General features: G+C 56.6%; 7 protein-coding genes across 59 annotated transcripts; 6 read left to right on the top strand and 1 right to left on the bottom strand.

Moving 5' to 3' along the window:
* The first annotated feature begins 8119 nt into the window (after window positions 1-8119).
* On the top strand, window positions 8120-14446 carry MEN1 (menin 1). 4 transcript variants are annotated; one of them, XM_047691651.1, is made up of 10 exons: window positions 8120-8252; window positions 8641-9101; window positions 10009-10217; window positions 10401-10529; window positions 10832-10872; window positions 10952-11039; window positions 11724-11860; window positions 12233-12368; window positions 12759-12923; window positions 13128-14446. In XM_047691651.1, coding segments are annotated over exons 1-10 (1851 nt in total). In that variant the 5' UTR covers window positions 8120-8250; the 3' UTR covers window positions 13611-14446. The 4 variants fall into 4 exon arrangements, with proteins under 4 accessions (XP_047547607.1, XP_047547608.1, XP_047547610.1 ...); XM_047691652.1 differs by having other exon boundaries at window positions 8127-8264; XM_047691654.1 differs by lacking the exon at window positions 8120-8252 and adding an exon at window positions 8256-8355.
* A 335-nt stretch (window positions 14447-14781) lies between these two features.
* MAP4K2 (mitogen-activated protein kinase kinase kinase kinase 2) lies at window positions 14782-27491 on the top strand. 2 transcript variants are annotated; one of them, XM_047691650.1, is made up of 33 exons: window positions 14782-14965; window positions 15089-15146; window positions 15352-15442; window positions 15538-15602; window positions 15938-15993; window positions 16325-16372; window positions 16460-16502; window positions 16901-16973; window positions 17055-17186; window positions 17268-17330; window positions 17690-17771; window positions 17859-17966; window positions 18356-18434; window positions 19134-19192; window positions 19700-19743; window positions 19827-19865; window positions 19960-19993; window positions 20120-20228; window positions 20308-20396; window positions 20477-20518; window positions 20616-20700; window positions 20802-20881; window positions 20969-21029; window positions 21115-21232; window positions 24631-24689; window positions 24770-24873; window positions 24986-25163; window positions 26132-26200; window positions 26335-26421; window positions 26646-26716; window positions 26825-26880; window positions 26986-27095; window positions 27129-27491. In XM_047691650.1, the coding sequence occupies exons 1-32, from the start codon at window positions 14870-14872 to the stop codon at window positions 27071-27073; spliced, it is 2466 nt and encodes an 821-aa protein (XP_047547606.1). In that variant the 5' UTR covers window positions 14782-14869; the 3' UTR covers window positions 27074-27095; window positions 27129-27491. The 2 variants fall into 2 exon arrangements, with proteins under 2 accessions (XP_047547606.1, XP_047547605.1); XM_047691649.1 differs by having other exon boundaries at window positions 26986-27491.
* A 12237-nt stretch (window positions 27492-39728) lies between these two features.
* On the top strand, window positions 39729-53703 carry SF1 (splicing factor 1). Of its 11 annotated transcripts, none has more exons than XM_047691015.1 (14): window positions 39729-40521; window positions 41843-41971; window positions 44656-44731; window positions 47793-47945; window positions 48159-48248; window positions 48584-48767; window positions 48866-48981; window positions 49090-49197; window positions 49893-50073; window positions 50341-50614; window positions 50954-51013; window positions 51142-51321; window positions 52132-52336; window positions 52771-53703. In XM_047691015.1, the coding sequence occupies exons 1-14, from the start codon at window positions 40125-40127 to the stop codon at window positions 52898-52900; spliced, it is 2283 nt and encodes a 760-aa protein (XP_047546971.1). In that variant the 5' UTR covers window positions 39729-40124; the 3' UTR covers window positions 52901-53703. The 11 variants fall into 11 exon arrangements, with proteins under 11 accessions (XP_047546971.1, XP_047546961.1, XP_047546962.1 ...); XM_047691016.1 differs by having other exon boundaries at window positions 39731-40155; XM_047691005.1 differs by lacking the exon at window positions 52771-53703 and having other exon boundaries at window positions 52132-52510.
* A 4262-nt stretch (window positions 53704-57965) lies between these two features.
* Window positions 57966-69445, top strand: PYGM (glycogen phosphorylase, muscle associated). The gene is made up of 20 exons (XM_047691327.1): window positions 57966-58289; window positions 59220-59321; window positions 59429-59507; window positions 59595-59698; window positions 60097-60228; window positions 61489-61600; window positions 61689-61771; window positions 62364-62507; window positions 62835-62927; window positions 63154-63300; window positions 63490-63653; window positions 63986-64100; window positions 64880-64981; window positions 65313-65460; window positions 65758-65816; window positions 65945-66086; window positions 66482-66689; window positions 68494-68628; window positions 68838-68904; window positions 69017-69445. The coding sequence occupies exons 1-20, from the start codon at window positions 58047-58049 to the stop codon at window positions 69164-69166; spliced, it is 2529 nt and encodes an 842-aa protein (XP_047547283.1). The 5' UTR covers window positions 57966-58046; the 3' UTR covers window positions 69167-69445.
* Window positions 69446-70542: 1097 nt separating this feature from the next.
* On the top strand, window positions 70543-85224 carry RASGRP2 (RAS guanyl releasing protein 2). Of its 7 annotated transcripts, none has more exons than XM_047691333.1 (17): window positions 70543-70558; window positions 72914-73054; window positions 73712-73814; window positions 74349-74411; window positions 74734-74868; window positions 75666-75816; window positions 76014-76187; window positions 76368-76484; window positions 77604-77885; window positions 78787-78864; window positions 79093-79215; window positions 79527-79642; window positions 82788-82929; window positions 83169-83205; window positions 83602-83778; window positions 84777-84841; window positions 85002-85224. In XM_047691333.1, the coding sequence occupies exons 2-16, from the start codon at window positions 72982-72984 to the stop codon at window positions 84833-84835; spliced, it is 1830 nt and encodes a 609-aa protein (XP_047547289.1). In that variant the 5' UTR covers window positions 70543-70558; window positions 72914-72981; the 3' UTR covers window positions 84836-84841; window positions 85002-85224. The 7 variants fall into 7 exon arrangements, with proteins under 7 accessions (XP_047547289.1, XP_047547291.1, XP_047547284.1 ...); XM_047691335.1 differs by lacking the exon at window positions 70543-70558 and adding an exon at window positions 70646-70661; XM_047691328.1 differs by lacking the exon at window positions 70543-70558 and adding an exon at window positions 70939-71095.
* Window positions 85225-88914: 3690 nt separating this feature from the next.
* NRXN2 (neurexin 2) lies at window positions 88915-195106 on the top strand. Of its 29 annotated transcripts, none has more exons than XM_047691626.1 (23): window positions 88915-89134; window positions 98092-99068; window positions 110398-110415; window positions 115174-115203; window positions 117452-117520; window positions 121813-122114; window positions 128294-128317; window positions 136133-136294; window positions 137041-137479; window positions 141211-141597; window positions 141779-141982; window positions 147867-147893; window positions 149384-149503; window positions 149867-150248; window positions 150858-151048; window positions 152653-152826; window positions 153178-153297; window positions 166140-166321; window positions 171458-171629; window positions 175824-175913; window positions 179252-179577; window positions 181880-181958; window positions 193617-194054. In XM_047691626.1, exons 2-23 carry the CDS (start codon window positions 98339-98341, stop codon window positions 193919-193921), a joined length of 4533 nt encoding a protein of 1510 aa, XP_047547582.1. In that variant the 5' UTR covers window positions 88915-89134; window positions 98092-98338; the 3' UTR covers window positions 193922-194054. The 29 variants fall into 29 exon arrangements, with proteins under 29 accessions (XP_047547582.1, XP_047547581.1, XP_047547580.1 ...); XM_047691625.1 differs by having other exon boundaries at window positions 117449-117520; XM_047691624.1 differs by having other exon boundaries at window positions 117449-117520; window positions 149375-149503.
* Window positions 195107-198993: 3887 nt separating this feature from the next.
* SLC22A12 (solute carrier family 22 member 12) lies at window positions 198994-238231 on the bottom strand. 5 transcript variants are annotated; one of them, XM_047691641.1, is made up of 11 exons: window positions 237554-238088; window positions 230515-230521; window positions 205652-205755; window positions 205033-205187; window positions 204790-204958; window positions 202307-202430; window positions 202069-202184; window positions 201199-201413; window positions 200707-200815; window positions 200316-200519; window positions 198994-199768 (listed from the first exon to the last, which is right to left on the bottom strand). In XM_047691641.1, the coding sequence occupies exons 1-11, from the start codon at window positions 237937-237939 to the stop codon at window positions 199705-199707; spliced, it is 1653 nt and encodes a 550-aa protein (XP_047547597.1). In that variant the 5' UTR covers window positions 237940-238088; the 3' UTR covers window positions 198994-199704. The 5 variants fall into 5 exon arrangements, with proteins under 5 accessions (XP_047547597.1, XP_047547594.1, XP_047547599.1 ...); XM_047691642.1 differs by lacking the exons at window positions 198994-199768; window positions 200316-200519; window positions 200707-200815; ... (5 more) ...; window positions 205652-205755; window positions 230515-230521 and adding exons at window positions 223887-224057; window positions 225465-225671; window positions 226073-226181; ... (5 more) ...; window positions 236182-236285; window positions 238143-238231 and having other exon boundaries at window positions 237547-237827; XM_047691638.1 differs by lacking the exons at window positions 230515-230521; window positions 237554-238088 and adding an exon at window positions 206378-207122.
* Window positions 238232-240511: the final 2280 nt, after the last annotated feature.

Raw genomic sequence — 240511 nt, 5'->3', positions numbered from 1 at the left:
GTCTGCTTGAAATTCCCTCTCTCCCTTTGTTCCCCCTGGCTAGCTATCTAAAATATATAAATAGATCTTAAAAAGACGAAGAAGAAGAAAAAAAAGAAGGGGTGCCTCAGTGGCTCAGTCGGTGAAGCGGCTGCCTTCAGCCCAGGTCATGATCCCAGGTCCTGGGATCAAGCCCCGTGTCAGGCTCCCTGCTCAGTAGGGAGCCTGCTTCTCCCACTGCCTCCTGCTCCCCCTCCTCGTGCCCTCTTACTTTCTCTCTGGAAAATAAATTTAAAAAATTTTTTGAGATTTTATTTATATGCCAGAGAGAGAGACAGCGAGAGAGAGAACATGAGCAGAGGGAGTGGGAAAGGGAGAAGCAGGCTTTCCGCGGAGCTGGGAGCTGGATGTGGGACTCGATCCCAGGACCCTGGGATTATGGCCTGAGCTGAAGGCAGACACTCAATGACTGAGCTACCCAGGTGCCTACATAAATAAAATCTTAAAAAAAAAAAAAAAAAAAAAAGAATAAGGAGCCACGAGAAGTCACTGTAATAGTCTCAAGAGATTTAACACTGATAAAACAATATCATCTAATGATAATCTGTTATGGGGTGTACTGTGTCCCCCAAATTGATCTGTTGAAGTCCTAACCCCAAATACCTCAGCACATGACCTTACTGAGAAAGAGAACCATTGCAGACATAGTTAAAATGAGTTCATTAAGGTGGACCCTGATCCAACATGACCGGTTACTTTAAGAAAAGGGAAACTTGGGGGGACCCGGCTGGCTCAGTCAGTAGAACGTGAGATTCTTGATCTTGGGGTTGTGAGTTTGTGCCCCACGGGGTTAGAGTTTGCTTTAAAAAAGTTTTTTTTAACCTTTTTTTTCTTAAAGATTTTATTTATTTGAGAGATAGAGTACAAACGGGGAGGAGCAGAAGGAGAAGCAGACTCCATGCTGAGCTCCGAGTCTGACGCTGGGCTCCATCCCAGGACCCTGAGATCAGGGTCTAAGCCGAAGTCAGACGCTTAACTGACTGAGCCACCCAGGCGCCCCCCCACCCCCCGTTATTTTTTAATTTTAAAAGGGGTAAACTTGGACACAAAGACACACAGGGAGAAGGCCATGTGAAGGTGCTGGCAAAGATTGGGACGACACTTCTATAAGCCACGGACCACAACAGATTGTCAGCAAACCCCCAGCAGCTGCGGAGAGGTCTAGACCAGATTCTTCCTCGTGGCCTCAGAGGGAATCAGCCTGGCTGACACCCTGACCTCAGCCTTCCAAATTCCAGATGGGGAGACAAGATGTTTCTGTGTTTTTCTGTTGTTTAAGCCGCCCAATTCATGGTACAACTGTGTCCAAAATGTTCTTTTTTTTTTTTTTTTAATTTATTTATTTGACAGAGAGAAATCACAAGTAGGCAGAGAGGCAGGCAGAGAGAGAGGAGGAAGCAGGCTCCCTGCTGAGCATAAAGCCCGATGCGGAGCTCGAACCCAGGACCTGGGATCATGACCTGAGCCGAAGGCAGCGGCTTAACCCACTGAGCCACCCAGGCGCCCCCTTGTTCTTTTTTTTTTTTTAATTTTTTTTTTAAGATTTTATTTATTTGTTTGACAGACAGAGATCACAAGTAAGCAGAGAGGCAGGCAGAGAGAGAGAGAGAGGGAAGCAGGCTTTCTACTGGGCAGGGAACCCGATACAGGGCTCTATCCCAGGACTCTGAGATCATGACCTGAGCCGAAGGCAGAGGCTTAACCCACTGAGCTACCCAGGTGCCCCCAAAATGTACTTTATGGCATTTTTAAAAAAAAATCAGATATCTGATTCTAGATCAAAGGTTGCATTTGGTGGTCCAGGCTCTCTAGTCTCCATTAACCTAGAACAATTCTATTGGCCTCCATTTTTGTTGCCTCCATGATATTAACATTCTTTTTTCATGGGTCTAGGCCTGTTGTTTTGTAGAATGGCCTGCAATTTACATATTTCTGATGGTTTTCCCATTAAATTCACATTTAACTTTTTTGTCAAGAATATTACATAGCCGGGACACCTGGGTGGCTCAGTCGGTAAGTGTCTGCCTTGGGCTCAGGTCATGATCTCAGGGTCCTGGGATCAAGCCTTGCATCAGGCTCCATGCTTAGCAGGGAGTCTGTTTCTCCCTCTCCCTCTGTACTCTCCACTCCCACTCACAGGTGCATGCTCACTCTCTCTCTCAAATAAATAAAATCTTTTTTGGGTCGGGTGTCTTTTTTTTTTTTTTTTTTTAATTTGAGAGTGAGAATGAGAGAGAGAGTGAGAGAGAACTAGAGTAGGGTGAGGAGGCAGAGGGAGAGGGAGAAGCAGACTCCCCAGTGAACAGGGAGCCCGATGTAGGGCTCAAGCCCAGGTCTCTGGGATCATGCCCTAAGCCAAATGCAGACATTTAACCAGCCGAGCCACCTAGGTGCCCCAGTAAATAAAAATTTTTTTAAAAAAGAATATTACATAGTTGATGCTATTTTAAATTAATTTTGGGGGTGCTTGGGTGGCTCAGTCATTGGGCATCTGCCTTCGGCTCAGGTCATGATCCCAGGGTCCTGGGATCCAGCCCCGCATCAGGCTCCCTGCTTGGCGAGAGGCCTGCTTCTCCCTCTCCCACTCCCCCGGCTTGTGTTCCCTCTCTTGCTGTGTCTCTGTCAAATAAATAAATAAAATCTTTTTTAAAATTTTATTAATTTTAATTATGATACCTTTTGTTTTGTAAATTAGAGAGTGAATTCTGCTGTGACTCTCTCCCCTCCCCCCATGAGGTGAATTTATGTCTCTGTGTTGCCATATATGCCCATATATATACATACACTGGTAGCCATCAAGAGGGGCTACCCTCCCCGAGTCACCTTGCTTCCATCAGCAGAAATCAAGTCAGAGCTTTAGGGCCCTTCCTACTGTTGGCAGGAAGCCCAGCCCTCGGTACTCTCACCCTCACACCGGCCCGCCACCTCACTCCTGCCTCAGGACCATCAAAACTAGTCCTGCCCTTTATCTCTGTTGCTCAGCGTCCCTGCAAGGGACTCAGGCCACCTAGGGTCTCCATGCCCTGGCTGTCCCCTTTTCTGACCTCATCTCCATGCTCAGTTCCTACTAGGAATCCACGGCGCCCTCCAGGCTCATGGCCATCTCCAGCAAAATCCCCCGTCTTCATCCCCTTCTGTAAATGGTCCTTAAGCCCCCTCCCGCTCTAGCAGGAGCCCGAGGTCACTACTGCACCTCCCTCTATCACTGGGACTGGAGGTGGGGTATGTGCTCTCCATGATTCTCATTGCCGCTCACGGACACCCTCCCTCCTCCCTCCTTTCAGACACTCAGGTGGGCATGCATTCTAGCTCCTGACTTGCTGTCACTCTCTCCTTCCTACTCCAGTTTTAATTCTTAGAGACTCTGATAGAACATATGGATGACCCAGCGTTGGGTCTCTCTGTTCCTTGAACCCTCCTCTCCCATGACATCTTGTGTTCTTCCACTCTGCCCAAGCTACACGCTCCCATAGCCATCTCGGAAAGCTGCTTCCACCTGCATGACAGCCACCAAATACATGGGCTCTGGAGCCCTTGACAAGGGACTAGCCTGAAGTGAGATGTGCTTTGCATATAAAATAGAGCAGATTTCAAAAACTTAGTGTCAAAAAATGTATAAATTATCATGAATAATTTTTATATCGACTACAACTTGAAATAACATTTGGACATAATTAAAATTAATTTTGCTTAAGTCTTTTACTTTTTTAATGTAGTTACTAGGAATTTTAAAGTTATATATATATAGCTCATATTACATTTCTACTGGAAGCACCGTGCTAGGTCTTTTCATTGCCAATAACGACAGCTCTCTCCCTAGAACTTCGATCCCAAGCATCCCTATCTCAAGCATCTCTAACCAACACCCCTATCTTTCCAGCCCCCTCTATCACCCCAACTCCAGTAAACTTTTGACCCCACTGGAACCTACAATCCACTGATTTTGCCACACTTGGGCTATCGCTCGTCCCTGATGTGTCTTACGTCCGTCCCTCCTCACACAGCATAAATTCCAGCTCAATCATTATAGTTTCTCTCTGGCAGAATTCATCTATTTATTCAGCAAATCTTTGCTGAAGACCAACTGTATGCCAGACTCTATTCTGGGCACATGGGACACATCAGTGAATGAAAGAGACAATATCCTGTCCTCGTGGAGTTTATATTTTTGTGGGAGGAGACAAACAATGAACAAATAAGTTATATAAGATGCTGGAAAGGTGGTTCTCGATTGGGAGTAATCTTGCCCCCCCCAGGGGACACTTGGCCATGTCTGCAGACATTATCAGCTGTCACAACAGGGGGAGACAGGCTACTGGCATCTAGTTGATAGAAGCAAGCGATGCTGCTAAACATCCCAGAGCACAGAGGGCTGTCTCCAACTACAAAGAATTTTCTAGCCTCAAATGTCAATAGGGCCATGGTGGAGAAACTCTGTTCTAGAAAGTGTTACTCATTTGGTGGGGGGCGGGGGGAGTAGAGCAGGGTGGAGGGACTGAAAGAGAAATTTGTGTTGGAGAATATGATCTTTTTTTTTTTTTTTAAGACTGTATTTGAGGGGGCACCTGAGTGGCTCAGTGGGTTAAGCCTCTGCCTTCGGCTCGGGTAGTGATCTCAGGGTCCTGGGATCGAGCCCCGCATCGGACTCTCTGCTCAGCAGAGAGCCTGCTTCCCTCTCTCTCTCTCTGCCTGCCTCTCTGCTTACTTGTGATCTCTGTCAAATAAATAAATAAAATCTTTAAAAAAAAAAAGACTGTATTTGAGAGAGAGCACACGCACACATGGGGGGAGGGGCAGAGGGACAAGTAGACTCCCTCCTGAGCGCAGAGCCCAAGGCGGGGGGCGGGGGAGTGGGGGGGGGGTAGGGGGTGGGGGTAGGGGGTAGGGTGGGGCGGGGGGTGCTCTACCCCAGGACCCTGAGATCATGACCTGAGCTGGAATCAAGAGTCTGGTGCATCCAGGTGCCTCAGAGAGTGTGATCTCAAGTAGGCTGGTCAGGTCTGGGTCAGCCTCATTGAGAAGGTGACACCTGAGCAAAGGTGTGGAGGGAAAGAGACCACCAACTGGGTTTCCTGTTTCACCGAGAACATTAAAGTCCCCAAGACTACATGTGCCCATGTAGTCTGCCTTCTCTCCAATTATTGCAGGGAAACTGTTCATGTTCCTAGCAAAGGCCAAACATGCCACTCAGGAACTCTCATACCCTCCACGCATTGGAGGCTCTATCTTTTTTTTTAAAAGATTTTATTTATTTACTTGACAGACAGAGATTACAAGTAGGCAGAGAGGCAGCAGAGAGGGAGGGGGGGAAGCAGGCTCCCTGCTGGGCAGAGAGCCCGATGTGGGACTCGATGTGGGGCTCGATGTGGGGCTCGATGTGGGGCTCGATGTGGGGCTCGATCCCAGGACCCTGGATCACGACCCGAGCAGAAGGCAGAGGCTTTAACCCACTGAGCCACCCAGGCGCCCCTTTTGGAGGCTCTATTAACCACCACCACCTCAACCTCCTTTGACCCTCTTCCCCCCAACCCCTGCCCCGCCCACCAGCTGCCATCTTGTTTTTCTTCCATCTTTGCCGCAAAGCTCCCTGAAAGAGTTGAGTGTTAGCACTGTCTCCAATTTCTTTCCTCTCATTTTTCTTGAGCCAAGGAACTTCAGGTTTTTGCTCCCAAACTGCTCTTAACGTGGTCACCAGGCATTCCCTCTGAACCAAATCCAGTCAGCCTTCTATGCTTAGTTTGCTAACCTATGAATAGCATCTGATACTATTGGTCACACCTCTGTCTTCTTCTGCACAAAGGCTCATCTGATTTGCTTCCTATCTCTCTGGCCAGTCTTCTTTGCTTGTTCCTCCTGGTCTCCTAATCTCTATGCAAAGAAGTACCCCAGAACTTGGTCACTAGTGATCTCGTCCCCATGTACACTCTGCCCAGCTTCCCCTAATGTTAACATCTGACATAATCAGGATACATTTATCAAACCTAACTGATGAAAACTATGAACGAAGCTACAGACTTTATTTGAATTTCACAAGGAGGGTTCCCAGGTACTCTGACTGGTTTGGTTTTAAGACTAAAATCCCATACTCCTGGGGCACCTGGGTGGCTCAGTGGTTGGGTGTGTGCCTTTGGCTAAGGCCCTGATCCCAAGGTCCTGAGCCCAGGCCTGCACTGGGCTCCCTGCTCCGAGGGAGTCCTGCTTCCTGCTTCTCCCTCTCCTACTCCCCCTGCTTGGGTTCCCTCTCTTGCTGTGTCTCTGTCAAAAAAAAAAAAAAAAAAAATTGGTCGCTCTCTCTTGTAAGAGGCACGGCCCCGAACGTTCGGTTAGATTCTTGATGCTTGGCGCGGAATAAAGCTTTGCTTGACCTTCGCTTTAAAAAAAATAAATAAAAATAAAAATTAAAAAATTAAAAAAACCTTTATTAAAAAAACAAAAGTCCCATACTCCTAAAGTCCCCTTAGTCCTAGGCAAACTACAAACGTCAGCCACCCTGTTGACCATTTTTTCCCGTTAATGTCCTTGTTCTGTCCCAGACTTCAACCCAAAATACCATGTTGCATTTGGTTGTCCTGTCTTACTCTGTTCTAATCTGCAATAGTTTTTGTCCTTCCTCATCTTGACACTTTTGAAGAGTACTGGTCAGGTGTTTTGTAGAATGTTCCTCAGTTTGGGCTTGCCAGATGTTTTATCATGATGAGACTAGACTTATGGATGTGGGGGGAAAATACCCATGGAGGTGATGAAGGGTGGAAATTTGATGTTTTCCTCACTGCTACATATCCAGTGCCTAGGACTGAGTGCCTGGCCCACAAGCACCTAAAACCTGTTTGTTGAATTAATAAGGAAGGTGAATGGATGATTCTGTAGAAATTATTTAGTATTGGTTTGAAATGTTCTTAATAAGGACGCCTTGTGGCTCAGCCGGTTACGTGTCTGCCTTTGGTTCAGGTCATGATCCTGGGGTCCTGGGATTGAGCCCCACGTGAAGCTCCCCACTGAGCTTCCCCATCTGACTGCCGCTCCCCTGCCTGTAGGCTCTCTTTCTCTTTGCCAAATAAATAAACAAATAAAATCTTTTTAAAAAAATGCCTCTTGGGCACCTGGATGGCTCAGTGTGTTAAAGCCTCTGCCTTCGGCTTGGGTCATGGTCTCAGGGTCCTGGAATCGAGGGCTGAATCGGGATCTCTGCTCAGCGGAGAGCCTGCTTCCCTCTTTCTCTCTGCCTGCCCCTCTCTGCCTACTTGTGATCTCTCTCTCTGTCAAATAAATAAATAAAATCTTAAAAAAATTTAAAAATAAAAAATGCCTCTTAAATTTTTTTCTTAATGTAGATAATATCTTATCATAAATATCGTTCTGAAGCTTTTTCCCCCTCAATAGTATGCTCTTACCCTATTGCAAATAACTATAATGATTCTTTTTTTTTTTTAAGATTTTATTTATTTATTTGACAGACAGAGACCACAAGTAGGCAGGGAGGCAGGCAGAGAGAGAGAGAGGAGGAAGCAGGCTCCCTGCTGAGCAGAGAGCCCCATGCGGGGCTCGATCCCAGGATTCTGGGATCATGACCCGAGCAGAAGGCAGAGGCTTTCCTGGGATCATGACCCGAGCAGAAGGCAGAGGTTTTAACCCACTGAGCCACCCAGGCGCCTCTATAATGATTCTTTAAATGTTCCTCTTTGCACATATATTAAACTTCCTGAAGCACAGAACTAGGGAAGAACTGCTAGATACAGTAGACACATTTACATGTTAATGGATACGGATAAATATCCAACTCAAGGGTTTGAAGGCACTTACGGAACCCTGCAGTGTTTAAAAGTACCCGTGTTCCTCACATCTTGACGACATCTGACAGCCGAAGCCAGAGGCAGCCTGAAGAATGCCTGCGTCACTCCCTGGACTACATCTCCCAGAACCTACCGCGCTTCCACGGCCTACCTGGAGGGCGTGAAATGGAGTGACCAATCCCGGAGGATCTCAGGAAGGTGGCGCAGCCTCCACTCCTCACCTACTGCTCGGGAGCCCAGAGCTGCGGGACTACCACTCCCATCAACCACCGCGGATTGTCGGGCCGGCCACCATTTCAAGACGCGGCAGGGACAGGAGAGGGCCCGGGACTTCACTTCCCGGCAGGCGGTGCGGCCCAAGGGGCGGAACTCCATTTCCCAGCAGGCTCCAGGCGGCGGGCGCCGTGGTGCCTTGTGTGGGATGTAAGCGCGGAGGTGGGCGCGGGGGACCCAGGCCAGGACTCTCCTTGGGATTTGGGGGGCTTGGCCTAAGGGCGTGTTCCGGACGGACTCTAGGTGCCCGGGGGTGCGGTCGTAGAGAGGGGGCGGGGCGGCCAGGGAGGGTTCCCCAGCGGGGTCCTAGGGGCGCACCCCCGTCGGGGCCGCGGCTTCTGGGGTTGTGGGGGACGAGGAGGCCCTTACAGCCTCGGCTGAGGGGTCTTCCACGGAAGAGGGGGAACAGACGAGCGGAGGGCCGGGGGGCAGGAAAGCAAGAGAATGTAGGGGATGGGGGTGTAGAACCTTAGCTGAGCCTGGGAGGGGGCTCCCCGGTCGTACCCTCCCGACCCTCCCTCCTCCGACTCGCCCGCAGGCCGAGGCCCGCCGCCATGGGGCTGAAGGCCGCCCAGAAGACGCTGTTCCCGCTGCGCTCCATCGACGACGTGGTGCGGCTGTTCGCTGCCGAGTTGGGCCGAGAGGAACCGGACCTGGTGCTCCTGTCCTTGGTACTGGGCTTCGTGGAGCATTTCCTTGCTGTCAACCGCGTCATCCCCACCAATGTGCCCGAGCTCACCTTCCAGCCCAGCCCCGCGCCCGACCCACCTGGCGGGCTTACCTACTTCCCTGTGGCTGACCTGTCCATCATCGCTGCGCTGTATGCCCGCTTCACCGCCCAGATCCGTGGCGCCGTCGACCTGTCTCTCTACCCGCGAGAGGGGGGTGTCTCCAGCCGAGAACTGGTGAAGAAGGTCTCCGATGTCATCTGGAACAGCCTCAGCCGCTCCTACTTCAAGGATCGGGCCCACATCCAATCCCTCTTCAGCTTCATCACAGGTTGGAGCCTGACAGGTGGCAAAGGGCAAGAACCCTGTCTCACCTGGGAACCTTGGCCCACCTCTTCACAACCCTGTCCGGTTTGCAGAGCCCATTAAGACCTGTAAGCCTTGTGAAGTGGGGCAAGTGTTATTACCCTCTTTGCAGCAAGGGAAACTGAAGCCCAGAGAAGGGAAGTGATAATGCCTAAGGCACAGAATGGCCTGCACCCCACTCACTTGACTCTGCCTCCTCAGTACCCCCATCCCCGCCCTTGAGCAGCTACAGGAGTCCCTCAGCCCAGTATGAGGCACTGAAGGCAGGAGCAGATTTGGGGAGTGAGGAGCCATAAACCGGCTACATTTGAGACACTTACATGAAAGTCAGTAGATGAGGGAGGGGCTTCACGTCAAGGAGCTTAAGACTCAGGGCTTGCAAAGGACTTTCTTCTTTGCTCCAAGCCCAGTAGACTGGCAATCAGGTCCTGGAGTGCCTCGTTGAGAAGGAATCTGAGGCCGCTTCTGCGCCTAGCAGGAAAAGAGTACAGAGAGAAATTAGGAGTATCTACTAGTGGGTGTATGAATAAGGAGTGTTGGCCAGAGGGTCCCGTTTTTCCCGTCCCTGTTATAATCTAACAGGCACAATAAAGCAATTATAATGTGGTTGCAGAGAAAGAGAAGGGACAGGGTCAAAGGCTGGGTGGAGCTGCGGGAAAGCTGAGAAGGTCTTCTGCTGCAGCACGTCAAGGGGGAGGGAGAGGCTTCGAACACAAAGGAGGAAAGGGATTGAGAACGGATGGGCAGGAGCATCTCAGGTTTGGGCACAGGCTTGGAGGTGAGCATGGGAGGAAGCATGGCCCATCATGACCTGGCCCCTTCCCCTAGGTCAGAGCTCAGAGGACCCTCTTGCATTCCCTTCCCTTCCACAGGCACTAAACTGGACAGCTCTGGTGTGGCCTTTGCTGTGGTGGGGGCCTGCCAGGCTCTGGGTCTCCGAGATGTCCACCTGGCCCTGTCCGAGGACCACGCCTGGGTAGTGTTTGGGCCCAATGGAGAACAGACAGCTGAGGTCACTTGGCATGGCAAGGGCAATGAAGATCGCAGGGGCCAGACGGTCAACGCGGGTGTGGCTGAGCGGGTACTGCCCCTCCCCCCACTTGGTGCACTTGGTACTCTTCTCTCCTAGCCCAAGCCACCTCCCCTCTTCCTGGCATCACCTCCATATGCCAAGAAGGGGGGGAATCCCCTTTTCCTGGCGGTCATTTTCTGGAGAAGGCCCAGGTGGGCCATCCTGAGACATCTCGTCTTGTGCTTTCCCAAGAGCTGGCTGTACCTGAAAGGCTCATACTTGCGCTGTGACCGCAAGATGGAGGTGGCGTTCATGGTGTGTGCCATCAACCCTTCCATCGACCTGCACACCGACTCCCTGGAGCTGCTGCAGCTCCAGCAGGTGAGGGGTGCCTGGGGAACCCCGGGTGGGGGCGCTTTCCCTTCTGGAGCTGCAGCTTCCGCTTCTGGAACACAGGTTGATCATTCTCTGCCTGGCCTTTCCCAGGGCTCTTGGGAACAGTAGAACTGGGATGTGAAAGGGCTCTGACTCCCGGAAGGGGCTGGTTCCTCAATTCTGGCCCCACCCACCTGGTGGGAGGTCCCTGCTGCTGCCAAACTCCCATCTGCCTGGCAGACTGAGACCCTCCTCCCCTCCCCCCTCATGCCTCTCTCTCTCTCTCTCTCTTCTCCCCCCACCCCCAGAAGCTGCTCTGGCTGCTCTATGACCTGGGACATCTGGAAAGGTCAGTAGGGGAAAGTGGCCAGGCTGGGCCTCCGAGCGGGTGGCTGGGAGGCAGCCTGGACTCAATGACCCTTTCCCAGGTACCCCATGGCACTGGGGAACCTGGCAGATCTGGAGGAACTGGAGCCCACCCCTGGCCGGCCAGACCCACTCACCCTCTACCACAAGGTGGGGACATCTCAGGAGGGTACAGAAGGGAGGCCCAACAGTGGCTGGGGTCCCATTCTGTTGGGGACTGGGAGGGGGCAGGTGAGAGAGGAACTTGATGTGTATCGAGGGGTATCGCCCATCCGTGTCCCATTTAGTATTTGCCCTGCATGTATTGAGGGCACGGAGGGCTGTCAGGGGTGTTCTGTGTTCCCCAGCGTGGGAGGGCTGGGGTCTGCATTTGTCCCCTCAGCCCTGCTTTTTTTGCTGCCTGTTATTGTCCTAGAGTATAACAGAGGTCACCTGTGGCGGGATCCCTGGGAAGGGGTTGTTTAACTCTGTGGGGGTGGGGGAGTAGGAGGGACATTGGGCCGGGCTTAAAAGCCTTTGGTGTTTGTGTAGGAGTGTGTCTGAAAGCCCGGGAAATGGATGCGTCCTGAGCTTGGAGAATGGGTCCCTTCCCTTTCCTAGCCCTTGTTCTCTGGGGGTCTCTGCCCCCTGCAGTGTGGTCCAGGCCTCAACAGGTAGCCCACTGCAGAGCCTGGGCAGGAGCACTTGGCAGAGAGGATAGAGGGGGGTGGGGCGAGATCAGAGGCCGGACTCTCTGGGATCAGCCCACTGCGCCTCATGGGTGTGACCGAATGGGATTTTTGCCATCCACGGCCACTGGGCCTGTGCCCTGAGGTCCCTCCGCTCTGTCCCCAGGGCATTGCCTCAGCCAAGACCTACTACCGGGATGAGCACATCTACCCCTACATGTACCTGGCTGGCTACCACTGTCGCAACCGCAATGTGCGCGAAGCCCTCCAGGCCTGGGCTGACACGGCCACTGTCATCCAGGAGTGAGGATCCCCCTGCCAGGGCCTCAGGCCGGCTGACCTTCCCCTTCTACCTAATTTCCAACCACCCTCATCCAGGCGTGAGGCCTGGGTCCCCAGCCCTACCCCTTCTCCCTCCAGTCCCCAGGCAGCCAAAGCCACCATCACCCAGGAGGCTGGGACCCCTTGATGAGGGCCTCACACCTTTCCCTGGCTCCCATGGCCTCCCAGTTTGCAAACACTGCCATCCAGCGGGAGAACTTGTACCCCCTGCCCCATGCTCCCCACACCGCTTACTCAGACCCATGATTTCCAAGGGAAGACCACATCCGCTCACCAGGTCCCTGGGGGTCCCTGCCATGGCCCAGACCCCACAGTGCCCTACTGCTCTCACAGCTACAACTACTGCCGTGAAGATGAGGAGATCTACAAGGAGTTCTTTGAAGTAGCCAATGATGTCATCCCCAACTTGCTGAAGGAGGCAGCCAGCCTGCTGGAGGCCGGCGAGGAGCGGCCAGGGGAGCAGACCCAGGTGAAGAGCTGGAGAGGCAGCCTGTGTTCACCTTGCGGGCCTCCCCACCCCCCAGCAGAGCTCCCCGTCCCTGGCCACAGGGACTGCTGCGTGGGACTGGGGCCTGCTGGGGGAAGGTGGCCCCGCGTGGAGAGCTACATTCTATCTGCTATAGGGGCTCCCTGGCCTGGCTTTGAGGGACCTGAGGGTATTTTAGGGGTTACTACTCTGTGCCTGCAGGGAAAGGGTGTGGAAGCCCATCTCTCTCATGGTCAGTGCCCCTCATTCAGTTGGGGGGGTGGGGTATAGGTAAGAGATGGCTTCTGCCTTCCCCCAAGTCCTGGCTAAGGACTGGTTTTACAAAAGGAAGGAGGCTCTGAAAGATCTAAGACATCTTTTCCCCTTGCCCAGGGTGCCCAGAGCCAGGGTTCTGCCCTCCAGGACCCGGAGTGCTTTGCCCACCTGCTGCGGTTCTATGACGGCATCTGCAAGTGGGAAGAGGGCAGCCCCACGCCAGTGCTGCACGTGGGCTGGGCCACCTTCCTCGTGCAGTCCCTAGGCCGGTTCGAGGGACAGGTGAGGAGCAGCTGCGCAGGCCTGCAGGGGAGGCCAGGGGGTGATGGCTGCTGGGGAGGCAGAACCTTTGTGGTCCTGAAGAGGGTTGGCTTGTCCCCTTTGGGTGTAGGTAGGACTGAGGCCCTGGGACGCGCAGCCCGAGGCTGGTCCTTGGTTTCCAGCCACAGGCCTGCAGCCTGGCCTCCACTTTCTCTCCCTGGCCAGGTACGGCAGAAGGTGCGCATCGTGAGTCGGGAGGCCGAGGCGGCGGAGGCGGAGGAGCTTTGGGGCGAGGAAGCCCGGGAAGGACGGCGGCGAGGCCCGCGGCGTGAGTCCAAGCCCGAGGAGCCACCGCCGCCTAAGAAGCCTGCGCTGGATAAGGTCCCGGGCGGAGGCCAGGGGGCGATGTCAGGACCCCCTCGGAAGCCCCCAGGGACGGTCCCCGGCACCGCCCGAGGCCCGGAAGGAGGCAGCACGGCTCCGGCGCCAGCGCCTGCGGCGTCACCACCGCCCGAGGGCCCGGTGCTCACTTTCCAGAGCGAGAAGATGAAGGGCATGAAGGAGCTGCTGGTGGCCACCAAGATCAACTCGAGCGCCATCAAGCTGCAGCTCACGGCGCAGTCGCAAGTGCAGATGAAGAAGCAGAAGGTGTCTACACCTAGCGACTACACTCTTTCCTTCCTCAAGCGCCAGCGCAAGGGCCTCTGAACTACCTGCCGGCCCTTGCGGTGGGGGGACAAGGGCACTCGGTCCCGATGGAGGGGCCACCCCCGTCACCCCCACCCGGCCCTCGAGCCCAAGCCCCGCCCCCGGGCCAAGGGGGCCTGAGCCCCTCCTCCAGGCCCCCCCCAACCCCTGCTGCAACTTGAGGGAGGGCAGACCACTCCCCGGCTCTGCCGGTCATTGGAATGTAGATCGCATCCCCCCCGGGAATCCCAGCCGGCCGAATCCCAGCCGGCCGAGGGAAACCTCACTTGGAGCTCCATCATTAATCTTTAAAGGTCCAAGCACTGGAAACAGGCCCCACCTCAGAACCGAGGCGCTAACCCTGGGCCAGACCGGGGCTGCTCACGGTTGCTCCCGGCCTGTGGGGACAAGGTTTCGCCCTACACCCCAGAAGCACAGGTCCCGCCTCCAACTCGGGAACCTGGGACTCCGATCGGCCCCTAGGAGTACAATTCCGCACTTCAGAATTCCATCCCTTGGGAATCCAAGCCCCCGACCCCAAAGAACTTAAACTTTCAGAGTTTGGAAATCCTAGCTTCTTCCCTTCTCTGCCCCCAGTCTGGGACACGAAACGCAGTCTCCGGCCTGTGAATCCTGAGCCCCGCCCCCTTCCTGACCAAACTGGCCCCAGATCAGAGCAGACCTCTTTCCGACCCTCTGGGAACCTCCCCGAGGTCCAGCCCGTCCCAGGGGACTCCGGAGGAAATCTGCAGGGGTTTGCGAGTGGGTGAGGGGAGCCTGATCTCTTCCTGTTTTGTACATAGATTTATTTTTCAGTTCCAAGGAAGATGAATACATTTTGTAAAAAAAAAAAAAAAAAAAAAAGTACACGTCCGTGTTTCATCGGGGAAATTGCGGGAGGGGCGGGCGGGACAAGGAAGGGGTGTCCCCTCTTCCCTCTGCCTTCTGGCCTTCGGGCTCCCCACCTGTACGGCGCAGGAAACCGGTGACCGGCCGAAGGGCCTCTGCCGGGTCTGCTCCGCCCGGCCTCGGGGCTTCCCCTCCCGGCAAGGGCCTGTCCCGCGGGCGCCTCCTCCCGGCCGGGCGACGGGGCATTTTCCGCCCACCCCCACCCCTTCTGGCCCCGCCCCTGGCCCGGGCCCCGCCTCCGCGGCCTCGGAGACACCCGTGCCCGCCCCGGCGGTCCTGCCCCGCCCCACCCCGCCCCGCGCCGCCCCGCGCCGGCTCCGCGGCTCCGCAGCTCACGACTGCCCGCCCGCCGGCCCGCCCGGCGCCGGGCAATGGCGCTGCTGCGGGACGTGTCGCTGCAGGATCCACGGGACCGCTTCGAGCTGCTGCAGCGCGTGGGGGCCGGGACCTATGGCGACGTCTACAAGGTGCGCCAGGCGGCCGGACGCGCGGGAGAGCGGCGGGGAGGGTGCCGGCTCTGCGCCCTACCGCGCTTCCAGCCCCCAGCCCCGCCCCCTCCTCATCCCGCTTCACCTCCTCCGCCCCCGCAGGCCCGCGACACGGTCACGTCCGAACTGGCCGCGGTCAAGATAGTCAAGCTAGACCCAGGTGAGGGCCCGGGGCCAGGGCCTCTGCGCTGGAGGGAGGGCGGAGCGCCGGGAGGGCGCTGAGAGTTGACCCCCTGAGAGGCAGGCCCCAGGAGGTACTGTCACTTGGGATCTTTCTGGCCCAGATGTGCCCATTTTGCAGATGGGGACACTGAGTTAGAGCAATCCCTAGGCGCCTCCTCTCCATGATGCCCTGTTCTCCCCAGGGGACGACACCAGCTCCCTCCAGCAGGAAATCACCATCCTGCGTGAGTGCCGTCACCCCAACGTGGTGGCCTATATTGGCAGCTACCTCAGGTGAGGCTGCTTTATCCCCTTGCCTACCCCCAGGCAGCCCCCATGTGGCTCTGCTGTGTGCCCACCCCAGTTCTGTGCTCCCCCCTGCCCCCCAGGAATGACCGCTTGTGGATCTGCATGGAGTTCTGCGGAGGGGGGTCTCTGCAGGAGATTTATCACGGTGAGGACCGGGACTCCAGGCCCCAGAGGGCCACAGCCTTTTCCCAGCCCGCCCTTCCCCAGCTTGGGGCAGGAGAGGAGAGCTGGAGTCCCAGACTTGGGCCCTTCTCCACTACTCACTGGCTGTGTGGGCCCTCTCCACTCCTCACTGGCTGTGTGACCTTGAGAGAAACGGTGTCCTTCTCTGGGCTCTGTATCCCAGGCTGTGCAGGGAGGGGATGTGGTTAACATCTATTTTACCTGGCAGTGCCTGCTGCTTTCCCCCACAAGGGGTGGCCTGGGAAGGTCAGCCTATTCTCCAGACCTCCATGCCAGCCTTCACCCATTCCATTCCAGCCACCGGGCCCCTGGAGGAACGGCAGATTGCCTATGTCTGCCGAGAGGCACTGAAGGTAGCTAGGCCCCTAAGGCTGTTCACACCCCCAATCCCCAGGAGCTGTGGGCAGGGAGCCCAGCTGGCCTGGCCTGTGTGTGTGTGTGTGTGTTGGGGGTTGAGTGGAGTGGCTTGGCAGAGCTGGCCTGAGGGGCTGTGGGTCCTGGCGGGGAAGGGGCCCCAGCCCTGTTGCCGGAAGCAGCACATTTCCCTCTTGGCTCAGTCACTTCCTGTTTGGGGAGAGGGGAGGAGGAAGCTGCTTGGGTGGGGGGCCCCAGTTGAGAGAGGGGGCTCAGGAAAGGGGGGATAGTCCTGGGTGGCTGCTCTCAGGAGCTTCTCTTTGTCCCCAGGGCCTGCACCACTTGCATTCTCAGGGGAAGATCCACAGAGACATCAAGGTAGGGGTCCCGCCAAGGGCATCCTGGGAGGGCGGGGGGAGGCTCTCGGGGGCACCAGACGGGATTCTCTCTCCTCCATTCCCACAGGGAGCCAATCTTCTCCTCACCCTCCAGGGAGATGTCAAGCTGGGTCAGTACCCCGGGGACACAATCAGGGTGAGGTTTCTCTGGAAGCCTGTGGAGTCTTAAGGTCTGCATTGGAGGGCTGGGTGTCCTTGAGCGAGTCACTTCACCGCTTAACCCTCAGCTTCCCCGATGAGAACATGGAACCGCCCTCCTTCCCCGCTAGCGGTTGGATGTGGTTGGGTCTGTATGGAGTCTAACCTGGGACTCCACACTTGGTCAGGGATAGAAGGTGGTTGATCCCTCCTGGAGAGGGCCCTGGCCTCGACTTGGACGTGTGGCAGTTGCGGCTGAACCTGGGCCGCCTGCTCTCTGAACCCTTAAGTGCATTCCGAGCCTCAGCCCTGGAGGTGGGTGGGGAACAGTAGCCAGAGGGCAGGTGGGAACAGCTCTTTGTCCCTGCAGCCGACTTTGGGGTGTCAGGCGAGCTGACGGCGTCCGTGGCTAAGAGGAGGTCTTTCATTGGGACTCCATACTGGTGAGGCTGTGCCTTTGGCTGAGGGGGTGGGGGGGGCACAGATCAGGCACTTGGCCATCCCATCTGTGACCTCCTCTTTAGGATGGCCCCAGAGGTGGCCGCCGTGGAACGCAAAGGAGGCTACAATGAGCTCTGTGACGTCTGGGCCCTGGGCATCACCGCCATCGAGCTGGGGGAGCTGCAGCCCCCTCTCTTCCATCTACACCCCATGAGGTCTGCTGAACACTGACCTGCCCCCTTGCCTGACCTCCAGGGCCCTGCAGACCTTGTCCCCTGACCTCGTGCTCTCCACAGGGCCCTGATGCTTATGTCGAAGAGTAGCTTCCAGCCGCCCAGGCTGAGAGACAAGACGCGCTGGTGAGGGCCCACGTCCCCTGCCGGGGCCTCCTTTCCAGCAGTCTCCACGGGGGCGGAGAACCTTCTGCCAACTCCCAGGGTGCAACCTGGGGAGCTCTGTGCTCTCAGCCTTTGTGGACTGTCTGTGGGCGGGTTGCACCCCTGCCCCTGGGTGTGGGGGACCCGGTGTGGGCAGGGAGGGAGGGCACATGGTTAATGACCAAGGAGCCACCCGGTCACAATAGCGATATCGCTCAGGCCGGCTGCCCTTGGCGTCAGTCTGGCTCCTTCCTGGAGCAGACTCCCTGCTTTGGAGCGGGCAGGAGGCCCACATGAGGGCTAACTTGGGTCTGGGGGTGGGGGGCTCTTGTGCCCACTAGGACCCAGAATTTCCACCACTTCCTCAAACTGGCCTTGACCAAGAACCCCAAGAAGAGGCCAACAGCAGAGAAGCTTCTGCAGGTGGGAGATGGGGGCAGGGCAGGGGCCGAGGGGTTGGCAAGCAGGGCCCTAGAGGCCAGGAACCAACCTGTGCCCCCCCCCCTCCAGCACCCGTTCACAACCCAGCACCTCCCTCGGGCTCTCCTCACACAGCTGTTGGACAAAGCCAATGACCCACACCTGGGGACCCCTTCCCCAGAGGACTGTGACCTAGAGGTAAGTGAGGGGAGCTGAAGAATGGATCTTGGCCTGGGCAGATGAGAAGCAATGCAGAGGCGGTCTGGGTCAGGTTCCTTTGACTTGCGTATTTCCAGCACTGGGAGCCTTCCTCCAGGGGCACCCACCCATTAGAAATCTCCCCTGGGCTCATCTTGCCTCCCGGGACCCCCCACTTGATAAATTCCTGCTCTTGGCTCAGGCTGACCTGACCCTGGCTAAGCTCTTCTGGTCTCTGTGTGATCCTTAGCCAGTTACTTGCTTCTTTGTGCTGGTTTTCTCATCCTGAATCTTCTGATCATCTCAGAGGGTTGTTGTGAAAACCAAATGTGGGTAAAGCACTTCGAGCGAGTGCCAGGAGAGTGTCAACTGTCTGTGTTCTTCCCTAGACTTATGACATGTTTCCAGACACCATTCACTCCCGGGGGCAGCACGGCCCGGCCGAGAGGACCCCCTCGGAGATCCAGTGTGAGTCTGCTCAGGAGGTTACTTGTGGGGGTGGGGGAGGTTAGTGGGGTTGTGTGTGCAGATCTGGTGGGGGGCTGTGTAGATGGACTTGGCTGGGGGCTATGTAGGGGATCCAGTGGGGCGCTTATGTGGATCTGGGGGGGGGGCTGGTGGATCCAGTGGGGGGCTGTGCAGGGGGACTTTGGGGGGAATCCAGTGGGGGACACATGTGGGGGTTTGGTGGGGGGAGCTGTGGGGCGTTTTGGTGGGGGCTGTGTATATGGACTTGGTGGGGGGTGCTGTGTGTGCAGATGTGGATTTGGTGGGAGCTTATGTGCTTGGATATAGTTGGGGGCGTGTGGACTTGATGGGGTACCGACTGGATTTGGGGAAAGGCTGTATGTAGATTGGGGGGCTGTGTGTGGATCTGGTGGGAGGTTGTGGGGGGAAATGGTGGGGGGACTGTGTGGGTAGATCTGGTGGGAGGACTGTGGTAGCGGACTGGTGGGAGGCCGTGGGGGGGGGATCCGGTGGGAGGGCTGTATGTATGGATTTGGTAGGGAACTGTGTGTGTGTGGATTTGGTGGGGGACTCTGGGATCTGGTGGGGAGCCGTGTGCATAGACCTGGTGGGGGGCTGTGTGTGGGCATTTGGTGTGAGTATGAGAGTCATTCGGGAGACTCTCTTGCTAACTTGCATACCCTGGACCTCCCCCCCCAGTTCACCAAGTGAAATTTGGTGCCCCACGAAGGAAGGAAACAGACCCACTAAATGAGCTGGTGAGGGGGGCCGGTGGTGAGGGAGGGGCCGTGAGCTCGGGTGACGCGGGAGGAGCTGGGCTAGAGGTTGAGCGCCTTAGATCCCTGAGGCCTGGGGAAAACAGTGACACTGAAAGGGGTTAGGGGGTGCTCCTTCTGGGCACCGTGATCACACCTCTCTAAAAAGCGGGCCTATCACAGACACGAGCCCATACCCCACCCGCTCAGCGTGGTTCTCTCTGGTGTTCTGTGTCTGCACTCAGTTATCTGACCCACCACCTCTGGGTCCCCTTCTCTGGTCCCTTTTTCTGCTGCTTCTCTCTCCCCTTCTCTTGCCTTTTGTCTGTCTTCCTCTTTCATAGTTTCTTTGCCCCTCCTTGTCTCTCGATCACAGCTCTCTTGCCTGTACCATGTCATTTTCCATCTGTTTGTCTGTCCTCTCTCTCCTACAGTCTCTCGATCACCCTCTCATGTTGCTTCTCTTCTCTCTGCTTCCCTTTTGGCCTTTCTGACTTGGTTTCCCCGCAGTGGGAGGAGGAGTGGACGCTGCTGGGAAAGGAGGAGCTGAGTGGGTGAGTGAGGGAAAGGGAAGCTACAGGGGAGGGGTGGGGGCAGCCAAAGAGGTTGACCTCTGACCTCATCCCCTCCTGCCCAGGAGCCTGCTACAGTCCGTCGAGGAGGCCCTAGAGGAAAGGTGAGGGACTGAGCCGGAAGGTGGGGGGTGGGCAGCTGGATCTGGGGCCCGGTGACATCTCATACTTCATGTCCCCCTGTTTTGTCCCCCACAGGAGCCTGACCATCCGGCCAGCCTCAGAACTCCAGGTATAGTGTGGAGGGGAGTTGGAGTTGGGGGTGGGGGGTGGGGGCTGCAAAGGGTGCAGGTGGGGTGAGACCAGGTTACGGGGGACCTGCTGACAGCCAGGCTCGGTCCCCTGACTCTCCTCCCAGGAGCTGGACTCCCCAGACGATACCACAGGAACCATCAAGCGGGCCCCGTTCTTGGGGCCATCCCCTGCTGAGCCTCCAGCTGAAGAAGACCCTCTCTCCAGCCCCCTGGGTGAGTCCAGTCTTGGGGGACCAGGAGGCCGGCTCGGGTAGGGCTGGAGCTGGAATTCACAGCCGGTCTGTGCCTGCAGGAACCCCACCTCCACCGCCCCCAGGCCCTAATAGCCCCCCACTGCTCCCCACTGCCTGGGCCACCATGAAGCACAGGGAGGATCCTGAGGTGAGACGGTGCTCCAGAGGGGCTGGGAAGATGGGAGGCTGGGGTGCCCCCTCGGCCCTGACTTGGTCCCTCCCTTCCAGAGATCATTGTGCCACGGGCTCCCCCCAACCCCCAAGGTGCACGTAAGTGTCCTGCAGCCCTGCCTGCCCGCTACCCACCCCCCACCCACCTCGTGCCTCCCCCAGCTCTGTCTTCACCAGCCTCTTGCCTTCTCTCCAGATGGGCGCCTGCTTCTCCAAGGTCTTTAATGGCTGCCCCCTGCGGATCCACGCTGCTGTCACCTGGGTTCATCCTGTCACCCGGGGTAGGCCGGGGCCGGGAGGAAGCGGAAGCCCAGGAATCCCCCAGCCTGGGCCAAGGGTCGGGAACGGACCCCTGACCCCAGACCCCATCCCCACCCCGCAGACCAGTTCCTGGTGGTGGGGGCCGAGGAAGGCATCTACACCCTCAACCTGCATGAATTACATGAGGACACGCTGGAGAAGGTGAGGCCCGGCTGGCTTTGGAGGGGGGAGGGGCCTGGGAGGCTGGGGTGCCGACTCCCCATCCACCCATCGCTCTGTGGCCTCCAGCTGATTTCGCAGCGCTGCACCTGGCTCTACTGTGTGAATAACGTGCTGCTGTCGCTCTCAGGTACGGGCTGGGGCCGCCAGGGGCTGGGGCCTGCCCCCCCCCACAACCCGCGCTCTCTGAGCCCCTCTCTCCCTCTCTCCGGCAGGGAAATCCACGCACATCTGGGCCCATGACCTCCCAGGCCTGTTTGAGCAGCGAAGACTCCAGCAACAGGTTCCCCTCTCCATCCCCACCAACCGCCTCACACAGCGCATCATCCCCAGGTCAGGAACCCCCGCCCCCCCCCCCAGGAGCCTGGATGATGCAGTGGGGCAGGAAAGGGGGGAGGTGGAGGGGCAGAGCCAGGGTTGGACTATGGCCTTGCATGGGACTGGGCTTGTGATCTCACAGGTCGCTCTGCCTGTCAGAGCCTTAGTAGCCCCCATCCCGGGCCCCTGGGTCCCCAGGCCTGTTTGGAAGCAGGGAGACCCTGGTGAGGCAGCTGTGGTCGTTAGGGTACCAGGAAATGCTTAGCAAGCACTTGCTGTAGGTCTCTGCCTAAGCTGGGCTTAGAGACAGCAAATCACATGTGTCCTTAACGGTCAGTACCTGGCCAGGCAGGGAACCAGGGAGAGCTGGGAGGGGCGCAGAGGACTCTGGGAGGGCAGCCACCCGAGGCCATTGGGTTGGCAGGTACACAGCAGGCTTCTGTGCAGATGAATTTTGGAATGGCGTTCCAGGCAGGAGAAGAGCTCCAGAGAATTCTTGTGGGTGATCTGGGGAGTTGTTTGGACAGAGGGAGGAGGGCAGAGCAGCCTGAGGGGGAGACACATGGGTGTCAGAGCCCTTCCTTTGATGCCAGGCCCAGGATCTGGGTTTTGTTCAAGCGGCAGCAGCACGGGGAGTGTTTTAGAAAGATCCCTCGGTATGTCAGTTGGGACTCTTCCTGTTGCCGGCGATGCATGTCATTGACATAAGCAGAAAAGGGGATTTAGTGGCCCATGTAACTGCAAGGTCAGGAGTAGAGTTAGCTTCAGGCCCAGCTGGATCCAGGCTTAAACGGCTTCATCAGGAATCTGCCTGCATCTCTTGGCTCTGCTTTCCTCTATCCGCTTCCTTCTCAGGTAGGCTTTCTTGTCCAGGGAGGCAGGCCCGCCCGACCAGCGTTGCCTTAGCTAACAGTTCTGTGGTACTAGAACCTTGGCTTCCAAGGGATTCCCACAAAGTCCATGGATCTAGCTTAGGTCCCTGCCCACTCTGAGCCTGTCCCTGTGGCCACGGCATGAGGAGCTCAGGGGTTGGGGGACAGGCCTGGGTCACGTGCCCTGTCCTAGAGCTGGGGGTCAAGAGAGACAGATGAAGACTAGAGGCATCTGCTAGCTGGCTGTGCTGACAGTGGTCATGGCTTGAGCCATGTTCAGGAAGCAAGGTTGACCGGATCTGGGGCCTGACCGGAGTGAGCAAGAGGGAGAAGGGAGGGACTGGGGGACCTCAGGGGAGCAGATAGTGCCATGTGTTTTGTGAGGTGTCCAGGGGATGTCCAAGGCCAGTACCTTGGATGTGTCTGGGGCCCTCTGTGAACTAGAGTTCCTCGTATTCTCTGGACTTTCTTGTCACGAGAGACAGACAACAAACAATCAACATAAAAAGGGTATTCTGTGATGATGTGCAGAGGGGGAAATGGTACGTAAAGCAAGGGGAGAAGGAGAAATAGGAGGGGTGGAGCCTGGATTGTGTTTAAACAAGGTGGTCAGGAAGGACCTGGCTGACATGTGCTGTTTGAGTAAAGACTTAGAGCAAGCCTTGTTGATATCTGGGGGGCGGTGGGGGGAGCGTTCCAGGGGGCAAAGGATGGCCAGTGCAAAGGATCTGGGGCAGGAACAGGCTTGGCCTATTTGACGAACAGCAAGGAGCCTGGTGTAGCCAGATGGACGGAGTGCAGGGAAGGTGATCTGGAAGGGCCCTGTAGCCACAGTGAGGCCTTTGACTGACTCAGAGCAGCCCGAGGGCCGCTGCCGAAGAGTGACGTGGACTGAGGTTGTCTGAGGTTCACGGACCAGGGATCCCTGTAGCCGCTGTGTTGAAAATAGACTGACGGTGTGAAGGGAAAGCAGGGAAACCAGTCCGGAGGTTCTTGGAATCATCAGGTGGGAGGCGATGGTGGCGTGGGTCAGGGTAGCAGTGAAGGAGATAAAAAGCAGCTGAATTCTGGTTTTCTTTTGCAAGTCGAATCAGCAGGATTTCCTGGCAGTTGGTGGGAGGGAGAGAAGGAGTCTAGGATGACTCCGGGGTTTTCGGCCTGGGCCGCAGGGAGGGTAGAGCTGTCATCAGATGGGGGTGGGTCAGAATCCAGTGTCGTCGCATCGAGTCTGAGACGCTCAAGCAGGACCTCAGGCGACTGTGTGCCAGGTGTGCCTGGATTCAAGGAGGGGTCCGCGCTGTGGGCTTAGATGTTGCCCTGCTCCAGGGGGATGGTGGGAGCTGGTAGGGGCGGCGAGAGAGGTCAGGCTGGTGGCTACCCCGGCTGGGGAGCTGTGGGCCCAGGCCCTTCCTGCAACGGCCTCACTCACATACCACATCTGGAGCCCTGCAGCCCTGGGGCTTCCTGAACTCAGTTCCCGAGCCAACCTCTGCTTTGTCCCAGGACCTGCAGGAAACAGGCCCATCAGGGCCCCAGCTTGGGTGTGTGTTTGGAAAGTCACAGAGTCGTGGTGTCCCTTTTGCACATTAAAATCAGAGAGGCAGAATTGTTTGGAGGAAAAAAAAAAAAAACAGATACAAAAATATATGCCTCTGTCCTGTCCAGAGGCCAGTTGGGACAGAGAGCCGCAGGAGCAAAGGGAGAGAGGAGACAGAGGGGGCAGATGGCCTGGGTCACTGGGAGGCCGAGGCAGGCCTCCAGACGTGTAACCCTGTTCCCCAGAGAAGGAATCGGACTCTGGAGGCCCCCTGAGGGCTTGGGGGGCGGCCAATAACCAAAGCAAGGACGATACCTACTCTCCCCATGCCACCTACTCTCCCCATGCCGAGACACGGCCAAGGTAGTTGAGCCACCCCCACTGGCCCCTGTGGCATCCCTTCAGCCGAGGCCGTTTGTTTGTGGTTTTCTTGCAAGTCTTAATCCCCTTGGGTCCGCCTGCCCTTCTGTGACGTGTGACATGTGGCAGGCGGTGGGGGGGGTGGAGGGAGCGGGGGTGCTCTGCCGGGCCTCACGGGGGCTGGAGCCGCCATCCGCTCCTGCCCTCTCCCTGCCCTTGCTTCTCCAGTCACGGCCGCTTTTAGATCTTGCCTTTGCCTCAGAAGGATTTTCAGTGACTGACAGTGGGTAGGAAAGTAATTATTCGGATTGGAAAATGCTAGCCCTGCTTGAGTGCACGCAGCGCACTGGGCTCTGCTGGAAGCCCTTCTCCTCCCTGTGGGGTCGGTGCCACAGTGACCCCCATTCTCCAGATGAGGAAGTTGAGGCAGGGGCAGGTTAAGTGAGCTGCCCAAAGTGGCACAGGTGAAGGGACTTCTGTGCCCACACCCCTGGGCTGCAGGCTGTGGAGGTGGGTGCTGGAGCCTCAGTCTCTCCCCACCTCCCCATCAGGCAGGGAAGGGGATAGTGCCCATCTCAAGGCTCAGGGGGGCCTTGACCTTGGATGGCGCCCATGACCCACGCCCTGGTCGTCACCCCCTGCAGGCGCTTTGCCCTGTCCGCCAAGATTCCAGACACCAAAGGCTGCCTGCAGTGTCGTGTGGGTAAGAGCCAGGCTTTGGGGGGCTGGGGGGAGCCGAGACCACAGGCACGTCCCGGTCCCCATTGCCGACCTCTCTTGCAGTGCGGAACCCCTACACGGGCAGCACCTTCCTGCTGGCCGCCCTGCCCACCAGCCTGCTCCTGCTGCAGTGGTATGCGCCGCTGCAGAAGTTCCTGCTGCTGAAGGTACGCGACGGGGGTGGCGGCGGGGACGGCTGTGGCCGGAGAGGGGGACCCTGGGCGGCAGCAGTGGGCCTGGGGGGAGAAATGGAGACCTGAGCACCGCTGCTGCCCCCAGAACTTTTCCAGCCCCCTGCCCAGCCCAGCAGGGATGCTGGAGCCCCTGGTTCTGGACGGGAAGGAGCTGCCTCAGGTCTGCGTGGGGGCAGAGGGCCCAGAGGGGCCTGGCTGCCGAGTCCTCTTCCACGTCCTGCCCCTGGAGGCTGGTCTGACTCCTGATGTCCTCATACCCCCTGGTGAGCTGGAGGGCCGTGTGTGTGTGTGTGTGTGTGTGTGTGTGGGGGGGGTGGGGGGGGGGTTGATGGGCAGTGGAGGGTTAGGGATTGGCTTCACAGCAGCTTAGAGGCCCAGAACTCCCAGTGTCCCTCCAGCCGGGCTTCTTTAAAAGGTTTCATGAGGGGCGCCTGGGTGGCTCAGTGGGTTAAGCCTCTACCTTCGGCTCAGGTCATGATCCCAGGGTCCTGGGGATCAAGACCCATGTCAGGCTCTCTGCTCAGCGGGGAGCCTGCTTCCTCCTCTCTCTCTGCCTGCCTCTCTGCCTACTTGTGGTCTCTGTCTGTCAAATAAATAAATAAAATCTTGGTTTAAAAAAAAATAAAAAAATAAAAGGTTTCATGAGACCTCAGGCTTGGCAGCTGAGAAAAGCCTGACCAAGACCAGTAGGGGCCACGGGGACAGAACCAGACTGGGCAAGGCGGGCACCAGAGGCCTTCATTTTGAGCAAGGGAAGCAGGACACTGGGTTGGGACGGCTCAGGGGAGCAGAGGGGGTGGCCGTGGGTCAGGAAGGACAGGAGCACTGGACTGAGGCCTAGTTGTACCCCCAGCCAGGGGCCTCCCACACAGGCCTTCATTTTTAATCCTCACGATGGTCCTGCAAGGCTTGTGTTTCGCACGAGGGAGCTGAGAATGCGAGCGTGACCGCTCAGAGACATGGGGTCACATAGTGGCAGAGTCGCACATGGTGCTCCTCCCGGCTCCAGAAACCCTGGCCTCCCCGGCTTCCTGGGACACCCCTCTGCCTCTCTACGTGCCCGCAGGCGGGTCACTCAGCAACTCTGAATCTCAGTTCCCCACACTGGCCGGTGTGGGCGTCTGTCAGACTGCTGTGCGGTTGGAATGTGCTTGTGGGGACAGCTGGAGGTCTGGCGGCCTTGAGGGAAGCTGGCGGCTCAGCCAGGCGCGTCTCCCTTGTCTGCCTGCAGAGGGCCTCCCGGGCACCGCCCAGCAGGTGATCCAGGTGGACAGGGACACAGTGCTAGTCTGCTTTGACCGTGAGTGCCCCCGAGGTCAGGGCTGGGGGCAGTGGAGGGACCGTGGGGAGGCTGAGGGAAGCCATGTGAGTAAGGGTCCGCCTCCCCAGAAGGGAACCACCCCATTCGCATCCACCAGCCCTCTCCCTGTATAGGCTGCGTGAGGATTGTCGACCTGCTGGGTGAGCCCACGGCCACACTGGCGCCTGTGCTGACCTTTGACTTCCCCATCGAGACTGTGGGTGAGTGAGCGGGATGCAGGTGGGGCCGGGAAGGTCCCTAGCCTGGAGCACGGACTGCGGCTGGGCAGTTGGATGAGGGGGCAGGCCCCAGCCCCTCTCAAGAGCCACACAGCTCACCTGCCGTCTGCAAGAACCTGGGCCCAGGGTGTGGCTGGGGCGGGGGTGGCGGGGTGGGGGGCGTCCTCAGAGCTGGTGCAGGCCTGAGGCAGCCCGATGCCTCCTAGTGTGTCTGCAAGACAGCGTGCTGGCCTTCTGGAGTCATGGGATGCAAGGCCGTAGCCTGGACACCAACGAGGTGGGTGGAACTCAGGACCCTGGCTGCCCCCACAACCCCACACCCTGTTGGCCCCGCCCCTTAGGAGAGGACCTGCTGGGGTGGCCTCAGTGCCTCTTTTCTTCCCAGGTGACCCAGGAGATCACAGACGAGACAAGGATCTTCCGGGTGCTCGGGGCCCACAGGTAGGACACGGTGCCCCGACTCCCTTTCGGATGCGCCTGCGGCTGGATGGACGTGCCCACAGGTCTTCCCTGCCTTGCTCACGTCTGGTTCTCTCTTGCCTCCAGAGATATCATCCTCGAGAGCATTCCCACCGACAACCCAGGGGCTCACAGCAACCTCTACATCCTCACCGGCCATCAGAGCAGCTACTGAGGGGGCGGGTCTGGCCTTGCCATCCCCCCACCCTGCCCCCAGGCCTTAGCTGCAGTCCGTTTAGGCAGAGGGCCCTCTCCCCTGTCAGAGGAGCCCAGTCTGTGCTGGCCTGAAGGGCAGAAATAATCCTGAGAAGAGTTTTGGGACTACGGAGGGGAGTGGAGAGGAGGCCACTCCAGGCCCCCCCCACAAAACTGGACCAGAGGAAGCTGCTGTCCCCTCCCCCGCCCCTGTGCGCAGCTAGGGCCCTGCAGCAAGGGCCCTGGGCAGGGTGGGGGCAGGCCCAGGCGACCCATTCCATTTTGTTCCACATTTCCTTTCCATTCTTTCTGCCAAGAGCCTGCCCCCTGCACCCTGTCCTGGGGAACATGGTATTTAAAAGAGAGACTATATTGGTATTAAAGCTGGTTTGATTTTACTCCACTGATCCCTCTTTGTCGGGGGGTTGGAGGGGGAGCTGAGCCCACGGTCTCCTCTCCCTCCAGCTCATCTCTCTGTGGCACCAGAAAAGGGGAGCCACCCATGGGGGAGCCAGGCAGAGCTGATGGAGAGGCCAGTGTCCCCAAAAGGCATCTCAGGGGTACTGCCTTCCCAGACTCGCCTGCTCAGCATGAGCCCTCGGCTTTGAAGTGTGAGACCAGGAATCATGCAGGTGGGATGAGGCCCCGAACGAAGGGATTCTCAGCCAGGGCACCCCTGCCCCACCCGGGATCTCACCGGGCAGCCAGGGCCTGGGAAGGGCCAGCCACTCACTGCTCTATAGACACAGCCTGCTGTGAGCTGTATCCCCTGCCCATGCCTGGGGCTACCTCCCTGCCCCCAGCTGTTGCCCAGGTATCATTGTGTTCCATCAGGCCGGCTGCAGAGTACGGGCACCATCAGCAGGCTAGACTCTGGGAAGATCAGCCAGTGTCCGTTTCACCAGTACTCCCAGACGGCCTCCTGAGTGCCAGACCCTGGGCTCACAGAGGGTCGGTACCAAGATGTGGACCAGCTCCCAGCGAAGGCAGCGATCCTTGCGGGAGCCTGCATCTTGAGGGTACGTCTGTCTGCCCGTGGCTGACCTTGGGCTTTGCATTGTCATTCTCGCACTTTTTCCTCTTAGAGGGCTCCATATCCTCAGGCCAGGGTGCCCCACCCGCCAGTGCACTGACCAGGCTGCTCTCGACTGCTGGAGCCTCCGGGAAGGTGAGGCCAAAGAGGCAGGATGGCCGCTAGCCTTGAAGGAGAGGTCAGGTGCCCACACAGGACCGTGGCTGCCTAGGGTAGGAAGGCCCTGGGTTTGGGAAAGAGCTTGAGCAAAGGCCCAGCGGTCAGGTCTCCAATGTGGCCCAGTTATCTTCTGATATTCCAGGCAAGTGTTTGAATTACGAATTTCTCTCCACCCGGTGGGTTGCTGGTATTTGATAAATGGATGCATGGGGCAGCTTACGTGAAGAGTCTGCAGCAGCCCAGTCCCTACTGCCCCTGCCAAGGGCCCCGGGCCATCCCAGGTTGTCCTATCATCCCCTTGTCCACCCTCCTGCAGAGCCCTGACTGCTCTGACTCGTTGGGTTTTTTGGCTGAAATAGATTGTCAGACCGGGAGGGAGACAGAGCTGTACATGGGCAAGCACGCCTGCCCTCTCCCTGAGACCCGAAGGAGGGTAACAGGCACCTCCTAAGTTCTGACGGTCTGCGCCTGCCGGGAGGACGTCTGATGGGCCAAATGGTGGAGCGACGTGATAGATCCCTACCTTCCCATTTTCCAGATTTCTTGGTGGAGGTGTGGGACCGAGTTGAGGAGTGCTGGGGGTGGAGAGGTGAGCTCCCACTCAGCAGAGGCACCTGACCCTCACCCCAGGTGCCTCTCCAGAGCGGAGAGGATGGATCCCCCCCCCCCCCCCGCCCCCGCAACAAAGCAGCAGCCAGCAAAGAGCGCCACCTTGTGGCAGGTTTCCCCAGCCTGTGGCTGCCACCAGGGTCTGCAAAGGGGGTTTGGGGAAGTCTCGAGTGTAACATGCCAAAAAGTGGGAGGTTGGGGCTGGGGGAGGCGGCGGGGCGGGGGCGGGACGGGACACCAAGGGCTTCTGATAAAGTAGTCACTGGCAGCACAGGCTGGCCACAAGCCAAAGAAAGGCCAGGAGGCTAGGAATTTGCACTGAAAAGACTAAAAGTGTTATTTTATTTATGTATTTTTTAAGTAGGTAGCCTTTGTCCGTGGCACACTATTTAAAAAAAAAAAATAGACACAATGAACTAGGTCTCAGTTACTTCGGAATGCTTGTGGAAGTATTTAAGCAGTTCCGTATGATTTACTCTTCTCCCCCCTTCTATACGTGCAGTAACATTATTCCACACGTTGTCCTGCTCTTACCCTTTTAAAGTCTGTCCTGGAGAGCTTTCCATCATCAGTGCCGCCCACCTTTGTCGTTTTCACGGCCAGGGGTGCTCCGCCGTATAGCTCTGCCGTGACTCCTGTTCAACTAATTGCTAGTAGATCCCTGCCGATGTAACTGTGTTGCTACGACTCTGAGATTACGAGGGACACTGCAATAAATATCCTTGTGTAATAAATGCCATGCCCGTGCCACCTTGCGCCTTTGAGCATCCTGTAAGGTAACTTTCCAGAAGTGGCATGGCTGGGTCAGGGCGGCGATGTCTGTTCTTGTGAGAACAAGAGGATGGGTGAAGCCTCGGAGATGGGGCAGCTCAGCCTCTTGGAGCCATTCTGTGGGCAAGTGGAAGACACACCGGGGAACTGGCTCATAGCCAAGTGAGGGTCAGAGGTCAAGGCCACAGCCCAAATATGCACTTCAGAGTGGGGAGGGCCTGGCCGTCCTCCTGCGGCTTCCTAGTGAAGGGTCAGTTGCTGAGCTGTGTTTTCCCTATAGAGCAAATGCTAAGTCGGCCTGCAGGGCCACAGGGAGGATTGAAAATACCGTAAAATACACAGAATGCCACAACACAGAGGAGCCTCGGAGATCGAATAGCAAACTCAAACAACTAATCGCATGAAACTCCACACAGTACGGTCGCATTTTCAAAAGCTCAAAAAACCAGCAAAAGGAAACCATTTATTGTCTGGTGAGACAGGCACATGGGCTACAACTCTTTTCGATCAGGGAAAGAAAAAGTACAAAATTCAAGATGATGGTCTCAGACGAGTAGAAGCACGATGGAGGAAGGACCCCAGGAGTTTGCCAGGGTTTGGGTCCAATCTTGGTTCTCAGGTTGGGAGATGGGTCAGTGGGCATTCGATGTATGTCGGTTGCTAACTCAGACAAGGTGCCAAATGTCCTTTTGTATGTATCAAAAAACTATATGATAAAATGTAAGTTTAAATATAATCATTCAAGGAGTGCCTGGGTGGCTCAGTGGGTTGGGCCTCTGCTTTCGGCTCAGGTCGTGATCTCGGGGTCCTGGGATCGAGGCTCTCTGCTCAGTGGGGAGCCTGCTTCCCCTCCCCTCTGCCTGCCTCTCTGCCTACTTGTGATCTCTCTCTCTGTGTCAAATAAATAAATAAAATCTTAAAAATATATATAGTCACTCAGAAAATAATCAAAATACAAAACCTTGTAATGGGTTAAAAAACAAGGACAAAAAGCCAAGATAATCCTTTCCTGGATTATAATAATCAGTGTTGTGAGTAGAACTATGGGCAGATAGATCGCTCTCTCTCTCCAGTTTCCTCTATTGTTTCTTAAAACAGCTTTATTGAGGGGAGCCTGGCTGACTCAGTCACAAGAGCACGCAACTCTTGATTTCAGGGTTGTGAGTTTGAGCCCCATGTTGGGTGTAGAGATTACTTAAATATAAAAGCGATGCCTGGGTGGCTCAATCAGTGAAGCGGCTGCCTTCGGCTCAGGTCATAGACCCAGAGTCACTGGATCGAGCCCCGCATCAGGCTCTTTGCTCAGCGGGGAGCCTGCTTCTCCCTCTGCCTGCTGCTCCCCCTACTTGTGTGCTCCCCCCCCCCCAGAAAATCTTAAAATCTTAAAAATCTTTTAAAAATCTTAAAAAAAAAAGATTACATTAAAAAAAAGATCTTAAAGGGGCACTTGGATGCCGCAGTTGGTTAAGCGTTTGACTTTTGGTTTTGGCTTAGATTGTGATCTCGGGTTTGTGAGATTGAATCCTGGGTCCAGTCAGGCTCCGCACTCATCTGGGAATCTCCTTGAGATTCTCTCTGCTCCTTACCTCTGTGCACGTGCACACTCTCTCTCTTTCACAGAAATAAAGCTTTCAAAAAAAAAAAATAAAAATGAAATCTTAAAAGCCATCTTTATTGAGGGAAAATTGGCATCCGATATACCGCATGAATTGAAAAAGTACTATCTGATAAGGACACATGTATACACCTGGGAAACCACCACCACCCCGTTTCCCCCGCACCTTTGGAACCCTGCCCTACTGCTCATCATATCCACTGAACTGCTTTCCATCACTATAGATGAATTTGCGTTTTTCAGAATGTATATAAATACGATCGTACAGTATACACTTTTTTCTCTGCCTCTTTCACTAAGCAAGTTATCTGAGATTCACCTGTGTTGTTCGCCCATGTCGTTGCATTCATAACCGTTCTTTACCATTTCCAAGTACAAGTCTATTATTTCACAGATGTCCCATAGTCTGTTTGGCTAGTCACCTGTTGGACATTCGGGCTATTTCTGGTTTGGGACCATTACTAATAAAACTGCTATGAGCATCACGTATGTGTCTGTGCCTTGTGCATGGACATATCCTTTCATTTCTCTTGGGTAAATACTTTGGAATACAAGGGCTGGATCATGCGGTGAAACGTGGTTGAATTTTTTAAGAAACTGTGAAACTGTTTCAGAGCGGTTGTACCATTTTCATTTGGCATTCCCACCAGCAAGGCAGGAGAGTTTTAACCAAGCCACTGCCTCGGCAACACTCAGTATGGTCGACCTTGGTTCATTTTAACCACCCGAACAGATGTGTAGTGGAACCTCACAGTGGTTTGCATTTGCATTTCCTTCATGACTGATGAGCATTTTCCCGCACGTCTTTACCATCTGTACAACTTCTTTGGAAAAGAGTGTTCTGGGCACCTGTCTGGCTCGGTCAGTCGAGCGTGTGGCTCTTGATCTCAGGGTTGTGAGTCTGAGCCCCACGTTGGGTGTCACGATTACTTAAAAGAAGAAAGAAGGGACGCCTGGGTGGCTCAGCTGTTAAGCGTCTGCCTTCAGCTTAGGTCATGATCCAGGGTCCTGGGATCGAGCCCTGCATGAGGCTCCCTGCTCTGCAGGGAGGCTGCTTCTCTCTTTGGCTGCCTCGCTCCCTGCTTATGTGCTCTTGTGAGTGCTCTCTCTCAGGCATATAAATTTAAAAAAATCTGTATAAAAACGTGAGGTTGGGGGTGCCTGGGTGGCTCAGGGGGTTAAAGCCTCTGCCTTCGGCTCAGGTCATGATTCCAGGGTCCTGGGATCAAGCCCTGCATCAGGCTCTCTGCTCAGCTGGGGGCCTGCTTCCTCCTCTCTCTCTGCCTGGCTCTCGGCCTACATGTGATCTCTGTCAATAAATAAATAAAAATCTTAAAAAAAAAAAGTGAGGTTGTCATCTTGCTGAGTTTCGAGAGTCTGGAAAGTCCTTCATCAGATACATGATTTGCACTTACCTATTATCCTGTTATTTCTAATCTGTGTACCTAAGTCACAAATTCCACTACTTCCCTCTCCATGGTTCAAGTTACCTTTAACAGGAAGTGGTAAATAAACATACTTTTCCAGGAAAAACAAAATTATGCAAAGTTCTTAGTGCACAGTGGACCCTTCGCTCCATGGTAGACGCTACTCCTAATTCACGTAATGGAAGCACAGGTGGGGCTCTCCAAAGTGTGGACACGGAGGCAAACAGCCACGGACTAGCTCCTTCTGTAGTGTCAGCTAGCACATGATACTACTAATCAGTCTGGCCAGCGGCTGGGGGTTCTGAACTATCAGAGGGAGTTAAAAGACGGAAAATGCCAAAGATCAGTAGGAAGGGCTGGGACTTTGTACCTTTTACATTCCAACGCCAATTCTCTGCCACCAATCAGATGTCCTACAGTTCGATTCAATTCTGCATGAACTACCCTGAGTTGGTGAAGACCCCACAGGTGAAGGAATTCAGCCTTAAGTCCTGGGTCTCCAGGTTACTCCCACACTTTTGTCCAACCTGGCTGCAAATTCAGGGTTCCCACAATGGCCCTTCAGGCTCAGAAGTGCCAGGATGACACATACAACTGGGGGAAGCACTGCATTTATGATCGCTGTTTTATTATAGAGAACATGAATGACTAGCAAGAGGAAGAAATGCAATGAGGCCTGGAAGGGTCCTGAATCCAGAAGCTTATGGTGTCCCTGCAGAATGAGGGTGTGTACCACGTCCTGTCACATCAGTCAGTTCACCAGCCCAGAAGCTCTCCAAACATCATTGTTCCGAGTTTCATTTTATTTAAAAAAAAAAAAAAAAAAAAAAAAAAGATTTTATTTATTTATTTATTTAGATGAAAGAAAACAGAGAGCATGAGCGGGGGTAAGAGGCAGAGGGAAGGGGAGAAGCAGACTCTCCTGCTGAGCAGGGAGCCCGATGCAGGGGCTCCCTGGACCCTGCGATCCTGAAGCTATCCCAGGGCTCTCAGAGATGGCAATGAGTTACCTGTTAGCTTAAACTCAGTCATGGTCCAAAGGGGCTTGTTATGAATAAGGAAGGACGGTCTTATCACTCAGGAAATCCTAAAGGTTTTTGAAGCTCTGTGCCAGGATCTTGGGACAAAGACAAGTTATATTGTTTTTTTATTGTACTGCAGCCTTGTAGAAAATCAGGAGGCATCTGTGTCGGAAATCTGCATGTAGTTCTTGGCCCTGTAGCTCAAGAAGTATCCTAGACAAAGCAACAGTGCTCTCTGATCTCACTGAATCAGCACAGTACCCTGTAGAGGCAGTGTCCATGTCTGCGCTCTGCAGAAAAAGAAACTGAGGCATGGAGAGATTCAATTGCTTCCCTAGTTGCTAGCTGGTGGATGGCTGGCCTGGGTCTGTAAGGCTCCAACTTGCCTCAAAACTGGGAAGAGTCAGCCTGAGGGCCCTCAGCCAGAAAGTGGCATGGACTGAATTCCAATCCTCTTCAGACCAAACAGGGGTCTCGGACTGGTAGATGATACTGGTAGACTGTGTGACCTTGGGCTGGTGACCTTAACCTCTCTGTGCCTCCGTGTTCTCATCTATAAACTAGAGATAATAACCATCTCTGAAGGTGGTTGTGACAATGAAATGAACTACTATTCTACGTAAGAAACCCAGAACAGAGCCTGGAGTAGCCAACATCCAAAGTCAGCTTTTCATTGGTCCTTGGAACACATATAAAAATTGATCGCGGGGGTATCTGGGTGGCTCAGGTGGTTAAGCATCTGCCTTTGGCCCAGGTCAGGTCCTGGGATTGAGCCCCACGTCAGGTTCTCTGCTCAGCACGAGTGTCTGCTTCTCCCTCTCCCTCTTTGCCCATTCCCTGCTTGTGCGTGTACTCTCTTCTCTCTCTCAAATAAATAAGATCTTTAAAAAAATAAGAGGAAATGGGGACGCCTGGGTGGCTCAGTTGGTTGGACTGCCTTCGGCTCGGGTCATGATCCCGGAGTCCCGGGATCGAGTCCCACATCAGGCTCCCAGCTCCATGGGGAGTCTGCTTCTCCCTCTGACCTTCTCCTAGCTCATGCTCTCTCTCACTGTCTCTCTCTCAAATAAATAAATAAAAATCTTAAAAAAAAATAAATAAGAGGAAATGCAATTGAAATGACTAGAGAGCAGTGAGAAAGACTGGCCCCATCAGACGTCAGGAGCTGTAACTTTTACCAAGTTGAGTATGGTAGCATCATTATGCTGGTCTAGCCAGTAGAGCATGTGACTCTTGACCTTGGGGTTGTAGGTTCAAGCCCCATGACAGTTTTAGAGATTACTTACAAAAAGAAAGTCTTGGGGCACCTGAGTGGCTCAGTCATTGTCTGCTTTTGGCTCAGGTCATGATCCCAGGGTTCTGGGGATCTGTTGGGGTCCCTGCTGGGCTTCCTGCTTCTCCCTCTCCCACTCCCCCTGCTTGTGTTCCTTCTCTCTCACTGTCTCTCTCTCTCCGTCAAATAAATAAATAAATATTTTTAAAACATAATAAAATCTTTAAAAAAAAAGTACATTTTCATTTATGCATTTGTCTTTCTCCTTTACTAGACTGATTTTCTGGAAGGCAGGAACTGTGTGTCATTTACTCTGGTACTCACCAACCTGTCTTGCACTCAACAGTTGCTCACACATTGAATGACTCCTTTCTCTCCTCCTCCAGAGAAATTGTATTTACTGAATAAATTAACTTTTCCTTTATTTTCAAACAGATGATTTGAACAGCTTGTATTTTTCCTTTCTTGTCCATAATATTAAGCTTCATTTTTATTATACAAATACTTGCTCAGCATAAAAAATTTCAAGTAGAATATAGAACGTATAGAAATAGGAGAAAAAAGCAAAAAATTACCTGAGATCCCACTGCCATTAGAAATTTGGTGATTTTCCAGGGCGCCTGGGTGGCGCAGTTGGTTAAGCATCTGACTTTTTGATTTCAGCCCAGGTCATGATCCCAGGACCCTGGGATGGAGCCCTGTGTCCGGCTCCGTACTCTGCAGATAATCTGCTTAGGATTCTCTTTCTCCCTCTGCTCCTCCCCCTACTCATCTCTCTTTCTCAAATAAATCTTTTTTTTTTTAAAGATTTTATTTATTTGACAGGCAGAGATCATAAGTAGGCAGAGAGGCAGGCAGAGAGAGGGGGAAGTAGGCTCCCTGCTAAGCAGAGAGCCCAATGCGGGGCTCGATCCCAGGACCCCAAGATCATGACCTGAGCCGAAGGCAGAGACTTAACCCACTGAGCCACCCAGGCACCCCTCAAATAAATAAATCTTAAAGAAAAAAGAAATTTGGTGTTTTCCTATCAATACATTTATGTTTATAGTTATATGTTAAAAAAATAGGATTGTCGTAAATTTTTTAAAAGGATGAAGCACACTTTATTTTTATTTAATGTTTTTATTTTTTCTAATTTTTAATTTAAGTTCTAGTTAGTTAACATACAGTGTAATATTAGTTAAGATATTTATTTATTGGGGCACCTGGGCAGCTCAGTGGGTTAAAGCCTCTGCCTTCAGCTCAGGTCATGATCCCGGGGTCCTGGGATCGAGCCCCACATTGGGCTCTCTGCTCAGCAGGGAGCCTGCTTCCCCCTCTCTCGCTGCCTACCTCTTTGCCTACTTGTGATCTCTCTGTGTGAAAAAATAAAAAATCTTTAAAAAATTAAAAAAAAGATATTTATTTATTTATTGAGATTGAGAAATATGTAAAGTGTGAGTGTAGGGGTGGGGTGGGTGGAGGGGAAGAGCAGAGGGAGAGAGAATCCTCAAGCAGATTGAGTGCAGGGCCCAGTGCTGGGCTTGATTTCATGACCCTGAGATCATGACCCAAGCAGAAGTCAAGTGTTGGACACTTAACTGACTGAACCACCCCAGGGGTACCAAGATTTTTCTTTTTTAAGTAATCTCGCCACCCAATATGAGGCTCGAATTTACAACCCTGAGATCAAGAGTCATGTGCCCTGAGTCACCCATGTGCCCCATGAAGCACATTTTTTAAAAAAAGGGGGCACCATGGGGCGCCTTGGTGGCTCAGTGGGTTAAAGCCTCTGCCTTCTGCTCAGGTCATGATTCCAGGGTTCTGGGATCCAGCCCCACATCCGGCTCTCTGCTCAGCAGGGATCCTGCTTCCTCCGCTCTCTCTGCCTGCCTCTGCCTACTTGTGATCTCTGTCAAATAAATAAATAAATAAAATCTTTAAAAAAAAGGGGGGGCGCCTGGGTGGCTCAGTGGGTTAAAGTCTCTGCCTTTGGCTCAGGCCATGATCCCAGGGTCCTGGGATGGAGTCTAGCATTGGGCTCTCTGCTCAGCGGGAAGCCTGCTTCCCCCTCTCTCTTTCTCTCTGCCTCCCTCTCTGCCTACTGTGATCTCTGCCAAATAAAAAAAATAAATAAAAAATAAAAATACATTGAGTTCTTAAAACATACTGAACAATGTCCAGGTAACCTGATTCCTCTCCAAGGTCATCACTAATAACATGGGCTGTATACCCTTCTATTAGCTTTGTCTATCCTCAGGTAATCAAATGCAGACATGCACATGTGCACATACATGGGGTTTTACAAAAACAAGATCATGGAATATACATTTCTCTGCTTTTCTTATCTAATGACAGCACAGAAGTCCCTCTTGGTATGGATTAACTGATTTTCAAGTCTGCCTAATAATCCTGGTTAGGGATTCCAGTTTGCTGAACCCTTCACTTATTTTTTTTTTTAGATTTATTTATTTGATAGATACACAGCGAGAGAGGGAACCCAAGCAGGGGGGAGTGGGAGAGGGAGAAGCAGGCTTCCCGCTGAGCAGGGAGCCCAATGTGGGGCTGGATCCCAGGACTCTGGGATCATGACCTGAGCCAAAGGCAGACACTTAACGACTGAGCCACCCAGGTGCCCCTAACCCTTCACTTATTAAAGGAAACTTACTTTGTTTCAAGATTTTCACTACTACAGAGAGTGCTACAGTACAGGCAGTAGAAGACCATGAACACATTACATTACAGAATCACATGCCTTGTGTTGGGGCAGATTCCCAGAAGTGGGGCTAATATATTGAAAGGGCTTATTTTTAATTTTTCTTGAAAGGGATAGTTTTAATAGATGACAGAATGCTTTCCAAAAAAGAAATTCTCAGTAGTGTTAGCACATTTGTTGTTTGCTATTTTGATGGTTATATAAAGAGATTCCTCATGATCACCTTAATTTGCATTTCCCTGCAGAGGGCGGGGGCTGGTGTGGTTTCATGTTTTTTTGCTATTTGGATTTGCTCTTCTGAGACTAGCCTATTCAGTCTTGGCTCATTTTCCATTGTTTTTGTCTTTTTTTCTAACTAGTTTTTAAGACTTCTTTGCATATTAGTTGTTTTTTTTTTTTTTAAGATTTTTATTTGTTTGACAGGCAGAGAGGCAGGCAGAGAGAGAGAGAGGTGGAAGCAGGCTCCCCGCTGAGCAGAGAGCGGGATGTGGGACTCGATTCCAGGACCATTCCAAGAAGCTGGGATCATAACCTGAGCGGAAGGCAGAGGCTTTAGCCCACTGAGCCACCCAGGCGCCCGCATATTAGCTCTTTATCACGTGTGGCAAGTATAGTTTCCTAATGTGTTACTGTCCGTTGACTTTTATCATAGTTTTTTTTTCTTTTTTAAAGATTTTATTTGACAGAGAGATCATAAGTAGGCAGAGAGGCAGACAGAGAGAGGGGAAAGCAGGCTCCCCACTGAGCAAAGAGCCCGATGCGGGGCTCGATCCCAGGACCCCGAGACCATGACCCGAACGGAAATGACCCCAACCGAAGGCAGAGGCTCAACCCACTGAGCCACCCAGGGGCCCCTATCATACAGTTTTTTTTTTTTTTTTTTTAATATTTATTTGAGATCGAGCGAGCGAGCATGAGGAGGGGGAGGGTCGGAGGGAGAAGCGACTCAGGGAGCCCAAAGCGGGCCTCGATCCAGATCCCGGGACTCCAGGATCAGGACCTGACTGAAAGCAGTCGCTTAACCAACTGAGCCACCCAGGCCCCCTTATCATACAGTTTTAATTTCTTTGGTGATCAAGTGTATCTTTTATTACTCTGAGTTTCTTGTTTCCTTAAGTCTCTCCCTCTAGATGACCCTGACAGTCGCCTACATAGCATTCTAGGTCTGTTTTATTGTTTAATTCAGGACCCTATACCATTTGTTAGCTCAATTTCTTCTTTACTGAATCTACTTACATATGGGGAATCTATTTCCAGTCTCTATTCCCACAACAAAATCACTTTGTGTCATTATCATGCCTTGTACGTTCCTATTGTCTGAAAAGCAAGTTCCTCTTCAACCTCGTTTACAAGTTTCCCCACTATTTTCAAAATTATGATTTTAAGATGATGTAATCAACCCCCAAACAGTTGATTTTAATGGAAATGCAATGTATTTGTAAATTAATGTTGGAATTGACTTTATATTGTTTTCTGCCTAAGATTACGTATTCTTCTCCAGGCTCAGATATTGCTTTGATCCTTCACAAAGACTGTTTTACACCTTTTACTTTTTCTTCTTTTTTTTTTTTTTTAAAGAAAACAGGAAGTCCCTTTTTACCTGCGGCGCGTCAACGGATCCGGTTTACGGACGCGCGCCGGCCCCTCCCCCGTCCCTCGGTTCCGGGTTACCATGGGAATCGAGAATTGACGTCACTTAGGGCTTCCGCACCATACCCCGCGGTCGACCATGAAGCGAAGGGCTGAGAGGCAGCTTTGACCCGTCTACGCATGCGCGCCCTACTCCACTCCTCCCCGGCGGCAAATCTCGTTCGTCCTGGGTACCGCCGCGACCTCTCGCTAAATCCCAGCGAAACTGCTCCCCGTGGGAGGGGAGTAGAGAAAAAAAATCGACCAAGCGCCAGCCAATCCCATGACACTACGACGCAACCGCGAATGATGGACTCAACCAGCGTTAGCCAATGAGAAAGCCCGTTGCTCCCACGTCACAGTTTGCCCCACCCTATCCCCCTCCTTTCTGGACTCCGAGCTCAGTTCGCGCAGTAACAAATGAAGTGCGCGCAGCGCCGCCTCCCAGCTCGCCAGGCTCGGCCGCCATTTCTTCGCCTGGCCTAACGGTCCGGCCAATCCCAGCGTACATCGAGGAGGGCTAAGGCTCCACCAATCGCAGGCCGCCGATTCCGACCCCCTTGCCTCGGCTCGGCCCAATCCAGGCCTCGGACCCGTCGCCCCCGGCCCGCCCCCGCGGCGCCCTCTCTCCTCCCTCTTTGTGCGTCTCGCGCCGCCGCCGCCCGCCGCGTGAGAGGACGGGCTCGGCGCGCTCCGCGGCAGCGCAGTCGGGTCCCCTCCCCCCGGAAGGTTCGCGAAGAAGAAGCCGCCGCCGCCGCCGCCTAAAAGGAGCCGACGGTGCCGGTCCCCGGGGGCGCCATGGCGACCGGAGCGAACGCCACGCCGCTGGGTAAGCTGGGCCCCCCCGGCCTCCCCCCCCTTTCCGGGCCCAAAGGGGGCTTCGAGCCGGGGCCACCGCCTGCTCCCGGGCCTGGGGCGGGGCTGCTGGTGCCCGGGCCGCCGCCACCCCCGCCCGTGGGCTCGGTGGGGGCCTTGACCGCGGCCTTCCCCTTCGCGGCGCTGCCGCCGCCGCCACCGCCGCCGCCCCCGCCTCCCCAGCAGCCGCCGCCGCCGCCGCCCTCCCCGGGCTCCTCGTACCCGCCGCCGCAGCCTCCCCCTCCGCCGCCGCTCTACCAGCGCGTGTCGCCGCCGCAGCCGCCGCCACCCCAGCCGCCCCGTCAGGACCAGCAGCCGGGCCCGGCCGGCGGCGGAGGAGGTGAGTCGGGCCGAGAGAGCGCGAGAGGCGTCGCGCGGACGGGCCCGGCCGCCTGAGGGGTGCGCGGCGGCGGCGACGGCGGCTGCACGCGGCAGGGGCGCGCGCGCGCACGGGGAGGCCCCGGGCGGAGGCGCCACGGGGCGCGCGGCCCGGTTCTCGGGCCCCGAGTGCGCACGCGCGCTGGAATGGGGGTTGGGGGGTGGATAGAGAGCGGAGGCGCAGGCGCAGTATGGCGGCCGCGCTTTGTGGCCCGACTCTAATTTGGCGGGGGTCTGTGTGGCTCTCTGGACCTTGGTATAGGAGAGGGGTGTCGAGTGGGTTGACTCGGTGGACGGGTGGTGGGTGTGCATGTCAGGAGGGCGTGAAGGGGTCTACTGATGACGTGGAGCACTTCCTTCCTGTTTCTAGATAAGTTCAAAAGGCAGAAAAGTAGCAACTGTAGCTTTTTCCCCCCTATAGTAAGGCAAGGTTTTCACTACGGTGAAGAAAAGAGATAAAAAATTCTCAGGTCGTGGTTGGGTCCGATGCACTTCTGGAGGAAGGAGTTTTTTTCCTTATCTCCATTTATCTTAGAGAAGTTTGATAAGCCTTCTCTTGTTGGGGCTTTGCGGGGGGGGGGGGGGGGGGGGGGGAGGTTAGAACTGACTTGGGTACCAGAATGTGTAGGGAGTTTATGCCTCTGATTCGGGGGAGACTTTCGCTGCTATTGTCTACATTTCTTTGTCGGATTTTTGATACATTCCCTAGGAGTTCAGATGTTAATTGTCTAGTCGGCCAGGAAAATTGAATCCTTATCTTGGCTAAATTTCTGAAGAAAAAAAGTGATCTTGTTGAAGAACTGGGCTTTTTCACTTAGTAAATCATAGGTTTGGTTGTGTTCTGGCCCATTTGGAATGGTGACTGGTGGGGAGCGGAGGTGAGAAGAAACAGCAATTTCCCGGGTCTTGCTTTACCAAGGTGTGATTATTCCATATACCTTGTCTCCCCTGGGGCTTTTCACACAATCATGGTTAATGTCACGTATCTGAAACTTCAGGCATGAAGATGTATTTGCTTGTTCACATACTTTGCAGTTTTCTTGGATATGTATCATAAATGTGAAATGTTACCTTTTCGGATCCAGAACCAGGTAGCTTTGTAGTGGCCGTTTGTCTCTGACTTCTCCGGTTTGTGTTCGTTTTTTGCCATTTACGTTTTAGGTCAAGTTCTCATTTTCCCAGTCTGCGGAGGTTGTGTCTAGTACCATAAGTATCCTCAACTGCCTGTTGGAAGTTAATTTGCTGGTTTATATTTGCATTTGATGGACTTTATCTGCCTTTAGACTTCCCAAGTAAGAAGCGAAAGAGGAGCCGCTGGAACCAAGATACCATGGAACAGAAGACAGTGATTCCAGGAATGCCGACAGTCATCCCACCTGGACTTACTCGGGAACAAGAAAGAGCTTATATAGGTAAATACACGTTCTGCATCCAAATACGTTTTCAGATGGTTAATGGTTTATTCTGAGCAACGTTTAATGTGTCTTAAGTTTGAGACCTTAAAGTCTTGTTCTTTTAAGATGAAGTATGGTCAGGTGTAATTTCACGACTGTGACATAACCCATGAGTTTTTACTCTCTTAAGTCCTGCATTTCAAGCTCCTTGTTCTGGTCTGTTCCGTAATAGCAGTGTTCTCCATGAGTGCCAGGAAGGTAGAGGGACCCGCTTAGTGAGGGCAGTCCCCAGTCTAGCACCCCACCCCACCCGCCCTTTTCAGCTGCTGCTCATTGCCAGTTGGTGAGGTGAGTGTCTTCTGCCTCTCTGGACACGGCCCCAGTGGAGAACACTGCAGGTATTATAATTAAGTACCTTTTTCACAGCATGGCCTTTCACCATTTTACATTCCTCCCTCCCCTTCAAATGTGGTCTTTTACTTTTTATAGGTACTTTCTGAAAAGAAAAACTCAGTTTAATCAAAGAGTGGTCCTGAAAGTGTTGAACAGTGCACCCCTTTTTACCATTTTGTTGAATTTAACCTTTCCTTCAGCATCTTTTCTGGTTTGGTCTTTGGAGAGCTGTCTTAAAACGAGGGCTCTTTTACTATTTATTGTCAAAGAACTCCGCTGGGAAAGGGGTACTATTTGGATATGGAATGAGTGGTAGGATAAAGGATCTTAACTGTTGTGATATTTCAAAAATTAACGATAATTGTCCACAGTGTAAATGAAGTTAACCTCAAAATTACCTTTTTTTTTTAATACAAGGTTTTTAATGCAAGTTTCACCTTTATTCATGTATCTGCAGCTGTCTCCAAAAAGTTCACTTGATAAACATTTCCTCCTAACTAAATAAACAACCCCTTTGGAGTAAATTAGGGCAAAGGCCACCTAGGCCTCTGAGGCTGTATCCTTCACAGATAAAAGCTTCAAGGCTGGCATGTGTTATTCTTGAGGATCGTATTGCTGAGAGTTTTTGAGGTGTTGGGATGGTTTATGTTGTTTTCATAGTACTAATATTTCTTCTTTCCCCGCTGTTCCAATTTACTTCCACCCACCCCCTTGTCTCATTAGATTGGCCTGGGTCTTTACAACCTTGTGGAAATGTCCTTAGTGGAATGACATTCCAAGAACACAAGCAGACTTAGGGGGCAAAACAGACTTACTCTAGGTCTCCAGTCCTCTTCCTGTGCAGGGAGTTAATGTATTGAACCCTGAGGGTATCTCTAGCTGTAAGCCAAAGTGGAAAGAACCAAAGGCCAGTGTAGATCTCAGATCCAAGAACGAACGATCCCTTTGATTTAAGTACCAGCTATTTCCTCGGTCAGACCCCACACCCCTACAGTTCATGCCTGCCACCATGAAGCTGACTTCCACCTTGAGTTCTTGACCTTAGTACTTACTGCCAAGTCAGAAATTTTCTGGCATAGAAGAGGTTAGTGAGCCATGTATCTTAATTCTTCTGCCTCTCACGGTACACACTGCTTTGTACAATACCCCCAGTATCTTCTCTTGATGTGAATGTGGGTTTCCAGTTCTTTGGAGTGGAATGGTGTGTGGTACAGCCCTGTGGGATGTATTTTAAGTTAGAAGGCTGCCTGGGGTTAGACTTGCAGTCATCCTACTTTGGAGCCAACTCAGCTTTAACCCAACCCAGTAAGACTTGCCCTCACTAGAGGTGCCTGCTCACAACTCTCAGATGCCGCAAAGGTAAGAAAACAGGTGGTTCTTCAGCGCGCTGAAGGCCGTGATCTGGCTGTACAGTTGCCACTATCTTAAGTCACTGGGGTAGCATTTCCCTGGAGTCACTGAACTTTGGTGAAACCCTCTCTCTCTCTCACAATCAGCCTCCTTTTGTCAAGGTCCGAGGGCCACACACACTGCCCTTGACCCGCACTTGCTATTTTCTACATCCCTTACTTTTACTCCCCTCGTGAGGAGCAAGTCTGAGAACAGACTTCTTAACATCTCACGGTTACCGGTTTATTAAGGTATATGGATTGTCACCTCAGACTGGAATAAAAGCAACAGGTATCGGGAGATCCGTGATAATATGGATCTGGTTGTACAGAAAGAGTATGTATAACGGGCTTTTGAAGAGGTGTCGAACTGGTTATTAAATGTCTTATGTGTTTAAGGAATTTTGAACCTGGTATCAATGAAAATGATCTTTGCTCAGCTGGTATTTTTCCTTGTCCCATGTTAATCATTTTGGGCTGTGCCTAATATTTAATGAAGAAAAATAAACTCTCAAGAGTCTTGCCCTCAAAGTAATTTGGTTGGGAACAGGGCGTTGGTGATGATATACATGGTCTGTTCTGGGTGCCAATTGTCTAGCAAGCCTTGGCGGGGCGGGAGAGGTGAGACTCCTGGTAACTGCTTTGATGTCAGCCTTAGGGGACAGTCTATACCGCTAACCCCTCTTCCAGCAAACTGTTTGCTTCCTTAAGTGATAACCATTTTGAAGTGAAAAATCCCAGTAGATGTAAGTGGACTCCTGCCGGTAGGTGGCTGGGGGTTGCCTCAATGTGTTCACTGATCAATCGTCCCTTTCAAAGTCTCCGAGTTCTTCATGCTTGTTGTTGCGATTTGAGATGTTTTTTGGTAACATTGTCTTTTTTCCATCCTTTTTTTTTCTTTCCTAACCTGGTTTCTTCCAGTGCAACTGCAGATAGAAGACCTGACTCGTAAACTGCGCACAGGAGACCTGGGCATCCCCCCTAACCCTGAGGACAGGTTGGGAAACAGTTTTAACCAGCTGACAGTAACGCTTTTACCTTTTTCTCAATACGTTTTACTGGTGGCAACATATTGTGTCAGTTCAATGAGATCCTAGTGAGTCGACTGGTAATACTCTGACCGTTCTGGGGCCTAGGGTTTGATTAGCAATCTGTATGGTCAGTGGTCAGTTAGAGAATTGGAGTGGAACCGAATTACTAGCAGAATACAAAGTTACGGGAAAATGGACACCTGGTTTCCAGTTGGTAAGCCTATGCAGATGTTCACCTGATTACCCGCCCGTAGGGACAGTGAGGTGGCCCGTTAACCAGCCTTTTCAGTAACTGCTTGGTTGAAAGCCGAGAGGGGGTAGAGCTTTTCTCACAGGTACACGGGTGCAGGGATTAAGAATACTTTTTGAGCATCACTGAGTTTGAGCAGACCAGAAGTTCCGTCTGGTTAGCTCTTTGCTTCAGTCTCCTGCTCCTGGTTTTGAGATGGTTTTAAAGTAGATGAGATTTCTAACCAGCTTCCTTCACTGCCAGTGAATTTTCCTGCCTCGGCCTTTGCCTGGGGGTATTGGGAGGGGCCAGAATATTCTCGCCTGTTTTGGGAAGGCTAGCAACAGGCTAGCGACCAATAGCAACCAACCCAAATCACTTTTTTTTTTTTTTTTTAAAAGAGTGTGGTCTTCAAACAACTATGGTCACATCCTTTCAGTTTATAATTTCTCTCACCTTTGAAAAGGAAAAAATCTGAGGAAAATGAACTTTTTAGCCAGGAATTAGCTGGTTGAACTTTGAACAGCTAAAATCTGGTCCATTTAATGAGGGCAGTATGCCTCCCTCTCTGTGAAATTGCTTTTAATGCATGCAGCATAATTGAAAACATTTTCACTTTAAAAAGTAGTGATTTTAGCTTTTATTACCCAGTTAATGGCGTGTTAAATCAGGAAGATGATGTAATGGTTTTAGAAACCACACACTTATGCATCTTTCTGCTGCCCTTTGCAGGGAACAAATTAACTTAATCTCTCCGTATGGGCTCTTTAATTTTACTTAATGAAATTTAGTAATTTTTTTACCTGTAGATTTCGGTTGGAGGGATGTGTTGTATTTTATAAATACATTTTTTTTTTTTTTTAATTTTTTTTTCCCAAAGATTTGCATTGTAGGTTGTAGACCACAACTGTATAGTGCTTTTTTGGCCTTTTTCCCTTTAATAATAATGTCTAACAGGTTACCAGGCAATTCTCAAAAGGTTGAATTTTTAACAAACCTTTGCTTCCTGGAGAAACAGGATTAGAGTTTAGTTGATATATATGATTTGAAGTGAAGAAGTTGGGCCAATCTAACCTCTAGAATATTAGCTTTTGCCTTTTCACATCAACAATTTGGGAAGAGATTAAACTGTTTTGTGAGGCTTTTAAATGACCAATTTGGTACTGGTAAACCTTGTTTTGTTGATTAGCCAGAAATGCTTAATTCTAGACAGCTATGGGGTGGGAATTAGAAATGTCAGTCATGCCAGAAATAAAACCAGAGCAGTTTTTTTTCTCCCTGCATTCAGTTTGAAAGAGGGCCTAATGCCTGATTGGTTTTGCTTTTGAGCCCAGGTTGGAGGGAACTGCATGAGTTTTGTACCTTTACTAAGGTTATTTCCTAAGAAGGTGTATTCTCAATACTAAGCCACTATGCTATTTTGATGTTGCTTAAGTTGCACAGTTAAAAATGTTATGAAAATACCTTGTAGACTTAAATGTATAAGATGATAGTCTAATGATCTAATGAGCTGGGGTACGTTTGTTTTTGTTCACTATTATTGGATTGTGTTAACAGTTTATATAAATGCTAGAAACGGAGGTGTCATTTAGCCGTCATTAGCCATGAACAAACCTGACCTTTTATTCCATCGTGTGTGTAACGTGGTATGACATGGTTCCCTTTAGGCTGAAGACAGTGGGAGCAGCCGAGTTCAGTCCTTGCTCTCCAACTAGGCAAGGTTCTCTCAACTAAACCAAGGGTATAGGAGTCTTGACTACTTTCAGGATGTTTTTTTTAATAACCTGATCCACATGGTCTCTTCCCTTCTTGCAGCTGCTACTAAATTTTCATTCAGAATATCAAGCTATGGTCCTTTTTGTAATCTCAACTCAGAATTCTAGGAGCGTAACTTCTCTTTTTTTATTACCGCAAAATCCAGCTGTGGTAAACTGACCATTTTATCATTACTATTTTTTACTTGTAGCAACAGCATTTTACTCCTTAAAAAAATGAGAGAGAGAAAATCTGCTTTCTGGACTTGTAAACATTGGTGGAGAATCCTAGGTTTTCCCCTTGCCGTTTGCAGGTCCAGACCCTAGACAAGTACTTGACCAAATCTGCATTTGCAGCCTCTAGCAGAAGCTGCTTTAGCACGTTAACGTTTTTCTCTACCCAGACTCCCCAACCTCGAACAGCCAGAAAACAGGTTGACTCCTGGGCCTTGGACACAGCCAGCCAGGCCATTGAAGGAAAAGCAGAGACGAAGCCTTGAACCATCTCTCTCCATTGTGGGGCCAAGTAGCTGCAGCAGCCTTGAGTCCCAGTGGCATTGGGTTAAAGAGCTCATCCTTACTCTGCGGCAGGGGTGCAGACACTCTTCCTGATAGGGCACTAGCTCTGCAAGAGTTCACATTTTACCTGAACTTGGGGTTTCCGTGGTTCATGAAGTCGTAATACTGTATAGTTTTTTTAAAATGAAAAATTCATATTTGGCAAGAAGACTCCAGAGGATGATACTGTCCTTGCCATCTACAGTCCAAATATTTTCCCTCAGAGGGGCAGACTTTTTTCTTCTCAACACTTAGAAGCAAGACCTTTTTTTTTTCCTTTCTCACACACACCCCAGTCCCCCAAATGCTAAGCCAGCTTTCACCTCCCCATTCCACACGATCTTGAGTAGCACACGTTATGGTCGGTTCCTCCGAAGAGTGTTGTGTTAGGGTCTGAGAGGCAGAGGGGCTGGGGAAGACTAATTTTAGCCCATGTGGGATGAGAAAAGTGAAGGCAGAGCAGTAATGGTGGTCTGTTTCCCACAGGTCCCCTTCCCCTGAGCCCATCTACAATAGTGAGGGGAAGCGGCTTAACACCCGCGAGTTCCGCACCCGCAAAAAGCTTGAAGAGGAGCGACACAACCTCATCACTGAGATGGTTGCCCTCAACCCTGATTTCAAGCCACCTGCAGATTACAAGTAAGCAGAGGGGCTGGGTTGTCCAGGCCAAGGATTGGTACAGGTCACCATGTCATCTGTACAAGTAGAACTGTTTTGGTAGTAATGTCGCACCTCTTAACCTCAAATCATGTATGGTTAATACGTGGTAGCGAGGTTGGTTCTGGAAGAGCTCTGGGTTGTTTGTGTCCTCTCTGAAAAATATGCAGAGTCTATGAGTCTTGTCTTTTTTAGACCTCCAGCAACACGGGTGAGCGATAAAGTAATGATTCCACAAGATGAATATCCAGAAATCAACTTTGTGGGGCTGCTGATTGGGCCCAGGTGAGTAACTGCTACCCTATGGGATACTGATTTCTAAGAAACTATGACAGGTATCAGTCTTAGGCCCAGCTGGGTGCCATTGATGGCTTATCTTCCTGTTTTTGGTGGGTGTTCACACTTTTCTGTGAGAAAATCTCTTTGACCCCGTTTTACTGCAGAGAGCTCAAATCTTGAGGATTGGTGTGGCTGCCCTTAGAGATCACGGAGCTCTTGGTGGGAAACCCCAACTCTCTGCACTCACGGTTTCCTGCTAGTGTGATCAGCCTGTTCTGTCCCCTCTGGCATGTGAACTTGCTTGTCAAGTCTGTCAACTAATTTTTTTCTGCCCCTGATAGAGGGAACACCTTGAAAAACATAGAGAAGGAGTGTAATGCCAAGATCATGATCCGAGGGAAAGGGTCTGTCAAAGAAGGGAAAGTTGGCCGAAAGGATGGCCAGATGCTGCCTGGAGAAGATGAGCCACTTCATGCCCTAGTTACTGCCAACACCATGGAGAATGTGAAGAAAGCTGTGGAGCAGGTGAGGCAGCCAGAGAGGGAGCCTCTTCCTAGGAACCTAGCGGTGGTCCCAGCGGTGGTCCCAGCGCTTTACGTAACTGCCCATTGCATCTCTACTAGATAAGAAACATCCTGAAGCAGGGTATCGAGACCCCTGAGGACCAGAATGATCTACGGAAGATGCAGCTTCGGGAGTTGGCTCGCTTGAATGGGACCCTTCGGGAAGATGATAACAGGTGTGTGATTGGTTTGGAGTAGACAGAGTGAAAACCTGAAGAACTTGTGGAAGGAGGAAGCTTGGCCATAGCCCTTGAGGTGACTTTTTCCCCCCTCTTCTGTGACAGAATCTTAAGACCCTGGCAGAGCTCAGAGACACGCAGCATTACCAATACCACAGTGTGTACCAAGTGTGGAGGGGCTGGACACATTGCTTCGGATTGCAAATTCCAAAGGTGAGGGCCTGGGCTTGTGGCTTCTTTGTAGCCTGTGGTGCTCAAGACATTTCTTGAGCGTGTCAGTTGGTTGCGGTTAACTTTTGGACCCGAGAGCAGCTTGCTTTCTGTGAGTGTGGTCTGTAATAGAGTGATGTTAAAGCCGAGGGTGACTAGAAGCAGCTTGTGCGTATTTTGTGGCTCATGTTGAGTTCAGGAAAACTAGAAATTTCCATCCTGAGTATAAATGTGTCCACTGGGGCTCAGATTAACTATCTTTTGCTGCTTAGGATTGGTTTCAGAAGCCATCTGAATTTTGGACCATTTTTGAACCAGCCCTTGATAGCAACATTTTTTTTTGCTTTTTTCTCTCTTGGGAAACCAGGCAGGTCCTCTAGTCTTGCATAGACTTTTCTGCCCTCAAACTGGGAATGTAGGGTTTGATGAAAGCTTCCTCTTTGGAAGAGCCTGTGCTTCCCTGGCTCGTGTGGCTGGCAGGGTGCTCTCAGTCTTCTCTGTTGTGACGGAAATCCACGTGGTCTCCCAGATGCAGAGCTGGGCATGGAACTGAGGACTTAACTATATTGAGGAACAGTTAAAAAGGATGATTGAATTTCTCAAAACTCCTTGTCAGTTCTTCAGGATAGAACTTTCTTTCTTAATAATGAATTTTTTTTTTCTCCCTCTCTCTCTTGCGTTCCTTATCCCACTTTCAGGCCTGGTGACCCCCAGTCAGCTCAGGATAAAGCACGGATGGATAAAGAATATTTGTCCCTCATGGCCGAACTGGGCGAAGCGCCCGTGCCAGCATCTGTGGGCTCCTCCTCTGGGCCCGCCACCACGCCCCTGGCCAGTGCACCTAGGCCTGCTGCTCCTGCCAACAACCCACCGCCTCCGGTGAGTTTTGGGGCTGGTTCTTAGGGTCTGGCCACCCCCCATTCTCTTCCGCAGAGATTGGGGGCCGTGGCCAGGTGCTTTGGGTAGAGCACACTGACAGACATGGCTGGCAACATTGTTCTTCCGGGTGTCAGGATGTTCAGGGATCTTTCACTTTAGGAAGATCCTGTCCTTGTGTGTTTCCTGGTCCTCTTGGCACAGCCGGAAGGGCAGTGTTGCCACCAGGGGGAGCAGGCTGGGACGTCGGCTGGAAATGCTCTCACATAGTCTCTCATGTCCACCACCCAGAGCCGCCCACCTTGGATGAATTCCGGTCCTTCAGAAAGTCGGCCCTACCATGGCATGCACGGAGGTGGTCCTGGTGGGCCTGGAGGTGGCCCCCACAGCTTCCCACACCCGTTACCCAGCCTGACAGGTGGGCACGGTGGACATCCCATGCAGCACAACCCTAACGGACCCCCACCCCCTTGGATGCAGCCGCCTCCGCCACCGATGAACCAGGGCCCCCACCCACCTGGGCATCATGGCCCTCCTCCAATGGGTAAGTAAGTGTCAGACCAGAAACCTTGGGGCTTTGGGATAAGCAAGGGTGATACCTGGTTGCTGTGAACCGGAAGCAGCTCCCACAGTGGCTAGGTATTACACCAGGTCTCTTGCCAAGGCTGGGGCTCCAGAAGGAGCAAGACTTCATCGTGACTTAGGAGGTGGTTTCTGTGTGGGGTAGACACAGGCCTCCCTCTTAAAGGCAGGGTTCCAGAACCGTTCATACTAGGGTATTGTATGGTTTCAAACTGTGTGATCCGAATCAGCTGTCGGTGGGGGCATCTTTCCTGGCCAGTTCAAATGTCCTGCTAAGTCCCTGCTCTTTCCTTCCATCAAGATCAGTACCTGGGAAGTACGCCTGTGGGCTCTGGGGTCTATCGCCTGCATCAAGGAAAAGGTAATGCGGCCCGTCACCTGCTCACTCTGGGCTCTGCACTGCGCCCGGGAGTGGGGTCTCTCTGGCCTGGGTCCCTCTCCCCTGCCTCTTCCCTCTCAGGCCTCAACCTTGCCTCTGCCCACCTGCAGGTATGATGCCGCCGCCGCCTATGGGCATGATGCCGCCGCCGCCGCCGCCTCCCAGTGGGCAGCCCCCGCCCCCTCCCTCTGGTCCTCTTCCCCCATGGCAGCAGCAGCAGCAGCAGCCTCCGCCACCCCCTCCGCCCAGCAGCAGTATGGCTTCCAGTACCCCCTTGCCATGGCAGCAAAGTGAGTGCACTATTTTGGGCCTGTGGGGGTGGGCGGGATGGGGAGGTGGGGCTTGAGAGGAGCAGGAGCGAGCGCCTCACGGGCGCCGGGAGGCAGGCAGACACCCAGGGAGGAGCGCTGCTCTCTGCCCACGGTGTAAACGGAAAGGGCCTTGTGGCCCCTGGGGGTCTGGGGGAGGAGAGCTGATGTTTGGTGTGGTTGTGTCTGGGGAGTGGTTTTGGGGGACCTGGAGGGAACCTGCCACTGTAGGTGGGGTGCCAGAAGTGCAGGCTCGCACTGGCTGGGCAGCTCGGCTGGCCTGCTGGCCTGCGGGAGGCTGGGCTGCGGGAGCTGCCAGCTGCCTGCTTCTGGCCGCCCGAGCCTGTGTGGAAGGCCTGGGTGGGGAGGGTGCTTGCATGCTGCGGAGAGGGATGTGACTGGGGCCTGAGAGACTGCAGGGATGGGAGTGGGCTGTGGGGGGAGTAGCCGTGGCCTTGAGGTTGAATGTGCCGTTCGGTGGTGGCGGCGGGTGGGCGGAGGGATGTCAGAGCCGGTTCTTGTGTCTGGTACCTTCCCCTCAGCCCTTCCAGGGGCACTGGTGACAAAGGGCTTACTCTGCTAAGCCCAGAGACCTCGAGGCTGACCCCAGGGTAGTCCTGCCCACCCCTCCACTCCCCATCACCAGGACAGCCCCGCCCGCCCGCCCCCCACCACCGTACCGCATGCCAAGCAAGGAGCAGGCGCCCCTCGCCCCCCCATCCCAAGGCAGCCGCCGCAGAGAGCCGCGGTGTGCCCCCGCGCGTGTGACCTTGGGCTTCTTTACCACCCCAGATACGACGACTACCACCACGAGCGCTGGCACAGGGTCCATCCCGCCATGGCAACAGCAGCAGGCGGCTGCCGCAGCTTCTCCAGGAGCCCCTCAGATGCAAGGCAACCCCACTATGGTGCCCCTGCCCCCCGGGGTCCAGCCGCCTCTGCCGCCCGGGGCCCCTCCCCCTCCGCCGCCTCCGCCGCCTGGTTCCGCCGGCATGATGTATGCCCCGCCCCCTCCTCCTCCGCCTCCCATGGACCCTTCTAACTTTGTCACCATGATGGGCATGGGGGTGGCGGGCATGCCGCCCTTCGGGATGCCTCCAGCTCCCCCACCGCCTCCACCACAGAACTAGACTCGGTTTTTTAAGAAAATATATATTATATAGAGAGAGAATTGGTCTCGTTTAAACACACGCCGAACCTCACCATATGGAGCCAGACATTGGGATGCACGCATGTGATTTGTGTGCACGCATGTGTGTGTGTGCACGCACCGGGCTGGGCCAAGCGACTGAGGACTCGCTTGGGAACGGGCAGGTGGTAGTAGGGGCGCCAGCTTGGGCTCTCCTGGCGCCCCGTAGCATCGAGTGTCTTCTTTGTCTTCTTTCTCTCCTCACCCAACTCCCTTTGCCTCTCCCCAAACCGGGCCGCCAGGATCCCTCCCCGCAGCGGCGATGGCCCGAGCCATGAGAGTGAGGACTTTCCGCGCCCATTGGTGACCCTTCCAGGCAGACAGCCTCAGCAGCGCCCCTGGTGGACAGGATGGTTCGGCAAAGCAGCCTGAGTTATTTTTGTGGATGGAATCGGAACACGCTGGCTCCATATCGTGAAATTTTTATTAATTTTTTTCTTTTTCCTTTGTTGTTTCCTTATCTCTTCCTTTCTTCAGACTCCGTCCAAGGAGATGCTCTTCCCCGATCTTCTGCTGCAATTAGATTCCTTTCCTTTTTCTCCATTCCTTGTTCTTCTCTTCCCAAGGAGAGGAGGGAGCAAATGGTTTTAGGCGCAAGCTTTGGCCATTAATGTCAGTCTGTTTGGGGCGGGGAGAAGGTCCTTTGGTTCTAAGATTTTCAAGGTTGCCATGACCACCCCAGAGTTGTGGGTTTTTGTTTTTTGTTTTTTTGTAGTGTAACATTTTGTCTTTGCCACCTTTATAGGGTAGTGGGTTAATTTCCAGGTCCGGGGCTGAAACCCATCCTGGCACCCCTGCCAGTGATAGGTGGGGCCGCCTAAGCCACTTCAGGCTTGTCTGCCATCCTGGAGAGTCCTCTCTGTGCTCCCTGAGCACCTGAGCTGCCTCAGATTCCATTTGTTCTTCTCCTTCCTGGAAGGTTTCCTTTCAAATTTTATTTTAATCCCAAACGTCTGAATGTTTTGCAGTGTCTAGGGGTTTGAGCCCCTTGTTTTTCGTTCTGCTTTTTTCTTCCCTTCCCTCTTCGTGGAGTGATTATGTTGACAAGAATGTATAATGCGCGTTCTCCTCACTGGTTTATCTGCAGAAATTTCTCTGGGCTTTTTTTTCGGTGTATGATTCAACACTGCGTTAAAGGGGGATGTTCCATTGAATAAAAGAGCAGTGTGGTTTTCTGGGTCTGTTTCTTTATTTTCTTTTCTCATCAAACCTGTACCACAGCAGCAGCTCCAGAGTTCCCTCACCTGCCTGCATTCAGCACCTGGCCCCAGCCATCTCGTTCTCTCTGGGGAACCCCTGGGACGTTCATTAAGGAGCCTCCCGCCTGCGTCCCTGTGTGTGGCTTTGCTCGGTGGCAGCCGAGTGTGGGTGGTCCCACCATCTCCACCTTGTTTACTAGTTCACAGCTGAGAACTGGGTTCTTCACAACCACCCACCCCCATCACTACTCTATCCCCTGGTCCCTGTTGTTCTGAAGGCCTTTTCCTGGGGCTTAGACCCCCCACATCTGCTGAGCTCTGGTTGCGATCTCTGTCTGGAAGCTGCCACGTGACTAAGGCCCTGGGCCTAGGGCGGCATCAGCACTAAAGGTCAGGCCAACTGATCCTGCCTGCCAGGCACAGAGCAGCTAAAATTAAAACCGCCAAGTGGCTTTTTCTTTTCCTGCTGGTGACTTGCAGCCTACCAGCCCCGCGGGCTTTGGGGATGGGTGGGGGCAGAGAAGAAAGTGCCCGGACTTGTGCTTTGTAAGTGCTGCTTTGCGGAGGCTGTTGGGTTCTTTCACGTCTGGGGCAGTGCCGGTTCTGGCACCCGAAAAATCCACGTCCGGGTTCCAGGAGGCATGAGGTCCTGACCCAGCGGTTGCTGTGCTGCTCCTTCCCTGGGTTGAGCCACGCTGAGCCTGCCCTTCCCCTGGGGAAGGTATCCTTCCTTTGGGGAGGTTAAGGGACAGCAAGCTCCTGCCGCCCCCAGCACCTGGCCAGTGGGGCCAACTCTGGCCTGGGCTGCTTTCCATCTTCAGGTGGGGTCTGACCACTGCTGTGTCTGGAGCCGAAGCCAGCTGTGTGGGCGGGGTCCCAGATGTCTGTCCTGCTCAGTGGGTTTCCCGAACCAAGCCCGAAACTTCAGTTGACTAAAAGAAGAGAATGATCTTTTCTCTTTGTCCTTAACTGATGGGATGGGGGCAGGGCCTGGGGCCTAGCAACCCTCTTTGACCTTGGCTTCACCTCATTGCTTCCCCCACAAGCTCGGTTTCCCTGGTGGGCTCATTGGGCGGTTAATTAGCTCTTTGAAGCTCTGGAAGAGGCAAAGTGGCGCTATGTGGGTTTTAGAAATAAAATCAATAAATGACTTAACCACAACCCAGCTATCTCCTCTGTCTCTCTCCCCTGGGGCCAGCTCCGTTCCTGCGCTAGCTCCCTCCCTGCTCCCTGCAGTCAGCTTTTGTTAAGGTTTTGGAGAGTAACAAAGTGGCTAACTAAGGCGCCCATCTCAGGCCTTTCTCCAAGCAGCTCCAGGCCCTGGGATGGAAGAGAGACAGCAGGAAGGCTTCGTCCTCAAGTGCCTGGAGCACCTGCCTTTGTGGCAGAGTGGGGGGAGAGGAGAAACACTTTCCCACCCGCCTTGAGATGCTTGGGGTGGAGGAAGAAACCTTTGCTCAACCATGACTGTTCTGTGCTCCGCAGCACTGGCTCCCTGCCCCCAAGCTTGCTTGGTGAAAGGAATACCAGTTGGGAAAGGTCAGCATTAGGGCTCCGGAGAAACCCAAGATTGGTCCGGAGAAGGAGGCAGGATTTCTGGTCAGAAACAGTGAGACATAAACAACCTTGTCATTCAAGTTGGTCAAGTGCTTCCAGGGTTCAAGATTGATCTGCCCATGCGGTACTGGGGAGTGAGGGATTAGAGATGACGTGGGGATACAAGAAGTGGGTCAGTTTGAGCCTTCAAGGTCTCATTGCTAGGCTGGGGCTTGCAAAATAAAAGGAGGGGCCCCAGGGTGTTGTCACCCCTGGAAAAAGCCTGGAAACTGCTTGAGAGGGGGGCACGGACAACAAAGATGGAAGGGACCCACAAGGAAGGTAGTTGGAGAAATCAAAAGTAATTTCTGAGCGCCTGGCTGGCTCAGTTGGTAGAGTGTGAGACTCTTGATCTCAGGGTGGTGAGTTTAAGCCTCAAGTTGGGCATGGAGCCTACTTTAAAAAAGGAATTTCTGTTTCCTAGTAGAAACAGGCCAAGTCCCAGCTGAGCAGGTCCCTTGAGCACCAAGGAAGGGCGAGCACAGTGCTGAGGCACAGGAAGGGGGCATCACAGCCAACCAGCTGGAAGAAAATTGGATTCATTTGGGGAGTAGGATGAGAATTTGGGAATGATTTTGGAGCAGGTCTTTACTGGCAGGAAAGTAAACTGGTCGGCAACTAGGGTCTGTGCAGAGAAGGGCTGTGGGGCCAGGGCGCTGCCGCAGCGAGGGTATGGGGCGACAGCACAGGGAACAGGCCCCGCGGAGCACTGTGCACTAAGGAGACTCAGCCTGGCTCAGAGCAGGCCCAGGCCCAGCAGCCCCAGATGCTAGCCACGTCCAGAGACCAGCTTCTTGGTCTTCCAGAGGCACAGCCCTGGAAGGGAGCCCTGAGGACGGGAGCTCGGGAGAGACGAGGGAGCCACCAGACACTACTGAAATAGAACATACAAAAGACCAAAAGGAGAAACTGGAAAATACTGAGAAATTTCAAGTTTTCTATATTCCCACTACATCTGTGTAGGCACACTTGGGTGTTTTCCTGATCTTTTTTCTCACTTTGAAGCATGGCAGCTATGGGAGATGAACACCGTAATGTCGTCTGGGGGCAGGGGAGGGCAGTGCCCCCCTACTAAGATTGTCCCTCCAGGGCTGGGTCTGCTGTGGCTCAGAATGTCCTCCAAGACAGCTCGGCCTTCCCCAACACCAGGCTCTCGGTAGCACCCTACAGCTGTCCAGGCCTCTGACCTGCTTCCTTGGTCCTCAGACCAGAACACCCAGTCCCTCTCCACCAGCCCACTGCTGAGGGGGGCCCAGGCATCCTCTGAAATAGCGCAAAGCCCTGGGCCCCTTTTGCTTAAAGAACAAAGCAGGAACCAGTCGCCTCCACAAGAGTAGGAGGCAGCCGCTGGAGGAGGCAGGAATTTTTATTCTCATTTGAGAGTATAAATTGGATGAAGGCATTCCCGGCCCAGAAAAGTAAAGCAACCTGCTTGAGGTCACACAGCAAATCAGTGCTGGGCTGGGGCATGAGCAGTGGACTGGGGACAGTCCCATACCTGCCCGGCCATGAAGATGAGTGGGTGGTGGTGTCAAGTCCCAGGTGCAGAGGCTCCCATTTTACAGGTTAGGTCACAGCTGTGAATCCTAACCCATATGTGGCCCCGAGTGGGAGGGAGGTCTCCAGTGACCTGGCAGCTGTGTCACAGGGAGACCTCCTACCACTGGCCGTTATCAGGAGTCGGTGGGGGATGCTTGTGTGTTCTGCCACCTCGGGCCCAGGACTACAGTTCCCAGAGGCCCCTGCTCTAGCCTGGCAGCCCCTAGCCAAAACTGGCCTGTAATCTGACTACCAACCCTCTCAAAAGGTCACTACAGAGCTCCTTCAAGGACAGCAACAGGGGCAACTCCGGGAGGCTCGACTTCAGTGGGGGTGGGGGGAGCAGGAGCCCTGTCCCAGGCGACCTCCTCCATACCACACCCCAGAACCCAGTGTCCTGGTCCCCCTTCTCTCAGGTGCCCAGTGTCATTTGCTGGCTGCTACTCTTCTGTTCAGATGACCCTCAGCTCCTGGCCCTTAAGCCTGCATGGGGGTGTCGTGGTCCCCAGTGCCACCGCATAGGACCTCCCCTCCCCTGGGGTGCAGGCCTCCCCCCTTCCCTGGGGAGGGCCACCATGGAAGCTTGGCCAGAGGTCTTCTGGATTGGAACTGGCAGTCTTTGGGCAAATGTCTAAAACAGCAGCCAGGCTGCTCCGAGGGTGGCTTAGCCTCCTGCCGCCTATCCCCCCGACAGCCCTCCTTGGATTCCCCGGGAGACCCGAACGAGGCCGCAACCTGGCCTCACTCTTCCTCCACAACCCAAAGAAAGGACCTGATCAAGGCAACCTCTTGGCCAAAGGCACGGCCCCCGAGCTCCAGGGAAGCCTCAGGCCTCTCAGGGGTGACTGAGGCAGCCGCACCCTGTCTCTGACCCCGCAAGAGGCAGAGGCGAGCATAGCGGACCCCAGTGTGCGAGGCCTGCAGGAAGTGGGTCAGCACAAGGCTGTGAATGAGCCAGGCTGGGCCCGCTCTCCTGGCCCCTTTCCCTTCTCCCCCCCTTGCCCCCAAAATAGCTCCCTGAGCAGCCAGGCCAAGACCCTCCCATCGCAGGGGGAGGCGGGGCGGGCCTCCGGGAGCCAGGCTTATAAAACCCCAGGCGGCAGGGGGATCTCCACCCCCTGGCTGGAGGCACTGCAGAGGCCGCTTGTCCACCCACCTTCAGTCCGGCCCGCCCTCCCGCAGCCATGTCCCGGCCCCTGTCCGACCAGGACAAGAGGAAGCAAATCAGCGTGCGCGGCCTGGCCGGTGTGGAGAATGTCACCGAGCTCAAGAAGAACTTCAACCGGCACTTGCATTTCACACTCGTGAAGGACCGCAATGTGGCCACCCCCAGAGACTACTACTTCGCGCTGGCCCACACTGTGCGCGACCACCTCGTGGGCCGCTGGATCCGCACGCAGCAGCACTACTACGAGAAGGACCCTAAGGTGCTGCTTGGGGCGCCTGGGGGTGGGGAATGGGCTGTGGGGGGAGCCCGGAGATCTTGGCGAAGCAGAGGCCCTCTGTGGGGTCAGGGGTTTCTGCGGTGAAATAAAGGGGCCTTCCAGGTTGCTGACATTGGAGGCGCAGGAGCGCCAAGGGGAGCTGGGGCTGGGACAACCCGGGCCAAGAAACCTGGGTGGGGGGTGGCGGGGACAAGTTTGGGGGGCTCAGAGCAGGCTGAGCCAGATCAGATCAGAGAGCGGAGGGGCTTCTGGTGGTCAGGAAGATCCCTGCGGCCTGGGTTGGACCTGGAGTGGAAGGCCAGGTCGTTAAATTTGAGAGTGGTGTCCCTGTGCCACCAGCGGGGCTGGTGCGCCGCTGGGACAGCTGGGGTAGTGAGATCAAGTGTCTGCTGGGGTCATGGTAAATGTCAGCAACCTGACACTCCTGGTCAGGGGAGGGGGAGGGGTAGGCGAGTGGGCCAGGGAGGGGACCTAGGAAACCAAGAGGCCAGGCACCCTCAGCATCCTCTGTCCTCTTCTTGGGGCCGAGGCTTGAGGATCAAGGGGAACGGGGGAACCTCAAGGACAGGAGGTGGACAACTCTAGCCATGAGTGAGTCACAGTGACCTTGAGCAAATGACTGGTTTCTCTGCATCTTGGCCTTCCCCTCTGGGGGAGGACTTGAAGGGGCTTCTCTGCATCCTGACTCCACTGTGGGTCAGGAGACTGAAGCTCAGAAGAAAAGCGAAGTGTCCAAAGTCAGAGGAAATGCTAGACCGGAACCTTCCTGATGGGTTTGGAAGCCTGTAATGAAAAGAAAAGTGGAGACAGGGCTGACACATGCTGGGTCTGAGGAGGGGACCTCAGGGGTGAGAGGCCTGGGCAAATGCTCTTGGGCAGCTCTGATCCTTCCCTGCACCTGTCTCCGGGCAGAGGATCTACTACCTGTCTCTAGAGTTCTACATGGGACGGACACTACAAAACACCATGGTGAACCTGGCCTTGGAGAATGCCTGTGATGAGGCCACCTATCAGGTGTGGAGGGGTCTGGGAGTAGGGCAGGGAGTGGGGCAAGCTGAGGAATTGGGGGATTCACCTGCTGGCCCTTGGCCTTGACCACTGCCACACCCTCCCCCCTCCAGCTGGGCCTGGACATGGAGGAGCTGGAGGAGATTGAGGAGGACGCAGGGCTGGGCAACGGGGGCCTGGGTCGGCTGGCTGGTAAGTGGGCAGGGTGGCAGGGGTGGGGTGGACAGAAGAGCTCCTTTCTGCCAGGTCCCTGACACCCACCTCCCTACAAAACCCTAGCCTGCTTTCTGGACTCCATGGCAACACTGGGCCTGGCTGCCTACGGCTATGGGATCCGCTATGAGTTTGGGATTTTTAACCAGAAGATCTGCGGGGGCTGGCAGGTGAGCAGCCTTGGGCCCTGGCCTTGTGGGGACCCAGGCATGATGGAGAGGACCCCCACTGGGTCATCTACCTCCAGATAGATCCAGAACCAACCTCAGCTTTGACAAAAAGCATCCTTGTCCCTTCTCCCTGGCACCCCCCAGCCCCAAAACCTGCTGGTCACTCTTGGAACGGGTGGTCCATGCCTGTGGAAGCTGTCAGACTCCCATACACATGCTCCGTCCCATCGGTTACCCCACCAGTCCAAGGGCCCACTCCAGGACCCTTAATTTACACTCTAGAGAGGACACATCAGGGCCCGGCTCCTGCCTTACCCACTGTCCCCTGTGATGTGAGTCTGGGTCTGAGCCTGGGTCTGACGCTGCCTCCCTTTCTCCCCAACCTGCCTTGGGCTCAGATGGAGGAGGCTGATGACTGGCTTCGCTATGGAAATCCCTGGGAGAAGGCCCGACCTGAATTCACGCTGCCGGTGCACTTCTATGGCCGAGTGGAGCACACCAGCCAGGGGGCCAAGTGGGTGGACACACAGGTGAGGGAGTTGGGGGAGCCCCCAATGAGAGGGAAGTGGGGAAGAGGAGGCTCTGGAAGAAAACAAGGAGATACAGGGCAGGAGCCTGGAGGCTATTAGACCCAGTGCTATTTAGCGTGGAGGACACCGAGGCTCAGAGAAGTTAAGTGACTTACTCGAGGTCACACAGCTGGAGCCAGGAGAGGCGTGAGACAGGATCACTCTGGCCAAGCACAGAGCCCAGGAGGAGGACAGAGACCACTCTGCTCCACCAGGGCCCTTCCCTGACCCAGCTCCTTTCCACCCCACAAGACTCATCCAAGGGTAATCACAGTGTCTTGACTCCTCAGCACCTTAAACCTGGTAGCTTGATGGGGAGCAAAGCAACAGCCCAGAGAAGGGGACAGGGAGAAAATGAAAACCCTGAGAGAGGAATTGACTTGTTCAAGGTCACACAGGTTAGAGGGAGCCCAGGGCCAAACCAGGTGTCTGAATCCCAGGCCTGTCAGTTCTCTCGCGGTGGCCGCAGGTCCTGATGGCTGCGCAGAAACCTCTGGGCTTCAGACTCGGGCACCAGTTCCACTGATACGGTTCAGCGGGGGCTGGGGCAGCCTGCCTAGCTCTGTGCTCTTGGGTCAGTCCCTTCCCTCTCTGAGCTGCAGCTTCTGCTCTGGTCCAATCAGGGCTCAGTGACTTAGTGCTGGGGAGAAGGGGTGCCACCCCTGGGGGACGTGATGTGCCCCCAGCCCCATGGTAGCAGGAGCCATTGGAAGCAATTACTGACGTTGGCTCATCATGGGTGGTGGGACCGACCTTAGTCACTGCTGATTATCCCTGCGGTCAACCAGGCCTAAGCCCTGGGATGGACCTGACATCTGGGTCCCCTTCAGCCGGGCTCCAGGCTCCTCCAGTCTTCTCATGAGCCCGGGGGAGTCCTCTAGGTTATGCTCAGGCCAGACGGGCCAGCTCATCCGCAGTCCCTTCAGGGTGGCCCCCAACAGAGCCCACCTCTGGGCTCCGGGCTCGTCACTGGCCCCTGTAATCCTCACAAGCAGCCAGGCAAGATGGGATGGGGGGATGGGGAGGTCCTGGGGGGCGTCCTCTATGGATGACATCCAGAGAGGTTCAGAGGCTTGTTCACGGTCACTCCGAGCTGGCATGAGAACCCGGGGCTGGGAGTTGGCAGAGCACAGGGACAAAGGCTGGAACTCCAGCTCTCAGAGCCCCATGAGTCAAGTGGCTGAGACCCAGCTCCTGACACCAAGCCCGATGCCCCTGCAGGTGGTGCTGGCCATGCCCTACGACACTCCAGTGCCTGGCTATCGCAACAACATCGTCAACACCATGCGCCTGTGGTCGGCCAAGGCCCCCAATGACTTCAACCTCAAGGACTGTGAGTCCAGCCCCAGCTGCCAGCAGCCCCGCCCACCCCAGCCCGCGCTGAGCCCCAGCCTGACGCTGTCCCCACTTTCACCCCTCAGTCAACGTCGGTGGCTACATCCAAGCCGTGCTGGACCGAAACCTTGCTGAGAACATCTCGCGTGTCCTGTACCCCAATGACAATGTATGTCACCTCCTGGGCTGCGACAGGAAGCCTGAGGGCCTGGGAGAGAGCAAAGACTGGGAGGGACCATCTCTGGGAGCCCTAGTCACACCCAGGACATATTTTTTGTTTTTTAAGTTTGTTTATTTTATTTTAAGTTTGTTTATTTTTTAAGTTTGTTTACACCCAATGTGGGGCTTGAACTTGCGACCCAGAGATGGAGAGTCATGTGCTTTTCCAACTGAGTAAGCCATGTGCCCTGCACCCTGGGACCTATGTGTCCTGTTCCCCTCCCCCTACCTCACCGAGTTCTTTAAGAGGACACCTAAGTCCTGGGGACAGCGAGTTAGGCAGGGCACTTTGGAGGGGCCACTGTTGACCAGAGATGGTGCTGACAATAGTCTCGGTCCTTGTGTGGCCCCTCCTTCTAACACCATCCTCTGCACTACTACTTGGTGGGTGAAAGACCCTTGGGCGCTGGAGGTGGGGTTGTTCACGGCTCATGGGTCTGGGGGTGGGCAGGAGCCTCCTGGCCACGCCCACCGCATCATTAGCAGCACCGCACCCCAACCACCACCTGAACTTGCTTAGCCTTGCCTTGAACTCTCCCCAGTTCTTTGAGGGGAAGGAGCTGCGTCTGAAGCAGGAGTACTTTGTTGTGGCCGCCACCCTCCAGGACATCATCCGCCGCTTCAAGTCCTCCAAGTTCGGGTGCCGCGACCCTGTGCGCACGAGCTTCGATGCCTTTCCAGACAAGGTGCCAGGGGCCGGGGAGGGCCCCTCTCTACACCTCCCATGAAGTGTGCAACGCCACCTCTCCCTTCTAGCCTCAGTCTGCCCCACTCACTTTGTAGGTGAGGGAGTAGAGGCTGAGCGTGCCCTGCCCAGGATCCTCAATCGATGGGGCACATAACCCGGGGACTGTCCCTCTCCTCCTGCCCACAGCTGCCCCTCTGAGGGCTTCTACCCCCAGCTCAGCCCTGGGGCCATGGGGGCCCTTAGAGGGGGTTGCTGAGGGGACAAAGCACAGGGATCATAGCCGAGGTTTGGATCCCAGACTGACCCCCAGGCCCCCTCTCCACAGGTGGCCATCCAGCTGAATGACACCCACCCCTCCTTGGCCATCCCTGAGCTGATGAGGATCCTGGTGGACCTGGAGCGGCTGGACTGGGACAAGGTAGGCTTTCAGGACCCCCTCCCCTGCGACTGACCCTCTCTCTGTCCCGGGGTTCCCTTCCTGGTCTGGGAGGTGGAAAAATGTGAGTGCAGTCCCGGCGAACAGAGAGCAGTGTGAGGCCTGGAGGGAGAGTGTCCTAGAACCCAGGCTCCGGGCTGCATGCTATATGGGGAGAGCCATGGTGGTTAGGCCCTGGGGTTCCTGACTCCCCAATCCTGCCCATCAGGCCTGGGACGTGACGGTCAGGACCTGCGCCTACACCAACCATACTGTGCTGCCGGAGGCCCTGGAGCGCTGGCCCGTGCATCTCATTGAGACGCTGCTGCCCCGCCACCTCCAGATCATTTATGAGATCAACCAGCGCTTCCTGAATGTGAGCGGAGGAGGCTTGGAGTCGGGTGGGGGCGGATCAAAGGGGAGGCATTGGGGAGGTGGGCTGTGCAGGGCTGCTGCCACAGGCATCCTGACACTAGCGCGGAGGGCTATGGGTGGAGCTCTGGGGGTACCGGGCTGGGGACCTGGGTTCCATGTCTGTGCCTGAGCTCTGGGCTCTCCCGAACAGCGGGTGGCAGCTGCGTTCCCAGGGGATGTAGACCGGCTGCGGCGCATGTCGCTAGTGGAGGAGGGCGCAGTGAAGCGCATCAACATGGCCCACCTATGCATCGCCGGTTCACACGCGGTCAATGGCGTGGCTCGCATCCACTCGGAGATCCTCAAGAAGACCATGTGAGACACCTCCCTTCCTCCCCCGGGCCCCGCCCCTCTGGCCCCGCCCCTCCCTCTGGCCCCTCCGTGAGATTCCCGCCTCCCACTGGCCCCGCCCCAACTGGTCCCGCCCCCGGTCCACCTTCTTGATTTACAAGCTTGGCTCCCTTGCTACCTGACCCCGGCCGGCCCTTTGCACAGGTAGCACGGTTTTTTAGAAGGGTCATGACCCCGATGTCCAGAACAGTTCTGTCCCCAGATGTCGCCTCTCAGCAAGAAACCAGGGTAGGGCCTCAGGGAGGAGGCCTTCGTCCCACAGGGACCAGTACTGACCCTCCAAACCCATCCTGCAGCTTCAAGGACTTCTACGAGCTGGAGCCTCATAAGTTCCAGAATAAGACCAACGGCATCACCCCTCGTCGCTGGCTAGTTCTGTGTAACCCTGGGCTGGCAGAGGTCATTGCTGAGGTGAGAGGTCACTGTATGGCCAGGAGGGGTCAACACCGGTTACTGCAGGGATCAGTTGTGTATGGACCGGTCACTGTTGGGGTTCCCCCACCCCCAGAAGGGCTGAAATCTATCTTGCTCTGCGTTCTCCAAACCTGCCATGTGCCCGGAGGAGGGGGACCATTTTCTTTCTTTTTTTTCTTTTTTTAAAGATTATTTATGTATTTTTTTATTTGACAGAGGGAGAGAAAAGTCACAAGTAGGCAGAAGTAGGCAGAGAGGCAGGCAGAGAGAGAGGGGGAAGCAGGCTCCCTTTTGAGCAGAGAGCCCGATGTCGGGTTCAATCCCAGTCTCCTGAGATCATGACCTGAGCTTCAGGCAGAGGCTTAACCCACTGAGTCACCCAGGTGGGGTGGGGGGTGGGGGGACCATTTTTTTGTTTTTGTGAGGTTGCTCTGTGGGCTAGTGGAGGCCTGACTGTGGTCAACAAGGTGGGAGTTCTCAGTCTAATGGAGAAGGTCGTCAGCAGGTCCCATCTGAAGTGAGACCGGCAGGCGGCAGAGATTGTGAGCAGGGCCTCAAGGTCATTGCCCGTCTAAGGACAAGGCCAGGAGGAAGACCTCCTGGGGTCAAGTGGGGTCAGCCATCAGAGGTCAAGGTCCAGAGGGAAGAAGGCTGTGCACACACCAAGACCCTGCTGGGAGGCTGCAGAAAGAGGGGCTATCTGCAGGGGACAGGGCTCCATTGACCTGGAAAGGTGGATGCAGCAGGGACAGAGGCCTGACTGCCCTCTCCCACAGCGCATTGGGGAGGACTACATCTCAGACCTGGACCAGCTGCGCAAACTGCTCTCTTTTGTGGATGACGAAGCCTTTATCCGGGATGTAGCCAAAGTGAAGCAGGTAGGCAGGTGGCACCCTGGGACGCTCACACCAGGGTGGGAGGGAGCATGCCAGAGGTGCTACATGCCTGGTTCTGGGAATGGCCAGTGGAGCCCATCTCTCCTGCAACCTCAGGCTCCTGGTAGAAGTTGCCTGGAGTCCATGGCAAGAAGGTATCATCTGATCGCCCTGGAAGAGTGCTGACGTTGATTAGTGATGTCTGCTGTGGGGCAGCCATGGAGAGGGGTGGCTAGTGAGCCTCCCATCCTCTACCTTTCTGGGAAGGAACAACACTGTGGGGTTTCCTGAGGCTAAGGCCTGTTGGTGAGCTCGTCCCCCTCCCTATCTTCAGGAAAACAAGTTAAAGTTTGCTGCGTACCTAGAGAAGGAGTACAAAGTCCATATCAACCCCAACTCGCTCTTCGACATCCAGGTGAAGCGAATCCATGAATATAAACGCCAGCTTCTCAACTGTCTCCACATCATCACCCTGTATAACCGTGAGTGGCAGGGTGTCCCTCTGTCTCATGGCGCTCCCCCTGTGTGTACCCCATCTTTCCTGATCCATGCCTCTCTTTTGGCCTTGGGACACCTCTTGGGACATGGGATTATCCCCATTTCATAGATGGGCAAACTGAGGCTCAGAGAGGGGAAAATGGTGGCTCTGAGGTCACATGGCAAATGGTTGCCCAAATGAGGTCTACTGTGTCCTAGCCAGGGCCCAGGCTGGATGGGTGCTGTCAGCGGGTGTCACCCAAAGGGAAGACCTGGCCCACTGACCTCTGTTTTCTCCATAGGCATCAAGCAGGATCCCAATAGGTTTGTCGTGCCCCGAACTGTGATGATTGGAGGGAAGGTGAGAAGCCAGGACACAGACTGCAGCTCTGGTCCTTTGACACCCAGGCTGAGGTTGGCCTAGCTGGGTTGCAGGCTAGGGGGTAGGGGGCTGGACTGTGGGGCTGAGCCCTGACTGTGCCCCCACAGGCTGCCCCTGGATACCACATGGCCAAGATGATCATCAAGCTCATCACGGCCATTGGGGATGTGGTTAACCACGACCCAGTGGTAGGAGACCGCCTCCGTGTGATCTTCCTGGAGAACTACCGAGTCTCGCTGGCAGAGAAAGGTGGGGTGCCACCAGAAGGAGGCTCTGATGAGTACAGTGCCAGGAAGAGACATTGGTCACCTGTTCCTAGCCTACTGGCATTTGGAAGAATCTGGAGAGGACAAGGCTCAAATCACAAGGATGGCCCCCTCTCATGGTGGAATTTCAGGCAGATTTGCCCTTCAAGTCACACACACATAGTGGGGTGGGTGCGGGGAGAGAATCCAGGTTAGATCTTAGATGTTCAAGGATCTCCAAGTGGTGATAGGGGGCAGGTGGTAAGAGGGAGACTTGGACAGTGACTTCTGAAGGGTTGGGGTGTGGGGGTGGTGCTCGGAATCTGGGTAACTCCGCAGTCCCCGGCTGAGGTGGGACTATTCCTGGAGCTGAGGTTGTCCCCTACTGTTGCCCCACAGTGATCCCAGCTGCTGACCTGTCCGAGCAAATCTCCACGGCAGGCACTGAGGCCTCAGGCACGGGCAACATGAAGTTCATGCTCAATGGGGCTCTGACTATCGGCACCATGGACGGGGCCAATGTGGAGATGGCGGAAGAGGCAGGAGAAGAGAACTTCTTCATCTTCGGAATGCGGGTGGAGGACGTGGAAAAGCTTGACCAGAGAGGGTATGGTGGGGGGGAAGGGCTCCAAAGTTCACGGTCTGTGGACAGGAGGCACCGAGGTGTGGCTACCAGAGGGTAGGGCTTGGGGGCCAGAGGGCATGCCTGGAAAAGGCTGGCCCAGTCTGCACAAGGTCTCGGTTTTGGCCCTCAGGATTCTGGAGAACTTTTGAGGTAACTTACAACACGTGAGGTTAATCGCATAGGAAAAGAAAGGAGCCACAGAGAACTGAAGGCAAAGGCAAAGACAATTATATCAATCTGAGGATATGATATTATTTCCAGAATTTCTGGAAGTAAATTTCAATTCTGAGCTCCCTGGCAGTGGTGGCAAAAAGGGAAATATGAGCAGAGTACATACAGCGGTGCTTGTGGTCAGAAATGCCATTCTTCGAAGCAGATATTTTCCTGGCTTTACATTTCTTAAAATTTATTTCAAAAATATATTTTTTCCGTATCATAAAAGCAAGACATGCTCCTGAATTGGAAACATACAAAACCACAAAGAATAAAATAACTGTCATTCATCATCTTGTCACCCATTTTTAAAGCCACAGCTCTTTTTCTACGCACTTACGTGTGTGGGGGTATCTGTAAAAGTTGGGACTCATGCCTGTACAATTTTGATGTCATCACATAATTTTGACTCCTGATGTCATTAAATAGTTTGTGAAATATTTTGAATGTCTGCATAGGGCTCCATTGTAACGGAGGTACCATCGCTTACTGAACTGGTTCTATAGTGTTGGACATTAAGGTTGATTTCTGCTGTTCATCCTTGTAAATATCACTGCATTGATCATCCTTTTACACCAATGTCCACATCTTTATTTCCTTAAGATAATGATCAGAGGAGATATTCCTGAGACAAAAAAAGTATGAGTTCTTTTTTTTTTTTTTTTTAAGTACGAGTTCTTAAGGCTCCTGGTGCATGTTGCCAAACGGTTTTCCAGAAAGTTTCTACCAGTATTCACTCCCACCAACTGCTTCTGAGAGTTGGCATTAACTATGGAAAGGAATTCCCCTGTTGGGCTTGACTAGGAAGTTCAGACTCTGTCCTTTGGACAGGAGGGTGATAGGACATGTTTTGAGCAAGACCCAACAGGCTCAGAAGCGGAGTCCTCATGGACAGTTTTGGCTGTGAGGTGGACACTGGGTGGTAGGGGTGTGGGGGGCGGGCAAAGTGCAGGTGGGGGCATGTGGGGGCTGGCACCGGAACCCCTGAGAAGAGAGGGGCGGTGTCAGTGCTGGGATGGGGCTTAGGGATGTCCTCTGGCTCCCCGCCCCCTTGTATTTATGGCTTCTGACCCACTGCACCTGCTCCCCGGCCTGGGTGGCCGGACAGACATGCGGAGGGAAGGAAAGAGACGAGACTGGCCTTGGGGAGGGTTTTGAGCCCACGTGGCTGAGGGGTCTCGTGCTGCCTCAGAAAGTGGTCCACAGGAGTCAAGCGGGCGCCGGGCGGGTGATGATGAGCTCAGCTGGACAGTGAGTTTAAGGAGGTTCCCGAGGACATCCCTGGGGCCTTGGAGGGCAGATGGACTTGGGAGAGGGAGGGAGGGAGACCAGCCATTCAGGAAGGAAACACACAGGTTAGTAGAGGTAGTGGGTGTGGGAGGAAGAGTACTTGGTTTAGGGCCTTGGCTCTGCTGCTCTGCAGGATGAAAAGCTGAGCAGAGAAGCGGGGAGGCCTCCAGGGAAGGACCCCCAGAGGCCTGTGGCAGCCCCAGGGAGAGCAGCAGCCACGGGGCCTGGAGGAGGAGCCAGGAACTCCTTTCCAGGGTGTAGACCGCTCTCTCCCCCCACCCAGATACAATGCCCAGGAGTACTATGACCGCATTCCTGAGCTTCGGCAGATCATCGAGCAGCTGAGCAGCGGCTTCTTCTCCCCGAAACAGCCGGACCTGTTCAAGGACATCGTCAACATGCTCATGCACCATGACCGGTGAGTGGACTGGCCAGGGAACGTGCAGCGGGGGCTGCTGGGCCGAACCCGGTTTGTGCGCTGTGTGGAGAGGCTGCGCGGGTTCCTGGGCAGTGGGGGCTAGGCTCCTTTGGAAGTAGCTCCATTCTCCTGGCCCCTAGAAGATCACTGGGACAGGATGGGCTTGGCCTTGGCTTCCTGGAACTTCCTGCCTCTCTATTCCTTTCCAGGTTTAAAGTCTTTGCGGATTATGAAGACTACATTAAATGCCAGGAGAAAGTCAGTGCCTTGTACAAGGTGAGGCGTCCTGGGCCAGGGATCGGCCAGGCTTTGGTGGCCCTGGCTGGGCGATGGTGGACGTTGGGGAGCCCACTGGCAGGATGAACCAGAGCTCTCTTTTGGCCTGTAGAACCCAAGAGAGTGGACGAGGATGGTGATCCGGAACATAGCCACATCTGGCAAGTTCTCCAGCGACAGAACCATTGCCCAGTACGCCCGGGAGATCTGGGGCGTCGAGCCTTCGCGCAAGCGCCTGCCAGCCCCGGATGAGAGCATCTGATCCTCCAGACCAGACCCCAGACTGGCCCCTGAGTTTGTTTGCAATCCCTTGTGCCAACCCCAGTTCTTCATCTGGAGGGTGGTACTGGAGTTAGATCTCCCAGCCTTTTCCTGGAACCGCCCTATTCACCCCCCCTCGCCGGCATCAAGATCCTAGTGTCCGGCGTGACTAAGGACACTGCTCCCATCCTGGCCTCTGGCTCCCTGCCCCCTCCTATTTATGGGTCTGACCGACTGCAACCACTCCCCAATAAATTGATTCTCCTTGGGAGCCTCCTTACTCCCCTGTCTGTTGGGAAATATTTTTAGCTCTGGGCAGGCATCACAGCAGCTGTGCTGTTACCGCGCCTTACCGACCCCTCCACCCGCAGGTGCGTCCCTTGCGAAGGAGGGGGGCAGCCATGGGGGCGGGGCCCGAAACTCTCCAGCCTCCTTTCGGGAGTCACCTTCCACGCCTCTCTTCCCAGAGCTGTGTCCATACTAGGTCAGCGGCCTGCCAGGCTGGCCGAGGGCGGGGCGTCTCCTGGGTGGGGCCCCCCGGGGCCGGGAGCTGGGACTCCGGCAGAGGCCTCCGGGACTATCGAGGATCCACGCTGTCCCGGGCAGGACTTAGGAGGGGGAGGAGCCTGTGGGTGGTTGGCGCCTTTTTGACTCCGCCCCTAGCCCCGCCCCATTGCGGTGTTTAAGGGTCTCTAAGCAGGTGGCTACACTTGGTCTAAGGTCGGGGGAGTTAGGGCGGGGGACACTCACAGACCGTCTAGGCTAGGCCAGTGTTGCGCCCCCTCCGCACTTTGGAGAAACTGAGGACCGGAAAGGGCCTGTTTCTGGACCTCGTATTACCAAGATTGAGGTGTGGGGGAGGTACTGCCTCCCTAGCCCTGAGGCAGGAAGGGGCAAGCCTCGAAAGGTAGGTTTGGGGCCCGCGGTTTCGCAGTGAGTGTGTTTGAACCCAAACCGCCGGAAATGGTTACTGGCTCCCCTAGGCCCGGCTTGTGGGGACCCCAACTGCCTGTGGCTGCCCCTCCCAAGTTCCTCCCTGCCGGGGGGAGGGGCGACCCGCACACAGGTCTCCAAGCTGCGCAGAACCCACCCACGGCTTGCAGCTGCCCCTTCCCATCTGGCCCCGTGGGGAGCCAGGCTTCCAGGGCCCCTCCCCACTGTGTGAATTGAAACCCCCCGCCCCCATTCCCCCAGTCAACGAGGCCACGTTTTCAGGTAGCCGCATTTTCATTCCTCCCTCCCACAGGCCCCTGTCCCCAAAATGTTCTTAGCCCCTCCTCCAGGCTAACACAAGGACCTGCTCTCCCCACGCCCCCGATCTCTACCAGGTTTTTGCCCCGCTCCGCCCGCAGGAAGACGCCCAGCCCCGGGTCCGGTTAGCCCCGTGGGAACGGTTTGTCTCGAAAACAGGAACCCGGGCCGGGGGCGGGGCGAGGCGCCCCTTCCCCACCGCAGTCCGCTTCCTGCCCCTCCCGGCTTCCTCTGCCCAACACCAGGCAGGGCGGGGGGCATAGGGGCATCTGGGTGGGGGGAGAGGGCTCTCACTTTGGCTCCCCCCTCTAAGAACCGCGAGGCCTGACCTCCGCTCGCCCACCCTTGGCGCGGCGGGTGGCTCAGCCCCAGCCCGCGGCCCTGGCCTCCCGGGCGGCGCGGCAAGGGAGGGGTTAAGCTGCCGCAGGGACCGCCGCGTGCGGGGCGAGAGGGAGCCCCCGAATGGGGGTGGCGCAGCGGGCTGTGCGGAGCCCCGCGCAGGGGCGGGAGGGGCGGGGAGGGGAGGGGGCGGCCGCGGCGCGGGGGCGGGGCGGCGGGAAGCGGGGCCGCGGCGCGGAGGGCGGGCGGGAGCCGCAGCCGCAGCGAAGCCGGCGGGCGGGAGCGCACGGAGGTGGCGCCGGCCCGGCCGAGAGCGGGCTCCGTGCCGCGGGTCCCAAGAGTGAGTGAGCGAGAGCGGGCGGGGCGCTGGGCAGAAGAGGGCCCGGCCCCTAAGGATCCCCCCCCAGGCGATACAGGCGGGCTGGGGGCAGCGGGTATGGATTGGTGGGTGCGGAGCCTGCGACCGGGTCCGGGGTGGAAGGGAGAGAGCTGAAGCGCCCTGGACAACCCGCGGGAGAGGGCGGCATCCTCGGCGCAACCGGCTCTTCCCAGCCACGTCTTAGCTGGCCCTTCTCCCGCGGAACCCCCCATTTGACAGATGAGAAAATTGAGGCTCCGAGAGGCCAAGTGACTCTCAAGGTCACACAGCGAGACAGCTGCAGGGCTAGACGGGGTTGGCAACCTAGGAAAAGTCCGCCAGAGAACTCAGGAGAGGAGCCCCCCTCCAGTCCAGGGGAATTTGTGTAGGGGCGGGGTACCTTTTTGTGGGGCCAGGCCCTGCCTGAGCCCGGGGATGAGGGGTGTCAGGGCGTTGTGGCCGCAGAGCTTTTCCTGGACTGCGGATGAAAGGGGGGGGCGGCGGCGGAATGGGCGTGTGTGCTCACCCACGGGGGTGTGTGCGTATGTGGGAGTGTGCATGCGTGTAGGTGTCCTGTCTTGTGTGTGTGCACACGTGTGCGATTCCAGCGCCTCTGTGGCCGCGGAACTCCAGGCTGGCCTGGCTCGAGTGAGCTGCAAGTCCGGGAACCGGCCCCATCAAAGGGCTGGCCGCATTCTGGGCTGGAAGGCTGGGTATGTGTGCGGGAGGGTTCCTTCCTGCAGGTGTGTGCTGGGTGTGCGTGCCATTGTGTGTATGAGACAGAGGATGGGAGACAAGTGCCAGAGGCTCGGGTGTGTGTGTTGGGGGGAGGGGGTCTTACACCCCAATGTGGGCCCCTGGCCTCGGGTGTAGAACGAGGGTATGTCCCTGCCTGGGTGCGTCTGACCCTGCTGATGGATACCGCCAGGCATTCTCCACCCCTCACGGCGCTAGCGCCCCCTTCTGGGCACCCTGCTCTGTGTGCTTGAATGTGGCGGGCCTCTGTGTGCGCTCACAGTTGGACTGTGCAGTATGGGGGCCTGGAACTCCGGCTGGGGAGGAAGATGGTCTCCTGAAGGGCTGAGCCTGGACCCCTGGGGCCTTCACTGAGGAGGTGGCTTGGGAGCGCGCGGTTCCCAGGCTCAGGCTTCCCGCTGACGCCTCCCGGCCGCAGCGGGCTACCCCCACCCCCACCCCGCCCCAGGAATGTTCCTCTCCACTCCAGCTCGCCTCCCCAAGGGCAGGCCCCTGGGGGCTGCCACAGCCCCGCCTCCCCTCCCCGGGAGCCCGGGAGAGGGCGATGCGGGCAGGACGCCTGGGTTCCTCCCTCCCTCCCATCCCAGGGAGAAATTCCTCCGAGGTCCCCTCAGGCTCTGGGTTCCCAAAATAACCCTGCGGGGGAAGGGAGGCTGTGGCGGGAGGGAAGCGGGAGGGGCGCGGAGCCGAGCCGCGGGGTGCTGCAGGTGCCTCTGGGGGAGAGGACGCGAGGGGAAGAAGGCCTAGGAGGGGTTGGGGCACAAACCAGTCCCCGGAGTCCTGTCTCGTCCCCCTTCCCGGGGAGCCCCTCGGCCTTCCCGTGACTCCGAGGGTGAGCCGGAAGCCTCTCGGCCGCTCGGTTACCCAACTGGTGGGTTGCACCATCCCGGGCCAGACCGTTTAACCCCGGGAGTGGCCGCAGTGGACTACTCCGCCCCTGCCCAGCAGGGGGCGTGCCCGCCCCGCCCCTGCCCGCCCCGCGACTCGAACCCCCGCCCCCCGCCGGCCCCTCCGCAGACTCCCTCTCTGCCTCTCCTGGGACAGGGGTCCTGTCCGAGCCCCGCGGGAGGCTCGAGAGTGCAGCTGGGCCCAGCCTACCCGCTCCGGCAGTCATGGCGGGCACCCTAGACCTGGACAAGGGCTGCACAGTGGAGGAGCTGCTCCGCGGCTGCATCGAAGCCTTCGGTGAGTGGCACGCGAGGGCACACCCAGCCCGAGCCCAGCCCGGAGCCTGAAGCGGGGTCCCTGCCTCCCAGGACAGACCGCCAGCCTAGACCCACCCGGTTCCGCAGGCTGCAACCTTTTTAACGAAAGCCTGCTCTCCATCACAGGGTGGAGGGATCCACAGGCTTCAGAAAGGTTGTTCCCCTTCCCTAGCATGCCGGCGTTGAAGGGAGTGGGATGGGGTCCTCAGACTCTGGCACATGAAGCGATTATCTGTCTCCCCGGAGATTCCGGAGGAACTCTCTATCTCCCGCCTGGGAGCTGTTTCCGGCTGATGGGGAGCGGCTTATCTGGTGAAGGGGTGCCCCTTCCCCCAAGCACACAGGAAATGACCTCTCGATTCCTGACCCTGGGGAACCCAGGCTTCTTCCGCCCCAGCTGGTTCCCCTCGGGATGGTGGGCCGGATCGGACAGTCCCCTCCTCCACTTCTTCGGATCCTGCCTTATCCCTCTCCCACCCTACCTTTTCTCGCATATGAGCCTACTGGTTTCAGAGTCCTGGGAAAGCAGGTGATGGGCGGGGAGGGGGAGATATCCGGCGGGCGGTGAGGTAGGCTTGAGGGACCACAGCTGCGGGACGAAGGGTCAACCCTCTCCTCTCTGACACCTCGGAGTTAGATGACTCCGGGAAGGTGCGGGACCCTCAACTGGTGCGTATGTTCCTCATGATGCATCCTTGGTACATCCCGTCCTCTCAGCTGGCGGCAAAACTGCTTCACATATATCCTTCGCAGGCCGCGCCGTGGGCCCCACGGTCCCAGTCCATGAGGGAGCCTGGCTGCCCCGCCCAGCCCAGGCCGAGACTGGGCTTTACTCCTACAGCGTGAGCCCCTCCTGTGTACTAGAATTCAGGCTTGGCCCAGCCTCGCTCCACGGCCTAGGCTCCGCCCCTTTCCTCTTCTAGACTCAGGCCCCGCCCCCTCCCCAACCTGGGCTTTGCTCTCCTGCTCCCTACAGTCTAAGACCTGTCCCTGCTTCCAGCCAAGGTCCCTCCTCTGGCCTCTCTTCTGGAGCTCAGGCCATGCTTTCAGCCACCCCCAGAACCTAGCCCCCTCCCCAGCTGTACACCCACCCAAACCTCACCCCTCACCCCAGCCTTCAGCCCCTTTCCGACCGGCCCGCCCCAGATCCCGCCCCCAGCATTTCTCCTAGGACCAGGCCGGGCCTTCAGCCTCCCTCGGGAACTCGGAACCCTTCTGCAACCTCCCTTTCTAGAATTAGTCTCCATTCTCAATTTCCTTAACTCCCCCTTCACCTACCAACAGTCCCGGAAGGACAACTCCAATTCGCTGCAGGTGAAAACATGCCACCTGGTCAGGTGAGTCTTCCTTTTGGGGCTCTGTCCCCTCCTTTTGCTCCCTTCTCTCAGGCTTCAGATTGGCCTGACGGAGAGGAAAGGGCCCGTTCTGGAAAGTCAGTCTTGTGGGTTTGAGCTCCGGCTCTGTCCATGGTGGGCTTGCTGCCGCCGGCTCGCCCCTTGCTCGTCTGGGTCTGGTTTTGGGATCTGCCCAGAAGGGGTGGGGAAGGAATAAATCTGGAGATGGGGGGACCACAGTCTTGGGGCTCCTTCCCCCTCTCTGGGGAGCTCCAGTCTCTGGGGACGGAGGGGGGGCCTGCTTTGGGTGACTCAAAGCTTCTAGCAGGTACTGGATCTCAGCATTCCCAGCAGAGTTTGATTTGAACCCTGAGCTCGCTGAGCAGATCAAGGAGCTGAAGGCTCTGCTTGACCAAGAAGGGAACCGGCGGCACAGCAGCCTCATTGACATCGAGAGCGTGTGCGTGGGGCGAGCTAGAGGGCTGGGGAGGGCGCTCAGCATCCCACACCATCTGTCCTTAATAAATGTTTGTTGAATTGAATGAGTGAGGGTCATGTCACTCTCTTGCTCGAAAACCTGTGGCTCCCTGTCACCTTCACAATGTCTCGGCCGGGGATTAAGGCCTTTGGTAGTCTCCGGCCAGCTTGGCATTCCTGCATCATCTTCCACAGCCCGCTCCCATCCCACGCCCTTCATACCGCAGCTGCACGCCATTCTCCAGCCTTCCCTCCCTTCCCACCATGGTGCTCTGCTCATCTGGGTCCCCTTGCTTGACTCTCTGTGTTGTGGAGACTCCGCTCAGGCACAGTGTGTCTGTGGGCTCGGAGGGCTCAGAAGGCTTCCAGGGAAGAATTTGTCATTCCCTCCTGTGTCCCCTGCCACCAGGCGCTGTGTGGAGACGCCCTCCCTTCCCCGCGCCCCCACCTCGCCCGCTGCCCCATGCAAAGACCTGCATACGTGCTACTCTGTTCTGTGATTGTTTCTGTGTCTGTCTCCCTCAGACTGTGAGCTCCTCAAGGGCAGGAATTGTGTGTTGCTCCTCTCTGTACCTCCCAGCGCCTAGCACAGTGCCTGAGTGCATGACGAGGGGGAGACTGTAGGAGTTGTGGGGACGGGGAACTTAGTGTCCATCTGGCATAGTGCTTCAGATGGTGTAGGTCCCCCGTGAGCCTGAGTGGTGCGTCTGCATGAGTGCGGGGCCGCAGCAGATAAGGCGTCTCCAGCGAAGGACTCACGGCTCCTACTCCACCTCCCAGCCCCACCTACAAGTGGAAGAGGCAGGTGACCCAGCGGAACCCTGTAGGACAGAAAAAGCGAAAGATGTCCCTATTGTTCGACCACCTGGAGCCCATGGAGCTGGCCGAGCATCTCACCTACTTGGAGTATCGCTCCTTCTGCAAGATCCTGGTGCGGCCCGCGGGCCTTGGGGTAGGGTGGGCTGGGAAGAGGGTCCCAGGAGGGACAGGGTCCTTGGGATTAGGCAGGGTCACAGGGTCGGTCGGGGGTTTCAGGGTCACTAACCAGGGCAACCCCAAGGGTAGCCGGAGGGTGAGAGGAGAGTGAGGGGAGAGGCCTGAAGGGGCTGAGGCCACTCCTACCCCCAGTTCCAGGACTATCACAGCTTTGTGACTCATGGCTGCACGGTGGACAACCCGGTCCTGGAGCGGTTCATCTCCCTCTTCAACAGTGTCTCCCAGTGGGTGCAGCTCATGATCCTCAGCAAGCCCACGGCCCCTCAGCGGGCCCTGGTCATCACGCACTTTGTCCACGTGGCAGAGGTGCCTGCCCCGCCCCTCTCCCAAGCCCCGCCCCTCTCCCGAGCCCCGCCATCCCAAGGAGGGCGACTCCCTCCTTTCTGCTCACTCACTGCCTCCTCTCCAGAGAAGCCTGGCCAAATCTAGGGCCTTGTCCAGTGACTCACTGCCTCGCTCCTCCTCGTTTGCACCCCACCCCCCCAGAAGCTGCTGCAGTTGCAGAATTTCAACACGCTGATGGCGGTGGTCGGAGGCCTGAGTCACAGCTCCATCTCCCGCCTCAAGGAGACCCACAGTCATGTTAGCCCTGAGACCATCAAGGTGCCTGGGACCCCGGGGTTGGGCAGGGGGCGTCAGGGGAAGAGCCTCGTCAAGCCTGGGGTCAGCCTTCGCACGTCTGGCCTTCCTGAGTAGAGCTGGGAGTTGGGCACTCCTGTCCCCATTTGACAGATACAGAAACTGAGGCTCGGAGGGGTTCAGTGCTCTTCCTAGGTTACACAGTGAGAGTGGCAGGGGGGGTGCTCACAGGTCTGCCTGACCCCAGAGTTGGCACTTTTCTCCTCTCCTTATATTTATCTTCTCACATATCGGGTGATGTACATATAGAGACATATAGAAAACAAATGTAGAGATTAAAGAAAAATTATAAAGAAAATGCCTGTGTAACTACCACACAGGTCAAGAAATAGAACATTGCCAGCCCCTGAAGCTCCCAGCACCCTAGAGCATAACTCCCTCCCCATCAGAGGTAAACGATGTCATGACTTTCGTAATGATGATGGCCTTGGTTTTCTTTATAGCTCTACCACTTACGTATGAATCTCCAAACAATGTGGGGTTTTTGTCGCCTGTTTTTGGATTTTCTATGAATGGAATCCTGTTGTATGTTATTTTATGTCTTGCTCCTTTCATCCTCACATTCTGTTACTTAGAGCTGTTGTTCATGTGGTTCTGTTGCCGTATGATATTTTATTGTAAGTCCTAACCACAGTGTGTAGATCTGTTCTCCTGCTGAACATCTGGGGGTCTTTCCAGCGTGGGCTGTCACAAACGGCTCAGCCAGGAACATTCTTCTGGATCTTTCTCCTGTGCTCTTTGCCTCCCTGAGATTCAGTTTTTTCTCTTATGAAGTGTTGGTGGTAGTCCGTGCTCAGACCTGGTGCAGAGGTGTGGTGTTTGGCTGTGTGTGTTCCCTTGAGCTCATGACCTATGAACTCTGACCCCCTGCCAGGGCTAAGGGAGACAGTTTTGGGGGACAGTGAGGGAGGATTTTTAATCTTTCACCCATCGTTGACTCTGACTCCTCATCCTCTCCCACATTTCCTGGGCTGGGGTGGGTGGGTGGGAGGGTAGTTGAGCCAGTGACGTGTGTATGCATGTGTGTGTGTGTGTGTGTGTGACCGTGACCCTCTGCCTTCTGCCTCCTCCCCAACCCCCCAGCTCTGGGAAGGTCTGACAGAACTAGTGACGGCCACCGGCAACTATGGCAACTATCGGCGCCGGCTGGCCGCCTGTGTGGGCTTCCGCTTTCCCATCCTGGGCGTACACCTCAAGGACTTGGTGGCCCTCCAGCTGGCACTGCCTGACTGGTTGGACCCTGCCCGGACCCGACTTAATGGGGCCAAGATGAAACAGCTCTTCAGCATCCTGGAGGAGCTGGCCATGGTGACCAGCCTTCGGCCACCAGTGCAGGCCAACCCCGATCTGCTGAGCCTACTCACGGTGAGCGGTGGGGAGCAGGGATGCTGGGTGACTGGGCACCAGGGGTGACAACCATACCTGGTCTTGGGTTTGTGCAAGGCTGCAAACATGGCCTTGAGTTTGAGGTCCTGATCGAGGGATGGCGATCCAGCTTGGGCTACAGGGTCTGGAGTGGGCTCTGAGAGGAGTTCCAGGCTCTGAATGGGGCTACGGATGGAGGTCTGACTTGAGGCTGCCATGTGGGCTTGTTTGTGTTGGGCCTTGAAGCTGGGCCTGGGTCCTGGGTTGAGTTCCTGGGACTGGGTTGTCTTCAAGGCCTGGGGCCCAGCGCTGGGTTCTGGGTGTGGGAGTGGTTTCTAAACATAGCCTTGAGCTCAAGCCCAGACTTGGACTTGGTTTTGGGGTCTAGGATGAGAATGAAGTTCTAGTCCAGATCTGGATTAGATTCTAGACACAGAGCTGGGGCTTGGGTTTTGGGTTTAGGGTGAATTTGTAGCTGTTTCTAGGCTCTGGACTGGGATCAGGATTGAAATCTGAGCTGGATTGTGGATGCTGGGTTCTAGGTTGGGGCTTAATCTCAGAGCTCTTGGCTGTGTTCTGACCTAGATTCTTGGCTGGATTCTTGGCAGTGCCTTCTGCTCCAGGTTTGGGCCAAGATGTGGTCCATGTGCTAGGCTGGTGTGTGGTTGCTGGCTCGATCTCATGACAGCGAGATCATGACCAGAGGCAAAATCAAGACTGTGCCACCCAGGCACCCTGCTGGGGTGTATTCTAAGCTGACCTTTGTCCTGAGTCTAGCTTCTAGACAGGGTTCCAGGCTGAGCTGTGGCCTCTAGGTGGACCAATGATCCTAGGCTCTGGACAGTGGACTCCTGAGGGCATCAGTGGGCAATGGGTATGATGAGACCTGTGTGTGTCCCAGGTATCTTTGGATCAGTATCAGACAGAGGATGAACTCTATCAGCTGTCCCTACAGCGGGAGCCACGCTCCAAGTCCTCGGTGAGATGCAGAATCACTGCTTCCCCAGTGTGCCCAACCTCTTCCTCCTCTACCTCTGCCCTTCCTGAGACTCCCAGGACATGAGGGCAAGCAGAGCTCTTAGAAACTACCTCACTTCTCCAGCTTGCTGGGTGGGCTCCCTTCTCCCCGGGGCTCCCCCCTCCTCTGCTCCCCTGGGCCCTGGGCTCCTTCCCTCTGGCCCTCACTCAGTCCTGACCATTCCTATAGCCAACCAGTCCCACAAGCTGCACCCCACCTCCCCGGCCCCCAGTGCTGGATGAGTGGACCTCAGCTGCCAAGCCCAAGTTGGATCAGGCACTTATGGTGGAACACATCGAGAAGATGGTAGAGGTGAGACTCTGTGGCAGCCTGCCCTGGTACCTGAGGGGCTGGGGGGCAGGTCTGTAGTGGTCAGTCAAGAGTGATTTTGCCAGGCCACTACCCTTGGAGCCATACCAGTGCCATGTTCAAGGGCCAGTGCTCTGTCTCCAGAAGGCAAGGGGCATAGCCAGTGGGTGGGGTTGGGATGGGGGTCTGGAAGAGGGAGACAAAAGGAGAGATGGAGAGCCCCCTGCATCTGAGCCACACTTCCTAACACGGGCTGGGAAGATGGGCATTTTGTTTTATGCTCCTGCCCCTGTATGTCCCTCTGTGTGTTCCAGTCTGTGTTCCGGAACTTTGACGTTGATGGGGACGGCCACATCTCACAGGAAGAGTTCCAGATCATCCGTGGGAACTTCCCTTACCTCAGCGCCTTTGGGGACCTCGACCAGAACCAGTGAGGAGGGCTGGGGGCTGGGGGAGAGGGAAGGCAGGCTCACTTCCCCTCCGGTTTCAGCTTCCGGCTGTGCAAGAGAAGGCCATTGAACCAGATGATCTCTGCAGAGGAAGCTACCAGTGTGGGGAGGGGCTCTTATTTGGATGGGGGGAGGCTGTCAGCTGTGGCAGCACAGGGTCACCTCACTTCTTCAAGCAGATGGGGTCTCCACCTGACTCTTACAAAGAGGGGGGCCTGGGGACAGTGGAGCTCGCAGCTGGCAAAAAGTGTGGACAAGTTCAAGTCCTGGGTAGCCTGTTTTAATGAACAGAAAAGAAAGGCCTGTAATTAGCAGCACCCACTTGCTTATCAACAGTTCACATCCTGACAATTTGGACAAACAGCTGGTTTTCTGAAGTAGTTTAAACATGCCCCCCACAACCACGTTCAGATCCCCATTTCGCTGAGCAGACAAAACGCTAGTCAAAATTTACAGTCCAGTTTGGGTCGAGTTATATTTTAATGTTATTCATGTTTCAAAACTCTGTTTTTTTTTTTTAAATTTTCCATACTGTAAAACTCCATGGTAAAAAAGAAATCCAGGTAGCAAAATAGGTTTATAGTGAACAAAGCCTATGAATTAAGAAGCAGAAGTTCCCTTCTTCTTTTCCCCATCTTTCCCATCAGAAGAGGTTCTATTATCCTTAGCAACACATTAGCAATGTTCCTGGTTTGGCTACAGTGTATCCTTCCAGTCTTTTTTTCCCATGTTCTGTATGAGTTGATCCAGATTTTGTCTGTCTGGGTCTGTTCCTTAGACAAACAGGATTACTGTATAAATCTGCCTCTGCCCATGGTGCTGGTTGTCATTGCCTTGTTTCTACTCCCAGAACTGAGACCAAGTTCTAGGTTAGGTCCCTGGGTGGGTGGGTGGATTTTTTTTTCCAGGTCACACGTTCAATGAGGGTGCAGCCCTTGGAGACCTTGGAAATAGCTTCACGCAGGGGTCTCAAGCCTTAACCCCCCACCTTCTCCACGCACCAAGCCTTGTGCCCAGCCCGTCTGGGTATCAAAACAAGCACCTGGCTCACTGGGGAGACCAGCAAGCCCCTCCTGGGGCAGCCTCAGCATCTGGTCCCCACTCCCTGCATTAGCTTGAAGCTCACTCTTTGTTTCTGCACCTTGCGGGGGCGTCCATTTGTTTCTGGCAAATTCACCTTTGCCCTTAAAGCAAATGTGGATGTATTTTAATACCAGAATCTATGTATTTGTAGCAGTAGGATTGTCAGGTTTTTGTGTTGTTGTTCTTGTTGGTTTCTTTTTTTTTTTCTTTTTTCTTTTTTCTTTTTAATCCCTGTCTTGATGGAATTGCACATCTTGGCTTTTTGCCTTTGTTTTTGTTTTCCGCTTAACCCTTTATCATGGACAGCTTTCCATGCTGCTTCATGCAGAACCCAACCTCGTTGTTTAGAAAAGCTGCAGCAGAGCTCCACAGTGTAGCCGGGCTGTCGCTGGCCTCCCCATTCTCCTGCTGACAGACATGGAGACTGTTTCCAGTGTTTCGCTATTAATACACGCCATGCTGCTGTGAGCATCTTTGTACCCATGCACTCAGGCCACTATTTCAGTAGGAGAAATTCCTAGAAGTGGGATAATTGGATCAAAAGATATGCACATTCTAAATTAGGAGAGAGACTGCCAAAGTGACCTCAGGCAAGGTTGTGCCAGCTTGCACCCCGATCAGCAGTGCCCATTTCCCAACTTCCTTGCCAACAGTGGACGCTATAATAAGCTTTACAATTTTGTCAGTCTAATTGGAAAATGGTGTCTTGGTTAAATCTGGATCTCTTCAATACTAGTGGGGGTAGGATATCTTTTCATATGTTGATTGGCCTCCTGTATTTCTTCTGTGGATTGCCTGTTCATAGTCTTTCTCCATTATTCCACTGGATTCATTGGTCTTTTTCTCATCAATTTTCAGAATCTCTGTTAATGGATATTAACCCTTTGCTGTTGAATGTGTTCGCAAATATTTCTCCCAGTCTGTCATTTATGTTGTCTTTTGCCGTATAAAGTTTTTAAAAAATGTCGTGTGCTCAGTATGTCAGTCTTTTCCTTTATGGCTTCTCGGATTTGTGTTATGTGTAGAAGGGCCCTACTCTCCTGGAAATTACAAAGTAATTCTCTTACACCTTTTCCGAGACTTTGATAATTTTTTTTTTTTTTTACATTAGTGTTCTCAGTTCAGTGAGGATTTTAGTGCTCATGCACAGGGTGAGATAGGGATCTAGGATGATATTCTTTTCTAGATGGACTGTGGACCTCATGCCCCATTGAACCGAAGGGTTGGTCACCCGGATCATGTCACAGAGCCCGAGATATAATGGGCAGGAGTTTCCAACAAGGACCAACCCTGCTGGAAGTAGCTCCTGGTGGCCCAGGACCCACTAACTACAAAGATACAGTTGTAAATGCTTACTGTGTACCTGACTCACCAAATCCTCACCAAAACCCTCCGAGGGGCAGGGATTATCACAGTCCCCATTTGCAGAAGCAGAAACTGAGGCACAGGGAGATTAACTAGCCCAAAAGTGACACAGCCAGGAGTAGCAGACCAGAATTTGAATTGAGGTCTGTCTCCAGATCACATGCTCACTCTTGCCCTACAATACATTGATGGGTAAGAAAAGGGTTCTGTGGGCAGTCCTGGTTTATGTGGGGAACTCTGACTGCAGGTGTCCTTCCGGCAGTCAGTCACATGAGAGCGAGATGCAAGCGGCTTTTCCCCATCTTGCCTGGTCCCAAAGCTCCTCAGAAATATAATTCTCAGGGCTCCCCACTGGTGTTCCAAGGCTAATGATCTTGTGGGCAGGTGTACAGCCCTTTCAGTTAGTGTCCACACCTACTATGTGAAGTGGCCGGGGCAGAAATTCGATCCCCATTTTTCTGGGAAGGCGGCCTGGGGGTAGTGATTTGCCCAAGACCACACAAGTAGTTGGTACTGGCCTGCGCACCTGCCTCGCTCGAAGGCTAGCGTTCTCCCTGCTGCACCAGGAGTCCCAAATCAGGAGTTGGGTGAGGATCTTTTTCCTGGTAGGGAACTTCCCCGTGGGATGGGTTAGGCTGCTTGGTGGGTCACCCTGAGGCGCTCCTCCTCCCCCGACAGGGATGGCTGCATCAGCAGGGAGGAGATGGTCTCCTACTTCCTGCGCTCCAGCTCCGTGCTGGGCGGCCGCATGGGCTTCGTGCACAACTTCCAGGAGAGCAACTCCTTGCGCCCGGTTGCCTGCCGCCACTGCAAGGCCCTGGTGAGCTCCCGCCCAAGCCACGCCCCCAGTCCCGACCCCTCCCCCCACTGGCCCCGCCCCTGCTGGAGCCTTCTCTGCAATATTAATCCCGCCGGCCTCTCCTCCTGCTGTTCTGCGCCTACCCAACCCTGAGGGGGCCCCAGAGAGGGTCAGCCTCAGACCCTGCCCTTGAGAAGGAAGACGTAGAGCCTTTAGCTCTAAAGACCTCTTCGCCAGCACGGCCCCCTTCTCTGTTTCAGATCCTGGGCATCTACAAACAGGGCCTCAAATGCCGAGGTGAGCGGGGCAGGTGGGCTAAATTTGGGGGGAAGAGTTACTCCCTGGGTGGTGATTCTTATTTGGGTGGGGCATTTGCGGAGCAGTGAAGAACCTCGAAGCCCGAGAGGCACAGTGATTATATTGAAAGGGGGGTACCCATCCAGTGGGCTTTTATTTTGGTGAGACAGCTGCCCAGGGAACCGAGCACTTTGGAGAGGTCAGGGACTGGCAAGTAGGATGAAGAGAACACTTTGGAAGGGGATTCTTATTTTGGTGGGGCAGCTGCTTGGGAGCAAAAGAAACTGGGGAGAAGTACAGGCCTGGAGATGGGGATGAGGGTGTTCGGACCAATGGCCCTGGCCAGGGGGCCCCCCCAACTGCCTACCCCCTCTCCCCGCCGTCTGCCTCCCCCAGCCTGTGGTGTGAACTGCCACAAACAGTGTAAAGACCGTCTGTCAGTTGAATGCCGACGCCGGGCCCAGAGTGTGAGTCTGGAGGGGTCTGCACCCTCCCCCTCCCCCACCCACACCCACCATCGGGCTTTCAGCTTCTCCCTGCCCCGCCCTGGGCGCCGAGGCTCCCGGCCTCCAGGTAAGAGGGGATCTCATTCTATGCTGGTCTCTGAAGGGAGGGAGGCAGCGCCATACTGGCAAAGTGCTCACTTACCCAGGATGGAAACCATTCTGGAGTTGTAGTTCTCTTACTTTGGTGGGGCGATCCAGCAGGGTTGGACAGGTAAGGGGGCCAGAAGGTGGCTCAGGAACCCTTGATCTTGGGAAGCTCAGAGAGGCTAATACATAAAGAAGAGTAAAAGGGAAAGAGGCTTCAGGATTCCAGTTGCGGGGGCACCTGGTTGGCTCAGCCAGTAGAGCATGTGACTCTTGATTTCAGGGTAGTGAGTTCAAACCCCATGTTGGGCATAAAGCTTACCTAAAAAAAAAAAAAAAAAATCCAGTCACCCTCTAATTTTGTTAGGGGGATTGACAATGGATCGGAGCAGGAATTGCATGAGCCATTTGTCTGTATTTTCCCTTTTTGGCTGCTCCAGAGGCCATTCTGGGAAAAGTCCCTTGCCCTGAACATCTCCAGTGGCTCTCTTGGGGTCTCTGGTGGCTTTAGGCCAGTTTGCTGAATGACAATTCCCCCAAATGATTATTTTGCTGAGAACAGTCTGAACAGCCACGTTAAATGGGGGTCCAAGGCAGTGACCACAACCGTTTGGATTGGCATAAGTCCTGAAAAAATAGAGGCAGGCACCAGGCATGAGTCCTCAAAAATTGAAAAGATGAAACCATTTGCATTGAGCCTTCCAGAAGTGCTGGGGTCTAAAATGTGAAACACACACAAAATTGACATTTTAAGCAAACTGCACTGACAGATCTGCGGCTGTCGAAAAGCTGCGGCAGAATGAAAACTTAGAGAAAGAGCCTCAAAAATGGGGCCGATTGGTCATTCAGTGAATTGATTTTTGGTGGATGGGTCTGCTTCCAGGATGGGGTGGGCTGTCTCCTGTGAGTGGGGGAAGGGCTGCCTAAGGCACTGGGACCCAGGAATTGTTCCTTGCCGCCCCCGCCCCAATTTCCCTGCAGAGATCCGAGAAGAGGATGTGCAGACAGTGGAGGATGGCGTATTTGATATCCACTTGTAATGGATGGTGAGTGCCACTGAGGGCTGGGGGCATGGAGGGAGTGGCGGGAGGGATCAGGGAAACAGGCACTCTGTGCAAATGTCCCAGTTTAGGTGGACTCCTACTTTTGGGGGGAAGGTCTTCCTTACAACCTTTGTATTTTTGCTTTTTTTTTTTTCTTTCCCAGCTGTGACTGGATCAAACACTCATATCTGCCTTGGAGAAAAGACTTGGACCAGAGCAGAAAGCCTGGGATGCTGGGGCAGCAGGCTGGGGCTGGGTGGGCGGGGTGTGAGGGTGGCATGCAACTGAGGGTTGGGCCAGGGCTGGCGTCCCTAAGGTTGTACAGACTCTTGTGAATATTTGTACTTTCCAGATGGAATAAAAAAGGCCCATGTAATTAACCTAGACCATCAGAGCCTAGAATCTTCACGTGGCTGGGGGTGTGGTGGGGGGGGCGGGAACTGTAATCATAGGGAGTCTAGAACTTTGTAGTCAGAGACTCTTGGGAGATCTGGAATCTCATGTGCTGGGGATCGGAGGGGGACTAGAACTGGGGGCTAGAACTGTAGCGCCAAAAAACCTTGGAACATAAAAATTTGGGGGAGGGTCTAGAATCCCCAGGAATCCAGAAACTTGGGCATCTGAACTTGAAGCCTATGCTTCCTTGCTCCAGAATTACTGGGTCCAGTGGTTGTGGATAACCATAGCCTTCAGCCCATAGCCAAAATTCCCTTGCTTGACAGGTGACCTCTCAGCTCTAGCTTGAATCCTTCCAGTGATGGGGACCTCACTGCAGAGAATCATGGGGAAGAGAGGGTGGGAGTGCCGGCCATGGGGAAGGGGAGAGGGTGGGACCCTGGGCAGCTCAGACCCCGGTAGCTCTCACTGGGCTTGCATGCCTCAGGGAGGGTGTGCACTCTGAGCTTATAGCCTCCTGGCCTTGTGCTGCTGCCAGCCGGAAGGACAGTTACTTCCAGAGGAAATGCATATTGATCCTGCTGTCAGCCTCCTGTGGCCTCTCCCAGCCCAGCCCTTCCCTCCAGAGTTTACAGCACAGAGGTTTTGGGGGTCACCGCTACCTGAGGAAGGCTAAGGCTGCTTCTAAGGCTGGTCTGGGTGAAGAGGGGGGCTGAGGGGTCTTCTAAAGGTTCTGAAGCTGGGCCAGACTCTAGCAGCCCCCCTTTCCCCCAGAGAAAGGGGGAGATACCTCCTCACCCCTGAACCTGGGATGTATCCTAAAGCAGCTGTGGGTTGTCCTGGGGGTGGAGGCTTGGGCGTCCCAATTTCCACCCGTGAAGCAATGGCCTCAGCCCCTCTTTCCGGGTTCCCTGACCCCATGCCCACCTCTCCCCTTGAGACCCCGCTCTCTGACCAACTCCTCATTGAGGTCACCCCCCACCCCCGCCCAGTTACTTCTCAGCCACAGCACCGCCCTCCATCAGGCCCCCCAGTAGTGTCCCCGTGTCCCCCATCAAGTCCCCCCCTCTAGCGGCCTCAGCCCCCTCCTGGCCCTTCCCCCTCTGAAGGCTGTAATATCCGTTTCACGATTTGGGGGCTGAGTTGCTATAACAACAGACGGGGATTGTGTTGTGAAGAGCGGCTCGCTCTCTGTGCCGCCTCCACCCCTGCAGCCTGGTCGGCTCCCCTCCCTACAGCCCTCCGCCCCAGCCCAGCCTATTCCCAGCATATGTGTGTGTGTGTGTATGCAGATGTGTGCCCAAGGTCTGCCCTGGCCAGGGAGGGTCACGTGTGACTGTCGTTTCACGGTTGCATGTGTGAATGTCATGTAGAAGCTTCCACACTGCATATGTGTGTGTGTGTGTGTGTGCACAGATGCACACGCTCTGTTTGCTGCATTTTCCCTCCACCCTGGGTCCCCACTGGACTGTGCCTGGGTGAAGGGCCACACTGGGTGGGTGACTTTGGGGAGGGGTGCCTTCAGGTGGTGGGTCCCAGCTACGTTGGGTCGCCTGAACCTTGGACCTTGGGGGGAGACGGTCCTGTAGCTGGGAGGGGGGGCTGGAGACACAGCAGCTACCAGGTGACCTTTCCTGCCCTTGACGGGCAAAGGTGGCCCCGGGAGCTTGGGGTAGGGACAGGAGACAGAAGCTCACTCTTCCATCTCTCCCTGCCCCTGCCCTCCTGTCCCTTTTTACACCCATCTAAAAGGGTCTGTGAGAGTCTCTGAGTCCCTGCCCCTGTCCGCCTGTCTCTCTGTGTCCTGGTGCCTGGCTGGACATGTCTGTGTATGTGTGTGTGTGGGGGGGGTGGTGTGGTGTGTGTAGGCTGCGGGGAGAGGAGCAGTGGGGGATGGGTAGGGCAGTGGGCTTTGGGGTCAGAGAGGCCATTTCACATCTACAGACCCTGACTCAGCAGTTCCCATTCTCTGACTCCTCTAGTGGCCTTGGTGGAGCCAGCTTGAGGGTCTTTCCATGGTCAGCATGGGCCTCAAGTCTGGGAGCTGGCTTAGGGATAGCTCTTCCAGACCCCTAGAAATTTCCCCTTGCAGTCTGGGTCCCCTGCTCCCCCACACAGTCCGGAGAGGAAGACCACTTGTGCGTGGGTATCCTCGCCCATCTACTCTCTGTAACTGGCCACTTTTGTGCAAAGTGCTTTGTGGGGGCGGAATGACCCTGTGAGCCAGCCCTCTGTGAGCCCTGTTCCCCTGGCCCCGTGCATTTACCTCGGAGTGTGCTGGCGCTTGTGTGCTCAAGTTTGTATACGTACGTGTATGTTCTTGGGCAAGCGTGTGCTTCCTGTGGGGGTCTTGCCCACAGGAGATGGGCAAGGGGATCACTGCCCATCTTGCAGTGGGGCATTTCTGCAACTGTCCCTGTGTGTCTCTTTGGGAATGCCTGTGTGCACATGGATAGGTGTGCATGGCTGTGAGTGTGCTGCTGTGTGCCCATGCATGCATTACCTCCTGCTAAAGAAACACCACCTACTACGGGCTATGCAAATCATGGCCCCTGCGACAGAGATCAGGGTTCTGGGCGAGGTGGCAGAATGGTGTGATACACACACACACACACACACACACACACACACACACACACACACACAGCCTCATTCAGAAGCCCAGTGTCCAACTTTGTGGTACACACACTAGGTGCCAGGTCCACCTTTGATTGGCTGAGTGAGTGAAGGGGTGTCCCCTTCCTCCCACACTCATCCACGCGCACATTCAGGGTCCTCACAGGGAAGGCCTCCACCCAGCACCACGCTCACTCTGAAACTCCCGGTTGCGGGGAGGAACACAGAGGACCCAGCTGCTGCCAGCATTCCTTCAGGGATCCAGACAAAGTGCAGCCTCGCCTCTGCCCCCAGACCTGCTCCTACCCACGTCCGGAGTTCTGGGCAGGACTGGGAACCAGGCTCCAAACTCGGATTCCCATCAGGTAGCGCTGGGAAACCCCAAGCCCTTAGGTCAAGCCCGCCATCATCGCTGCCTTTCCCTCCCCGACTGCCTCCTTCCTTAGAGACCCTCACGCCTCAGTTCTAGGGGAAGCCAGGGCGTCCTCGGGCGGTGGGAGGCGGAGGCCAGGCTAAGGGCTTGGAAAAAGCCCCCCACGGTCTCGGGCTGGTCTTCCTTCCCTAGGCTCCCGACAGCCTGGGCCCGCCCTGGGCATAACCAGTAGAGGGCGCTGCGACCCGGGTCCCTCACTGGTCCTGCTCCCTCCGTGCCCCAAGTCGGGGCCCACAGCCTCTCCTTGGGCACGTCCCAGTCCTGGGCGCTGCTACACGGGGCCGTCGGCCGAGGGATGCGGGACCGAAGAGCCCGACCCAATAAGGGAGAGGCTAGGGCGTCTGGGTTGCCAGAAAAGACAATGTGGCTGGGTTGGGGGTCTGCCTGGTTGGGAGCCCCGGCGCCAGGGCTAAGGACCGCGAGAGGCGGGGAAGAGCTCGGATGCCCTGGGGCAGGGACGCCTGGGTCCCTGGCAGGGAAGGGAGGTGGGCCCGTGAAGCCGCGGGACTGGCGGCTTCTGCGCCTTCGCATTGGCTGCTCCGCTCGTCCGTTAGCGCAGCGTGGCCCAATGCGCGTGTTTGGGGGGCGGGCACTGGTGCTGATGCTGCCGTCAGTCGGTGTTGCAGGGATGCGGCGGCGGGAGCAGCCGCCCTGACTCGCAGAGCATCTTCCTCCGAGCGGCACCGCGGCGGGGCGGGCGGGCGGACGAGCAGGCGGGCGGGGAAGCGGCGGGGAGCGAGAGAGGCGCGAGGCGGCCGACACCGCTGGCCCCGGCTCTGCCACCCGCTGGAGACGGGGCGACCCTGGGGCTCTGATCCCCACCCTCCAGCTCCTGCTGCCCCTAGAACCAGGTACGGGGGGGGGGGCTGCGGCGGAGACGGGCGGGGGGCGGGAGCGGATCGGGGGAGGGGAGCGATCGGAGGGGCGGGGGAGGCAGGAAGGATGGATTGGGGGGCGGGGGCGCTGCCGCGCTGAGAGGGCTGGCTGGGTGACAGCGAGGAGGCTAAGTGGCTGGGGAGGGGGGTTGGGGGTCGGAGGCTCCCTGTGGAAGGGGCACTGGCCCTGAGCAGGGGTGAATGGAGAGGGGTGGGAGGGAGGGTCGTTGGGGGAAGGGATAGGGCAAAAAGGAGGGGCATCCGGAGGGCTGGGAGGGAGGCTCTGAAGGGGGGTCCCCAGTCTGTGCTAGCCCCAAGGGCTGGAAGCAGTGTTCGTCCAGAGGGGCTGGGAAGCTGTTGTGCTCCGAAGGGTCTGCAGGGGAGAAACCAGTGAGGAACTGGGCTTGGTGGGTGAAGGAGAGGGCTCTGGAGAGGGGAAAGAGAGAAGTGGAGAGGCAAGGAAGGACCAGGGGCCAGGCCAAGGGCTTCAAACTGGGGGGCACCACGGAGGACCAGGCTTTACTGGGGGATGGGAGCCAAGGGGAGAGGAGGTTATCGGGAGGGAGCAGAGGGGAAGGTGCCAAGATGCTTGAGGTGGAGATGGGTCTGTGCTGGTGGAGAGCCGGGAAAGATGGGGGGGCCTGAGGGAGAGGAGCGGAAGCTTGCGGGGAAGGTTGGGGGCGATGGAGAGGGAGACTGGGAAATCAGTAGGAGGGGGCTGTGCTGGGGTGGAATGCGCTGGGGGCGGCGACGGGGTTATGGTCAGAGAGCGCTGCAGGGAGAGGCAGCTGCAGGGCCCTGGGCTGGCTCCCCCACCCCCAAAGAGGAGGGGACCATTTCTCATGTCCCGGCCTCTCCCCCAGCTGAAGGAACCATCTGCCCTGGGTTCTTTGGGCTGGGTGTGAGCCCTTGAACCCTTGATGGGCCCTTGGAGACGAAATGGGCTTCTCAGAGGGCGGTTGTCTTCTTTACTCTTAACCCCCACCTGAGTCCTGGGTGAAGGCATTTCGTGCCTCATTGAATGAGCAAGGGCTGGGAGGGGATTGTTTCTTGGTGTCTGGAGGTGAAAGGGGTAGTGGTCCAGACCTGGAGGGATGGAATAAGCCTTAGGGGGTGGGTCTTGGGTGTCCAGTCTTCTCCACTGCTTTGCGGGTTTCCATACACCCCTGGTTTTGTATGTGTTGGGGGTGGGGTGGGGTGGGGTGGGCGAGGACCTCCCACTCACTCCTGCCCCTGCCTCTGGCCACCTGCCTTGTGTCTGGGTATTCGTTTTGGGAGGCTTGGGGGGTTTTGCATTCTCTATCTTCTGCCAGAGGAGTAGAAGAGAGGAAGGAGACAGAAGGAAGAAAGAGTGGAGGGAGGTCGGCTGGTCTGTTAATTGTGAGGCCTTCGGATTTGTGGGTGCTTCAGCCACTCTAGTCCCTAAGTCCTCCTGCCTCCAGAGACGCCCCTGGGGATGCTGGCATCTGAGGCTGGGTTGGCTCTTCCTGAGGGCAGGGCAGAAGGGTCTAGGTGGGTGTTCCTTCATTCCCGCTGGGGGAAGTGTTCTCAGACCTCTCCTCTCCTCAGAGCCACAGGGGTGGATGGGACTGACAGACAGGCAGAGGCCAGTGGTCCCTGGGTGGCTGGGGAGCCCTCTCCAGGAGTCGAGGTCCTGTCCTGGCTTCTCAGCTTGGGCTGAATCCACACTATGGGCTCCTGAGAGGCTGGCTGGGCTCTGGGGTGCTGTTAGGGACCTCTCTGGGAAGCTCTCCGTCTCTGCCCGGGTCCAGCTGCTCCCTCCTGCCCGCCCTTGTCAGTGACACAGACAAGCTGACACTGATACATACACTCGGTGGCACCCACCCAGACACACACCTACACAGGCACACACACCTGCGTACACAATACGCCTCCCTGCAGCACCCCGCCTACACTCCCCACCCGGGGAGACTGCCACCTCGCTGCCTGCCTCCGAGACATCCCCCAGGTGCCCTGCGCTCCTGTACACGACACACGCCTGGCCCCTACCTGCCCCCAGAGCCCCAGCTCTGCACTGTCAGCCCTCACCCTCACACACACACACACACACACACACACACGGCCCCCCGCCCACCCATTCACCTCCCCAGGATGACGCAGCCAAGTCAGCACACCTGCACTCCTCCCTACACATGCTTGCCCCCAGACACACCCTCCTGGACACCCCCCTGCCCCAGTCAGCATCACATGGGTCATGGTGCCACTTTGCCTCAGGCCTTTGTGTGTGCGTGTGTGTGTGTGCACTCCGGCACACACTTATGCTCACTAACACCCTTTATGCCCTGGCTTACCCCCTAAGCTTCTCCCCCACTTTCATTCACTTTCGTTCACTCGCATATCTTTGCTCCTTGAAAGAGAGCACCCCCCCAAGCCCCAGGCCCTCCTACCCCTCCCGGATCACTACCGCAGTCCCTCCCTGTCACTCAGCTACACCTGGCCTTCCCCAGGAACTCCCATCCCACCCCTTCCACTAATCCTCGGGGGCCCTACCCCTGCCTGACACAGGGGCCATGCTGTCCATTCATTCCCAGCTCTGAGCTCAGCCCCCAGGGGGACGCAGACCATGTGTCTCACACACCGCCCACCCTGCCACTCCATCTGTCGGGGTGGCTCCCCGCCCGGCCCCATCCACACTGGCAGGCAGGCCCGTGGGGCTCAGAGACTCACTCAACAGATAAGCCAGCATTGTGGCACCCAAGCCATTACCAAGCCTTCTTGCCACCACCCTGGGGGTGCCATGTGGGCTCCGCTCTGCCCCTCAGTGAGCCTCCGCTCCTCATCTGTAAAATGGGGGGTCCTTGTACCTATCTTGTGGGGTTCTTGCAAGGACCAAATAAGGGACCAATAATGGTAACAACTTTATGCATCACATTCCTACCGTGAACCCGGCTCTGGGCCAAGCGCTCTGAAATTCACCTCCTGTATTTGTCAGGACCGGAGCGAGCCGCCGGCAAGTGGGGGCTGATTCCATCATGATCATGTAGCCTTCCACACACGCGTGTGCACACACCTGTCCTGGGTACCTTTAGGAACTGACCCAGGTACCTCCTGCTGACTCACAAGGCTGCCCTTGGAAACCATCTGTTCCCTCTGCATCACTGGGGTGTGCCCACCCAGGTCGGTGTCTCCCAGCTGTGCACAGCTCAGGGATGGGCGTTGGGGTGAGCTCAGTGCTCCCACTGTCTGCCCCCAGGCTCCTAGGCACCCGTGCCCCAGCCCCCACTTTGCCGAGTCATTCCAACAGACCTCAGCCCCCAGCCCACCCAATTTCTCAGCCCCACACCTGACAACAGCCTCGTTCTATGTGCCTTGAGCTGCTGCCTCTTATGCCCAGCCCCCAGCATGCTTCTCTCCACGTGCACAGAGACCCACTCAGGGGGCCGCCATGTGTATGACATTCACTTCTAGTGGTGCCACTATGGGACTCCCTCTGATCTTTAGACCTTGTCCCACCTTCCTAGGCAGGAGGAGGTGCCCAACAGAATTGGGGAGGGCCCAGGGAGCAAAACTTGAGTCCCAACTTTGCTACCTCCAAACTCTGTGACCTTGGGGGGTCCCTTTCCCTCTTTTGAGTGTGTTTCCCCATCTGCAAAAGGGGGCAGTGAGAAGCCCTGCCTTGATTGCTTCCCTCACTGGGCCTGGTGGAATCAAAGGAAACACGAGACACGTGGAGTTTTGCAAATTGCAAGATGCTGAGATGAGGAGATTTAAATGTAATCATTAACACAACACATTCAGGCTATGCCAGGCGCTGTCATGAAGTGCTTTACATATATTAACTCTTAATTTGGACAACGCCAGTCTTACCGTTATTTTACACGTAAGGAAACTGAGGCCCAGAGGGGCTAAGTAATTTGCCCAAAGTCACACAGCCTGTAGGGGTGGTATTTGAACCCAGGCTCCGGGGTGAGTGCCTCTGATCACTGCTTTGTTCCTGCCGGCTGCTAAGGTGAGGCCAGATGCCAACGCACTCTAGGTCTCCCCAAAAAAGTCATCAGGGCTGGAAGGAGGGAGCGGAGGAGGGAGATCAGAACTGTTTGTGGCCCACCAAGCCTGCCTGCGGTTTTAGGGAGGAGAAGGGATCCTCCAAAAAACACATTGGGACTGAAAGGGACCTTAGGGCTCAAGTAGTGTGATGGCCCCTCCCATAGGATCCCAGGGCCCCCTCCTGAGCCGCTCTGAGCAATAGTCATTCTGCTCCGCTCGCACACCTCCACAGAAAGGGAACTCACCACCACCCCCCCGGAGGCAGCCTACTCCACTGTTGGAGGTTCTAAATTGCCAGCAAGCCTCTCTTTAGCTCGAGCCAAAATCTCCCTCCCCCTAACACGCACTTCTCCCACCTGTCCACGGGCTGCCTTCTGGGGCCACCAGAATGTGTGCAAACCCAGCTTTTCCTCCCTGGCGCCTGGGGGAGGCCCCTGCTGTCACACTCCCAGCTGGCATGAGAGGGAGCTGGTGTGAGGCGAAGAGAGCCAGAGGGAGGCTGGCATTCCCATGGCTGGAGGTGTGTGTGTGCGTGCGCACGCGTGCGTATGGTATCGAGGTGGCCCGAGATGGGGTGGGTGGGTGTGGGGAGAAGGCCCCTGGCCAGGGGCTCTGCCAGAGTGAGCACGGACTCTCTGTCCTCCTGGAATTTGCCTCTATTCGCTCAGGTTGCCCTGATGGTCATGGGGAGGTGGGGGGCGGGGAGGGAGCTGAGGCTTTTGGTCAGGCGGAAGGCCCAGGTCTGGAACAGTGGGTACAGTGGGAAGCATCTAGAATGGAAGGCCAGGGACCTTCGTTTTAGTCTTGCTCAGCTGGGTGGCCCTGGGTCAGTCATTGCCCCTCTCTGGGACTCAGTTTCCACCTCAGAGAAAGCAAGAGGGTTGAACTCCAGGAGCTCTGAGTTCTGCGGTTCTCATTCCCGGGGGCAGGCTCAGTCTGGGTTTTCTGGAGAGGGTAATGGCCCCTGTGAAGTCCCCATCAGAGAAAGGGGGACTCCGAGCTCAACACTTCCTTCCCTGTGGCCTGTGGAGAGGACCAGGTTACAGGAAGGCCATAGGCGTTGGAGACAGCCCACCCCTTACCTGCACTGGCACTTGGGCGAATGGATTTATCTTGCTAAGCTCTGGAAGCCTGGGGTGATGAGGTGGCCCATCAAACTCCCGAAACTGAGGGTGAGATGAGACAGTGTGTCTGGTTGTCCAGCCAGGTGCTGGGCGCAACTGGAGAGCCCAGAAGTTACAGCTCACGTGACACTGGCCTGGCCGTGGGAGATGAGAAGGCGGCTGTCAGCCTAGAAAGGCCTAGAAAGAGTCTGTGGGAGAGGGCTCAGTGGGTGAGAGAGTAGGCCTCTCAGAGGAGCCTAGTCACCCCACGCCCCCTGCTCCCGCGGCTCCCCTCCCCACCGGCTCCAGGCTCCAGGGGCCATCTGTGGGTAGGAGGCGCGAGGAGGCTGACTGGGTGCAGAGTCCCAGGGAACATGGGAGAGGTCAGGTCCCAAGAGGAACAGTGGCCCGGGGCCAGCCATGGCTGGCAGTGTGCACTGCGCTGACGTCAGTCAGCCGACAGGATATCCCGAGGCTGCTCTGGCCTCTGTCCCTGCACGGACAGTGGGCATTGGAGAAGAAAAGTGGGTCTTGGGGAGCAGTGCCTGGATGGTGGGGGCAGGGGGCTCTCAGTGGGGGAGGGGCCGTTGCCCTGTACAACTCCAGGGGAACCATTTACTTGATGTAGTTGTGCAAGGAGATCTGAGGCCCGAGAGCCGTGTGCCAAGAGTAGAGGAAGGTTAGTGGGTCCTAGGTTTGCAGGAAACCCCTGCATCCTGGGAGGAAGGCGGGGTTGGAGGCTGGGTCAGCAGAAGCTTCATCCAGGGGAGGGGAGGGAGGGAGCAGCAGGTTTCCCAGGGAAGTGTGGGGTGGGGTGGGGTGGAAGGGACCCAAGTGTCCGCTTAGCATATCCTCCTTCTGGGACCATCTCTGTCTCCCGAGCCTGCAGCTGCCCCAAGGGTTTCTGGGTCCCTGCAGAGAGGACCCGGGGAGGACTGGGGCTTCTTCCTGGCCAGGCCGGCAGCCCCTGTGCCCGGCACTGAGCCAGCCTGGCCTGGGCTGTGGAGCTGTGGGCTGTGGGGAGAATGAGTAATGAGTCTTGAGGGGCCCTGGTTCCCAGACCCTGCTGCCCTCACCCCTCCCTGGAGACACCGTCCAGGCCCAGTCTCTGCCCCACAGCTGCCTCTCAGCACAGTACCCGCTCCCTACTCACACTCTCCCTCCACAGCCTGGCACACGCGCCCCGCGGAGTCATCCCCTCCCGGACTCTCATGCATTTTACCTCCCCTCACCCCCACTGGCCTCCAGGGACAGTCCTTCTGGCTCCTAGGACCCAGGTGTCTACCGCCCAGCCTCTGGGGGCCTCCTCACCGACCTCCACTTGATCAGTGCTGTGCCAGCCTCCCGAACAAGGGAGACCCAGCCCCGGAGGCATTTTCAGTAAGAAGCCCTCTGCCAGCTCCCTGGAGGGTGGGGGATGTGAGTATGACAGAGGGACTTGGTTTCGGGGTGGGGCAGGGGAGCTAATCCCCTCCCTTTCCTGAGCTGAGGGGCGAGTGGACAGCAGCACGAAATCCTATTCCCTCTGCTAGTGGAAATCGATAGCTAATTAATTCCCTCCCCAAAATGTGTCCAGAGGTGGGGGTGGGGGTTGGGAGAGAGGCAGAGAGAGGCTGGGCCAGTCAGAGACTGAGACCCCAGCAAGGGGAGGGAGAGAGGAAGGACCAGTCACTTTTCTGGTCTTCTGGCCTGTGCCTCCGCTGGGGGTCTCCCTGCCCCCTCTGGAGAAGAGGGGGTTTGGCCTTTCCCTCCCCCAAGCCTGAGGGTCCCCTTCCCTGCCCTGGGCCAGGGTGGGGGTGCATGTGTGTGGGGGGGTAAGGGCGTCAATCAGCCTGGGAGCAGGTGCTGTATTTAATTTGATTGGCTAATTAGCTCGCGCATGTTAATTATCTCCATTACCCAATGAGGAGAGGCAGTGACAAAGCTATATATAGCCCGGACAGTGTTCACAGGGAGAGGGGCTGTCTGCCTGCTCTGTCCCCTGCTTGGGAAGGAGCAGCCCTTGGGGGGGCAGTGAGGCAAGACACTTGAGTCCCCACTGATGCCGGTGGGTCTGGCTGGGGAGTGGTAGTGATGGCGGGGGGGGGGGGGGCAACGGTCAGAAGAAGCCAGAAGGAAGGACCTGAGAACGGGGATTTGAGGGTCTCTTGGGGATGGCTCCCCAGACTCTCCCGCTGTTCTCCTAGGCTTTCTATGCCCCTTCTTCCTTTGGCAAACATGTCACTCCAACCATCCCTGCCCTCCTGTGACTCTCTCCTCACTCCTCTGCTATGTTTTTTTTAGGGGGCCCCTAGCTTTCTCCCATGGAGAAGGGAATTGCACCCACCCGAACTTCTGCCTCACCCCTCTTCTCTTGTTCGGGTTCCCGCTGCCCTGAGCTACACCCGAGGCTGCCCCACACTTTGTGTCCTTCGTGGGGAGACTGGAGTCTGACACATGAGGATCTAAGTCCCAGTTCTCTGCTGACCGAGCTGTGTGACCTTGGGCTAGTCTCTAGTCTTTCTATGAGGGCTTCCCCAGTGGTTAGTGGGAATAGCGGGGCTTCTGAGAGTGATTAGTAAAATGCCATTTGTAAAAAGGCCCGATATCCAGGGCCTTGACAAATGCTGTTAGGATTAATTTTCTCTACAGTCTCTTTCCTCTTCTCCCCATCAGGCCATTACTCTTCTGTCTCTGTTGCTCTTCCTGTGATTTCCACCCCTCAAACTTCAGTCTTTCCCTGTCTCTTCCTAAACTTTGGCCCTTCCCTGCTTCTCTCCCAGGCTTCTCCCCACCTCCTTCCCTTCCTCCCTCCCCAAAATAAAATCAATGCAATATTCAGGAGGGTTGTTGGATATAAATAATTACGACTCGGAGTTTAACGAGATGCAAATTCCCTCCCCAGTGTGGGGTATAAATTGCTCTCTGACAGCCCGTTACAAGGGTAATCATTTCAGAAAGGCAATTTTATGTAAATAAGGCTGCCTACCTCCTGGTGGCTCCCCCAGCCCTGAATGGGGAGGAGGTGGAACTGAGGGGTGAAGAGAACCCAGGTACAGGGCCGGGCCTGAGGCTGAGGACTGGGAACTGGAGGTTGACGTTGACAGACATTTAGGTTTTGGAAGGATCTGGGCTGGTGAGCAGTGGGGTTGGGGCCCAGGAAGAGGTGAGTGTTGTTTGGGGGCATTTGGAGACATGTGTCTTTGCATGGTTGGAGAGGGTTTGGGGCCTGGATGCCTGGGTCCTAGCTGGCTTCTCTCCCTTGCCCCCTTCTCAGCCAGGTTACCCAGTGATCCCATTGACGAATTGGCATTTAATTGATCCCAATGAATTATTTAGCAACTTCATTATCCAGCAACAGGAGCTGAAGAGAGAGCCCCAGACTGGCTGACTGGTGGTGGGAGCGTCACCCAGGCGTTGGGTGTTTCAGAGAGAAAGGGGCGGGGGCGGGGCGGGGGAGTGGTCGCCACCTGGTGGAGCGTCTCCAGGCCTCACCCACAGGAACTGGCCCTGGTCCTGACGGGAGGCGAGGGTGAAGGCGTCCGACTTGGGCTCCTACCGGACTTTAAGATGCTACTACTCACCCGCCCACATCTCAAATTAATAATTACCTTAATGAGCGCCATAACTCTGCAAGGGCTGGGCCCCCAGTCCTACGGTCGTCGGTGGTGGTGTCTCTTGCTCTGGGACCCTCTCCGGGTAGGGCCGGCTCCTCGAGTCCTAAAGGGAAACAATTGAGTGCTTGCTGGTGTGATGGGGGAGTCAGCACCGATGATCCCCTCCTTAACCCTCTCCCCTCCTCCGAACCCCTCATTAACCCTTTCCTTTCTGTTTCCCCCACAGGCATCCCTCCCCCATCCTTCGTTGGAACCCGCAGCGGGGGAGGGGCGCCGCCGCCGCCACCGCCGCCCCGGGAAGCCGGTACCTGGGCCTCTGTGCCTCGCCCCGCGGCCGGGCCCATGGCACTGTGAGCCAGCGAAGGAGCCCCGCTCGGCGCGGGGGGCGCCCGGCCCCCTCCCCGCCCCATGCGCCCGCGGCTCTGAAGCCTGAGCGGGGCCGGGGGCCGGGCGGGGCCGGGGCCGCCGGAGGCATGGCGGCCGGGAGCCGGTGGCGGCCGCGGTCGCCGCGGTTGCTGCTGCTGCTGCTGTTGGTGCTGGCGGCGGGCGCCGGCGGCCTGGAGTTCGGCGGCGGCCCCGGGCAGTGGGCTCGCTACGCGCGCTGGGCGGGCGCGGCGAGCAGCGGCGAGCTCAGCTTCAGCCTGCGCACCAACGCCACGCGCGCGCTGCTGCTCTACCTGGACGACGGTGGTGACTGCGACTTCCTGGAGCTGCTGCTGGTGGACGGGCGCCTGCGGCTACGCTTCACGCTCTCGTGCGCCGAGCCTGCCACGCTGCAGCTGGACACGCCAGTGGCCGACGACCGCTGGCACATGGTGCTGCTGACCCGCGATGCGCGCCGCACGGCGCTGGCGGTGGACGGCGAGGCCCGCGCGGCGGAGGTGCGCTCCAAGAGGCGTGAGATGCAGGTGGCCAGCGACCTGTTCGTGGGCGGCATCCCGCCCGACGTGCGCCTCTCGGCGCTCACGCTCAGCACCGTCAAGTACGAGCCGCCCTTCCGCGGCCTCCTGGCCAACCTGAAGCTGGGCGAGCGGCCCCCTGCGCTCCTGGGCAGCCAGGGCCTGCGTGGCGCCGCCGCCGACCCACTGTGCGCGCCCGCGCGCAACCCCTGTGCCAACGGCGGCCTCTGCACGGTGCTGGCCCCTGGCGAGGTGGGCTGTGACTGCAGCCACACAGGCTTCGGCGGCAAGTTCTGCAGCGAAGGTGAGCCCGGGGGAGCCGCTGCTGGGTGCCTGGGCTCTGGAGCCAGGGCTTGCCGGTGCCGCAGGGTCCCAGGGTCACTCATGGCCTGGGGGGGTTGCCTGCGGCCAAGGACGTGTGAGAGCTTGAGCCAGCCCGCGGGGTCGAGAGGCGTGTCCTTGCGAGGGGTGGGGTGAGGACGCCCGTCCTGAGGAGAGGGGGCGCGTGGCTAGCCAGTGACCTGTGTGGACGTGGCCTGTGCAGGGCGGTCTGTGGGTAGTACTGTGCCGTCTGGTCCTGTAAGGGGCTGGCCGGAGCCCGAGGGTCCGAGCGCTTGAGGGTCTGTGGGTCGTGTGTGTGGGGGTGTGTGAGGGAGTGTGCCGACAGGATGGGTGCCGGGCTTTTGTGGGCGGGGACTATGGGGCTGTGAGATCTACTGTGGGTGCAACCTGGAAGGCTAGGCGGTGTGCAGGTCGGGAGGGTGAGGGGTCTGCCCGGGGGTGGGGGTGGGGTGGGGTGAGGTGGGGGGGCTTGAAGGGCTGCAGGTGGGGCCGGTATGGGCGGGGCCTACAGAGGCGGGGGCGTGGCGGGCCCAGGCCAGCGAAGCAGGTGCTGCCTGCTGGGGCCATCGGAGAATTTCTGAGAGTGAAGCCTGGGGAGTATGGCTGGTGAGGCAGGGGCCAGACGGGAGGAAGAGGACCTGGGCATGGGGAGGAGGGCACGCAGCTGGGGCAGGTGAGGAACAGTGGGGACGGCCAGGTTGTGCCCGGAAAGGGAAGTTTCAGGGAGGGAGAGCTTCCACCAGCTCCCGGGCTTTGAGGGGAGGAGCTGAGTGAGATGAGGGGACAGGTCGTGGGGGTGGCGCCAGGCCTGGTCCCTGAGGGCTGTGGTTCAGGGGGACAGGGAAGGAGGGACTTGAAGGCACCTGTTGTACCTTGGTCTGGTGGGGCGGTGGAGGAGATGTTCCCCATCAGTTTGGGGACTAGGATGGGCATCTCCTTTGACCCCGGTCCGTGGTGGCAGGCATGCTTCCTCTGCCCCAGACCCCTAGAAGCTGTTGGCCACCTAGCCACTGTGTGTGTGTGTGTCTGCCCCCTCCCTGGAGAGGTAGAGACTTTTGGAGAGTGTGTGTGTGTGTGTGTGTGCCCTCAAACTAGTGCGGCAGCGGGACTGTTTTGGGGATGGGTGTCCTCCTGGCTGTCAGCATGTGCGCAGCCATGGGAGGAGCCGAGGCTGCCCGTGTGGCCCTGGGTTTGGGATGTGCTGTATTTTGACAGTGTATCTGTGGTTGTGGTAGAGGAATCCTTAAGGAAATTGTTTGGGTTGCTTTTGTGGGGTTATTTGCATAAGGTTGTGGACTGTATCTTCAGGAACTGTGTGTATTAAGTTAACCTGACACCTTCTCACCTTTTCTCCAAGGAATGCAAGTGCTCTCTAAACTGTGAAAGTGTGTGTCTTTGTGTGTTCGGCTGCACACAGAGGCTGGGAGTCTGGCATTGTGTATTACGTGTGAATGGTCTGCTTGACTAGAGTGGGGTTTACAGACAGGAGCTGCAGGGCCCAGGAGAGTAACCAGTATACAAATGAGTACCCGCCTGCATCTATCTTAATGGGAGACCTCAGTAAGAGCCTGGAACTCCATAAGAAATCTTTCTTTCCATGACTTTGAATTTGATTCTCTGATCTCCATGACCTTTCCCCTCCAAGTCTTTCTAAGAAAACAAGATGAAGGGGCACCTGGGTGGCTCAGTGGGTTAAGCCTCTGCCTTCAGCTCAGGTCATGATCTCAGGGTCCTGGGATCGAGCCCCGCATCAGGCTCTCTGCTCAGCAGGGAGCCTGCTTCCCTGTCTCTCTTTGCCTGCCTCTCTGCCTACTTGTGATCTCTTTCTGCCAAATAAATAAATAAAATCTTAAAACAAAACAAAACAAACCAGGATGAACCACCCATCTAACTTGACGGAAAGGGAATTCGAGCTATGGAGAGGTTGTAGTAGCCGGTCCTTGGGCTCACTGGCAGAATAGGGCCTGAGCGTATGAAAAATACAGCCAGAGGCACATTGGTCAGTCAGACCCTTGTGTCCAGTCCCCAAAAGGATTTACTGGCCAGAGGCTCCCAGTGAGCCAAATAAGGTGTGTGCTTCTGAATATGGGTTGTGTGGTTGTGTGGTTGTGTGTCTGAGGTGTGTTGGGGTACCTGTGTGTGGGAGGGACAGTGTGTGTATAATATGTGTGTGCTGGGTGTGAATGAGATGAATGTTTATGTTAACTGTGTTGGAGCTGGGAGAGACAGCTGCCTATTTGACCCATTGTGTATGTGCGCACGCGCGCGCGCATGTATGTGTGTGTATGAGAGTCATGAAGAAGAGGGAAAGGGGGCATTAGGTGGGTGTCAGACAGCTGGTCAGGGCAGGGTTGTCTCTGAGTGTATGTGTGTGTGTGTGTGTGTTGGGAGCTCTTGAGGGAGGGGCGGCACTTTGTCTGTGATAAAGGGGCGGGGATATGCCTCTCCATATTCCTTGTACCTAATACAGTACCAGGCACTTAGTGGGTGTTTGATAAAAAATTTGCAGGATGAATTAAGAGATATTAATAAGTATTGGGGAAAATAAAGGCTTGGGTGAGGCTGAATGGGTATCTGAAAATGCGTATTTTTCAGATATGTGCTGTGGGTGGGCGCAGGGTGGTAAACACTGACGGTGTCTGGAGGTGACAGGCACAGTGACAGCCCTGCTGATTTGCATCCCTCTCCCCACCCCATGACCTCATTCCCTCTCCTTATATTTGTTCCTATTTCCTGGGCAGCTTTTGTAATATCTTGTGCTCATTACACTTCTGGTACATTCTCATCCAGCCGAGGAGGAAAGGAATGCAAACTCCCACCCTTGGGCTTGGGGGTTGAGGAGAAAGACTTTAAGGGGAACAGGCCTGGCTCCTCATCCCTGAGACAGAGCTGAGAGACCCAGAGTCCCCACATCTCCCTCTGAAGTTACTGTCATTTGGTGATTATCTTCTTTGAGGGAGGCTCAGCTTGTTTGAGATTGTGGGCATTTAAAAATGTCAGTAATTCATAATACCCTTTCCAAATAGGAGTTATTTTTATATCTGTCCGTTGTGAAAAGGGACGACTCAAAGCTACTATGAATTCAGGAAAGCTTTTAGATGACTTCGATGTTATATTTGCCATTGTGGTTAATCAAAGATACATTAGAAAAAAGTTTTTAGCCTTACAGGCAAGACATATCAATCTGCCTTCAGTATCTGGTGTGCATATGGATTTGTGGGTGCTCTGGAATCACCCCCCAACCCAGGCCTTCCTGGGTCTGGGCCTACCCATTGACTGAGAACCTCCCTGTTAGGAAATGTGCTTCTTTTTTCTCTGGGGCGGGGGGAGGGAGAGTTGTCTGGCCACAGGTAATTGAAGAGAGAGCCAAGTTCAAGTGACTGAGTGTGTGGACCCAGTGCTGATAATCTGTCAAAGCCAGGCTGAAGTCCCCAGGGCACCGGGCAGGGATTTGCATGGGAATTCCTCCCGTCCCTCCCACCCTCAAGTGGAATGGGGGCACAGGCGTGTGGGACGGAGTGGCAGGGGTAGAGAAGTGTGAAGCAAGGAGACAGGGAGGTAGATGCCCCTTTATTTATGTGTGTCTTTCTTATGGTGGTTGCTGACTGAATTCAGTAAGTAGTTATCAAGGCCTCCTTTGTGTGAGGCCTCGTGTTGAAGGCTAAGGGGGAGGGTCAGAAATGAATAAGATGCTGCTCTGGGTGGTGACTGTTTAATTGGTGAAGCCGATAAAAAAGCAGTCCAGTGTGTGGGAAAGAGCATGGATTATGCAGCCCTGCCTGGGCCAGTGACCTTGGACTTTAGCTCTCTCTGCCCTGGTTTCCTTTTCTGGAAAATGGGGGCCATAATAGTGTCTACCTTACAGAGTTATGGGAGCTAAATCAGCTAATTCATGTCAAGTGCATAGAATAGTGTCTGGCACATAGAAAATGCTCAATAAACACCAGCAAAAGAACAAGGCACAAAATCGTGTGGTATCAGGATGCCTGGGCGGCTCAGTCGGTTAAGTGCCTGCCTTTAGCTTAGGTCACGGTCCCAGGGTCCTGGGATGGGGCCCCACGATGGGCTCCTTGTTCAATGGGGAGCCTGCTTCTCCCTCTGCCCAATGTTTCCTCTGCTTGTGCTTGCTTCCCCCGTCCCTGACAAATTAATAAATAAAATCTTCAAAAAAAAAAAAATACCGTGGTATACGCCCAAAGAGATGCAGCAAGACGGTGCAGCTCAGTGATCAAAGCATGGACTCCTGAGTGTCAGGTCTGCATTTCAACCTGACCTTCTGCCCTCACCAGGCTCAAGCCATCAGGTGAGTGCCTAACCTTCAGACGAATTTTTCCTTACCTGCAGATGGAGATGAGCAGGCTTGTCTCGCAGGTCTGTCGTAGGAATTAAATGAATGTCTGATACATAAAAAGTGGTGAGTAGAGGGTAGTTACTATTGCCAGCAGGGTGCTACCGGTGTTGCAAGGAAGGGGATAGCTTTACAAGTTGGCGGGGATTGGTAATAAAAGGCATGCTTTTGAGGATTGACCTTGACCATGGATGAGTAAGCTTGGTTTGAGGGCGCCACTCCATGCACAGGCACTGGTAGGAGCAAAGGCATGGGAGGGAGGGACATGTACGGCCCGTCCGTAGAGGGGACTCCAAGAATATAAGGAAACAAGAGCGACCTAACACGGGAGAAGCAGGCTGAAGCCAGGTCTTGGAGTTTTGACTTAAATCATTCAACCAACATTTGTTGGATGCTGTGTCCCAAGTATTGGCAAATGCAGCCACTAAGCCTCCACAGTTTTTTTTTTTTTAATATTTTATTTATTTATTTGACAGACAGAGATCATAAGTAGGCAGAGAGGCAGAAAGGGAGGAGGAAGCAGGGTCCCTGCTGAGCAGAGAGCCTGATGAGGGGCTCAATCCCAGGACCCTGAGACCATGACCTGAGCCGAAGGCAGAGGCTTAACCCACTGAGCCACCCAGGTGCCCCAAGGGTCCACAGTTTTGAGCAGATATAGTAATAAAAGCTATATATCAGAAGCTGGGAGTCTACTGTAGAAGGATTATGGGTGGCAGAGTTATGCAGTGGAGAAGTCAGTTGGGAGACAGTTCAGGAGAGAGATCTGGGGCCCCCGCATCTTGCTGGGCTTGGGGAGTGGCAACGAAGGGTGGTGGCCTTTGTGACAGCAGGAGGAGCACGTGTTTGGGAGCTGTTGCTGGGATGGAAGCTCTGGGACTCAGAGAAGAGGCAGAGGGGATGTGGTTTCAGGTTTGATTGGAAGGACGGTGGTGGCGGCGGGCTGGGCCTTTGCAGCGGAGGGGTGAAAGGAAAAGGGGGGCGGTGGGAGGGGAGCAGCCTTGGGCCCCATATCGTGCACGTGTTGAATTGCGGTGTCCCTTGGTGTTCTTAGACAGAGACACCCAGGCTGTTGGAAAAGTGAGACCAGAGCTTTGCGTTGAAGGCGGGGCTGTGGATGGAGACCTGGGTGCCACGGGGGCGTGCGTGGAGAGAGAGAATATTTGTAGTTCTGGAATCAGAGGAGGTGGCCAAGGAGAAGGTGAGGAGACGTCATAGGAGCCCACAGGTGGAGAGGAGAATGTTTTTTCTCATTTTATCCTCATGCCACTGCCTGGGTCTGAACCCCAACGTGATTCAGGGGCCAGTTGTCCCCCACTGTTGTCCACGCTGCTTCCCAAAGCTCAGGCAATAGGCCAGCTGTGTCGCGCATTACTCGCGTGTGGGCTTTTTTTTTTTTTGCGTGTGGTTTATTGGGGGTCATCAGGGAAGGTGTTTCATCAGAAGCCAGTAACCATTCCCAGTTCTTCAGGTCACAGCTTTTCCCTCAAGTCGGGACGTGATGAGGGTGTTCCCGTGTCTGCCAGTAGCTGTCCCAGCGCCGAGAGAGTGCAGTGGAAATCGATCAGTAAAATCTCAGTCTTCCGGGGCCCTGGGGGAGAAACTCACCCTGGAAAGTGGAGCATTATCCCATTAAAATCCACAACTCACCAACACTGAAAGCATTTCAGACGGAAATCTTCCCGAGATATGTCGCACACCTCTCTGCCTCCCCGAGCATAATATTTGGAAAGTGATTTAACCTTTTCCGGATGACTCAGGATGTCGTGATTCTCCTTAGGTGTTGGACTGTCATACTGTGGTTCCTTCACTGAGGCTTGTCCCTGCCTGAAATGATGCCTGACTGCTGTATTTGGATAGTTCTTAGATTAGCTTTTCCCGAGTTTTTCCACCTCCGTCCTTAGGAAGGGTTGTCATGCGGCAGCCCACATCTCCTTGCATTCGTGAACTTGGAAATCAGCATTCCCAAGTGTGTTGGGGTTGTGGGTCACCACTGGTAAGTGGGTTCTGGGTAAGGTCTGAGAGCCTCTCCTACGAGGATATAATAGGTTTTTTTTTTTCTTCAAAGGGTTTATTTATTTTTTTGACAGATAGAGATCACAAGTAGGCGGAAAGGCAGGCAGAGAGAGGGGAAGGGAATCAGACTCCCTGCTGAGCAGAGAGCCCGATGCGATGCGGGGCTGGATCCCAGGACCCTGGGATCATGACCTGAGCCGAAGGCAGAGGCTTTAACCCACTGAGCCAGCCAGGCGTCCCTATATAATAGTTTTTTTTTAAATATATAATAGTTTTTAATGCATCACCATCAATGATGTTCATTGTGGCCGCTCAGAACTTTTTCTTTTCTTTTGTTCTGGTCTTCCTCACTGTCCTTGATAATGAGTCTAGTCTGCTGGAATCCCGAGTTCATGTTAGGCAAGACAATACCATCTCCGCCCACTGGTGGGGCTGATAAGACTTCTGTGTGTGAAAGTTGAGTAAATGAGGTCACGTATGTGGAACCACTATGTCAGCTGTTAATATCCGATGCCTGTGGGCCTGACAGTTTCTGCTGCGAGAGAGATGGCTCCGGGCTCAAGAGAGTGGTTCAGGGAGTGGCTGGCGTGAGAACCCAGAGATGAGACAGATACTCACAAGGAAAGCCTCAAATGGTAGAGTGGTTAAGAGCAAGGGGGGCCCGGGGTCTAATCTAAGTTTTCTACTTGCTGTGTGTGTCAGCTTGGGTAATTTACTTAATCACTTTGTTCTTCAATGTCCTGCTCTGTAACATGGAGGTTATGATGTCGTTGCAAGGACACAATGAGCTATATGGAAATCCTTTACAATGGGCCAGGCACTGTTCTACATGATCCATAAAGGTGACTCTGATTATCAACCCTAGTGGTTAGAGAAGTCTGCAAGAAGGAGGTGGGACTTGGCTAGATATTGAACGAGGACTGAGTGAGATTTGTGGAGGTGGAAAGGTACGGGCAGGGCTTTCCCTCCAGGAAAACAGCCTAAACGCGAGGTCTAGGAGATGGGAGTTGGGTGTGTTGGGGTGCGTGTGAGGAGACCAAGATGGTTGTACTTTGGGGGAGATAAGATCAGAACTGTAGAGTCAGGTCAGCTACTAAAAGTCTTGACTTCCAGCCAAGAATGTGGGTCATGGGAAGTTTTAAAGCCAGACAGATTCGGGTTCAGATTTTGACTCTTTCCCCTCACTGGCATTGTGACATGGGACAAGTTTCTCCTGCTTTAGGAGGCTCAGTTTCCCCGTCTCTGCGAGAGAGTGATAGCAGCATCCCTTGACAAGGCAGTAGTGGCGAGAGATGGGAACAGTGCATGGAAAGAGCCCGGCACCCTTGAAGTACTCAGTATGTAAGAAGTGGTTTTGATTATTCATTCAACAAACATAAGCATGCCTTTTTCTGAGCCAGGAACTGTGCAAGCAGCTGGAGGTAGAGATGAATGAGACATTGTCCTTGCTTTTGGATATCACACAGTCCAGCCAGGAAGCAGAGATGGAAACGCAATTCGCCTTGGAGATACAATAAAGTGAAATAATGATACAATGTACATATTGAGAGCAGGCACAGAGGAGGGGCGGTTAGCCCTGCCTGTGAGGCCAATTGGGAACACAGAGGTATACTGACCTGGTCTTAAAACAAGAGCTAGCTTTCTCAGGGAGCTAAGGGTGGGAGGAGTGGGACTAGGGAAGGGTCTTTCAAGCCAAGGGAACAGTATGTGCAGAAATGTGGGACATTAGGGAAACGAACAGCCATTGGGTGTGGCTAGAACCTGGATTGTCACAGAAAAGGAGTTTGGAGGGAGGCATGGGTGAACTTCCAATGGACTTGCTTGAGAAGATCAGACTGTATCCTGGAGGAGTGTCCTGGGAAGTCTTGAAAGGTTTTAAGCAGGGTTGTGACTTGGTTGGACCGCTTTAGTGGTGTGTAGACTAAGAATTGCAGGGGAAAAAGCTGGTGTGGGGGGAGATCATCGAAGAGGCTTATTAGTGTTCCGGGGAGAGGATCTGAGGAGGGTCTGGCTTTGGGGCCGTGGTGGGGGAGGGATGGAAGGATGAAAAACATTTCTAGGAGTTTTGTTTAGTTTTTAGGGGTTTAGAAGGTGGAACTGACAGGGCCTGGTGATTGGTATGAAAAAAAAAGAACAAGGCTGATTTCTGGATGCCTACATTGAACAGGGAGAGCAGGTGGGAGGAGAGGGAAGGGTTAGGAGGTCCATCTTGGGCATGTTGGAGGTGAGAAGCCCAGGTAGAACTCTTCTGAAGACAGGTGGGGACATAGGTTGAGAACAGAGAAGAGAGCTTTGAGCCACTGAAAAGTTCCGAGTGTGTGTGCAGGTGCACATGTGCGTGCGTGTGTGTGTGTGTGCATGTGTGTGTGCATGTGTGTTGATCACAGCAGTATTTCATCAGGTGTATCTGGCCCCTGGGCCAAGAGAGCCTAGTTGGGGATGGGCAGGGAGACAACCAGCAGGAGGCTCTTGGAGGAAACCGGAGGGGAAGGGTGGGGCTAGGATGACCTAGGAGCACAGGGGTCAAAGTCAGAGGTGATTTTGTGCCTTTGGACAAGTTTCCTTCCCTGCCCCCAGGAAGTAGGTAACACCACCAATCTCCTGAGGTTGCTGGGAGGGTAATGCGTGAGCCCCCTGCTGAGGGCCGGTAGGGTGTCAGCCACTTGGCTAATTAGCAACATCTCGAGCTTGGCTGAGTGGGGGGCACCTCGCGGGGGCTTGAGAAGCATTGGTTGAATGCAATGCCTTTGCCAAATGCAGGGCAATGGGCCTTTGGTTGCAGGGGTGGGGAGAAGCGCGGCTTTCGTGCTGGACTTTGGGTGTCAGGGAGCTGTCCGAGTAATCGCTGCGCAGGCAGACAGGGACCCACAACTGGTACCCAGGGGAGAAGCCCAGTCTACAAACACAGGCTGGGGAGTCCTTAAGCCACGGAAGTGAGCTATCGCCAAGGAGGGCAGGGAGAAGGAAGGAGTGTGGAAGGCATAGGACCCAGCCTGGAAGGGTCTGTGATGGCAGGTGAATCAGCAGAAAGCAAAGAGCCTCACAGAAGGAGAGGTCAGTGAGTCTCCAGGAGCTGTGTCCCGGAAGCCGGGAGAGGCAAGTCTCACGAAGCCCACAAACCTAGCTGGCTCGTTGCGTCTTCGTGGGTATAGCGCGGCCCACGTTTGTGGCAGGTGGGAATACTTTTTGAAAGACCAGCCATGTTGGATTTTCTAGAACATCACCCTGCCTCTTTGTTTGTACAGGTGCTGGAGAGATGATGGCGCTGACTGCCTGGGGCGTTTGCACAAAACGGGGCCAAAGAGGTCCAGACGTGAGGCTCCTCGTGAGAGCGCAGGGATTTTCCTGGGGGATCCTTTCTAGCCCGCATAGCAAACCCTGCCCTCAAAGCAATGCGATCCAGTTTATTTAAGAACACTGTGTAGACACAGTTTTGGGGGCGTGCAGCTGGCCGGTGGAAGCAGTTCTGTGTGTATAACACGCGCAGATAGGTAAAGGTTTCTTGTGCGAAATGCAGATAGACGGTGGACGGACAGACAGAAAGGGGGCTGCTGTGCTCATCGTGGAGTCCTCAGCCGGCGGAGGGAGAGCAGGGCGTGGTGGCGGTGTGCGCATCTAATATTAGCTCTTAGATCACCGTGTGGGTATTGATTCTGCATTCAGCCTCCGTGTGTGTATTAAGGAGGTGGGATAAGGTCTGATAAATGACAGTGTATGTGTTTCTGAGAGACCAAACCCCCTAAGAGCCACTGAACAAGTGACACAAAATGACGCCAGAGGCAGGTGACGGTGCACGCCTGCGGGAGTGAGTGTGCACCCTACAGCTGTGTGTGTGTGTCCCGTGACCTGCAGGCCCATGTGTGCATGCATCGTGTGCGTGTGTGCATGTTTCCGCATCGGGTCTGTGCGTTTGTAGGCTGCGCTTTTTCTCTGCCACCTGTTGCTTCCTAGGAGGTGGGTGTGTGAGAAATGTTCAGGGAAGGGGGAGACCCCGCCTCACCCAGGGCAGACCAGAGCCCGGCCTTCTTGGGCTGTTGTCGCTTCTTTGAAGGAACTGTCTCCAACCTCTCTTGATCCACTGGTGTCAAGACCCAGGCCCAGGCAGAGCCCCTAGGTGAGGGTTGGCAACCCAGAGGCTGCAGTGGGACTTAGGGACGGGTCCGGTGTGGCCCACTGTGTTCTGATCACCTCCCCCAGCTGCTCGTCCCTAGAATCACAGAACTGCAGCCAGAGGGGCCTTGGAAGCATTCGAGTCCGCCCGCCTCATTTTTACAGAGGAGGGACAGGTGGCTCAGAGAGGTCCAGTGACGGATGGGATGGGAGTCACGTGGCACTTTGAGGCAGAACTGGGCTTTCTGACCTTCTGACTGTGTGTGGATGACTTTTCTCCCCTGGGGGTGGGGTGTTGTGGGGGGGGTGGGTGGTGGCATCCGTGTGTGCAAAGGCTTCAAGTGTGGGTTGCGTGAGAGATGACACGCATCTCCGGATTGCTGAGCGCCTATGTGTGTCAGTGTGTCACCGAGTGTGAGTGTGTCTCGGGTAAGCCCTGTGTGAGCGTGTCCCCATCTGTCTCCGAGGCACCGTGGAATGAAGGGGAGGAGCATGCTCGGGAGAGGCAAGCCTGCCTGCCTGCCACTCCAGGCTCTGCCTCCCGAGTCTCTGTGTGACCTTGAGGGTCACTTCCCTGCCCTGGGCCTCAGTTTCCTGAAATGTAACAGGAGATGTAGGGCCTCCTGGACTGAGTGACCCTGTGTGTGAGGCCTTGACTCAGATGGCCGCTCCGTGTCTGTCCCCTTTCAGCCTGGGTGGGGCTCAGGGACCTTGAACTCCTCACCCCCCCGGGGAGCCCTGTCCTTTGTACCCCCACTAACCAGCCGTCCTTTCTTCTCTCTCTCTGCCTTGCCCTTTCCTGAACCTCGCCGGCCTACAGAGGAGCACCCCATGGAAGGTGAGTGATGCTTTCTCGTCTTTGGGGCGGTGGTCAATCACCGCGGGGTCCTCTGTGAGGGGATGTCATTGGCCCCTGGAAGGCTCCCTCTCCTGCCCATGTTTGGGGAACCCCTAGGGGAAGGATGTCTGGGGGTCCTCTTGGCTGCCTCGGCCCTACTTCTTGCCTGTTCCTTCTTTATTGGTTTGCTGGGGAGAACTGCCGGACAGAGAGAAGGTCTTTCCAAGGGCCAGTGTGCCGCCTGGCATGTCCTCTTTAGGAAGGAGATGGGAGCGAGGACGAAGGGATAGGGCTGGAGGAGCTTAAGTGCCCAGAGGGAGTGAGGAGACACTCTTGGCCAGCCCAGTGGGGGGAGTGTATGAGGGCCATGCAGCTGGGGGTCTTGGGGCTGCTTGGGTGGGGTCCGCTCTGAGTCTGGAGGAGGCAGGCAGAGGGTGGGGGGCCATGTCCCCGGGTGTGTGGGTGTAGGTGGGTAGCAGCTTCTCCTCTCTGACACCTGGGCTGGACGGCAGGGGTGGTCTGCTTCTTCTCTGGGCCCCGGCCGAGGGCCAGCACTAGGCCCGGAGGCTGCCCCTCTTTGGAGTCCCTCTGTCCATTCCTTCCCTGTCCGCTGTTTCGTCTGCCTTTCTTTTCTCTCTCTCTCTCTCTCTCTGGTTTCTGTCTTAACCTTTCTTTTCTCCAGGGCTCCATCTCTAGATCTCTTCCTCTGTCTCTGTCTTTCCCCAGGCTCTCTCTGGGCTCCTGTCAGTCTCTGAACTGTCCCCTCTCGCGTCGGCGTGCCCCACTCCTTGTCCTCTTCTGGGGTGCACAGGAGACGGGAAGACTCGGTGGGCTGGTCAGGTGTGGAGGCTGGGTGGCAGGGGAGCTCACACGGCCACCAGGAAGAAGGCAGGCAGCAAGGTGGGCGGGAGGTGGGATCCGGTCCCCAAACCTGTCCCATGTTCTTTTCCTGGAGAAGCAGGAAGAGGGCGGGAGAGTGGGAGGGATGCTGCGACTCTACGTAGGCCGGAAGCTCCCTGGGCCTGGGCCCTGGCAGGGGAAGGGTAGGGGGACAACACTCAGGATGGGGGAGTCCCAGCTGGGAAAGAAGGGGAGGGCTTTTGGCCGGAGTGTGGGCTGGAATCCATTTTTCCTTGTGGAGTCCATGGTTTGGCTTGTCTCTTACTGATGTCTCTTTTCCCTGAGTGGCTTCGTTTCCCCTGGTCCCGGCAGGCAGGCACCCATCTGTGTGTGTGTGTGTGTGTGTGTGTGTGTGTGTGTGTGTGTGTGTGCGAGAGAGAGAGGGAGAGAGAGAGAGAGACTGTGTGTAGCTGTGTGCACATGTGCTCCTTGGGCTCGGCTGCCTGGTTGTGCCCGTGTGCCTTTGTGCACGTCTGTCGCTCTATGCTCTTGTGCTCGTGCCTGAGTGTGTGTGTAGGTGCGTGCACGCCTGTCCTCGTGCCTTCTGTGGCGTGGTCCGCATCTCTGTGTGTCTCTGTAGGCGTGTCTGCGTCTGTGTCTGCCTCTCTGTGTGTCAGTGTTTACCTCCGTGTGCGTGAGAGAGGGAGTCTGTGTGTCGTGTGGACGCAGCCGTCTGAGGGCTGGAGATAAGATTTAGGGCTGATGTGACTTTTACTTGCTCTTGATGTCATGTCTCCTCCGGAACAAAGGGAGAGATGGAAGGAGAGAGAGGGGAGGGGGACGAGCCTGAAGGGGGAGGCTTGTGGGGAGGAAGACGGGGGCAGAGAGGTGGGAGGAAAGAGGGGGGTAAGTAGAGGCCGGAAGAAGAAGTGGAGGGAGGGACAGAGAGGAGAGAACTCAGGGAGGGGAAACGGCTAGGCCAAAGAAGAAAGCAAGCAGGATAGACAGGAACAAGAAGGGAAGCTGGGCTTGGGAACAAGTGGAGAATGAGCCCCTTTGGATGCCACTGACCCATTTCTTGGGGGCGGCATGCTGGCCTGCTGGTTTGGAAGAGGCAGTGTGTGTGTCTGCGTGTCAGTGTGTGTGTAACACACCCAGGGGGTGACGAATCTGTGTGTCTCTCTGTGACGTGTCTGCTTGTGTGTCTCTCAATCTTGTTCCCTGTCACCATCTTTCTTCTTGGGTCATCTTGGGCTTTTGGTACAAGGGCAGGGAGTGAGACTAGGAGTGATTTTGGGGGGCTGGGGTGGGCTGGGGCCTCCTCTGGGGCTCAGTGCTCTGGACTCGGCCGCTGAGATCTTAGAGTCCTCTGTGCCGCCTTCACCCTCTTTTCCCATCCCTCAATGCTGTGCCCTCATCCTGGCCTTCTCCCAGGAACCCGGCCAACCAGCTCCCCAGCCCCTGACAGCCCCTCCTCCGTCCTCCCCAGCCTCTGGTAACAGGGAGAGAAGACCCAGAAGCAGCCAGATAAAGTGTCCTAGGAAAGGGCCCTTGGTAATGCCATCCATCACTGCCGGCCTCTTCTCCAGGGGGTGGGAGGAGGGGCCGATGCCACAGGTGGACGTGGGGAGGGCTCACCCCGGCCCGCTGGGCACGAGGAAGGAGCGGAGATTTCAGGCCTGGGGGACAGGGGCGGGGACTGAGGAGACGTAGGCTTTGGGGGGGCGCACCCGCAGGCCAGGCTGGCTGGAGCCAGGGGGTAGACAGGGCAGGGAACAGGCCTCCCCTTCCCCAAGATGGCTGGTGCTGTCACGCCTGAGGGAGCTGAGCAGCTGGTTGCCGTGGTGACGGAGGGAAAGTGCCGCATGCTAATGAGGCTGCCTGGGAGCTGGGCAGTGGAAGGGTCTGTGAGGGGAGAGACTTGGCTCCATCCCCACCCCACCCCACGCAGCGGTGCAAGCCTGCAGGGGGGACAGAGGGCCCATCCTAGGGCCTCTAGCCCCTGGGCCTGGATTTCGAAGGATGGGAGGCCACAGGCAAGGCTATTTCTGCCTGGAAGAGTTGGGAGAAGGTTTAGGGCTCTGGGTCTGGCTCTTGGGTTTAGGGGGTTTGGAAGAAAATGCTGGGAGACCTTGGGGAAAGTTCGTGGGGGGCACTCAGAGCCAAGAATAAGACTCAGTCCAAATGTGTGGTCCTCCCCACTTTTGTGGCTAAAACCTTTGTCTTCCCAAGAGCTGTTCTCTTCTGATGCAGCCCTTTCGATGCAGGAGGGACGGTCCCCTCCCCCAGTTGGCCTGAGCTGCAGAGGTAGGGGGAGACCCATGCCTTTTCCCAGAGAGAGGAGAAGGGGGCGACGTGAACCTCTGCCCACATTTTCCACAGGGTCCAGGCCTTTGGCCCCTGGCCACTCCCTTCCTGGCCCCTGGAGATCTTTACCTTGATAATCCCACTCTGGCCTGACTTTTTGTCCCGAGGGCCACCCTCTCATTACCACAGCACTGGGATGGTTTCCAGGTATCCAAGGACTCTTCCTTCCCCGCCCTTTTGGCTAGAGACCTGGGATGCAGGGTCCCGGGAGAGGGAGGGCCTGGCTGGTCATGTCAAGGAAGCCTGGGGCTTCGGCTTCACTGTGGACCTGGGGCTGCCAGCCTCAGTTCGGGGAGGGCTTTCCGTGGCTGGTGTCTTCCCAGGACTAGGGTGCTGGTCCACTTGGCCAGACTCTTTCCCACCTAAGGTTTAGGAGGTCCTGGGTCAGGGCTGATGAGGGTTTTCCAAGGGGCCGAGGTAACGGTGGAAAAAAGTCCCAGTCCATCTTGCCTTGAGTCTTGGAGCTAGGACTTCTGTTTTCCTCCATTTTCAAAATTCAGCTTCTGGCTCATCTCAGGGAGGGCTGGGCCAGAGAAAGGGGGTCCATAGAGTAATTCTGACCTCTCAGAGAGCCAGACCTCCTGCCCACAGGCCTTGGCTGTCCCAGAGTGTGGGCCCCAGTCTCCTAGCTCTGCTTGTGGAAGGATCCAAGCTCAAGCCCTCTGCTCCAGCTTTTCCCATCCTCCGATCTGCTTCTGCTCTAACGTTGTCCTCCTGGGCCTCGCTTTCCTTGTAGAGTCCAGGAGCACAGCGATCAGTGTGGAGGTTGTTGGGGAGGTGGGCATCTGGGAGGACTGGGGCTGGACAGAAGCCTTTGCAAAGCCCACTTTGGTGGGAGAGTCCTTCTAGGCCCAGGCCCCACACGCCCCCCTCCACCTTCTGTGCCAGGCTCACAGGGGTGAGGTCGTGGGGTGGAGGTGGGGTGGGGTTGGAGGTCGCCCCTGTCCACTTAATCCCGCGCTAACAGGACACTCTCTCTCTCTCCAGGTGGCTTTGATTTTTGTGTCGTGTTTTATTTTCTCTTCCATCCGAATCGTTTTTTCTCGTTGACTGTTTTTTTTTCTCTCCGCCTCCCGGAAGAAAAAAAAAAAGAAAAAAAGAAAAAGGAAAAAGCAGCCCTCCCAGCCTCATGCTTCTCCTCCTTTTCCTTTTTTTTTTCCGGCAAGAAGAAAAAAAGAAACCAAATTCTCTCCCCCCTTGCAGTGACTCCCTGCCCCGACCCTTCCTCTGGTTCTGCCTGTACCCCCTCACCCCCTCTGGTACCCCCTCTCTCACTCTCTTTCTGTCTCTCTCTGTGCCCCCCCTCGTGCCCTCCACCCTGTTTCCGGCATCGGGGCCCCTCTCCTCAGCTTCCGGGGCTGGGGGCTTTCCCCTCGATGCCTGTCACAAGTTAAAAAGGGTTTTTAAATTGTGGCAGCAAGAGCTTTTTTCTCCCCTCTCTCTGGCTGATTTTGATGACTCGTGTTTTCTTTGTTTCTTTCCCCTTTTCTTTCTTTTTTCTCCTTTTTTTTTTTTCTTCCTTTCTTTCTTTCTCCCCTTCCCCTTTCCAAGGTCCGGCTCACCTGACGTTAAACAGCGAAGGTATGGTTTGAAGTTCTGGTTTGGATTGGATTGGATTGGATTGTCCCCAACCTGCGACTGGATTTTCTGTTCCTCTCCCTGCCCCCCTCTCCCAGGCTCCACCTGTCCCACCACCTTCCTGCCTTTCCCGCCCTTCCCGCCCGCTGCCTCTGTCCTCTCCGTGTTCCGTGACTGGGGCGCTGGGGTGGGGGCGGGGCTGACCCCCGGCTGTGCTCTCCCCTCCCCCGCCCTCCCTGCCGCACTCCATCCGCCCTCATCTCACCTTGGTTTCTGACATCAAGAGATGTTAAAACTCCTGCCGCTGTCTCCAGTCACCCTTTTGCGTTTTCCTGGTACTGTATCTTCTTTTTCCCTCCTCATGATGGTGTTTTATTTCCTTCCACTCATTCTGATCATTCTTTCTTTTCTGTGGACCCAAGTACAAGGAGAAAAGCAGGGGCCTGAGGCAGAGGCTTCTAGGCAGCCTCGCCGCCCTCCCCCTGCTGCTGCATGGTGTCCCCTCTGTCCACAGTGGCTGCGAAGCCGGGAGAGGCAGGGGGCTGGAGGTGTGGGACCCCCTCTTGGCACAGCTGTCCTGCCATCTGCCCTCACCAGCATCTCTTGACCCTGTTTGACAGAGGAGGACAGTCAGGCACAGAGGGATGTGGCGATTTGTTAGTGATTAGATGGCCTTTAGTTGGTGGTAACATTGGGGCTGCTTCTCTATTTTTAGCCTCCCCTCCCTACCAAGTCCCTACCATCTTTAAAAGCCTGGGCTGTTGAGCAAACCTGACTCTGATCCCCACCCCCCCCCCACCCCCCTCAGCACTGAGCTCTCCAGGGTCTCCCGGTCCCTGATTCTTGAGCTCAGGTGTTCCAGGCCCTTAATCATTGCTCCCCATGCCCAGGGGGGTGCTCTGCCAGGGCTCCTCTCCCACAGAGGGGGGCTTTTTAGCCTGTAGGCAGGAGAGGCCTAGAGGACGAAGACTGGACTGTGGGGAGAGGCTCCGCTCTGGAATTTGGGATGGATTTAGGTCTGGGAAGGCAGGGGTCTGGGATTCTTGCAGGGATGCGAAATTTTGGCAAAAACGGTGGGACAAGGGGACATCCCGCGGGAGTAGTCGGGACCGGGGAGGTTCACTCACATCCTTCTTGCCTCATTGCCTGTTCTGGGTCTCTTGGTGTCCAGAGAGGGTGCACCTTGTCATAGATGAAGCCCAAAGGAACCAGTGCCCCGCTCCCCTGCCCCCCGCTCCTCTGTCCCCCTCCCCTGACAGGTCCACAACCCAGGTGGGATTCCAGCTTTGCTTGTGGGGATTTGGGGTTGAGATGGAATAAGGGCCCAGACACAGACTTTTAAACTCCATTCTCCAGCCCTCCCATGGGCTCTGGCAGTAGCTGTGGGGGTCCGAGAGCCAGGCGTTGAGTGCCCGAGTGCCTGGCAGGGTTGGGTGGGGAGCTCAAGCCAGCCTGGAACCCAGATGTGATAACATGTGTCTGTGGGGGCTTTGGAGAGGAGGCCTGGTGGTTTGATGGGCCGCGTGGGAGGAAGTGGGAAGTCAGCCCTGAGAAAGGCCTTCCCTACATATGTGATAAACTCTGGCCAGGCAGAGCCTCTCTTGGTGTGCCTAGCCCTGCAGAAGACCATGACAGCAACCATGGCCCTGGCCCTGGGAAGCCCCGTGATCTAATTGGCAAAGCAGGGGACAGAGGGGACATCAGGAACGCTCACCACTAAGTGAACCAGGTGTAGATGGAGAACCAGATTTGCCTTGAGGACAGGCCAAGAACATGAGAGGCCTTTGGTGCGTGAATCAGGACGGTCTGGGAGGAGGGCGCCTGTGTCAGGCTTTTGGAGGAGTGAGAAGCATGAACTCCCGCCTAGCAGAGAAGGTTCCAGAAGAAGCAGAGTGGGGAGGCGAGTGAGCAGGCATCTGGAAGTGGAGGCTTAGGGTCCCGAGGGCTGGCCTGTCTGCATGTTCTTGGGAAGAAGGAGCTTCTGAACCATCAGGGCCCCTTCTCCTGCAGTCTCCCCAGCCCTGGGCCAAGGGCAGAAGTTGGTGGCTGTGATTCTCATGGGCTCTGCGGGCCTGTTGGGTTTGTCATCTGGCCCTGAAGGTAGTGAGTCCCCAGAACAGCACCCCCTGCCCCACCTGTACCTCCAAGCAGGACCTTGACCCTGGAGAGGGCCTTCTATCACCTCAAGGATGGGGTGGGACTGGCTGGGTAGCCCCCTGTGCCTGATTCCCCAATTCTGCTTCTCCAGTAGGGTCCTTACTGTTCTCCGAGGGGGGGGCCGGGAGAGGAGGAGCCAGCGATGTGCACCAGCCAACGAAAGGTCAGTGACCCCACAGTCCCCAGAGAGCCCAGCCCCCTTGCAGGCTAACTGCACTTCTTGGGGGGACAGATGAGTCAGCAAAGGTGTATCCCTTTGTCCCCCCTCTGAGGTCCCCGGCGATGGCTGGGCCTGCGTCCCTGGGACCTGTCCTTGTGTGAAGGGCCACAAATCCCAGTTGTCCTAATGATCTTTTTCTAGAACACGATGTCTTTTGGTGACAGATGTTCAAGCCCATCCCTAGAAAGTATCTGGGAAGTAGGGTAAAGAAACAAGGCACCTCCCCCATCGAACCACCAAATTCTGGAAGCCTGCTAGATGCCAGCAGCCCAGGGGGATTCTGGTTAGGAGACGCGGCCTCTGTAGTATGTGTATATCCCCTAAATGAGCCTTCACTTCCCTTTGTGGATGGCCTCGCCACCCTGGGCTTAAAGATGCAAAAGGGGACGCTTGCCCGAGCCCCTGCAGCCGGCTCATGGCCTCTCAGTCCGTCTTGGGGCTGTCCAGGTTCTCAATGACTTTTTCTGCTCTGAGGCTGCCTCCCGTAAGAGATCCTCTTTCCTAAGGAATTTGGGGTGGGGGCAGTCTAGCAGCCCACAAGGAGCTCGCTGGGTGCCAAGCCCTGGGCCTATCAGGTCCCGATCCTGGATCTGTCTGTGCTCCTTTGTACGCGCCGTGAGCGCTGTTGGCTTGGCTTTCTGCCACCCCTGCCTTCTTCCCAACTATTCAGTATCTCTCTGATACTGAATCTTTTTGAAAAAGTGGCCGGGCCCTCCACCCCAGCGGTCTCCCCTGAACTCTGCAAACAAATCCACACGCTGCTCGGTGCCTCCATTTTATCTTCCTTGTTTCCCCTGTTAGCCTCCCCTTCTCCCCAGACTGAGCCCCAGCCCACCCACCCCCAGGGCAGGGGTGGGGTGTTGTTACCTGTACACCCCCAAGGCTTCACACAGCTCCTAGCATGAGCTCCGTGACTTTATTTGAAATGGGTAAACGGTCTCTGTTCTCCAGGGGCTCATTGACATTCTAACAAGTAACTACAAAAAAGTGTAGTCCAGGCAAAGTGTCTGAAAAGTGCAGACTTTGTCCAAGAGGAGTTAACGTATTCGTTCATCTAGAGAGAGAGGCACCATGCGTGCGCGCGCGTGCATACTCACACACACACAAAGTTACACATCAGTGCAAGCGTCATTTATTAGTGGAATAGGTCACAGTTTACGAAGCTTCATCCCAGCTGTTCTCCTTCTAGATGCCACAGCAGCCTGTGAGGCAGGCCGGTGGTCAGCCCCTTTGCCCAGAGGAGGAAGCTGGGGCTTAGAGATTGGCCTCTTGGTCAAGGTCACCAAGCTGGTGGGAGAGCCAGCATGAGTGCCCAGGTCTTCTTTTTCACATCACACTTCCTCTCGAGGGAGCAGTATAAGAGGTTACTAGGCACTAAGTGCCAAATGAGCAGAACAGACAGCTGTAGCGCTGGAGAGGAGGGAGGGGCGAAGGAGGGCTGGAGACCTTCCCAGAGGAGGGCCTCGAGCTGGGCCTGGAAGGGAGGCAGGTGCTCTGTCTCTCACGGCCCTTAGAACTCCAGGAGCCTAACGATGGGTCTCTAGCTGCCTTGTGTAGTGTAACTGGAGACACTTGTGGGGCTCCCCACTCCCTGACCATGGGAGGTGAACACAGATCAGCCCTGGTCCCTCTTCTGGAGCCAGGGTGGGGGTGGGACATCAGGAGCTGCCATTGTTTCTTCAAGGCCCCTGGGAGCTGTAGCCTCCCCCCACCCAGGGTCTGAGGGTGGTGGTGGGGAAGAGTACCCCCTGGCGCTTTGGGTCTGGCTCCTCCCAGGTCTGGTTTGCAGCCCCTTGAGCACCCTGGGCACCCTTACAGCCACAGAGACCCCCGTCAATCCCTTAGGTGCTGCTGGCCTCCTCCCCATTCCGGGTCTGCTCTGTCCTTCCTGCCAACCTTGGGCTCTCTGGTTCACATTCGCTCACCTCCTTTCTCCCTCTTTTCCAATTCTTTCCCACTCTCTCTGGTGGCTCCAAGCCTCTGTCCATCTCTGGGCTTAATCGGAGAACACGGAGACTCCTCCGACTCCATGGCTGGCTTTGCCTCTTCTCCTAGGAGATCCGAGGCAGAGCCCAGAGGAATCGAGGAATGGCCTTGTTTCTTCTTTTCGCCTTGGCAGCCGTGGTCCAGCCCCGGGCCCTCCTCTCCGTTCTCTTTTGTTCTGCCCCCATCACTTCTTCACGTGATGGCTTTCTTCTTTCTTTCTGTTTGCTGTCCCTTTAATGATAGTTCCTTTGACTGCAGTGAAAGTGAGGGAATGGGAGGGGAGGGCTTCTGGGAAGGACTGGTGCGTGTGGCAAACCCAAGGTCAAACACATCCCCTTCTCCAGTCCTTGAGCCCCCTGGCTCTGCCCAGACTTGGGCAGCAGGCCTGGTTGCTATGGAAACACCCAGGCCCTGAGAAAGCCTTGGCTTCCATTCCCTAAAGGCCCCTGTCCCCCTTTCCTTGCTGGTCCCATTCTGTCCCCCTCACCTGTCCCCCCCTCGGCTTGCAGCTCGTCTTTAACCAGGCTGCTTTGCTCTGTCACCTCTTGCTGCGTCCTCGCTCTGAGCTGGCTCCATGTCCCTTCTGCCCCCTGTGGCCATCTCTCCCCCTCTCTGTGGTTCCCCTCTGCGTCGCCCTTCTTCCCCATGTCCCCTTCCCGTCTCTGCCTGGCTCTCCTTCATTTCCTGGCCCTTCTCGCTGGAGCCCGGAGGTAGGCAGAGCGGGGTTCCGACTGTCCCCGTGTTGCTCCTGCCCCCACCAGCTCCGCGGCCCCGTGGCCTCAGGAAACCGGGCCTTGCCAGCTGCAGCGAGCGCAGTGCCAGGCTCTGGGGCAGCAGCTGGTGCCTTGGCATCCGGAGGCAGTGAGGACGGAGTCTCCGGGCACCGCGCCCGGAGGGAGAGAAGCGGGGCTGTTGTGTGCCGGGGAGGGGCGTCGGCGGAAAGCGCACCCGGGTCACGGCCGCTCCCACACGTGGTGCTGCTACTGTGGCCGGGCTCACAGGGGCGCAGGTGTCCTCCGAGGGCTGTTCGTGCGCCTGGCATTGTGCCCTGCTCCTTCCTGGGCCTGGCGGCCTGGGTTGAGGACCCTGCACTCCATGAGGGCCTGAGGCCGGCCATCCCCACCCCAACCCATACTGAGAGGTGAGCCAGACGAGCGCTGCAGTGCCCAGTGTTGGCAGAAGCGAGTCCCTGTCTTCGTCTGGGTCCTCTGCTTTGCCCTGACTCCACCTCCCCTCCTCTTCCTCCTCCACAAGCTCTAGCTTGTGGCGGTGCGGGGCTGGGACCCTCAACATCTCTCCACATGGCTGTCGTCCTGTCACTTGTCACCCACTTACAGATGCTACAAATCCCTAAGGTCTCCCAAGTGTTATTTTGCTTCTGCTCGAAAAGTGCCTTTGGAGGGAGCCCTGCGCCGGGTGCTTACACACGCACACATGCAAATGCACGCACATGTGCCCAAGACCCAGAACCATCTGCTGGCACTCAGGAGTCCTACCCCTGCCCTCTGGGGCCCCTCATAGGCTCTCGGCCTAGGGCCCATCTGCACTGTCCTCTCAGGTTGGAGTGGCCAGGGGCTGGCCTGGTGGCCGGCCTGTGGTCACCTGTGTAAGCCCCACCTGGTGGCCCTCAGCGCCCTTGTGCCTATCGCCATCACCTGCATTGTCCTCCCGTGTGTCTTCCCTCCGTCTTACCCCACCCCACCGTTCCCCAGCCTCCTCTTCTGCTCCCTGCTGCCCACCAGGCCTGCTGGGCCAATCCCCACCACGTGAGGCTCGAAACTGCCCCGGGCCCTGAGAACGACCATCAGCAGAGAAGAGGCAGGGGCGGGAGGAGGCGGGCTGCCATCAGGAGACCCTCAGCACCCCAGTCTTAGGGGAGACGCTCCAGCATCCCTTGTTCAGGGAAGTGGCTGAAGGAGGACTGGCTGGGGATGGGGATGGGTGCGGGGAGAGTGCAAACGTCTGCTTTGCCCAGGCTTGTGGCAGCTAAATTGTCAGCTGTCCGTGTGCGCCGCTTAGCAGCCTCCCGCTTTGGCCATGGACACAGGCGAAGGCGACTTCTGACAGTCAAAACGTCCGTGTCCAGAGGGAGGGTGGACGGGCGGGGGGTGGGGACGGAAGAGGGCCTGACACTTGCAGAGGGAGCTGCCGGGCTCCCTCTGGTGCCCAGGACCTGTGCCCCTGGCTGCTGGAGGGGCCGCGGCAGGTCCCGCTCAGCCTCTCCCGTTTCCCCACGCCGCGGCATCCAGGCAAGGAGGAGTTCGTGGCGACCTTCAAAGGCAACGAGTTCTTCTGCTACGACCTGTCGCACAACCCGATCCAGAGCAGCACCGACGAGATCACGCTGGCCTTCCGCACCCTGCAGCGCAACGGGCTGATGCTGCACACCGGCAAGTCGGCCGACTACGTCAACCTGTCCCTCAAGTCTGGGGCTGTCTGGCTGGTCATCAACCTGGGCTCAGGAGCCTTCGAGGCCCTCGTAGAACCCGTCAACGGCAAGTTCAACGACAACGCCTGGCACGACGTCCGGGTCACCCGAAACCTGCGCCAGGTAGGGGGAGCGCGAAGGAGGCGGGGGTGGGGGGTGGCAGCTGTGCTGGGGTGGACCGGAGTGCAACGCTGGGGGGGCGGCCTGCGTGGAGGGGCATGGAGGGGGGTTGGGGTGGGGTGGTAAGGCATCAAGGCCCCGCCCAAGAGGTGTGGTTCGGGAGAAGTTCCAGGCTTCGGGTGCGAGGGCAGCGGAGCGCGGGGGCCGGGGGCAGGTTGCAAGCCCAGGAAGGGGAGCGTTGAGGAGGCGGCAGAGCTGCCTGGGGTGGGGCCCGAGGGAAGGGGAGGGGCCTGGCTCTCACTGGTGTCCGATGCTAGGCTTTCAAGGGCCCCCAGGGTTAAAAAGTCGGGTGACCTGGCAGGAGAACAATTTCAGGGAGGGCGTAGAGCCTGGGTGGGTGGACCCTGGGAGCCCGTGGAAAGGTTCTGGCCTGGTAGCTGTGGGTTCCCTGACAGGGCAGAAGGGCACCGATGTCAGTGTGGGGACAGAGTGTGGCCTGCCCACTGGCGGGGCCTTTCCAGGGCAAGGCAGGGATGGGGTCTGGGCAGGGTAAAGGTGCGGCAGGTGTGAGGGAGAGCAGGACTGCTGGGCGTGCTTGGCCTCGCCTCTCCTCCAGGGCTGCACACTTACTTCCCCTTGTCCCTCCCGGGAGGGCCCAGCAGCCCATGGTGGCCTTTCCGTGGTCCCCAGGCCCCTTGCAGGAGCCCAGAGGAGACCCCACAGGAAGGACGAGATTCTTCTCTGCAGCTGCTCCCAGATGGTCCGCTGGCAGGGGCAGCAGCTCTAGAGTCCTCCAGGTGGCCTCTGTGCCGCTGACTTCTAAGGCCCAGGGCGGCCACGGTGGGTCAGGCCATCTCTCTGGCCGGGCTTCTGCTTGACCCCCACTCCCCTCATCCTCCGTTTGCTTCCGGCCCTGGCAACTTCTTGCCTTAAGCAGCCTCCCAGCCAGACCCCTCTTCCTCTGCCAGTGCAGCCACCGTGCCTCCAGCGACACCCGTCTATACCTCCTGACTCCTCTCTCCGTGCACTTGGGCAGGGGCCGGGGGCCCAGGCTTCTGCTGGTCCTCTTCTCTCAGACCCACGGCTTTCTCTCGCAGTGAGTGGCGGGGAAGCTCTTCCAGCTGTTTCCAGCAGGCTGAGGGCCACCAGGGACATGGACGTCTCTGTCCCAGGAGGTGCTTCACCGCTGCTGGGTTAAGCCTCCTCTTGCTAGGTATCGTCTCTGTCCTTCCTAGTTCCAACCTCGAGGCCACGCGCCTTCCGCCGCCTCTCCTGATGGTCCTCCCCATGCTCCTTCTCCCCGCTGTCTCCCGGACAGGATCCTCCATGGGCATGGGAATCCCGGCTGACCTCGTGCTCTTCCTGCCTGTTCTTCGCCACCGCTGTGGGATGACCGCATGGGGGCTCCTCCTTTGGCATCTTCCCCCTTGCTGGGAGGTCTCTGTGACTAATCCTGGGGCTCTTTCTCCAGCCTGCTGCTCCCCATGGCTGCAGGGCTCCTACCCACGTGCCTCTTCTCCATGCTCCCCGTGCTCTGAGGGGTACCAAGCTTGGGGGGACCCTCCTCAGGGCAGTGCCTTGTTGCATGTCACCTTGTTCTCTGACCCCGTTGGAGGGCGGTCTTATGTTGTCACTATTGTCTGAGCACACCTGAGTGTGTCCTGTGCATTTGTCCTACTCGTAGGTGCCATATGTGTGGCACCTGCTGGGGGGAAGGGGCGTTGCTTTGGTGCTTCTCGATGACTCTCCCTTTGAGGGACCAGGATTGTCACCTGGTACTGACCTCTGGGAACATGCTGCAAGCCCAGGGTCCCTATCCACATGTCGCTGGTCAACAAACACATCATGCATCCACGGTGGGTGCAGAGGGGAAAAAGGCAGTCCGTGCCCTGCCAGCCCTCCGGCTCCTGGGGACACAGGATGAATCTGTTGAAAGTGACAGAGCAAAGCTATGCCCATGCCAGGGAGCAGCAGGGACCTTAAAAGTTCTGGAAACTCGGAGTTACTGAGAGGAGGCTGGGGGAGGTGGGGGAGGCCTGGCCCCAGCAGCACCGAGTAGAGACAGTGACCCATGGTGGCCTCTTCTTGGGGCTCCCAGAGTTGGGGGTTCAAGCTGCTAACTGCTGGAAATCACTTCCCCTGGCTTTTTCTCTTTCTTTTCTTCTTCTTCTTCTTTTTTTTTTTTTAAGATTTATTTATTTTTTTTGAGAGTAAGAGAGCAAGCCTGGGTGGGAGGAGGGGCAGAGAGAGAGGGGGAGAGAGAATCTCAAGCAGATTCCTGGCTGAGCACGGAGCCCAACATGGGGCTTGATCTCAGGATCCTGAGATCATGACCTGAACTGAAATCAAGACTCGGACGCTTAACTGACTGAGGCCCCCAGGTGCCCCTTCCCCTGGTCTCTTTTATGACGAGTCTGAGCAGAGTCCGGTCGTGGTGACCCGAGCCCAGGCCTTCAGGGCCAAAGAAGGTGTCTGGTAAAGATTTGGATTGAGGTGGTCTTTAGGAAGGGTTTCAGGAAGGATCCACATGCTTACATTCGAGGTGCAGTCCCGTTTCGGTCATTGTGACGGTTCCCAAGTAGGTCAGCCTCGGGCTTGTGCTCTGGACTCACTGTCCCCACTGTCCCCACTCAAGACCCAGCCTATGGCCAAGTCCATCCTTACCAGGCCCTCCGAGTCCCTGCCTGTCTTCTCAGGGCTTTTCAGCCAAGATCCTGGGTCCTGTGAGGCTCTCAACCAAGGACAGTGTGTCCCCTCAGGCCCCCTGGGGAGACACTGTGGATGAGACACTGTGTTCCAGCCCGTCATCATGTTCCTTACGCATGGTCAATATCTGTGTTAATTTCTTTTCTCTATGGGGGGGGGGGGTCTGCTCCTTGAGGGCTTAAAACCAGCAGCTAAAGTGCGTTTGTAGTTGTTTTCCAAGCAGTTTTCCTGGTTTGTCAGGTGCTCTACTGAGGCCAATTTTGGACACGAGGCCCCAGCAGATCTATTTCACATGCCCGGGGAACAACTCCTCTTCCCTTGCACAGTCAGAGGAAAGAGGACTTCTCCCTACACACCTTCAGAATTGTCTCGGGACCGTGTCCCTTCTTCTTACAGTGTTTCTCAGAAGGCACTGGCAATCTCTTTTCTGTTTTGTATCTCGCCTAATTCTCACGAACCATCCTGTGCCGTGGGACATACTCCCGTTTTATCAATGAGTAAATCGAGATTCCGCAGGTTAGAGAACTTGCCCACTTATCCCCTCAGGAAGGGATCGGATTGGAAGTCTGACCTCAAAGCTGCACCCATTTCCCTGCCTCCCTGGGAGAGCCCTGGTTGGTGTCCCTTGGAGCGAAATAAAAAGGCCCCCAGAACTCCTAATTTGTCTCGTGGATCTTCCATTCTTAGATGTTCTCGAGTCTTGTCTCTGCCCCAAGCTGCTCTAGCGTTAGAGCTACAGCCAGAGTTCAAGGTGGAGAGGGGGCTAAGTTGCCCCTGGATATAATGGCTGAGCCCCCGCCCCATGACTTGATGCCTTCCTCCTTCTTCACGCGCTGTCATTCTTGTGCTCTTGGACTCCAGGAGCCCTCTCTGTTCCTAGAGTGGGGAAGAACCTTTACCACTCATGTGCTAGTGGGAAGCCTTAGTATTCTGCATCCTGGCATTCTGGAAGGCACGGGCTGCTGTAGACCCCTCCTTGTGCTGTGTCCCGGGCCTCCAGGAATGGTTTCCAGTGCCCGCTGGGTTTCGGGCTCCGGACCCACCCCTGCTTCAACTACTCCAAACTTGCTGTTTTTCAGAGGAAGCCGGGATGTCCTGACATTAGCGGCAGGCCCTGGCTTTGAACTCACCTCCCTTTCTTCTCAACCCTGTTTCTGAATTTGCCGTTCTACTTGTTAAAAATTCAAGTTGTCTCAGAAAGTTGAAAATTGTTTTTTTTTTCCTTATTTTAGTCTCCACAACCAGTTCTAGTTCAAAAAGAGTGATAGTAGTTGGGTTTTTACCTCTGATCCCCACCCCACCCCTATGCCCTTTTTTCTCCTGTGTTGCTCAACCAGGCAGGGATATCAACAACTCTTATGTTTTGGGTGCCCTTGATTTCGCTGCCCTGAAACTAATTGTCCCTTGTCTGGACTGGTTGGTCTCTTCACTTTGCCACGGTCCCACCAGCTGACAGGACTAATCCTCGGACCCTGGGTTAGCCCCTCGCACTGGTCCCTGCACCTGCAGTTTGACCCCTGCCTTCCTGTTTTGTCAAGTGCTTCGGTATCACTAGGAATTGACACCCGTTGTCTGGGACATCTCCTGGTTGCTCAGAGTTGAATTCTGTTATTTTTCATTATACGAGGCCCTTATTAATTGTCTTTCTGAATTAGTCCTGGGCTCGCTGGTGATAATAATGCTGTAATGATCTGTCCCTAGAATACTTCTTCTTGAAATCACCCTCTCGGGTGTGCCTTTAGTCTTTAATGGACATCCAGCCAGAATGTCCCGCCATCTCTGATCCCCTCAGCGAAGCCACCTTTGTCCCTTTGATTTCTCCTCCACAAACACAAGGGTTATTTGGAAGGTGGTGGTTGCCTCTGCCTTTGGCCTTGAGAAGAGAAAATAAACAAGAGCCACATGGGGGCGGGACCTCTAGAGACTGGGTTAGAAGATGCTGGTTTATGGCTTAGGGAGGAGTAAGGGGTTTTAGAGGTGAATGGGCCTCCGTGTTCCTTTTTATGGTGCGGTGTGTGGGGGATATGGATTTCTGGTGCTGGCTGTGGGGAGTGGAGGCTTGGGGGTCTGTGGCGTGCATGGAAGGAGGCTGGGCTGCTGGGAAAGGCTTCCCAATTCCAGGGCTTGCAGGGGTGGCGGCGGAGGGGGGTGCGTTTCATTCCAGGATGGATAAGCTGCCCAGAGGAGCATAAGAGAATGAGGGTCGGGTGTTTGAAGAAACTGGGGAAGTTTTGGGGGAAAATGGGCTCTGGAAAGTCAAAATTAGGGAGGAAGGAGGGATCAGCCATGAGTGAGAGAGTGGGAGGAGAGGGAAGGGGTTTGGATGAGATATGTGGTGAACGTGAGCCCTCGGCCAGCCCTTGGAGGGCAAGGTTTCCTTTTCCCTGTTCAGGTGGCGACTCTCTCTCTCTTCTTTTCTCAAGGAAGGGAAACAATAAAAGAGGAGTTGCCCCTCCCTTCCATGACTCCCTGGATTGATTTGCCTCTCCTCCATGCACAGGAAAAGCAGACCCCAATATCCCTTCCCATGCTCCTTGGGGAACCTCTTCCCTTCACCTCTAAATGAAATTGCCTCTCATTCTAGCCAGTCCCGTGACTCTCTGGGAGCATTGGCCACCCTTCTCCCAGCCTGACAGCCAGCTGGGCCACCACCAGCCAGTTAACCCATTAACTTGATATGGTCACTGGTCAGCCAGGAGGCCGGTTCTCTAGAAGGCCATCTGGTTGACCAGTTAGCCAACAACTCATTGTCCATTCCCCGAGTCAATAGCCCATCCCTTTCTCACATCCCTTGTCTCCCCCCTTCCTTCCCCCCAACTCCCTAACATTTCAGCTGAAAGGACTTACTAATACTGCATAAATGGGTCTGCTTCTTAACCCCCTGCCTTCCCTCTCTCACCCTCTGTTGGAAAACCCCGTTGCCAATTCTGTGTGTGTTACTAACACGCTTATAACCCAGGGGACCAAGGGATGGGCAGGGACAGGTGGGATGAGGTATGAGTGAAAAACCGAACTAACCTTTCTGTCTCATTGCGGAATGTCGGCCATCTTTAAGTCTTTGCTTTCCTGGTCCAGTTCTTTTGTTGTTTTCTTCTCTACTAACCAAGGTCTTTAACTGTTCCCCTTCTCTGCAGCTGGCTCTTCCGGGAGGGGTGTGGGGGGCAGAGGAATCCAGGGGAGGGGGGTGGGAGGGGGGACTGGGAGAAGAAGGGATTTAATTTTTTGTGTTTTATTTCTCCCTCCCATTATAATTTAATTTTCTTTAAACGAAATGCTTCAGCTGAGCCTACGGTGGGAGGGTCTGAACAACCAACCAAATACATATGGATATATATATTTTTCCTCCTTCCTTGAGTTTCACAGTTGGTCATTTTATTTTTCTTTTCTTTTCGTTCTGTTCTTTTGTTGTTGTCTTTGTTGTTGTTGTTGTTATTTTTTTTTGACCCCCCCACCCCTCCCCCATATCTCCGGTGAAGCACGCAGGGATTGGACACGCTATGGTAAACAAACTGCATTATCTGGTAGATATCACTCTAATTGTCTTACCGTTTGGTTTGCCGTGGGTTTTTTTAGCTGTTCGATTCTCCCTCTTTTGTTTCCTTTCCCCGTTTGGTTTTGGTTGTTTTGCTCTTCTGATCGTTTTTTTGGCGTCCTGGACAATCTTCAGATTTTGCTTCTCTCTCTTTTAGTTTTTCCTCTTTCCCTTTTCTTTCTTTTTTTGGCCCAAACTCAAATCCAAAAGACAAGTGGAAACCAAGGAATTTGGCCTGTCCCTGCCTTAACCCTGACTCCTGAATTCAGATTCCTGGCCAGAGAGACCTGGGGGGCAGGCCCCATGTTCATCGGCTCTGGTTAGACCAGCCCCGATGCCAGGCTGCTGATTTCTATTGCTTTATTTTGTTCCTTTTCCCCCACACCCCTGCGCTCCTTCGTTTTTTTCTCTTTGATTTAGTTTCTTTCTTGGTCTCCTGAAAATCCATGGAAAACACCATCCCATGACATGCTATGCTCTGCTCACTGTCAGCTCCCGGACAGACCCCTCCAGTTGGGACCCGGGGGGGCTGGGGCTGAGCCTCCTGTGGCAGCCAGCTGGGTAGGTTCCTAAGTCGGGGGTGGTGGGGATGGCCCCGGGAGATGCGGAGCGGCCTGGGACCAGCTCATTCTAGTTTGGGCGCAGTCCCATGCTGGCTGCCAGTGAAGAGGTGACATCCCCTCCCTCACGCCTCAGCCTTGAGGGTTCCTGGTTCCGTGCCCCCCACATTTGCATGGCATGAATGGTCTTTTCCCCCCAGGAGGGATAGTGGCCAGTTCCCCCACCGCTCTGCTGTTCTGACTAACACTCTGTTTCACACTGTCTTCCTTCCCCCCCATCTCCCCCGACCTCAGTCCCCTGCCTGTCCCGCATGGCCTCGGCCGGAGTGGGGGGGTGGTTGCCTTCCCTGGTGAGGGGATGAGAGGAGGAGGAGCAGCAGGAGTGAAGTGGGGCTAGTTGTTGCCAAACCCCTCTGTTTGGGTTGGGCTCAGTCCCCGTGAGTGTCAGTGTGGGTGTGTGTGTCAGCGCAGCTGGTGTGTGTTGGTGTGTGGGTGCGACTGTGGGTAAATGTTGGTGTGACATTTAGGGGGTGTTAGTGGGAGACTGTGCTGTGTGTCTGTGGGCTTCTGCTGGTGACTCCACATGTATAAACGCTGGTGTGAGCTGGGGTCTGTGGGACGGGGTGGAGGTTTGAGCCTGGGAAGGGTTCTGGGTGGAGGCGGGCAGGAGCCGGCCCTCAGGTCTGGGGCCAGGATGGGCCGGAACAGGGCAGGAGCAGAGGGCAAGGAGCTGGGACTGGCCCTTTGCTCCTCACCTTGCCTCGGAGTGTGTGTCTGCCGGCTGTGCCGTGTGCCATCCCCTGGGATTCCCTCGTGCCCGCCCGTCCCGGTTCTGTGGCGGCAGGCTGTTAGTCATCGCCTATTAATAATGCAGAGTGATTGAGCACCAGGCTGGGGACCCTGCAGATGGACGTGTCTGCTCCCGTGGGGCCTGCGCTGCTGGGGGCAGCTGCCTGGCCTTCCCAGCCTCCCTGATCTGCGAGGCTGCATGGCTGGCCATGAGGGAAGCTTGCTAGCTGGGGCTCCCAGTCGTCTCCCTGACCTCCCCAGGGGCTCGAATTGTGAGGCTACGTCGGGCCTGTCCTGATGCTTACACGGGCTGTGTTTCCCTGCACCCACAGTCCGTGCTGGCCCTGTCCTCTGCCCTGTCCCCAAGGCAGTGCCCATAGCCGCAGCCATCCCAGCCTTCCCGAGCCAGGATCTCATCTGGTCACTCCCAGGCATCCCAGTGTTGTGACAGAACCAGGTGGTGGTCCCGGCGCCATCCCACCTACAGGCTCCGCTCTCCAGCTGCTACTTCTAGAAGTTAGCCGCTGCCCACCCCTCTGGCCAGGCCAGGACCTGGGCATTTGGAACTCTTTCTTTATGCAGCCTCACTGGATAGCCAACCTGTGACTTTGGGGACAGAAAGGAGGCAAGATAAACCCGTGTTGCGCACCCCAAACACCAGGGCAAAACCATCTGAGACTCGGGACTCCGTAGATCTTCCTTCCAGTCTCAGTTCCGTTAAAAATTGATCACATGGACTTGGGCCAAAGCTCAGTTTCCTCATCGACTGAACAGCTGATAGAGTCCATTGCCTCCTTCCTGGGGTCAGTGTGAAAATAAAGCAGGGTAATGGAAGCGAAAGTATCCGTACTCTGTAAAGGAAATTATGGTTTTATTCATCTTTATGGCATGTTAACTGATTATCTATCTCAGTGTTTCCAGGGTGAGGATGTTTTGTAAAGAAGTGATTCCCTTCCCATCGCAAACCCTGGAGAATACAGCATCTTTGGCCCTACGGGAGAGAACATTATTGTCCCTTCTTAGGAATCAGTCTCAAAATAACTTTAGGAGGCCCCAGAATGCCTCCGGAATTGGCCCCGGGCAGGAGGAGGAAAGGTGGAGGAACGTGGTTAAGTTGGTTAAGAGGCAAACGGCCTTGTCTGGGTTCAGCCTTGGCAAGGAACGTTCCTGCTAAATTCCAAGTTTTTAAAGTGCACGGTGTGAGCGCTACTGTTTGATGGTCAGGGCTGGTTGCCTCCTGGTGGCCTGAGGAGCCTCATAGACCCTTGAAAACCTGTTCCCGGGGATCAGCCTTTTCAAGGGGACTGGAGTCAGAGTATGGGGCCCCGAAAGAAATGGGGTTTACCCTGTTCTTACTCCCAGGCATCCCTCTGCCCCAGTTCTAGTTGGCTTTGAATTTATTTTTATATGGTCTCTTTTGTTGTTATCGGTGTGCTTCTCCTCGGGGCAGAGGGTGGATACAGGCCAAAGAGGCTAATCCATTGAGAGGTTTGGGTCAGGTGTGGTAAGGAGGATGGACGTTTCCTTGTAAAAATAATAATAGTTTGTTTGTTTGTTTTTTTTTTTGCGCACACACTGGGGTCTCTGATTCTTCTAAATAGTTCTCACATCCTGCATATAATTTAAACTTGGCAAATGCCTAGGTCGAGGCATCAGACAGAGACTGTTGTCAGTTAGCCAGTGGGGAAACTGAGGCCCAGAGACAGCGGTGGGGGGCATGTAGCAGTTCTGGAGGGCTGGGTGCCTTCCCTCCTATTATCTCATTCGATCCGTGTTGTCACCCTGAGAGAAGCACGAGTGGTGGAGGTCATTACACCCCCTTGGCAGATGAGAGGCACAGATTGTTGTGGAAAATGGGAAAGGCGGAAGAGGAGCTCGAGTTCTCTGACCTGAAGTCTTGCCCCTCTCGTCCCAAATGTTATCAAGTCCAGATGTCAGTAGTTGCTGTAGGACTGTGACTGCTAACCGAGTCGATTTCCTGCGAGTCTTTTCAACCTGATTCTCTTTAGCCTCACCCTAACCCCAGACAGATGGCTGAACTTGAGCCGGAAGCAGGCCTGCACGACCTCCCTCAGCCATCCTGTCTTTATGCCCGACTCCCACCCCACTTCGTCCTAAGGGGAGGCCTGGGCCTTCTTCCTAAACTAGTTTTTTTTTTTTTTAAAAGATCTTATTTATTTATTTGACAGACAGAGATCATAAGTAGGCAGAGAGACAGTCAGAGCGGGGGGGGAAGCAGGCTCTCTGCTGAGCAGAGAGCCTGATGCGGGGCTTGATCCCAGGACCCTGAGATCATGACCTGAGCCGAAGGCAGAGGCTTAACCCACTGAGCCACCCAGGCTCCCCGCTAAACTAGTTCTTAACCGCCTTTGGCTTCTAGATCCCTTTGAGAATTTGTTGACAACCATGGACAAATGAGACACTTTTGCATACAATGTCCTGGAAACCCATCTAGCCCCTCCAGAGTCAAAAACGTCTGCCCTCCATCCTATTCTCCCCTGAATAAGTCCCCCTCCCAAGGAGGTTGGTGACCCTGTGATCCAAGCAGGCAGCTGGGGAAAGCTCTGGATGATGCCAGAGGGGCTCTCCCTCTTCCTCAGCCTTTCTTCCCGGGTCAGGACAGGCATGGAGGGTGCCTGTGGGGACAGTTGTGGCCAGGACTTGGTTTCATATCCCACTAGCCTCCCTAAGAGCGACACGCAGAGCTCAGAGCAGATGAGAGGTGGGCCCAGCAGGGAGGGTTGAGACCCCGCCTAGGTCAGTGGCTGCCTAGCCACCCTCCAAGCTCCTGGAGCAAGGAGGGAGGCTGGGCTCCCAGGTCTTCCATGCCTCACCCCTTCTTCCCTGGCTGCACATGGCTGTTCCAGGGCAGAGCCATGGCTCGTTCCTGCTGGCCTCCTCAGTTCTCACTCGGGGCCCTGCCTGTCCGCGTTGATGGGTTGGTGTGGGTTGGGCGGCGCGTCTGCTGTGTCTCGGGTGCTAGCCGTGGTGCTGATGACCGAAAGGAGGATGCTTGGAGATGAGCCGGTCAGGACTTCCGCCCACTGCCTTCAGCAGGATGTGGTGTGTGAGCTGGTGTGTCTGGGTCATTGATCAGTAGTGAATGGGTGGTGGCAGTGAGTGTCTGAGTCACCCCCTGGTGAGGAAGATCTGAGCCTCGTGTCCCTTCCCTTTCTTTCTCAACCCATAAATGTCTCTGTCTTAGCGGTGGCTCCTCTCTCCTCCTCCGTTGGGAGGAAGCTTCTCCTTCCTGCACCCACGGCTCCCTCGCCTCCATCTCTGCTCTTCCCCATCTCCCTGGCCCCGCATGCCCTTTCACGTGCGGCTGCCTCTCTCTCTCCTCTCCTGCTGGGCCTGGCTCCCAACCCTGGCCCCCTAACCCGCATGTATCCCAGCTGCAGAGGCTGTTCTCTCGCACGGCCCCCCTGCCCTCCTCCCCCGCCAGCCCCACCCCTTCCAGAAGCTGCGCGGGGAGGGGGGGTTGGGGGGCAGGGGCAATCGTGAACCCCTGGGGTGGAGGGGGACGGGGGAATTACTCCCCTGATTCCTGCTTTTACTAACGAACCCGCCATTTTTGTGTCTGGACTTTGATTTGTCTGAGGGAACAGTTGGGTTTTACTAATCTCCGTCATCTCCCTCCTTGCCTTCCCCAGAGACTGTCCTCCATTCCCCCTACTCTTGGCTTCCTTTCCACCCAGTGCCCGTCTCCCCCTTTTTCCCTCTACTTCCTCCACCCCCAGGCTGACTCCCCTTCCTCCGTGCACCTCTGTATGTCACCCTTCTCCCACTACCCTCTCCCTCAGCCCCTGTTCTAAAAAATAGTTGTGAATTTGGGGGGACAGATAGGAGGGTGATGAAGGCATCCCTTTTCCAAAATGGGCACCAGATGGCCGTGATTTGCATAAAGCCATAGAGGGCAAGGTCAGATTCATGCCCAGTGTGAAGGGGAATCCAGGAGGGTGTTCCCCACAGGTCAGGTCCTTCTAACTCTAGAATGGCAAAGGCAGGTGAGCTCCCTGCATGGACTGGGCCAAAGAGCCCACAGGATGAGGATAATGGCTGTAGCTGCTGGGGCTGGGGGGAGGGAGGACACAGCTGAGTGGCTCAGGGGAGCTGGAAGGCCGAGGAGGCCAGGAAGCCTCTTCCTGAGGACTTTGGGGGCCAGCAGGGGCCTCCCCCCTACAGAATCAAGGGCACCTGGTTAGAACAGGCTCGGAGGAGGAAGGCTCTGTCCACTCAAGTCTCCTGTGGTGTTGGGCTTATAGATGGGATACAGGCAGGGAGAACCAGTGTTTCTCTGGGTCACGAGGTGACTTGACATTCACCTTTAATGATCAGGATGTGTCTGTCCCCTGGATTGTGATGGGATTAACGTGGTTATAGGGACATGTCAGGTCAGGTACCTGCCCTTCAGGAGCTGACTGTCTAGCTGGGGTGAACAGACACTACTCAGGAACTAATTAGTGGCTCATTTCCTGGTCTTGGTGTGGCATCAAGAGTGGAGGTGTAGGGTGGGACAGAGCTGAATTTGCCTTAGGGAGACCCCTTCACCAGCCACCCCTCCCTGTCCTATCCCACTCCTTCACCCCAATCCCCTTCTTCCCTTTCTGTAGCCCCCTTCTGCCCATCCTAATTTTGTCTGCATGTTTTTGTGACTAATACTTTGACCCTTCCCTCTTCTACCCGAATCCCTACTTCCCAGCCTTAGGTGGGTGGAGGGAAGAAGAAATAAACAATAATGACCAGCCCTCTCCTCAAAATAAGACTCAAAAGCTTTTGAACTGCCCCCTCCCACAAAGACCTCTGTCCTTGAACCTGGTCCCCCAGCACAAGGTTTGATGGTTCCCAGGAGGGAGCCCTTCAGCCCTCACTCTGCTTAGCTGTGCCCCCAACTCGCTGTGAATGAGGGGGACTCGAGGGCCCTGTGGGGAAGTCCCCCTTGCCTCGTTCTACCCATGTTCTTTAGGAATCCCTAACATCCTCGTCCCACCCCTAATACAATGGAACTCTGGAGACCAGTCTTGGGAAAATGGCTGGTGGCATGTGCGTACGGGCCGATGTGGGCAGGGACACACAGAATGTGACTGGAAGACCTAAATCTCCAGACTGTGCCTAAAAAGAGGGTCCTGAAGTATGTTTGGGGACTGGGAAGCGGGGGTGAGCTGTGGTCTGCGGAAGCACAGTGTTGGCTTCACTGTGATCCAGTTTCCTGAACACTCCTGTAGGAGCCTGCCTCCTCTTCCCAGGTGACCATCCTGAGCCACAGCTCCTCTCCAGTGGGGCGCTCACAGTCCCAAAGCCCTGGATTCTTCCCCCATGTCTTGCTGGGTTTCTGGAGCCCTTGTAGGCTGCTCCTATGGCTAAACTTTTCAAGGCCAAGTGGGGATTTGTCTGGGGAGGGGTTAGACAGAGAGTTCCTTGCATCTGTCACTTCTCCCCAAGGTCACTTCTGCCTTCCCCAGGCCACTGCTGAGCCCCTGTCCTCTCCTTGGAACATTGGGTACTCCCCTCTCCTTTCCCATGTTGCTTTCTTAGCTGACTTTTCAGCCCAGGGTTAAGATATCATGAGGTTATCTCTGTTCCCCTCTTCCCTAACCTGGCCCTTAGTAATGACGGTGGTGTTAGTAGGGAAGACAACAAAGATAAGAGGGCAGGCTAATGAATACGTAAAGAGCTACACTCTCCTTGGGAGACAAGAGAGCCACCAGTATATGGAGGGACTGGGGAATAAAGAGACAGACTCAGGAAGAAGGCATGGACCAGTGGGAGCCCTTGAAGTTAGGGTGGTGGTGGTGGGAATCAGCCCCTGAAGGCGTTATGCGTCCCCCAGGAAGTTCCAATGCTCTCCAGTACTATCCCCGTGTTCTGGATGCCCTTGCTGTCTCCCAGTTTCCTGCTGGGCTAAGGCTTCAAGGACTCCTCGGTGTCCCAAAGTGACAGCTGCAAGTGAGGCAAAGCCACCAAGATCCAAGGAGAACTGGTGCTCTCTATGTCCTTTATGAAAAATGCTCTGAAATCACCCGAGGCTCCAGCAAGCACCTGAAGAGGGGGGAAGTGAGGATGCCATTTGCATCCCCACATAATGGGGCCTTGTCCTGAGGTCCCTACTCCTGTTTGGAGCCATTTCCAGGCCCTGCTTCTTGCTGTTCTTCATGGTGAGCTCTCCAAGTACCCTTCAGGCCTCTGCCTGATGAGTTGGGGGCTGTGGGGCAGGCCTGAGCCCACCCTGAAACCATCAAATCTTGTGCTACCTCCTTTCCTGCCTTCCCTCTCTCCCCCCACTGTTCCTCTTCCAAGACAAGCAGACATAAAAATGGGGGTGTCCCCCTCCCCCGCAGCCCCCCGGCCCCTCCCTTGCCCAGCCCGTGGCTTTTCCCAGGGAGTTGATGCCGGTTGTCTCCTTGTCTCTCTCCCTCCCTCCTTGGGCTGGGCAGGTGACCATCTCGGTGGACGGGATCCTGACCACCACAGGCTACACGCAGGAGGATTACACCATGCTGGGCTCGGATGACTTCTTCTACATTGGGGGCAGTCCCAACACGGCTGACCTGCCAGGCTCGCCCGTCAGCAACAACTTTATGGGCTGCCTCAAGGACGTGAGTAGGGCTCGGAAGGGGAAGGGTCTGGACTCAGCCAGGAAACTGGTCCCTGTCTTCAGTGTGATTTAGTCTGAGCTGGCCAGCTGCCTGCTTCCTCTGTTCTGTCCGAGGTGTGGGGAGACCTCCCCTCATCAAAACCTAAGCCTCATTGATTTTATCAAGAAGCTTCTCCTCTCTCATTTCCTTGAGCCCCCGTCCTCTCAGAGGACTCTTGAGGGCAGCAGTGGTGCAGAGGACAGAATGTTGGATGTGAAGCCTGAAGACCTGTGTTTGGTCTTGGTTCTCCCACCCGCTAGCTCTATGACCTTGGCCGAGTCTGGCGGCCTGTGTAGTTCTTAGTTTCCTCATCTAAAAAGTGAGTAGTCAGTACCTACTTCTCAAGGTGGATGTGAGGGTGGGCAAGAGTGTAAATGAAAATACTCTGTCAGTTGGAAGATGTCTGCTAGATGTGGGCCGTGATTGTCTTGTCACTACTAGGAATCCCAATTCAGCGGGTACTGAGGGCTGCCCTGCTCGGCTGGGCTGGAGGACGGAGCACAGACCATAAGTGGGGCAAGGGAGGTACTTGGTCAGAGCCTCTGTATGTGAAGTTCTAGAACAGAGGTCCAAGCCAGTGATCCGGAGCAATGAGCAGCACGCCCCCCCCCCCCACAATGGCAGGGTCCCGTGGTGGCTGCTGGGCCGGAGTGGCCAGCCCTGAGCGGCTTTTGCTTCCTCATCCCTGACCCTATCCCTCCCTGCAGGTGGTCTATAAGAATAATGACTTCAAGCTGGAACTGTCCCGCCTGGCGAAGGAAGGGGACCCCAAGATGAAGCTTCAGGGGGACCTGTCATTCCGCTGTGAGGATGTGGCTGCCCTCGACCCCGTGACCTTTGAGAGTCCTGAGGCTTTTGTGGCCCTGCCCCGCTGGAGTGCCAAACGCACCGGCTCCATCTCCCTCGACTTCCGCACCACTGAGCCCAATGGGCTGCTGCTTTTCAGCCAGGGCCGGCGGGCCGGGGCTGGGGCTGGCGGCCACAGCTCTGCCCAACGGGCTGACTACTTCGCCATGGAGCTGTTGGATGGCTACCTCTACCTCCTGCTGGACATGGGCTCTGGAGGCATCAAGCTGCGGGCGTCTAGCCGCAAGGTCAACGATGGCGAGTGGTGCCACGTGGATTTCCAAAGGGATGGGCGCAAAGGTCAGATGGCCTGGGGGGTGGGGAGCCCTTCCCACCCTTCCCCTGCCTGACTTCTTTTCCAGACCCCTCCCACTCGCCTCCTGGCCTCTCCCTCATCCTTTCCAGACCCCTCCCACTCTCCCGGCCACTCCCCATCCTTTCCAAGCCCCTCCCACTGCTGTCCTTCCTCTCCTCCCATTCCGGTGGGTCCTGTCTTGGTGCATCACAGGGAAGAGGGTACTGTTTGGAGTCAGCAGAGCTGGGTTCATACCTCAGCTCTCCACTTAACCGTGTGTGTGACTTCAGGCCCTTACTCAGCCCCTTGAAGCCCCAGTTTCATTATCTGTAAAAGGAACCATTACACTGGGGTCCTTAAGAGGAGAAAATAAAAGAGTATCTATAAAAGCACAGTGCCTAACACAGAGTAGAAGTCCTATTCTTTAAACAAACAAACAAAAATCTTCCCAACCATGCCTTCCTTCTAGCTAGGCCCATGCAACCTTCTTTTATTAACTCACTCACAAGTGCTTAGGGAGCACCTACTGTGTGCCAGGAGCTGTCCCAGGTGCTGGGATGGGAACTGTGGGGAATGAAACTGTCTTCGCTGTCATGGAGCTCATGCTCTGGGGGCTTGGGGTACAAAGTAGCACCCAACACTCCTACCTGCTGAGGTTTCTAGCACAATAAAGCGGAGGGCAGAGTTGCTCAGGCCAGGCGGGTGCTGTTTCTCGAAACTTCTGTTGCTTCCGACCACCCTTTCCTCTACTCTTCCCTTTTGGTCTTCTTTCCCACCCTCTTGCTTTCTGCCCAGTTCTCTCTTCACTCTTCTCCATCTTGTCATCCATGAGAGAAGGAGTTGATATAAAGGAGAATTGACACATTACCCAATGTAAGCACTTACCACATCAGCTAAGTTGATGTTACTGCACCAGGCCTTTGAGACTGGGTGGAGGGGCTTTTCCCCCCACACACAGGGAGGAAGGAGGCCCTACGGCTCCCAGAAACACCAGCCTCTCATGGCTGGCTGTTGCTTCCCTTCTCTTCCTCAGAGATGTCACCTTTCCCCAGGCTTTACAGTATGTGGGTTCATCCCCTGGTTTTGTCTCTTTCTCTCTCTTTTTTTTTTTAAAGATTTTATTTATTTATTTGACACAGAGAGAGAGATCACAAGCAGGCAGGGAGGCAGGCAGAGAGAGGAGGAAGCAGGCTCTCCGCAGAGCAGAGAGCCCGAGGCGGGGCTCGATCCCAGGACCCGGGATCATGACCTGAGCCGAAGGCAGAGGCCTCAACCCACTGAGCCACCCAGGCGCCCCTGGTTTTGTCTCTTGATGGCACCCAGGCTTCTTCTCAGAGCTTGCTGCCTCTCAGGGTTTCCCCATAGTGACTTGTGACTCTCTAGGGTAGAAGTCTGCCCAGGCTTTGCGGAGAACCCCAGGGCCCTCTGCTCCTCTCTCCCTTCATGAGGTGGTCTCCTTAGCATCCCACAGAGCTCTAGAGCCCACACACCAGGACTGACGGGTCCTTGGGTCACTGTTTGACCAGCTCTGGCCATTTCTGATGTCCCATGTTCATTTGTGCACCTAAGCCCAGACTTGGGGCAGCCATACCAACAAAACTCTCCTTGACCTTTTCCGTGACTTTTTTTTTTAAATTGTGCTAAATTACACATAACATTACCATTTTAGCCATTTTTTTAAAGTGCACAGTTTGGTGGCATTAAGGAACTTCACACTGTGGTACAACAATTACCACCATCCACCTCCAGAACATTTTCATCTTCCCAAACTGAAACTCTGTCCCCACGAGACACTAACTCCCTGTTTCCCCTCCCCCAAGCCCTGGCAGCCAAAATCCTTTCTCTTTCAATGAATTGACTACCCTGGGGACCTCCTGTAAATGGAATCATATAATGTCCATTTTTGTCTGGCTCATTTCATTCAGTGTGATTTCAGCTTTATCCATGATGCAGCACATGTCTCAGCATTTCCTTCCTTTTCATGGCTGAATAGTATTCCATTGCATGTAAATACCACGACCTTTTGTTTGTCCTTTCACCTGTCGATAGACGCTTGGGTTGTTCCATTTCCGTGTTTTGGAGCAAGGATCTTGGAGCAAGGCCTGTATTCACTTTAGTTTCCTTTTGCTGACTCTCCATTATACATTCTTTTCCCAATTCTTCCTTTCCCTCCCTCTTCCTTCTCCTACATTTGATTCATTTACTGAGAGTCTAGCTGGGTAGCGCCCATGGCCAGGAGGCCCAACAGCAGGTCCATCTGGGGATCTGCTATCAACAGAGATGTGGGTGATCAGAGGGCCGTAACTAGGGACCTTCTGGGGGAGTGGGTTTTAGCAGGGAGACCCTGGAGCATCTGACACCTAGTCAGGGGAGACAAGCTAGGGCCATGTTATTAAAACGGAATACAGGGGAGTGACTTCTTTGGTTCAATAAAGGTTTTGAGCAGAGGAGAATGTGCTCCAGATTAAGAATCCCAGCCATAGAGGAGGTCCTAATTCTGCTTCCTGAATTTGACACCCCGTATTCATGCTTCGATCTCCTGCTGCACCCCTCACCCTGTCCAGATCTCTGCCCGGTCAGGCCTGATGTAGACCAAACCCTCCTTACCTCTCTTTAACTTCATGGACATATGCAGACTTTATTTTATTTTATTTTATTTTGTTTTATTTATGAGAGAGAGAAAGTAAGCACACAAGTGGATGGGTTGGGGAGGTAGGAGGGAGGGGCAGAGGGAGAGGGAGAGGGAGAAGCAGACTCCCCGCTGAACAGAGAGCCCAGTGCACCCTCGATCCCAGGACCCTGGGATCATGACCTGAGCCGAAGGCAGACACTTAGCCAATTGAGCCCCCCAGGCACCCAAGACTTTTTTTTTTTTAAAGCATTCTTCTTGAGAAAAGACAGAGGAAGGAAAAAGTACAGAAAAAATATAAATAGAGAAGTTTCTAATGTATAATCTTTTACTGCTTAAAGATTTCAGTGAAGGTTTTGGAGCTCCCACGTGATCCCAAATATTTTTTCTAAGATAACCAGCCTTTCCTTCCAAAGAAGCCGTACAACTCGGGAGCTCTGTGCCCAGCCACCCCTCTCCTGGTTGTCATCCTGTGTCAGGCCCGGGGAGCGGATCTGCCTGCCTATCTCGTCCGCCAGAGAGAGGGTTGGACCATGCAGGCTCTGGATGGCAGTCTGCCTCTGCTCCTGACCCTCCCTGGTGCTTTGGGCAGCTTCCCCAATCTCCTTAGGCCTCACATGCCGCTTTAGAACGGGATTGTAAAGGGCTCCTTTCCTTGAGACTCTGACATAAGAGAAGTGCTGAGCGTCTGACATGCGGTCATACAAGTTCAATAAGTGTTAGTAGGAAGAAAATGCTTTGGAGTCAAAGCTTCCAGCCTCCATAGGTCTCTCTGCCTCTGGTTTCTGGTCTAAGGCACTGGCCAGGGCTATGGTCCAGGCCTTCGGGGGCATGTCCACCTCCTGTGCAGACCCCGAGGACTCACTCGGGTGCAGAGGGAGGTGTGTGGACAGAGGCTCCTCACACCGCAGCTTGGCTGGGGCTGGTTCACCTGAGTTCTTGAACTTGACATCTTCGTCTAGTGGTATCCACAGTAGCAAATAAGGCCAAGCTTCTGGCCCAGGGCTGCTGTAGAGCGTGGAGTGGAAGATCAGGGCTCCCTTGCTGGCCCGTGTTGACTCTCGATCCTGCCTTCGTCACTGAGGCCCGCTCTCCCTTGATCCCTAGGCTCCATCTCTGTGAACAGCCGCAGCACACCGTTCTTGGCCACCGGGGAGAGTGAGATTCTGGACCTGGAGAGCGAGCTGTACCTAGGCGGTCTCCCTGAGGGGGGGCGGGTAGACCTCCCTCTGCCCCCAGAGGTGTGGACAGCGGCGCTCCGGGCTGGCTACGTGGGCTGTGTGCGGGACCTCTTCATAGATGGGCGCAGCCGAGACCTCCGGGGCCTGGCCGAGGCTCAGGGGGCGGTGGGCATCGCCCCCTTCTGTTCCCGGGAGACGCTGAAGCAGTGCGCATCTGCCCCCTGTCGCAATGGGGGCACCTGTCGAGAGGGCTGGAACCGCTTCGTCTGTGACTGCATCGGGACCGGCTTTCTGGGGCGGGTCTGTGAGAGAGGTGAGGCCGGTTTCCATTCCGGGTGTCCCCACTGCCCATCCTTGGGCCCCTTCCTCCGCAGGGTGCCCCTCAGAGACCAGGCCTGGGTTTGTCATCCTTGTAACGATCCTCTCGGTCTTCTTTCTCCCTCCACTGGCTTTCCCCTGTCCCCCGATTCCCTCTTCTCCCACTTCCGGGGCAGAGGCCACGGTCCTGAGCTACGACGGCTCCATGTACATGAAGATCATGCTGCCCAACGCCATGCACACGGAGGCAGAGGACGTGTCCCTGCGCTTCATGTCCCAGCGGGCCTATGGGCTCATGATGGCCACCACCTCCAGGGAGTCCGCCGACACCCTGCGCCTTGAGCTGGATGGGGGCCAGATGAAGCTCACGGTCAACCTCGGTAACCACCCCGCCCTGTGCTCTGGTCTCTTCCCTGTCCCTGCCTCTGACCACACCCCCCTCTGTCTGGAGAAGCTGGTGGTGGCGCCACCAAGGGTGGGAAGTGGGGAGGGGCCAACCCCGGGTCAGCGCCCCCGAGAGCTTCATCCCCAGCGAGGATGCTCAGAGTAGGGGGTGCAGGTATTTGGCAGCCCTGGGTATGGGGTACCCCCACTATGGCTGTGTCACCCACCCAAGTGTGTCTCGGTGTGACAGCCGTGCTCCAGGAATGCTCCTTTGGGTTTGACGGTGTCTGTCCTGTATCCATATGTGATGACGTAGCTCATTGTTGGTTTAGTCTTTCACTGGCTCATTCATTTGGGAAGGACTTGCAGATGCCTCCTGGGGCTAAGCCTGAGCTGAGCGCAGCTCACCTGGAGATGAGGAGGACCGGGCCCTGTACACAGCTACTCTCACCTGCTCTGCATTTAAAGAGCTGTGTCTGTCTGTGTGCGCAGGTGCCCACGTGATGCGGGATGCCTCAGGACATATCTTCCCTTGTCTGCTTTCACGTTTGAGTCCCATAGCTGCCCTGTGAAGCCACAGGGTCACCTGCTGGGCTGTGCTTTGCCTGTTTTATAGATTGTAAAATTCACATGGCGACTCATCCAACATGGCAAAACCAGCATTTGTTGGGGAAGGAGCCCAGATTCAAACCCAGGCCATTTGCCCTAATGTACAGTGTTTTCCCATTGCCTCTAACAGACTGGGAGGTGGAGGGCAACGGGGACCCTTGCCATCTCTGCTCCTGCCCAGAGCAGGCTGAGGCCCCACATCACCGGGCCGTCCCCAAGTCGTCTGTGCGAGTGGGACTGTCAGGTCTGTTGGTACAGAAAGAAGACGGCAGGTGTACTCAGTCAGCTCGTATTTACGGGACACGTCGTAAGCACCAGTGTCTTCTGCCCTGGACTCCAACAGTAGCGAAGACGAGGATCTCGCCTCGGTGAGGCTGTCAGTCAGGGGAACACTGGAAGGTGGAGGTCCTGAGCCACCCAGGCTGGGCTCGCGACTGTCTGTTTTTTACTAGCCTCGCTAAGCACATGCAAGTATAGGACCCAAGAGCCTGCCACGAAGGAAGATTCAGGCCACGAGGGTCACTCGTTGCATCCTGGGCAGGAAGAGAAGCAGGATTCTTCTGAGCAAATTAGGGACCTCAACTGGAGAGAACACAGAGCTTTGAGCTTTTAAATCTCGATCTGGAGTTTCACCCTAACTTTGGTTGCCAGATCATGTGTGGGACAGGCTGTGGCCTTTTGGGGACCTGTTGCCTCATTAATAAATTTATACTATGTCTTTCCCATTCCCCTTTGGCCACTTGATCTTTGCCCTCCCAGGACGAGGATTTGCCAAGCAGGGTGGGGGCTGGAGGCAGGGAGGTGTGTAGGGCCAGGGCCAGAGCCACAGAGTTGGGGGGGCCATAAGGGCTCCATGAAGCTCTGCTTTGGGCCATCATCATAGCCCACAAAGTGGGTGCTGGGTGTCAGGGCTGCAGGGGGAAAGTAGGAAGGGAGACACCCTTTGGCCAATGTCCCACAGTCTGTACAACATCCCTGGGCCATCTGAAATGGTCATAGGAGGGAGTCACCAGCCCAGGACCCCATGAGTGGCCCCGTGCTTCCTGGTCTGGGTATCCAGACCTGGTGTGACACACTCCATCATCCTGGCGGAGGGCGGGGGGTGTGTTCTCCGCACAGTAGCACATGGCTCTATGCGCTGGGTAGTGATGCGGTAGGGAACATCTCTAGCCTCTAGCAGGGAAGGCAGATGCTTCTTCCTGACCTGGGCTATCTTAGGTGCTTGGGGAGGAAGCTTGGGTTCCTTTAGATTAGACAGAAGACGGTGTCCTCAGCCAGGAAAATACTCTCTGGGGGTCCTTGGGACAGGTCTTTCTTAGGATCTCCCTTCTCCTTCCCATCAGCATGCTTTTCTGTCTGTGCCTCATAAGTACTAGAAGGCAGAGAACAAGGTGGCCGTCAGGATGCCAGCCAGCAAGACAGGCCTTCCACCTCTCGCCTGTCCCTTCCTCCCACCCCTGGCTGTCCCGAGCCCCATGCGGAGATGCCGTCTCTAATATGGCTCATGACAAGCCATGGCCAAATGCTTGGTGCAGACACATCTGTCCCCAATACCAAGGGACACGCATGCAGGGAGGCGGGTGGCTGCTCCGTGGTCCTCCCCCAACTATCAGCCTCAGGCTCTGATGGGACGAACCCTGGTCCTGGGGCTGGGAGATCTGGGTTTCACACCTGGTCACTTTGCTGACCAAGTCATTCCCCTCTGCTGGCCTCTGGGTCATCTGTAAAATGAAGTTAAGGGTCCTCACTCTGTTAACCTGTGGCAGTTTTGAGACTCTGGTGGAAAACGGGAGTGAAGGCATTATACAGAGGCAGGACGTGTGTGGAGACTCACCCAGCCTTCTCGAAGGAAAATATGACCGGGATAGGGTCCTGAGCTCCGAGCCAGGCCTGGGGGCTTGCTTCCATGTTGCATGGCCCCGTCTGGTTACCGCTCCCCCATTCTGCTTGTTACCCAGGGCCTGTGGGGCCACACAGGCAGGGAGTACCACCAAGGCTCTGGTCCTGGGCTGGACTTACTGCTGGGGGCCAGAGAGAAGCCTGAGAAGTCTTGGTCTCTGGCCTCGAGGTTTCATCCTGTAGGGAAGGAAGGCAGGCAGAGGGGGGCAGCTCTGCAACCTGTTGGATGCTCAGTGGAATGTCGCAGACTTGGTGCTGTGTCCTAGAGAAGAAAGGGAGGCTGCTGGTGGTCACTTGGTGGGACAGCTGGGAGGAGGCCCTCCGTGCCAGCCTCAGGAGGTGGGGCGTTTGCTGGGCCAGAAAGGGCCAACCAGGAGCTGCTACCTCCTTCTGGGCAGAGGATTCTAGAAACACTAGACTGTGCCTCCTGTCCTCCTGTGCCTGCAGACAGTGAGCGGGGTGGTTGATTTCTGTTTCTAGAAAATGCTGGAGTCCCCTGGATTCTTTGCCCTGTTCCACTGTGACCTGCGTTCTTGGGTCCTTTTGCCCTAGATACTGCTTCTTGGACCATTGCCCAGCCTGTCCTGTCCCTTGTCGCCCTTCACCAGGCATGCCCCTACAGACCCAGGGGTTCATGATGCTGACACGAAGGGCATATTGTCATCAGAGAATCTCCAGGCTGGAGATACCGTTAGTGGTTATCTCCTCCGACCAGCACGCCCCGCCCCCCGCCCCTCCCCGCCCCGAAGTGTGAATTACCCACTAGTTCCTCCATCTCGGCTCACAGGCCCATGTCAGGGGCTCCCCACTTCCGACGCCACTCTAATCCCTGGGTCCTTCTTCCTTCTTGTCAACCGCCCCTTCTGAAATTCCCACTTGTGGACCTAGTTCTGCCCTCTTGGGCTGTACACAGTGAGTCTAACTCATTCTTGTCCTAAGCCAGGCTTGATACACAGGGTGCCTCATTCCCACGGGGCGGGGCGGCTGCTGTCAGTGGTTCTCAGGCTCCTGCCATAGCCTGGGCTGCTGGGACTATTGCTCTGAACAAGGACTGCATGCTTCTGCTCTTCCGTGTCACCTCTGAGATGAGCTTCTGGCCAGTGGGCTCCTGAGGCTCCTTGCGTGGGAGTCTTGGACCGCCATCTCCAATCTGTGCCATCTGTGGGGTCTGGGTGGGGCAGGGGATCAGGTGGGGCGTAGGATGGGAAGCCTGGGTTCTTTACCCTGGTTTCCTTACCATGCAGGTGACCTTTCCCACCTGTTTCTTCATGCACGCATCCCCTCGTGCTGGTCGCTGTGTCCAGCCAGGACTTTGGTGGGTCTGCACAGACCTGTCATTTCACTAGCTGAGTGCGGCTCACTAGCTAATGCTGCCTGAGCTGGGCTCCGGGTGGGTGTGTGCATGGAGGGCTGGTGCGCCCTCCCCCACCCCCCACCGTTCTGCCTGCCTCCGGGATGGCGCCGGCTCTTTCCCACAGTGCCCATTCTCACGGGGTGTTCACTGTCCTCAAATGCCACTGGAGCGGGGCTTCCAAGGGTGGGGTCCTTGCAGGGGGTGGACCTGGAGCTGACACCTCTTCTCTGGACAGATGGACCCCCATTCCTGGCGCCGCCCTGCTGGGGAGGGGAAGAACTGAACTTTTCCCAGCAGGGTTTGGCCTGCCCTTCCTACCCCTTTTTTCTTTTTTGGACCCTTCATTGGTGAAGACTCTGCTGGCCCGAAGAGAGCCTCCGTGACCCAACTCCAGGCCTGGCACCCTCCCGCCCTCACCCCGACATTCTTCCCCTCCCTCTGTCTAGCTTCTCCTTCCCTTGGCTCCCCCTTCCTTCCTCTTTTCTCTCTGCACCCTCTCGACCTTCTTCCTCTCGCTGGGCCTCCAACTTCCCCCTGAATCTGCTCCTTGGCCTTCCTCTCCTTTCTCTTCCCTCCCTTGGTGCCAGGCTGTGGCTCAGGGTCCCGGCTGCTCCCCCACTCTTCTGCCGCGGTTGACAACGCGTGTGGAGCTCAGCCGTACTGCCCGAGGGGCCCAGGCCCCCAGAGCCACAGGGGAATCTGTTCACCTCCACTGCAGGAACCTTCAGGGGCCCAAGGGATGCCAGATGCCCCCACCTGCCTTTGTTTCCACGGTGGTGTTGGGGTGCGGGCAGAGTCTGCCCTGGGAGGAGCCATAGGATATCAGGCTATTGTCTGAAACTGCCCCTTTGCTGAAAGACAAAGGCCTGCTCGCTGAAGCTCTCTTTCTTGTGCACCGGGAGGAAAGCTGAGGCTCAGAGAATAGAGATTAGGGCCCAGCTCCTCTGCCTCAGAGTGTAGGACTTTCTGCAGCCCTGAGGCTCTCCGGGTCAGATGGCATGGTTCAGGAATCCAGAGGGGCCTAAGCCCCAACTTTCTAGGACCCTAGTGTTTCATTCCCTCCAAAAGGCTGGCCGACTGACACGTCGTGGGTAATGCGTCCCATCAGAGGCGGGTATCGGGGGAGAGGTTGGTCCAAGGCCCTGGGGCCCTAGGCTGCAGTTCTGCATAGTGTGCTTTCTGGCCGTGTGGGGCCCGCTGACCCTGCAGTCACAGGATAGCAATGGTGGGGCTGGGGCAGGGGCAGATTTAGCCTACTGTGCCTGCCTGTCCCTGACTTGCTTTGTGTCCTCGGTATCTCCATCTGTGAGGCCCTGGCCCCTCCCTAGGAGGACAGATCGAGGCTAGTTGCTCTCCAGGGTGAAAGATCCCTCCAGTCCCGTGGCAGCCTGGCATCCTCCACGTTAGGAAGGGTAGAAGGAAGGTTCCTGGAGGGGTGGTGCTGGCCCCCTGGGACTTTGGGAGGTGGATGGCCACGGGAAGGGAGCCCTGGGGCAGACCCCTCCATTTAGCTCAGAGCCCAGGGGGCGTGGGGAGAGACATGTCACCACTTGGGCTCTGAGCAGGGAGTCGTCCCAGAGCAGGGGATGCAGGGATTCTGACCCACCCCAGCCGTCTCCCTCCCAGAGATGTGGAGATGTGGGGGGTTGGCCAAGCCTGCAGCCCCACTATGATCCCCTGTACGACTGGGATTCCCAAGGTGCCCATCTCCCTCAAACACGAGAGGCCCGGGCCCCTCTAAGGGGGACACAAGCCCTCCTCCCACCACCCGACTGCCCTGCCTCCCAGCTCTAGGGAGGGTTGGAGCCCTCTTGGGGGCAGGAGGGACAGGGGTCCAACTGAGGAAGGGGAGAGGGCACCTGGGCACGCGTGGTCCCCAGAAAGTGGTCCCGGGGGGAATCCCCGCCCGCAGACACCCCTGCCTGTGAAGGATGTAAAAAAAAAAAAAAAAAAAAAAAAAAAACTTGTTCTGCCTTTTTGTCTCCCCTCCCCCTCTGCCCGCCCCATGGCCCCCCCAGACTGCCTGCGTGTCGGCTGCGCACCCAGTAAGTGGCTTCCCTCTTCTTCTGCAGAGCCCCTAGGGGCCTGAGATGCTGAACGCTGGGGATCTGGGGAGGGACGGAGGGGGGAGGAGAGCCTTCCTCACTAGCTTGTGTGGGGGTTGGGCCATGGGTATGGGGAGGGGAGCAGGCATGAGGGTGGGGGGCATGGCTGTGGAGGGCAGAACGGGCCCAATGACGATGAATCAGGAAGAGTTGGGGGAGGGCTCTGGGTCAGCATGTTCCCTAGGTCTGAGAAAAGGAAAGCCAGGAAACCTTATCATCTCAAGTCCTCAGGAGGGTGGGGCAAAGATTTGGTGGCACCTGTGGGAGGACGGCCCACCCCCCTCTGGCCGGAAGAAGCCAGAGAGGAGCTGGGACATTCCACTGCATCTCCAGAGGTGGCCACAAGGGGGAGGGCGAGGCACGCAAGAAAGAAGATGGGATGGGGAGCAGGGTCCCGGCTTCAAGTTCAGCCCTCCACAGCTCCTGCGGCGGGCGGGGGGCTGAGTTTCTGCCAAGTGTGGGGTGCACTCAGAGGGGACGGGGAGGCTCTCGCTGGGGTGAGATGGAGAGCAGGTGCGGACATTTCTGAGCATCCACCGTCTCCGAGAGTGTTTCTGTGTGGTGTGCCCTGATGTCATGGGAGAGGGCACAGGAGCGCGGCAGATGCTGGCAGAGGGGCCATGGGTGCTCAGCGTGTCTGTGCGTGTGTTTGGTCCCTGTGCACGCATGTGTGGTTAACCCTGTCCCGATGGCCTGTGCACTGGGGGCCAGGGGCGATCTGGGCGTGCCGAACGGCGTAGCATCATTATAGAGAAAAATATATTTTGTCTTGGGATCGGATAATCCCAGTCTTGAATAAACGGTCATAATTCCCGAGAAACATTCCCCTCTCTGGCCACGTTGGCCACGTGTGTGGTCGCATGTCCAGGTGTGTGGAGTTAACCAGCTATGTACAGGATGGTCCCACGGGGTCCCTCCGTGGATGGGGGAGCTGTGTGTCTGTGCGAAGGCTTCCCTGCCAGCAATGGAGCTGTGGGTGCAGACTCACATGGGGGCACGGTAATGCTGTGTATTTTTTGGAAATTATAGGTCTATGCCTATAGGCTGGGAATGTCACTGCTGGCTACACACCTTGACATTGAAGTTCCTTAGAAGACTTGGAAAGAAAATGTTGGTTATAGGTATGAGTGTCTGTGTCAGGGCCTTGGGGCACCAGTCTAGAGGCACCTTTCCCATCACACTCGATTCCAGTGACGTCCTTGGGAGTCATCCAGAGCGGCAGTACCGTTATCTGGATTTAGGACTGGGTGTGTAACCACCGTGTAGTGTGTGTCCTTGTGCGTGTGGGTGCGTGGCACAGCTGAATGGAAGCCGTAGGCTGTGTGTGCACCTGTGTGTGCACGAGCGAGACTCTCTGTGCTCCGTGCGGCACAGGAAGCCCTACGCGGGCACGCAGGAGCACGGGGCTCACTCCCCCCTTGGTGCCGCAGGTAAAGGCCCCGAGACACTCTTCGCGGGCCACAAGCTCAATGACAACGAGTGGCACACAGTGAGGGTGGTACGGCGTGGCAAGAGCTTACAGCTGTCTGTGGACAACGTCACCGTCGAGGGTGAGTGCTCGGAGACCAGGGAGTGGAGCCATCCCTAGCCACCTGTGGATGGCTCTCTTTTCCGTGACAATGGCTTGGGCCTCCCTTCCTGGGGCAGCATTCTGGCAAGCTACTGCTGGCCTCTCTCCTCGAGGGGTGGCATATTAGGGCGGGGGGGCTCCTAGCAGGTGGCACAGGCCTGTGAGTGCTGGACCAGTGAGCCTCCCAGCTCCTCCAGGACCCAGCTGCCGGCACCCTGCGCCCCGCCCTCCCCCGCCCACCGAAGTTCTTGTGTAGAGTGGAGACTCCTGGGGGACCTGAGGCCCAGCCCTGGAAATGCTCCCCCAGTCTGCCCGCCTCATCTCTGTTTCTGGTCCCGAGCAGGACAGATGGCAGGAGCCCATACACGGCTGGAATTCCATAACATCGAGACGGGCATCATGACAGAGCGCCGCTTCATCTCCGTGGTGCCCTCCAACTTCATCGGGCACCTGAGCGGGCTGGTGTTCAACGGCCAGCCCTACATGGACCAGTGCAAGGACGGCGACATCACCTACTGCGAACTCAACGCTCGCTTTGGCCTGCGGGCCATCGTGGCCGATCCCGTCACCTTTAAGAGCCGCAGCAGCTACCTGGCGCTCGCCACGCTCCAAGCCTATGCCTCCATGCACCTCTTCTTCCAGTTCAAGACCACAGCCCCCGACGGGCTTCTCCTGTTCAACTCGGGCAACGGCAATGACTTCATTGTCATCGAGCTGGTCAAGGGGTGAGGTGCTGGGCCCGCACGGCTGGTGAGGAAGGGCTCCCCTTCCCCTGCTGACCACGACCTGGCCCCCAGCTGCTGGCTGAGATATCCAGTCCCCTTGAACCGCAGCTCAAGGTTCAGGTCCTCAGCCACCAGCCAAGAAGGAGAAGCAGTACCCCTTCTTCCACTTGGGTGACCCCAGTTACGGCCTCGCCGGAATTCTCCCAGTTATATCTGTTTTCTGTTCACTGTCTGGGCTCAGGCGGGGCCTTCCTACAGGCAGAAGGCAGGGCCTGGCCTCTGAGGCCTCTCTTGCCTGAGAGGACCCCACCCTACAGTAGCTCTGTCCTGCCCCCTGAGGGCCTTGCTGTCCCCACAAACCTGTCCCCCAACCAGCTCCTCTTCTGCACCTGTCATGGGAGTTGGCTGCTTCGTGGCCCTCTATCCCCACTTTCTCCCCTTGATGGGAGTCCTCCTGCCATTGGGCTGGGTCCCTCCACTCTGGGGTTTCCCTCTCCATCCCTCCGTCCCGTGGTCCCTGGGACCCCTGTGAGCCACGGCTCCTCCTTACCCTGCCCTCGCAGCGCCGCCCCCACCTTGACCCGGTGTCTCCTCCCCACCGTGGGACAGGTACGTCCACTACGTGTTTGACCTGGGGAATGGCCCGTCCTTGATGAAGGGGAACTCAGACAAACCAGTCAATGACAACCAGTGGCACAACGTGGTGGTGTCCAGGGACCCGGGCAATGTGCACACGCTCAAGATTGACTCCCGCACAGTCACGCAGCACTCCAATGGCGCCCGCAACCTCGATCTCAAAGGTGGGGCCTGGGGCCTGTGGAGAAGGCCTGGCCCTAACCCAGAACCCCCCCTCCCCAACTCCCCTTGGTCGCAGTGAGCTCTCCGCCTGGGCCGTGGGCCCTGGGATCCTCTGTCCCCCTGCTGCCACCGCGGTTTCCGTCCTATTCCCATTCTCTGCTGGGTCTAGCGGGCATTTCCTATTCTGCTCTCCCGTGAAACTGATCTCAACACAGAAAGCCTGGCCGCAGGATGGGCCTCATGGGGACCTTGGGGGCCTTGCTCTAGAGCTGGGCCGCTGAAGGCCTCTTGGGCCTCCAAGCTGGAGAAGCTGGCCTTGGCTGTGGGCTGGAAAGAGGCTGGAAAGGGAATGGGGAACTTAGCGTCCTGGCAGGTGCCTCCCCTGGATGGGATGGGAGGGAACAGTTGATAAGGGGAAGAGGGAGTACCCATGGCGGGGTGGTGGGGGGCTTCCTGCCCGCTGCCTTGGTCTTATACACTGGGCATTGGCTAGGCGAGCTCGCGGGGGCTCTTCGGGACCCAGGCTTCCCTGGAGTCTCTGTGTCACACCAGGGTCACGCGTTCCCCAGGGGCCTCGCGTGTCTTCGGAATGGGTGCTAAAGGGCACAGGGAAGGAGGAGGAGCATAGAGCCCAGCCTTGGTGAAGGAACAGGAATGAAGCCAAGGCCTGCAGCTTCTCCAGAGCCCACTGGGGCAACGGAGGCGGCCTCCTCCACCAAGCAGCCCTCGGCCCCCTGGAGACCCTGCGTGTCGTGTCAGTGTGATTCAGACCATCTGGGCTGGGGGAGGGTCCTCAGAGACCCTCTTGAATTCACCCCCCTCTGGGAGAGGAGGAAATGGGAGCTTCAGAAGCCGGGAGCAGGAGGCAGAGTTGGAGCTAGAAGCTTGGTCGCCGCCGGCAGTGCCGCCAATCCCCCCAGCTCCCAGAAGGGGGCAACGTGTCACAGATAATCCTTGGCCGGCAACCCGGAGGGGGCTCTGGGCTAGGCTGGCGTTGCTGGGAGCCAGTGGCGGAACTCAGGAACTCAGCGGCTGTGTGCTGCACGACTTCCAGGGAGCGAGGTGTGATGTGGCTGGGCAGTGGTGCGCGGGGTCAGGTGTCCCTGAGGAGAACTGCTTCCTGGAGTCGCACAGAGTCCCCAAGCCCAGTCCTAGCTGTTGAGGAAAGGGGAGCTGGGTTGGAGCCAGGAGGGGTGGGAATGGAGAGCTGGCTGGGAGAGGCCCCCAAAAGCTCTGGGAACGGGGAGAAGGGAGGGAGTGGGAGTGGGGCGGATAGGGCCTCACGGCTCTGAAAGGCCCTGATTACAGGCCGGAACTGGAATCAGATGTGTGGGAGAGAGCATGGAGCTGTTCTTCCAGCTGCTCCCCCCCCACCCCCCCACTGCAAGCCCGCCCTGGGCATCTGGGCTTCTCTGGGAGGGGAGCAGACAGATGGCAAAGTGGAGAAGGAAGGAGGAAGAGGTGGGGGTGGGCTGTGGGATCTCTGTATGGAACCGAGCCTGGGAGGGGATGCCGCAGGCTGGGAAGACTGGCCAGCCAGATGCTGGGATCCTGGGAGGGGACCGGGGACCCGGATGCCGAGGATTTGACCCCCCTCCCTCTGCAGGGGAGTTGTACATCGGTGGTCTGAGCAAGAACATGTTCAGCAACCTGCCCAAGCTGGTGGCCTCCCGGGACGGCTTTCAGGGCTGCCTGGCCTCAGTGGACCTCAATGGACGCCTCCCAGACCTCATCGCTGACGCCCTGCACCGCATCGGGCAGGTGGAGAGGGGCTGTGACGGTGAGTGTAGGGAGGAGGAGAGAGGGGTGACTGCAGGCTGCAGGAGGGCCAAGCTGCAGGGGTGCATCTGGGCGGCCAAGTGCCCCCAGAGCTTTGGGGCAGGGGTGCAGGGGGTAAAGGGTCACTTGGCCTTCCCGTTGCCTCCCACCCTGTCCCCTGATCACAGTTCAAGGCCCAGCCTCATAGTCCCTGAGCACCTGTCTGCCCCACATGCCCCTGGCAGGATTTGGCCCTTCCAGTCTGGCAGGGCTGAGAGCGGGACCTCCTGCCTAGCTCTGCACCTTCCACGCCTCCTGGGGAGGGAGGGGGCTCGGCTGAGTGGGGGGTGTTCCTTCCTCCCGCCTCTTCCAGGCCCCAGCACCACCTGCACCGAAGAGTCCTGTGCCAACCAGGGCGTCTGCCTGCAACAGTGGGACGGCTTCACCTGTGACTGCACCATGACTTCCTACGGAGGCCCTGTCTGCAATGACCGTGAGTGCCCAGGGGAGGGGGCGGCAGGGGGTGGGTGGTGGTGGGGCATCCTGGCCTAGGCCCAGCCGTGGGGACTGAGTGGGAGGAGGGGGGTCTCCGAGAGCCATGCTGCCTGTTTCCTTCTTATCCCTTCCTGCCCTGAGAGCCCAAGGGGAGCTGCTGGCTGCTGTCCGCTCTTGGAGTCTTCTCTTTCGGGCCATGCAGGATTGCGACTGCTGGGTCTCTGGGCAATCTGTTGACAGATGGCCTCTCTTCTCAGTCTGGTTGGACCCTGCTCACTTCACCTATAACCAAAGGCGTCAGCCTCTGTTTCTCTCCCTGTGAGAAGTGGGTGATGGTCTCCCATGTTTTATTTGTAGCTCCCCCATCCAGGCTATGGTGCAAGATGGGGGACAGGCGTTGACCTGCACCCCCATTTTGCTGGTGCCTTCGGAAGTGCGCAGTGCAAGTCTTTTATTTCCTGCCCAGAGTGGGCCCACTCCCAAGGGGGCAAGCTCAGGAGGTTCCCGGGAGGTGAGGTCCAGCTGGTTTCCCTAGACCCGGCTGTGTGGGTCCTTCGCCCCCCCCCTCCCCCCCACCCCCCCAGAGAATCTCAGCTGCTGGTTGATCCTTGGAGCCACAAGGACACTCCTTCGTGTCCTTGTCTGGTTCTTCTCCTCCCCGTCTGGGCATCTGTCTGCCAACTTGCGTGCTGTTTGAGGCCCCTCCCTGGAGAGGGTACGGTGGACAGCAGTCTCCACTCCCTCGTGGTTGGTGGCCAGCAGCTGGTGAGAGCTGGGGCAGGCAGTGGGGAGAGGGGGGCTGTGGAGTTTCTCTCAGATGATTGGGCTGGGGGCAGCGGCTGGGGAGAGGGCAGCCTTCTCGGGCATCACCTGGATGGTCTTCCTTGGGGTAGCCCTGTTGAGAGACCAGGGATGTGACAAGTCAGAGGCCCGTGGAAAGACACACACACACACACACACACACACACACACACACACACACACCCCACGCAGCACCGGGCTTCTTCATTTTCCAAAGATGGAAACTGAAGCCTGGAGGGGTCGGTGGGTTTTTTGGGGGTAGTTAATAGTAGATCTGGGCTTAAACTGGGGTCAGAGACTTTGCTTCTGTACCAGGCCTTGGAGCCTTCGTCCTCTGGGCCTGAGTCCTGAGTTTCTTACGGGGTAAATCTGCCTGTTTCAGCGCTTGGGTCCTTGAGCAGGCCTTGGCTTTTTCCTTTTCCTCTGGAAATATGTCCAGCCCATCTCCCTCAGTGTTGTCCTGGGCCCTCAGGCATGGCCCAGCCTGGAGAACCTCCACATCCCTCTCCTGTCTCCAGGATTCTCTCGTCTGACCTGCTGCTCTCTGTTCTTTCCCAAACCCCCAGATGATGGCCAGCTCAGGGACTCTCGGGCCCGGGCTTTAGGGGAATAAAGACAGGCCCGGGCCTCTTTCTACCCCGCTCGCTTGCTGTGCACAGGCATTCTGCAAATGGTGGTAATATTGCCGCTTAATAGTAGCAGTGTCCACTGACTGTTTCGTGTTTGGCGGCTTACAAGGCCCTTTGAATTTGTTCCTCAGTGAAGGCAGCGGCACGGAGACCGACCGTCCTGTTTAACTGATGAGGACACCGAGGCCGCGTACCCTGAGTCCTAGGACGCTGGGGGCAGGGTGCACCCAGACCTAGGCGCTCGTGCCTCTGTGAGCTCCTGCTGCTCTTTTAGGCCCGGGGGTGGTGGTGCTAAGAGTGGGCATCTCTTTCTTGCCTAGGGTGCAAGGGATCAAGGTGAAGAAATGCCGCTGCTCCTTGTCACTACGACACTCCCACACGCTGGAGCCTTCTGGAAGCGGGCATAGTGATTGATGGGGGTTTAGGGAGTCATGCCATCTTTTAGCAAGGGTGGGAAGAGGGGCCGGAACAGCTTCTCCAGATCCCAGGCAGGTGGGAGGCAGGGGTAATTGGGACTGGGGAGCAGGGGACGTCTTGGGAAGAGTCACCATCCCCGAGCACTGGTCTGTGTGTCTGGCCTGAGCAGAGCCGTGCAGGTAAAAACAAGGTGGGTGCGGCCTGGCGGCTGGCGGGACTCTGACGCTGTTTCTCCAGATGCCAGTCCTGGGGGACCTTCCAAGAAGGGCAGGGCAGGAACCTGGGGGTGGGGGTCTCTGCCATTGCCTCCCGAACCATATTTCCTCTTCTCTGGGGCTGTGCCTCCTAAGTCTGCACGCTCGGCTGCTCCTCATTCATACTGCCTCTCTCTGGCTGATCTTGTCCGGGACCCACTGAGGCACAAGGCCAAGCAGCAACTGGCTGAGAGGCCTGCTCAGTTCACTCTGCCCCTGGGTGCCGAGAAAACCTGTACCTGGAGATGGGAAGGAGGGTGGGCATGGCCAGGGTGTCCTCAGAGGGTTGGGGTTGTCTCGTGGGGGAGGGACTGGGAAGAGGAGAGGTCTGACCTTCACTCAGGATAGCCCTTCCCAACTTGTGGCCTCAGTTTCTCCATCTGTGACATGGGATGTGAGGGACCTCCGTGTCCCCTTAAAGCTCACTCTGGGAAAGCCCATCTCTGCTGGGAGAGAGAGGAAAGCGGGGAGAGAACAAAAAAGAGAATATGAAGCGAGAGAGGAAGGGAAGAGAGAAGGAGGGACACTCGCTGCCATAAAGCTGGGGTTCGGGACCCAGGCAGTCCCATCAGGTCCGCTGGGGTTCTGTCCTCCAGAGCCTGCCCCTTGCAGGCAGGCTGTGAACTGAGTCTGCCCCTGTCTGTTTCTGGGCTCATCCTCTTGCTCTGCCCCTCTCTACAGCCTCTGTTGATCTCTCACACACCTTTCTCTTTTGTACCCTCTGCTCCCCCTCACTCCCCAACGTCACCCCCTCCAACTCTCTCCACTTCCCACTTACTGATATTGATTGGCCTCTAGGCGGTTTCTCTTCCTCTTCTCTTACGGCCACCGGCTCCTCTCTCCCTCCCTCTGGGACCATACATTTTCTGCCTGCTCAGAGCTCTGTCAGTCTCTATTCCAGAGCCAGGGACAGAAGAATGGGACGGAGAGGGCAGGAGGACAAGGCTTTGGGGGACCCCAGCCCTGCTTTGCAGGCTACCATCTCTCCTCCCTCCTGGAGCCCTGTAGCTCCTTGAAGCCTTTTCTGAGGACCCCTTTCTTCACTTCTGAAGAACCTGGGGCCTAACTGGAGGGGAGGGGGGCCCTGTTGGCTCACCCAGTGGGGGAGGGGGCGTGCCAACAGAGGAGCTGTCCCAGGTGCTGATTGCATTCGGCGGGGTGCGAAGCACTGTGCCCCTCCTGGTGACAGTTTTTGCTCCAAGATGGAATTCAGAATCAATAATCAGGAGCCAGCCCTCTCCTCCCTGGGTGCCCCCATTCTCTCTCCCCTTTCTCACATCACCTCCCCTTTCCTTTTACCCATTCTTCACCACGTCTCCTCCCTGCTCTACTACATTATTTCTTTGACTCCTTCCAGGTCCATCTCCGCCTCCCTCCCTTTTTATTTCTCTACCTTCCGGCTCTCCAACCGCCCCCCCCCACGCCCCCCATCCTTCCCTGAGCCTAGCCCAGCCCAGATTGATGTGAGTACAGAGGTCACATCCAGACGAAAGGAAGGGAGCCTCTCTGCACTTACCTCTTGACAAGTGCTTTCTAGAGGTCCCCAAAACTCTGGGGAGGGCTGATCCTAGTGGAGCGGCACCTAGATGAAGCGGCTCCCTCAGCTGAACATAAATGACCCACGAAGGGTTTTTTCCTACGTGGGACACTCAGTGGACAGGTGTCCTGGAAACTCCGTGGAGGGAGAGGTTGAGGCTGGGGGAGGGCCTGCAGGGGGCGTCCAGAGGAAGGATTGGGGGAGTCGTGCAGGGGGTAGGGGAACATCCTTTGGGGGAGGTGGTGAGAAGACTCCATGCATGTGTGACGTGTCTTACTCTTGAGTACCTCTGAGGCTCTGGGTCATTATTTTTGGAGGGTAAGATGAGAGGAGGTGTCTGTGTATGTCGGCTGTTCATCACTTGTGGCCAGACATGTATGTGTGGGCGCATGTGTGCCTCTGTGCATGTGTACACTCCGTGCCCCTCCCCTGCGCTGAGTGTGAGTCCGTGGGCCAGTGTCTATGAGCACATGTATGCATGTATGTGTCTGAGTCTATGTGTGCCTGCGCGCTCCCCGGTGCCTGTATGGGCACGTGGGTGTCTCCATACCGGTCCACATCCTCGAGAGCACGTGTGTTCGGAGGGGTGCGTGCAGAGGTGGCCGTGGCCACATCACTGCGCGCTGGGCCGGAGAGCACTATTGGGGTTCGTCCAGGTGCGGGGGAAGGGAAGGAGGAGGAAGAGAGCTGCCTCTCCTGCTAGTCTCGGTCCTCTTCAATTATTCAGCAGGGCCCCTTCTCAGGAGCGGGCGGGAGGGAGCGCGCGCCCGGGCGCGGGGGAGGGGCGGGGCGCGCGCAGAGGAGAGGCGAGCGCCTAGCGGGCTAGCCAGGTGCCGTGCGGCGGAGCTGCCCAGCGCCGCCCGCAGATCGGGAGCCGCTCGGGTCCCTCTGCCCTGCCCCCTCCTCCTCCCGCGCTCCCTCTCCCCTCCCCTCTCCACTCCTCTCCTTTCCTCCCTCCCTGTCTCCCTCCCTCCCTCTCCCTTCCAGCCCTCAGCCTCTGCAGCAACACTCCGCTGCCTCCATCTCTCCGCCGGAATCTCGCAGGCTCGCGCCTTTCCTCCGCTCAGCCCCGCTCCCCTCCTCTCCTCTCCCCTCCTCTCCTGCCTTCATTCCCCCCTCACCCGGATTTGCTTCCCTCCTCCCTTCTCCCGCCCCCCCCACCTCGGCCGCTCCCTCCTTTCCCCCGGCCTCCGTCGGGCGGCAGCGGCAGCAGCGGCGCGGCGGGCCCTAGTCTCCGTCGGTCTCCCGCTTCTCCCCTCCAGTCCCCCTCCCCCGGCTCGGTTTTTCCGCAGGATTTCCCCCGCTCTCCCATCTCTGCTTGGCCCCCGCGCCTCCCCTGCCTCTCCACCCGGCACCATGCCCCCTCCCCCGGGCGCTCCCCCGGGTTTCTGACGGCCCTCTGCGCCGCTCCGACCCCGCCGGGATGCGGGCAGACCTTTAGCTCCTCGAGATGGACCCAGGCGTCCTGGACCTTGGCGTTGCCGCTCCGCGGACCTCGGATTCCCCGGCGGGATCCAGTTGATTTCGTTGGCTCCGGACCGAGGCTTGGGCTCTGGTTTTCCTTCTCTTCACCCCCTACCCCCCCCCTCCCGGGGCTCGGAGCCGGAGGGGGGCTTCGCGGGGCTGCGCAGCCCCGCGTCCCCGCCCCCGGCCATGGGGCTGTGAGGCGGCCGCCCCCGGGCCGAAATGCCCCCCGGGGGGAGCGGGCCGGGGGGGTGCCCGCGCCGCCCCCCCGCCCTGGCCGGGCCCCTGACGCCGCCGCTGCCACCTCTGCTGCCGCTGCTGCCGCTGCTGCTGCTGCTGTTTCTGGGGGCGGCCGAGGGGGCCCGGGTCTCCTCCAGCCTCAGCACCACCCACCACGTCCACCACTTCCACAGCAAGCACGGCACCGTGCCCATCGCCATCAACCGCATGCCCTTCCTCACCCGCGGCGGGCACGGTAAGTGGCGCTGCCGTGGCCGGCCGGGCCCCCCCCCCCCCCTTCCCGGGCCTCCCTTGCGCGCGGCCCTGGCCCCGCTGGCCGCACCCCGGCTTGTGCGCGCCAAGCCCGGCCCCTCCGCTTTGCGGGCCCCGCGCTCCCTCACCTACCATCTCCGGCTCCCATCTCCTCAGCCCCACCCTCGCTCTCCATCGGCCCCTTCCTTCATCGCCCTCTGCTCTGCCTCCATCACTCATTTCTTGCCTCACCTTCACCTCCTTCTTCCCATCTCGGGTTTGTCATCACCTTCCTGTTTCCGCTCCCATCACCTCCCCATCTCTGTCCTTTCATCCTCTGTCTTCCCTACCCGGTCTCTCTTCCTCACCATCTCCTCCATCTCTGCCCCTTCCCATCTCTCCAGACGTCTTACCTTCACCGCTGCCTCTCCCTACCTTTCCATGGCTGCTCCAACATCTCTGTACCCAGGTTCTTATCCGTGTCCCCCCATCTGTCCCATCTGTCATCTCTGCCTCTGACATGTCCCATCTCTTCCTCTTTCACCTCTCCATGCCCGTCTCTGTTTCGCCTCTGTCCCTCCAGCAACCTTCCCTTCTCCCCCTACCCCACCACTGTCCTTCCATCACCTGCCAAACAGACGGCCCTCCACCACTGTCCCAGCCCTTTCCCAGTCTCCTGTCTCCTTCACAGGCCCCTTTGTCGCTGCCATACCTCCACCTCTGACCCCTAGCATCTCTCCCCTCTGCAGCTCCATTGCTTGGAGCTTACAGTCCCCCATCCTGGGCTCCCCATCACCTTCCAACCCAGGCTCCCTGTAATCTCCCAGCCCATCTCCCCATCACCCCTCATCCCAGTCTCTCCCTCACCCCCATTCCAGTCTCCCTATCACCCTGTCACCCCCACTCCGGGCTCCCCTTCACCTCCCCGCCTAGTCTCCCCATTGCCCCTCGTAGCTTTCCTCTATCACTTTCCACTGTCTCAATCCCTTGTAACCTTCCATCTCAAAACCTACTTTATCCTCCCTCTCAGACCTCATCACCTTCCATTTCCAACCTCTATCACCTCTTGTTTCTGGCCCGGATCACCTCCCATCTCAGGCCCCTCATCCTTTCATAGCTTCAGCCCCAAGGTTCTCTGTATGCCATTTCTGACTCTGTACCTGTCGCCTTCCATCTCTGTCCTCCCTGGTCTCTGCGGCCTATCACTTCCCATCACAACACCCCACACCTTCTGTCTGTGCACTTTCCATCACTTCTGCATCCGGCCGTCTTTCCATGTCACCTTGTTTCCATGCCAGACCCCATCACCTCCCATCTTAGTCCCTGCACATTCCACCTCAGACCCCTGTCACCTCCCATCCCAGAGGCCCCATAGCCTCCCATTTTAGTCTACTCATCATTTCCCTTCCCTGTACACTGCCATCACTTTCCATAGGGGACCCCCGTCACTTCCCATCTCTGTATGTCCTTCGCCTCCTAGACCTGCCCCCATCACCTCCCATCTCTATATCTCCTTTGCCTCCTAGACCTGCCCTCCTGTCACCTCCCATCTTGACTCCCATGGTGTCCTGACATCTCCAAGCTCCCATCACCTTTTATCTGGACTCTCCTGGGCTCTCATCACTGTGTTATCACCAGCTCTTACTCTGTACCCTTGTCGCCTCCCATTTCTGTGCTTCCTTCACTTCCCATTTCTGAGCATCCATCACCTCTCGTGTCTTTCTTTTTTCTTTTCTTTTTTTTTTTTTTTTTTTTACTCCATTTTTGTTCCTCCCTCATTTTCCATGCTTAGATCTTCCTCACTTCCCAGCCATGCCTCTCTGGGCCTACAAGGTCTGCGCTCACATCTGCCTCCCCAGTCCTGCTCCACATCTGTCCATGCTTGCCTCCCGACCTTTGCCCCCATGTCCCTTCCAATCGTCTCACCCCATTTCTACTCTCCTCTGCTCCCCTACTTTGTCTTAACTCATTTTTCATGCCTCTATGCTGTCTTTTTCCACTTCCCAAGTGTGACCCCTTCCCAGCCCCCTCTCCATTGCTTTCTTCTCTCTTCCCCAGCGCAGTGTCCCTCCACTCATCTCTGTCCCTGTCCCAGCGGGGGTCCTGCCTGTAGAGCACTCTCTCTTCTCTCTCTTCCTCCACGTCCCCAGCCCACACCTTCTCTGGCTCTTACTCTCTTTTTTTCCCCATGAGCTCTCTGGCCCTCTGCCTCCTCTCTCCTCTTCATTGTCCCCTCTGGCTCCCCAGAGGCCCAGTGTTGCTCCCAAAGGGGCCCCAGAGGACATGGTTCTTCTGGGCACTGAGGTGAGGCATGGAGGAGTGAGATACAGAAGGGGAGGCAGGAATACTGGAGGAGAGTGTCTGGGGGACAGGGCCGGAGGTGAGAGAGGAAGGGACCAAGAGAGGAGCCCAGGGGAGGTGAGCAGATTGGAAGGAGGGAACTTCCTTGGCGCTGAGTGGCACAGGGAGACTCAGTGAGGGAGCTCGAGTCAGGATGCAAAGAGCTGTGAGAACAGGAGAGAAAATGGAGGAGAGAGCACGGGAGGGTGTGTGTGTGTGTGTGTATGGAATGTCGGTGTTGGGGTTGCCTCAGAGATGGCCACCCCCTTGCTGTGTGGAGAAGAAGAGCCCCACAAGGGCTAATGACTGCCCAGTGCCACATGGCAACAGAGGAAGATGGCTGGAGGGCGCTGAAGGACAGGGATGGAAGGTGGTGGGAGCCTGAAGGGAGGAGCCCAGAAGGGTCAGGCAGGTGAGGGAGGGAAGAGGGTCAAAGGGCAGCTAGAAGAGGTCAGAGAACGCCACCTGTTATGGCTGGCCTCCACCTCCGCTGACCTTAGTCATGAGGAGAGGGGAAGTGACAGGCTTCTCTTGGGGCCCCAGGGTTGGCTAGAGGAAGAGGCCAGCTTGGGAGAGTTTTCTGGCAAGGGAGGGGAGATCCTTCCTCTCTGCCTCAACATCTCCCTAGCTTCCCCCAGTATGAGGGAGCCTCTCTTTCTGCACTTGCTTCTCCATGTCCCTTCTCTTGGCTTCTCCCTTTTGCCTTCCTTCCCTCCTTCTCTTCACTCTTTCCTCCATTTACTTTCCATCCCCCGATGCCTCCTGTTACATAATATCCCCACCGGCCTGCCAGACACCCATTGACACCCCTGCACCTGATGTCAGTCTGGCCACGAGGAGGGGGGAGACTAGTACACCTGGCTCCTAAAAATGTCCCAAGGGGGTGACATTCTTCTGGTCCTTGACCCCAATTTTGGTTTTAGAGCCTTTCAGCTCCCGCGACCTTCATTTCTGCCTCATTTCTGAGTCAGTGGCTTCCAGGGTTCTGGGTTCATCACTCCAGCTTGCTTCTCAAGGGGGCTGGCATTGATCTTGATTCTGAAAATGGGTGTGTTAACTTGGGTTTCTGACTGGATGGTCATGGCCAAGGATGGGCGCAGGAATTGAGGGGAGATTGCTCTGGGATTCTAGATCAAGTGAGCTGAGCCCAGGGCTGTGGATCCATGGAGGTCCCCCTGGGTTGTAGAGATCCATATACAGAGTCAGCATGGGCTATGGACACCCAGGACTATGGCTTTTCTGGATTGTACAGGAGTTTTTGCCTTTCATCCTTCTGGGTCTACCAGAAGGTTTTTGTCATGGCTTCTGATGCTGCGGGAAGGGTCTGCACGTGTAATTTCAACCACAGGGACATCACTTCATGGTGGGTTTTTTGTTTGTTTGTTTTTACATGGAATGAGTTTACTGTTTGGGTCTGTGTTAGCTAACCATTATTAACCATTATGGTGGTGTTCTCTAGAATGCAGGTGTGTGCGAACTCTATGGAACATTCTTGATCATTTAGTGTTTTACTGGGATCCATGAATTTTGGGGTCCAGGAGGCCCAGACGATGTTGGGTGTGGACAGAAGGTGCCAGCGCTGGGCTGTTGGTAGTGGGCACCTTGCTTGTGGCCAGAGGCTCTCTTGCCTTGGGCTTCAGGGTTGGGTGACCTCCCTCTTCTGCTCCCCCACTGCCAGGCACTATGTAGCTCATTAGCTACACGGGGAGGTCAAAGACAGTGGGTCTGGGCCATCCTGGAGTAACATTCTGGGCCTTGGCTTAAGCCCCTCTCCCAGAGCCCTTTCTGGAGCCTTTCAGAGGTTCTGGATGCCAGTGTGGTGTCCCGGGCTCCTGGCCCTCACGCCCCAGGGAGTCTGGTGGCCAGGGCCGTGGAGGCCAGCTTGCAGGGGGTGGGGTGGGGGGAGAGGCCCGCCCCCCCCAGTCACAGGAGGGACCTGGGCCAGGGGCCCCACCCGCTGCCTGCAGGCTGCCCCCTCCCCCCACACCAGGCGGAAGGGCCCTGCTGGGGGGAGAAATGTCTCCCCAGGGTAATTACTGCTGTCCCAGTCCAATAAGCCATTCAACCTGGTCGGTGCCAGTCGCGTCCCTCCACCCGATTCCCCCACCGTGTAATCACCGACCTTAGGCTTCACCAGGCCTGCCCCGAGTAATGAAGCGGCCGCGGTGTTAGAACAGCTGGGTAATAAACCCGGGGGGGGGGGGGGGGAAGCGGGGCTGAGCCCCGCAGGGCTGGGGACCCGGGTGGGGGGGTGCCCTTTGGCCTCGGGGGCGGGGACCGGTGCCGGTTTGAGGCCAGTCTTTGTGCGCTCTCGCCATGTTTGCCGGCTGCCTCGTGTCTCCGCTGCCTGCCTCCCCACGCCGGGGCTTTGTGTGCTGCTGGGTGTGTCGTCGCCGGTGTGTGGGTGTGGGGTCTGGGACGGGGCTGCTTGGGCGCTGGGTGGGGGCCTCTGTTCCCAAAGGCCTGGCTGCGGCCCCTCTGGGCTCAGGCAGGGTTGTCTCCACGGTGAGGCGCTGTCTGGGTTCCTGGGGTGGGGAAGGGAGGAGAAAGGGCCTCCTTTCTCTTAGGCCTGGGAGGCTTGGGAGCAGGCCCCACGGACATGGGGTTTGGCCGGGTCTGAGGGACCAAGCAGCCCAGTGAGCCCCTCCTGCGCCTGACCTAGGGGGCCCTGGGGCCAATAAGGCGAAGGGGCTGCGGCCTCTGGTCAGGGAGGCAGGGAGGGGGGGCTTGGGGGGGGGGTCCAGCCATCTCCCTTCCCCTGGCCCTCCCCACCCCCCAAATTTGGACTTGCAGCTTGTGAGTGGAGGGGGAAGGGAGGACCCTGGGTATTACGGTTGCCATGGAAACAGCCGGTTTTCCAGAGTGCTGCAGTGTTGGGAGTGGAGAGGCTGTACCAGTGGAGTCCTACCCTGCTCCTGGCCGGCAGGCCCAGCCCCTTTTCGGGCAAGTCACCTGCCTGGGGGGTGGGTGTGCCTCACTGCGTACCCCACTTCCCGCCAGCTCTCCTTCCTAATCCTGCCCCCCCAAGAGCCTCCAGCCCCCCCACACCATAAAGGATACTGGGTCTGGGGGCAGGGGGTGGAGCCAAGCTCCCCCTGTCTGGGGGGTACTCAGAGTGGTTCTTTCCTGCCTTCTGTGCTCTGCCCTGGGGCCCCGGGCCATCTCTCCTCTCTGGCCGGATCTCAGAAGATGGAGGGCACTGATGACAAGTGCTCTGGAGAATAGCTCCTGCTCCCCCCCACCCCCAGCCCCGAACCCCTGCGGGGCTCTCTGCCTCTCAGGAACCCAGGCAGTAGGCTTTTCTTCCTGCCTCAGCTCCGTCCTGGGCCTGCAGGTGATACAGATGCCCCCTCCCTCTAAGGCCCTCGGAGTCTAGTCTCCTTCGGGGGCCCAGGAGCTTCCTCGGGTAGAGCCCCCTCATTCCTGATGGTCCCAACTGCAATGGGACTCCTAGTCCCTGTGGTGAGAGGCCCCCATGGTGCTGGAGAGGCCTGGCCTTAGCGTTAGCAGTGGGATGTCGTCTTGAGGGAGCAGGTTTGCCGGCCTCTGAAGTGTCTCAGGCCTCAGGCCTTAGGCCCTCCTTGGGCTTGGCCTCCCCAGCTCCCAGCTCCCTAACCCTAGGGCCTTCCATCCCACCTGAAGGCCCGACCTGCCTCCCAGCCTGCTTCAGGCTTTCGCCCTCAGGCCCCACCTGCCTTTGTCTCCGGATAAGTCCTCCCTCCGCTGAACCCCTCTCCCCCAAGAAGTGCTTGGAGAGGAGTCGTTAGTGGCTAATTATTTAATTAAGCATTTTATGAATCTCATCTGCTCCATTTATGTTCTAAAGAACGCAAGATTGTTCTCCTCCTTCTCTGAAGGCCCCAGAGTACTAGTCCTCTTGGCTTCCCAGACAAGGCTCCTTTCCCGGAAACTGGGTGACCAGCACCCAACCCCCACCCCAGCCACTGGTCTGCTCCTACCCCCCCACCCCACCCCCAGGGAGCCCAGTCAGCCGCAGGAGGGAACATGGCGACTAATGGGGTTTATTTTGGGGCTGAGATCGTTAGGGACCTCACACCCGCCCCCGGCAGCCGGATGGAGGAGACAGAGAGGGGGAGGGAGGGTGGGGTGGGGGAGGGCAGGGAGAGGGAGCCTTCATCTCTGGCTTCCATTCTCCCACTTTCTCTCACCTACACCCCTCTCCGTCCCTCTCTGTCCATCTGTCTCTCTGCCTCCTTCCTCCTCTGGCTGTCAGTCTCTATTCCATACCACCGCCCTACCCCAGCCCCAATACCTGTCTCTGCTGGGTAAGGCTTCAGGCACCCCGTCTTTTGGGACTCTGACAGCCCCCTAATTGGGAGCAGAAGCAAGGAGTCCTGGGCAAACTGGGACCAGGATTTCCAGAGGGGCTTGGGAGGGAATGGGGGCAGGTGGTGGAAGGGTGCCAAGCTGTGGGGTGTGAGTCAGAGCTGAACACAGCCCCTGCGCCTCCCGCCATCGCCTGGGGCTCCTTTCGCCTTCGTGCTGGCCCAGCTTGGCCCCGCAGAAGGACACACCTCAGATCTGTCACCTCCGCCAGTGCTGGGAGATGTCGAGCTGGTAGAGCCCAGTCCCCCCATCCCCCAGGGCCTACCTGCCCTCCGTACACTTCTTGGTCCCTTTGCAGCCTCTCTCTGGGCTCTCTCTCCGTGTCACTCTCTAGCTTGCCTCCCTGTGTTGCTGTAATTAAAGCTAGAATTCTTGATGAGGCAGCTACATCTGTCTGCGCGCGTGCACCGGCTCTCACCGGGCACCCGCCCGCCAACTGTTCCTGAGGACTGCAGGGCCTGGCGGCTGGTGTGGGCATCACAGCCCTCGCCCGGTGGCCCTGTGCTCTGGTTGCAGCCCCAAAGACCTGCCAAATTTGCTCGCCTGAAGTCACATCTCCCTTTCTCCCTTCTCTCTGCAGCTGGGACCACATACATCTTTGGGAAGGGGGGAGCTCTCATCACCTACACGTGGCCCCCCAATGACCGGCCCAGCACGAGGATGGACCGCCTGGCCGTGGGCTTCAGCACGCACCAGCGCAGTGCGGTGCTGGTGCGGGTGGACAGTGCCTCCGGCCTTGGAGACTACTTGCAACTTCATATCGTAAGGATCCAGGGCCCTGGCCCCCGCCTGCCCCCCGTACCCCTGCCCCCACTCCCGGTCTTCGCACCCCAGATCTACTCGGTCCCCTCATGGTCATGGGATCAGCACCTCGAATCTTCCCTCATGTGTTCCCCAATTCCTGGAGGTCTCTCTGCGTGGCTCTGCCTCTGAGACCCACTCCCTTCCTGTCATGCTTCCCCAGAACCCCCCCTAGCTGGTTGGAAGCTCCCCAGCTCCCCAACCCCTGACTCTGGCTGTGTCTTCTGACCTTCCTGGATGCAGGGCCTCCTTGAGCCTTCTGGGCCATTCTCCTGCAGCCCATGAAGCGTCACCACATGGTGACTGCTCTGGGCCACTGCCTGCTCACTTCTAGACCACTGGGGCGGCCCACTGTGTCCTGCCCGGATTTTCACTCAGCTTCTTCATACCTCCAGGCCCCAGCCGGTCCATGCCTGCTCCCGCACCTTCCTTGGAAATCCAGTGGCTGCCTGTGCTCTGCCCTTAACCTCTGCTCCCATGACATTTACCCTCCCGATGGCCCCTTTACCCCGCCTCCCTTATAACCTCTCTGGCCATGCTCACTCTTCTCTGACCTCTTGGCCCAGTGCCACATCCCCACCCGGAGCTCCTGTCCCACTTGGCTCTGCCCTTTGTTGCCCAGCTCCCTGCCTCAACCTCTGCTGCTTTCCCGTGCTTCCTTCTGGGCCTCCCACCAAACCTGCCCCTATCTGCCCTACTCGCCTGGCTCCCCTACACTTCATACCCCCTTTCGCTCTACCTGCCATGCCCACCGTTCTTGCTATACCCCACACCCTCCGTATCCCTACCTGTCATACCCCCCGCCCACCATACCCCCTCCCTGCCATAACCCCTACCCGCCATACACCCCCACCTGTCATATCCCCCAAACCCTCCATACCCTCTACCTGCCAAACCCCCTACCTGTCTTACCCCCTACCCACCATACCCCTACCCGCCATACCCCACTACCTATCATACCTCCTACCCACCATACACCCCAACTTGTCATATCCCTCAACCCTCCATACCCCTCTACCCGCCATGCTCCCTGCCCACCATACACCCCCAACTGTCGTATCCCCACCATACCCCCTACCTGCCATACCCCCTTACCCAACATAACCCCATCAGCCATACTCCCCCTACCTGCCATACTTCCCTGCTCGGCATACCATACCCCGACCCCCCTTACCATATTCACGGCTCCTCTCAGTTTTCATCCTAACTCTGGCCTTCAGGCAGCTCCTTTTCTTCTTTGACCCTTTCCACATCTCTGGTCCTACCCCACACCCTTCCCAGGGGCCTCTGGCCTTGCTCTGATTCATTTCTATGCTTAGCCTCTCCCTTGTCTCCTTTCCATGGTCTTAACCCCTGGGCCTCTGAGCTCCATCTTCAATCCCACCTGTAAGCCCCCTGCTGCCTGCATCCCCCACGCTGACCCTGGCCAGGACCCTCCTGGGCCAGGGGGCCAAGCAGGGTGGCCAGGCTCTATGTGCTAGAAAGATCTGGGTGGGGGGCCCTGGGCTTTAGGGGGAACGAGGAAGCATGTTTGGGCTCTTGCCCCTCCCCATGTGACTGGACCGCGGCAACCGGTCCCTCCGAGCACATCGGCTTGTCCAGGGTCCCCCTGCGCAGTCCTCCCCCAACACCAGGGAGCAAAGGAAGGAGGTGTGAGATGTCCCGTGGGCTGAGTGGAGCTGGAGTGGGAGTGACAGCCGCTGGGCGCTGGACGGGGGAAGCTAGGCAGAGCAGTGTGTAGGGAAGGGGTGCAGAGGGGCGAGTCGCCTGGAAGGTTCATACCTGTGTGAACAGGACAGTGTCTCCGGCCGAATGTGAGAGACCGTGGCTGTAGACTGTGTGTGGCGTGTGGGGCTGGGTGCATACTGATGGTGTCAGGAGCGACAGTGAGACCTCGGGGGATGGTGGAAGACAGGCTCACCTCAGATCACGTGTGTCGCTGCTCGCATGCCTTCCCCGGGAGAGTGGTATTTGCTGTTACTCCGGTCTCCTGACCCTGTGGCAGGTGTGGCTGTGTCCATGGCCTTGTCAGTGAGTGAGAGCTGTGTTCTCTCACCGGCCGGGCGTGGCTTCGGAGCTGATGGCCTGGGTTTGAGTCTCAGCTCTGCCAATCTCTTGCTCTGTCCTCGCGCAGTCACCACCCCCCACCCCCGTCCTGAGCCTCAGCATCCTCATCTGCGGAGTGGTCCTGTAACCAGGATGGTGAAAGGACAAGAGGGAGTCTGGGAGGTTCCAGGGAGATTGTGTGTGTCAAGCCCTGGGGACACGGCCCAGCGACAGGAAGCACTCGGGGTCAGCCTGTGCCCGATCATCAGGGACTCCAGATCTGCCCGTGCTCTGGGTCTGCCTCACTGACCACACCTACGTGTCTTTGTGCCTGCGAGGTTAGGAGTTGGGGCTCCCCAGCACCGAGGAGACAGCACAGGGGCTCAAGGTGCAGGGAAAAGGGACCCCCTCTTCTCCCCCAGCGGTTCCCCCAGGCCTCACCTGGCTTAATGTGACGGAGGAATGAGGGCTGATGCCTGGTGCTCCAGAGGGCAGGGGTGGGGCGCCCGGTGAGGGCAGGGGCCCTGGAGGAAGTGTGGGAGCCCCGGGAGAGCCTACCTCTGAGGGCGGTACAGGGCCCAGACAGGGCTGAAGCCTCTGGGGGGCCGCCCCCCAGCCCCTCCTCTCCTGGTGACACACCAGCTCCCACCGCCGCGTCATTAACAGCTCTCAGAGAGCGGGGAGGCGGCCGCAAAATAAGAGAAAAGCAATTTGACGTTTCTAATAAAGCGTCGCTCCACTTTGCCAAATTAATTTTGACTCCCATAATTATTTGCTGTAGGAGCGGCCGCGTTCTCCCCACCGCCGCCTAATGAGGTAATTGGGGAATTAGGAATTAATGACTTTAACAGAAGTGACAACTGACTTCACGTCGGGAGCAGCTCTGGGAGCTGCCTCTCCCCCGGAGCGTATGGCTCTGAGCTTGGCTGCCTCCTAGGAAACCCGGGTGTCCTGTCTTCCAGTTGCCCTGGCCAGACCCCCTGGCACCCCAGCTGCCAGGTGGCCTCTGCTCCTTGACCACCGTCCCCGCCTGGCCTGAGCCTCACGGGGGAGAAACCCTCGGAGGTGGCCAAGGGGCTGCTGCTATTCTAGGCGATGTTACTGCTAAAAATAGTCTGGAGGAGCATCGGCTGTTTCCCTCCTGTGTGTGGGGAGCATGTGATCACCCCGTCTCCCTGGGATGTTGTCAGTCTGTGGGTGGTGGGTGCGTGGGGCTTGTGAGTACTCTGTTAGGCGAGCCCAGCCTCAGTTTCCCTGCTTTACTGCACCTGAGGAGAGATGCTGTGTGCGTATATGACTGTGTATGTGTGTGTGTGTGTGTGTGTGTGTGTGTGTGGCTTTCCCAGCTTCTAGGAGGGGGAGGACTGGACCCACGATGGGGGAAGGGATCGGGTCTGGATCTCCAGGCGATCCATAGCTCCCTTGTGCCAGCTCTCTGCAAAACCCCAATCCCTGTGCCATCTGTGAGTCTCCCCATCCCGTCCTCAGTGCCACCAAGCTGCTTGGCTGAATGGACCCTCCTGCCCAGGCTGGACTGGAGTAGTCTTTCAGGAAGAGCCGAGATGTGTGTGTGTGGATTTTCTGATGACCTGGGTCCTGTGACTGTGTGAGCTTCGGGGGGCCTAAGTGAGCCTGTATGTGTCTGTCCTGAGCAGGAGGAGGGGTGTGGGGGTACCCAGGAAGCTGAGTCAAATGCTGAGTCAAATGCTGCTGGGAAGTACAGGGGAATGGAATAGGGCCTCAACTTTAGGGCCTCCTGGGCCTTCCCCTGACTTCTTTAGAGGTCTCTGGTCTCTCAGGTGGGTTGGGCTCAGTAGCTGCTCAGATTATGCCCCTGCCGTTTGAGTCAGTGTCTCCCTAGACTAGTGGGCAGGAGAGAGCGAGCACTGGCTTTGGAGTCAGGCCAACTGGGGTGCAAACCTGGGGTTCCTTTCCTTGTGATGTGGATTTGGGGTTGCTACTCAACCTCCCTGGACCTCAGTTTTCTCCTTGCTGAATTGGGAATGACATAGCTTCCCGAGAGGGTCACTGTGGGGATGAAGAGAACGCATAAGTATGGTCTCCTCAGAGGGCCTGGCACTTTTTAGGGGTTCAGTGAGGCACTCCCTCTCATACCGGTGCCACCAACAGAACTCTTCCGGGGCTGGATCCTGGGTGGCCTCCGCAGGGCTCCCCAGGCCCTGCCCTGTCCAGAGCATGGGATCCTAGGTCCCAGAGGTTGCTGAGACTGACTCTTTGCTCCCCTCCTCCAGGCCTGGGTCTCTGACTTTCCTCTCCTTCCCCAACTCCCAGCCCCATTCTCTATCCCTACACCCACAAGCCCACCTTTCCTTAGTAAGTCTACTGGGTTGACCTCCCTGATCTCTTTCCATACTCATCACTCCCCAAAATCCACAGTTCAGACCCCCGCCTCTGCTCCTGTGATTTTGCACTCAGGCCTGACCAACACGGGGCCTGATGAGCTGCCGGAAGCATGTTGATGCGCTAGTACAGGGGACCCTGGAGACCCACTCAGTGCCCAGCGGGCAAGGAAGGGGAGTCTCAAGGCTGGGGTTGGTGGGGAGCAGGGAGGCCAGACTTTCCTCAGGCACGGGGATGGCTTCCATGGACTTCTCTGTTGGTCGTGCCCTAGGGAGGCCCCCACCCTTAGCTCTCGTTGGCCCCCAGCTGGGTCCTGGTCACCTTGTCTGGGGCCTGGGCTCAGTGGCTCTTAGCACAGAATGGGTGCTCTGTGAACATCTGTGAATATTCTGAAGAAACAGAAAGGCAAGAGGCAGGTGCGGTTAGTGGGAGCGCTCCCACTCCAGGCTCTGCACCCCGCCATGGTCCCAGCCTCTCTGAATCTTGGGTCACTCCTTTGCCCACGAGTCAGGGAGAGGCAAGCCCGCCAACCTCTTTGGGCGGGTGAGAGGGTCAAAGCATGACTGGGAGATGTGCGTTGTAAAGCTATAAAGTGCCATAGATCTGGGCCAGTGCGGTCACAGGTGGAGTTCTAGAAAGAGTGAATGGTTATTCCCTCCCGGTTGCTGACCTCTACCTCCTTGTCCCCAGGACCAGGGCACCGTGGGGGTGATCTTTAACGTGGGCACGGACGACATTACCATCGACGAGCCCAATGCCATCGTGAGCGACGGCAAATACCACGTGGTGCGCTTCACTCGAAGTGGCGGCAACGCCACCCTGCAGGTGGACAGCTGGCCGGTCAATGAGCGGTACCCGGCAGGTAGGCGGCGCCGGCGCGCGGAGGAGGCGCTGGGGCGGGGCGGGGGCGGGGGCGGGGCGGGCAAGGCGGCCTCTGATAGGATCGCTGCCTGCACGCCCGGGAGCGATCTCCTGCGGGGCTAAGCGGGAGGTTTCTGGTCGTGCTGGGGCGAGGCCACGCCAAAGGCGAGGCTAATGGGGACCTCGGGTGGGGGCGTGGCTAAAGCGAAACCTCGGGATTCGCAAGGCAGAGCTAGACCGCGGTGGTGGGAGTCTGTGGGCTGGGAGGGAGAGGGCGGAGCTGAGCTGGGAAGGCTGCAAGGCCGGGGACCAGGTGGGGGTAGGGGAGAAGAGAAGAGGAAGAGGGGTAGAAGTAGGGAGAATCTGACACGATTGAGCAAAGGATGGGTTTAGAATTGAGGGACAGGCAGAAATGAGGAGGCAGATGCAGAAACCAAAGAGAGAAGATCCATAAGTAACCCAAAATATATCTTGCCAAGGAGGCAGGGCTGATCCCAAGGACAGAATCAAGGAATGAACCAAGGTCTTTACAAAGAGCAAATCAAAGATCTGTATCAGGAGATACAGGAAGAGAAGTGACCACAGGGGCTCAGAGAAAAGGAACCCCAGGGTCTCAGGGCATAAGGGACACAGTGAAAGGGAGAGAATGTCAAGAGACAAGAGTGCAAGCTCATTCCACAGACCTTCACTGGGAGCCTCCTGGGTGTCAGGCTCTGGGGACGCACAGGAGCAGGACACGGCCTCTGTTTGCAGGGGCTCGCAGTCTAGGAGGGGGGAGCACGAGCATGCAACCGGACCCCATTCTATAGCGTCACACAGTGTGATGGCTGTGGCGGCCCAGGACAAACCAAGGTCTGAAGAGTAAGAGGAAGGAGGGAATGAGGACATGGGAGAAATGAGGAGGCAGAGAAAGAGCCTCAGAGTGCGGGGGAGCCAGGGGAGAGGCGATGGAGAGATATGGGAACAGTCACTGGGAGCAGAAACGGAGGCAGCCCCAGAGTGATGCAGAGAGATATATGGAGACGTCGTGGCACAGACCCAGCCAGTGGGAGAAGAGGTGGCCAGAGCCTCAGGAGGAAGAGGAAGAGAGCCTGGTGCGGGAGACCCAGAGGGAGGGGAAGGGAGCCACCGCAGGGGAGAACTGCAGAAGTGCAGACTTGTGGAGGTATAATCTGGCTGAGCGACCGCATAGTCACACACGGGGGCACTGCATAGTCACACACGGGGGCGACTGAGGAGAAAGGAGCATCTGCAAGCTCAGTCCCTCTCCAAGGCCGAAGCGACAGCCGAGGCGAGGGCTGAGAGGCTGCCCCACGCTGGCTGAGAGGGGTGTGGGCAGAAGGACACGGAAAGGTGCAGGTGTACAGACCCTCATGGGCCCGCTTACGCCGGCAGAAAGATGCCAGTGTCGATTCCCAGGGCCCCGTTGTGCAGGTTTGTGCCCAGCCCTCTCTGGGATTAAAGAGAACCACATCCCCCCCCCCCACCCTCCGCCCAAGAAGTACAGAGGCTGATGGACATACAGGCCAACCACAGACACAAAAACAAGTGCAAAGACTTGTAAGGTCAGAATGACGTAGGAGAAACGAGAGGCCGCCCGAGGGAGGCCAGCCTACACCCAGGTTCTGGGCCTGTGTGGGATCACTGAGGCACACCAACCCTCCCATGTGAAGTCTTGCAGGTGTCTGGGCCAGGCACCTGCCATGCGATCATCAGTCTCTCTCTCTCTCAGCCACACACACACATGAGGGCAACTTTGGTGGCCGTGAGGACCCCCGCCTGGGCCAAACAAGGTTGTACTGGAAGGATATGAAGGCTTCACCACATCAAGCCATGATGTGGGTCCAGAGCACCTTCCCTTGGGGCCCCGCAGGCTAGAGGCCAGGGTTTGGAGGGTTTATGCCTGTCCTCCTCTGCTCAGGGACCCTGGGTGGGGGTGGGGAGACTGCTGGGCGCCCCCTCAGGCGCCCAGCAGGGTAACCCAGTGCCGGCCTGGGTGCGGCCTGAGGGCAGGTGACCGACCAAAGCTGAGTGTCCTTCTGAGCTACACTGGAGGGCTGAGCTGGCAGAACACTTCCACGCAGAGCTTGGGCCTCCAGACTTTTCCGGAGCACAGAGACTCAGCTCTTAGCCTCCTGACCTCCTACTGATAAGTCCGTGGCCTTGGACGGGTCGTCCAGCCTCTGAATCTGTCTCCACCTCTGAAAGAGAGGGATAACAGGCCCCTCCAAGTAATATCTGAGAATCCCACAAGATAACCCAAGGAAAGCCCTAGAGTGGCATGGCAGAGGGGAAGTGCTCAATGAGAAGAATTTTGGTTAGAATTGTTACGTGCTCCAATGAGGCAGGGACACACACAGGGACAGCTACACAGACACCTGCCTTCCTGAGTCTTTGGCTCTGTATATGTGCCCCCGACCCCTTGCCCTGCCAGACTCCCTTCTGGCCCGTCCACCTCTCCTGCAGTGTTTTCACTGGGGTCTCTCACTCCCACCCCCGGGCAGGGATGTCCTGTGCAACCTTCAGCAGAACAAAGAACATTGCCAGTCACTCGCCGGCCTCCCCTGCTTGTTTGGGGCGTTCGGCGGGTCAGGGCCAGGCCTCTGTCTCTGCATCTCCAGTACCCAGCGCGAGGAACAGAGCAGGCACTCAAGAAATGTTGGTTGAGTGACCAAACGAGTGAACAATCCATTTTTTACTGAAACAGTGGTGACCCGAATCTGTCAGGAAGGTAAGGTCTTGTTGCGTCAGAAGCACCTAGGGAGGCAGCAGCCGTGCACACACACGGGCACGTCGTGTGCTTGCTCAGGGGGGATGTCCAGGGCAGACCTGGGCCCTGGCTTCACTGGGGGCACGGGCAGCTGTGTGTTCCGAGAGGAACAGGAAAGCTGCCCCCCAACATGTTATTGAACACTGTACTACGTGGTTTTAATGGGAAGAGTGGCCAGATTCCCAAAGGAAATGATTTCCATTTCCACTGCAACAGCCCATAATCCACAGCCTGTGGGTGCAGGGAGGAGCACACTGAACTCCTAGGCACACTGATAAACCCCTTTCCGTGGTCTGTTTGTCACATACACACACAGACACACACACACACACACACACACGTACACACAGTATCTTTGCTTCCCATCTCCAGGGCCTGGACAATGGTGAGTGGAGAGAGGGACAGGCAGGGTGGAGAAGGAGTGAGGTTAGGAATTGTGGGGAGGAGCTTGAAGGAGAAAGACTAGTAAGTGACAGCATGTTGGGAGCTGGGCTGGGACCCCCGGTGCAGAGGCAAAAGTGGACCAGAGCAGCGCTGAGTCTGAAGGTCTTGGAATGGGGCTGAGACGGCGGAAGAGAGCCTCCAGACAGAGGCGCCGGGGGAGGGAGGCCCTGTGGGGAGGGAACCAGGGCAGGCTTAGAGGGATGGAAGAGATGGCTGCAGGAGAGGTGGAGAAGGGCAGAGGGGTGGGTGGCGTGGGAGGGCTGTGGGGTGACCTGTAGGGATGGCGGGCTGGTGGCAAGGCTGTGGTGGTGGGCCCTCTGGGGAGGGAGGAATCGGGGTAGAAGCTGGTGGGGTAGGGGTGCGGGGTGAGCTGGCAAAGAGGGCGCCGCAGGGAGCTGAGCTCAGAAGGGAAAGGGAACTGAGTGCCTGGAGAAGTGGTTGAAATGTCACTGTTAAGTGCGAGGGCCGGGCCACCCCCTAAATGCCGCATAAACCCCACTTAACCCATCCCTCCCACTTCTAAACCACCCTCTAAACTCAGTAACCAGCTGGGCCACTGAGGCCCCCCACCCCCCAACTTAAACCCGCTAAATGCCCCTCCCTGCCCCCACTGCCCCACTCTGGGATGGGGACGGAAGGTGGGCACCATAGCCTGAACACAGATAAACCTGTTTAACCTCTGACCTTTGACCTTCCAGCGGCCTTTTCTTTCAGTCCCCTTTCCTTTTCTTCTACATCCCCATCTTTTTCTTTGGGTCACTCGTGCCCCTCGGGTGGGGCTGGCTCTGGACGGGAGCCTAGGGAGGGGACGGGAGGACGAGGGACCCAGTGCTGCTTCTCCCGCCTTGGGTGGACCTTCCCCCCCTTTCCGGTGGATGTTGCTGCTTTACTCTGAGTCTCCTGAGAAATGCGTAATTACTTTGCTAACTCCTTTGGACTTCGCCGCCTGAGAAACCTACTGTCTTTCTAAACTTTTCCAAGGAAACTTTGATAACGAGCGCCTGGCGATTGCTAGACAGAGAATCCCCTACCGGCTTGGTCGAGTAGTAGATGAGTGGCTGCTCGACAAAGGTAATTAACCAGAATTAATTAATTAATTAATTAATTAACTTTAAAAACACTATCTTAAAGGTGCAGAGCTCTCTCTTTCCCCACCTTGCCTTCCCCATCGCCCGCCCCTTAGCGGAGGCCTGATTAGCCCCCACCCCCGGGATGCCCCCCCCCACTTTCTTCTCTGGGTGCAGATCATCTGTGTCTTTAGAAGTAGAGGGGTGGTTTCAACAGGGCTAGGGTTTTGCTCAGAAGAGGGAGAGTCCTTGAGCTCTTTCCAAAGCCGGGATAGGTTAGGATAATCCGTGAGATTATGGAACTGAGCCCCTCCCCGCCTCCCCCCCTCATCCTGGAACCGCCTGGTAAAGCCGGCTGGTGTGTAGATCAGGAGCGGGGTTTGGTGAAGGGCTGGCTAGAGGGCCGCAGTGCACTGAGAAGCAGAAAGTGCTCATCCTAGGATCCCAAGAGAGGGTGGGAAGTCTTCCCCAGAGTCACCCTAGGAGGAAAGGCAAGTATGGGGGCCTCACATCTTACTGGAAAGACCCCCCCGCACCTGCCACCAAGGGAGTGGCTGTGGGACACTGTTTCTGGAATGGGCCCACCTGGGTCCAGAAGGCCTCTCAGAAGTAAACAGAGGCGGGGGAAGGGGGATTCTAGGAGGTAGGGGCCGGGGTGGCCATCCCCCCAGGTCTTTCTGTGCCTGTTAGAGCTGATGAGGAAGACAGAACAGGCCCGCTGAGCAGCTACAGGGAGTGGCAAGGCATTGCTGGGTGTGAGGGAGAAGGCCACTTGTCACCAAGGGAAGTTGGGGCCAAGGGCCAAGCCATCCCTTCCCTTCGGAGAGGGGGCGAGCTCTGTACCTCTAAGGCTAAACTCTAGGGGGGAGTAGAACTGTTAAACCCCCACCTAACCAGCTGATAACTGTGCTTTTAAATGTTGCCCAGCTAAACCCCCAAATGTCCCCTGCAGCCCCCCGCACAGCCAGCGGGGACTAAACACGCTGATAACCAGATGTGATAAATCCATAACAGGACAAAAAGTTAAAGGGACTGTAACAGACATCGCTAAAACCTACAGCCCCCAGCCACACTGGGTTGCTCTCTCCAGCGGGGTGAACTTTAACCCTTTGAGGAGTTCATGGCGGGCGGGCTGCAGCGGCCAAGTTCACAGACCTTTGTAGCTTCCTCTCCATTACCCACCTCCCACTCCCAGAATCAGAGAGGCCAAGGGAGCAGCTTGGGCTGAGGCTGGGACAACTTGTGACCCCAGGGAGACAGAGCTGGACAGGCCCCCGGGGGGCTTTCCGTTCAGGTGACGATGAACCCCAGAAGTCCCTCCCTAGCTGTAGGGCCATGCCCTCTCTTTAGACCTCTGTTTTCACTTCTGGAAAGTGAAAGATGGGGCAAAATGCTCTGTTATTTCCCAGAGTGTGGAAGGAGGAACTCGCTTCCCCTATCTCAGGAGGGGTGAGCCCCCCAGCCCCTCAGCCTACCTCCTGGGGGCTGCTGGGAGAACGAGATGAAATAAGGAGCAGGAAGGTATTTAAGAGCAAGATCTGGGCCCTCTTGGAGGGATGATTTTACTGTCAGCTTCCGGCATGGGGTAGGTGCTCAATAAATATTTATCGAATGAGCCAACTTCCAGTTCCAAAACATGTCTGGAGCAGCCTAAGTCCCATGAGAGGCTTCCCAAGAAAGAGATTTGTGGTAAAATGAGCTTGGGAAATGCTGAATCCTGTTTCTTCCTCTCGAAGATACACATGGATGTTGGTTTAATAAAGGCTCTGAGAAGTCCTGCGAGAACAAAAGCTGTCGTTTGTGAAGCGTTCGCTTCCCAAACTCATTGGACCACCATGAGGCTTCTCTTCTTCATTGTCTCCTAACTCTTATGCCTGGGAATTATCTGTGGACGGTAGTCCTCGAGCCCCTCTCCGGGTCTGGTGTTCCGGCTGCTACTGACTAGGGCTCAGCATTTGTGGGTCCCGGCACCCCCATTTGTAAGATGTCGACGCTAGAGTAAGAGCTGGGCAGTGGGAGGGGGCCAGACAGTCCAGCAGATTCCCCGCCAGGGAGGGTCAGACAGATGGTTGGGTGGCCCCAGGGAACCCGTGTTTCTGAAGAGAGTTTGGGTTTCACAAGTTGGACGATCCTCAGCCCAGGTTTTGGGGGCAGGACGTACAGACACCTAACTCTAAACCAGATCTTTAAAGAGGTACTAACCAGAGGCTAACGAGGGCTAAGCCAGGTCTTAAACCCCCCAGCGCCCGCAGCTGAAGGTCCAGGGGAGCGGGGGGGGGCCGTGGAGTCATTCCTCTGTCCCCCTCCTCCCGAAATAAGCAACACCAAAACAAAAGTTAAATCTAAACTTAAAACACAATAAATCTCTTTTCTAAAAACCAAACCAAAGCAACAAACTCAGAGGGTTAAACCGACCCCCAGATTCACTAAAACCAATAAGAACAGCCGAACCCCACCCAGGGGGGATGCTGAGGTGTCAGCTGCTGAGTGACGAGCGAGATTGGAGCTGGAGCGGGATTTTTTTGGCTGTCAGCGAGCGAAGCAAGGTCCCTTTAACGTTTTCCATCTCTGTGCTTGCACATCCGGGCAGGGAGGAAGGCCTCTGCTCTCCAGGGCCTGGTCCCCCTCCTGGGCAGGGCAGCGGCTGGGCCTTGGAGAGGGGAGGAGAGAGGGGAGCCTGGCCAGAGGTCAGAGGGCTTGGTGTGGCTGGCAGGGAAGAGCGGGGTCTGCGTGGCTGCTCCCACCCTCACGCACGCCAGCCCTCCTCCCGTGCACCGTCCTCACCTCCGGCACGTCGGTGGGTGGCTGTCGCTCCCTCTGCTTTGACTGACCACTCAGCCCGGCAGTCTCCTTCTCTGTCTCTGCCTTTTTGTCTCCTCTGTCTGCTGCTTCTGAGGGCTCCTGGCTCCGGGCTGGACACTGGGCATGGGACGTTTGGGGAAGCAGGGGGAGAAGATGGGGATCAAATTGAGGGATGGGAAAGAACGGGGGTGTGATGTCCCTGGAGCAGGAGAGGAGAGGGGGATGGGAAGGTCAGAGGCATGAGCATGGCGGGGAGAGGGGGGAGCTGGGCTCCCTTTCCCAGTCCATGTGTGCCTTGGGGACCCTCCCGCTCCGGGGTCCCCACCTGGCTGGGCTGGGGGCTGTGGCTGACAAGGACTTTCCCTTTGGTGTCTGCCCCCTTCCTCGTTTTTCCAACCCCCACTCCTGCCCCTTGCTGGTTTCCCTCTCCATCCTCTTTCCTTCCCTTGGCTTCCCTCTGTTCTCCCCATCCCTCTCCAATCTCTCCCCGCTGCCTGCCCCTCCCCTGTCCATCGCCCCCACCAACTCCCCCCCGCCCAGGCCGCCAGCTGACCATCTTCAACAGCCAGGCTGCCATCAAGATCGGGGGCCGGGATCAGGGCCGCCCGTTCCAGGGCCAGGTGTCCGGCCTCTACTACAATGGGCTCAAGGTGCTGGCGCTGGCCGCCGAGAGCGACCCCAATGTGCGGACCGAAGGCCACCTGCGCCTGGTGGGGGAGGGGCCGTCCGTGCTGCTCAGCGCGGAGACCACGGCCACCACCCTGCTGGCTGACATGGCGACCACCATCATGGAGACCACCACCACCATGGCTACCACGACCACGCGCCGGGGCCGCTCCCCCACGCTGAGGGACAGCACCACCCAGGTGAGGACCCCCGGGGCCACCAGCAAGGCCTCGTGAGGCTTTGGGTGGGGGCCTGGGCTGATGTCCGGTAGCAACTCTGGCGCCCAGGGGAGAGTCTGAGGGCTCTGGTGGGATCCTGGAGGCTGCCGTCTCCTCGTCATCATGGCAATGGTACAGGTGAGGTGGGAAAGGCCTCCCTTCCCAAAGTGGCCTGGCGACCAGGGATGTTGTCTGTGGGAAGGTGGTCACTGTTTCTAGGGCCCAGGCCCAGTGTTAAGGGGGAGTTTGGTACTCCAGCTAGACCAGGAAAGACCACCTAAGAAGGGAGAAGTCTGGGCTGGGGTGAGGGTGGGACGGACCCCTCTGCCTGCCCACACCAGAGGCCAGGCCCAGTGGGGTGCGGGCAGAGAGCGAGTACAACTGGGATGGCGTTGCTCTGGCTGGGCACCTAGGAGTGAGCCCTGGAGGGCCCAGAGGCTCAGCTGGGGGTGGCCACTGCTCTCTGGGGGCTGTCGGAGGCCCACAACAGTGTCCCCTGGATTGCTGGTGTCCTCGCAGTGGGACTCCAAGCCCACTGCCTTCTCATGTCCTCTCCTCGGGACCTGGAGCAGGTGTCCCCGCCTGGCAGGGTGTCCTGTGCCGGTGTGTCGGAGGGGCTGTTGGTGCAAACGGTTTCCTAGTGCTTTACCCTCCGCGCTGCCCACCCCACCTGCTCAGGCGCTCTCTCCGGATCAGGACAAGCCCAAGTGATTTGAGTTTATCTTCTCTTGTACTCGGAGTGGGGTCGAACCTGGGGAATGAGGCTCTCATGGGGCAGGACAGGCCTGGCTCTCCGGGTGCCAAAAGCAAGCTGAGCATGTGTGACTTACAGCGGCAACTCGGGGGCCCAGCTGAGTTTTCTGATTGTCACCATCAATGACTGTGGCCCCGGGAGGGTTTACTCAGTCACTCAGTCCCCCTCACCCAAGCTACTTCTGTCCCTCATCACCCATGGCTGCTGACTCTGTGCCTGGAGAGAGCTCTGAGCTCCCAGGGTGACGGAGAGGTCTGAGGGCAGCCTGGGGGGGCGGGTGTGTCAGTCCCCACTCCACCACCAGCCTGTCTTCAGTGTCTATAAATGAGGGCCAGACTCCATGAACTCAAAGTCCCCTCCTCCCTGCCAGTCTGTGCTGTAGGGGGCCTGGCACTGGCTGCCAGGCTTATGCAGGGGAAGAGAGAATGCTGGAGCCCCGTCCCCTCTGCTTTCACTGCCAAGAAAAGCTAGACAGGCCTTGTCCCAGGGAGCAAGGAGCCCTGGGGGAAAGCCATGGTCCTACCCAAGGTTGGGCACCGACTGTGCCCAGTGCCCAGAGGCAAGAAGGGTGCCCCTGTCTCAGTGGGAGGTCACGGACTGACCATCCAGGTGGAAGAGGGGTTGGGGGCCTTCAGGGTCACAGCTGTGCTGGAGAAGCCCCCACAGGAGAGGCTGGGGCTGGTGGGGGGCAAGGATGCAGAAGGAAAACCAGTTTTCTGAAAATGGGATGGAGTTGAGGGGGTGGGGAGTGGAGAAAAGGCACCATTCGACCCTTTCACCCCTCTCCACCCCAGACTCCTCCCACCCTTGGCTTTTAGGAGCCCTCTCCCCGCTTCCTGCCCTCTCTTGGGCTCCATTCCTGCCTGGATTCCGGGTTTCCCTCCTTGGGTCTCTTCCCTAACACACTCTGAGCACACTGCCCTCCCCGCTCCCTTACATTCACTCATCTCAGGGATTCTCTTTCTTTGCAATCAGGAGGAGAGAAAATGCTGACAAAGTCGACTCCCATTGCCATGGCAACCACAGCCCTAATTATTGTGTGCAGCCTGGTTCCAGGCTCTGGGAAGGGGGTTGGGAGAGAGATGATGGGTGGTGGGGTAGTGATGAGCCACCCACTACCCCTACCCCAGGTCCTCCTCTCCTTTTCTGCCTGCGCTGGCTTCCAGAGGCCCCCATGCCTCAACTCCCTGATGTCCTGGGTCCCCTTGCTTCAGCCCTGCACCCCCAGGTCCGGCGTCCAGCCTCCTAGCTTCCTAGAAATGAAAGACAGAGCACGTGACATCCCACTGATCTCTAGGAGCTGTGGGAGCTGCTGCAGGGTGGGCGCTGGCCAGTCTGTATTTGCACGTGGGGAACAGGGGGCTCTCGGTCACCCAGCCAGCAATGGGAGAACTGGGCAACAGATCAGGGTGTCTGTGTCTTAGCCCAGGACCCGTCTCCTGTGTGGTGCCACACCTCCAGAGGTGGCTTTGGGGCCTACTGACCCACCCCCGAACCCTCTTCCCCACCCCTCCCTCCTGTCGCCCACAGAACACGGATGACCTCTTGGTGGCCTCTGCCGAGTGTCCAAGTGATGACGAGGACCTGGAAGAGTGTGAGCCCAGTACTGGTGAGTGCCTTTCCCCCCTCCCCTGCCCCGGGCCCAGGTGACGCTGATGGGAGGGGGGCGACTGTCCCTGCCACCTTGCCAGAGCCCAAGGGGCCTGCTGCCAGGCCTTACCTTTTCCTGATAGCTTCCTCTGCCTTCCTGCCATTCCCCTCCAGGTCCCTCAAATTGTCCCTCTGGCAAGGCAGTTTCTGGCTCTTCAGTGCCCCAGCCCTCTGAGGTAGTGAGGTCCTTAGCTTGGGATCCTGGGGTTTAGGGCCAAGGAATGCTGGGAAACAAAGAGGGAGACTTTTCCCTAGCAAGATGAGTAACTGCAGCTCCCATGAGTCTTTATCGGGTGGAGGGTGGAGGGGGAGGGTAGGTGGGAGAATGCAGGCCTAGGAACTACAAATCCCATCAGCTCTTGCGTCCAGAACTGCAACTCCCACCAGTCCCCGCGGCTTGATTTTTTTTTCCCTGGGTCAGCAGTAGAGGAGACCTCCGCTGGATCCAGAACCCTCCTCTTTCCTGGTCTCAGGGAGGTGGCCAGACCAAGCTGGGGCCGTCTATCACGCAGCAGCTCTGTACCCAGCAGTGTGTGGCTGGGAGGTGCCCTTGGCCAGATGTGTGGTCCCCTGGGGAGTTCGGGACCTGAGTTCTGGTCTAGATGTCTAGTGGAGCCGCTGCTGTTGCAGGAGAGCAGGGCCGGGAGGGAAGGCTTCCTGGGGGTGGCGTTCCAGGCCTCTGCTGGATCCTTTCAGCGGGAGAGAAGGGTGCGGCCCCAGAGAGAGACCTTATTGGCAAAGGAAGGGTGGGCCTCCAGCACCGATGAGAAGGGTGGGGTGTGGAGTGATGCAGTGGGTGCAAGGTTGGGGGTGGCTGAGAGGACACGGCGGGAGGGAGGGCCTGTGAATCTGAGGTCCTGGTGCTTACAGCTGGCAACAGGAAGGAAGGAAGGACTGAATGTGGCCAGATTTCCCAGCGAAGGGTTATGGGACTTGGTGGTGGCCTGGATAAGCGTCATCCCTGGCTGGGGTTTCCAGAGACTTCTCCTGGTTCCCTTGCAATGCGTGGCACCTGGGCTGTTGCTACTGGAAGGCTGGAGGCTGGGCAGACTCCTGCGGGGTTGGGGGAGGTGACTGGGCAGGTGAGGTGGGCAGTGTGACCAGGGCGGTGTGAATCTGGCCTGGGGTGGGGGTGGGGGCGATCTGCCAGTCCCAGAGGAGATGCTCCAGCTGAGGATAGGCTGCAACCATGGAAGGAGTGTGGGGAGAGCAAGAAAAACGGTGGAGCCCTGGGGTAGAGGCTCAGCTTCCAGAGACAAAGGGGAGAGACAGTTCTGGGCCACAGGCCCCCCGACCCCGTCAGCCAGGGCTGAAGACGGTTTTTTGGTGGTCCTGGGCCCTGAGGCACTTGGAGGAACTGTAGGCTGCTGGGTTGGAAAGGCCTCCCCATCCACAACCAAGAGCTGGTGCTTTCTGGAACAGACGCCCTCCACCGTGGGGGGGCCCCTCTGCTGGGGGGCCATCTGGCTCCATCTCACTAGGCCATCTCAGCTCAGAGATGCACCCCCGCCCCCCGTGCTCTGCCATTGCTCTGGGAGGCTCTGGGCATCTGGCAGCTTCCATATGGCCTTCCCCTCTTGACTCTGCTTTACTCCTTTGACTCGTCAGGACTGGGCTTTCCTGGACATGGAAGCAGTGCCTTGAGCCCAGGCCCTTGGAAAGTGGCTGTGATGAATGGCCCCATGAGAGCCCTGGGATAGGACTCTGGGGACAAAGGGCTGGTGGATCATGAGAGAAGGGCACTTGGCCCCATCCCATGTGTTTGCATGCATGTGCTCACTCTGGGGGGGGGTGGGTGGGAAGAGACTGTTCTCCCTGGACCCCATGGAGAAGAGTGTTGGGCCAGACTGCCACAGTGCAGGGACATGAAGCCCATCCTGGGCCATACCAGGGCCACACGCTATCTACCAAAGTTCTAGCTTCCCAGCTGCGGTGCTGAGTGTGTGCACCGGGCCGAGCTCCCTTAGTGTGTGGGGACAAGGGAGCGAGCAGGAGCTGAAGTAGGCGGGTCAGCTGCCCTTCCGCAACCAAAGGGCAAAACCTATGAGGGGAGAATGGATTGCGGAGGAGGAGTGAAGCTGGGGGATAGGGTTGCTGGGCAGCCGGGCCCCTGGCTTCAAAATGAGGGCGGAGTGCATGCCGAAGCCTCCAGAGGAAGCCGCCCGAAGCCCCCTGAAGCCCCCCGGTTCTCCCCGAGATGGGCAGAGCACACGCCTGCGTTTCCATACTCGTGCCACTCTGAAATGCTTCTGCTTGGATTTTTATCTTGATGGGAGGCCAGGTGAGGACCAAGACGACTCCAGAGCCCCTCAGGCTGATTTAGACCATGTCATCCCCCTACTTAGAGGAAAAGGGGACTCCAGCCAGAGGCCCTCTTGTGCCCCCAGAGGAAAAAAGGAGGCTTTTTCCTCTAGCCAAGGGCCAGGCCTCCTTGGGCTCCAAGGTCAGGGTTAGAGTTAAGGGCAGCCCGGCTGGAAACAGTGGCTAACCAGGGGCTCACCCAACGGACCCCAGGACATTGGCATCCTTCCCACCTGCCAGGTCCTCCTCCCTGCTTCCAGATGTCAAGCCTGGGATCATCCTGACTTGCTTTCCATTCTTTCCCTTGACCTGGGCCCCTTCACAGACCTTGGGCCCCACTCCTCCTCCTCGCGGCTTGGTGAGATCATCCTGGAATATGGGTATTTCATGGGTATTTCACCCGAGGTTGGCAATCCAAGGATATTGTCTGGCCAACAGTGTTTAGATTGCTTGGAATGGGAGTGCCTTTAGTGCGGTCGTGCTCTGCATAGAGGGTCATGTCTTACCGTCTTAGCCCGCTGGACCCACACATCATGTTGTGGGCCGGGCCCCTGTAGGGATCAGAGTGTGCCCTGCCTCGGGGTGCATGGGAAGTGCACGCCCAGACTCAGATCCCCAGAGGCACACACTTCTATGCACACACAGAGGCACACACACACACACAGCCATGCACACACATGTAGGGATCTCCCAGCAAAGTCACACCTGCCCACTTGCTCACCAGTGCCCACCTGCTCAGACCCACAGTGTTTCACACTTATGCGCGCTCGTCACACCAGGGTGTGCACCCGGGGTGTCTTCAGCCCTTGGAGGCACGCTCCCACACACACTCCAACCTGTTGAGGCGCAGACCAAACGTTTGGGATCCCATGCACACGCTCAGAAGCTCCCGCCTACGCCAGACCCTTGCGACGGGCATGTGTGTTCAGGGTGAGCTTGCCCACGCACATCCTCGGATGCCCAGAGATCCACACCTGCAGTCGGCGCGCAGAGGCACACACGTGTGTACAGATCCCGCTGCATAACACACGTGTTCCCACCACGTCCTCCGTGCGCGCCCAGACTTACAGATGCTCACAGAGGGTTCCAAGGGGCCGTGTGCTTGTGTTCAGAGCAGGCATGTACAGGGCACCTGGACCCCCTGAGGTGTAGCCGCACACGTGCACGCACATGTGCACACACGTTCACATGAGTTCCGGGAGGCACACACCTGTGCCCAGGCTCTCAGGCGCGTGTGGCACAGCCCCACCCAAGTGTGCCCTCATGCTCAGACCTGCAGCATCCCTCGAGTAAGTTCACAGGCTCAAGAGGGCCCTCAGAGGTATGTCATGTCCCAGCACCTGTGCTTGTTCTCGCAGAGGCACACCTGCCCTCCTCCCATTGCCCCATGAGAGGGGACCCTCCGAGGCCCCCAAGCTCGGACCTGCAGAGGCTCATTCTTATGTTCATACCCTCGTATTCAGACACACACACACACACACACACACTCAGTCATGTCTACACCGGCCCATGTGGGCCCGCACAGGTATTAACCCACTTACTCCTGTGCTCAGACGTACACCCGAGCTGCACGGGGAAGAAGGTTTCCTATCCTCAGGCCCTCGGGCTGTGCAGACGTGCTCAGACCCAGCAAAATGCCCGCCCCCGTGTGTGCACACACAGCTGTTCAGACCCGCAAGGGTGCACGCGGGCCCGTGTAGTCAGGTTTCCAGATGCGGGAGCAGCTCGTGCACTCACCCCACAGGTGCACATCGCTCCTGAGACTTGGCCCCCAGGCACGCATAGACGAGACCCCCCAAGGCATTCACGGGCTCAGGTCCACAGACACACAGACACGCTTGCTCAGACCCACACGCCACTCAGAACCCAGGAGCACAAAGGCACTCCCCTTCCAGTGTTTCTTGAGGTGACACCGGTCGCGGTAATGGGTACAGCCTCCACCACCCTGTGATTTGTTACATAGAAGCGTGTGTGTCCTTCCCCTAAAGTCACAAACCAGTGTTCCCGGTGGGTGCGCCGCTCCTCGGCACGTGCTAACTCAGGGCCTCCTCGCCCTCCCCGGGTGACCTCCTCAGTTGGGGTGGAAGGTGACTGACGGGCGGGGTCCCAAAGGGGTGGGTCCTGTGGGTCAGGCCTGGGAGGGAGACCTATGTTACACCTGCTGCTTCTGCTCAGTCATGTGGCCGCAGCTCCGCGTCCAGGAAGTCCCCCAGGAAGGAAGCACAAACAGATTTGGGGACCAGATGGCAACTTATCTACCTGGTGTGGCCTTTGGGCCACCCATAATCCATGTCAAATCTTCCTGACACCCTGAAGCCCCTCCCACTCAGGGCCGTCAAGGCAGAGGTAAGGGTATCTGGCAGGCGGTGGCCCATTGTCGGTTCCAGACTTGCTCCATATGTGGTCCGGGTCCCTGTGAACTAACAGGATAGCCATTCTCACTGTCCACACAGCTCCGCACACCCTGAATCCAGTGGGTGGGCCAGAGGCGGCTACCAGGGCCACTCTAATTCAAGAAAGGGAAGGATGGAAGAAGACACACAGAGGCTCTTGGTTTTAAGGAAACTAGTTGAGGAAATCCAGCCCTCCACCCCTGCAGTGGGAAAGTTTCTTCCTTAAACTCAGCCTCTCCCGTCTCCAAAAACGCCCTCTCCTTTGTTTGTGGCCCCGGTGCTGGCATGTGTGAGGTTCTTCCCAGTTCTTACCCTCTACGGCCATCTCTGAAGTGGCTGTTAGGAAAATGTCCTTCTTGGGGGCCCCATGGTGTTGACAGCTCACTTCCTACTCCTGCATATTTGGGGACCCAAAGGCTCAAGCTGTCGAGATAACTGCCCTCAGCGTTCTTTCCTAGACATACTTGTCAAGCGCTTTGTTTCCTTGTTTCTCCAAATCTTTGCTTGTCTCTTAATTTAGACATGACTATTTTGAGGGCCTCGGAAACAGTAGGTGGGGAAGCCATGTCCTTAGTCTGATCTGTGGGGCACAGCCGAGCCCTCGTTATCTAGAGGGAGGTTTCGCTGGGTCATGTTCCCTCAAAGCCATTGCTGACCTCTCTTGTGATCTGCGGGTTGGAAGCAGAGGTTCTCTTGACACTTGGCACTCCCCTCCCCTTCCTGGGCTCTCTCTGTTCCCTTCTCTGCTTGCAAACCTACCCACTCTTGCCTAACTTTGTCTTCTTGTGATGTGTGGCTGAAAGCAGACAGTAAAAGCCGGCACTGGCACCCCGACTTTCTGGCATGTTTCTTTGGTGCCTCAGCCTCAGCAGACACCTGGCCTTCCCTGTAGGTCATCACAAGCAGGGTTGGAACCGGCTGTCCTGCCATTGCTTTTCTGTAGTTTTGGATCTTTCCAGCCGTTTCCTTGGAGTGTTACCGGAAGGCCACCAGTTCTTGTGATGCACGTTTCTGGTTCAGTGTCTGTATTAGTTCAGGTAACATTTGTTTCTGGAACAGATGACCCCCAAATCTCAGTGGGTACCTCAAGGGAGGTTTCTCACTCAGGGGAAGCCCCACCAGGGTGCTCCTGGTCAGCCGGTGGCTTGGCCCCAAGGGGTGCTTTGGGAATCCAGACTCCTTCCATCTTATGGCTCCTCCTTGATATTCACCATGTGGTTTGCAAGGTTACCGGAAGGAGGAGAAAGAGCATGGCGGATCGCACATAGGGGACTTCGGGTGGGCCAATATTGGCAGTGCCCCTGGCTCAGTCATGTGACCATACCTAGTTGCAAGGGATGCTGGGAAATGTCTCAGTGGAGAAGGTGAAAATGAGTTTGGGAAAAGGGGCGCTCATGAAGCCCACCTCATATGCTCAGACCCGTGGTGGCATGCTCATATGTCCTCAGCAGCACAGGCGTGCATTCACACACCACACACACACACACACACACACGAGTTCTGGCTCAGGCTCAGGCGGGTGGACACAAGCCCCATGAAAGGCTCACTTACACGCACACGTCTGTTCTGATTCCCTAATGCCCAAGTCCGTGCACTTGGATCCATTGAGGCTTGTGTACACATGCACACAGGCTTAGAGATGTGTGCCCAGGTGCACAGAAATGGACTTTGATGGTGTATTCTTGCATGTAAACACACACACACACACACACACACACACACAAGACAGAGCCCTGCCTGACCTTGGGTCCACCTTGATGTTTGCCGTGGCTATGCTGGGGTGTCCAAGTGGGGTGAGGCTCCATCCTCCAGGCTACCGCACCCAGTGGCATAGGTGGTTGGTTCTGGGCTGGAACAGGTGAGTAAGGGCTGAGAGCTAGCTGGTGCTTTCTGTTCACCCAGCTGCTCGTCCTGGTCCTGGGAGCAGGGCGGTGTCCACCAGGAAGACAGAGTGCTTTATTCTGATTGTGCACAGAGAGACCGTGTGCCAGGCCAAGCCCCTGACGAGCCGTGGCCACACTGAGGGGCTCCCTTTTTAACCCACATGAAATGCCCTGAGGGCTATGGCTTTCTGGCCCTCCCAGCCCAGGGCAGGTACCAAGCGCTTGTGGGTGGGGCCTTGGCCTCAGTTCTCCATGCTGTGGGTGGGCCCATCCTGGTTGGGTGGGAATGGGGTTCTTGGGTAGGTTTCTAGTCAGGAGCCTCTGTGTCCTGAAGGCAGAAAGAGCTCAGTGGGCTGGTGCAGCAGCCCCTAGAGGTAGGGGAGCAGAGGGAGGAAGGGGTACCCAGGAATGGCCACTGGTCTCCTTGGCCAGATGGAATTCTCTAGCAAGTGGGACTGACATGCCCTGACATTCAACTTAAGAGTAGAGGAGGGGTAGGGTTTGTGATAAATGAGCCTGTGAGTTCTTCCAAGCGATGCAGCCCCCTGACATGGGGTAGGGGACGAAGTGGCCTAGGCTCTTCATCAGACTCGCAGGGGCACCCCATCTCTGGGTGCACCCTTGGAGAGCTGAACCCGGTCCCAGGCACCCCTACAAGTCTTTGTGAGTCTGCTGCCTCCAATGCCCAGTGGCAAGGGTGGCCCGGGGAGCCCCTGGTTGGGCTTTCACAGTGAGGAGTCTCTGAGGGGCCTTCCCTTGCTCCAGACCCTCACCAGGGCAAGCTAGCCTGACCCCTCCTGGGCCAGTGTATGACCCCCAGGAAAACCCAGTACCCTATATTGCATGTGACTTGCAGGCCACAGAGCCCAGATCGGCTGGAATGAACCTGGGGGAAGGAGAGAGTGTCCCTATCTTGGGGACAGAGTGGGAGCGGTGAGGGGCAGAGATGGCAGCTGGTGTGGAGGACGTGGGTGAGCGCAGGACACCCTCAGGAGATGCTGTCAAAGCCGTGGACAGAGCAGGGTCTAGGGAAAGCTCCTAGAGAAACTAGGCACATAGGGAGAGGGCTAAGACCTGGATATGGAGGCCAGGACACAGCTGGGGTAGAAGGACAAGGGCGAGAGTCAATGTGACTAGACCTGGGAGGGCTCTGGAGCTTGGGAGAGACTGCACAGGGGAAACCTGTGTGCCCCCAGGACCTAAAGAACCAGTGTGTTAGAGCAAATGGTTGCAGAGGGCTCAGGCGGGGCAGGAATTGTCTGTGGCCCAAGGCCTAAAGCCCTTCCCCTTGCGCCCCCAAGTCTATCTGGGGGTGAGAAAGAGAATAGAAAGACAAGATTTGTGCCCTGATTGGCCTGATCAGCCCCTCTAGGGCATGACGAGCCTCCTAGCATGGGACTCCTCCCTGGGCCCTAGCATCCTGGGCCCTAGGTATGGGCAGCCTGTTGAGGGGCACAAGCCTGCCCAGGACAAGCCTGATTCTGAAGTTTCCAGGAGCTGCTGGTGGCCCCACGGAAGATGGAAGGTAGAGATGGCTGTGGGGGAGGGCTGGGGCCATGGAGCAAGGCGCCTATCAGGTTGAACTCCACAGTGCCTGCTGTCTTAGGCCAGGAGAGAAAGGCCATTCAGAACCCAGTTGCTCTGGCCCATGAGAGGGGCTTCCACGCCATCCCTGGATACCAGGCACTGTGCTGGGTGCTAAGGAGATGGGCCTCAAGCCTTCCTGGAAGAGGAAGAGGAGGTATTTGGTTGGGCTTGAAGGATGAGTGAGATAACCACAGGGGCAAGGTGTTCTCTGAACAGAAGGCAAAGTTCAGGAAGATGGGAGGGGGTATGGTCCAGCAGGGAGGGGAACCCTGCCATCATTGGACACAGGCTGCCAGCCTCCCCCCAGGAGCTGAAGCTGAGTGTTGTCCTTACCCAGGGACCAGGGTGCTAGGCTGTCCATAGTGGGTCCAGAGCTCAGGAGGGGCCAGAGGGACAAATTACTCATCCATAGGCTGGAGGTCTGTGGGAGCCCGGCCTTGGCCTCACCCTGGGCCTGGATCCCAATACTTTAATTTTATAGACGAGGAAGATAAGAAGAGTGAGAGAAGCTTGTCCACAGTCACACAGCGTGGCCTCCCAGGTTACCAACTGAGCTAAGAGTCAAGCGGGTTATTGCGGGCATGGGGAGGGTGAATCAGACCTTTCCAGGCTCCTTGAGAGACTCGGCCCTAGTGACTTTGGGAAGTCCTGCCCACCACAGGCCTCCGCATCCTCCTCCATAAAGACCAGTGTTGGACGGTCCCAGCTCCACAGGACCTGCTTGTCTGCTTTTGGCTCAGTTTCTCAGTGTGGCGGAACCCCAGGAAGGCCAGGTGCCCTGGGGCTTCACAGTCTGGGGTGCAGGTGAGCCCTCGCCCAGGGGGAGAGTGGAGTCTGGTGGGAGGAGCGGCCTGAGGACCTTGGCAAGCTACAAGTTCAATGGCAAGATCTTGGCTGTGGCTGGCTGGTGTGGCCAAGGACAGCACTGCCCGGTTGCTGGAGCTTGGGACATGAAGATCAGCAGTGTTTGAACAGCAAGCGCAGACACTGGCGGGCTTAGGGTGCAGGAGGAGGGACGGAAAGATATGGCAGTGGCACGTGGCTGGCTTGGCTGCAGTGGGGCCCTGGGATACTTCCAAAGGAGGAGGTTGGGGGTTGTGGAGTCATGAAAACCACACCCTGCAGAGACCAGGGTTAGGGCAGGGCTTGGGTGGAGGGAGAGCTAGAGAGTAAATCTTCAGCCCCAACCAGACCCAGAGGTGCCCCCTCTAAGAGGAGGAAGACTTCCCCTCAGCTGCTTAGAGCCAGACTCCTGCTGGCTCTACCCCACACCAGTGGGTTGCAGTATTTGGGAAGGGGTAGTGGGCTGATGGGAGTTGTAGTTGTTGACCCAGGGGCTGATGGGAATTGTAGTCCTTATCCCTCCAAGAACTAATGGGAGTTGTAGTTCCCACCCTTTAGGGCTGATGGGAATTGCAGTTTATGCCCAGGGTACCTCAGTTATAAGACCTAGGGAGAGAGGAGACCTAATCACCCCCCACAAACCTTTCCGACTAGTGTCCCCCCACCCCAACCCCTGCCCGGGGCCCTGTATTAGCAAGTGCTTCCTTCCCAGATGGCTGTGTATGTATTTTCTTTTCTTTTTTTGCTTTCTTCTTCTTTCCGTTGTTTTATTATTGTTTTAACAATAATAAGAGGGCCAGAGGCAGTCAAGCCCTGGTCAGGTCCTGGCGGCCCATGGGGGTTCTGGGGAGGGGGAGGGGGGAAGCCAGTGGGGGTCAGAGGTGGAGGGTGAAGAAAGAGAAAGTTGGAGAATTAGGGTTAGCTCAGGACTCACGTGTCCCAGTCCACTTCCCTCCCTCATTCCTACCCCCTCCCCACCTCCCTGCCTCTACATGGCTTCTCACCACCTTGCCCAAAGTCCTGTGGGACAGGACCCTTCTCCAGTGTGTCTGTCTCTTCCTTGCCCGCTCTTTCTCATGGACCTTGTCACCTCCCACCTTCAAGTTCTCATCTTCCCATGATGAGCCAGCAGATAGCCTTCAAAGCTTCCCATGATCATCCCCTCTCAAGTCCTCTCACCCATGTAGCTGCCAGCCATGTACCTCTTCCCCCAGCCCTCCTTTCCACTGCTCTGCCCACCACACACACACACGCTGACACCAAGTGGTGGTAACAGTTTCTCAATGCCAGCCTGCACTGTGAAGATTTTAGCTTTGTGTTTAATGAGGGGGAGAGGGCACAAGTGAGGGAGGAGAGAGTATTCAGGAGGAAGCAAGATGTCCAGGGAGAGAAGAGTGAGGGAGGGAGATACCAAACAGATAGACAGAAAACGTGGTACGGAAAAGTTGTTTTTTTCTTATTTTTTCCGGGAGAACCCGCTTACACAGCTCTGTTTGTAATTTTTTTCTTCATGCTAAAATCACACGGCCTATTTGTTGATGTAAGTTGCCTGAATTCCGTGGTATGCTATCTTCTTTTTTAAAAACGAAAGAAAAAAAAAAAAGCAAAAAAAAGAGAAAAATCTAGAAAAAAAAAACACCCTAAAAGATACTGTTGTTAGGTTTGTTTAAATGCTGCTCTTGTATCTGTTTTTAAGCCTTAAACTGGTAGAGTTTTTTTTTTTTTTTTCCGTTTCTTTTCGATTTCCTTTTCCTTTCTGTTCCTTTTGGTTTCTTAAGACAAACAAAAGACCAAAACCCAGTGAGCCACAGAGCCCGTGCGTGGGGCGCCCAGGGCATTTGAGCCGCTGCCCGCTTAAAGCGCAGTGCTCCGGCCGGCTGGCGGGCGGGCGCGGCCCGCTCTAGTCTCCGCCAAAGCCAATTGGAACCGATTTGGGTGTGTGAGGCTGTTGTTTCTCTCTCGTGCCGGCCGCCTGTACCCCGGGCCCTCGCTGACACCCTGTTTTTTCTCTTCTCTCTCTTGTTCTAGGAGGAGAGTTAATATTGCCCATTATCACGGAGGACTCCTTAGATCCCCCTCCCGTGGCCACCCGGTCCCCCTTCGTGCCCCCACCCCCCACCTTCTATCCTTTCCTCACGGGCGTGGGCGCCACCCAAGACACCCTGCCCCCACCTGCGGCCCGCCGCCCGCCTGCCGGGGGCCCGTGCCAGGCCGAGCAGGACGACAGCGACTGCGAGGAGCCCATCGAGGCCTCCGGCTTTGCGTCCGGGGAGGTCTTTGACTCCAGCCTCCCCCCCACGGACGACGAGGACTTTTACACCACCTTCCCCCTGGTCACGGACCGCACCACCCTCCTCTCGCCCCGCAAACCCGCTCCCCGGCCCAACCTCAGGACAGATGGGGCCACGGGCGCCCCCGGGGTGCTGCTGGCCCCCTCCGCCCCCGCCCCCAACCTGCCTGCGGGCAAAATGAACCACCGAGACCCGTTGCAGCCCTTGCTGGAGAACCCCCCCCTGGGGCCCGGGGCCCCCACGTCTTTCGAGCCGCGGAGGCCCCCTCCCCTGCGCCCCGGCGTGACCGCCGCCCCCGGCTTCCCCCGTTTGCCCACAGCCAACCCCACGGGGCCCGGGGAGCGCGGCCCGCCGGGCGCCGTGGAGGTGATCCGGGAGTCCAGCAGCACCACGGGCATGGTGGTGGGCATCGTGGCGGCGGCGGCGCTCTGCATCCTGATTCTCCTCTACGCCATGTACAAATACCGCAACCGCGACGAGGGCTCCTACCAGGTGGACCAGAGCCGGAACTACATCAGTAACTCGGCCCAGAGCAACGGGGCCGTGGTGAAAGAGAAGGCCCCGGCCGCCCCCAAGACACCCAGCAAGGCCAAGAAGAACAAAGACAAGGAGTACTACGTCTGAGCCCCGGCACCGCGCCCACTGCCAGCTGTGCCCCTCCCGGGAGGGCCCGGGAGAAGGGTGCAGCCCTCTCCCTGCTGGAGCTCTGGGGACCCGCTCCCCGGCTGCCTCAGACTTCTCTCACGAAGAGGAAACGCAAAAAAACAAACAAAAAAAAAACAACAAAAAAAAAAACAAAACAAGACAAAAACAAAAAAAAAAAAAGAAAGAAAGAAAAAAGAAAGGAAAGAAAAAATGAAAAGAAAGAAAAAAAAGAAAGAAAAGAAAGAAAAAAAAGAAAAAAATAGAAAAGGAAACCCTGTGCTCGTCCCCTTCCTCTGACGGTCCAGTGCGGCGGCGCTGTCCGTCCTGGGGCTGTCTGTCCCTCTCCGCTCTGCGCCTGGCCCGGGCAGGGCACGTGCTCACAGCCCTGGGTTGATTTATTTTTTTAAGGGGGGAGGGTAGTTTTATTTTGGTGGGGTTGGGCGGGAAGGAAGGCTGAGGGTTTTGTAAAGTGTCCACTACTCGTCTTGTTCATTTCCTCCATTTTTCTTCCTCCCTCTGTCCCTCCTGCCTTCCTTCTCTTCCCAAGCCCTCCGGCCCCCATCCCAGGCTTGCTGTGTCTCTCTGTCCCCTCCCTCCCTCTCCACTTCTTTTTTTGTGTGTCTGGTTTCTCCCTTTCCTACCTTTGGGTTTCCAGAGTCGGTGGGAGAAGGGCGGGCGGGTGGGCCCAGTGGCCCAGCGGGAGGGGAGCAGGGGCGGGGCAGGGCAGTGGGGTGGCCCCCCCAAGCGCCCCGACTCTGCCCACCAGGAGGAGGCGCTGGCCTGGTGCCGCCCAGGGAAGGGGCTCGGGGCCTGGAAAGGCCTGTTCTGTTGTGTGCCGCCGGGCGACGTGCATTGATGGGGAAGCTGCTGGAGGAGCAGGGGTGGGGGGGCGGGAGGGAGGGGAAAGGCAAATGCAGATATATATTAAAGACAAATTATCTAGATACTGCGAGCAGCAGCCTGTGGCACCCGTTGGGCGCGGGCATCAGGGAAGAGAGAGAGCTGGGCGTTGCCCGCTGACTGCTGGGGTCACTTCTCTGCCCACGGGCTCCCTGCTCCCCCAGTTTTTTTTCTCTCTTTGTTAACAAATGTGTCTGAGTCTTGGAAAACACCCCAACCCCGGAAATGTGTGGGAAAAGAAAACAAAAACTTTCCAAATCCAACGGTCCTGTGCAGTTTTTTGGGGGATGGGTAATGTTGGGACATCGGTCCTGTCTCTGTTCTGGGGTTTGGGTACAAACTGGCCAGTGACAGCTGGTAAGTAGCCTCCAGAATTTTGGGCTGAGCACGGTTTTGGGTTCCTGGGGGCGGCCTGTCTTTGTCTCACCCTCATGTCCCTCCTGGCCTGAGGATGGGGCTGCGGGCCTGGGACAGCCCACCCACCTGAGACCTCAGGACAAATCCCCAGAGGCAAGAGCGTCATGTTGCCCCCTAGTGGTTAAAGTGTGTCTATGCTGCTTGTGCGTGGGTCTTGCAAGAGCCCTGGAATTTTTCTTTTTTTTTTTTTTTTTTTTAAGATTTTATTTATTTATTTGACAGACAGAGATCACAAGTAGGTAGAGAGGCAGGCAGAGAGAGAGGAAGGGAAGCAGACTCCCTGCTGAGCAGAGAGCCCGATGCGGGACTCGATCCCAGGACCCTGAGATCATGACCTGAGCCCAAGGCAGAGGCTTAACCCACTGAGCCACCCAGGCGCCCCCGAGCCCTGGAATTTCTAAAGCCCTTGGGGAAGCTGGTATTATTCCATGGTGACAAGAGCTTCAGAGGCTGAGTCTGCATTGACACCCCCCCCCCCAGTTCTGCCTAACTCCAGAGTCTCTGCTTTTTCTGCATCTCTAAGGATTTGGACCCTATCATCTGTAGCTCCCCCCAACCTCCAGTCCGTGCTGGCTGACTATGGGTAGGTCCTGGGGCTCCAGAACCTCCCCCCAGGTGTTTGCTCCTTCCTGGAGACACTAAACAGGGCCACGGTCCCAAACACGCTGAGAGGCCGATCTGTATTTGCTAAGCTCGGTGGCAAGGAGTAGAAACTTACGGCGAGGGCTGTACGTACCTGAGGCCCTGGGCCTATGGGCATTCTCTGGGGAACAGAGTGTGGGAAGTCCTCATCTCCCACATGGCAGTGGTAGATGGCCACGCCACTGGACACATGAGCTGTGACTCAGCCCTGCTTCTGCCGCTTGGGTCTCCCCCACTTTGTGCTGGGGGATCTTGCCTCCCTCTCCTGGCTCTACTTTCTCGTACCTTTGGCTTGCCATCACCCTTCACCCCTCGGATCTGCATCTCGAGCTTCCAACCACAGGTAGCTCTGACGCCGGCCAGTTCCTTCTTGCAGCTTCCAGTTCACAAGTCTGGCCCATGTTTAGGCGTGGATCCCTCTCAGGGTCCTAGGGCTTGATGTCCACAGGAGCTGGGGCAGCCACAGTGAGAGCTCTCCTGCAGCCACCCCCCAGGTGTGGATTTCCATAGACTTTGCCTCTCCTTGCCCTTCTGAACCAACCACCTGGGGGAGGCATGGGCTCTGCTCGCCCCCTGCTGCTCGCAGTCTTGGAACCTGAGGTCAGCTCTAACCCCCCCCACCCCAAGGAAGCCAGAGGGAGGCCCTGACTCAGGGCAGTCTTGCCGGGACATCCTGTCCCTGTCCCAGGGACGACCTTGTGCCCGGGTCTTTGACGGCTGCTCTTTCTGACCAAGGGATGGAAACATCTCAGTTTCCTCTGCCCCATCACCACTAGCCAAAGAAAACAAATAGAAACTGGCAGGAGTTCCATGGTGCCAAGAAGGGAACATTCTTTTCCAGAAATTTCTAGAATTGTCCTAAACAGTCTATCAGAGTAAGAGACCGGAAAGAGGGACAGTGCAGGAGTTGGAAGAACAGGTCCCAGTCCTGCTCACTGCCATGTGGCTGTAGGACTGGGTGTTTTCCTCTCTGTGTTGGGAGGCTAAGAGCTCCTGTCACTTGAGGGCTTGGTTGTAAGAGGAGAGATTTCTGGACTCTACCATGGACTCAGTTTATCCGTCTGTGAGATATGATCTCCTCAGTCTCAGCTCCTTCGTCTGGGCATCTGATGTTGAACTTAATACTGGGCCTGAGCTGAGCTTCTTGTGGTCTGGCTGGCCTGGCAGTTAACCCCAGGAGTGTGCAAACAGCATCTGGGGGTGACTGGAACTCCAGGAACCTCGCTTTTGGACACGTGGTACTTGCAAGGATATGTCAGGAGAGTCTACTTGGGGAGGATCAAGGACAGAGTTGGGGAGGAAGCTCCAAGTGGGGTCTAGCTGATGCCTTGACCTTGAAGACCACACAACCCCCCAGGGGAAGGAACACAAGCTCAGCCAGGGCTGGAACCCAGGCTGTATGTGTACAGCCCTCGCCATTCTGGGAGGACATCCCTTTCCTGGATCCCTTTCGTATCTGGAGCCGAAGGAGCCTGCATTGCGCTCCCCACACCCCCTTTTGGGAGAGCTGCAGGCCTGGCTGGAGATAAGAGAATGGCCGGAGAGGGTCCTGAGCCACTGTCCTGTCCCCAGTGCCTGAGGCCTCTACTGCCATGGGGGTAATGAGCCTGTGGGGGTAGTTGATGGGTTCTTCCTTCCCACACCCAATTCCCATGGCTCTCCCATTGCAGGGTGCCACTGCTGCCTCTGTGCTCGGGAGCTACCTGTGGGAGCATCAAAAGAGAGGGTGTGGCCCAAGGCCTGCTTTTGTGTGATGGTGTCCAGCTGGAAAGCGGGCCTGTGACCACTGTCAGGAGAGTCCCCTCTCCCTTGGCAAGGCACCCACTCCACCATGGTGATGACACCCCCAGCTACCCTGGAACCTCCCAGCTTCTGGGTCCTGTTGAGTTCAGTGAGGGGAGGACATGTTGGAAGCAGGTAGGTCCTGGGTTCTAGAAGACTGGGACCCCCTGGAAGAGCCAGGAGCAAGTCTGCTCTGAATGTGGGCAGAGGGGTAGCTCTGACCACTTGGTGAACCACAGAACACTCTAGGGGAGAGGGGGAGCCATCTCTCACCAGCCCTGTGTTCTCTCTTTTGGAAGCTTCTGGATACCAGGGGACCCCAAGAATGCCGAGCAAGGCTAAGGAAGTAGCTGGGGCTCAGCTGGGCAGCAGTCAGACAGGACCAAAAGTTCCGGGCAGGCTGAGACAAACCTTCCTTTGGGCAGCTTTACAAACGTGATCCCCACTGCCCTTGTCCTGGGGTTCTGCACTGAGGGGCAGCCTGTGATGGCTGAAAGACATGATCCCACTCTCCCCCTGAGAGGCCCCCGGGCTGCGGCGGAAAGACCAGGCCAGTGAGTGATCCTGTCTCCCAGGGGCAAGGAGCAGCTTTCTGTTTTTCTGCTCATCTGTGTGTACGAGCACAAGTGTTCCCATCGCTGGTGTGTGTGTGTGTGTGTGTGTGTGTGTGTGTGTGTGTGTACGTGTGTGTGAGGGCACAGCCCTTCGTGGAGCTGCCCAGAAACAGTGACCCAGGCAGAAGCAGAGGTCACCTGAGCACAGCTCTGGGGTGGTGGGGACCCCGATGGGTCGCAGATGGCTTCCACCTGCACCCACGTTTGTGTTTGGGGAGCTCGGGCGTCCACCCCCTTCCATGTGAGCCCTTGCTTGGGGTTTTCCTGTAAGGGGTGCCAGGGGACTCCACGGGGCCCTGGCTGGTTCTGAGAGCGAGGTGTCAGCCTCAAGAGGCTTCACTGGTTGCCCGGTTGTACAGTCTGAGGCCAGCGGGAAGGGGATGTCGTAGCCAGGGCTCTGGAGACCGGGGCTGGGCTCTTGACTCTCTGCTCCCAGCTGCAGGTCACAGGCAGTCACTTTCTCTGAGCCTTACTTTCCCATCTGTAAAATGGGCTATCTTTCTTGAAGGGTTTGGGAAAAGATAAGACGATGCCTTGAGGTACCAGGGGGATGCCCAGCACACAACAGGCCTGAAAGGGCTGACGCTCTGGCCTGGGAAAGGGCCAGCCCCTTGAGGAGCTCCCCAGAACTCTCTGCCGTCCCCACCATCCCCAATCCCGCCCAGAACCCACAGCTCATCCCTGGAGTCAGCTAGGGGCTGTCATTTGTTCCTTTATTCCCTCTTTTGTCTCCCTCGCACCAGTGGGCCTCCTGTCAGGTTCTGTGTGGGAGCTGGGGTCAAGGGGTAAGCGGGCCACCCAGCCCTCTGGGAACATTGAGGCTGGCCGGGTGGGACTCTGGTGCGGGGTTGCGACTGTGGGTAAAGGTTTCACTATGGCCTTGGGCTGGGCCCCTGGATGGAGGCCATTGCCATGGGTCTGGGAGGGACTCGGTCAGGTAGAGAAGGGGTGGGGAGGATTGGCTCTGTGGCTGCAGTGTGGAGAGGGGGGACCAGAGGCCAGAACTGTCTTTTGGAAACCGCTAAGGATCTGAGACTTGTGCGGGGCTCTGGGACCAGTGTGAGGAACTGGGGAAGTTTTGACCTTGGGTGATGGTGCCCTCCGAGCTTGGAGGGGGGGCTGTGGGCAGCTGGGGGCCGTGAGCAGTGGGGAGGGGAGCAGGGGGGGTGACAGCTTCCCAGGGTCCCTGCTCCTTCTCGCAGTCACGAGGGAGAGTCCTGTGTGGGTGCACAGGGCAGCCGGCAGCCAGAAGCCATCCTCTTGGGCTTTCTCTGTTGAAGGTGGCTCCTCAGGCAGAGAGGGGCCGCCCCTAGGTCCTCTTCTAGAGATGGGGGCCTTTGCCGTCCTGCCTTCTCCAAAGGAGAGAAGTGCCCCTCCCCGTGTCACTTTGCAGAATTCCCAGGAGGCTTAAAAGTGTGTGGATTTCAGGACAGTGGGTTCTGGAGCGCTGTGCGTCGCCTTCTTTACCGCCCTGTTCAGACACGAAAGACAAGAGGCTTTTGTCTCCTGGGTGCAGCGTGACCTCTGAGCCCTGCACTGTGGCCCTCCTGAGGACTGGGGCAGGACTCCTGCCCTGCTCTCCCCAGCCCAGGAAGGAGCTCCCTGAGAGCGTCCTGGGGAGGGGGTGACGGTGACAGCCCTGCCAGCCATCCAGGGGTTTCAGCGGGAGAGTCTGGGGCCTATGAGGCCACCCAACAATGCCCATCGCACACTTGGCCCTCCCCCTTCCGAAGGACTACACACATCCTTCCCCTTGACCTCTTGTAAGGTGGAGCGGAGGGCGGGCCTGCTATCAGGGCCTCAGATGGTAGCATGAAGGACAGGAGACCGAGTCCACACTGTAAGCCAGGAGACCCAGCCTTTGGCCTCCCCCCTCCCACAGATGTACGATGTGACTGAGCCAGATTTCTGTGCCCTGGCCTCTCCCTCTGCCCAGGGGAGGGGCGGGGGGCAGGGCTGCCCCATTCTGGGCTTCCCTGGGGGTACAAAGAAGGTGGCCCCGGGTGGAGTTCACTCACTGGTTCTGCACATCTTGAATGGTGTCGGGCAGCGGCAGGCTCTGGGTCTCCGGGAGCAGGAGAGCAGCCAGGCCGCTGAGCACGGGCACCCCGCCGTACACCAGCAGGGGCAGTGAGCGCCCGTGGATGGCCAGCAGCCGGACCAAAGGCCCCAGGATCGCTCCCCCACGGGCTGCCATCTGGCCCAGACCCACAGCGGTCATCCTGTCGTCGCAGACACACCGGTGAGGGCCCCCCCACCCCCTGTCCAGGGTGGCCCAGGGGTCCAGGCTGAGCCGGGGACGCACCTGGGCGGCCCTGAGACCACGTGGAAGGGAGATGGCGGTGGGAATGGTCAAGGCTGGGGAAGGCTGTCCCCACCATGCCCTCCCAGCCCCGGGTGCCCCCTTACCTGAGGACGGTGGGGAAGAGCTCCCCGGTGTAGATGCTGATGCAAGTGAAAGCAGCCCCCACGCTCCCAAGCCCCAGCACGGCCAGGGCTGAACGCAGGGCCCCCATCTCTGCGGACAGAGATGGGCTTAAGCAAAGCTGGTGGCAGGGGCCCCGAGGTCAGATGGGGGCTCTCTCCAGCCCAGGCCCCTCTCCGACCTCCCAATGTCTGTGACTCAGCTCTACCTGGGTGTCCCCAGAGCATGTCCCGAGTGATCTCATGGCTACATTCACTGTCACCAAACCGCCACCCACCCTGACACCCGGAGCCAGACCCCGGGAACACTCCTGGACCCCCTGCTCCCCACCTTCCCCCTGCACTCGGGCTCTGAGCCATCTCTCCCGGAGGCCCTGGCAGCCTCCTTCCTAACCGGGCCCCCGCTCTGGTCCAGTGCCCTCTGTTCCTGGCTCAGCGCCCCCAGGTCGGGAAGCCTCACGCTCCTGCCATGCTCACTGAGGGGCACGAGCGTGTTGGCCAAGATGCAGAGTCCTGACAGCATCAGGGACCCGGCCTGGGTGGGCCGGCGGCCCAGACGGTTCAGCAGCAGCAGGGTGACTATCTTGGCCGGGATGTCCACTACCCCGATGAGGACCTGGAGCAGGAAGATGTTGCTACCCAGAGCCTGCAGATCCAGGGCCAGGCCGTAGAAGGTGAAGCCAAAGGCGAACCTGCGGTGGGGGCCAGTCGCATCAGGCTTGGGGAGAGCTTCCCAACGGCTCGTGTGTTCCCAGACCCGTTTCCACCCTCCTCCTGCAGGCTCCGTGTAGCGGTGGGGTGGCCTCTGTAGACCACCTTTCCCTGGGCCTCTCTGTGAGGTTTGGCCAATGGGGAGCCCTGATGGGAGGCACAGGTGCACTGGCCAGGGAAGCCTGGGCGGCATATGCCCTCCTCCCTCCCTCTGGGTGCCACATCCTGTCCCGTCCATGCCTGCGGCTTCTGCTGAGTGTGTCTTTCCCCCGTGACCTCAGCGGTGCCAGTCCTTGCCGGGTGGCACTGGCCCTTGGGCTCTGATAATCCCCCTCCCTCCTCCCTGGCCCCTCCAGACCGGGTGGGTGGGCACTCTCCTTCCCAGCTGGCTGGGTGGTTCAGTCCCCGCCCCCCAACTTCCTCCTGGAGCCTGACCACTAGAGGGGAGGTGGCCGTGCTGGCAGGACCGTGGGCTGACAGGGGAGTCATTAGAGGCCCCTTGACTGGATGCCAGCCAGAGCCCTGATTCCAGGATCTCCAGTGGAGGTGTGGGGGGGTGCCAGGGACAGCCCGAGGCAGGCCAGAGGCAGAGGCTGTGGTGCCAGGCAGGGCGGGGTTGAAGGGGCGTCGGTCTACCAGCACAGAGTGGAGGCGCAGGTCCGCAGGCGCAGTCCAGGCGTGCAGAACAGGGCTCCCAGGCTGGGGGGCGCCTGGCCCGCACTCAGCTCCTCTTGCATGGCTGACAGCAAGACCTGCAGGGGTGGGGTGGGGGTGCCCTGTCAGCACTGGGAGCCCTGCGCCAGTCCTCCTCCCCCTGACCCTCCTCCTCGGAGGCTGTGCGGGGGCAGGGACAGGGCCTGAGGGTTGAGTTCACCTCGGTGGTCAGCGCATCCTCCACCTCCCTCTTCCCGTTGATGGCGGCCACCCTCCGCAGCTCCCGCAGGCCCCGCTCTAGCCTGCCTGTGATGAGAAGCCATCGGGCAGACTCTGCCAGCCGCCTGCAGGGGGTCGGGGGGGTACATGGGAGGGGGCACTGCCTGTGGCTCCCAGGGCCACAGCCTCACTGCCCCTCTGTCTTCTTCCGTCCCCGGGGGTGGTATCACTGGTGCTCACAGGCCCCAGGCTCAGGGACGCCACGCCATTTGACACTCTCCTCTCCTTATAGGCCCTCCCTGTCTTTTTCCTTCTCCCTCTTGGATTGTGGTGGGGAGGCCCTGTCCCCCCCAACAACCCGGTGGCCCTTCCCTTGCCTCACCTGGTAACCAGGCCTGGAGGAACCCGTGTGCCGTAAGGACCCCCCAGTGGTTACAGGCCAGCAGACCTGTGAGATCCCCCCCGCCCCGCCAGGGTCCCCTCCTGTCCTGGGCCTCCCTGCTGTCACACACAGCCTTCTTGCTGGCTCCTCCCCCAGGGGCCCCTCCTTGCAAACAACTTCATGCCCAGCCAGGGGCTCAGGCCTGGGGCAAGGTCTTTGGTCCTGATGTCACCAGGGCCCTCCACCTGCCCCCAGGCAGCCACCAATTCCTGTCACCCTCCAGTAAGCTTTGCACCTGACCCCTCCCCACTGCCCTTGCCTCACTTTTGACCCTGTTGCCCATGCCAGAACATTAGCGAACCCAACACATCCCAGCTCCCCCTCCTCACGCCACGACCCAGCCTCTAACACTAACCTCACCCCTACAGCCCTCAACAGCAGCCCAGACTGCTTGTACCGGCCCAGCCCACTGAGTCCCCTGTCGTGCCCACCACGCTCCACTGGCTCCTGCCTCTGGGCCTCTGCTCAGGCAGGCCCCCCCCCCAGGCAGGCCTCCCTTTCTCCCAGGAGCAGCAGCCAGGAGTGGGGCCGCCTGCTCCAAGTGTACGGGGCCCTGAGGTCCTCCAGGGTTGGCAGAACCAGGGAGAGAAGGGGGACTCAAGGCACATGTTAGAGTTAGAGTTGACAAGACCCAGTGACCTGCTGAACTTGAGGTGGGGGGACAGGGAGGGATGGGGAGGAGGTGTCATGGTGCCCCTGACTCTGGGACCTGGTGGGTGGGGGCTGCTATCCCTGCTACAGAAGTCTTGGAACAGAGCCAGTGTGGGGGTGTGATGCCAAGACCCTGTCACAGAGATGTCACACAGCGGGTGGCAAACGGGAGGCTAGAGGCCAGGGAAGAAGCAGGACCCATGAAGGAATTCAGGGTCTGCAGCATGTGGAGGGTCAGAGCTGGGGGCCCCCAGTTGGGTGGCCTGGGAGAGAGCACCGGCATAGGAGCACCTCCTCACCGTTGTAGGGGCCATGAGCCGTGCGAGGCCAGCATCAGCCTCAGACAGCCAGGAGGGTTGCCCTGGACTCCACATCATTGACATTCGCCCTTCGCCCTCCGCCCTCCCGCCTCCACTCTGCTAGTACGGGGCTTAGCCTGCAGAAGGCCACCTGTCAGGCAGCACCATCTCCGAGTCAGAGCACCAGGTGTGGTTGTCTCCTGCTCTGGAGAGTGACTGCGAGTTAGGTGCTTGAGGCTCTGTTGTAAGACCTTTCGGCTCCATCCCGTTGGGCTTGGAGAGGTGTGTGAGTCAGCCCTCCTTCCAGTGCAGGAGCCCCGTCCTCCCATGGGCTTCTGTTGGCCTTCCCTCTGCAGTGACCACAATGGCCATGCAACTAAGTTGCTGGGTGTGTAGGTGAATGAGCCAGGCTCAGCTCTGCCCTAAAGGGCATCCAACCATCCACCCATCCATCCACCCATCCATCCCCTCCACCCACCCATCCATTCACTAGTTTATCATCCATCCATCTATCTTTCTGTCTGTCTGTCTATCCATTCATCCATCCATCCAGGAGGCCATCCAACAAATATTTACTCTGCACCTACACCTCTCAGGAGCTCAGCAAGAGCCATGCCGGGTTTATTTCAGGGCAGCGCAAGGGCTCCCTGACCGCTCACACATGAGAGCCCAGTGTGGGTGCTGGGAGTCCCCTCTGACCACTGGGTCTCCATCCCTGTTCTTTAGTAACAGGGTCGGTACGTAAGGGGTTGTGTGTGCGCGCGTCTGTGCACTGTATCTTTGCATCTTACCCCACACATGCCAAGGCAAGCAGGGACTCAAGATGGAAAAGGGCCAAGAGGTGATGGGAAGGACGGGCCCGGGGGCCGGCAGAAGGATGAGTAGAGGAGGAGGAGCAGGGAGGAGCAGGGAGGGGCAGGGAGGGGAGTGGCACCACCGGCACTTGGGTGAGCATCGCGGGGCCGGTGGCCGTCAGCGGAGCCAGGCCCCTGGGCCTCCCGTCTGGCTGTGCTCCCGGCCTCCTGCACCCCCAGCCCTCTGCTCGCGGGGTGGAGGGGGGGCAGGTCTCTGAGGAGGGGGGATGGCACCCACCAGGAGTACAGGAAGCAGAGGAAGAAGGGGGCGGAGACCGCCAGCTGCAGCAGGGCCCAGTCCCGCACGCCGTAGGCCACGGCGCCCATCAGGACCTGGCCGAAGCTGAAGCCCAGGGCGTTCAGGGTCATCATCAAGGCTCGGGCGCGCGCCGACGTCCACTCCATCACTGCAAGAAGACCGCCAGGGTCAGCGGGGAGCCTGAGCCAGCCTTTCCTGCAGGGCCCGGGTCAGGGGACCTACGGAGCGTGCTGGTGTTCATCATGACGCCTGCCACTCCGAAGGCCGCCAGGAAGCGGAGCAGGCAATACACGGGGAAGGTGGGTGCGAAGGCGGCGGCCGTGCCCGACACGGCCATCTGAAGGTAGTTCCAGGTCAGCACCAGCCTGCGCCCGAACCTGCGGGCACACAGACACACAGGTGGCTGGATCCGCAGCGCCCCATAGCACTAGCCATGGGGCTCTGGATGCCCTTGGGTTTGCCTGTCGGGCATAGGCGGAAGGGACCTTAGTTATCCACCCACAGAAGTCTTGCCTGCACGGACAGAGTCCCCAAAGTCCAGGCAGCTCTAAGGCGTGCTGGGCACAGAGGAGCCCCCTGCTAGCGGGAGCAGCACCGGAAGGCAGGCTCGGGGCTCAGCGGATTTCAGCAGTGAATGCGGGATCAGACAGATGACCCTCTCCAACCCCAGAGACTTGGGGAAGCCATGGCCCAGAGTGAGTCTGAGGCTTGCCCAGCGCCAGAGCCAGGAGGTGTCAGGAGCGAGACCCATGCAGATGTTGTGGCTGGCAGCGGGGCTCTGTGGGAGCATGGGGGGCAGGGCGCGAGGGAAGGGGGGTTTGCCAGAGCCGGGGGCACTCACCTGTCAGAGGTGTGGCCACACACGGCAGCTCCCACCAGGATTCCTGACAGGTAGATGGACTGGGCCATGGGCTTCAGGGCGTGGGAGTCACACACCAGGTCCCACTGGTGAGAGAGTGGGAGCTGAGCCCAGAAGGGAGGGGGCAGAGGCGCTGGGTGGGAAGCCCCGTGTGAGCTAGGTGGGGGAGGGTGGCCTGCGGACCTCTAGTGTGGTAGGGCCAGGCTGTCACCCTGTTGTCCTCTGGTCCAGGGTCAAGCCCTCTCTAGACTTGTTTGCTCTCCCCTGCTGCACCCACTCTGCAGAGCGACCCTGAGCTGGGGCCTTGTCCCCACTCTCCCGGGCTTCTCTGGTTCTACAAAGAGCCCCCTTCCCCTTGCTGGCTTGGGCTGCCCCTCCCTCTTGCCCAGATTTGACTGGACTCTAGGGGTCACCTGCCCCCTGACACAGGCAGTGGGGAGAGCTCCCTGAGTCACGGCTAGTCAGGTCCGGCCCGGCTCTCGGCACCATCCACTCTTCCACAAGCCCAAGTCCCCTGCTGACTCCCTAGACTCCCCCTCTCCCGTAGGGCAGGAGATGTGCTGGAAGAGGGGCTGGAAGTGCACCTGTGGTGAGTGAGGACGTGGGTCCCTCCCAGGACTGGGCCATTCTGAGTCCAGTCAAATATGAGCTCTGACCTTGGCTTCTCAAGTGCCAGGACTCGGGGAAGGTGTCAGGAGAGGCTCTTACCTTGGCCACGATGGTGGAGGTGAAGGTGCTTTGGTCGTAGACCCAGCCGTCCACGCACGGCTCCATGGCAGCCTCGCTCCAGTTGGTGGCCGTGGCGTTGGGGTCCAGGAGCTGCCACTGTGGTTGGCGGAAGCGGCGACACTGGTGGGGTTCACGGTTGGGGCCCGGTGGGATAGAAATGGTCAGGAGGTCCTTGGGGCCCAGGGCCCCAGGGACATTGGCCTGGGCAGTGCTGTTGTCCAGGAGGGGCACCCAGCAGCGGTGGTTGGGCACGGCGGCCGAGAAGTTCTCCAGCATGCCCTGAGTGGTCAGCCACACGATGGGGACCACCAGAGCCACCATCTGGAGAATCTGGAACCTGCCTAGGCCACCCACTTGGTCTAGGAGCTCAGAAAATGCCATGGAGCCCACTCGGGGGGACCAGTGGAGTGCCCACCTCACAGAAGCTGGCCCAGGGCCAAGGAGCCGATGCAGGGGGATTGTTTCCCCCACAGCAGCACCTGCTTCATCAGCCAAGAAGTCTGGAGCATGGCAGAGGCCACCCCCCTCGCTGACTCTGGGTCAGGGCTCTTTGGAAGTCTGTCCAGCAATGGTCACTCGTGGTGGCTCTGATTGGGACCAGGAGCCATGAGGTGTGATCCTGAAGCCACCAGCATCCTTCCAGAGATGGAGCTGGCCCCAAACCTCCAGGAGAAGCTGGTTATAGGAAGCGGGGAACATGGAGTCTGAAAGCACCCAGACTGGGATTAAACTGTGACCAGGTGACATTTACGGAACAGGGGTCAGAAATCAGTCAAAGTTTAACCCAGCTCTGAGGGAGGCCCAGGGGCAGAGCACAGTGGTTCCTGCCTGGCGGGGAGGCCTGGCCAGGGGCACCTGGTCTCTGACAGGTGTAGGGGAGGCTTTGGCAGAGCTGCTGCTGTCCCCCAGCATCCCTGCCCGCCTCATAGTGGGAACTATCCAGGCCTCATGCAGAGAGCTGCTATCTGGGGACCTTACTGATCCTGGGACTGGTGTGAGCCAGGAGTGACATCTGTGGGCTGCGAGGATTTCGGCTTGTGTGTGTGTGTGGGGGGGGTTCTGGGCCCAAGTCAGCCACCTGCACCCCTACCTCCCCCAGGTGGCCCTGCCCTCCCCCGCCCTCTACCCTCCCCTCTGTTGTCTGCTGCCACTGATGGCCATGCTCCCTTTGCTGTCCCTCACTCTGAGCCCTCCATAGGGCTCTGTGGTGTCAGCAGATGTGTGTGCGTGATGTGTGGCAGCTGGAGGAGGGGCAAGGGAGCAATCATGGCGACCCAGCCATTTCTTCTCCTGTGCTTTGGGGTATGAGGCCGCCTATTTCAGGAGTAACTCCCTTCCCATGGCTTTCTGTCTTGCCCACCCTCCCTCTGCCCGTCCATACAGCACACCAGGTACAACCTCTTTGCCTTCCTGGCCTCTGTGCCCCAACTCCCCCCATCACTTCCCCAGTGTCCCCTGGGCCGGCTTAATGGGCTCCCATCCTTGCTCCTCTCCTTGCTGATGCTCCCAGCCTGGGATGCTAACCCTGGGCTCAGCTTTGGGCCACATCCTACAGACACTACAGGTGCCTCCTCCTCCAGGGGGCTCTGCTGGCTAATTCTTGCTGCCCTCCTGGGCTCTAAGTCAGGAGTGGAGCCCCATCTTTGCACTGGCCTGCACCCTTCTGTCACTGTCCGACTGGTCCCATTTCCAGCCAGGTCCTGGAGGGCAGGGACACTTCCATAGGGTGTCTTTGGGATCAGCACGGATTTGGACAGCAGGTGCAGGCCTGCTGGTTTTAACAGCAACTTCTCTTTTTTTCTGGAGGATAAAATCAACGTACACACCTTCTGGAAATTTCAGAAAATATGGAAAGGTACAAAGAAAACAAAGATCAGTCCTAAACTCAGCAACCAGTGATCGCTACTGTTGACACTTGGGAGTAAATACTTCAGGAGCCTGCTCTGGTCATTGGCACATTCAGCTTCTTCATTCAGGGTTGCAAACCAAGCTCAACCTCTCCTCTTGTAAAACCCGAATGAAAAGCCTCTGACTTTAACTAGCAATTCTAACCTGTTCACATTTATTGGAATTACTGTCATGTGTGGACTTCTGGTATGTTTTCGTCTTTGCCGTATTTTCCCTTTACATCTTGGTTTTCTTGTTCTTATTGTCTACTGAACCCACTGCATTTTCTTGCTCTATTTTTCTTCTGTCTTGGTTTGGCGATGGCACATGGCATTTCTGTTAGCCTTCTACGGAAGCATACCCTCCCAGGGCTATTTTATGCCCCCTTCTCTTCCGTCCTCTCTCAGAAGGTGTCCTTTCTCCTTATTTCACTAAGGAAATAGAATTCATCAGAAGTCAACAGTCTCATTCTCTGACCTGCCTCTGGGCACCCAGTTCTGCCTTTTTTCCTGCCACCTTGATGGCCCATGTGCTTCCCTCCTCATGGTCCCTTCACCATGTGCCCTGTGGCCCACCTCTCCACCTGCTCCAGCCTCCTTGGCTTCTGTCTTCCCCTCCCTACTGGATAGTTCCCACCAATGTACACATATGCCAGTTTCTGGGGTGCCTGGCTGGCTCAGCTGGAAGAGCATTTGACTCTTGATTTTGGGGTCATGAGTTCGAGCCCCACGTTGGGGGTAAAGTTTACTTTAAAAAATAAATTAAATTAATTTAATTTTTTTTTTGTTTTAACAAATATACTTTTTTTTTATTTTATTTTTTATAAACATATATTTTTATCCCCAGGGGTATAGGTCTGTGAATCGCCAGGTTTACACACTTCACAGCACTCACCATAGCACATACCCTCCCCAATATCCATAACCCCACCCCCGCTCTCCCAACCTCCCTCCCCCCATCAAACCTCAGTTTGTTTTGTGAGATTAAGAGTCACTTATGGTTTGTCTCCCTCCCAATCCCATCTTGTTTCATTTACTCTTCTCCTACCCCCTTAACCCCCCATGTTGCATCTCCTCTCCCTCATATCAGGGAGATCATATGATAGTTGTCTTTCTCCGATTGACTTATTTCGCTAAGCATGATACCCTCTAGTTCCATCCACATCGTCGCAAATGGCAAGATTTCATTTCTTTTGATGGCTGCATAGTATTCAATTAATTTAATTTTTTTAAAAAGCCCAAATATATCATTTCCCCCCCAATCCTCAGGAAAGTCCCTTCCCTTTTTATGCCTCTCTTCGGCACCCACCTCTTTTCCTGTTATCATTTCTAGACAATTCCACAAAGAATTACCGGCCTTCGCCTCCAATTTCTCTTCCTATTCTTTTTTGGGATAGATTCCCATCGCGTTTTCGTCCGTGTCACACCCCAGTCCCCAGTGACCTCACTGCTGCTGTATTTGGTGACTTTTTCAGGGCTCCCCTTACTTGAGTCAGCACAGCTTCTGGCCCGTCCTCCCTCTGGACGGTGCTTCCCAGGCCAACACCTTCTGAACCTGCTTCTGTCTCCTTCGCTGGTTCCTTGTCTTCCCTGCACAGTCCCAGTCCTTGGTCTTCTTCTCTATTGTTGGCACAATTCACATCTTCGAGGATCTCTCCTTGCAAGGTTCGGCTTTAATCCAACCGCCTAAGCTTGGGGGTCTGCTGGAAGAACTTTCTAGGCCTCAGGCAGAGCCGCTCCTGTGTGGGGGCACTGTGTCAGCAGGTGGGGGTCCTGGGAAAACTGGCGGAAGCTGGCAGAAGGGTGAGAATTCTTCTTTTTGCTCTTTTTAAAAATTTAAATTCAATGAATTAACATATAATGTATTATTGGTTTCAGAGGTAGCGGTCAGTGACCCATCAGTTTTATGTAACACCCAGTGCTCATTACATCACGTGCCCTCCTTAATGCCTGTCACCCAGTCCCCCGTCCCCCCAACCTCTCTCCCTTCTAGCAACCCTCGGTTTGTCTCCTATGATTAAGAGTCTCTTATGGTTTGTCTCCTTCTCTGGTTTTGTCCTGTTTTATTTCTTCCTCTCTTCCCTTATGATCCTGTTTTGTTTCTTAAATTCCACATATGAGTGAGATCATGTAATAGCCTTTCTCTGACTGACTTGTTTCGCTTAGTATAATACCCTCTAGTTCTATCCACGTCATTGTAAATGGCAAGATTTCATTTTCTGATGACTGAGAAATATTCCATTGTCTACACATACAGACCACATCTTTATCCATTCATCTGTTGATGGACATCTGGACTCTTTCCATAGTTTGGCTATTGTGGACATTACTGTTATCGACATTGGGGTGCTGGTACAAAGGGTGGGAAGTCTTACCAGAGTCAGCTCTCCCAGATCTCTGTGGAGCCCTGTTGAAAAGGAAGGTACAATTTCACACTGTCCCTTCCTTCCCAAATCCACACTCTTGTGAATTCAGGTTCCGGTTGGCTGTCAATCTTTTCTCTCACGTGGACAGCTATAGCCTCCTTGTCTCCGGTTTTGTGTCCTGAGAACTTGCTTGACTTCCTGTCTAGAAGGGGGTGCAAGTTATCAGTCCTTGCATATGCAGCCATCAGGTTGGGGTCCCCCAAATATGGCCAGACAGAAGCTTGGGTTGCACGCCATTTGCAGCTGGGGCCGTCCGGCCTGTTGCCAGCTCTCCAGGGATTAATCTCGGTCCTCTTTCTTTCGGCCGTCTTTGGGGGTGGCTCCGGATCTTGGGAGGGTCCTATCTTTTGCACTGTCTCTGGGGACACCTCTTGCATCCCTGGAGTCCTTGGGTACTGCCTGGAGTCTTTTCTCTCTGTTCCCACTGCCACTTCACAAGATACTCGAAGGGATTAAACCGTAGCCAGTCAGAAGTTGATCACAGTGGAAGCTGATATTCAGAGCAGGGTAGGAAATATTTTTTTTAAAAATTTTATTTATTTGACAGACAGAGATCCCAAGTAGGCAGAGAGGCAGGCAGGGAGGTGAGGGAGCAGGCTCCCTGCTGAGCAGAGAGCCCGATGCAGGGCTCAATCCCAGGACCCTGAGATCATGACCTGATCCAAAGGCAGAGGCTTAACCCACTGAGCCACCCAGGCACCCCAAGGGATAGGAAATTTTTGAAAGAACTTCTTCCCTAAGCAAAAATGAAACTATGTAGCCAGAGAGAAAGAAGCCCTTCCAAAGACAGACAGTTCTAAATTTAGAGCACAGGAATTTTTGATTTCCGTCCCAGCTCAGGATCTTCTCCCTGATGAGAAGAAGCAAATTGAATATAATGTAGCTGGACGGGGGTGTGATCCCCTGGATATGGTGAGGACTGAAGGGCATTTTGAGTCCTGGACTGGTGAGCTCACCTAGGGAGCAACCTTTCCCTGCTTCTGTCTGAGGTCTGAGATGGAGCCCCTGGTCTCTAGTTTTTAGAGGTCCGGAAGAGGAGGATCCTGCAAAAGCGAGTGGTTTCGATTACGATGGAGGGGGAAGAGAGGGACGAGGAGCACAGGGTGAGGCAGGTGGGCCAAAGACGGAGGGGAGAGCACGTCGTAGAAAGGCGTCGAGTCCCCTGCCCAGAACCAACCTCTGAGAGCATCAGGTGTTCCCAGGAGCTCGCGTCCGGCCCCGAAAATGGGCACAGACACCGTGTTCATCAACATGGGGTTTTTTTTGGGACCTGGGGATGCACCGTGGACATCTTTCTGGTTGGATCGTGCAGCAGGGTTTTTGTGATTCCTCCCAACCCCCGATGTCCTGTGGTGACAGCAGCTGCCTCTGGTCCCAGGCCAGGCAGGAGAAAGGGCAGGCAGGAGCACTTACTGTCAGTGACTCAGCAAATTCCCCAGGCAGCTAGCAGGGCTGGCGGAATCCAGGCAGGTTGCTGGAGGAGGCGGTGGCCAGAGCCAGCTGGGGTTGCTTCTGCCTCCAGGGTCCCCAGATCTCGGGCCACAGTGTGAAGGTGGCATTAGAGTCTCTGCTCTCCTTCCGCCATCCTGCCGCCCCGCCTTCCCTCATCTCCATGGGCTGGATTCTTTAAGACAGGATGACTATCCTGGACAGCACTCTGGGTTGGTCCCTTTGACGGTGTCAGCTGGCCTCCAGCTTGTCATCCCTGTGCAAAGCCTTCCATGACACCCCAGTGCTTCAGAGGCAAGACCAAGCGGCCTGGAGCCTCCTTCTGGCCCCCAGGGCACCCTCAGAGCCTTCACTGTGCTGCCTCTTTCCCAGGGCCTGTGCCCTGTCCCCACAGAACACGGCTCGTTCCTAAAATGCCCCGAACGCTGTCTCCTCTTGTTTGCTCTTCCATCCTGGGGGCCACTGCCCCCAGCCCCACCCCGCCCTCCCAGCTTCTCCCCTGCTGCCCCTGCTGTGGCTTTGACCTCTTCCCTCCGCCAGATAATGGCTCCATGCGTCCTAAGGGCTTAGTCTGAGTCTTGGTGCCCCGGACAGTGCCCAGAGCAGGACCCAGCGTGCAGACCAGGGGCCTGGGCACAGCGCGGCTTGACAAGCCTCTAGTTCCTCCTCTGTGGAAAGAGCATCACAGACCCCACTTCACGGGGTTGTTTCTGGGGTGAGAAGTCCTGGTTCTCACCTTCTCCAGACACCCCAACACCCACGTGCTGGTGCCTGGAGTTCTGGCATTTCTAGGACCTCTGAGGATCTGGTCTCCTAGTGGTTCCTGGTTCCGAACAGCTATTTTGGGCAGGTCTGAAAGTCTGGAACATTCCTTTCCAAAAGAACACGGTGGCCCCACTGCTTCTCATCACTAAAAACTGTGCCCCACACGAGGCCACAGGCTCAACTCAGAATTCCTCTTGGGACAGCTGAGAGATAACCCAGTGTCTCGTGAAGACGGTGGTGAGGGGCTTGTATCTAACGGTCGTTGAGTCTTTATTCTGTGTTGAAGATGATTCTAAGTTCCCTCCCTGTATCAACTCATTTAATCCTTCCAACAGCCCTTCCAATGAGATATCCCATTCTTTTTTTTTTTTTTAAAGATTTTATTTATTTGACAGAGAGAGAGAGAGACGGTGAGAGAGGGAACACAAGCAGGGGGACTGGGAGAGGGAGAAGCAGGTTCCCGCTGAGCTGGGAGCCTGATGTGGGGCTCGATCCCAGGACCCTGGGATCATGACCTGAGCTGAAGGCAAATGTTTCACCAACTGAGCCACCCAGGTGCCCCTAGATATCCCATTCTTACACCCATTTTTACTCATGTGGAAACTGAGGCTCAGAGTGGGTAACTCATGGCACACGGCTACTCTGTGGCAGAATCGGGCCTCCAGCTGGGTCTGCTGAGCTCCGGTAGCTCCGGTTTTAACTTCTGAGCTTGGCTGAAGGCTGGTGGGTTGCAAAGGAGGATGCTGGGAAGCCACTGAAAGGGCTCATGGCAAGCTCACTGCCTCAGTGCCCCCGTCCCTCTCCCTGGGGTCCTGCTCCCTTCTGATTTGCAGCCCCTTCCCGCAGACCCTCTTTCCTTTGAGCCCCAGTGCCCTCATTTCCTAGCTCAACACCTCCCAAGAGGGAGCCCCAAGTCAGTCCCCGTCATAGCCTCCCGGTGCTGGGGCCAGAGATCCCTTTGCTTCTCCACTCTGCCAGCTTGGCCTCCTCTCGCACTAGACCAAATTTTAGATCTACTTTAGTGTGGTCCAGAGACTCAGTAAGAGGTTTCCTCCAACAGAAACGTGGCCTTCCCCAAGCCAACTTCCAGAGCCCCCCGAAGAATAGCCCATTTCCCCCCTTGCTGCACAGCACGGGGCCTGCCTCCTACCCAGCCCCAGGGGTCCCCGGGGCACAAAAGCCTGGCCTCCTGTCCCTGGCACGGCTCCAGAGCCAACACTAGCATCTGCCACAGCAGGGCGCACTCTCCTCTGGCCTCGAGGCTGCTGCCCCCCTCCCCGGGGCAGGTGTGACCACCTGCTATAGCCATCGTCCACGCTGGCACCGCTGGGCGGGGGGCAGCCGAGAGCGGGCAGCTCGGAGCCATCGCGGGGAGGTGGCCGCGCTGTGGCTTTAATTGGCCCCCTTGTTCGAGCTGCGGCGGCCATGACCGCAGCCCCCCTGACTGCAGCCCCCGGCCCAGATGCCTCCAGCCCGTTGAACAAAATCACTTTAAATAGGTCAAGGAGAGCGCTGGGTAGCTTCCCTTTCATGTGCCCGGTGGCGCGGGCACATCTGGCCTCCCTGCACCAAAGGGACTTCGCTCTCCTTGCTGCGTCAAAAAGATATTTCATGTTAAAATTCAACGGAGAGATGTTAACCAGCCGTCGGAATAAGACTCGTCAGAGCATGGGCTGCTCCAACAGGCTGAACTTTGCCACGCTCTGTGCAGGGCTGGGCCCACCGCAGCCGCTGGCTGGCACATTTTAACAAGGTCGGGTGCAAACACCTCCCCCGCCCCCCGCCACCGGGCCGCAGAGCTTGTTGTCCAGAGAAGTGATTTTAGGCGGGTGTGAGGACAAGCTGGAGGTTTGGGGGGGTGGGGAAGGCAAGACAGGGATTTTGGCAAAATCCCTCTCATTTCGCCTGGAAAACACAGTGGCGGGATTTGGCCGGCAGTGTGCGAACACACTGTGAGATCGGGAGTTTTCTTTTCTGCTTCTGGGGATGAGAAGCACACAGCTGGCAATCAGAGCAGCTGGCGCCCGCCGGGTTTTTAACAAACCCATGAATTCTTCTGAAACGAGGGGCCATGTGGTCCGAGGGTTATGCACGAAGACTCTGGAGTCCGCCGCCTGGGTTTAAATCCCGGTTCTGTCCAAGCTTCGTGGCCTTGGGAAAGGAGTTTAACCTCTCCGTGCCTCAGTTTCCTCCTCTGTAAAATGAAGGTGATGAGAGTTCTGATTTCATAAGGCTCCCGTGGGGACAGTGCCAGTGGGCACAGATCACCTCTAACAGCCCCCAAAGAGCAGCGAATGGCCGTTATTAATGCTGTCACCAACATCTTTTATTTTCTGACAGTGAGGATGGGGGAGACACCTGGCTGCCCCAGGAAGCTACCTTGAGAAGGGTTCATGGGTGGCTGGGGTTGGCCCGGAGTCAGATCAAGCCTGGGTAGATGTTGTTTGAAGGACAGGCCTCGAAGGCCATCTACAGACTCAGGCTGCTGTAAATCTGGGTCAAACTGTGACTTTCCGCACGCGGCTGGTATCTGCTTGGCCGTTTTAATGCAGAGGAGCTCTTACTTCTGGAGGAACAGTGAGGGGACTGGACCTTGGGGCTCACTCCCCATCCATGCTGTTTGAACAAAATGCAGGAGGGGCAGAATTTTGGGGGGCAGCGGGCAGTGAAGTCGGGGCTTCCCAGCTTCTGGTTACTTCTTGTCCCTGCTGGAGTCTCTGCCACGTGGCTTGTGGCTCTCCCTGCCTGTCTGTACTCCATCGCTCTGTATCCTAGAAACCCAAGGCCAGCTTCCAGCCTTTATACGCTCATACTCGTGCATGCGTGCCAGCACGGACACACTCACACGCGCGCGCACGGCTGGCCTCAGTCAGGCAGGTTTGAGGAGACAGAGGGCGTTTTGCCCCGTAGCCATGAGAACATCAAAGTCTGGTTGGAACTCAACAGTCTTGCCTCCTCCCTCCCTCCCCTCTCTCTCTCCTTGGCTTCCTCCCGCCCCAGAGGTCTGCTCCTTCTATCCCAGGACCCTCCTGTCCTCTTCTCTTCTTTGCTGTAGTTTCCCTGCAAGACCAGGTGTTCTCAGGGTCTTGCCTTCCCCCCTGTGGCCCGGAGCGGGGGTGGGGGGTTCCTCATGGAGACAGTGTATCCCTGAGGGGCCGGTTCTCAGCTCCTACGGATACCCCGCCTCCACGGGGTACCAGGCTCCGGCCCCCAGCCCAGGATCACCAGGCACTTTGGGGAGGGCTGACATTGCCTCAAATGCCATGAGCTAGGGGTGTAACCGCACCCCACTGGGCCTTAAGGCGAAGGGAGTTTACAACCTTCCCTGCCTGCTGACCTAAGGCCCTTGATCTGTAATGGAACCAGTCTACTTTCCTTGAGAGGCACATACCGCTGGGCTTGGGGAATCGGGGACCAAAACAAAACATTCCCAGGCCACAGAGGCCAGCCTGTCTGCTTGAAGCCGCCTTGGTGCTCTGGTTAGTCCAGCAGTCTTTTAGTGACGTGGTTTTGCTTTTTAAGGTCACACGTAGGACTTCACTGTGCATGTGTAGACGTGCCCCCCTTTGCAGAGAGAACAGAGTCATCTTGCACAGCTAGCCCTGGGGGCGCCGAGGGACCGGACCTTCTTGTGCTACCTCTGAGCACCAAGATGACTCTCGAGGGGGCATCACAGAGTCCTCACATAAGCAAAAAAAGCCACAGATCCCTCCTCCCCCATACTCCCTTAGCTAATCAGCTAAACCCCTTTAAACACCTCTGGGCCAGGCAGAAACCTCGTGTTGGTTTTGGGACAAGAATCCACCTTCTCAGGTGACCAGCTGCCTGAATGAAGCTCCTCTTCTTTGCCAGTCAAAACCTGTCTCCTCAACATTGGTCTCCCGAGCCACACATGACAAAAGTCGGGCAGCCAGACTTGGGTTTTGGTGACAGGAGGAGGGGCTACACTGGTGGTATGAGGCCCTGGGGCTGGGCATTGCCTCTGCCCCTTTCTTCTGCTTCTCTCTTGGCTTCAGTCTTTTTTCTCCCCCCTTTTAAGAAAGATTTTATTGATTGATTGATTGATTGATCAATCGATTGATTTGAGAGCGAGAACGCACGTGAGGCGCGGGGAGGAGCGGAGGGGCAGAGGGACAAGGAGACCCGGTGCTGAGTACAGAGCCCGACGCGGGTCCCGACCCCATGACCCTGAGATCATGACCTGAGCCAAAATCAAGAATCAGATGCTTAACGGACTGAGGCCCCCAGGCATCCCTGTTTTAGCTTCAGCCCTGCTACAAATCCGTTTCCTCCACACAGAGGAGAGCATGGCAGCCAGTGCCCCAACATGTCCGTCCTTGCTGCTCCACCCCTAGAAAAGGGCTGATTTTCTTTCTTCCTGTGCTTAGAAACAGGTTGGTGGTGTGTGTCGGGGGGGGGGTGGGGTCTGGTGGGCCAGTGAGGACACGTGCTGCCTCCTGGAGTCAGAGGACATGGAACCTTCTGGTGATGCCACGGGGAGGGGGACAGGCATGGGCAGGGAGCCTGATTTGACGTTGGTGCCTGGAGGTGGGGCGGGAAAGAGGATGTTTGTGGATGGGGGGGGGGGGGTCTCTGGAGCCTTTAGGCTTCCAGCAGGTGGAGGCAGAGAATGGAGAAGCAACTGAACAATGGGATGTTCTTTTTGGCCCCTTCATGCTCTCTTCTCTGCCATTCACTCATTCACTCATTCTTTTGTTCATCCCACCAACAATTATTTAGAAAATACCTTGAATCAGGCTCTGGAGCAGAGTTCTGGGGACACAGTGAGAACAGGACAGACGCATTCCCACCAGCAGGTGCACCAACCACTAACTCTGTGAAGACAGATCCCAGAAGGGTGATGAAAGACATCAGGAGGGTTCGGGAGTAATAGGGAGGGGTGGGAAGGACCTCTCAGCCAGCAGCGGGGATAGCCTTGCCCAGGAGAGACGAGCGCTCACACCTAGACTGGGAAGTGGCCGAGTGGGCCCGAGCAGAACAGCAGGGAGCGGTGTGTGTGAGGTCCCTGCGGTGGGCAAGGACCTGTGAAGTTCATGGCGTGTCATGAGCCAAGTGAGCGAGGGGGAAGCTGGCAGGGGCTGAGACCAGGTCATGCAGGGTCCTGGGGGTCTCGTGAGAAGCCACAGAGGGTGGGGAGCCACTGGAGGGTTTCCTGTGGGCAGTGACAGAGAGAGAGACAGAAAGAGGACACAAGCAGGAGAACACGTGGTGGATGGTTGCTGTGTATGGAGGGCCGGGGCGGCAGTGGGAGCTCCTGCGGTGTCCAGGGGAGAGGGGACAGTAGCTTGGGAGGTGGCCATGGTGAGAACAGACATGGATGGCCCGGATGTATGTTTCAGAGAGGAAGACAGTGAGACATGGTGACATGGGGTGAGAGAGGGAGGGTTCAAGGACACCTCCTGGGTGTCTGGCTTCCACATTGACTGGAGTTAGGGCCATCTTGGGTCTGGGCGAAGGTCAAGGCTTCACTGTGGGCCGTGTCGAGGTCCTGACGTCAGCAAAGCAGGGCAGGGCGTCTGCTGGGTCACAGCTGCTGTGAGAAGGGTTGCTATGACACAGATGACCCCAGTCTTGGGAAGTCTGGCTGGGGAGGCCTGGGAAAGTGAGCGGGGGGAGCCCGGGTGCCTGCTCCAGCCAGAGAGGCCTCGTGGGGCTCCTGGCGCGGCTGGGACGCAAGAGAGGCTTGGCTGCTCCAGACACATGGGGTGTGGCCCAAACGCTGTGTTGTAAACAAGTGAGCCAATGGAATATTCTGGAGATTTCACATAAAAATTGTGACCTCTTGGGTGGCTCAGTGGGTTAAGCCTCTGCCTTCGGCTCTGGTCGTGATCTCAGGGTCCTGGGATCGAGCCCCGCATTGGGCTCTTTGCTTAGGGGGGAGCCTGCTTCCCGCCCCCTTCCTCTGCTTGCTGCTCTGCCTACAGAGCAGATCTCTCTGTGATCTCTTGTGATCGCTCTCTCTCTCTCTCTCTCTCTGTCAAATAAATAAATAAAATCTTAAAAAAAAAATTGTGGCCTCTGACTTAAAAACCCTCGGGAGGCTTGGCAACCCTGGGCTCAAGCTTCAGGGCGACGCTGTCTGGGCCAGAGTGGCCCTGGGCCCCTGATGCTGAGCCTTGTACTGCCCCCCCCACCCCCTGGGCTCTCCCGATGTTTGAGTTTGCGAGCCTCACTCTGCGAGCCTCACTCTCCAGTTTGGGGAAAAGACGTCACCCATCTGGTAAATCCCCACCAGGTGGCCATTCAGAAAACCTCAGGCATCCTATCTTTCAAGTTCCGCTCCTGATTTTCAGCAAATCCAAGGGACTCCATCCAGATCACGCCCTCCGACCACTCCCACTGGGTGAAGCAGGTCATTTCTTGCCTGGACATAGGAGCTGCCTGATGGGGTTCCCCGCTCCCGACCCTACAGCCCAGTCCCGGGTTCTCTAGACACCCCCACCCCCCTAACCTCCCTACCCCTGTCCAGGACCACCTTTCAGAATCTTGGTCTTAGCAAGTCAGCCCTCACTGAAGACCTTAAAGGCCCCCTTCTCACCCAGAATCCAGTCGACACTTCCCACCACGGCCACCCACCCTGCGCCTTGTGTGACCACCGCGCCAGCCTGGCCCCTACACTCACGGCCCAGCGTGCGTGGCCTCAGGGCCTGGACTGGGGAGCTGTCTTCCCATAGATGCTCCGCTCCGGGCTGGCTTTCAAGCTTGATAAATGTGTCAGGGAGCCAAGTGCCACAGCCATCAATGGGAGGGATGTGTCGCATAATATTGGTTGAAAGTCGTGACCAGTGGAAGGCTGTAGAATTTCCATGCCGGCATTGCTACAGCAAAGTTCTGAGGGCTGGGTCAGGGGCAGGCACGTGGCCGGGAGACAGTTACGTCAGTGGGGGCCATGCGGGGGCTTCTGAGGACAAGTAAAGCCCCATTTCTCATACACAGGCATTTGATAATCATTTTTTAAAGATTTTATTCATTTATTTGACACAGAGAGAGGAGATCACAAGCAGGCAGAGGGTGAGGGGGGAAGCAGGCTCCCTGTTGAGCAGAGAGCCCAATGTGGGTCTCCATCCCAGGACCCTGAGATCACAACCCAAGCCGAAGGCAGAGACTTAACCAACAGAGCCACCCAGGAGTCCCTGATTAGTTTCCCTATTTAAGTATATAACTTAATGGTTTTTGACGTTTGTACACACCAGTGAAACCATCTTCATAATCGAGAAAATGAACGTATCCATCACCCCAAAGAGCCTCCGTCACCACTTTGAAATCCTCCTTCCCTCCCCTCCTCTTGTCTTGAGCAACCACAGATCTGCTTTCTGTGCCACAAACTGGTTTGCATTTCTAGCATTTTCTATGCATATATTTTATATGAATTATAATCCATCGCATAGATACACTAAAATCTGTTTATCTGCTCATCTGGTGATTGACATGAGGGTAGCTTCCAGCTTTTGGAAGCTGCAAATAGAGCTGCTGGGGCCATCCACGTGCAAGTCCTCATGGACACGGTTTTCCATTTCTTCTGGTAAATATTTAGAAGTGGAGCAGCTGGGTGATAGGGTTGGCATGTGGGTAACTTTCCAAGAAACTGCCACACTGTTTTCCAAAGTGGTTGTACCATTTTACATTCCCACAATCTCGCCAACGTTTGGTCTCTTAAACTTTTGCTCTTCTAGTGGATATGTGGTGGCATTTAAAAAAAAATTATTTACTTATTTGACAGAGAGAGAGAGGCAGGAAGAGAACACAAGCAGGGGAAGCAGTAGGCGGAGGGAGAAGGAGAAACAGGCTTTCCACTGAGCAAGGAGCCCGGTGCGGCTCTCCATCCCAGGACCCTGGGATCATACCCTGAGCCAAAGGCAGACCCTTAATGACTGAGCCATCCAGCCACCCTAACATTTTTGTAGATTTCTTAGGATTTTCTACAATTTTCTCAACTGCAGATCAAAGATAGTTTTATGTCTTTCTTTCTTGTCTAGATGCCTTTTATTTATTTTTTCTTTCCTTATTGCACTGATTAGAACCAATATTGAATAGAAGTGGTGAGAGTGGACATCCTAGCTTCAGTCCTGATTTTGACAGGAAAGCATTTAGTCTTTCACCATTAAGTATGATGTTACCTGTAGGTTTTTTCATAGACATCCTTTGTCAGGTTGAGGAAATTCACCAACTTTCCTAATTTGCTGAATGTTGTTTATCAGAAATGGATGTTGAATTTTGTTAAATGCACTTTCTGTATCTATTGAGATGATCCCATGGTTTTTCCTCTATAGTTTTTTTAATAATTTAGTTTGTTAATCTTGATTTTTGAATGTTTTTTTTTAAAGATTTTTATTTATTTATTTGACAGAGAGAGATCACAAGTAGGCAGAGAGGCAGGCACAGAGAGAGGGGGGAAGCAGGCTCCCTGCCGAGCAGAGAGCCCAACGCAGGGCTTGATCCCAGGACCCTGAGATCAGGATCTGAGCAGAAGGCAGAGGCTTAAGCCACTGAGCCACCAAGGTGCCCCTTGAGTTTTGAATGTTAAAGCAACTTTGCATTCCTGGGTTAAACTCCACTTGGTCATGATGCATTGCCCTTCTTAGCATAATGTTGCATTTAATTTTCTAAATGTTTGTTAAGAATTTCTGTGTCCATGTTTTAAAAGATACTGGTTTATCATTTTCTTGTTATATCTTTTTCTGACTTTGGAATTAGGGTGATGCTGGCCTCAAAAAAAAAATGAGCCAGAAGGTGTTCTCTCTTTTTCAATCTTCTGGAAGACTTTGAGGGTAATCGTTACTATCTTTTTGCTTAAAGTTGTTTGGCAGGATTCACCAGTGAAGTCATGTGGGCCTGGAATTTCCTCTATGGGAAGGTTGTAAACCACAACTTCAATTTCTTTCACAGAAATGGGGCCAATAATGTTATCTATTTTTCCTTAAGGAAGCTTTGCTATTTCATAGCCTTCAGGAAACTTGTTAATTTCATCTAAGTTGTCAAATTTGTTGGTAAAATGTTGCTCATAATATTTCCTTATCATTTTAATGTCTGTAGGATTGGTAGTGATGCTTCTTCTTTACTCCTGATATTGATAATGTGTGCCTTTGTGTTTTTTTTCCCCTGAGCAATACATCTAGAGATTTATAAATTTTAATTGACTTCTCAAAAAACCAGCCTCAGGTTTCATTGATGTTCTTGATCATTTTCTATTTTTCTGACTTCTGTTTATTATTTCCTTTCTTCTACTTACTTCAGTTTAAATTACTTCTTCTTTTTCTAATTTCTAAAGGTAAAAGCTAAGATATTGGATTTGAGACTTTCTTCCCTTCTAATGTAATCACTTAATGAAATAAATTTCCCTTGAATCACTTCTCTAGTTTCATCCCACAAACTCTGATATGTCATTTTAAAAAAATTTTCATTCAATTCAAAATATTTTCTAATTACCTTTGTGATGGCTTCTTTTGGCCCCGGGGTTATTTAGAACTGTGTTGTTTAGTATGAAGGAGTTTCCCCGATACCTCTCTGCTACTGATTTCCAATTTCTCTCCACCACGATCCGAGAACATACTTTATATGACTTGAATTTTTAAAAACCTTTATTACAAGTGAAGTAAGGCTAGAGACCCATGGAAGCCTGTTGGTAGGGGAAGGTGTGGTCTTTATCATGAGCCCCCAGAGGTGTTAAGCAGATAGGGGATTTTATTTGAATTGTGTTTGATTGGCCTGCCATGCATTGGATTTGATGGAGGGAAATGGGGGTGCATGGGATGGGAAGCCTACGGCTTGAGGCTTCTGAGTCATCCAAGGAGAGTGGGCAGGTGTCTAGAGGGTCTGGCTCTTCAGGGAAAGTTGTGGGAGTAACTCTGTGACACAGATGTGGGTGTCAGGCCTGGGGGGGCCGGGCTGGAGGTGAAAGTGAGGAGCCTGGTGTGTGGGAAGGAGCTCTGGACTGGGAGCCCGGCCGCCTGGCCAGGGCTCAGCCATATGACTCCAAGCGTATCCCTCCACCTCTTTGAGCTTTACTTTTCTTACCTCTAAAGTAGGTGGTCAGCCTTCATGATCCCCCAGTTCTATCAACAAGGGTTGCTACCAGCACAGGGAGGAGGGTTTTTATGTGAATTAGGCAAAGGTGACCCCTTGAGTTAGACACCAAGGGTGCCCCTGTGAGGTAAGACCTCAAATGAAGGCCCAGTGTGATGCGTTCCCTTGACATGTAAGGGAAACCAGGAGGGTCTCAAACGGCTGAACCCCAGTCCTGCCCCACCTGCTCCTGTAGATACGGTCCCGTAGCAAACAGCACTTCTCATCAGGCAACCAGAGGCCATTCCTGTTATTCCTGAGGAGGGGGCCTCGGTCCCCTGTCAATGGGTGGGATTCCTCAGATACACCAGTCACATCCTCCCTCAGGAACCAGGGGTCACTCCGCAGGCTTTGTAATGCCTCTCATGGCCCCCGGTATTTCCTGCTGTTCCCATGGGCTGCAAAGGCAGCAGCTTCTACGTGTTGGACTGTGGTCTGTGCTAAGATCTGTTAATCCTGTCTCTCTCTCTCTCTCTCTCTCTCTCTCTCTCTCACACACACACACACACACACACACACACACACACACGCCCAGTAGGTTCTGTGATTATTTCCATTTTACAGATGAGGACTCTGCAAATGGTGGGGGAGGGGCTGGGACTCAGGTCTGTCCAGATCTTTTCGTTTGTGTCCTAGGATCCCCTCTGGGAGCTCGGAGGTAAAAAATCTGCAGCTTCCTTCCAGTTCAGTGAAGCGAGTCTGGAGTTTTGAGTGAAGGTGTGAAGATGGGAGCCTGGCAGGGAGGGGACAGAACCCATCTTATCAATGGGCCGGACTCTGCAGAGCTGAGGTTGGGTGGGGAGTTGGGGGACAGAAGTGAGTGGGAAAGCAGCCCTCAGCCTCAATGCTGCCTCTCAGCCCGGCCGCCCGACCCCGGCCACGCCAGGCCCTTGGGTTTCTCCAAATTGCCTCCTTCCTCCACTGGAGAAGAGGTAATTCCCTTCGTGGGGATCTTCAGCCAAAGGGGCTCCATGCAGGCAGAATTTCTAGAACCAGGTACTCTCTGTAACGACCACCTCTTGCCGCTTGCCCTTGGCTGCTGCGGATTTCCTAGAATAATCAAAAGACAGAGAGCGGTGTCGTGTGGTGAGATGGCTGGAGGGCTCGGAGGGAGGAACTGGCGGATGGAGTCTATGAGCATGTAAACTCCATGGGATTAGGGATGGATTTTCCGCTGTGTCCCCAAAGCATAAGATAGTGCCTGGAAACACAGTAGGTGCTCAAAAAAGTGAAGGAGTAGGTTAAGTCCCATCTTCCCTGCTTCTGAGCTAAGCATCCTTGGGCAAGTTACGTGACCTCTCTGTGTCTTCATTTCCTTGGCCATGAAACTGACCCCAACAGCACTTTGTGGGGTTGTTAGGATTAAATGAGATGCTCTCCTGACGCAGGAAGGGCCCCCTGCGTACCAGCTGTTGGTACTACTATTTTTAAAAAGGTTTTATTTATTTATTTGAGAGAGGAAGAGAGAACGAGGAGGAGTAGAGGGGAGAGGGACGAGCAAATACCCCTTCGGGTGTGGAGAGCCCGATGTGGGGCTCACCAGGACCCTGAGATCATGACTGGTGGCCAAGTCAGGAGTGGGATGCTCAACCCCCAGCCATTAGCATGACCTTGGTTCCTGCTCAGCAGCCTGTTGCCGTCCCCAGGATCACCTTCACCCAGGACACAGCAGCCTGGGGCCTGCGCTGTGGGCCTGGCACTGTTCTCAGTGCTTTAATATAATAACTTTAACTCAAAAAGTGGTCTTTGAGCTTGGGTGGACATTTTGTTCCGTTTTGTTTTAAACCCATTTTACAAATGAGGAAGCGGAAGCATCGTGGTGATTCAGGCCACAAAATAAACTTGAGGAATGTTCCCTTGTTTCTGTTCTCTCAAAGGATGGCGTGAGGGTAGCAGAGTGTGTTCCAGAAACTGAGCTCTTGATCCATCTGGTCCTGGGATTCCTTGAGGAAGACAGAACTAGGGTGGTCAGGGCTGGCTCCAGCCTCGTGGGTGAATGCGGTAAGGGAGGTCAGTGCATGGCGGGGTGGGAGGGATTCAGTCCCAGACAGTCTGGCTGCAGAGCCTGGTTCGTAGCCTTTGCATTTCCCTGCCTCAGGGACGAGCGCTTTCTACCTGTGAGACCTTGAATTGTCCCTTCATCTCTCTGAGCCTCTGGTAAACAGGGTTGGAAATAGTCTCTTCCTGGCTGTGTTGTAGCAATGATTACGTGGTTTCAGACGCAAACCTTGATGCCCACTGGGTCACTGCCCCAAGGGACCGGGGATGCTGTCGGCTCTTGGCAAACTCAGGCTGCTGGTGTGATCTCGATGACAAGCCCAGCCCAGCTCCAGCCTCTTTGTCTAGCACGTCTCCTGGATCCTTGGGCTCTCCCATCCCATCCCCCACATCTGCAGCCCTGCCCAGCTACCTCCTGGAAGCCCAGCCCTACTCCCAGGGTGGCCAAGAATCACTCACTGGTTCTCCAGGTCCCGGATGGTGTCAGGAAGTGGGAGTCCCCGGGTCTCCGGGAGGAAAAACAGGAGGATGAGGCTGGACACGATGGGGATGACACCGTAGGAGACGGGGGCCAGCAGGGGCACGGCCTGGCGAGTCATCCTGACTAGGGGGCCCATTACAGCCCCTAGACGACCTACCGAGTGCAGGAAGCCATCTGCTGTCATCCTGTGGGTGAAGGGGAGGGCCCAGACCTTCGTCACTGCTGCCACTTAAAAGAAGGAGGCTTTACTGGGTGGGTGGAGAGGAGGGGGAGGCATTTGGCTATGCCAGGATGTGCCAGGGGAGAGAAAGCTGCGTTGAAGGAGCTATACTCCTCAGAGTCTCCTGACACTACCTCCTCCACAGAGCCCTCCTAGATTTTCCCACCCTCTGCTTCCGAGAACATCCAATCCAGAGTCCTTCACGGACTCTCAAGGACCCACCCCATTCTCCCTGGTCTGCTGTGCTGCTCCTGGATGCCCAGCCCCTCTCTTCCCTTCCCCCACTGGCCTTTCCAGGTATGCCTTTTTCTCGTGCACCCCGGGGTCTGGCCGCCCCTCCCGGGTTCAGCGTGCCGCTCAGCCTACCGCAGTGTAGTTGGGTAGAGCTCGGGCTTGTAGACACTGATGGAGGTTAAGCTTATGCCAAAGCATCCCTTTCCCAGCACGGCGAAGACCACGCGCACGGTCTGCAAATCTGGGCAGAGGAAGATGGCGACGGTGGGGTCTGACCGCGGGGTCCCCAGTCAGCCCGGAATACCCCTGCCCTTGACTGTGCCCAGGTGCCCCACGGTGCTGACTTGGTGCCAGGCTGCCCAGGGTGGACAGGGATGCGGGTGCAGAATGACATCACGGTTGGGGGGCTGGAGGTGCGGGGGCAGGGCCAGAACCCAGCCCAGTCTGGGGTGGACGAGCCTGGGGCAGGCAAGGTTGGCTCTTGGAACTTCTCCCTCCAGTGTCCCCGGGGCAAGTCTCTTTGGGACATAGGTGTGGTTCTTCCATGAAGGAGAGGGTCATGACAGGTCCTCCGCACTGCCCTTGGTCTGCTCGTGGGAACGCTGGTCCCGCTGGCTTTCGCGGGGACCCCCAGCTAGAAAGCCAAGCCCCGCCTTAGCTTTCCCTCCCACACATTGTAATGATGAGTCTCATGAACTGTCACACACCTGTCATGGCAAATTTTCCCCGAGCACTGCCTTGTTTGGGAGGTCATCCCTCTGCCTCCCTCCCGGTTTCGCTCTCCGTCCAGAACTTGGGATCCCCACCCTTCCACCCGCCGCCCTGCTTTGAGCCATAAATGGAGACTAAGAGGGTTTTGGGGGCATTAGAGCTTCATTCAGAAAGAAAAGAGTAAGACAGGGGCCCAGGGGCCCTTGCCAGCAATCTGCACACCTCAGCTTTCCAGGCTTGGTGTTCCTGCCCCACTTCAAGCAACCTAGAGCATCCAGCAGCTTCCCCAGCCCCTCCTCCCACCTTGGGACCAGCCTCAGGCTTGAAGTCTGGTCCCAGCCCTGGACTGGTCACTGGCTATCTGAGAGACCTGAGGTACCCAGCTTCACCTCTCTGAACCTCGGTCGCCTTAGGGGAGTGGTAGGGAACCGATGGGGGGATTCGAAGCCTGAGGTGATGTGGCAGGTGTAGGCTTGGGCACAGCTTGCACACAGGGCTGTAGGGGTGCTGGTCTAGGCGGCAGGAGAGGGGAAGGACCCCAGGAGGCCAGTACACCAGGCTCTCAGCCGCTCAGTCCCCTCAGGCCACCCACCCTGCCTCACCTTGTGGGACGAAGATGTTGGCCAGGATGGAGAGGCCAGCCATGGCCTGGAAGCTGGCCAGCGTCATGCGGTGACCCAGGAAGCTGAGCAGGAAAGTGGTGGTGGCCCGGCCCAGTAAGTCCACAACTCCAAAGAGGACCTGGAGGAGGAATATGTCACTCCCCAGGTTTTGCAGGTCGAGGACCAGCCCGTAGTAGGAGATCATTTGGGAGAAACTGCAGGGCAAAGCCAGAAATCAGATCCCTGCCACACAGACGAGAGGGCACACACCTGGGCTGTCCCCAGGGACACAGGCTGTCCTGAGCAGGTCACTACCGGACCCCAAAAAGCCTGTTGGATGTCAGACAGTCTCTCGAGAGTGGGACTGACCCAAGAGAGAAAGGGTAGGCTTCATTCATTCTGCCTTAGGCAGTTACCTCTCAGGCTCCCGGCCACCAGTCGGCCACCAGCCAGCGGGGACACATAACTCTCCAGGCTGATGAGGCTCTGTGGGTCAAGCCAAGCTTCAGGTCTGGCCCTAGCATTCTCTGGCTTTGCTTCCAGTCGCGGCCAGAACCATGACCTGGCCCAGCTCTAGTGGCCATGAACCTGGGTGAGTCTCTGCCCTTCCCTGGATACCAGTTTCTTTATCCTGAAAGATGGGTTCATTGTAGAATGAGGTGGGCTGTGTTGTCCCAAAAGAAAGATACTTTCCCAGCCTCTGGGAATGCTACCTCTTAGCTGGGGAGATCATCCCATGACATAGGCCAGAGGGATGGCTCAAAAGGATCACCCCAGCTCCTTGAGCCCTCCATGGGCTTGTGGGGGGTGCTGCAGCGCCCGTACCCCTGGGACAGCTCCCCTGCCCCATTCGCTTGCTTCCCTCCCCTCAGCTCCCCTGCCCTGCCCTAGCCTCCCCATCCCATCCACAGGAAGGGATCCCAAGAGCCCTCTGCAATGAACTTCCTGCTTACTGATCTGCACCCCAAGTCTGCTGGCAGGAGGGTGAGCGGGATGGAGGGGTAGAGAGTGGACACGGGACAGACTGCCCTGCCACAGACCCCCAGGCTCCCCAGTAGCAAGCTGATCCTAGAGTAGCGGGATTTCCGCAGTTTGGAGATTAAATCTGGGTCCAGTGATGGCCACGATGTGAAATTATTTGCTACCACTTTTCAAATCAGTCCCCAGCCCGGCTTCACGGACACTCCCTTTGGGCCACACCCCGGAGTGTAGCACTCAGCAAGACAGCAAAATACCAGCTGTAGAATAAAGCTGCAGTCCCCGGCCTTTCTTGAAGTTTGTGGAAGCCCCGTGGAGGAGGGGATCAGCTCCGGCTCAAAGCAGCCGACCCACCAAAGGGGTTAATGGTAGAAGCCGAGAAACCCACCAGGTTAGCAGCTTCCCAGCCTGTGATCTGAATAACAAAGGATGCAGAGGGGCTCCTGGGAGCGCTGAGGAAGCCTTGAAGGTTTTGAAAGAATGGCCCCCTCCACATTCCCGGCACCAAGCACTCCTTTCCATTTGTCAGAAAAAAGGTAAGCCAGGACAAAAAAAAAAAAAAAAAAAAAAAAAAAAAAGCATTTGATCCATTCTCTAAGGTGTAGCAAATATTTGCCATTGGAATCCATATGGGGTTAAATCTAGCAGAAAATAAAATGTTCTCCTAATCTTTAGTTTCAAGATCCTGTCTCCATCAAACCTGACCCTCGCTTGTCAGTATGTTCCCTGCAAGTCACTTGAACTGAATTTGTTTTATTAGGGGCCTTCTCCTGCTCCCAGGTGCCTGTGGGGGTGCCAAGAAGGGGCCTGCTGGGGAGTCCGTGCTCAATGTGGGATCTGGGGGGTTGCAGCCGGCAAGGAGGGGCTCAGCCGAGGTTCAAATGCCTGTTCTGTCATCTTGGGCAAGTTAACTGCCCGGCTGGGCCCTGCTGTCCCAGGGGCAGGGGGTATAGATGAACTTGGGTTCCCCAAGCTCTAGGGACATAGGCTCACCTCCAGCCTGGGCTTCACTGTGCCCCTGTCCCTGCCCTTCAGCTGGCTTCCCACAGGAGCCCCATCGCCCCTCCCCCATGCTGGCTGGGACTCCTGCCTCCCGGGGGAGCTTCCTCTCCGGAACAGAAAGGTGTTTCCGAGGCCGTGCAGGAGCTGTCCCCCATCCCAACTCTGGAAATGACCGAGGCCGTTTTTTAAGCGACGAACTTGAGCAATGGAAGCCCCAGGAAAGTAGAAGGGCCAACAGCAAGACCACCCGGATGAAAGCAAACAGACCCATCGGGACCCACCTCAAAACAGCCACTCGCTGACCCGTTGGCTGCTTGCAACTGGGCACCGTTAGCAAGAAAGGAACATTCCACTCGTCCCCTACCTCTTCCCCTCCCCCATAACTACAGTCCCCCCCCCACCGCCCACTGCCTCCTGGCAGACAGTGTCTCCTCTGCTATCCTGCCTGCCGCTCCCTTGCAGCGAATTCAAAAACTTCCATGTCTTTCATTCTGCCTTAGGTGACCACTTACATGGCCCTGGCCGCCGGCCTCCACTAACCATCAGGCGGCCCCACGGATGCCACCAGCCTCCCCGCTCAGCCCCGGCCCTGGGAAGGATGACCAGGGCACGTACCTCACCAGGAACATACTGCAGCTTCTCCAGCGGAGCGTGGGCACGAGAAACAGGTCCAGCACCGACCTGCGGGCCTTCACAGAGGCCACCTCCTCCTCCATGCTGGCCGTGAGCACCTGCGGTGAGAACAGGACACAGTGGGGGGGGGGCATTGGCCCCACCCCGACCCCACGCCAGGGAATGGTGGTGTCCAGGTGGGCAGAGTGATGGGAGGAGCCCAGCCTGGAAACTGGAAAGCCTGGGGGTGGGAGCAGGGACACGGAAACAGAAAGATCTCTCTCTGTGGGAGATCTTCTGCCTTTGGCTCAGGTCATGATCCCAGGGTCCTGGGATCGAGCCCCATATCAGGCTCTCTGCTCAGCGGGGAGCCTGCTTCCTGCTCTCTCTCTCTGCCGGCCTCTCAGCCTACTTGTGATCTCTGCCTGTCAAGTAAATTTAAAAAAAGAAAGAAAGAAAGAAAGAAAGAAAGAAGAAAGAAAGAAAGAAAGAAAGATCTCTCTCTGGCCCCCCACTGCAGTTGGCCTCCCACCCTGGGCAGAGCTCCTTTCTGCAGACAGGGACCCCCTACTCCGAGCCAGGGAGTCAGTCTTGTGTCCCGGCTCTGACTCTCTTAGCTGCGGGCTACGTGCTACTCTCGGCAGTTCCTAGGCAAACCCGACCACCCACCTTGCCCCTCATGGCTGGCACCAGGGTCTGCCTCGTACCCCAGCCACACGGGCTCCTCACTGTACACAAGTGCCCATTCAGATTCTTCCTGCACCTCTGGGCCCCAGGCCCTGTGTTCAGCTCATTCTTGGTCAGCTCACCTCATCCTGGAAGCCTTCCCTGATCCTCCCAACCCCAGGCTGAGTTTTCTTGTTTCTACTGCACATCCTCCCACACCTGCTTTCTTGAAAGAATCACCACCTAAGCAGCACATCCAGTTCCCCCCCAAAACACCGAGAAGCCCCGCGAGGTCACCATGCAATGCACGTGGTTGAAAGCCCCTGACAAGCCAGCTGGGGGTGGGGTGTCACTTCTGTCGCCGGAGTGGGCAGTATTGAAGTTGATGATAAGACATCTGTGGCTGTTGTCTCTCTGCCATGTCCCACATGTCACAAATAGGGGCTCTCACCTCGACGGTCAGTGACGTGGTGGCTTCCTTGTGGCCGTTTATCCTGGCCACTTTTCTGAGCTCCTGGAGTGCTTGTTCTGGTTTGCCCGTGATAATCAGCCAGCGGGCAGACTCCGGCAGCCACCTGGAAAAGACCCAGATGCTTACCTGGCCCCTGCACTCTTCCAGGATCCTGGGCCCTCCTCGCCAGGTTGGGAGGGGGATGTGGGCAGCTGCTCCCCCAGCAGCAGCGGGAGAGAGATGGCAGCCAGTTGCTCTCCCCTCAGCACTGCTGGTGCCAGGGCGGGAGACTGGCAGGCCCCCCAGAGAAAAGCTGGGTCCCCATGCCCGGCCGCCCTCTTTCCCCTGTGCCACCCCGTCTGGCTTCCCAGCAGCTAGGGACTCACGCGTGGCCAGTGCACGGGCTGCCCGGGACTATGGTGATGTGGAGCCCGTTTCTGTGACAGTGCACAGTGTACTACATCCCCAGCCAGAACTGAGTGGTTCTATAAAAGTAGCCTGCTTCTTCCCAGCCTTCGGGAAATGGCAGGGAGAGTCATCTCCTGGGTGAAAAGGTCTGGCGTATACCCAGCCTAGAGGGGCTCAGCCCTGTTTGCAGGGAAGCACAGTGGTTCAAAGAGCCAGCCTGCCTGGGTTCAAATCCTGCCTCTGGTGCTTACCAGCTGTGTAGCCTGGGGCAAGTCACTGAACCTCTCTGGGCCTCAGTCCCTCACCTGAAAATGGCGGTCATTGTATCACCTTCCTCGTTAGAAGAAGTGAATACACATCTGGTATGACCAACAGCATCTAGGATGCACCCAACACAGGTGACCAGAGGGGCCGATTAAGTGTGATTATGGGATGTCCTCCTCCTTGCTCACTGATTCTGTTGCTGTGCCAAAACTCTGTGTAGTCAGTGGCTTTTGATCTGTTTTCTTTGCTGATGTGTCCCCATGACCTAAAACTGCATCTGGCACGGGGCAGTAAATACTGGAGAAGGAATGAATGAGTCCTTGCTACTCTCTGTACTGCACAGCAGACTTACGGGGTGCAGGTGTACTCAGCCCCGGTTCACAGACATGACAGAACGTTTGGGGTCGTGAGTTTGTGTCTGTTTCCCTCTCCCTCACCCAAGAACGTGTTTCCAGATCTCAGGGCATGTTACGGCAAATAACCATGGTAATTGTATCTTTTCATATCCAATGCCAGTCCGCACTGACCCAGGTATCTGCAGGCGGTCAGGCCAGTGATGTGAAGGAAGGTGTCCGGCCGGTGAGAGCAGCTGGGGCCGAGAAGGGGAAGACCTGGGGGCCAGCTGGCCAGATGGGAGCCTCATACCTTGGGCTAAAATGCCCACCCCGTAACTCTGAACCCCGAGATGTGTCTCCTGAGCAGGGGCTCCGCACACATCCTTGCCCTCCGTGGCTCTCAGCCCCTTGGGATCCATGCCCAGTCAGGGTGGTGGGGTTGAGGGGCACCCTGGCCCTCCAAGTCTCCCTCCTAGTGAGTGACATCCTCCCCAAGGGCAAAAGTCTCACACTGTACCAACCAGGAGATCAGGAAGATGACAAAGAAGGGCATCGATACGGCTGTCTGGAGAGCCCGCCAGTCCCGCAGGGTGAAGGCCAAGGCCCCCAGGGCCAACTGGCCCAGGCTATAGGAGCATCCCAGCACTGTTACGGTGACGGTCCTCCTGCGGGTTGTGGTCCACTCCACCACTGAAACGTGATGCAGAAAGGCAGGTAAGGCCCACTTGGTGGCCTCAGTCCCTGTCTCCACCCCCACCCCACCCCCGCCCATCATGGCACGTATTGCTGAGGGAGGGACTCACTGAGCGTCACCGGGATCATGATGATGCCGGCCACTCCAAAAGCGCTCAGGAACCGGAGGCCACAGTAGATGAGGAAATTGGAAGCAAAGATGATGCCAGTGTTGGCCAAAGCCACCTGCAGGCAGCACCAGCTCAGCACCGGCTTCCGCCCGAACCTGGATTGGGACACAAGCACCGTGGGGGCCTGGAGAGGGGCGGTGGGACTTGGGCCTGGGGGCAGGTGCTTGGAGGGAAAGGAGGGTTTGAGAGGGGGGGACACCTGTTGGGGCCCCTCGGTGCAGACAGCACCTGCTCCCCACCGCGGATCTCCCAGGAGCGGGCTCCGAGTCTGCTTGTTATAAAAATAGCAAACGCTTGGATCTCAGGGCCAACGTCACCTCAGGGTGAAGCATGGGCTCTGGGCGCCCGGGTGGCTCCATCAGTTAAGTGTCTGCCTTCAGCTCATGATCTCAGGGTCCCGGGATCGAGCCCCGCATTAGGCTCCCTGCTCCGCGGGAGTCTCCTTCTCCCTCTCCCTCTCTCCCTGGCTTGTGCCCTCTCTCTCACTCACTCATTCTCTCTCTCAAATAAATAAATAAAATCTTTTTTTTTTTTTAGAAATTTTATTTATTTATTTATTTGACAGACAGAGATCACAAGTAGGCAGAGAGGCAGGCAGAGAAAGAGAGGGGGAAGCAGGCTCCCTGCTGAGCAGAGAGCCCGAGGCGGGGCTCGATCCCAGGACCCTGGGATCATGACCTGAGCCGAAGGCAGAGAATTAACCCACTGAGCCACTCAGGCGTCCCTCAAATAAATAAATAAAATCTTAAAAAAAAAAAAAAAGAACGGGCTTTGGTTGAATCACCATTTTGTATACCTGAGACTCATAGTACAATGCATGTTAACCAAATGGAATTTAAATAAAAACCGAACAAAGATGGGCTTTGGCATCAGAAGCCTGAGTTTGAGCCCAGCTGTGTCCTGCCTGGGTGACCTTGGGCACAGGACTCAATGTCTCCGAGCCACAGCTCCCCCGTCTGTGCAATGGGGGTGTGCGTGATCACGGCCTTACAGAGCCGTGAAAACCGTGATGACGAGCAAGGAGGCGGCGCGCCCGGGGGTTGAGCGCACGTGGCCTTGGGCAAGCCGGCCAGCACGGGGACCAGAGCTCCCATGAGACCACCCGTGTCGGGACCTCGGACATCTACCTGCACACCCACCGTGCTGCTCCAGCCCCAAGGCTGGCTTAGCCCAAACCACGGCCTGCATTTGGCCAAAGCGTGTGTCAGTCCAATGGGAGAGATTCGGGCGATGGTTGGCCCGCCTGTCTGAGCACTGCCCAGGAACAAGGACATGTGGCCCAGACCCAGGTCGAGGGCTGGATGCCGACACCGGGCCCTGACGCCAGGCTCCCTGGGTAGGCTGCAGACTGATGGTGATTTGGCTCCTGGCATGGACAGCCCCGGGGGAATGAGCCAGAGCCGCATGGCAGCTGTCCTCTGAAAGTGCCACCTGGACCACGTCCTTCCCTGCTGCTCGGGCCCCCCACCATGCTCAGGATTAAATAAGGCCCACCAACGATGATGGTAGCAAAGCCATAACAGGAGGAGCCCACACTACGCCCTGCCCAGCCCAAGGTCTGTCTGTGATTGATGTCCTTCATGTGATTAACCCACAACAGCCCCACGGAGAGAGCCAGGTCCCCAGAACAGGAAGAAGAGGAGACATGGGAAGCAGCATACCCACCTTCTAGGGAACCAGGGAAAGAAAGGTGGGGTTCCCTTCTAGGGAACCCAGGGGCCAGATCCGGAGCCCACAGGGTGTGGCGAAAGTCGGGAAGCTGTTCGTGTATTCACTGAATAAGGATTGGGTGCCTGCCACGTGCTGGATGCTGGGGACCTGGGGATGCCGTGCCCCTGCCTTCTGGGAGCTATGTCCCTGGGGGACGCCCCCGGTTGACCAGCGAGTGAGCGAACGAGTGAGCACTGTTAGAGTAGGTGCAGCGAGCAAGGACAGAAGGCACGACCAGGGGACCCACGGTGCCGGAGGCCAGGGCGGGGGTCCCAACGGCCCCTGTGGGGCCTCCCGCCTGTGGTGGGAAGAGGCTGCCTGGGGTTGAGGTCTGCATGCCGGGCACAAAGAGACCAGGGGGACAACCTTCAGAACGAGGCTCAGCCACTGGCCACCGGCCATGGGCTCCCTCTGAGCTCTGCAGCCAGGATGCCGAGGGCGCCCCAGTAAGGGCATGCATGGGTGTGGGGGAGAAGCCAAGGGCCAAGCAGAGGTGGAGGGGGTGGGGGGCAGGAACTGTCCTCAGTGCGATGGCCCTGGAGGACCTCAGGCTGGCATCAACCAGATCCACATAGAGGATTTCACAAAGTCACTCTGAATGGAGGAAAGAGACCCTCAAGGGGGCCAGGGCCTGCCCCAAGCCAGAGAGGCAGGTGGCTTGGGCAAGGGGAGAGTATAGAGAAGAGGGGCCTGGGGCTGGATCTGCGGGGGGAAGGCAGGAGACCAGGGCTGGCTCCCATGGTTAGGGGTGTGCCATGGGCGGGGGGGGGGGGGGGGGTGGGGAGGGGCCGGTTTCCCAGATGGAGTCTGGTGCCGAGGGGTTGGGCTGGCGGTGGGGGTCACGAGGCCAGCGTTGGACCCAGCATATGTGAGGCAAATGCTCCTCCACTTGGAACCTCAAATCGGGGTGGGGGGGTGGCAGTTGCCAAGAGAAGGGGCGGGGCTAGGTCCTGGGGGCAGTGGCCAAGAGAAGGGGCGGGGCTAGGTCCTGGGGGCACCACCTCACAAGGGGGAAGAGCCAGAGGAGGAGGAGGAGGATTTCTAGTTCACAGCAGGCCAAGTACTTGGAGTTAGAAGAAAGAAGGGTGGGGGCACCTGGGTGGCTCTGTAGGTCAAGTGTCTGCCTTCAGCTCAGGTCATGATCCCGGGTCCTGAGACTGAGTCCCGCATCCAGCTCCTTGCTTAGCATAGGCTCCCTGGAGCCTGCTTCTCCCTCTCTCTCTGCCCTTCACCCCCCACCCCCCCACTCAAGCTCACTCACATGTGCACGCTATCTCTCTCTCTCTCTCTCTCTGAAATAAATAAATAAAATCTTTTAGAAGAAGGAGGAGGAGGAGGAAGAGGGGACTATGGGCTCCCTGAGGACAGGGCTGTCCAGCGCCTGGCACACAAGAGGTGCCCAGGAAGGCTGGTGTCTCCAAAGGAGAGAGCGTGGTGTTTGAGGGGATCGCGCACAATGTAGCTTAATCTGGCCTGGGATTCTTGGCCGTCGCTGCTCCCTGGGGACCTGGGACTCTCGTCTAGACCCAGAGAGCCCTGTCTCTTAAGGAATATGGATGCTCATGGTCCATTTCTGTACTTCTGTCCCCATGGTGCTCATTCTGTCAAGGAGAAGCCGGCGGGGAGTGAAGGTACTCACCGGTCAGAGAGGAAGCCCCAAGAGATGGACCCCAGCAGGACCCCAGCCATGTAGATGGACTGGCCCATGGGCTTCAGGCCCTGGTTGTCACATACTAGGTCCCACTGGAAGAGAAGGAGGGCACAGCAGCTGGACTCAGGGGACACAGAACATTGGGGCCTGGGTGGCAGAGGGAGACCCAGGTTGGGAGTTCCCAGCCAGGAGCACCTGGTCAGCCTGGGTCCTGGGGGTGGTGTCCCTCGAGCCAGGCGATAGAGATGGAACTGGGTATGCTGGGGTTGGGGGGGGGCTCCATTCTGTCCTCCCAGCCAGCTGTATGGCACGCACGTGATTCGGCTGCTCTGGGTTCGTGGGGGTGGGCAGTGGAGTGTGGTGGCTGAACCACAGGCTGCGGTTCTAACCCTGTGGCTGGCTGGGGGAGCCCGGGGTTTTCTGCACCTGCTGAGCCTGGTTTCTCATGCATAAGGGGGGCTGTGCAGCTGCTTCCCTCGCAGGGCCGCTGGGATGAGCAGAGAGGGCTGAGTACGTGCGACTATAATTTCTGAGTGCTCCTGCCCAGGTCCGGGCATCCATGGCCCGAACACCCCCCACTACACAGTCCTCCACCAAGACTTGACGGCTTCGCTCTGTTCTCTCACCAGGGCCACTGAAGCAGGAGCCCCCTGTCCCCACGGGGCAAAGTGATCACTGGAAAATGCCAAGCAGATCCTTGCATTGTGGCCTGGCCCCCTAACTCCTTGTGCCCAGACACAATGGACCTCCTTCTGCACCCCAGACCTGGACTTTTGTCCCCACTGGGCTCTCTCTGCACCTTCCTTGTCTCCTCATCCAAGTCTCCCCTCCAGAGAGGCCTTCCCCACCTGCCTCTCAGCCCTGCTCCCAGGACCTGCTTTCCTCCTGCGTAGCCGCAGGACAGGCCGTGATGGAGACCCAGCTTCCGGCCCCTGATGGTCTGTCTAGGCTGAGGCGGCTCCTGGAGTGTGTGAGCTGTGTGTCCTGGCCAACTTATCTCCCTTACTCTGCTTCTCTTTGTTCCTTCCCAGAGGCAGACAAGGCCCCCTGCTCGTGAGCTCGGAGTGAGACTAGGGGGAAAGCCTCTAGAACAGTGCCTGTCACTGTCCCTTTCCTGCAGGGTTAAATGGTGACCAATTCTAAAATTCCTCAAAGTCTTCCTGCTTATCCTGGAACTCGGGCCTCAGATCAGGATCCAGGCCAGCATGTGTTGAGCAATTCGCTTGAGATGCAAGTCCCATCTAATTCAGTACCGCTGGCGGGAACAGTATGATCCTTCCAGGCATGGGTGGGCGGCCATCCCTGGGAGGCTGGGTCAGAGAGCCGTGGGGTTGGCAGGGGGGAGGCCCTTACTTCCGACACGATGGTAGAGGTGAAGGTGCTGTGGTCGTAGACCCAGCCGTCCATGCACGGCTCCGTGGCAGCCTCGCTCCAGTTGGTGGCCGTGGCGTTGGGGTCCAGGAGCTGCCACTGTGGTTGGCGGAAGCGGCGACACTGGTGTGGGTCGAGGTTGAGGCCTGGTGGGATGGAGACGGTCAGGAGGTCCTTAGAGCTGAGGTTTGCGGGGGCCTCGGAGCTATTGTCCAGCATGCGGACCCAGCAGCGGTGGCCTGGGACAGCGGCCAGGAAGTTCTCTATGAGCATTTGCGACGGCACCAAGATGGAGGGAAGGAGGAGAGTGAGAACTTGCAGGGCCTGGAAGAGGCCCACTCCCCCTGCTCGCTCCAGGAGCTCGGCGAAGGCCATGGGCAGAACTGCAGGCGGCCAGGGCAGCTGTCCCAGAGGTCAGGGAGCCCGAGAGTATCCTAACCACTAGCAGCTGCTGGAACCCAGGTCCATCAGGCCTTCTGCATTTGCTAGCCTGCAGCTGGTTGGGAGAGCCGGCTCGCAACCGGTCAGTCGAGTCAGTCCTGAGATGCCCCAGATGCTTTGAAGAAACTCCCCCTTACCCTGTTTCAGGGAATGACGCTTGGGTGCCCCACCCCTCTGGAGAGGGGACATCAGGGACAAAGCTCACTGTCCCCAGACTGCCTGGGGCCTCCCAGGCGCTCTGGTTCACCAGCACCAAGAGTAAAAGATCAAGCAGGTGTGGAAAAAGAAAAAAAAGAAAAAAGAAAAAAAAGGATGCACTGAGCCGTGATGTTACTGAGCTCCAGTCGTGGAGGAAGTGGCACCCGGCAGTGACCTTGGTTAAAGTGCAATCTCACCGTGAGCTCCCGGGCAGGAAAGTCAGGTCCAGCTACTGGGGAGCCTTTGGCAGCTCTCTGCTGGGGGCCTGCTCACATTCGTAAATGAAACTTTCAGGTCCCTCTTCGTGTGGCTCTTTAAATCAGGAAACAGTTGGCCTGAGTTTCAGCCGCGCTGGACGAAGATTCAGGCTATTTGGCTACAGCACAGAGGTGGGGGACTGGGCAGGGTCCTCTGTAGCTGCCCCCACCCCCGCAGGCTGCAGGGAAGCAGGTGGGCTCCCAGCACCAGGAGGACCCAGGCCTGGGCTCATTCCCTCCTTACTTCGCGCCTCCGGCCAGGCAGCCTGGGAGACCAGCTTGCAGACTCACTATTTTGGGAAGCTTCTATTTCCAGGTTCCAGGTTGCATTTATTAGACTGGAAGCTCCCCCAGGTGGAAAGCAGGGCTGCGATCCCCTGACATCCATTCGAAGCCCCTCTTGGGCCTGGAGCTGAGCAGGTGTGCAGATCAGGAAAGTGAGTGAAGCCATATCTCCCTGACCCAGGGTCTAACTCTAGCCTAGCCTGGCTTGAGGAGGGGTGAAGGCAGCCCCGTCCCCAGTACCCCACCTAGACTGAGCCTCTTAGTAGCAGCTGCTCCTGGCACTGGGGGCTTGCTGTGTGTCCGGCTCTGTGCTGCCCGTGCAGTCCGGACCCTCTCCTTCTCTCCTCATAGCAGCCCTTGAGCCCTTGGTGCGAATTCCTCCAGACATGGAAACTGAGGCTCAGAGAAGGCAGGCAGCTTGCCCCAGGTAACATAGCAGCGTGGGGATTAGAACAAGACACCAAAGCCAGAGCTCTCTCTCTGAGGCCCCTGGACAGGCTGCCATGTGGCCTCTGGCCCGTCATGGACCAGATCCCAGCAAAGGCTGGAGTTCAGGATTGCCATCAGACTTAGGGCCAGCCAGGGAGCCGGAAGTCATCTCCCAGGCTAGGAGAAGAATGGGCTGAGTCAGTTCTGGAGAGAAGTCTGACGAGTGCTAGAAGTGTGGGTAGGCATCTGGACCCTGAACTTCCCAGAGGCTTGGAGAATCCGGCCACTGTGACACCAGCCAGGGGGCCGAGGAGTGGGGGGTGGGGTCTGGGCCTGGATTTCAAAGCTGGCTCTGTGGCAAGAATTCATTAGGAATTTCATTTTATTTTTTAAGATTTTATTTATTTACTAAATTTGTTTATGGTTTTATTTTATTTAAGATTTTCTTTATTTTTAAGGTTATATTATTTTATTGATTTCTATTTATTTGTTTATGAGAGAGAGAAAGAAGCAGACTCCCTGCTGGGTGGGGAGCCCAACATGGGACTCGATCCCAGAACCCTGAGATCATGACTCGAGCCGAAGGCAGACGCTTAACCCACTGAGCCACCCGCGTGCGCGCGCCTCTCCTTATGAATTTTAGAATAGCGAGTAGAGAGAGGTGGAGAGAGAACCAACCCAAATTAGAGCAGGGGGCCATGAGCGAGGGGCCGATTGGGCAAAGCCTTAGTCCAGCAGCCCGAAGGCTGAATCTCACATGGAAAGAGCTGGGCTTTATGCCATGTTTGTGCAAATAGCATCTTCACAAGGGAAGGCCTGGCCCCGGGGCGGGGGGGCAGCGACTTTGAGGCCTCCCATCTCCGGCCCCTGATTTCTGGCCCATGCCAGGAGGTGTTGTCATGTTGGTGGCAGCCCGGCTCAAACCTGAGCAGGGGTCAGAAACCGCAGGAGTGCTGGCATTCTAAATGCCATTTCCCAGGTCCTGCCACAAAGGAAGGCCCCATAATTTGCATTTAAAAATAAGCCCCCAGGTGATCTGGTGGCGGGGACCCACCCTGGCCTCACTTGGAAGATTGGAATTCTTGTCTCTATCTCCTTCTTCCATGTGCGTAAAAAATGTTCTCTTCTCCCCTGCCCTTTGCTTGTCATGGACGCCCCTAGGCTTTGCTTACAGCAGAAGGTCAAACCTCCCAGATTTGCCAGAAGGCTCCCGGAATCTCCAACTGACTGTGGGCTCTCAGGCCAAGGAATTTTTTAATTTGGGTTTTCGGTTTTTCTGGGGCTGCTTGGGGGCAGGGCTTGGTGCAGCTGTGCCGCCACCTGCTGGTCATACCCGG

The sequence above is a fragment of the Lutra lutra genome, chromosome 10 (assembly GCF_902655055.1).
Source record: "Lutra lutra chromosome 10, mLutLut1.2, whole genome shotgun sequence".
In the NCBI taxonomy this organism is placed as follows: domain Eukaryota; kingdom Metazoa; phylum Chordata; class Mammalia; order Carnivora; family Mustelidae; genus Lutra; species Lutra lutra.
This window is presented reverse-complemented; position numbering and strand designations above follow the sequence as displayed.

Coding starts and splice junctions, on each gene's coding strand:
- MEN1 (XM_047691651.1), top strand. Junction 11,861..12,232: donor ACGGCCACTGTCATCCAGGA/GTGAGGATCCCC, acceptor CTGCTCTCACAG/CTACAACTACTGCCGTGAAG. Junction 12,369..12,758: donor GGCCAGGGGAGCAGACCCAG/GTGAAGAGCTGG, acceptor CCCCTTGCCCAG/GGTGCCCAGAGCCAGGGTTC.
- MAP4K2 (XM_047691650.1), top strand. CDS start 14,870: ATGGCGCTGCTGCGGGACGTGTCGCTGCAGGATCCACGGGACCGCTTC. Junction 19,994..20,119: donor GGCCAGCCTCAGAACTCCAG/GTATAGTGTGGA, acceptor CTCTCCTCCCAG/GAGCTGGACTCCCCAGACGA. Junction 24,690..24,769: donor CTGCCTGCAGTGTCGTGTGG/GTAAGAGCCAGG, acceptor CCTCTCTTGCAG/TGCGGAACCCCTACACGGGC.
- SF1 (XM_047691005.1), top strand. CDS start 40,125: ATGGCGACCGGAGCGAACGCCACGCCGCTGGGTAAGCTGGGCCCCCCC. Junction 49,198..49,892: donor TCGGATTGCAAATTCCAAAG/GTGAGGGCCTGG, acceptor TCCCACTTTCAG/GCCTGGTGACCCCCAGTCAG. Junction 51,322..52,131: donor CCCCTTGCCATGGCAGCAAA/GTGAGTGCACTA, acceptor TTACCACCCCAG/ATACGACGACTACCACCACG.
- PYGM (XM_047691327.1), top strand. CDS start 58,047: ATGTCCCGGCCCCTGTCCGACCAGGACAAGAGGAAGCAAATCAGCGTG. Junction 58,290..59,219: donor ACTACGAGAAGGACCCTAAG/GTGCTGCTTGGG, acceptor GTCTCCGGGCAG/AGGATCTACTACCTGTCTCT. Junction 65,461..65,757: donor CATCATCACCCTGTATAACC/GTGAGTGGCAGG, acceptor TTTTCTCCATAG/GCATCAAGCAGGATCCCAAT.
- RASGRP2 (XM_047691333.1), top strand. CDS start 72,982: ATGGCGGGCACCCTAGACCTGGACAAGGGCTGCACAGTGGAGGAGCTG. Junction 77,886..78,786: donor ATCTGCTGAGCCTACTCACG/GTGAGCGGTGGG, acceptor TGTGTGTCCCAG/GTATCTTTGGATCAGTATCA. Junction 82,930..83,168: donor GCCGCCACTGCAAGGCCCTG/GTGAGCTCCCGC, acceptor TCTCTGTTTCAG/ATCCTGGGCATCTACAAACA.
- NRXN2 (XM_047691607.1), top strand. CDS start 98,339: ATGGCGGCCGGGAGCCGGTGGCGGCCGCGGTCGCCGCGGTTGCTGCTG. Junction 137,480..141,210: donor CCAAAGGGATGGGCGCAAAG/GTCAGATGGCCT, acceptor CTTGATCCCTAG/GCTCCATCTCTGTGAACAGC. Junction 175,914..179,251: donor TGAGTGGCTGCTCGACAAAG/GTAATTAACCAG, acceptor CCCCCCGCCCAG/GCCGCCAGCTGACCATCTTC.
- SLC22A12 (XM_047691638.1), bottom strand. CDS start 206,779: ATGGCATTTTCTGAGCTCCTAGACCAAGTGGGTGGCCTAGGCAGGTTC. Junction 200,816..201,198: donor CAACACGCTCGTGCCCCTCA/GTGAGCATGGCA, acceptor CTCTGTCCGCAG/AGATGGGGGCCCTGCGTTCA. Junction 200,520..200,706: donor CTCTTCCCCACCGTCCTCAG/GTAAGGGGGCAC, acceptor CTGCGACGACAG/GATGACCGCTGTGGGTCTGG.